The following is a 288,358-nucleotide window of genomic DNA, read 5'->3' as shown; positions in this document are numbered from 1 at the left end:
ATGTCAGTACATTCCTCTGTGGTTGGGTAATCACATTCCCTGCTGCTTACACTTCTGAAATCCTAAAGAAAAGACATTATCCAATTTGAAGTTACATGATCCCTTTTTAAAGGAGAAATGACGTATCACAAGTTAAATGTTTCACAGACACACAGACCAACACTAATGTGCATGCTTTATCATGACATATCATTCATCTTACAAGACTCCTCACATTAAAGGAGGGGTAGGGGATCTTTTTCTGGAACATTTTTTTACATATTGCTTGAAATACTCTTCACACCCCCATTGCAACCAATTAATTAAAAGTTTTGACACAAATGTGAAAAGTTTTAGTGGCCTCTAGAACGTACAATCTAGGAAAAACACTATCCAATCATTGTGAACGGACCGTTCACAATGATTGGATTCTGATGCCGTCTATCAAACTGCAATCTGCTCCTCCCTCCCCCTCCTCCCCCCCCGTGCGCGTACCCTGCTCCGTGAACGAATTACGCATCCAGAAGCTTGGCAGGAAGCTAAACTAGAGCCAGCTTGGCTAGCACCTAGCATTATTAAACGTATAGTTAGCATAAACTAAATACTAAATACGGCAACGATCGATGCTTGCTGTCAGAACAGCGCTCGTGCACCTTTGTGCTCGTGCGCGTTCATGTACTCTAGAGGCGTGCCTTCGGGGGGAAAGTGAAGAAAAGGGTTGGGACTTTTTACCTGTGTATTTTCAAAATGCAGTTTCGCTGGACTCAAAATCCAGGATCTCCTACCCTACCTTTAAGCAGTTACGCAGACAGTCGTCCCCTGAGTCTGGATGATGATTATTGTTATTTATTTGATATGGCAAAATAAAATTTATAAAAGATGAATCACTGTACAAACTCCTCACAATATTTACGTGCATCTAGAGATTCCTTTGTCTCTTCTCCACTACAGAAAGCCACTTTGATACTTTTGCAGTAACTGAGTTATATCAATCAGCAGTTGAATTTAAATGGTCTGCATACTGTCTCAGAGTATTTGCAGGATCTGGCTTTGTAAGTGCATTTGAACAACAGTAGGGTATAGAAAATATTCTACTTCTGAAGGAAAGTTTGTTTCTCAAATACATTTTCATTTACCAGTGTTTTGTGCAAAGTTTGTTGTAAGCTGCTGGTGTAGCAAAATGAAAGACAGTGACACAAACACCCTGATCAAGCCAATCAGGAAGTCCGTCTCGTTGCTGGAGACAATTTAAACTCCACTATGCTAGCCTGATAAACCAGCCTAAATGGATTGGATGTCTAATTTAGTCTGGCACCGATCAATGGATACAACGGAACATTGTTGATGAGCACAACCCGTTGTCTTTCAAACCGCGTCTGTGCCTATAGGCCAACGCTCTGACCAATCAGCGCAACTGACTGTGACGTAGTAAGCGCGACAGAAAGCTTTGGTGGGAGGGGACTCTTCCAAAACTGATGCCAAGCACAGATTCTATAATAGGACAGATACGCCACTCACGGTGCATTTCCGGTTTCCAACGAGGCGATTTTGGTTGCAGTTCCACCCTCTTTCCACGTGGGGCGCCCAATTTTGGAGACCAGAATGAATGGAGTCCTATGGAGCTATACGCCCTTTCGTGCCCTTATCTCAAGATATAATTTTTTCTCTAGTAATTCGAATGTTGTTTTCGAAAGAGGGTGTTTAGAAAATACCCATGGCTGAGTTTTAGATTTTTAGAGCCACTCATTTGCTTAAAAAAAGGATTTGAAGTGTATATGACGTCATACATAGCTGGTCGACCAGCTGTCATTAGCACAATGCTAGCGCGTTGTGGACAACAAGAAGCCAACCAGTAAGAAATCAAAGGGATATATGTACTCGTTCAGTTGATTTTTTACTTGAAACCCATGTTGAGCTCTCAGAAACTACATTCAAATCTGAGCGCTCTTGAGGAGACTTAGGTGAAACTGACCATTTGTAGCATCTAGCTCCATTGGGCCCCATTCATTCTGGTCTCCACCGACGCTCCCAGTGGAATTCTGGTGGAACTGCAGCCAAAAAGCCGGTACAATGGGGCTTAATAGAGAGTGGCAAGGCTGTTCGTTATAATGGGTGTGTGCCAAGGCTGAATCAAACGAGCACTGTTCCATTGCCGCCGCCATCTTTCTTGTTGTGCTTTCGCTTGTCTATGTTCGCTTCCACTGCCCAACGTCGCACTGCTCTGTCGTCACTCCCTCAGAACCCTCTGGCCCGCCCGCGTTGATTCAAAACACATCTCTGCGTTGTGATTGGTTTAGTTGCCATCTGCCAGATTCAGGGCAGTATTTTCAAAATGACAAGTGGATCGAGGCCAGACCCAACCGCAGGCAAAACATTTTGCCGTCCAGCAGTTGGCGCTGGTTTTCCAGGCTACCACTATGCACAATAATGCTACAACCCTGTCAGGAGAAAACTAACTGCACAACAAAATGACACACTGCTCATCACATTTTTTTGTTTTTATACTGTCTAACACCCGTTATATGTTGGATTCATCTGAACCGTCTGGTACTTTGTGTCAACTTTAAGCAAGTTTATGATCCATTTCCCCAAAAACATTTGGATCAGGACAAGGTATACTACAAGTCATTGGTCCAACACCACTAAAGTCGGGCGCCATATAACCCAAATGGTTGCGCGGGCGTCCCCTGTACAGAGGCTGTAGTTCCTCAACAAAGCCGACCAAGGTTAAAGTCCTGGCTTAAGGCCCTTTGCACCTCGTCCTCTCCCAACTTTCTCTGCACCATTTCCTGTTGAGTAAACAGGTTGTTTAAACTGTTAAATAAAGGCCAAGAGTGCCCAAAAAAACTTGGAAAAAATAAAAATAAAAATATTCCAATTTTCTGTCATAACACTCCTGCTGTAAGAGCAGATTTTTCTGACTCACAAAGAAAACAAAGTCCAAGAATCTCTCGGATTATGTACAGTGTAGAGTAGCACCAAACTTCAGTTGGTGTGGTCAGTCAGTCAGCTCAGTACGAGGGCTGAAGGGATGAACCGCCTGAAATTTTCCCCAAATCAAAAAAGATTAAGTTGGCTGATTGAGAATTTTTTGATGCACCAAAATGAAAAAAAACATAGACAGCTATGGTGTGGAAAGGGAAGGCAATAGACATGAAAGAAGTCTTACGAAGAACGGCTGATAGAGAAGGCAATATTTTAACTATGATTGTACATCTATAAGAGCACAATCTATGAAAAATTCAAGATAATTTTATCCTGAAAAGATTGCTTGCAACCAGCTGCAACAGTTGTAGCATTGGTGAAATGCTACACCAAAACTTGCTTGTCGAGCATTGGTGAAATAAACTGCCTTATTGTGATTTATTTTCTACAGTCCTGCAGCTCAGGCAGAAAGTACAACTAATTAACAATGTAATTAACAAGCTAAAAACAGTTCAAACAAGTTAACAGTTAACTGAAAAAAAACTGTTACCTTTGGCTGTTACTTCACAGACAAAAAAAAAGCAGATAAATACTATAGTTCTTTCTGAAAAACTCCTTATTGTTTACTTTAGCACTACAATTGAATTTGGTCTTCCACCACTGTGCACATCTCTTCAAAATCATTGTGAACAAATGGCTGGCTCTCTGGTGTGTATGTGTGCACTTACACACATATAGCTTAATCTGATTATCATCTTAGCAGTAGAAGTAGTAATATTTTTACTTAAAGTCCATTTTGTAACAATACTACAGAAATGCTCATTTTCAAAATGTTCAATACGACACATCTCAACAACTCAAAAGAGCACATCTCAGAGGTGTAACTGCAAAAAGATTGAACCGTAATATTTTTCCTTAAGGTAACTGTGCATCTAAAATCTCATACACACACACATATACATATATACAAATACACATATATGTATATGTATGTGGGTCTTTGTACTCAAGTTTGGCTATCCAAAAAAAAAAAAAAAAAAAAAAAAAAAAACCAGACAGTAATCAATACTAGTAAAATTTGGAAACAGACTTAAAATGGTTTATATTGATTCAGTCATTCCTTTGACCAGCTATGGCCTTGCATGAACTGAAAGCACCCTCAAGGGTTAGAAATCTGATCAAAGTAGCTCCTCCAGGTCTCTGAAATCAGCAGAGATTGTTTATACATGGAAATGAGCACAGGGACAAAAGAATAAAAACAAAACAAATGACTTGGATGAGGACTTGATAATTGCAGACATGATTTAATGTACTGAACAATCTTTGCAGAAAAACCAAACCCTCCAAAATGTGTGACCGTCAACTCCCAATTTGCTGCTTTTATTCATATTACTTTACATGTAGCAGCAGTTTCTGTGTGTGAATAATAGTGATTTCTTATTCTTATTCAGAAGATACTTATTAAAAAGCTGGATTGTGCATTTCCTGTTCTGCACATACCCATAGCAACTGACATGTAATGATGACATCTTGGGCTGTTACTCTGTCGTCTTTACACTTCACATCTCTGACCAGGAATGTTTGATCTGGCATGTTAGCTTGGAGCTATAACATCTTGGCAGTTGGAGCAATTTCTATAGAAGATAATATTTTAATCCTTCACCTTGATCTTGCAGTCAAACACTTTAAGAATACATTCTGCCTTCCTACGCTTTCATTCATGGTAAAAGCAGAGTCTTGTTTCATAACCGCATGATAAGAATCAGCCCCAGTCATGTCATGTTTGCATACTTTCAGAAAATGCGTGGCATTTCTACCACGTCAAAACATGCATTTCAACACTATTACAATTATGAGTCAATTATTACCAACTAATGGCAAGCTATGTTTATTAACCCTGAGAAAACTGCATTAAAATGTCAAAGTCAACACTGCTATAAAAATTGCTGGAGCCTGTGAAAAGTTTCCACTGAGTCTTTAAATCTATTGTTTTGGGGTTTTTAATCACACCTTTTCATCAGTTTCACTTATATTTTCTTTTCAAATTAATCTTTGTGATAAACTTCTGGTGCAAAGTAGCTCTAGCTTTTGGCTGGAAGCAATCTCACTCGGTCTGTTTCGAACCAAGGAAAATTTAAGGAAGCAACTGTTTCCTGGCATTCTTAGATGTCAACTGTGTGAAAGGGCAAAACATGGGCAGTCCGCTCCACCTCTCAACTTTGTGATTAAAATAATAATGTATAAATTTTTTTCATGGTTAAGGTTCTTTGAAAGAGCATTTTTCTTTACTCGTCCAGCATCAGGGTGAAATATATACATATTAAATTTTGTCATTGACTTTCAGGATAAGGAAGCAACCGTTTATCAGCAGAACATTTGTGTCAAGGGATTTTGTTTGACTACACGATTGGATAACATTATTAGGACAATATAGTGACTTTATTACTTGTGTAGATTTATCTAGGAGTTCAGAAAACTAAATAAATATAGCCTATCTCAAGCACATGAGCATGTTTCTGAGGCTTATTTGTAATTATCTAGAGCAGTGTTTCTCAATTCTGGTCCTCAGGACCCACTGCCCTGCATGTTTTATCTGTTTTTACTGCCTGATAAGGAGACATTCATTTGAATCAGGTGTGTTGGAGCAGGAAACATAAAACATGCAGGCAGTGGGTCCCGAGGACCGGAACTGAGAAACATTGATCTAGAGCAAGCTATTACTTTTCAATGTTGAAATCTTTATACTATTAACCACAGTACAAACTAAATTACTTGACTAAACAGTAGGACAATATTAATTGGAAAATGTCTCAAATAAAAAAAAAAAAATAAAATCTGCTGTCTAAACATATTTTCAGTTCAGGCTGATGGTGGCGTGTCACCTTGACAACCCAAATGCATTTGCTGTTTTGCGTAATCTGCCCTTGTCAGCTAAATAATAAAGTGTGCCTGCAACTTTTTTGAGCACACTGACAGGTGATCGCATGACAGTGGACTGCCCCTCGATATGAGGACGTAATAATTCCGACAGCGACAGGAGTGAGGACCGGGACATGCGGAAATTGTCAAGCCATTCCTCTGGGAGTAGACTTGCATCTCAAAGTTTTCCCACCAGCTGGCAGTCTGATCCAAAACCGGCGTCAACGATTTCCGCGAAGAACATGCCTACGTGGAGTTGTTATGAGGGGGTAAATCACCGACCGCAATGTTGCCCGTCGCCTGTGCTCTTGGAGCAGTAGTTGGGCGTGTAAAATCAAGGCAGTAAACAGCGCCTGCACAATAATAACCACCACAGTTCTCAAGGCATCCATGCTTCTTCAGTAAACAAAGGTCGCACGTTTGACGTCAGAGTTGTTTTGGCGCATATTGTGATGTTCGAAAACGCAAAACTCCGGTTATCTCTGTCTACACGCAAATGCATAAACGGAGTTTTCAAAAATCTTCACTTTGCCCGGAGTTTTTAAAAATATTCATTTATGATGCGTTTTCATGTGGATGACAGGTCCAAACGTAGAAAAATATATTCGTTTTAGCAGATACCCGGCTACGTGTGGATGGGGCCTAAACTGGACAAAATTCATTCAATCAAAAATCAAGACCTTTTTCTCACAGGTAAATAGAACTCAAGGTTTTGGGACTTCAGAGCTGTGAAGCTTTAAGAAAACCACTTTACAATAAGAAATGTTTAAATCTTTTTTTTTTTTTTAGGTAGGCTTAAAAAAAAAAAATGGACACTGGAACAAAGGAGAAGTTACATCATCTGATTTATCCTATTTGAAAGTGAAGGTCCCATCAGAGTAAGAAGAGGTCATAAGTGCTGCACCCATCCCACTTCATGTCTACCATACAAGTCTGTGACGACAGTGTTATGATATGTTGCTAAGGACTTATCAGGACTAAGTTCCACAGTATTATTTGTCCAAAAAAATAAGAGGTCACCCGACTATGTAAATATAATGAATGACAAAGATATTCATTAAACATTTTTTTCCTTCCATGGTAGCTTTGAAAATCTTGATGTGCTAGAAAAAACTTTATACAGCTGTCTGACTCTCTCATCATTAAGACAAGATCTTGGCAAAAAAAAAATTGAGAAACTCTGGACCGAAATGGACCTGTCCAGGGTGTATCCCACCTCTCGACCAATGACCGCTGGGATAGGCTCCAACCCCCCATGACCCGACGGACGGATTGAGCGGGTATAGAAAATGGATGGATAGATGGACCGAAATGAATGTTTGTTACATTGCATCAACTTATTGAAACAATGGCAGAGTAAAAATTAGGGCTGGGCGGTATGGCCTAAAATGTATACCCTGGTAAAATTTGAGCTACTGACGGTATACGGTATATATTGCGGTATGGTACTTTTCTATGGTAACAGAACAGTTTCTCAGTGGTTACCATAGCAACAAATAAACACTTTCAATCAGGATGTTTGCAGCAATATTAAATTAAAGGCGGGGTAGGGGATCTTTTTCTGGAACATTTTTTTACATATTGCTTGAAATACTCTTCACACCCCCATTGCAACCAATTAATTAAAAGTTTTGACACAAAAATGAAAAGTTTTAGTGGCCTCTAGAACGTACAATCTAGGAAAAACACTATCCAATCATTGTGAACGGTCCGTTCACAATGATTGGATACTGATGCCGTCTATCAAACTGCAATCTGCTCCTCCCTCCCCCTCCTTCTCCCTCCTTCTCCCTGTGCGCGTACCCTGCTCCGTGAACGTCCAGAAGCTTGGCAGGAAGCTAAACTAGAGCCAGCTTGGCTAGCACCTAGCATTATTAAATGTATAGTTAGCATAAACTAAATACGGCAACGATCGATGCTTGCTGTCAGAACAGCGCTCGTGCACCTTCGTGCTCGTTCATGTACTCTAGAGGCGTGCCTTCGGGGGGAAAGTGAAGAAAAGGGTTGGGACTTTTTACCTGTGTATTTTCAAAATGCAGCTTCGCTGGACTCAAAATCCAGGATCTCCTACCCTACCTTTAAATGTATTGTGCAAAACAGAAAACACAGGAAATATAAAAAATATATACGTTATATTTATATTTAAAAAAATAAGAAAAGGTACATTTCCTCGAATAAACTCTGAGAGAAAAGCCGCTGCCTCTTGGATAACGTAACTTTCATAGGCGCCTTCCACTTATTCAACATGCTGAAATATGCGTCATGTTTCAGACACCCCATTTGTGCATGTTAAGCTAACTGCTTGTTAATACGATAAGTTTTTTATTACTTTGCATGTCTTCCAAAAGAGAAAATAATCAGGATTTTGAGGATGTTACCGTTACACACCAGCTGAGACGCAGGGTAGCAAAATATTATGGGCGTGAAAACGAAACTTAGAAAATCGGCTCGGCGCATGCGCAAAACCACAAAGTAGCAAATCTCGACAAGTAGGAGAAATCGACAGAACACCGGCTTTGACTCGTTTCATATTCCGGAGCATAGTTAGCCCGCAGGTGGTAAAACAAATTACTCCTGTTACCTTGTCTTGCGATTACTGTCGCCCGGCATATCCAAGCGGATGTTCAAAACTTTGCATTACTGCCATCTACAGGACTCATGAGCTATTGCGGTATAAGGTATGGCAAAAAAAATCTCTACCGTTGGTGAAAAATACCACATAAGGTATGATACCGTGCATACCGCCCACCCCTAGTAAAAATGATCAAAGTTAAAGTGTATAAGCATCAAAATGTATATCATAAACAGCTGACTACAAGTTATGTGAACAAAAACATATGTTGTCAACTTCTATGTTATTATGCCAGGCAGACGCTATGCTGACAGTTGGATGGAAGTCAACTGGTATGAAGAAACACATCGACATGTATAAAAGCTTGAATCTTGTATCGAAATACAGTCTGAGATCTTTTGTAATCTCTAAAGATAAGTGTTATGGATATAAAAATGTCTCTTTTAAAAAAAAGTTGAAATTCTAAGCTTGCCAAATACATGAAAAAGAAGATATGCATTAGGGAAAATCTAGTGAGCGTACCCATGCTGCAGGCGTGGTCTTCCCACTTCAGTTCCCTAGAGAATGTGAGGAAGACACAATCAATAAAGGAAGACAATCCTCATCAGCTAAACACTTAACTCCAGCAAAGCAGCAATTCCAAACACATTTGTCCTGTTTAACAGTCAGGTATGAACCCTGCGATAGAAGTATGAGATCACCAAGCCAGCATCCCTTCATTGAAAACACCAAAACCCCCAAGCTATCCCATTACACCAGCTGGGATGGGGTTGCCAGGTCAGAGTATAAGAAAGCTCCCATGTGTAATTTATGGCAGCCTTACCTCAGATAATCCATACATATAAGCTGTGAGGTTATGAAGCTGCACACCCCCTACCCATCTGCAGCCAATTTAGCTCTTGCACTATCCTCCTTAAATCACACAAAGCAAAGACCTTGCTGACTGGACTATAGAGAAGGCAGAAGAGTCTGTTTTCATTTGAATTCCCCCAGCATAGCTCTGCTGGTAGATTCAAGGGTAAAAAACAAGAGAAACCACTGGCTTTAACGACCTGAACTCGCGATCCTCTTTAAAAGCCTATACCCTCTGCTACTCCTCCTACAGCAGTGAATTGCAAAGGAATGTGGACCCAGCTCTAGATCAATGAAACATATTTGCACTTTAACAAGAACAGATGTTAACAGTCCTACTGGGTATGTCCTGCCATATTTTAAGTAAGATAGCCATCAGTGTTTATATGAGTGTGAATGCAGGTGTGTTTCAGGAGGGCAAATAAAAAAAGGGCTGGGTGTTCTTTTGTCACCAACTTGTTATCTCAGTCATCAAGCAGAAGATTTCTCTCTTTCTGTGAGATCGTAGGAGTTTAATCACTGTGAAGATTAACCTTATCAAATATCATAGTTTCAATTATAAAGATAAACTGTGTGCTCAGGGCACAGACTCGGAACAGGATGGCACAGGGAACAGAAATAGATTATTGGTCCCCATAAATAAAGAGGCCTGCAGGCTGTTTGTCCATCTATGTTAACATCTTTATCTGAAAATCATGTTTGAAGAGAAACAGCTCCATATAAGAATTAGCTCTAATAATCACTAGCACAACTTAGTAGTTAAGTTTTGCAAGTGATACTTCAAAGAAATTGTCAAATGGTCACATTGTTGCTGAAGCAACATTTCTGCACATGCTTTCCATAAATTCAGTAGAACATGTAAAACATATCTGTGCATTTTGATAATTTCTGTAATCATTTAATCTCTATAGCTAAAGCTGCACTGACTAAAACTTATTTACTACTAAATACATCTTCTCAATAAAAAAAATAAATATCAACTTGTGGCTCACTCTTAGTTCTTTCCTTTCCAGTTTCCTCCATGGTAATCTACCTGCCTGCAAAACAGCATGGACATTATAAAACGTAAACCAGAAAATTTAAGTCGAGTTTGTGTCTCTGGAACATGCAGAGTCAACTCTGTCCGATTGAACAACTGTCGCAGACTTGGGGAGATGCTACAGATCACACTTTCAACAGGGATAAACTCAACACAGACAATGATCTGAGATCTTTTTGTATATGTTCATGAGATATTGTCTCTGGCAACAAAATGTAAAGGCTGGAAGTCCAGTGAGGAGTGTATGCCCTCTGCTTTATCTGGAGTGTCACTACCAGCTAGCTAATGCTGGTCGCCAGCTGTCTGCAGCTGTCAGGCCCTGGTCTACACAAACACTGTGGATGAAATATGAAGCAAACTTTTAAAACAAACTTATCAGAAACAGAGAATGGTTATGAAGGTTTATATATGTACTTAAAACATGTGATATTAGCCGTCTAAGCTTGACTTAACTGAACATCATGGTTTTGCTTTGTCTGTTGCATAATGATGACACTCTTGCAAGTGATGCAAGTTGTCTGTGATTGGGCGACATTTTGAAAGATTTGAATAACCTTAAAAAGCTGACCTGGTCATCTGTTTTAGGAAGAAAAAAAAAAAAAAAAAAAAAAAAAACATACACATAAATCTAAACCATATTTAAAGAAGCTTAAGTAAAACATGAGGGCTCTGAGATATGTGCAGAGAGTCCAAGAAGTTAAGCAGTGATGTAATTAGAGCTTATGAAAAGCATACGGTATCCCTCAAAGGGACTGTTGGAAACTTTCCATTTATGCTCTGCAGTTTATTAGATCCATCCAGTTGATATAAATAAATTATGAAATTCTTGCACAGTGGATTTAAACTTTTCCCATAGGGTATGTTAACATTTTCAAGAAAGGCTCAGCAGGCATCCGTCCACCAATGACTTCACTGAGGGGCAGTTTGTTGTAGGATTGAACCAGAATTGGCATGCAAGTACTGCAGAGAACATTTTTAAGTTAGGGTGAAAACATGATCAAGCAAAGGAAGACAGAAGACTGGGCTCACTAAGCCTTGTCGGACACCAGTATCATGACCATTGGAAACAGTGGAGGGCTCTATGTAAACAGCTTTTTCCCAGACTCACATAAATCCACAGCTATTATGGGCGGGAGTGAGGTGTCGGTCTGCATTCCAACAGCAAGTTTCTATACAGAAGCTCACACATGCACACGCTCATTGGGCCATGCACACTGACACACACAGAATACATAAACACATGCGTGCATTGTGTGACAGCACAAACAAAGCAGGGATATCTGCTTCTGTTGCTAGGATACCGGTTCTTCTGGTTCCTACATAAATCAGGGTGACTGGCGACACAGACAGCTTTGAAAAATTAACACAAGCTGTGGCAACAAAGTAAAAGTAACTTCTAACCTAATGCTAAAAGAAAACGGATTCATTCGGCAAGATTTCGGTTTGAAAAAGAAAGATTCACAGTTTTTTTTATCTATTCTAAAACAACAACAATGACTAAATATGAAAGATAGCCACAGCCAATGTTGTCACAGATTGGTCTGTCATGTTTTCATCACCGTCCTGTATTTTTAAAGCTAGAAAAGACTAGAAAGAGATGGATAGGACAGTGAATCCTTTTCCAATATACAGAATCTACTCAGGACCTTGTGACTTACCATTGAAGGTAGTACCATCCAACCGATTTTTGATTTTTTTTAGCACTACCTCAGCTGAGATTCAAGTGAGCTGAGCCAATACTCAATAATGAAGTTAAAACACTCTAGACCACTGATTAGTCGGGGGAGAATCCTGCAGGTGACAGCACACTTACTTCTTCTTTGAAAAAAGCTGCCGCTTAGAAATCCTTGCACACAAAAATTAAAACATTCAAATATCTGTGTGAAAGGTTACCACACCCACGTGCATGACTTGTAAATAAAAGAGCAGTGTTATAACCCAACAGCATGGGTTTACACATGGGCTGTTTTGACTCTGCTGACCACTTACTCTTGGAATGTATTTGAAGCAAATCTCTTCAAGGCCAATATGAACAGGATATAATTACAGTGAGAAATAATGTTTACAGAGCTGCCTGACATTTAAGACAGACCTGAAAAAGTGAACATTTTAAATAAGCAGCATTGACACTCGACTAACAAAAGTCGCTAAAAATGCAACTTGCATCAATTGACTGAGCAAACGCATATCCGTGTGTCTGCTCTGACCCATGTCTCCTCTACCAACACCTCCATCGAAGGGCTGTTATTGAGCAATTATGGTCATTGATTTTCTCTCCCCTCTCAGCACAACTCTGTATGACAGATAGCCTCCCTGGACTCCTAAGCTCTACCCTCTGCAGCTACACTATTTGCTCACAGATTAGACCAATTTAACACAGTATTCCTGTCCTGTCCCCTCAAGGTGTGCAGTAAGGCTCTTTAAAACAAGCATAAATGCCCATCTTGTGTCAGCTTTCCCCATGCAACCTCCAAGAACCACTGTTCCGTTTCACAATACGCATCTTAAAGTTAAGGATATTGAAATAGCTGACATTTCAGTCAACCCACCTACGTCTTTTTAATTAAACGACAATAAATAATTTTTAAAAATGAGAAGCTTTACCTTCAGCTGCTCGAGATCCTTTTTCATTTTCAAATGCGAAACATGCCTGACAGTCCAAGGCTATAATTCATCCACTCACAATTTAATACTCATTTTATCCACAAAAAAACGGCTTTTGTTTACATCAAACAATACCTTTTGAAATTGACAGAAAGCTCCCATGGATGTGAAGTCTCATTTAACGTATAACATGCAGGCACATTGTTTGTGTTCTGCCGTTACTGCACTTTACACGAGGAGGAATTGGACAATCTTTTTCTAATTCCCTCTTATTCTGTGTTGTACTCTCATCACTTTCACAAATCTTTTCACACTCACCCCAATATCTCTGCATGTCAGGGTATTTTTGGCACAAATTGCACAACCGTTGACTGAACCTCCCACCTTGGCAGTTACCACCAAGTGAGCTACTCAACTACAAACACCAAGAAAATACCATGCAATTAACAGGCTGTGACTCAAGCCATTAGTAGAGAACAGTGTGAAACAGCTTGATACCATTTCTGTGGTGGGGGAGTTCTAACAAAGCAAGCGGTCCAGAATACATCCATAACTGAATAAATAAAAGTGCTTTTGTGTAAGAAATTGAAATCTAGTCAGCTATGATAGCAAAAAAAAAAGAAAGCAATAATGACTGAATTTGCATTAAATGTACAAAACAAAAGGATGACAATGGATGGAGGGAGGGCATGGTGGGTGGATCAATAAACTGAACACGTGTAATGACAAAAATTCAGGCCAACTAATGCAAGTAATTCAACCTTATTTACAGCAACGGGTAAAGGCATGTTAGTTCTGAGAAAGATCACATTTAATAAAAAAAAAAAATTTTTTAAATCCAAACAATTCTTGAGAAATTCCATGAGTAAATAGCCTCAGTCATCCTGCTGGAGCAGCCAAGAAGAGTTCAGCAGCTTAAATATAATCATGATAGGATAACGGTAATACAAGCAGACACGTAAACATGTTACCGAGAGCAGAGATATGGCTCCAGTGGATTAAATATGTATGTAATGTAACAAAGAGCATGTTAAGGTTTTAATGAACTGTACTAGGATGATATAGCTGAAGTTACTTCATATTATATGGGGCTGTAATTTGGATTTCTCTTCCCTATAAATTGAGGTATTTTCTTATTGTGAATTCATCAGCTGTCAAGAAACTGCAAATGCGGGGAAAAAAGGGAGTTCTACAATAAATCAGCTTTAATTTTTTTATGATAATCAATGGTAGTGTTACAGAAGCATTAAATCATCTGATGGGTTGTTTAAGGAGCAGAAATTTGTGCTGCTTGTCTATCCCTTTGGCATTATGAACCAATGTCTCCTGTTATTTGGCTCACTTGGTGAGATATATATGTATAAATGGGATGAACATAATATCAGAAACTCCTGCATCAAAATACACATAAAAACTGTATTGTCTATACACATATATGGACAGAAAGAACTGTCCATTTAAACCTCTGCCCTCTACATCTGGCATTAAGATTTGTTTCCTTGTCCATCCAAAACATGTAACAACAAACAGGAAACAAGCAGCTTAAACAGAAAACAAACAAATAAACCTAAACCAATCCAATACATTAAATGGTGAAACGTCATAATTCACCACCATGCACATAAAACTGAAAACAAAATAGAAATGATCTGAGCCACAATAATACATCAAGTTAAAATTAAGACAAAAGCAAACCAAGTTTGACAGTTTTATGTCTAAAACACAAAAGCAGACTTTAGCAATTGGCGCCCAGTTGGACCAAGGAGGCCATTACACCGTCAGCATGGGAGCCATGTTCACAACTGAAGCACCCCAACTGACTCAGTTTAGCGCAAGCAAAGAAGACTTACCTTAGTAGAAGTAGAAGCTGAAACTTGTAGGAGTTGTAATTGTGAGGTTAGTAAAGTGTTAGTCCGGTTATCTGCTCCGCAAAAAGCTGGACAACTTCCCTTCTTCTGCCCCGAGTTTAATGCCAAGCACCTGCCTGAAGGGGGCGCTGGCTCTCGGAAGCGGCAGTTATTTACACAGGTGACTTCAATTAGTAAACACTCTCGTAGCAACTGTTAAATCTCTAAGCCTTTATTTACTACAAGTTATCTATTCAGCCTTTCCGTGACCCACTGGACAGGTCTGCTCATGTCAGGGTGTTTTTTTTATTTTGTGTATTGGGCTTTATGTTGTAAGCCTTAAATTATAGATGTTATTAATATTAATATTAATCGGCCATTGGCGAGCCATATTGGCAGAGCTTTGGTACATACCTCCCTAATGAGAAAAGACTTTCTAACTATTATGAAATCTATTTTAGTTTAACATCTCCAATAAAATGTCTTAGAATTTAGATTTTTATTCCCGTCCTTGAGCTGAGTCTCCTTCCCAATGCTCAAATACCACAATTTTTATTGATGAGCTGGCTTTGATGAGTTTGTTCAATCTATTTCAATCCAGTGAATTTTGGTAAATAGCTTACTAACCAAAAAACATTTTTAAGATCATAAATGATATATATATTTTTAAAATCAATTAAAGCAACAACTTCAGCTGCGGTCACTAGAAGTTTCATACTTCGTAGTCGCTGGCGTTTTTTCCCATTCCTCAATGCAAAAATGCTCCAGCTTAATCTGGTTTATGCTGGTGTACAGTGGAAGAGTTCCTTTATCACAAATAAAACCAATTCTATTCACAGATAATATTCAGATCTGTGTGGCTGTATTAAATTTGAAAAGAAAAACGTGAATTTCACAGGAATTCTTATTGATTTTACTGCTTTTCATGCAGTAACTCACTGTGTTTTATCTTTTGAGCTCAGTGGGGGTTTATCAATGTAAATAATAAAGCTATAAAAAGACTAAAGATATTCGTGTGGTGTTGATGTGTTTTGCACTTTCTTCAACGATGGATCTTAAAGGCATCGTTTAACCGATTGTCTGCCTTTAGAGCTCAACATCTGCTCAGATTGAGCCCAACAGGTCAGTCCATGTCTCAGGTATTTGCAGTCTAAACTCAAACACCTGTAAACACACTGTCAGAGCTCTTTATATCTGTCCTTTATTTGTTGAAGTCTCACATCCATCATTTTGTTTGTTTGGACAGAGTAGAGATTGTTGCATTCTTCTGTAATTGTCTTGCTTAAAAAGAATAACAAGGTGCTGTTCCATTTTTCCAGACGTTACATTTGTTTGTTGCAAAAGATAATGTACAAACCTTAATTCTAAGAACCTACAATTATTATAGCACATTCTTGCAGGTCAATTAAGTTTATTTTCATAAGCACATGACATGCTCTATAGAGCTTGATATGAAAATAGAAAATTTCTGTCATGCTTTTAGGATCACCACATGAGCAGATGCAAAACCTTTTATTTTATTAAACCTTTTTTATGATGGTAGAGAGTTTTAAAATGCACTCAAGTGGATTTTCCAAAACATTTTCCACACCAAATATCCCCTAATCCCTCTTTTCATATGCTTGAAAACTTACTTTTGAATTGAAAAAGCTGGCTGATCTACAACTCAGGGTAAACCATCGGCAGACTTTAAAAGGAGGGCAAAGTAAAAAGAAGTGAAAAATGAGAGAAGATGAAAAACATTTTTTTAAAACAAACACATTCAAACATCTAGGTCTTTTTCTGAGCTGGAGAAAGAGGTAATGGCTGGTTCCAAAGTAGTAAAATACTTCAACTGTGGTTGTGTAAGAAGTTTTTCCACTAATCCCCTGAGTTGCAGCTCTTTGAGTGGGAAACAAAATATCTGTGTCTGAGGCCTGTCACACAGCGCTGCATCCCAGCATGATCAAAACTCCCTTCGGCAAGCTTTTGCATTGTCTGAGACAAGGGCCTCCTTTGAGATCACGTAGAGAGAAAGGGTTGGCTGTGCGAGGAGGGCTCCGAGGAAGAGGAGCAGAGTTGGGAAGCAGGGTTAATCCCACACTGTCATTATCCTCACTTCTTAGCCACAGTCCGCCAGCGTCTCGGTAATGAAGGCCATTTCCAAGGATTTACACCTGACACAGACGCCATATCCTGCAGTAATTACCAATACAGAGAGACTTCTCTTGCCTTTAGTGTTTTACTGGAGGCTATAAATAGTAATCCCTTGTCGCTCTGCACATCTGTAAACCTGCAGAAAATACAGCATCCACAGCACTTCGGCCCCTGACAGATAATGATGTTTACTGTAACAAAACAACCTCTTCCTCTCCGTCTCTATTCAGAGAAGTCGACAAACAAAGAGGCTCGTTTCACAATGTATTTGTTTAATTGGTAATGATTTGCCCCAGGAGATCAAACAATAATGGAGATACTGTGTTATCTGATAAATAAAGTAAGCCTCAGCAGCAGGATGTTCTTCCCATCTCTGTTCTCTCTCATGAAAGCTTTAAAGCCATCTTCCACTTCATTTGAAAACTAGCACAGTGACAGCTGGAGTGACAGAAAAAGCTATCATTATGTTCTTTATTTTTTCCAAAAAGTTTGTTAAAAATATACAAAATCTGGAGTTTGATAAATCATATTTAGGCTGCTGAAACCAAGAAAGTCACTTCTGTCTTTTTTGGAAAAAGGTGTGACAGGAAACCAGCGGAGATCAGTGCACATCACTGTGCCCTGCAGTAGCCTGTGTGTGTTCACAGGGAAATTCAAATGAGTCATTACGAAACACTCCAGTTTCCCACATTGTACCACCGCTGCTTTCCCATGACTTACCATCAGCAGACACGCTTGGGCATGATGAGTGAGCCCCAACCTCTCCGCTCTTCCCCTCCTCTTGCTTCATGTTACGAAAGCTGACGTTTCCCACTTTGTGATGCATATGATGATGCACAATGACGGCATTTAAAACACTGTCACTAAACGTAATGATAAGTCACTGTGTTCACTTTCTGGCTTCATTACTTTTGTTTCTTGAGACTTGATCAATGTGGAAAAAGATCAATGATACAGTAGGGTGTCTTGTTTCGGTAGATTGCTGGAAAAAGATTAAGTGTTTATGTTAATCAAAATGATTTATTTGGACATGTTTTTTTCATCAACTCCACCCAATCAGCCTTACAATCTTTTTTCTAATTCATTTTGGGAGATAGCTCCACATCTGTGCAGTCCCTATGTATAACCACCATGACAGCACATGAGTCACTATGATGTCCCAACACAAGCTTTTCAAATCATTACAATATGAGTTTAAACCACAATATGACGTCTGAGAGAGAAACTTGACAACCAGATTCATCAACAACTTATAACATATGCATTTTTAGTATATTCAGAGGATGTTTGTTAAAGCAAAAAACATAGTTTATCAAAGTCAAGAATGCTTTGGTAGTAGCCAAAACATGACCGGTGAATGTGGATGCTTACGCTCAGCCAGAAGACAAACATCTGCACCACTGCAAGGGCAACGTGTCCCCGAGCAAGAATCTGAAACCAGGGTTGTTGCTGGGAGTATCTTTGTTGAGTTTATCTGCAAGGATTAAGATAGATAGAAAGAAAGAAAGAAAGAAAGAAAGTGAGCTGCATTCACATAGCCAGTGTACATAAAGTGTAATGTGTTACTACAGCCACGTGTTAAATGGTAGAGCAGCTCAAATTAGTCCAGAAAATAGATGTTACACAGAATTATTTTGGGTAAAAGGCAGTACAACAATGACTAATTAAGACAATATCATAAAGGATGGAAATAGAAAAGAATGGGAACTGATCCCCCCTTTGTAATAGGCATATTTTAAGGTTGTATTTAATGATGTCAGTACTTTCAGCTGTTCTCAGATATTCCAGCTCAAGGCATTAAAAACTAAAAGCTACATCATCAAAACGTTTTTCTCCTGCATTTCTGTACAACAGAAATGTTTGTTTTTCCTGATTTACATTTGAATGTGGCGCATGTGTGAAATCATTCCACGTGCTATGTCATTCGCATTGTATGTATCACAGTTAACAGAGAACATATTGAGAGACTACAAACTTCTAAGACTGACATGAAATTTGCGAAAATAAAAAAATAAACTGACAAAACATGTTTACATTAAAGAATCTTTTCAAGTTAGTCTTAGACGGAACGTAGACGGCTGAAGAGTTTAAATATATGTATATATATGAGGTAACTGATGGTTCTGACTGTCAATCTCAAAATGCAGTTTAATTTTCAAGCCCATTTGACAGTTTGCAGGTTTTCCAGCCTCCCAACCTTCCCCCATTGACAGTATTTGTGAAACGAGCCAAATTGAGAGTCTGCACCTGGGCTCTGGCGTTCGCCTCAACATGCCAACTTTTCCTGTCATGAGAAACAAAGAGGCTGTTAGCTGTAGTTGATAAACTTTCTTTCATTCGCTTCCCTCTCTGTTCAGGTGACGTGATCATCTTTGTGTTATTTCTTGTGACGCGTGTCATCGTCTTGAATTACAACCAGAAATAATTGCTGTAACGACCCGCAGAGTGAACCCACTTGCAAAAATAACAGAGTTTCATTAAAAAGATGAAGCTCTCGACCAACTGGATGACCTACAGTGTGCCATAGCTGGGTATGTGACGGCTGATGATTCACAGCATATGTAATTAAACTGTGAAATTACACAATCGAAAATAAAAGCTACTGAATGGAGAAGTATCTGTTGTTCCTACTCAGGTGTTTAGAGAGACAAAGAAACACGATATATTGAATAAATTTCTGCTTCATGAATAATAATTTAAAAAAATCTAATTTTCTTACTGAAATAGGAGTATTCATTTTAAGAATCCAAGCCAAACATTACCATCTGTAGCCTGAGGGTTCAACTATATATGCAGTATTGGAAACAAATTTTCAGAGGATGATTCAGTCGATGAAAACAATATGAGGTGTAAAACTGCTTAATGTTACACCACTTACGGAGCCTGCAGGAGTGCCTGTTGTTCCAAAGACTAATCAGTTGCTACACAGAAATATTTACTGCACACACTCCTTCATGCATAGCTTTGTTTCCGTATCATAATGTGTTCCAGAGTAATGAATGTCACCTAAATGTGACAAAAACAACCGTTCTGCGTTAATTAGAGAAATTTAGTTTCCCCCTCCAGATCAGAGTGTACACATGGTTATCAGACAGCAGTTGAAAGTGTTCCCTGCAAAACAAATGGCAGCAATAGCATTCCTGAGTTTGACTAGATAAAAGTTACAGTATATAGAAAAAACGTTTTCATATATTATTCAATGTTCTTCAAGATAAACTGCAATCATTCAGATCATGCACACCTATATATTCAAGCACATTTTACCCAAGAGGCAGGTGAAACCTGTTTTCCATGTCATACAGTTGGCTTTAGTGCTACAGGAGATAGTTTTCAGTTATGCTGATAATAAAGAAACATCGCAAGAGTTGTTTGACAAACATCAGAAGAGACAGTTTGTCTGGGTGAAATGTAACACCTAATCTTTCTGAGACATTCTCCGGATATTTAAGAAAAACATATTTACTCAAGCTGTTTTAGATGAAATGCACCACAGATCATTCGACACTGCCAGGATGATGTTATTCAGCGACAGAAGAGCATTCGTGTGCAATTAAGTTCTTCTATTTTGAGTAACTTTACTTCTAATTCACTACATGTCAGAGAGGAACTAATTAAATTTTCTACTTGACTACATTATGGTGCAAACCAGTGAGCCAAAAAAAAAAGAATAGCTAGAGACCACAGATAGGTACAACCTTGCTAATTGAAAAGAGCCTTATGAACAAGCAGGTTGCATTTTACCTAACCCTAACCCATCGATAGCTGCAGTTTCCAAACAGAAACAAAGCCAATGTGAAGATCGGGCCATCCCTTTAACTTCCAAACACAGACTTGTTTGCTGGTTGCACTGGTGAGCGTTTGCTGAGAAACATTAGATATCGTCAACATAGGTACTCATGGTTTAAAAAGGAATGTCAAATTGAAATGTGACAAACAAGATTACACATATCCCGGATTTCTAAAAACGCAAAATGGCAACTGGGCTGTTTTTCTGACAGCTTGAGTCACCACTCACACTCAAGATGAAGGTTTTCCACTAAACATTAAGGCTGAAAACTCATATTTCTGTAGATGAAACGTTTCAAGTGCATTTTTAGATCCAATTTTCTCCACTGGTCTTCCTTTTACTTTGAAGCACATTTTGCACCTTTTTCAGTCCTTTTACTCAAGTAGAACTTCTAATGTTTGACTCCTGCTTGAGTGTCTTTATTGTGCTATATTGCCATTTTTTCTGACTGTGTGTATCAGCCATGCACCACCATATTCTCCCTCTGTTCGATTGTACAGAAAAACTTTGCAGTACTTCTTCCATCTCTGTCGACAATTACCTAACATGTATACTTGAGGGTCAGGAGGTGGCTCTGAGGGTACTTACAGTCTGTGATTGTGTACTATTGTCATGTTAATGTGATCAGACACATAGAATCCTCAAAACAGGATTAAATTGTATGACTCTGCTGAACATACTTTTCTCCAAGAGAGTTGAGGCCAGAATCTCAGGATTACTGAAGTGCAGCTAAAAATCAATGTGGGGGAACTCTTGGTCATGTCTTCATTTAGACTCTGCACAATGAAACGGCAAAGCACAAGGGCTTGCATTCTTTACAAAGGAAGGATGTTGTAGCCCCCCCAGAAGAGTAGGTAGCTTTAATGGGTGGGATGGCCTTCCCTTAAATTACGTACACAGCAGAAATTTTCGCAGACATGGGTAAAATCAGATACACCTATATACAGCTGAAAGGCCCTTGAGAGTTTCACACTTTAAGCATAATATCAGCACAAGAAACAGGCCATACCATCCAATTAAAGCAGACAAAGACTGGGTCAGAGGTATAAGGGAGCTGTGTGGGATTGCATCAGATATATTAAGAACTACGTGGAGCACAAGTGACACAAACTGGCAAGGTATTTGACTCAGGTGACTTGCCACTTACTCATCAGCCCTTAGCACTCACAAACTTCCTTCACTGTGACTGTATGACTCAGGGCGAACTGTGAAATACTATGGTGATGTGATTAAATATCAGTAAATCTGCAGTTTGGGTACGGGCAAAATTTTTGAATCTGTAGTTGCTGAAATATTGAAAGAAGGATTTAAATATCTTTGGAAAAAAATAGAGCTCAGCAGATGGTGAGATTGTGAAGCTTGGCTTGACTATCCATAGATTGGCTCGCTGCTTGGACAAAAGAGGGTGAGCAAGTGTGATTTATTATTTTTTTCCCCCTTAAACTGTTGGCTCAACTAAATAGATCTTTTTTTAATCAGATGCAGCCTCTCCAAGAGCAAACACATTTCAAGAGAAACGTAGCTGCACCTACAGTCCATTTGCTCCTGGCTTATCACTCACAGCTGCCTTATCTCGATTAAATACCTTAACATTTGAGCGGCGTGGGTCAGGAGGGGGGAGTGGTCCAGCTGGCGTAATGTGGGCGTGGGCTTCAACACAACAGCTGACACTCAAAAACCGGGAGAACCGTCGGAACCACAGCAGAGGAGGCGCTCCGTGAAGTTGAGTCCAGGTCGGAGGCAAGTTTCTCTTTGCTCGCACGCAAAAAAAGCCCCATAGACACGGAACAGAAGTGGATCATATACCTGCTGCCGAGGACGCGTCGGAGGTGTGAGCACAGCCCCAAACTGCACGACATGAGAGCTTTGTCGGGTTCTCGATTATAGTTTAAAAGGTAAGAGATACTCGATACTTTGTGAATTTAATGGACAATGCGAAGGCAAGGTAAACTGACTGAGGTAGTCGTATTAAAATATCCCGATAAGAACATGACAGTAAGCGTTAAACGTGTATTTTACAGCGGGTGTCTGATGGCAAGGTTGTTATTATTTATGTCCTTTTTATATCATCAGGCTTTAATCAGCGGTATTTTTCTCATCTGAATTTGTTTTCACGTAGAAAATAAATGTCTCCGAGCTTGATACAGTGTTTGACATTTTTGTTTTATGAAGGGGATTTCTTTTCCGGTGATTTAGACTGTGTTATTTCTCCTATATGGACTCTAAACCAACAGCTAGTAAGCATACAAACAAGCTAAAACTCATCTACATTTGAACATCAGTGTAATCTTTTTTTTTGTGCCTCTTTTGCATTGTATTGCTCATTTTATTGTTCTTGTAGGGATAGTAGTATAGATGAATGTTTAATCGATGGCTATATTTCTCTGTTAAACATTTATCTTTTGGGGTTTAAAGTCTAATCACTTGCTTCCTTACACTTGTGTGCTTTGAGTGTTGAAACTGTGAAAACAAAACACTGATGTTTTGTCTGTCTGCCAAGTCTTCACCAGGTATCCTCTAAACCCAGCTGTTCTCTTCCCTCACAGTTGCTGCTGCTGCTGCTGGTAAAGAAGAGGCAGCTTTCATTGCTTTTCAGTTGGACCTCTGACAGCTGCTCTTTCAATGTGGGATACAGTTTTGGTGCTTTCGCCAGGCTGAAATCTTCCAGGGTCAGGACCTCCCTCATGGCAGCCTTGCTCCTTGGGCTGCTGCTCTTTGCAATGCAGTCCCCTCCTCTCCCCTCCCAGCCGCTGGCTGATGGGGAGTCGCCCTCGCTTCCCACCTCCTCGCCCTCTGACAACGGGACCACCAGCCACCCAAACGGGACCCTCCAACAGTTTCCTCAGATTCTAATTATTGGTGTGAGGAAGGGGGGCACACGGGCACTGATTGAGATGCTCAGTCTACACAGCGCAGTGGCAGCGGCTCAGAACGAGGTGCACTTTTTCGACTGGGAGAGCCACTTTCAGAAGGGCTTGCCTTGGTATCTCAGCCAGATGCCTTACGCTTTCCCTGGCCAGCTAACAGTGGAGAAGACACCGGCCTACTTCACCTCCAGCAAAGTCCCAAGACGCATCTATCAGATGAACCCTAACATCAAGCTGCTGCTCATCCTCAGAGACCCCACGGAGCGGGTGCTCTCAGACTACACCCAGGTCTTTTACAACCGTCTCCAGAAGCACAAGCGTTACCAGCCCATTGAGTCTGTGCTGGTGAAGGATGGTGAGATCAACCTTGGATACAAGGCTCTTAATCGCAGCCTATACTACATTCACATGCAGAACTGGCTCCAGTACTTCCCCCTGGAGAGCATTCATGTTGTAGACGGGGACGAACTGATCAGGGACCCCTTCCCCGAGATGAAAAAAGTGGAAAGGTTCTTAAAGCTGGAGCCTCAGATAAATGCTTCAAATTTTTACTTCAATAAAACAAAAGGATTCTACTGTTTGAGAGACCACGGGCGAGAAAGGTGTCTACACGATTCAAAAGGAAGGGCTCACCCTCATGTGGCTCCTGCCATCCTGCAGAAACTCTACCAGTTCTTCCACGAACCAAACAAGAAGTTCTTTGAGCTGGTGGGACGAACATTCAACTGGAAATGAACCTTTCAGTCTCTGTGCAGAGCTGTTCAGGAATAATCTCTTTGAATGATCCCATTTTTCTCACTAGCAACCTAGATGAAGAGACAAAGCTAATGTAAATTTCAACTAAATCTATTTTTGTACTTGTATGTTTGTTACAGGAGTGGGATCGAGCCAAATGTCAGGGCAGGTTTTCTTTTCCCAACGTACATTGTGTGCTCTTAGAAACGCACACCACCGTTCAGCTCGTCTGATCAAAGCAGACTGCATTCATTATGTAGACCATGCCAGTTAATGTTATATAAAGATAAGCACTGAGCAGCTTAATATTGTCAAACCCTTTTTTTCTCACTTTTTATGATATGACATTATTAGCATTTAACTGCATTTAGAGCACTGAAGGAATTCACTTGCTGCTATGACTTTACGTTTCTGTCACTTTCAGGCACACGCCACACTGAACATGTATTTGTTCATTTTGGTTTTTTTTGTTTGTCAAATTTTCCTTTATGTAAGAGTCAGTCGTATAAATTCTGTGCACACGTGTGATATTGCTAATCATGATTGTGTACTGTAAATATTTTTTTTTTTAAGTAAAGAATTAATACCATAATAAAGATGTATTTTATTTTTAGCATGTCTTGTTGCTTTTTCCCCCTCTTTGTTTTTCTTGATTTATCCATTTATTGTGCAGTTTGTCTCAGATCTCAATAGGATGACTCAAGTTCTGATTTGGCACCAGCTAACTGAGTCTGTGAGCAGCATACCCCCTAGTTATTATCGGGCATTTTGAACATTTACACATGCTGTCACATGCAACAACAGCTGGTGCAATGTTATCATTCATAAACTATGTCGACTTTCCTGTTTGTCCACCCTCTGTCTGCACGGGCGAATGTAAAGCACAGTGGGTATTTTTTTTTAAGCTGCTGCGTTTTATCTGAGTTTTCTCATGCTCCAAACCTGAGTTGAGTTTATTTTCAGTGCAGGTTCTTTACACTTTAGTTACACACTTTAGTTTGGGTACAGAAGCAAAGTCAGATTTTAGCACAATCCAAACCATGAGAAACCAGAAGAATAGTTGTTTATGCCTAAGGGTGCAATCTTCTTACTCAGTTTTTTAGAAAGGGAAGGCATTATTTATTCAAATCTTATTGCTACTTAGAAACATCAGGAGCTAAGTCTCATCGACGTTAAGCTCCAAAATCCCACAGTTGCTGTTTTTTAATGTGGCCTAGATATGTTCAGAGGCTTACTTCATACAGGATGTTAACCTCACTGCTCCTCAAACGCAGACCGCAGCAGTATTCCTTTCTTTTTGCCCTCAGAGATCATGAACAGTATTTTCCTGCCATCCTTGCAGTTTGCATATGTTTTTGTGGAAAAAAAATGTTGAGTAATACTATCAATGGTTTTGCAGCAAAACAAGTTTTATTGCAGCAGGCAAAGGGAAGATAAGAGGAGAATGTAGATTTTATGTGAGACGGAGGCTGATCTCTGCTGTTCGATAATCAAAGAGCAGCTTGTGTCATTTTGCGTGCACAGCAATGGCGTTGCAACTAACATGTTCTGCCATTATTTAATGTTGTTGAGGGTTTAAGGTTTCCAGATGGTTATTTAGAGTAGTAAAAATGGGCAGGAATGCTGTTGCTTTACTTAAAATAAAATAAATAGAGTAGCGGCAATGTCAGTGTCACCTTCCTCTGGGTCGAAGTTGGACTGATGCAATTTCCAGATAAATCTGCCTCTGCACCACAGCCTGCAAAAACACTTATTTAAGAAGAAGACGGAGAAGAAACAGCAAACACGGAAGTGGTGCTGAGCTTTAACTTGCTAAAGCACATCAGAGACTTGTTCTGTCCCAACTTTTTCCCTCTTTATAAATATATTTCAGTATTACATAACAATTCATCTCATGAGCTTATAATATACGGTGCATTAGCATAGATTTTGCAGTTACCATCCATTATTCATTGTTAGCAGCTCTACCAACTTGATGGTTTTAATTAGAATAACTGTTTAAAGGGGGCATTGTTCAATACTCAGTGGTGGTAAAAGTATTAAAACCATCTTTTTTTGTTAAGTCATGTGAAAAAGAAAGTATATTACTTTAATTTCTATGGTTTACATAATGTATGTGGACAAAATAAAATGTTTGTATTGTGTCCTCATTCATAAAATACATTGCTCCTAAGGAGGTTTATTTTCACAACTATATGCAGGATTTTTCTTGCAAGAATTTGACTTGTAATGTATTTTCACTCCAGTGCATCATGCATTTTAATAGCTACGGCATGACAAAAGCCCAATCAAAATTACCAACAGTATGGAACAAAACAAAAGTCTGTTTTATTTGCAGATAAATAAGACTTTCAATTCAGATGTTGTAATAGAGAGAACCAACAGCTGAAACATTTTGTTGACAGTCATTTAAAAAATTAATGGTTTGAAGTAACTACCAAATTGCCAATAATATTCTCTGAGTGCATCACGATGAAAAGCTTCTTTCACAGTAAACATAATAATTTGCTCTTTTGTTTCAATAAATCATTGATTATAGGATTTTGTGATTCTCCCATTCTTTGCTATGCTTACAATCAGAGAAGCATCTATTAAGGGTTCATGAACAACCCATTAGTCTAGTCAGCTGTGCAGACCTCTAAAGTTTTACAGTCACAGATTTCCCTTAACATCACCTAATTAATCTTAGCCACATAATTAATTTGTCTCCTCGCCCCACAGCAGTAAGAGCAGGAAACCAGGGCTACAAACAGGATTAATGGCCACATTAATGCCCCCCCCCCCAATCCAATACCTCTGCCATGGTGTTATTTTCTGCAGAACTTTCTGGACTCATTTGGAGCCAGTGTGCCACTCCAACCCCTCCCTTATTCCCGCTGCCAGCCCACACTAGTTGCTCCTGAAGAGGCCCATTTCCTCCAAACCACAATCAGCCATTCTGGGCTTTTTCAAAGGATGATGTGATCTGATGGAGCACGGCCCCTTCTGCGGTCTCCAAGGCTGCAGTTTGCTTTAATTGGAATAGATTGTTTGTCCAAGTCAATGTGTGAATTGCGGCAGAAATAACAGACGCACACACTATTCTCTGTTTTCCATACAGACACTGGAATTGGAACTCAGACACAGTGTCTACTTGTTACCCTCTAGTTTTCGCCAGTCATGTCACTGAGCGTAATCAGATCTTTCAGATATTGATCAAGGTTGATATTTGAAAAATCTGGATGTTAAAAAGCTACTTTAGCAGTTAATGCTGCTCTGAAGGTTTTTCTAAAGGACCTCCCTAATTGAATAAAAAACTATTTATTCATCTTCGGCACAATGTAGAGTTTTCTTCTGAGTTCTTGTCTGGTTTGGAAAAAATAAATCTCCAACTTGTATGTAATGTGAATCAACATTTTAACTTTTACAATATAATAACGGTATAAATGTTTGTTTCTTTCGCGTACATTCATAAAAATTACTTATAATTTCTTTGTGTTTTACAAAAAGAAGTAAGCTATACTGCATGGAATTGCAAGCCACCAGGATTGAGAGAATCACAGTTTAAAAAATCTGCTTGAATTCATGCAGGGAAACTGAAAATATTTACATCACGTGGTTGGAAGAGTCGTAAAAACTGCTGTAGGTTTTGTTGGACAAACAAAATGAGCGATAGACAGTAGTTTTTTAACAGTTTGTATCTTTCATTATAAGGAGAAGTGTTCTGGAGGAAAGTTTTTTTTCTTAAGACAGCTGTAGACAATGCAGCTTTGTAAACCGAACAACCTTGAAGTCAAGACATGGCAGAGAAATGAAAATACTCTCAGAGAGCTGCATCTTTACAGGAAACTTTGATAAAAAAAAAAAAAAAAAAAAACAACAGGCAGACATCAAACCATCTATTACTGTCTCAAAGTAACTGCTGGTTTCTGTTGATTTAATTAATCAGTGAATGCAAAAGTGATCAGTAAAGATGTTATTAAAAAAAAAAACATTTGTTGATGTTCCTGAGAATCCCAGAGACAACAGATGTGCAATCACACAAACAAGACTGTCCTCGTGGTGAGTTTCCTTGAGAACCGTCTTTAAGTCACTACTGCTGGCATTGAATTTATAAACAAGCACGAGAGGACCTAAATTTAATGTTTCCTCAGAATGTCAGAATCTATTTCAACAGCACGGGGGGCCTATGAAGAGGCAGGAAGAACATCACTACACATGACTGCTGCAAAGCTTTATCATCAAGGAGCATTTTATGATCTGTGTAGTTCTTCAGTATGAATTTGTCCATTTTAAAATGAAATGTGTTGCTTGAGGTGTGCAATCTCACACTGTGATGGCTTAAGAAGCATCAAGAGACACAACCTCATGCTGAAAAAACAGTGTCAAACTTAACCATTATGAGTTAAACTATAAAATAAGTCATAGACTTTAAAAGAAATGCATTTTTGCTGCTAACATTTTGTTTTTTGAGCCTAAAGCTGTATATAAGACTGACATATCCATCTGCTATCAAATATGAAGCTTGTGTGGATGTGTTTTAAAGTGCAAAATTGCTTACAAACAGTAGAGGCTGGTTAAGATACATTCCTGGCTCCACCAAACTCCTTAAAAAAAGTCTACAGTCTAGTCTTAGTCTACAAACACATACAAATTCAAATATAGTCACCTCTGGCTGCAATAAAAACAAAAACAAGATAGCAACAGCCAAATGCTGAACTTGAGACATGATTCTGTCCATCTTTTATTTGTATTCTATGTTAGGACAAGAGGGTGGAGCAACAAGGGAGGGGATCTCAGTTTGACCCTGAGAACACTTGAATGTCCATAAGGTTGCTCCTTGTTATTGACATGGGCACCCGTGTCTGGAAAAATGCCATCAAGCTTCACTGTCTGTTCTTCACTAAATGGGATGATAACTTACATAATGAATCCATGGTAAAATGAAGTAGATTTGAAACTAGCGACTGAAACCATAAACTCATTACGGTAATGTTTATAGAGAAAATAAAGTAAAAAGTAGCCTCATATTGTCATTTAGCTCGAAATGATAGGACTTATTTTTAACAGCCAATGAGGTTCCAAGCTGCTGGCTGACAGAGAATGCTGATTAAAAGCACATCAGTATCAGCTTCATTCTTGACACTTGAATGCTATGTCTACTTTTTTAAGGAAAATAAACGATCCACTCAGCTGCAACCAGCATATTAGAAGCTCTCTAATTGTGCCCATTACATAGACAGTTTACAGACATAACAAAGGGAGAATTATCAATGTTAATAACTTCTAAAAGTGGTTTGTTGATTTCAGAAACACAGCCAATTTTCTTACCTTTAGACAGTTGTAGATAGCTTGTTTACAAACAGCTACATAACTCTTGAGTTATAAAGTTTTTTTTTAAATTGTAAGCATTGATATTCACTAAATGGCATAGCTTACTTGATTTGATGCTTAATCAATATGACCTAGAGAAAGTCATCACCCTGACATTTTAGAATAAAAGAGACAGCTTGTTCTATTGTGTAGAATTAGACAGGGGCGGTAATGATCTGTCTTCTACTGTGTCCCGCGTTCAACTCGTGCTTGGGCGGTTGGAGCCTGCCAGGGCCGGTGGGCTGCTACCTCTGGTTCCCTGGGGCCTTTGCTCCACAGCCGTGGGAGCTCTGTCTTGAGCTTTCCTCTGCTGTCATCTGAGCATGCACGTGATTGTCCCTGCGGTGGGCTGCCCGTGTCTGTGCTCCATGGGAGCTTCTGATTGCCTGGGTCTTGGGGCCCTTTCTGACTGCTTCTGATTCCTTGGGGTGGTGCCCCCCTACCCAGGGATTTTGCATGCACATTAACTAATTCACATGCTTATTATACAGTTGCTGTGTCATCCTATGGTTTTAATAACCAGTATCCACAGTTATGGTTTCATTTACTTGCTGCTGGTGTTTTTGTTGCTGTTTGTTTTTCTCTCAGCTAGTCTTTTTGCAGGTGCTCCTGATGGTTCTCCACCTGGTTGTCCCACAGAGGCCGTAGGATGTTAATTCTCTCTAGATGTAACAGCTGTTTGTCTTGTTTTTGTTTAATACTATTGTTTTCTTATATTATTCCTTTGTATTTCCATCTAATTTTTATTTTCTATGCTTTTCATCTTTCCTCCTATCAGGTTCTGCATTGATATGTAATTTAACAAAAATAAATGAATAAATAAGTAGTATTTGAGCCTCAAGGGGAGCTCTATATCCATACAGCTTCCTTTGGCAAAGCAAATGTGTTTTTTTTTTTTTTTCCATAAGCCAATTTACATATTTTACAATCTTTAATGAGATACTTATCCATAATCAACATATTACCAACAGTAAAAGGCTGTCTACATCCTCAAGTCAGTAGAAACATAGAGGAACGAGCATGGAGGCTAAACACATTTTACCAACAGGGACAGCAGCAAAACTTATTCAAGCTATCTAAAAAGTTAAAGTAAACTTTTATATTTAGAATATTTTCCTGTTTTCTTTACTGTAGCCCTGGATTCCACTGAATGTGGTTGGGTCATATTCTGACTGGGACACGGTGTTGTCTTTCACACAGCTTCATTTCACACTTGAAACGTTTCAGAAGCAGAGCGCATTGTCTCCCCAAGTGCACCAGGCACACTCAGTTGGGCAAAATCACATAATTCTATTATATCTAAGAAAACCTTTCCACACCTCAAACGTCCTGCAGTCACTGTCCTCTCTGGTGTTATCATAAAGAAAGAAGAAAAAACTCACTAAAGTCACGCAATCACACAAACTAACAGGTCAGAGCAGTGGTAGACGTGCAACTCTCATGTTCAAAATGATCGTTTTCACCTATAAAATATAGTGAAGTCTTCAAAAACCTTTTTATTAATTAGATTGCTTTTGCTTTTAATGGTCGAATTCACACATTGTCAGCATGCTGGCACTTGTGTGGTTCATATTACCATTAATTTTGATTTTCTGTCAGTACGTCAGAGCTTTACCAAAACTGTAAAGCTAAGGGATGATCTAAACAGTGGAAACTCTAAACTCATTTTTAGAGCGTCAAAGAAAGACAAGGGGTTTGTCAGAGTGTTTTCATGTTTCCTTCTGTGGCTCAACAAAAAACAAAAAAAGTGACAAAACGTCAGCTCATCTCTCTGTTCTCACACGTTATACACTATAAACTGCCCGTTGGTACATTTTCAAAAAAGCTGTCATAATTTGATAATTGTGTGTGTATTCTTCCTACTGCTAGACAACAATATACATCTTTAACACAACTGGGAAGATTTAAAAAAAAAAGTTGACCAGATGTAACTAACAAGCCAAAAATATAGATGATAGATCACCATCCACACAAGTTAAAGACAATGGCTGTGCTGTGATTAAATGCAGCTATATTAAAATGTAAAATGACCATTAACAGTAAAAGTAAAAAGACAGAGAATGTTGTATATAAGGTCCTGTAACAAGTTTCTGACAGCTAACCATCGGTTTAGTTTGTCACAGCCATTAAGTCTTCATTGTCAGCGGCCCTCCACTGAACTAAATGTGCTGAGTTTTTTTCCATTGGCTGCCTCACTCCATCAGTCACTGAACTCTTGCTGGATGGGGCGCGGACAGCAGGTGCCTTTAGATTTAGAGCTACAGACGTTGAAACAGCATGCAGACACTGAAAGTGAGAAAAAGAAGAGTTAGACCGGGATGATTTGACAAATAATAATTGTTGTATTTTGAGCCAAAACCTGAAAGATAAAATCTCTTCAAATGTAGGGCTTAAATTAACTTGAGAAAAAAAATCGATGTGGTGTGGGACCTAAAATGCAACCCTATTTGGTCCTATATTAACATGCTTCTTTGAGTTAATTTGTAACATTATATGGGAGAAAAATGTGGACTCTGGTATCAAGATTGAAATTGACATTTACTTCCACATTGTGGGGAAAACCACACAGTGCATCTGTAGCTTTTTAGAACTTTTCACTGGAGTTCGAAAAGGCTGAGACAGACACCAGCCTCCAAATAAAACTCAGAAACAACTGCTGCTTTTAGAGTTGTTGATGCACATTTTTCCACACTCTTGTTCCATCTCATGGCTCTTTGGAATTTCTGTAGAATCACAGACTTATTTAGCCTCTTGAGTATGTCCAGTGGAAAAAGAAAACTCTCAACCCTTGTCCTTCGTTGGTCCAAAATTATGAAGGATTTATCAACCCTTTCCATTCTCCCTGGAAACTTTTGGCAGTAGATGACAACATTACGGTGAATAAATTGAAGCTCTTAAAGTAAATACGACTGCAAATTACTCAAAGTTATGATTCCTTCTCATGGTATCACACGAATCATCAATTTTCCTCCATGCTCATTATATCTATGAGCATTTTCATTTTGCAGCTTGACATTGGAACAAATAATGCTTAGACTACATCAGAAAAATGTGGTTTTACCTCTGAGTGAGTTGCCTCCTCAATCCTGTTTAGCTTTCAGAGCTAATGGAACGTAAATAGACATGTCATAGGTAAGAGGCTGAAGGAGGGAGGGCACATACTCCACTGTATGATGTGGATATATTCACATCCCTCCTTCACCCTGGTCAGGTTCCACATGTGCTTCTGCTGTGCACTGTTATCGGTCATTTCATGGCATGGTGTCTCTGGCAGAGGAGTAAGCTTCCATGGCCAATGATAACTCCCACTGCCAACAAATACCTCTGCATGGATGAAGCATGACTTTGCCCACAAATAATCTTCACTCCCTGTGTGTGTGTGTGTGTGTGTGTGTGTGTGTGTGTGTGTGTGTGTGTGTGTGTGTGTGTGTGCAAATGTGCAACATGCGTAATTTCTTCATTTTCGTGTTGTTTTTCTGTGTATTTGCGATTTAGCGAACTGGCAGGAGAAATCTGCCTGTTTGCATGAAAGCACATGTATGTGGAGGATTAAGTGTGTGTCTGACCAGAGAGGGCAATGAACCATGTGGAATTTGAAACTAAGCAAGATTTTCAAACTCTGGGCTCCAGATATTCCCCATAGAGTAATATTCAAACAGCTCTAAATGGGTTCTGGTACTGGGAATAGTTTCATTTGAACTGTACATCACTGCTGAACTTATTTGGAGGCTTCTGACGCTCAAAAACTTAGTCTTGTGTGCAGACACTGCTTTTACTCCAAACATTGCACAACTGTGCTCCGTGTACGCACTGCATATGGTTCCAATCAAAACTAAATGACATGCAAGATCAGTCTCCTACCATGTTACAACATAGCTGGATTTTCCGTGTGCTGTTTTGGTTATAACAAGAAGAGCAGCTGCTTTTTGAAACCAGGTGTTGGCTTGCTACATGGTGTCATGTGACTGAACATATGTTCTAGGTCAGTGGAAAACAAAACATATATTCATCATATTTTCATTGATATTGAACCCTTTCAATATTGAGCCCAGAGGGGTGCCACAGGACCCCCTCCCTCCTTCTGAAGAACAGCCACAAAATGTAAGATATGAAATGCGTAAAGGATGTCAAACAACCATAGATGAAAAACCGAGATTAATACGAAATGTCTACAAGATGTTCTAAAACAACATTAAAAAGTGGTAATGCTGCTCTGGGGAGGCTCGCAAAGACCATCAAGAGCAAAATAAAACAATTTTACAACAAAATAATATAAATTCAAATGAAAAAAAAAAAGTCTCAGTACAACCATACAGAGACTCATAATGACCACTGAAAATTCAAAACAGCCACATATTGACATAAAACTTCAAAAAATTTGCTATACAGTCTTAAAGTAATCCATACCCACCACAAGATTACATGTACTAACATCCACTAAGTGATGTAGTGGAACTAATCGAGCCATTTTTACACAGGACCACCTGAGAATTTCTGGAGATTGTGAAGAGAACTGGATCCAGACTTTCTGCTCTGTTGCTGTTCCGAAATGCATTTCACCGCATGAGATTCTGTTTGAGAATTTGTCTGAGATTTGCTCTTACAACAAGAAATGCTCCGCAGTGCTAGATGGAAGGTGGGACATGGCTTAAAATGCCCACTGTGAAAATCATTCAGGACATTTCACTGCAGAGCTAAGGTATGCCACTTAATTCAAGTATCATCCTTGTCACAGTGTACAAGCTCATAGGGAGAATTTTTTTTTTTTAATTGAAGCATTTCAAACTCCACTATTATACATAGGAATATTGACAAATTATTTAGCTAGCAGCAAATTAATCCCAGGTCTAGCAGTTATTTGACAGGTATACAGCTCTTTACATTTCAAAGGTTTTTATACGCTTAACTTTCTTTTGAAAAATTAAATGCAAGGTATCTATTGAGCCTAATTTCTGTTGTTGCTGGCTTCGTCTTTTTTGGTTGAAAAGCTTTTTCTCTTTCTCTTTCTTCTGGGTCAAAGACCGCAGTGGTAACTGTGGAGCATGCACAGAGACCAGTAGGAATCCAGTTGAACATATTCTGTACATGCAGAAGAAATTAGACCCCCAGCTGCATGATCTAGATGTCAATCAGTCTGACTTTGGAAAATTCAATTTAGCATCATGTCAATCAGACTAATGTTGACGTGTCAGTTTTATTGATGTCATATGTATTTGGACCCGTGCACAGTATCAACAAGACAATAGAAAGATACATAGAGGAAAGCAGAGAAGAATAAGAAGCAGCAACACTCGTAAATTCTTTGTAATATTTGCTAATATATCCACACATATACTTATGAGGTGATTTTTCCTGAGCTGATTTTCTCTGTTAGGTAGCTCGCTGGATAATCACTAAGTCTAGAGAGAAGGTTGTGGTCATTTGCATTCTTACATTCAGCTCCTGTGTTGTGTTTAGACAATATTGAGGCCTGAGTGCATGTGTGAAAAAAGTTAAAAATAATAAAACGTTCATTCAGAAAACCTACAATTGGATGAAAAACAACAACAGTTGCAACAGAAATATAAAAAGGGGCTAAATAACTGTCAAGTATTGCAATATAACCACAACTACTTCAGAAAGGTGTAATACAATCAGCGAGAGGTACAACACCACAGAGGAGTGTGGAATAAGTGCAAATGAAAACAAAATGACCGCAAAGATGGACAAAGAAACCCCCCTCAAGAAAGCGGAACAACAGAGTCACAAAATGACAACAAACAGAAGTAATTGTGGTGAAGGAGGAATGTAAGATTACCACAAAAGTCAAACACAAACGCCACTGCTGCCACAGGGATGGAGGGTTTTTTCATGATTGTGTTTTATAATCCCTCTATGAAGAGTTGCTTTGGATAAAAGCGTCTGCTAAATGTATAAACATAAACATTTCAGTAACAAACAGCAGAAATGGACTCATTTCTGCCATTTGTGTTCGTATATTGAAAGCTGTAATATTTTACGTTTGTTCATAACACTGATTCAAATTATGACTGTTAATATTGTACAGTTTACTGTTGCCAAGATCCAAGGCTTAAACCACCCCATTTCCAAAGTTTCTAAATCCATCCCTGATGTTGAGCCTGAATTTCAGAGATTACGGAAAGACAGCTGAGTGCTTTAAAAAGTTGCTTTTCAAATAAAGGCTGATTTGATTTGATTTGACATTTGGCATACTTCAAATATTTCTCCTCATAATCTCCTCCGAACACTCCAGCTCTCAACACTTCTTAAAGAAAAAAACTCCCTTTCCAGGCAAACCTGTTTTGCTATACTATTTCCATTTTTTTTCCCAGGCATTTCACAAAGGGATCTCAAATCCCCAAATGTCAGCCCAAGAAAATGGAAAACAGGTGGTAAGGGTGCTTGTGGCATAAAGACAAAATTACATTCAATCAGTGAGCCCAGGAAGAGAAATTTCCCTCTCCCTCATGTCAAGTTCTCCAAATAAAGAGAGGAAAATCAATTGGCTGCTCCATGATTGACCAAATCCTTTCACCCGTGAGTCTTGAAATCCGATGACCTGCATGGCTGATATATTGCCTCTCACCTTGAGAATGATAATGCAATGTTTTCACTAATTGAAACAGAACCACTTAAAGTCTGTTCTCAGCCTGTGATGCACAGTATGTGTTTAGTTCTTCCTTTGTGACTGCTTGTGAAGTCATTTTTTAATAATTGAGGCTTTTCTTCAATCATTTTTAATCTATTCAATTATTTGTTTACCTCTTAAGTTACAAATAAAGGTTAAACCTGATTTCTGCACTGGTAAATCATGAGCACCTGAAACTGTTTACATTTTCTTGATTAGAGGAAAACATGTTCAAGGAAACATTTAAACTCTAAATTTCTGCACTGGCTGATGGAAATTTCCATTCTAGCTGGTTGCTTACAATTTCAGCCAACCACTTCTGGCTCAGAAAAAAACATCTCCAATGCTCTTTCAAAGAAAATATGTGTGCATCCCTGGTAGTCTGAGGACCACCTGCCAGTTGACATTTATTGTGAATATCCCTCAGCTGCTAGTAAATAGATTACCTAAATAACTACTGAATGTAAAAGTTTTTCCACTGACCTTATGTCTAGCAGCACCTTAAGGTCTAAAATGTGTGCAATGCAGGCGAGTAGCTTATGATGAAGAGCCTAAATAACACAGTTAAAATGTCAAGGCAGTTTCAACATAACACAACGTCATCCGGCAAAGAACACATTGGCCTATAGAGTGCATTGAAAAACACAAACTTGATGAACCCTTTTTGTTTATCATCTGCCCACATGAAAAGATAAAAATGTTCCAGCTACGTTAATTTACCAGATTAGACATTTGAAGGTTGTTTTTTTTTTACCGGCTGTTTAGTTTTATCTTCTTCAGTCCCTTACTGGACTTCCTGGATCACTTCTCAAATCCTGTGTAAGCTCATTCACGTGGGTGAAAGTAACCATTTTATTTCTCTAAACACTGCCTGTTGCTCACATGCATCACATGAGATGGGAGATATGTCAGCCTCTTTCAGGCATAAAAAAACCCTGACATTAAACTACATGATACCCATTTCTGGTGCTTTTGTTAAAAAGAAGCATTTTAAACACAAGTGATCGCAAATTTCAGATAAGCGTGTGCATCCTACAGCGCTCTCACATTCTCAGTGATGGGTTGCAATCACGTTTGCTTTTCTAAGTGAAACATGTTGAAAAAGAATGGGAGAGGGAGGGATTTATCTCTTCATGCAAGTTGCCGCATGCATGCTGCAAATTTGGTGAAATAGACTTCCTCGAATACTGCAGCACACGTCCCTTTACACAGCTGTGCACAGAGCATGATAAACCCTCCCAAAATGAGCTCCATAGGCCATTAATGTGACAGAACCTGCTGGATGAATAACATCCTGACCTCGACTTTTATGTAACAGATTGTAAACATGGCCATCAAAATAGCTGTTGATCAAAACACAAACTGACTGCAGATATCTGGCAAAAGGTCCCAACCCTGTGCTGACAGCTCTGAGTGCTTTGGATTTAATATAAAAGCAATGTTCCAGTGGGACAGAGATCAGTGCAAGACCTTGTCACGTCTTTCTCACTATAACACATACAGTACAATTTAAACCCTGCTCGATGATAGGGTTTGATCTTCAAAAAGATTCAGTTATTCCATGTTTGGATGTTCTATTCCCTTGATGACACATTGTTTTGATATGAAATAGCCAGCCAAGCAAGCACAGATTAAAATTGTATAAGAAAATGATCAAATGTATTAATCAAACCAACTCCTGTCTTATCAAACTACGCTGTTGCTTTCAGCTTCTGGCCCAACAGACTTCTGTCTGCATCAGACGTGAAACCTTGACATCATCTTTGTTGTGGCTGTTGTAAGTCGGGAATGTTGACCTAACACGTGCGTCCTTGTAAAACTCACAACTACAAATCAACCAGAGGGATTTAATCAGATATTTTCACTCGCTGACCTTGGGCACAGAACATAAAGGCTGCACATCAACAGCATGAATACAAAATGTCTGGCAGGAGGAAAGAAGCATATGCAGCGTCTGTGCAGGATCCCCCACATCACAGGGTCTCTCCATTTTCTACATTCTCACTGAAGTCAGAGAAGGAAAATCCAACAATGTCGAGGATGAAACACACCGACCAACAATCCTGAGGAGCTTCACAGAGCACTCTCACTCATATCTGTCAACATTTTCAGAAGCTGCTCTGCCTCTCGATTCCTCAACAAGAACAAATTTGCGCATTAAAAGTCCCCCAGAGAGAGCTGACTGAGGAGAAGAAGGAGTGAGGACATTGATCTGGTTGTGTAACATGTTGCAGTTTGCCATAGGTCAATGAAATTCCATCAGCTTTTTCCCCTTTAGTCAATATCCCTCTGAAGAGTTTCAACAGACATTGTCTTCTTTTTGCCCTGAGCCACTTGAATTCGTCTTCAGCTGGCTGCTTTCAATGAAAGAACAGGATCGAGTGCAACAGGAAAACACTTGATGAGCAGAGCATACTCCAGAGAAATAAAAGACGGCTCCTTTCTGCATATTTTCCCCCTCTGCCTTGATGTAAAACCTTCGGGACTCAGTGAGGAAATATCTTACCCATCAACTCTTAGGATGGTTTGATGAAATGTTTAGAACAAATTCTTTAAATCACATTGCAGTCAAAGAGAATACCAACAGCATAAATTAACATATTTTTTCACACATAAACTAATCTCCAGACAGAAGACTAAATAGTTCTGACCCGACTTTAGATTTGGATTTGTTTAATGTTGCTTCATCATGTGGATTCTTGGACCTTAACGAAACAGGTGAGCTATAATACCAATTATACCCCAGACAAAAGTAAAGGGCACACAATGTCATGAACAAAGTCCTGGGTGTTGTAAGGGCACAGAGGTGATAGCCGAGTAAAGGCCTTACATCTCCCCCAATGAATAGTTTAGAAGTTATTCATGACTTTGTTTTGTAAGACTGGAAATCTGTCACCAGTTTTTAGCCTATTTGCAGTATGAATATATTTAATACATCTGTTTTCAACAAAGCATTTCACGCAAGGCTACATGTTGTTCAGCAAGACTGCCTCATCTCTCAACTAGATTTACTGGATGTTTTGCAGTTTGCGCTTCACTGGGTTAGTCAAAAATTCATATTAAAGTCTAGTTAATCTATCAGTTTTATTTATGTGTTATATTTTGATTTAATGATCTGCAGAATTCTTTTATACTGATCATTTGATGTTTAAAAGCTTATTTTTATGTTCTGTTTAAACAGTATTACTGACTGAATTTCACATAAAAAACAGCAGTGCAGTATTTAGCTTTTACTTACCTTCCACTGGCTACAGAACAACGCTCTAGAGTCTAGACTAGGAAAAATAAACAAATATAAGATCTAATATCATTAAGCAAATAACAGAGTTTACTTCCAGTCATCAGCAGGACGCAGTTCAACCCTCCAGGCTCTATTTTGGAGGTGGTTCTCATAGTTCAACTCACAGTCAATGAGACTGTTTTGCATATTACCTTGGCAACTGACTGTATAATCATCACGCCACTTCTCAAAATTTCCTAAATAGTAGTTTCATTCTAACACAGACATTTCGTATGGAAATGTGACTCCGCCCTGCTTTAACAAATTGAGGCACTCAGCAGAAAAGATTTTGTTTCTAACACAAAAACAAGACCTGTATTAACATATCAAGGAGATGGAAGAAAAGGGAAAAAAATGGGAGCTATTCTAAATAGCTTCCCAGTGGACATCTGACAACACATGTCTGACTCTTTAAGAACTGTAAGAGTTATTTCAGCCATGTGAATTTGAACTGTAACTGCTTTAATATTTGTTTCTCTTTCAGGAGTCAGAATTTCTGCTTTGGGCTTTTATGGCACCCGGTGCACTTGTCTGTCTTCACAAACAAAACCTCTTCTTGCAGGAACAGTTTTGAGCCTCCTGCCATGTGGCTGCATGTGAAGACGTTTACGCTCCCTCTCCTCAGGTTTTATTAAACCTATAACTCGCAGAAACAGACGTTCCTGAAATTTGTTACACTATGGTATTTACGATTAGGCTGTCGAAGGAGGTCAGAGTAGCTTGTGGTATCTTTTGGAGGAGCAAACGAGTAGAAGTGGAGCAGTGGTGCTGCTGGTGTGTGATAGCAGTTTGCAGGGGCTCTGGGGGGGTGCATTAACTGCTGTCTGGCGTCTGAGAGGGTGTGGGGAAGTGGGAGAGAGGCTTAATGTCTGTCTACTTCTATTTCCCTCTTAATTTCACACACTGTTGAGTCAGCCTATTGACTGACTGCTTATGGTGATGCTGGCGGTCCACCAACACTGCAGAGGAGGCGGTGCATATAACTCTTCCTCGCCGCTCCATTTCACCATGCAGGACCTCCACTTATTTAATAAACTGGTACCAGGCCCATTCTCACCCATCAGTGCATATGTGTAATCTGCCTCCTACATGGGAGTGTGTGTTTGATGCACTTATCAGGTTGTAGCTGTGAGCATCCCCGCAAGACTGTGTGCACGCTACATCTTTGTGTGAGCTGAGCAGTGAAGTAAGAATGAGCCTGCATGCACTCTGAAGGCTCTTTGCACCTTTGTGTCCCATGTGTACTAAGCCCTCAAATCAATACTCCTTAAATCTTTATTCCCGAGGTTCCCGAACTTTTTAGATCTCAGAAAGTCACTAAAAAAGAGAATCATCTTTCAACCACCTGCAGAAAGAAAACTGATGATACATCATTTCAACACAGCCAAAATACTCAGAATTTAGAGAAAATAAAAAGATCTGGATAGCTGGATTATAGCTTCTACAGAGGATGATTTGGATTTGTCCTTTAAATGCAAATTCCAATATATTCTAGCCCGGACCTTCATCTCATTACTGTGCCTTTTCTGAGGTCATGGTAACATTGTACCTTCTCCTCTGTGAAGTTTCAGAAAGCGCAGCTCCAGCAAAATAATTGCATTGAGCTTTTGTGGAGGGAGCCTCCAAACGCTTGCCTCTGCTGCCAAAAGGTCAACACAGAAACTCGCCCCCTGAATTAAATATAATAGCTATATATAAAGAAATCTACCAGCAGTATCAAGGTCTCACGTCTTGCCCAACCCAAATCTGTGCACACAGTTACTGATTTTTTTTTGTAATCTGGCCACTCCAGGCGCAGGCTTGGACTATCAATGACACTCACTGGACCAGTAAGGGGTTTATTGTTCATTTTGTGCTTTGAAACCGACAAAAAGAGCACATTGTTAAGTGAAGGATCAGTCCTTCCACCTTGCTGATCAGAGGACCGCAAAAGCAGCCCCATGCTTCTCTCTTCACAGCAGCTGTCCCTCCTGACAACAGACACCTGTCTCATTGCATCAAACAACAAAGTAAAAACACACTTACCACAAAGACTTGAACAAACATTAATTAGACGAAATGAGATCATAGAGGAAACTTCTTTTGAAGGTGATGTTTTTTTTAGATTGGCTTATGATACCATGGAGGAAGCGAGATTTATGACTCATAGTGAAACCAGTCATTAATAGCCCATCGATATATTCCGATTTAAAAAGCGGGGAGCAGAAACTGCATATGAAATGTGTAATTACTGCAGCCATCATTTTGTATGTTTGAGTTTAGCATTTTGGTCGTTCATTGACATCTTATTCATTTATTCATTTTGTTACAAACTGAAGTAAGAGTTTGAACTGACTAAAAGCCATAAAAACTTTGAATACAGCGATGCCTGTCAAGCCCAACATACACTGCGTTATTGTCTATTCTATCATAAATGATATCGTCATTAGAACATTGAAAAATAAAAAATCTTCAAGCTTTTATAAAGAAGACATGGAAATCACAATTGACAGTGTAGGTCATTAGGTAAATTTGTCATAGTCTTCTATAAAATCGATGTTTGTAACCAAAGGTTTTGCTCTTTGATGGAGAATAGAAACAATATGTCTAAAAAACTGACATCTGCACATTTGAATATGTAGGATTAAATACTAATGTGTGCCCTCACACACACTAGTAACAGCTTATTTTCACTGAGCATAGGTGGGCAGGGTGAGCTGCACAGGTGGGTTGTGCAGCAATATGCACAAAAGAACATGTCCACCCCCCCAAGATAAAAATATAAACATTTTAAGGTTGCAGGACAAGATTTTTCTTTTTTTTTTCTAAATTAATGATTTCATAAAAGTAATGTGAATATTAATATTTTCAGGGAAATTAGAAGGTAGATATTTAGAAAGCAAACAGAGCTAGGCTCAGAGTAGCTGCTTTCTGTCAAGACAAGCAGACAAAAAAAATTTGAAATGTGGCCGTCTTTTTAATTGGTTTGGCTGTGTTCTGTGTACATTATTGCAGTGAGTACAAAGAACAATTGAAACCCTACTCTCTTTAATGTAGGTTTTTTTTGTGTGCTTTTACTAAAGCCCCATTTTCAGCTGTTGTAGAAAAGAGGTAATTATATAAAACATGGCCTCAAATGGTCCATTGATGATCTGAGTACTGTTCCCAACTCTCAGCTCTAAGATGCACCACTTTCAGCTATTTTGGACAGTCTGTTTCTGTCTTTCACAGGGAAAGAGGGTACGTATGCAGAGCAGGGATAACTTCCCATCTTCCCATCTCTTATTTTGCCCTTCTGGTAAAATAAAGCCAACTACTTTATGAGAATGGGAAGCTTCAAACTATCAACAAGGAGAGTCAGGGGAAAATGGTTTATCTGTCTGGGTTTCTTCTTCTTTATAAATTATCTTTATATTATTACTTCTTATTCCCTCATTTGTTTCCACTTCTCTAGCAGGTCAACACTGACTAAATTGTCAGATATACAAACTGGTAGATAAAGTATATTTTTGTATTTATTTGAAATGCTGGTAATGCTAGGACATGCAGCCAGCTGCAATAGCTCCAACTATGAAATCATTTGTTTACAGTTGGAGCCAGACAAAACAAAATATTTCTGTAAAGTTTGAATTAGTTTGAAATCAAGGCTTTAAAAGGCTTATACTGCTTCCTCAGCTTCTCTATCAGCAAAAGACAAATTAGATGCGTTCTAAATCAACCCCTGTTCAATAATGTTTAAAGAAAATTGTTTCCTCAAAATCTGCGAATCTTATCTCTCTCAGTCTGCAAGCCTAATGTCTCCTGAAATCACAGGAAAGTTTCTTGAATAGGTTCCTGGGAAGATTCAATAAAACACCAGACGGTAAATCAAGTCTGTCGGCGATAGAACAGCAGCGTCTGCTGAAATTGGTGCTCTTTTCTGGGTCACAGGAATGAATATAAGGTAAATCACCAACTTGTAATCTGGCTGCTGTCACCTTACTGCACGACTAAAGGCCCTTATCAGCGTCGACAGTGCTGAGGCCATTTTGTTTGCAAGGTGTAAATAACATTACATTGGTCATGGAGTGAGATAAGGTGTTTCGTGAAACGAGAGCCTAAACAGATTTTGACAGGTAGCTGATATTCTGTGGAGCCGAGTTGGTTCAGGGGGGAGAACGTCGGAAATGAGATGCAGGAATATGTGGAGAAGCTGTGTGATATCAGGGAAGAAATGGGACTCTGCATTTTCCCCAGATGACGCTGAGGGCAACAGCGATAATCAAATATCATTGTATTTTTTGGATGTGTGAACACCAGGCAGAACTGCATTTTTATTTGTATAGAAGGCCTCGTTATATTTTTTTTCAAATGGTAATGTGTGTAATTTACCAGACTATAATCGGCAGAGAAATGAAGGAAGAAGAGGAGAAGAAGAAAAACACATCAGTGTTTGGAGGTATAGTTCCCTGGCAGCAGATTGTGTGCTTGTCAGCTCCCCTCTCTTCATAATAAACTCCCTGTGTTACTCGCCCTGCAAAGGAAGCTTCTAGCAAAAGGCTTCTTAACGGGAGAGAAAGCCACGTCTGCCCCCGTGATTTGTTATTCAGTGAACCGCATCTCTGGAGAAATGGATTTACAGGCGTGCCCTCTGCAGAGGAATGAAGGTCAGCCCCTACCATGGAGATGCCATTTGCAGCGCAATGCAATTGTTAATACGTAGCTCTGAAAGAAGCGGGCAGAAAAAACATTCATACCCATTTGGAATTCCGGTGATGGAGAGGCAGGAAAAGGGAAGGGTTGAGGGATTAGGAGGGGAGATGCAGAGCTGGTCTTATGGTTTCTTTCTTTCAGAGCACAGCTTCACAGTTTCGTGCGCTCACTGCCACAACCTTCTTCTGTTTGAGGGATAAATATTACAAGCTGAAGCACTGCTTACATTCTTGTCCACTCACGTATCTTAGAGGAAAATGTCACCTTTGACCCTACGAGTATGTGAGGCTTCACAGTGATACACTGGTTTCACATCTGCCAAATATCCAAATGTACTTGCCTGTACAACAAGCAATGCATAGCCAGAAAGCTTTTGTTCAGCATATCAGTCTGCTTTCATCTGAAGGGCTTTATAAAAAGGTTGACACCACTCTCATGAGTATGCATTGAAAACCAAATTGAGGCCAATGTCCTATTTTGTTTTAAACAATGTGATTCACTTCTGCATCAAATTTTTTGGGTTCTTTCTTTTCCCAGAGCTCCACCTTTCTTCCAATGTTTTACAATATTTAGCAGTGCTGTTTTTGTGTCATTTTACTGGCGAAAAGGCTCACAGATGACACCTCACTCAGCTCTTGGATTAGGTATAAAGCCACAGCCAGCAGCTATTAGCTTAACTAATCATGAACAATGGAAACATGGCAGAATATCAAGAATGACTTAACAAACTTTGACAAAACAAATTCCATGTTTCCATCCATGTTACATCCAGGGCAAATTAACACAAATATTTTCCTACTTACCAAAAATTGTGGACAGATGGTTGGACAACGAGACACGTTCACGATCAGAAACAAAGATGTTCCAAAGACAAAAGATAGCTGTTGAGGAAGACAACAGGAAGACATTTTCACCACTTCACGCAGTGAAATGTGCTGAATTTACTTCATATGAACACCACACTGTATCAAATCACACCTCAAATTAAAAGTCAACCTGAAGTATCCGTCAGACTGATTCCAATGAAAAAAATGTGTATATGCAATCACTACAATAAAAAAACAACACATATTTGAATGCTCTTATGAAATTACAATGAACTCAGACAAGCAACATAAACAAGCCTACACCGATCAGCCATCACAATATAACCTTAATATTATGAAAAACAAAACAAAAAAATAATCATTTTATTTCATACAAGATGCATCTAAACATATAAACGCAATTATCATTTATACTTTATATAACAAGGAAACAAGAATTACATACAGCTGTATGACAGATTTAGGACCTGCTCTACTAACTGTCAGCCTTTTCTCCCTGCAGTGCATTACAGTATATATTTTCCAGGTTCATCAGTTCTATACTAATTTTCGATGTGTATGCAGGATACTTTGAGCACACAATTATGGGGTGAATAAAATCTTTCTGTGCACTCAGATAGCTCTACAAAATGGTTAGATTCTGACTACTTCTAACAACTTCTTAGTGCAGCATCTGTCAGCCATGGCTAACACAAATGGAAATTCACCACAGTCTAAACAGCCGAATGAAAGTCCTTTGTAAAATATCCTTTGTGTCTCTCTTTCCAGTTTTAAATATTCTTATCAGTGGAAAGAACCAGGCTTGTTGGTTTTATGCTTCCAGTCTTATTTTGAAGCTAAGGTAGCTAGCTGGTTGGTAACTATAACTTTGTACTGAAAGTAGTTATCAATCCCCTTAACCAAATTACACCAAGAAGGGCATCAGAATACCTCATAACATTTTGGTTTATTCCTTTATGTGAAGTCCCTTTGCTCATATAAAAAAGCAAGAAAAAGAACAAGAGCACAATGATGTCTTGGTTCATTTTATTGCCTTGCTTTGATTAGTTTCTAGTATTTAAGATGAGGATTTGCATGATAAACTTTAGTCTGAAAGCTACAAAAACTCTTCTAAAAGTTGTCATGTGCACATGAAGCCATTCTTTCACTGTCAATGTTTTTATAAAATTGTCACACTATTGCTGCACTTTTCCTTGAGTCTCGAGAGGAAAACTTTGGAAACTCATAAAGTATTAATTTGTATCGTAGAGATGTAAGATACAGGAAATTAACGTTTCTCAAAAGGTGAATGGGTAGCTATTTTCAAAGATATCAAATAAACATATACAGTTTACATTTGTTTAATTTGAGCATTTCTATTCAGCAAATAAATGCAAAAAAAAAAACTCCAAACAAATTACCGTTCCTATATCAAATGTGATGGTTTAAGAAACTGTTGAGCACATTTATTATCTCCTCACCATCTTTTTCTGTCTGGCTTCATGAATTTTCCTTCCTGCTTTTCTCTTCCTCAGAAGTATTTCCCCCGAGAGAAAGGTGGCTTGGAGTTATATTGAGATTGATCTGGCTGTTTGGTGCCTTTTAGGTGTTACCTATCCTTAGTGAAAGAAAGTTGCATCTGTCTGAGCTGACCAAAATAGCTATGAGACATACATTAATCAAGATGGATAGTTGGCAAAGTTCCTTATTTATTACACACAGGCCCCTGTCTGTCTGTGTTTTATTAGTTTTCACATAAAGCAATACTTCACCCTTTCAGGAATTATGTAAATCATAAAGTATAATTTTAATGTAAATATATAAGACAAGCCAGCACCATGTTAGCTTATCTTATCATAAAGACTGGGAACGGTGGGAGAAGTGAGCGTTACAGGTGCTGGTTGTGGATTTTTATTTGCCATTTTTGACACATCCAAGGAATCAATTTCCTGAGTTTTCAGATTTCATGTCAGATTGAACTAACTAGCTCCTGGCAGTATCTTCTTTACTGTGTTAGTGAGTGTCCAACAACTTCATCCATGCAATGCTGAAGACGTGATGGCATGCGCATCAGGCACTATCTCCCAAACAGGTCATGATAGTGCAGCGACCCAATACTTCTGGGGCTTTCTTTCATCCTCAATGCCTTAAAAAATTATAAAGAAAGCGGGTTTAAAAGTATCTTGACTCGTTGTAGGTTCTGATGAGTATCTCAGTTTGGAGTATCGTTTCGCTCTCCTGCCTCTGTTTCTGAATTCAGCTACCAGCCTTAGTTTTCTGTTTATTGATCACTTTTAGCCTTATCAGAGGTGTGTAAAGTTACTGGTGATGCAAACCAAACATTTCCTGCTGTTTCTGCTTCACACAACCAACGGGGGGCTTAATTATCGGTTCAAGTAAACAACTTCCCCTTGGCGTGCAGTACATTGAAAAAGCACAACTCAGTCATGAGCATTCGTGATGTAGCTGAGCACAATTACCCCACCACAATGGGGAAACTGTAACTCTGCAGCAAAAACAGCAGAACAGTATATAAACATACTATTGCTTTTGTTCTTTTTATCAGGAGCTACAGTATGTATGGTAACATAAAACTGGGGGGAAAACGTTGAAATAGAGTTTATCTCTGTATTGTATGAATGTGTGAACATTTTGCCTCGGAGCTGAAAACAACGGGGTAACTGTAGCTTAGGAGAAAGAGTGGTCGTCTGCAATCGGAGGATCGATGGTTCAATCTCCAGCTTCCCAGGACCCCGTGTCCAAGTGTCTTTGGGCACACTGAACCAGATGTTGCCTCAGATGCGTCCATCGATGTGTGATGTATAAGTCTGATAGAGAAAGAGCACAGCATAGCTTGTAATACTGTTTAGACTAAGAATCGCTATGTGTGTGTGTGTGTTCGAATGGGTGAGTGTGGCTTGTGGTGTAAAAGCACCGAGTGGCCAACTAGACTAGAAAAGTGCTTATAAATCCAATCTATTCAACTAGACTATAATGAGGATAAGCAATTGATATGTATTATGTCTTTTTTTCTGCTACTCGGTGCACAACTGAATTTGATTTTACACTAAACCTTCTAATAAATAGGGTGTATCAAAAATTACACACGTATAAAATTTACAAATGATATGGTTCTCAGTAAAGGGTGGCGCAACTATACTATCTCAACAAAGCAGCCCTGTCGGCAGCACATTTCACCAACACCTGCATAATTGTGTCCACGCCTGCAACATCCTAGTACCGACAAAAAAAAAAACCTGTTGGACTCCTCCGGTGACAGTTGAGAAAGGAGACACTGCTCTGAACCTGCGTCACAAGAGCTTTCGCTGACTGACACTCCAGCAGCGTCTAGAGTCTATTGATTCAAGAGGAGGAAGTGAATGTTACCATCCTTTCCTGGTTGTCTTACTTAGGCGTAAACACAAAATTAAATTGGCAAGTCTCTTCCTGGTTGGGTTTAGGCAATAACTAAATGTAAAAAATGTTCGCATTATTTTTACAATGCGAACATCACCCTAATGGACGTAAAGCAGTGTAAAAGATAGATATACAGTATGACTCCAATCCAAACAAAATTTATGTGAATTTTGATCAATAGTCCTTCACCCTCTCACCTCTATTGATATAATCATATAACACTGAGTAAACATCTCCATGTCCAGACACTGAATCCCTGTTCACCACTGGAAACACACTGTTCTTTGAGGAATCCATAAATGACTTTTATACACCAGCACTATCTTTGCAATAGTTAATTAACAACCCCACGTAGGAGACTTGAAGTCTGCACCACTTTGTTTCACCAGCACACCTTGAAATGCTTTATGGGCCTGCTGCAGATGATCTTTGACCTAAATCCAACAGGAAGTCAGTAATTTATAAAATTTTTTTGCAATGTGGCTTCATTGTTTTAGCCATATTCAAGCACTGTATTTTGATTAACTCCTCCAAGAAATTCAATCAGATCAGCGTTAGATTTGGTCAGTCTTGGCGATGCTAAATGGCAAACCTTTTGAATTACAGATTAACGTATGTCTGAGGCAGCCGGTGGAATTTGACAATTCAGCGAGAAGTTGTTGTAACTTTCTAATAAATCCTGCAATTTTCCTTAAAGTTCAGATGTTTAGTGAACACCCTAGCCTGTAGACATCTGCAAGCCTACATTTAGCTATTGTCCTAGGGTTGCATATTGGTAACAGGAAGTCTACCTACTGTGACACACATAATCCTGTTAGCAGGAAATATGTAGGGTGTATTATCCAAATGAGTGGAAACAGTTAGTGGGTGTTGTCTTACTCCACACAGTAAACATGAGAGGTGTTTCACAACTCCTACGTGCAACATCTGAGAAGAGCACTGGCCTGGAAATGTCAACCTAACTGCATTAAAACACTCTGAATGTTGCATGTGCCGATCTGCATGATGGTGCAAGGGTCCAGTATCGAAGTACTTACGTATTTTAGTATTAATGCTTTCATCAAAAAAGAAAGTGGAGAAAAAAGGAAATACGAAGGTAGAAAAAGGTTATGTAAGGCTGAAGGAGAGAAGCTGTGATAAGCAGCATACACTATATTAATTAGGGCACTGAACACACTTTGTTCTGCGTTTGATTGTGCTCTATTATTTTAATATACATTGATGCACCAAAGGTTTTGCTTAAAATAAAAGCTACCTTTAGTGTGCCTTCTTTTTACTCCTGCTGTTCTGTATAGCTGTTCTGGCTACTTTAATTTTCTTCTGCAACACTTCTTCAATTCCACTCATCACAATTAGAATTACCTTTGTTTGACTCACAGATAAATGTGTCTCCAGGTGCGTGTACCTAAATGGCATCAAAGAAAAAAATCTACAAAGACATCTTTCATGGTAAAATGCTAACTAAGACTATTTAAATTAAAGGTTGTTGTCAGTGACCTGTTAACAAAATCAGACAGGCCTGTCACAGCTCTTTTATATCTTCAGCTCAGAGTGGTTCAATTGTCCCACAAGGGGTTTAGTGGTCAAAGTAACTGTAACACTGCAACCTTTCCAATTTAGAAGCACTAGACCTGAAATACCAAACCTGCTTCAAAGTTGACTAACTTTGAGGCCAGCCATCATAGTGTGCGTGTGTGTGTTTGGCTGCATGTTGGTGTGTGTTACTCATGGGAAGGGAAGCCTCATCTGGTCACCGCACAGGAGTTTAAAGACGGTCTCATCCTTATAGAAGAAGAAGTCTCACAGCTGCTCCACTTCAAAGATGATTTATTGGAGTTTGTTGATCAAATTCTTAACAAATTACTTTATTTCTTCAGTACTGAATCACCTGAGGCCGCTGTTGTTTTCTTGACTGCAATAGAAACACAGGAAAAGTATGACATCAAATATCAGCTTTCTTATATCCTGTGTAGTCACAAAACGTGTCTCGATTTTGCAGTTCCATGAAATGCAAACGTGAATGAAATCGTTTAGTCTTTTTCTTGACTCCGTCTTTGAAATTGTGATGACATTTAATGCACATGGTTCGATGGTGATTTCTGTTAATAAGAGATCACTGAATACATTTACTGAGTAAACAAGGGAGAGATCTGTGATTACTGGCTCCACCAAGTGGTTACTACAAAAAGAAAACGTCTCAATTTCAATATAAGCTTTGGCAGAGAGGTTTATACGTTCCTGTAGCTTTACATTCATATACATATTTTAGGGTAAAAATACAGTGACTTCTTCGGTTGGACTACAGCGTGGGTTAAGAACATTTTTAATGTTTGTTTTAAGAACATATACACTGTGACTCAAAAATTTCCCATTCACATATCAAGAATCATAAATATTTGGCCTGGTTCGATATTTCCTCTCACATTTTCTCTTTTAACTAATCCACCCCTCAACAAAGTTACAAAATATACAATAAAAAAATATAAAGAAATACAGATAAACAAAAACTATGACTGCAGCGCTGTGTCGTGTCGATCATCACTTCATGTTAGATGAAGAAACCACAGCTCAGATTACTGTATACGCCACATCTGCAGATGTTTATAGATAATTAACGTAGCAGAATTAGATCCTCTTTAAAGCTACAGGAAAAGGATGTTGATGTTGAAATAAAAAGTTTTCATACATTTTGATTAGTTAGTCAGCTTAAGTTCATTATAACTGGCTAAGAGTTATAGGTTTATTGTTCATTTGTGTTTTACTGTAACAAAATCACATATAAGTGCAATTCTATTTATCATAATAGTCAGATGGCCAGTTTATTACATATATCTTATATATTTTTTCAAAGAAGACTGTGAGTACAGAAAACATATATTACATTCCATAAGGTCATTACACACAAAAAGCAAAGTTCAAGCAAATGCATTTTTTCAACATAAAACTATGGAAATCAATTACAAATGCCATTTAGATGATTTGATTTTTAAATCATTTTTCAAATTATTCAATTTCAAATCTATTCAAATCCTATTTCCCTGTATTTGCATTTATCTTATTATTTTACATGTGCTTACTTAATTCTTCCATATTCTGAAATACTCCACTTTCCACTTTGTACTTCTCTTTTATTTTTGGTTGCTTTTCTTCCATTAACTGAAGGATTTGTGGCTTCTTTTGTCTATTGTTTAGGTTGCAAAGACCGTTTGGGCTAAATGAGCAAAATTAACTTCACTCGACTCACTCGATGGGGTACCTAAGTTAAAACTAGATAACTCTACACACACTAATCAACAGTTAAAGGTTTGAGAAAGGCACATTATGACCAAGCAATAACCTGATTTTTTTTTTCACTTTCATAATTTTTTGAATATCTTTTTATTCTATCAATGTTATCATCACCGATATTATAAAAAATTGTAATGGGATTATCCTGAGTATATTATTTTCATGAGCAATACATTTCCTGTTCGCAGAAGTAATGATTATCGTTGCCAAAGTGCAGCTGTGGGCAGTCTCAGTGTGCAGGGATACTCATGATGGTTTTCACACTCAGGCTGGGATCAAATCATTACAGGCATCGCACAGTCAATTAACTTCAATTCTCTGCCCCGTCGTGTCCTTTAAACCACTTGATCCTCATGAGCACGGCATAGCACATAAGATTTGTGCATTATACGAATGGAGTGGCTGTCGGGTTCAGACACTGTAGCCAATGAGGATGAAATAGGCTCCTCCTGCTTGAAGTTAATGTGGATGGATTGTGTCCAGGATGATGTAGAGCCACATTTACGTGAGGCCACAGCCGGGGTGAAGTCCTGAACTGTTACTATGCTCAGGGAGACAGATGCCTGCTCTCCCAACAGGCTATTACACATGTGACCGGACCAGAGGTGGCAGGGAAAGTAAGAACTGGGATTCAGTGGTGGAGAGGTAGCAGTGATTAGACTTGACCGTGCTGCTGCTCATTCATTATTCCTGATTTGGCTGTTGCTCATTTGGGATGCCGCACTCTCATTTAGAGTTTGTGTGTGTGTCTGTGTGTATTGGCTCACAATGATTGAAAAGCTCTTTTTAACAGTTCACAAAGACAATTTCACTGCTCTAGTTCCAGAAAAGTTTTCAGAATCTTTGTTTAAATTCATCTCGCATTTAGGTGAATGTTTAAGAACTCTACTAAGCTCTGAAGTTGTTGAATACAGTAGCAATCATTTTTATTGCATGGATTATATAATTGGGACTAAAATGAGCTTAAGTTGAACTGACCTTTTTTAAAGAAGACTCATCAATAAACATTACAGGCATTGTTGCTGCAGACATCATTAATTTCTGAAATACCTCCTGTAACAGAAGGCTTCCTATTTACAGTTTCTTAGAGGAAGTGTAAGTATGTACCTCTCATACATTGTTTTTCTATCACCGTATAAATGTCATCTGGGCCAAATATAGATCTAGAGAGAAGTAATGTTGCAGAATCTGCTATAAGGAGTTTAAATTCAGTGCGAGCCAACTCTTTTATATTGTGCCCTGTTATTTCCATTTCCATTTAGTAATATAGTAAAAACTTTAATCCAAGCGACTTACAAAAGAAAAAACAACATTGAAGTTTTGGTGCAATAAGAAACCCTGCTCTTATATATTAAGTAGTAAATCATTTCAAATCTATTTAAAGGACATCGTATCACTGATACAGTGCAAATTAGTCCAGGTTCTATGTTTTAGAGTGTAAGGAGAGGAGGTGATCTCAGAAGAGATGAGTCTTTAAAAGAATTTTAAAGTAAAGAGAAAATAACAGAAATTAAGCTGATCTTATCAGTGTTTCTCACCACATGCAGATGGAACACTGACGATGGCACACGCATGGCTGTTTGCCAGGTGCACCACATGAATATAAGATGAATGCATGGGGTTGCGTTTCTAAGAAAAACAGCAGCTGTAGGAATGTAATACTTATAATTTTGTAACTCTGCAGGACTTCTTATCGATAACCCTAGATGTTATCACTTTTTAGTATATTTTTACTTTTTTTTTATTAACAACAACCAAAAAGAAAAAAAAATGAATTATGACGTTAACACGGCACGATAACCCTTCATACCAGCAGTTCAGGTGTGCTGGACTTCTTACTAACAAAATGTCACCACTGTAAGAATAGCTTCAGAATAAGTTGTACAGGAAGTACCATAAGCATACACAAACACAACAACACAGTTTTAACTTATCTGTTTCTCTCATTTTTTGTAATCTGGTTTGTGCTGCATGACTGATGTGTTTGAGAAACAGCAAGAGCTGCAGGGAAGGGTGTGTGAGCAGACCGTCTCTACAGGCATTTGTATGTCCCATCAAAAACCCAAGAAGACGCAACTACCGCAAATGTTAAACACACGTTTAAAAAACCACGTAAAAGAGAAAAAAGGAAGCTGAACCTGTAGTTCCATAAATAGTACAGTGTGCATACTGTACTAACTGTTCTTCTAAAGCTACTCCTGTGGTGTCACAGCACCATTTTCTCTGTGGTTTAGGAAGAAAGCTGCTGTGAGTCCCGTGCACCTAAAGCACCAACATAACCAACGGTTATGGCACTGTGTTGATGTCGCAAATCGCTCACGTAATGGCCAATGTGACTAGCATAATTGTAACTTAAAACCACACAAAAGGGCCCGGACTGCCAGCTTTTGTGAAATCTATTTTGCTGCATCGAGAATAGTGAGCACAAGAAAAACCTTCCACAGTACCAATCACCAATCAGCAAACAAGACAAGAGTGAATACATGCATATTACCAGCATCCATCACTGGTTTGTTTCTTTCAGAATGCTGATGAATTGAATACCTTGTGAGAGGGTTAAAATGCAGCTCCCAGCCACATTACAATCAGCAGGCTGGCTCTCAGCTCATTAGCTTCGGCTCCTCTCATTCAAACACACATCTTCCAGAAACTCATCACAGCAGGAGAGATGACTGGGATAAATAAGGAATAATCAAGGAATCTTTCTGGCTGTGAGATGACCTGAATATGGAGTTCTTGGCAAGCTCTACCAGCATAGTGCTACCATTAAAATGAATGGAGCGCTTTTTTAAGAAGTCTGACAGAGACAGGCTTACAGTACAATAACAACACTTGTCAGAGAGGAAGAGGTTTGTAGTTGAGTTCATACAGATGCTTGTTTCAGTTCAGCCTTTGCATGTTGTGATGTCTACCCACAGTCTATACTTAGAGCAGCATCATTTGCAAGACAAACAATATGAATTTCAGTCTTTATAATTCTATGAATAAGACAGTCATTGAGTAGGCCATGATTTGGAATCTTTTTTCAGAGAACTGGATCTAAAAATTAACACAAACCCTATTATTTAGGTTTGACTTTGGGATACGGCAAACATGAAAGACAAAGAAGTCTGGTTAAGAAAAAACAGCTAGATGATAGAAACAAAAAATAATGACAATGTACCCCTTAAAATGGAGTACACACACAGACACGTCACACGCATATACGCATGAAAATAATTTGCAAATATATAAAAATAGAGTAAATTAAATAACAAATTAGTAGTTTGGGTGATTCTTGACACTCTGAAAGTGTTTTCAGGAGACTAAACATCACCTCTGTGCTTCTTTTGCCACCTTTCATTTCATGCTGAAAGACCATAGCTATCCACAAAGTTCACATAGCCATGACACATTGCTGCAGTATCAGATCAGGTATGTTCCTCCATGAAGATAATATTTCATGTACAAGACATTCATTTTCTCGTCAACTTAATCGGTGAGTCACCACCGGTATCTGTCCATCCATCATCTCCTGACCTTCAGCACTGTGCCCTGACTGCTGCCACAGAGAGGGTGACTGATGTTGTCTCAGCCACCACCTCCTCACACCAAAGGATTCTCATGTCCTTCAAGTATTATCAGAGCCCATAGTCTACAGATTCCTATCACTGCTCACAGCTTTAATTATTCACGCTGCCGACTCACTTGCTCATCAGAGAAATAGCCAGACCGGCCAGACAGCCAGCCTTTTTCTTCTTTCTTATCTATCTGGCTCTATGACACCATCTCATTCTTCTCTTATATATTGTACATTGGAGAAAAGCACATTTGAGCTTTGCAAAATGTCTTGTCAAACTGATTTGAGTGATCTACATAGGGAAAATAAACAAACAAGAGATAGCTGATTTTATCTTGCTGACCTTTATTTCAGTAAAATTCAAGCTGGACCTCGCCTATCATTTTGAATGGCAAACAAACCTAAGGGGCGGTTTGTGCACATGCAGGGCTAAACATTAGCATGGTTACACAAACATTTAGACGCAAGAAAGATGTGCCTCTGTGCAAACTTTATTAATAGGACATTTTACATGTCTACATGTAAATGGACTAATAGCTGCCAACTTTATAGAAGGATGGAGGCATCAGGACAGTGCAGAGGTTTGTGCAAAATAATCAAACAAACAACCAGGGAAGAACATCTCTGCTTTTAAAGAAGATCAGGCTTCTAGTTGGTGGGACCAGCAAAGAGTTGGGGATTTTCTTCAAGTAATGCTTTGATGGTATAAACAGAAAGAACTGGTTTTAAGTTAGACTCTGAGCTCAAGCTCAGCACTGGCACTACTTTGGTGAAAAGTCCCTTTTGAGAGGCAGATATGTAAAATGTAAAATATTTTTTTGTACACGGTGCTGTGTGGGAACGATTTTTTTTGGGTGTCGGCAAAGGTAGGCTGTCAAAATATCTGTGTTTACATGTGCAAGGCCTTAAACAGCATGGTGCTTAGTGCTTCAGAGAGCATCTACATAATCTGTAAAGTGTGTCTTGTCAAAAGACAAATGAGCTGTTTTCTGAGATCCAGTCATCAAAGGCAACTACATAATCCAACATGTTTTGTGTGTTAAACCAAGGGAGCGGGTTCGGCAGCCAGTGATCTAGGAAAGGATATTTTGATGTCATGATGTTTCAATGACTGTAATCATGATTTTTTTCATGCACAAACTTACCTATAGTCTTTCATGCCAAACCTAACCAGAAAACAAAAATTCTAAAGCAACTTTTCAATGTAAAGTCGCAATAAGATATCACTGGATGTGAGAGCGAGTCCTTTGTACTGGACCTGTCATGAAGACCTGTCAGCTTGACAACTGTGTGTTTCCATCTCCCAACCCCTCCAACCTCCAAATGTGGATTTGTCACCTCTTAAATGAGATATAACTGTCATTTCATGACTATTTTGTGAAATGCTTGGAAACACAAAAACATTAAGAAAATCATATCCACGGAAAAGAATGAATATGTTAAATGTACGTGATCAATTCAGGTTTCATTGAGAGACTCGGTTGAGATATAATAAGACATACATTGATTGTAAATATACATACAGGGAAATAAAGGGTAGAAGAATATATTTATCAGTTTTTAAGTTACAACACCAATGCCCTAAAAGTTGGAATGCTGTAAATAAAATCAGAGTGGAATGATTTGCAAATCTCATGAACCATAATTTTATAAACAATAGAAAATACATAAAATGTTCTATGTGCGACATTTTAATCTTAAATTTGGATTGGCAGCAACACATCTTAAAATGTTTGAGATGGGGGCAACAAAAAGCTGCAAAAGTAGGTGAGATGATCCAAAAACACTGAAGATGATCCAGAAACAAGCAAATTGGAAAACTGTTCTGTGGTCAGATGAAACTTGAAATTATTTTTTGGAAGCCACAGATACCCGATCATTCAAACAACAGAGGAGAGGGTCTGCCAGGGTTGTAATCAATGCTCAGCCTGCATCTCTGATGGTGTGGGGAGGTGCTTAATTGTATATGAAACTGTCAACTTGCACATCTGGAAAGGCATCATCGATGCAGAAAGATACACAGAGTAAGTCTGCCTGCAGATCAGACCCCTCACCAAGTGAAAACATTTGGAGCATCATGAATCACAAGATGAACTAAAGAAGAATGGGACAAAATTCCTCTCTCAGAGGTCCAACTGCCCTTCTCAGCTTCCAGGTGGTTACAAATTGTTGTTAAAAAGAGGAGGGGATGCTACACAGTGTTAAACATGGCCTTTGTCCAACTTTTTTGAGATGTGTTGCTGTCATCAAATTCAACACGAGCTAATGTTTTTCATGAAATATTGAAATATCTCACTTTCAACATTTGATATGTTTGCTATGTGCTGTTGTTAATAAACAATATAGCATTTAGCTGTTATGCTGCAAACAAGTGGAACAAACTGCCAGTGGAGATTAAACTTTGACCAAATGGAGACATTTTTAAATCCAGGTTAAAGACATTTCTGTTCTCATGTGTCTATGCATGAAATATCTTTTAACTTATCTAGACTGTTGCTTGTTTTTAACTTCATTTAAATGATTTTATTTGTTTCTCTTTATATTCTTTTATGTATTTTTAATGCTTCTTACACTCCCTGCTGCAATGCTTTTATTTTATGTAAAGCACTTTGAATTGTTTGTACATGAAATGTGCTATATAAATAAATTTGATTTGATTTGATTAGATTAGATTTACAAATCTATGCATTCTGTTTTTTTAAAACATTTTATCCAGCTACCCAACATTTTTCTAAATTTGAGTCGTGCCAAATTTAAAATAAGTTCTTCTTACAAGGTACTATCTTACAAGGAATTGTCAGCTCACAGTTACTGTCACTTTGTGGTTGTTCTGTGTAGAGGGTACCTCTACATCCTACCTCTGTGGTTTATCATTGCGATCACATGCATCCTTCCTGTAGAGCCAGGAACTGAACATCTTTGTCTTAATCTTAGTCAGACCCCAATGAATGCATGAAGAACTTGGGTTAGATTCAGCTATGAAAGTCATCTAAACTTACTAACATAGGTGGCCTCACATGCACAAATCTCACCCATATTCAACCTCTGTGTTCCTCAGCACCCAGAGTGGGACTCTGTATCTTATTTCTTCATGACAGGTCCAGGACAAAGGCGGCTCATTTTTTGGCTGTTGCAACGAGGGTGAGGGGGTTGAGGACAGAAGATCAGCTGCCAGATTGACAGGCTGATTGAGCTGTCACTGGGGGCCAAGGTGTAGAGATGCTCAGGGAGTTGGCGTTTGTGGCTCAAAAGATAAGCATCAGTGAGAATATGAGAGGCTAGATGGTAATCTGTCACAGGAAGTCAGGCTATAACATTGCAGATGAAACCACAGGAGAGAGGCTGACCTTGTGCGCTTGTGCTGTGCTTCATCGCTTTTTGAAAGTGGCCTGGCCTCCTACCCACTACAGACAGGAAGATACTCTGTCACACTGTTGGTCTGTTTGAACACAAAGAGCAGTCAGCTCGAGTTAATGTGCTGATTACTGAGAAGTCGTCTGAAACTTTTCTCTGACTGCTAACTGTGCTTATCTGCAGAGCTTTAAGAAAACCGTATTTTTGGAATCTGTTGCACAGTATGTAACAACAACAATATTATTGAGAATATTTCCAGTTAAAAGTGCCTTAAGAGAGGTTTTTTTTCTTGTTTTGCACAAATTGACTTCTTATTCTCCCCCCAAAAATCCAGTGTACTACCTGTACAGCTGTAAGTTTATCATGTTTCCAAGGACAATGTGTGAAGTTTTATTTTACCAATGTACAACACAGCCACTAACTCATCCAGTAAATGAAAAGAGTAAGAATTTAACCCAGGCCTGTTCCTGCCCTCATTATTTTTGTAGTTCCAGCTCTATTAGTTACCACTGCTACCACTACACAAAACAGTCTCAAAGAAGTGTCACAAAGTTTGATCTACCCATTGTTGTTACACGACACGGCATTCTCTTTTATATTCTATTTTATGTATTTGAACACAGAAGTAATAGCACATTCACAATTACATCTTAAATGCACTGGATGTGCTGAAGGTTTTAAAAACAAATGAATAATGTTGGCCCTTTTATGTCTAACTATTCTCAGCACGCTGTGTTGGCAGGCTGATGAAACCAAGCTTCATAACTCAGACTGAAACGATCCCAGCACAGTTTTTCTGATTTTTCTGTCCTTTTTGAGCTGTTATATAACGATCAATGCTTTTAGAGTTAAAAGTCTCTCATGGTCTGAATTTTGGTTTAAACATCAGCCAGTATAAAACAGAACTATCACACTGTGTTCTTAAAATCTCAATAGAAAGGTTCTTTTGAACAGTCTATAATCTAGGAAATACGGAAAATAGGAAATACTTTATTAGGTGGTTATTCTATGAAATGAAAATATAACACGAAAGAAAAATATTACCTGGAAAGGTTAAGCTTCAATTAAATATAACCACAAATTCAACTTTGGTTTCAACTCATTGTTTGAAACAGAAATTAAGCTAGATGATGATGAAAAGAGTAAATGTCACCCTGCTTCCTTTTGCTCTGAGGAGTTTCAAATGTCAGTATGTTCCTACTATAACTAACAGAAGTACCTGTTGCAGTGGCAGATTCATTCAACACTGCTTTACAGAACTGATGGAGTTGACTTTTTAAATACATACAAACACTTTTTGTTGGGGGAGGACAACGATGTGTGACAAAAAGCTTAACGCAGGAACCATTGCTGACTTTTCATAAAAGAGAATGTTGTACGAGGGAAATGCAAATACCTCAAATTACGCTTCTAAAATCATTTTCTGAACTTTCTACACAAAGAAAACAAAACAGAATGCAGATGATGAAGCCCTACGCACACACTTATTTTCAAAGACAGTCAAAACCTCAAGTTTAAGGCCACTGATTCATACAGGAAGTTATTTTGGTTTGCTGCATTGGGCTGCCTCACTCTGATAGAGTCTAAGTCGCTCAATGGTTTTTGTATCTGTACGGGAAGGGAGAAAACTCTTTATTCCTGCAAACTAACATAAACCAAAGAGGCAGAGTTTGCTGGACGCCTACTTGATGCAAGTAATCTGAGAAAGTAAGTAACTTCTGAATTGTTCTCAACTTACAAATTCTATATTTCTGAGTCTATAAAGCCTGTGAGACAGTAACGGGACAAGTTTGCCGTTGGCAAAAATAGATTAACGTGTTTAAAAAGGAAAAAGAGAGGCTTTGAACACCGGGATCTTTTCAGCTTAGAATGAAAATCTAGCTTGTATTAAAACTCGAGAATCAAGCCTCTTCAAGTTGCTCTAAAATTCTTTGCATTAATTTGATTTAACATGTCACAGATGGATGAAAATTGAGATTTATAATAATAAAAGAACAGTAATGTATTTAATGAACATGAACACTATTAATGTGTACAACTGCATGTAAACCATGTTCACATGAATTCTTACAAAGTGTTGTAAGACAACTCTTTTTTTTTTAAATTGCTCATGCTAACTTCATAAAGAGGAAAGTGCTTGCTTTGAGATACAAGACTTTAACACATAAATATTGATCAGAGCCAACATATTATCAGTAATCCTACTATCAACAGTGTCCTATTTGGCGTTCTGTTGTTAATGTTTTTCATCTCATAATGAGTCTTTTCTGGCTCTCTGCAGTCTTGACGCTAATAGCTAAGAAAACAAGTACTTTGGAGATCTGGTGGCTCAAATCCTCTGCAGCCATTTCCAATAGGCTGGAGATTATTTTCCAGACTAACTCGTTAACCTCCAAATAAAAAATCTCCAATATAAAAGATAATTTCCAAATAAATCAAGATAGTAACTCCAAGTATCTAACTACCGTCCCTTTCATACAACCCCTCTCTCCAAGGCCCAGCGAGCTCTATAATGTAGCCAGACCACCCCACCAGCCTAAATCCTCCACTCAGACTGAGTCTTCCTACGGCCTGTTATGTGCGCTGGTATTTTCACAATCACTTAAACCTTGCTAAAATGTCCTCCCTTAAATTTTGGGTAGCTTTCATTCTCGTTTTTTTTTTATTCTCCCTCAGCCAAATGGATTCAAAGATCCGAACCTGTCAGTCACAGAGTAGCAGTTTCATATTAAGCAACTTTCCCTCTCTCCCGTGTCTTTTCTTGGAAACGCCATTTTAAAGTTCAAACAAATGGAGGATATGTGACACGGATCTAAGTGTCTATGAAGAGTTTAAGTGCAGCGGCCATTTTTTTGCCCCTTAAGTTGCTTTGTTGTCAGACTTGATCAATGTTTATTTGACTGGAAGTGGAAGCCATTAATAAAGTTATTGGAGTATGTAAACTACTGCTGAGTGTTGACTGCTCCAGACATCCCCAATGTAAAAATTCAAAGCCAAATGAAGTCATTTGTATCTTCTTTGGTCCATCAGTTATAGTGCAAATAGAAAGGAAATCAGCACATCGTACATACATATGTGCAGAGGAAGTGCTTAAAATTTAAAATTTTTCATGTTAGATGATTATGGCATCTTGTTATACCTCTTAGAATATCAAAGGAAAATATTTTAGATAGCCATGCTAGCGTTTCACTATTTAGTTGCCATTGAAGACCTATTTTCCTCCATGAGGGTCTGTCTGATTCGGGCTCAGCACAATAACATTTTTACATGAGAGATATTCCCAAATCTGATTTTCATGATAAAGATCATAAATACGAAAGAATAGATGAGTGCCTGCAGCCACTCTGCATTGTCGGCTGTTACTATCTCATTCATTCCTCACAGTATTACTAATGTCCAATTTGTCTCATGTTAGATGCATGTGTGCAGAAATTCTGTTGATGTCTGAAGGTGCTCCAGCTGCCATTGTGACCACCAGATCACACAATTAAGCTACAATGTAACAGAAGAACAAGTAGAAAGGTGTCAAACCTGAGAGAGAAAAAGCTTTCTTAGCTTTGATAACTTTACCCACCACAAGTAACTGGTTGTACCAGACCAAGTGTTGCTGTAAAATCAACAAAACCAAGGATGAATTGTTGCTTCATTCATTCAGTTACAAAACTCATGCTGAGTTTAAAATTATAATATAAATCACCGATGTTCACCACTTGCAAACTAAAACTATTATATTTGTATTTATTATTTCTAAGTGATAACAGATTTGAATTGTTTTCCAATTCCAATCTTACTAGGAAGCACTTCTTAACACAAAATTAAAGTAGAATGACTGACTGTCCCTGGAGGCTGAGTGGGACGTGATAAATGTTGAACATATTTGATTTCTTAGAATATTTTCATATTTCAGTAACATCAGCCCTTTTATTTGTTCAAAAGCTGCATTTGTTTCAAAAACAAATTTTCCGACGTTAGTTTCAAAACAAAAAATCACGATAATGACAAATATTATATCTTTTTGCCGAATATTGAAAATGTATTCAGGCTCCTCTAAATGTGAAAAGTGAAAAACTATAACATAATGACAGCAACAGGAGAGTTTTTTTTTTGGGGGGGGGGGTATAGAAAACCTCTTTCTTCTGCATGTCTAACTGTTGAGGAAGAAAAATCCAAGGGCAAACTGTGTTGGAAGGACACATTCTTTAGCAGAGCACCCAACTAATGATGTTTTTCATTTCTGTTTCACCCCCTTGTTAGCTGCAGAGAGCAGGAACAGCAATGAGTCCGCTGTGATAATGGTGAGTTATGGTGCTCGTATCTACAGTGTTTCCCCACGCCGGTTCTGCACAAATGTTCCCAGGGGGAACTCTGGGAGTCTGCAGCCCCCTGTGTAATTACATTTTAGCACAGAAATAAATAAAGAAGGAGATTCCACTCTGTTATCATTCATGCTCCAAAATCATGAGGATTAATCTCTGTATTTTTAATGTACTTTAAAGCGTACTTTAAATTGATTTTGGTTGAAGTTCAACATTTTGTTTAGTCTTATTATTCACCTTAATATTCATTAGCTTAAAACGCTATTTGGTCATTTGAGGGAAGCCTTGGATCAGTTTATTTCTATGAGCTGTTACTACAAATACAATTATAATAGATATATAACTTGAGGCTTTAAAAGGTCTTTAAAAACATCAAAATAGTTGTTTTTCTCTTAACATAAATGCCTTATTGTTCATTTTACTGAACAGACTTAGACCTATGCTTCTCAGAAATGCTGCTAAAAGAAAGATAAAATTATGTAAAGATATTTTTTGCCTTTATTTGAAACTGTAACGGTCTATATTATTTCTATTATCTTTTTCTTTATCTCGATATACTTGCATTACATATACATTTTTTTATTTCAAATACAATGAAAGAATAAAGTGAGAGCAGTTTGCTGGGCTGATGTATATAATCCATCTTTAAGCCAAATTTACCCCTGTTGATAATTCACACTAACAATGGCATATGAATCCATTGATTTTATCACTATAGTTGCAGGCTTCTGCGCCGAGGAGGGATGAGATAGAGTTTTTCAACACACTGACAAAAACACAATCCAGTCAACTCTCACTGGATAAAAATCTTGTGTTTGATAAAGTCATTTGAACTCTTTCAAAGACCACACAAAGCTCCAAAGCATTTGAGAAATCCGAGAGGAATTCAATATTAGATGAAGAAAGAGGCACGAAACTACACAAATATGTATCCAAGCTCAAACCAAAACAAACGCCACATAAATTGAAGTTGTTGTTTTTGTTAAAAGGACTGTTTCATAATCGGGCTTTTTCTTTCAAAGGAGTCTAAATCTAAATGAAACAATATTATCACTGCAGCTCTGAAAGGTTTGTCGATGCAGTCTTGTCTAATTGTCTAACAGTTTTTTCTGAATAATAAATACTGCTACAGCTATTTATACTAGAAATATGGAAACATTTCCACGTATAGAATAGAATAGAAAATACTTTATTCATCCCCTGTGGGGGAAATTCACAATAGGAAAAGGAGAGGCTTTGAACACCAGTCTCTGTTCATTGATGGTATATAAACTTATATCATTCCATTCGTGTGTGGCCAAACGTGGTTATTGTATGAGTCGCTGTCTCTAAAAAGGTGTAAATTGAATGTTGTTGTTGTTATTAGACACAAACATCAATCTCCTCAGGGGTAAAAGTCAAAATAGACTCAACAAACCAGCTCTAGTGTGGAGGACAGTGATTTCAAACTGAATGAGAGAAGCTCGTGTGATTGTGCGTGATTAATGCAGCCACTGATTGTGCAGCTCCATCATCCTCACACCTATTTGTCCAGCCACACCCCAGGTGCTCTTCAGCTGACACTTTGAGCCATACGCTATTACTTCAAAAACAGACAGCGCTTATTGTTCAACATTGTGTCAGAGTCACTCTTTTGCACCTGTGATCAAGAGTAACTTTGCTGCTATGCTGCTTCCTGTGCTTATTATTACATGTACACACTTATTCAGGATCCAACGCTAGCTGTCTGCTCTGAGTATATTACTGTATACTGGATTATGTAAAGAGGAAAAAGAAGCACGAATATCAAGAAGGCTAAATAAACGGTTTATTGTATACTTATTGTGCGCTGTATAAATACGTGGCAATTTTCTCTTCACAGGATCACTTCAGGGGAGACAGCAACAGAACTGGGAAATGTGGTAACTATAACAACGTAGAGGAGCCTGAGTATGATGTGGTGGATGACCATGAGGAAGCACTCAGAGTGCGTATACTTCCTGCAAGGCCCATGAATGATGAGAGGGAGTATGCAGGTATAAACAGGCAAACACTTTCACTTCCTCTTTAGGTCATTTACATTCTAGTATTTGGTGTTCGAGTCTAGTTTCAGTTGATGGTTATTCTGAGATGAGTGTCAATTATGAGTGTTGTTTTTTTAATTGAAAATACAGAAGACTTTTATAATATCACTTTTTATATAATTACAAATGCTGCATACTAATCATAATGAATAATTACACTCAGAAAGTTGTCATAATTTTGATTTGCCATCTTGTGAGACTAATTCCGTTAATTTTTTAGTAGTGAGTCAAACTTCTGATGTACGTCGATAAACTGTCATTCCTTTAATGTAGGAAAAATGCAATGCATGCAAATTAAAAGTAATTACTTATATCCAAAACTATACGAATGGACTTTTAGGTCCCAAACCTGACCAGAGTTGATCTTAAAGTTGCACTTTAGAACACTCAGGCTGTGAATCTTTCACATGCTTACACAGAGAGGCTTGAAAAGCTCTTCTGAATATAATTACAATGAAGCTGAACAGAAAGTAGGCAAAAAGAAATCTCCAGCACAGAATGAGAGCAGTATGGATTTGAGCGAGAGCTCATGCTGAGTGAGCATGATCTGCTCGTGGGTCTCCAGGGCCATCTGTTGGCTGAGTCAGACTGCGGGAGATTACAATTATCCCAGAGCTGAGGAGGAGGAGTGGGTAGTGGGAACAGACTCCTTTTACTCTCCTGCATGGATGTGGCCCACAGCCAGGGGCCTCACAGCTGCATGTCTCCAACTACATACTGAATGTGGCTTTTAATGTTCACACTTCTGTAATTAGTGCAGTCTGGTACTGCAGTGTGCTACTGGGACTGGCATCGACCGAGTTACAAAACAAACTCAGTGCCTTTCAAATGAGCGTTCACGCAGGAGCAACTGAACCTACAACAATTCCCGCCACTGATAACAGTATGACAGTTACAGTTTTGTTTGATTTCAAGACAGGGATCTTCCAAGGTCATCGTCTTCTCAGAGCCTTTCATCGTTCTCTCCTGTAAGCTTTCATTTTTTTGTTGCTCATTGAATGAATGTACTGCCTCAACTGAACTACTGCACTGACTGCACTCTGTACTTTTCTCTTCTCTCCTGTCAATTAGAGTAACAACCCCCCTGAACGTCCACCCAGAGACACCCGCCATACAACCGGTAAACGTAAAATATCATTATTGAAGCATATTAAATTAATGGTCACAAGTCAGAGGCTTTGCCGTTATGTTAGATATGTTGGCAAATATGAACTTATTGCAGCAAACTTGATCCAGATATCTATGTAAAATAGATATTATTGAGTCAGCTCACTGCTAAGCAAAAGCTACAAGATTCACTTTTCCAGTATAATGAAAATTCATCAATGACTTAACCTTTCTCTGAATTTGAACAGGTTGGTCATCATACTTAGAACACAGAGTTATCACCCACCTTTTGCAGCTGCTTCTGGTCCTTTTGTTTACTGCATTTGTTTTACTGCACATTCACAGTATAAAGTTCGGTCTGTGAAACCTTTGTTTTTAGGGAAGCATCTGATAAATTCCTTCTATGTTGCATGGGCAGACAGCAGCAAACTGATGAGCAAAGTGAAGCAGCTACTAGCCAAAGATGATTTCCATTTCAATTGTTGCTCAAGATCCAAGAGAGAGAGACAATGTTGAATTTAACATTTGTCAGGGGGCCAAAAATAGTACTTCAAATAAATTTGAAATAAATATTCCTCGGTGCATGCTGGTTGTTAAAAAAGGAAACTTTTTGATAAACTAAAAAAAACATCATAAGTATGTTAATTTTGTGGTAACTGTGTAGCTCTACATTAGTGTGGATTTTTTCCCCAGCATTGAGGTAAAGTTGTACTAAAACACAAAGCTTAAGGTTTTAATGAACAGGCCTGCAGCTGGTGACCTCAGCAGAACACTTATTCTAAGACCATTCTACAAACCTCTAGAGTTAAAATCTAATGCCAAATAACCACGAACCCCAGTTAAATGGAAATCTGGGTACAAGCTGAATGTCACACAAATTAAGACTGCTCTTCAGTGTCTAAATGTTTATCTTTCACATTTATTTCTGCTTTTGAAACGTAGGGCCTGCTGTAAACAGAAACATGAAGCCAGGCAGAAGAAAGACCAAATTAGGTAACGCCACTGAACAGCTGAACATTTTTTTTCCGTCCAGGTTACAGTAGCATCCTAAATACTCACATGTTGCATTTACAGATAAGGCGCTCCCACCTCTTCCACCAGATGAGCAGGTAAACCACTTGTGCCACACACTTGTTTCTAACTATAAAATCTGTGTTGATTTATTACTCATTAAACACACAATCTCTTTTCTCAGATTCTGATATCCCACCCATCACAGAGGTAGACATATCAACTGATATTCAAAGAATTCATAGTTGACTTCAACCAAAATATAGATGGACTTACATTTTGAGTTTGTGCTCCCCAGGTCCTCTTCATCGCCTTCATCTTTTACCTTGGACTTGGTCAACCACTTTGCTGGACTTGCTCAACATGAATCCTGCAGGAAACAGTGAGTTCAGTTTCACTGTTTACTCCCAGTGAGTCTTTAATGCTGGTTTTCATTTGTTGTAGCCAGCCATGACCCTTTTTGACTCCGTGAGACTGATGTAAAGAAAACCTTATACAGCAGTTTTGTATTGTGTAGCAGCGACGCCACCTGCTGGTTAGTAAAAAGATTACAGTGTGGGCTGATTGCTTTCTGTAATGTGATGTATTCTTTTTTTTTATTTCAGAAGACAGCTGGGGGAAACTGTAGAGGTAGGTGCTCAAACATGCAGAATTATTTCAATCATGGCTAACATGACAAGAAATTCTTAACATAACAATTTTTTTTGTTTGTTTTTAGGCAAATTTTGCTTTACAACACAATGGTAGGGTCAGAAAAACTGATTAGAATGATAACGAGTGCAACATTTGGGTGAGAACTTCAAAGTTTTAATCATGTCTTATATGTTTTTAGGTCCACACGCTGCGGAAAGTGCTCCAGCCCATCAAATCAATCAAAGACATTCTTTGGATTTGGAAACTCATGACTTAGACAAAAGGTATGATCTTTAAATCCTCAAGCTGGCCATGAAAGTTATACCATATGTCATTGACATGTGCTTTTTTTCTCTTTATTTAGGTCACATCAAAACCTAGGTAAGAATGTTAGAGATTTTCATCATCATCATCACCGTTATCTAGTTACAATTTCAGTAACATAACAACATGAACACCTACTTAAAGAAAGGGTGCCGTCAAGACGCCGTCACCATGAGTGGCCGCAAACCAAAGAAGACATTGACCAGCGGGATTTCTGTCCAGTGAGAAGGCCTCAGGTAAACCTGCTGCTGCTGCTTACAGTAATAGTAAAGAATGACATCTGTCAATTACTTACTGAACTCTGCTGGCAGACCTACTGTGAAGAGGACTGGTACGTTGGAGCTTGTAAACGCACAGATGCTGAGCACGCCTTACACCTGGTGAACAAGGTATCTCTATGAAACGAGTTTAGAATGTAGCTGACCATTTCTAAAGCTCAAGTAGACCTTTTTGGAGAACAACTTCTTTCTTTTTTCCAGCCTATAGTTTGAGGGGAACATCCCCATCAAATTTATGTCAGCATTAAATACAAAAAGAGAAAGCTTGAAGTTTTAGTTTTAAGATTGAAAGAAGAGAAACAAAATACCCTTTACCATTTACCTTAAAGAAAAGTGAAAAACAACAACCTAGTCTGGTTATATCACAGGAAGAGTGAGACTAAGCTACTCCTTTTAAACATGTCCTCTTTTTCTGATTCCTCACATTAGGATGGAGCGTTTTTGGTTCGAGACTGCTCCGTCAACACCAACAGCGAACCTTTGGTGCTGGTCGTGTACCATGAGAAGAAGGTTTATAATGTAAAAATCCGGTTCATCGTGAGCACCAGAAAGTATGCACTGGGAACAGGACAACGATCAAGTGATGTGAGTGGACTGATTTGAAAAGACAGCTTGACATGCACCCCCTTCAGCATTGCATTTTCAGCAGCTGACATCTTGTTTTCTCCTCAGACGTTTGACTCTGTGGACAACATCATCAAGTTCCACTCCGTATTCCCAATAATACTCATCAGTGGGAGAAACATGTCCGGGATCAATTACCCAGACGGCTGTGTGCTGACATATCCAATAACGAAAAAAGATCTCGAACAACTCCTACAGTAGCACCCGCACTAGCAAAGACAGTATGTCAAGCCTCGTCTGATCCTTCACATACAGTAAAAAAGAATATGTACATGTAGGAAAAATGTGTACAAAGATGTTATTCACAAGTAAATTTCATTCAGAGCTCCAACTATCAATTATAAAATCCGGTCAGCCATTTTTTTCTTGAATAATTATACATAGAAATAGAATAAGATTTGATACATGTCAAAGATAAGGAATGCTTGAACATTGTATTTTTCATGTATCAATTATCTAAGACAAACACACATTTGAGGATGGAAGAAAATAATTGCTATTTGTCTCTTGATAAATCATTTTAAATACAAATATCTACAAATAAACTACATATACTACAAAAAGACTTGCAATCTGATGCTGTCTGTTTCCTTATTACACGACTGACTAGTGATTTCAGCACTTTGAATAAAGTGATATCAATACTCAACAATGTAAGGTCTGGGCCACTAAATCAAAATTAGCTCTCTATATCCAAAATGGATATAAGGTAAAATAGACCTTTAGACTCCACAGGGGAATTTCACAAAAACAAAGTTCCCTGACCGGGAATCGAACCCGGGCCGCGGCGGTGAGAGCGCCGAATCCTAACCACTAGACCATCAGGGATATGGAAACGATAACGACATCGCACAAAAAAAAAAAAAAACCGGCCACACAAATGGGTCATAAAAAGATGACTGCGAAGCTGGCGTGAGAATTAATGCAAAAAAAAAACACAAGTTGGTAAATAAAATACAAAAAAAAAAAATTACTTTTCTGACTGCAAATACACTAAACCGTTTAAAAATTACAAATAAAATTTGATCAAAGCATCAAAATAAAAATAGCCTATCTATATAGAAAATAAAATATAACAAAAAAAAGTATTTAAATGTTCAACATTCAAAAATTGCAGATAAAAAAACCCAGGCAAACTTTAATGTTGAATCAGCTAAAACAAAAGTCACATCTGGGGAGGATTAATTATACACAGACTAATCAAATCAAGATGGCTCGTACATCTACAGTTCAACTGCATTGTTTCTCTTTTTTTCTTTAAAAGATTCATCCAAATATAATCAAGTTATCAGTGCTAATGTTTTATTATTTTTCACATTTAATCTAGTCTGATTACAGCTACTCAGCCATGTCTGAAACGTCTGTTCAATTCAGTTAATCACTGAGAAGAGAAAAAAAAAGAAAAAAGCTTTTGGCAGAGTCTCTCCTAATGTTGTCCTCTGTTAGAATTAACAACCTGTATTCTTGAGCATGACTGGGGCCGTTACTTCAGCTAATACATATCTCGGGAAGTTGTTTTAATTGTTTGAAGTGTGACTTTCTTCTAAGACACAGGTCTCCCAGGGGGTCAGATCTGGCATCTACTGCTGATAACAAAGGTAAAAAAAAGGTCTGGAGTGTTGTAAGGCAGGACGCTTGTTGATCAAAGGGGAACTGGCACTCGTTAGTACAGTAAATTCATGGCTGGTTTAACCCTGCTGACAATTCAGCCTTTGAACTTTCAGTGGTATTTTTTTTAAATTTACCAGAAATGCATTAACACTTGAGCCTGATCAGCTTTCAAACTGACATATTGACGAAACATTCTGCCATTTTACATGCTGAGCTCCCCTAAGCTGCTTTAGTTTCAAGGCTTTGCTGTGCTGATGTTACGCAGGATGGTCCAGAGTCACAATGTAATATAATAATAATAATAATACATTTTATTTATAACGCACTTTACATTTACAATAAAATCTCAAAGTGCTACAATGTAGTCACTAACTGTTATTTGCGACCCATTTGCTGAAGAAAACAATCAGAATACAACCATAGCAACCAAGATATTTGAGTCGTTTTTAATAGAAAAAGAAGAGTTACACAATTGTTATTAAAAAAGCATGAATCACAATGATAATAAACACTGATGGTGTAATAAAATTAAAAACACCTGACTCGAACATGACAACTCAACAAACAAGGAGTGACTTAGAGGTCAGATAAAATGTTCAGAAAGAACTCTCAAAGATTAAAATAACAATATATGACAGTGACTGCACAGCAGCTTCAGATACTGCAGCGTAAAGAAAGCACAGCATGAATGATGGTGCACTGGCGGCCATAACTACCAAGTCTGAACACCAGTTGTCATGTTTTATATTTATAGCTGTATTTACAATAAAATCTTAAGGTGACAAAAACATAAGACGATAAAAACTGTGGGCAACCAATACCTATAAATTAATCATAGGTCTAGCACCTTATACTGTACAATATGATTATACTATAAACACGGACACACAGGTGTCATAATGCTGCCATAAGAAGAGAAACAGATCTGCAAAGTATCGGTACAGAAGACAACGATCGTTTGAGGTTTTTGAAAAATGTACAAATGGTTCCGAGTGCTCAAAAAAAATGACCGCAGGCATAGAGCATCTTCAGGCAGAAAAAGGCCAAAAACAAACAAGTGAATGTCTTTCTTTCTCCCACGGGAACTAAAACGTTTGGGTTTCTTCTTGATGTGTCACCGTGCAAAGTCCAAATTTAAGGTCCAAAATGATTTTTCTGAATATGTCATTTCCAGGATGGAAAAGTCGAACGTGTCGGATGAAATATTGCCCGTTTACAATCAATGACAAAACAGAAAGCCATCAATGTCATACACTAATTTCCCCCAAAGACAGAATACAAAACGAAAATGCACAATGATGCACGAAAACAAATCAAGTCATTTATTTTTTAGACTGTAGTTTTAAATATAAAAGTGGCTACTTGGCTCACGTCTCTCGTGCGTCAACCAGTCTGGAGTGTCAGGAATGGTTCAAATTTGAGCTTTAACCTCTAGCCTCACAACAATAAAAAAAATATTGGCACTTTCAAATCACCTCTTGACAACTGGCTACATCCATAAAGTTAAAACCGATGACCAAAAATGGTCAGCAAAATAGCAAATACCAGGGAACTCAAAACATTCAATAATACTCAAATTTAAAGTAGAACTATGACATTTTGCTTTACCCTTCAGATTCCACACGATTCCACAGCTTGTTTATCCGTCCATCACGTCCCGTGATTTGTAACATGAGTGTCTCTGAATTCACCACTACACAATCAACTGCTGCACACGTTCGCACTCATCTTTTTGGCCAGGTTTTATAATTGCACCCAGCTTTTTGGCATGAGGCCATTAGATTTGAAAAATTGCCCCGAGCACAGATGCGATGAGCCATCTGACAACGCAAAGAAAAGGGCACACTGTGAAAGATGATCAATATTTCACAAGAGGACTGGGGGGTCGGCTCTTTCTTTAGCCTTGTGTTCTTCACTTGATCAGGGTTGTAGTGATTACCTAAAGATGTACTTATTTTCACTGAGGAGCTTTGAGCCAACTATTGCACGGGAGTCATCCCCCCCCCCCATGAAATGACATAATACTAAAAACTCATTTTTACCTCCGTCTTTCCCAATCAACCACTTATAGGTGAACTAATGCTATTTATGCATGGAAGTGCCAGAAGAAACTTAGAAATGCAAATGAAACAAAGTCCTCATTTTCAAATTAACTGCATGCATTAACACCTTTGACAGATCTATTGGTTTCTCAAACTTCTGAAACAGTACGTAACATCTGTGTCTTGCTGTATCGGCAATCTACAACAGCAGACAGTCATTGTTTTATGGTTCATAGCAGTCAAACTGCATTGCACACGAATATTCCATATAATACATATAAGACAATGTTGTTGACGTCCATCATTTTTTAATATTATGCTCCCATTAAGAAAATATTTGCCTTAGTATTGTGTAAGTTTCAACTCCACTGTAATACTTCTTATTCTCCCACGGATGAAAAACGTCTTCATGGAAAGACTCCGACGGTGCATCCCATCACTTCATACTTCTGTCCCATGACTTTGCTCAGCCTCATTTTTAAGATTTGACACTTTGGAACTGCTTCAGAGGTGCCCATGTCAGCAAAAGTGTCTGCGGTCATTCCCTGTGCAGAAGCCCGGGGCTTTGGATGATTCAGCACCACCACCGGCTGGTTCGGACCCGGTCGTTTCACTGGCTGGTCCTGCCTCAGCGGCATCGGGTAACCAACTGAATAATCAGTGAGGCCGCCCACGGGTACCTGAGGTCTATATCTGGATATTCTAAGTTTCAGTCCCTTCTTGCGTTTCCTCCACACGCCGACCTGAACCCGTTTCAGACAGATGGTGAGGAACTTTGAGGAGATGTCAGGCTCGGTTTTGTCCGATTCATGCTCAGGATCTGCAGTCGTAGATTCCTCCACACTTGAGGCAGTTTTAGATCCCTCACATGCCAAAGATTTGGAATTTGGACTGTGACTGCATGTGGTAGTGTCTGATGTTTTAGTGTCATCGTTTTCCTCCTTGAGAAGTTTGGCATTTTGGGTCGGCGCAGGTGTATGCTGAATACCTTTATCCTGGTCTTCTACTTTTAAAGACAGAGTTGCCTGCTCTGTCAGTAACACGTCACGAGTGAAGGATCCTTTTTTTGCGGCTTCCTGAGCACGGTGAACGGACGTTGGAGCCATTTGCTCTGTGCCATTAATTATTTTCATGTTACCTTGAGTCGTGCTGCCAGAACTGTCTTTCTTATCCATCACTATGCCTCGCAGAGCCATGACCAGTGGCTGAATGGAACCTTGACCTCCCTCTGGCTGTTCACTTAATGAAAACACAGAGGAGATGACCGGGAAACTCTCAGGCTCTGGCACATCTCTTCTTCTTGCTACATCATGAGATCTGACCTCCTGGGCCCAAGTAGTCATTTTTGAACTTGTGTGATTAGAAAGGACGGATTTTCTTTTTGGTGAGGGATGGTTTAGCGTCCTCGTTAGTGGAAACGTTTTAAGTTCAACATTGTCTTTACTGACTGAAATTGCAGACGGTCTCACTTGGGCAGCTGCAGCTACAGGTACACTCGAGGATTTAGAAGACGGTGTGCTTTGCTGGTTCAAGCACACCACCTCCGCTGCTTTCAAAGGACTGTTGCATTTAAGGTGGCTTTCCCCCGGTTCTAGCTTCACAGCCGTCGACAAGTCTTTTATATTGCTGGTGTCAGATGCCCTCCTGGCTGGGATGCTCTTGGAATGCTCCGGTGTTGGATTCTTTCTCTCATCCACCACTCTCTGAACACTTGTACCCATGCTGCCTGGATGCAGAGAAGTGGTCAATCTGTTGGCAACCCGGCCTGAGATGACAGTCGGAGAAGCTGCATTATGGTTCACAGCTGCCATTTGTGCAACTCTGATCCCACTATTTATGTCCCTTACAGGATTGAGGATAGTTTTGGGAATCTTGTTTGGGATGACTGAGTTACACTCCAAGTTGATTATTTCTGATGGTCTTTTCAATCCAACCTTTTCTTTGTTCAAATGATTGTTGGTCATATTGACTGGGGGAGCAGCAGGATGCTCCACATTCACTGTCCTTGCTTCAGACTGTTTTCTGTTGACTGTGCACACGCCCATACACATAGACCTCACTGTGTTCGGATGATGTAATGTGGATGATAACGGCTTTCCCATTATAGTGTTTTGAGGAACTGCTGTTTTTGTGTCCTTTATCACAGACGCATTTTCTTGTTTAGAGACGAGCCTCAACTTTAGCTCTTTCGTCCCGTTGACAGTTTTCACCTCAACTAATTCGACCAGGCAGCCTGCTGGGATTGTTACTTCCTCTGGCAGAGAAACCGTTAGAGCCCTGTTGTGCTGAATGAGTCCATTCAAAGATGTCCCACGTTCTGCATTACCATTGGTTACATTTGGTAGATTTGTGTCCAGTGTCTTCCCTCTTTGTTCATCTTTTCCCAATATGACAACAGGCGCAACTGGGGTGGGTAACGTCACCCGGACAAGAGGTCGAAGTGGCGACATATCAGCAGTGGGTGCACTTGTTAAGGCACTGGAGACAGGGACGAGTAAACTTTTTGTTATGCCATGCTTAGCAGGACCTTGACTAATATTTTTACTATGCAAACGATCAATGTGCTTCACAAGGCACCGCCTCCTCATATAGCCCTGTCCACAGTGGGGACATTTGAATGGATACTTTGAAGTGTGCTGCTTCAAGTGCTCATTTAATTCCGCCTCACTGAAAGAGACACTGTTGCAATAAAAACAATAAAATCTTGTCCCCATGTGCTCGATCACGTGCTTCTTAAACACAACTGCATCTGTAGAGGCAAATCCACACTTCTCGCAGCGCATCACATTTGAGGTGCTTAATAGGTGGTCCAATGTCAGATTCGGATGTCCACCATTCACAGATGACGGCATGCTTTGATAGCTGACAGGCTTCATGGTGAGCGGTGAGGTGGACTGGTCATCTGGCAGCAGGTCTCACAGATTCCAAAGCTACAAATACACCTTGGAGTAAACATCCATTTTCTCCAGATGTTCTGGCTTTGATCCTCAGACAGATACACACTCATGCAACGGTGAGCTGCGAACTGAGGCGTCTCCACCTGTGTGAAGCAGTAGAAAAAAATATTTAACAGCTACATGACTGACTGAACCCTACAGAGCACAGTGCTGGCATGAAGACGAGGCCCATAAAGCCCCTCCCCCTCACTCACAGTTTTTGCAGCATTTTTTTTTACGACTGCTGCTTGTTAGTCTTAAAATCACGGATTGTGCATCCCAAAAGGAACTAAGCGGCTAATCAAGCGGAATTCAATCATTCATATTTGCATCCCGCCGTTCTAGACTGTCCTCCTTTGAGCATACAGTAAAGGCCCCATTGAAGGGGTCTCGGGAACGACGGTACGCTTTTCCAATGTTTATGTTTGCAAACGACTCAAATTTCTCACACATACCTGATTTTACTTTATTGTAACAACGTTACGGTCTGACATATAATCTTCAAATAAGTAAATAACACGGAAATACCTTAGTCAGAGATGATGTTGACGCTAGTCAGCGCAGCAAACCGAACCGCTTTGAGTTAGCTTACCATTAGCCGCCTGTAGCTAGGATACGTCTATTATTCCGGAAGTAGCAGCTCTTGTTGTCAAAATAAGAGTGCGAAATAAAAATAAACCAATTTAAGCGATTTGAATTGGTTACTTTTTCTAAAAATCTGAGTATAAACGACAGAATTATGATCAAGTTTGAAATGCCACATTTATAACCGAATTACATTTATATTGTAGAGATTGACTTGATTTCATTTTGATTACGTTTTTTAAATTAGAAAAAAAAAAACGTAATTTGATAAAGTTTATCCTTTTGGATTGAAAGTTTGTTATTACTTAGTACATTTTAAATTTTTTTATATTCGAATTACCACTCGTGTATAATTAAGATTGCATTACTTGTTATTTATGCAATTCTTGGGGAAATTAAAAGATGAACATTTTAAGCAATCGCAACTTCTGCATTTGAACTTGAATCCTCAGCGTGACTTTTGGCTGAAAAACAGCAGTGACAACAACTTGCATGGGATTGCTGATATAAAGTAGTCTTTACTGAAACATTAAACATTAGGTACAAAAGTAACATACATTAAGTACATTTTTCACTAAGGGCTGTTTACAGGCATTATTGCAAGTCCAGACAAACACATAGTCCAGTTAAATAAGCATCCATGAATGAGATATACAGATAAAGAGTAGACCATTGCACAATACAACATATGGATTAAAAAATGGAAGTATATTTAAACAAAGTAATTGATAATAAATGATTAGATATAGGATGATACATAATTTAACTTTGTTATTTACAGTAAGAAGTGAACCTATACAGCTGTAGCTTCTACTGGTAGTGTTTTTATATATATGTTTTCCCAGCAACTGTAAATTCTGAATATACTAAATGCATTTTATTCATACTGTAAGTGTTATGAGACTTTTCAAAACAAAAAGTAATATCTGTGGAACTCAAAATGTTTTGGCTGTGTTTGCATTTTTGGTCAAATAAAATCTTCTTCATGAGGGTTTGAGGTAGTCCTAAAGTATTTTTTTTTTTTTGCCATCCAGTAGATTACTGAAAAAATGCATTTATGTTTTATATTCAATATCAGACAGCGTTTCAAAGTAAGCCGACACTCGTTGGAGATTGGGTATTGTTTTGAAGGTTTAAACCGGAAACACTTGTTCATGTGATGTTTACTTAACAGCTGGTCAAACGGGGCGCAACATTTTTGGTATTCTTGGAGAAATGCTGCGCAAACCCTCCAGTTTGACCGGGGAAATTTACGTTAGAATCCAAATATGTTACAAAAATTACGTAAAGCCTCGGACACATACGATATCCACGCCTCTCTTGGGCAAAAATGACCATTTCCACTTTGCCTGTGTTAAATGTTAACTTCTCGGGGCCGTTAGTGTTTGTTCAGTGATAAACGGTTGTTATGGCAGCTGTTTGAAGTAACGGGCCTCACAGTGGGCTCGCAGCTAACGACACAGGAAGTGGTTTTAAGCTTTTGTAGTTGAAGCTTTAAATCCAAACCACGGGCCTTCGCTCACTGAGAGTGGACACAGAGATAAACACGGGCACGCTGTGGATGCATCGGGGGGGAAATGCCATAAACACAAACAAAAGCATGCTGCTCAAAAGACTCTACAGACTGCTTCCTAACGTTTCACTGGCTTTACCGCGGTGAGTGTTACATTTATGATATTCAGTGACCTTCACAGGTGGCATATTCACTCTTAATTTGCTTTCTTGTTTATCTTTGTTTTGATCTTCACTCGTCCTAGCTTAATTACCCTAAAGTCATCTGCATATTTATTCAAATTCTCGTTGAAAATATGCTCGGATTTATTTACACCTGTTATTGTAGCCGCCATACAGTGGTTTATGTTAAGATCATCATGACAATTGTGAAAACTGTTTCTGGGATTTACACACCATTGTTGCAAGTCACAATGACACAGCAGTAGCTTTCTGGCTTGACCCTCCCATCCCCCCCCCACCCCACATTTGTCGACCGCACACGCCTTCAAACTTCCTGGTTATGGCAACATTAATCCAGCTATCGAGGACGCGAGCTGCCAGTCGGTTTATACTCAGACAGGAACTTTTCTCGTCGTTTCGCAGGCACAAAGTCATCCGCCGCAGCATGGCCTCGGACCAGGAGACGGTCCGGTTCGACTTTCTGGTGGTCGGCGGCGGGTCTGGAGGTCTGGCTGGGGCTCGGCGGGCGGCGGAGCTCGGAGCGTCCACCGCCGTCATCGAGAGCCACAAACTCGGAGGTACCTGCGTGAGTAAAACTACAAAAAAAAAAAAAACCTCCGTTATCCATTTCTCTGCAGCTTTCACAAACATGCCAGTTTGCCAGGCTCAGTGCGAAACATCCGGGCTCCTTTTGTTGACGTCTAATTGTGACTAACATTGTGGGTTTGTTAGCAGTTGGAGCTGCAGCCCAGCCAACAACACAGCCAGAAACACACAGCTTTATTTTACACAGACTGGATTATCCCAGGTTTAAAAGTGTCGCCACCTTCTGTGTCTGTATTCGTAGGTGTCTCGAAACACTTTGAAATATAGTTGTGGACGAATGTTGCGACTGTTCGCGTTACTTTTGAAATAGTTCTCCTAAAGCTATTGAATTACACGTATCATACATCGTTATTATGTCTCTGATCATTAGAGTAATGTGTCAGTTTGTGTGACACAAGTTAACGACAAAGAGATGTTGCTACAGATTTCCTCTAAAACACTTGAACCACATTGTTATTGCGTAAAGGCAAGACGGTTTACAAGACTGATTTTCTAGTTTTGGTGAAAAATGAGGAAATGGGGCTTCTGTCACGTAGTTTTGTTAATGGTGGATGATGAAAAGCAGATTTACCAATGGCCAGTCAAACTCATTGTTTCTATCTTTTTCATTTGAATAAATATCACAGGGACTTAGTGGTTGACCACAAATGTTTGATATTGTAGTCCCTATCTGTCTCCTGAAGCACACGGACTCTTTTGCAGTTTATCTACCTGAATTTCACTTTTTTTCTAGCTTTGTTCTAAGATGTTCTCTGTAACGGGTGGCGTGTGTTTACATGTCGCTTGGTCAAGGTTTCAATCAGCTAATTTACTCTCCTTCAATGTTTTTCTTAGGTCAATGTTGGCTGTGTTCCCAAGAAGGTACAGTTTTTATTTTTTATTTTTTTTTTATCCATTCTCCTTGTGATAGTTTAAAATTGAACCGAGTGCCTGTATTCTTAAATTGAATAAGGTAAAATATTAAGTGTGAAAGCATAAGGAAGTCACAGTGCCTATCTGATTTCCTCTAGGTTATGTGGAATGCAGCAGTTCATGCAGAGTATCTACATGATCACAGCGATTATGGCTTTGAAGCTGGAAATTTTCGTTTCAGTTGGGAGTAAGTTTCAGTCTGTTGGCGTCTTGTGTCTTTATTTTTTTTTTATACAACTACAATGAGCTCTTTTGTAAGCTGGTAGGGCAGTTCCTGGAACAAAGCGGTGTTCATTTCATAGAACAACTTCTCCATCTGTTGCTCTTTTGTTGCTTCACTTTTGCCCACTTCTCTATCTCTGCGTATAAAGTAGCTGAGCCCAGATGGTGGTTAAAAGATTAGCTGCCAGAGGGAGTGTTTCACTGCAAATTTTAGTCGGAGGAACAAAACATGGTAATAAGGCTGGGCATCTTTTTAAGGTGTGCCTGTGTGGGCAATTGTATTTCCATTTCCATTGTATGTTAGAACAAGCAGTTATCCGTGATATTGCGACACATTACTCCGAGGAAGGCTACACTGAATTACTAAATCAACAAATGATACCCATATGAAGCTTCTAATGCTTTTGCTTTTTTCAGAACTATGCCAGATAAGTTATTTAACTCTGCTGCCCTTTTCAGTTTGCATTGTTTGTTCTTCTCAGCGTGTGTCGTTCTTTTTCCCCACCTCTGTAAGATGCATCAGCAGTACTGATATCCCATTGAAATTCCAAAGTCCAGAAAAAAAACATGAATAATCTGTTATGTACCATATTTCAAAGATAGAAAGAAATGTGATCTGGTAATATATATAATATGTGAGAGTATTTTAAAGTACTCTTAGTGTAGCCTATACAAAAGCTGCACAGCTTCTTCAAGCCGCATCCAAGGGACCGTTTACATTTGGAATGGTGTTCCTGGTCGAGGTGCTTGTTGTGTATAGATGAAATGAAATGCCTCGGCTGCCTTGATGATATTTTATTGTCTATTTGCAGAACTCTTAAGGCCAAAAGAGATGCATATGTAACACACCTAAATCGCATTTACCGCAACAATCTTGACAAGGTGAGTTCAAATTGTGTGTCACAAGTTGGAAATATTTGACTTGTTTGTATAACTTTTTCTCCTTGTCTGAAAATAATTGTGAACGTATTTATACCTGCTCCTCTCCAGGCTAAAATCCATAGCATTCAAGGCTATGCCAGGTTTACAGACGACCCTGATCCTACTGTGGAGGTTAATGGAAGAAAGTACACGGCACCTCACATCCTCATAGCCACTGGAGGGCAGCCTTCTGTTCTGACTGATGATGAAATTCCAGGTAAGACTGAGGTGCAGCAAGTTTGTGTTTACCCTCCATGACTGAGTAGTTTTTGATTTAATCCTTTGTTCAAATGTACACATTTACAAAAATATTTTTTTTCTTTTTTTCCTTTTCACTTTTTTAGGGGCATGTCTGGGCATCACGAGTGATGGCTTTTTTGAAATCGAAACCCTTCCGAAGTAAGCTTTTCAAATCATTTCTAGTGTTCTTCACACCAACAGGAACATTTGGATCTGTGTTTAAAAGTTTTGCCTTCCCGACAGGCGCAGTGTGATTGTTGGAGCTGGTTATATTGCAGTGGAAATGGCAGGCATTCTTGCCACCTTGGGCTCCAAAACATCCCTCATTATTCGGCAGACAGGAGTAAGAAGAAAACGGATTCCCAGCGCATGATTCTTTCAACTGCTGGTGTGCCACCCTGCTGTAATGTGTCCACGTGTGCTCCCATTTTCTCTCTGTAGGTTTTGAGGAACTTTGATGCCTTCATAAGCGCAAACTGCACCAAAGAACTGCAAAACAACGGCATCGATTTGTGGAAGAACACTCAGGTGAAGTCTGTGAGTAAAACAGACCGAGGCCTGGAGGTGACGCTCGTCACCAAAGACCCAGAGAAGAAGGACGACGAGGAGAAGATCAGCACCATCGAGGAAGTGGACTGCCTTCTCTGGGCCATTGGCAGGCAGCCCAATACGTCTGGACTGAATATCGGAGGCATAGTAAGGATCTGCTCGTGAATGGTCGACTTATGTAGACTAGTATCAACTGGCAACATTTCAGCTGCCAGGGTGGGGAAAAAAAAGTTATTGTTCCTGATGTAGAGCTTTAACTTAGAAGCTGATAAAGGTGTAAAATGTTCACCAGAGTCACCAAATCAACAGTGATGGTGAGTTAAAAACATAGTATCACCACTGTTAGTTCTTCTTCTGTCACTCTTAAATTTCCTGAGATCATTTTAGAGTTTATTTCTTAAGCGCACATGTATCACAAACCAGAAACTAATGGTATTTAGCTACTGATTAAGTATGATGTGGAAATAAAACCAGACAGCAGTCGCATAACTACCGTTATGATGTCTGTTAGGTTTAACAAGTGAAATTTACCTGCAACAAAGCTCTTAGGCTGCTGTTTTGTTTTGTTTTTTACTATCACAAAGAGTATCATTTAAATTAGTGCAAACCTAATTAAAATCATCTACTCGTGCTGTTTTTAACCTAACAATTTTAAGGTGACGGAGAACATAAATGACTTGTCAAAGCGGCTGCTTAGCTATGAAGCTGTACTTAGTAAACAAGAAACAATGATGAATGTTACCGCACCTTTCTGTGAGGACTGTGGCTCCCAAGACTCTGAAAGAGGAGAGGGTGGCATTTGCCCTGTGTTGTTTGGTTTTACATTTAATCCTGCTCAGTCTGTTGAGTCATTGTTGTTTTATGTTGCCGGCAGAATGTCTGAGTTGCTTCTTCCTAATTTACAATCAACGCTGCTCATTAAGGGAGATGCCGTATCTTAGGCAGTGTTGGCTGTTTGCTTCATGTGTCCGATTTCATGTTATGGAAAAGCCAGGTTTAGCTGAATGCTTCAGGGAGAAAATTTTGTCTGAGGTTTTTTTTTGCTGATTCATAGTGACTGTACGATGGTTTGTCCCTCTGTTTGTTAGGGCGTGGATACAGACGAAAGAGGCCATATCATTGTGGATGAATATCAGAACACTACTCGACCGGGCATCTACGCTGTCGGGGACGTTTGCGGCAAAGCTCTTCTCACACCTGGTAGGAAGTAGCACAAACAACACACAGAATCCTCCTAGAAATTGGGCAGCATGAAGGTCTGAAGCCTGAACTTTTCAAAACTAAAGGCTTTAAGAATGATTTTGTATTCATCTTTTAAAGCTCTGCACTTGTTTTTATACTGAAAAGGCACTTTTAATATTAATAAGTTGGAAGGTTAATAAATATGTTCAAAGGGGACATTTCAGTTTGTCAGACTTACGAAGATTAGGTCACTCTTTTCAAAGATATTGGGTCTTTATTTGCTTTCTGTTTAAGGCAAGACTTAAGTGAGGTTATATAGTTCATTTTAAAACACAAGTGGATGAACTGTATGAACTAAAATTGGGGAAATGGCTCTCATCCACTGAAATTATGGCATAAGTGAGAACATATACAGAAAACATATACTTGCTAATTACAAAGGGCACACATTTTTGTCAGGATGCTGTGCTAAAGCATTATTTTGATCAGAACCAAAAAGCACAAATGAGGTTGTTAAACTGTCTGAACAAAAGTCATCAAAACTGGTGTCAGAACTCCAGCCACCTGTCTGCTTCATTTTGAAAACTGCCTTCATTTGTGTGTCTGAAGCGTGTTGGTGTCACAGCTAAGTTGTTCTTCGAGCTACATATTTTGCTGGAGTCGTGACCTTTTTTAGCTATTACTTTTCTCTGGATACTTTACAAGTGGAGAGATATGTCCAGCAAACTGTACAAAATACTGTAGCAGTAGCACTGGTTTTTACCAGTTTTTCTGGTTTAGAATATAACATTTATCCTTTGTGGAGACCTGGAATGTTTTTGTAGCACATTTATTGTTATTCAGGCCTTACTAATATGTTGCTTGTTGGGGCAGTTGCCATTGCTGCAGCCAGAAAGTTGTCACACAGACTCTTTGAGGGCAAAAAGGACTCTAAGTTGGATTATTCCACCATCCCAACAGTGGTTTTTAGCCACCCACCCATCGGTACTGTGGGCCTCACGGAGGGTGAGTACACCCCTGAAAAAGATTTCTTTACCTGGGATTACATTTTTACCACAGGCTGCACCTACTGGCCATGTAAGTCATTTGCTTAATTTCTATTCTTGTACGTGTCACAGAGGAGGCCATTAAATCCAACGGAAAGGAGAACGTGAAAATCTACAAGACCTCTTTTACTCCAATGTATCATGCTATCACAAGCAGGAAGAGTCTGTGCATCATGAAGCTAGTGTGTGTGGGCAAGGAAGAGAAGGTAAGTAACTCTGTCTAATTAAAGAAATTGCCAGTGTCTTTATTTTTTAATTCTGTTGTGCTAAGTGTTCTGCAGCCTTTTCTTTTTTTCTTTTTTTTTTTTTAAACTCCTGAATTATCTCATTTCTCCAGGTGGTGGGCCTGCACATGCAGGGTCTCGGCTGTGACGAGATGCTGCAGGGCTTTGCTGTGGCCATCAAAATGGGGGCTACTAAAGCAGACTTTGATAAGACCGTCGCCATTCACCCCACCTCATCTGAGGAGTTTGTCACGATGCGTTAATGCAAACGCAGCCCCCACCTCCTCCCTACCTCCCTATAAGACCAGCAACCCAGGCAAATACACCAGGACAGAGTCACGCCTCCATACTGCTCTCACATCAGCTTTGACAACTTACCTTCCGAAACTACTTGCATGCTTCCATTTTCTCTCATTTAAGTGACCTTATTTGTATACAGTGTTGAACTCTTTTTCTAATTTATAGCTAAAAGGACCAACTCTGAGTTATGACCCTATTAAACTGGACTGTGGGTCTTGAATACTCACTGAAGACCGAATTCTAATTTAATGATTGTAAAATGGAAGTGATGAATTTGCAGTTATTATTGTCGAGATTGCATAAGAAGTCAAAAGACCTCTATCCTAGTGTATGTGTTTGACTTGTCAACCATTTGTCAAATTCATTTTGGAAACAGTGATCCTCTTTAAGACACCTATTAAGTGCGAGGTATTGACATATATCTTCTGTACTGTTTGAAAGATCCAATAAACCTGCAGTTTTGTTTTTTTCATAAGTGTTGGAATCATTTCCTCCTCTTTTAGTGACTACACCCTCCTAAGGAGCCCTTCCCTGTGTGTGTTTACAACCTTTTATAAACTATTTGGGTTTGGCAATGACCGGGCCACTTCATTCACTCAGGGAGCTGTATTCCTGCTTAAACCCTAAGACAGATCATTCTGTTGAGTCAAAAGTCATGTTATTGATTTGGCAGGTGAAGCAACTCTTAACAGATTACAGTTTTGGTAAGCAGTGATGAAACTGAATTTTGTTTGTTTTTTTTTAATTATAACCCTCTTAATTATGTGACGGGCAGGTGCACCACTGTTGTGGATATTTAATGCATTTATCCTTATTTCACTTATGGCACTGGTACGTGGAAAATGTATACAGTTTCAGAATGCAGAGTGGAGATAAGAAAAATACTTATTAAAGTCAAATTTCGAGACTAATACTTTCCACTTTGATTATATAGAGTATACAAATAAATATACACAGGTATATTTATTTGGAGACTTTCACATTAAACATAATGCATGATAATAGACTATTTACTTTTGTATATCTTTTGTACAAAATTATAGACAATTTGGTATACAACAGTCGCTTTTAAGTGTCATGTAAATAGGGAAAAGGACAATAGTGTTACTTTCCATTTTATCTCTTGAGATTAACACTCCCCCACAAGCCTTGTTATTTCATAATGTAAATATTTGTGTAACGTTTTATTTTACATTAATTTGAATTGAAATCATATCTATTGTACTCTTTCCGTGGCCCTAACCTTTCTATGCGATGGTATGATGAACATAACTTGACCTTGTTTGCGCAGTCCAGTGCATAATATCGCGATACATAATGATCTAATAATGAAACTTTGCGTTCACGCGAGAATACTTCGTCACTTAACGTCACAGGTCACGTGCGTCTATGTTTGTAGCGCTCTTACCGTTTACGTCCGTGGTGGCGTTACCAGCAGTTTTACCATAGATTCACATAATGGATACAGACTATGCACAGCCAACCTTACCATAGAAAGGTATCTAATTTTCAGAATAATCTCATACAAATGTACGTACTAGGTAGTTGCAGCTGGTTTTGTAAAGGTTTAAATGTTACACAGCACTTGTTACTTACCGAGGCTAACGGTAGCTTGTGTGCTACCTAGCTGGGTTAGCTAAATGTGGGCCACTGGGTTTGGTAGAAGTGTAGCGAAATCAGCGTTAGCCAACCGGCGAAAGCAGGAATTGACGTGCCAAGTGAAAATTATCTCAGTTTGACTCTAATATCAGCGGTGTCGAACGTGACTTTGTATTCGCGCTAACTCTGTTGGTTGATTATACTGTCTCAACTTGAGAGGATATTTCCCGGCGTTAATCTGTTTGGAGGGGGTTAAGTTGACAAGCGGACACCTAACATAACAGCCGGGATATTTGTGACTGTACCTAGCAAGTTCCTGCACTTCAGCTCCGATCCCCGCCACAGCGAGGATGTTCCCCAGCCTGGCCCACAGACCATGGCATGTCTTCTGCAGGGTCTCCCTACAGCACAGGTCGTCCCTGTCACAGCGGTCCCCGAGGTTCCCCCAGCTGTGCTACGGTGAGCAGGCCACTTTCCGTTGATGGTTATACATTACCGGTTTGATATCAGTTGAACCTGATTTGTTCGAGGGTAAAGGTTATCTGTTGTGATACATTTTGTTTCATAGGCTGGCAGAGTGGAGGCATACATAACTTATGGTTCAGCCTTCCAGACTGCCGTGTCGCCTCTTTGGGACTGAGCAAGGTCCAGTATTACTCTACCTCTGACAGTAAAGATGGTCCTCCAAAATCGGCATCGGTTGATGCTCCTTCAGCAGAGAAGGTTGTGTCTGGTGCTGCAAAAGTCACCCAACATTCACCAGGTAAACTAAAATGTTTCCATGCAGTAGTTACAAGTTTGTGTGTCCGCTGGCATTTAATGTGACGTGAACGCTAGTGTTTCCTGTTTTATTATGTAAAGCAGACATTTTAAGAATTGTAACACTGCAAATACAAATGAGCGACGGGAACATTGTCTGTAAAGTAATTTGTTTCAGAGTAGATCCTCTGGAAGAATCGAGCTCCAAATAGCATCTGTGATCAAATTGAAACCTTTGCTCTCATAGGTACAGCATCTCAGGGGCTGACGAAGGCAGAGACCATTCAAGTGAAAGGTAATGAGCAACATTTGTGCATCATCCACGTCTTTGCTTTTGGTTGACATTTTATGATTTCATTTCTCTCTAATGTCGCACACAGTCCGAGCAGTCCTTAAGAAAAGGGAATATGGACCTAAATACACTCAAAACAACTTCATCACTGCTGTCAGAGCCATGAATGAGTTCTGTCTCAAACCAAGGTAACAAGGTCCCAGTACAGTTTCCCCCCCAAGTTTTATTTATGTAACATGAAAATTCATGCTGTATATCATCAACGTTAAGCAGACCAAGTGCCTCTTTGTGGTGGTTTTGTCTGTGAAGTGCAAACTGAGATCCTGGCAGACTACAGCCACTGCACAAATTCCTTTCGGTTAATAAGTAAGCATGCTGTTGTGATTAGCTAATATGAGACAGCCTACCGTCCCTAAACTCGAGTTTAATCTCAATCCTCGTCTCACCTCCACCCCTCTGCTTGTTCACAGTGATTTGGAACAGCTCAGGAAGATCAGGAGGCGCAGCCCTCACGACGACACAGAGGCTTTCACTGTGTTCTTGCGGTCAGATGTGGAGGCCAAGTTAGTGTTAAACCCTTCTGCTTCACTCCTCAAACTTTCAAAACACAGCGATAAATGGCTTCACCCAGGCTACGACTCACACTACCTTTCACATGCATGTTTTCTCTCATGTTTCTTAATCGAGCTATTTCTCTTTGTGACCTTCAGAGCACTAGATGTATGGGGAAGCCATGAAGCTCTAGCCCGAGAGAGAAATCTCAGGAAAGAGGTGGAAAAGGAGTACCAAGAGAGTAGGTTTATGTGTTCTTCTTTGTGGATGTTATTAACACATACGATTTTGTCTCAGTGCTTAATGTAGCACAGATTGGCTTAATATTTGGAGATAGATTTTCTTTATTTAAACCAATCAGAATCGAATTGGTGGTACTAAACCAGGATTCAGTAGTGGTGCTCCTGCCGAATGGTGTCAGCAACTTAAAAAGAATGTTTAGAACGTTTCTGTAATTGTTAGAAATGTGTTCCTTCTTTGCCGCCTTGGAAGATCCACATCTTTATCAAAACTTTGCATTTTCAGAGATTGGGTTTTCTGTTGAATAGATTTTGAAAACTGCGACACACAAACAGTGGAAGAGGAGGAGAATAGCGCTCAGACGGAGCAGCATATTTGATGGACACAGATAGAAATAAAAGGGTCATCATTTAAACTGTGACTGTAATGTTTGTGCAAGAATCGAGCTATACTTTGAAAGATGTAAAAGGCTATTTATGTAACTTGGCAGATTTGTCTCTCTGCTTCTGTTCTTGTTTTTGTTCTGAAGTATGAGCTTGCAAGAAACTTCTTGATTTACATATTTTGTCTGCCGACCCACAGATATTTTTCGAAATCAGCAGCTGTTGAAGGAATACAAAGACTTTTGGGGAAACACTAAGGTGAGCACAGTTTTTTTTTTTTTTTTTTTTTTTTTTTTTTTTTTGTGTCCACATAATATTTTAAATGTGAAAGAGGAAGACATTACTATCACCATGTCAAGGTTGCCTTGATAGCATCAGGCTGTTTTTGCATGGCCTTTGTTCTCTGTCACTGGGGTCACTGCATCTATGTGACAATGACATTCATGCTGTTCCCTCTCTTTACTATATGATGCCACACCTGTCTGGTATGTCATGGCATTTTCTATACTCTACTGACTTGTTATGAAAACCTACCTGCCATGTGACAGAACAACAATCGTCGTAGTTTTTTTTTTAACTGACTGCTAGGCGGTGATATAACAAATACATAGTTCGGCCAATGTCTAAATACTCTTGTAATTTATGAATCTTATGAGACCCCCATCCACTGAGTTGACTTGGAGACCATGTCTTTACCTGCGGATAATGGCCCCTTTGCAAACTGCTCATGTCTTATTTTTGTTTCCTAAAGCCACGATCAGGCAAGAGGGCGACGTTTCTCCAAGGGCCAGGGAAGGTGGTCATGGTAGCTATTTGCATGTAAGTTTTCGTGCTCTCTCCTGTGTCCAGTTGTTTCTGAATGCTGTTTGTTTCTGCTGTGAAGCGAGTGGGTACTCGGTGGCTTTACTTTACACACAGCGGGAGGTATTGGATTAAAGAGAGGAACTGAGGGTCTTTTTCACAGCAGGGTCATGACTCGCCATATGTTGGATAAGTATCTGAGCACACAGTGTGTTTGGGAACTGAAGAAAAATCTGTTGTGGACATTAGAAATGCTGAACAGATGAATGTGAACAACACACCTGCAGGGTATAAAGAACGTTTTCAGGCTTTTTCAACCTTTTCAAGTTCTCTATATTTTGTCAAGTTTCAGACTCAGTTTTAATATATATTCAGTTTATTTTTCTCTCACTAAGGACAAAACAAAAACAGCTTATTGGAGTGATTTATTTTTTTTTCTCCTTATTTGTGATGCTTCTCTAACTTGACAGGAAGACACCCGGGCATGAGTGAATATGGGACATAAACGTGAGGCGCAAAAATGTTTATAGGTCTGACAGCTGAGGGTACATGTCGTAAGATTGAGAATAATGTTGGATCTAAATGAGGATTTTTATTTTCATTATGCTTACATCAGCGATGTGAAGATGTTGTGGTTATGAAATCAGGATTTTATGAAAGCAGAGTGACGGAGTGGAAATGCTTTGAGTGACGCGAGTTGACACACAGTCTAAATGGGTGGATTTATAATCATTCAAAAGAAAAAGATAGACTTTTGGGGGGAATTCAGCTGTATCAATATACACTTAATGTCTGTTTTCACAAAAATATTATGGCTCATTAGAGTCTAGCTGATCATATACACGAGGAGTAATTCTATCCCCAACTGCATTACTGCGTTAATTCATTTGGTTTTCGATTAGACCAACATAGTTCCATGCGTTTTAAAAGTCCGGCTTTACACTCACTAACATGTTAATTGATTTTCTTTTCCAAGTGTTGTGTAAACTTGCTTATTGACTCTGGATAAATATACAAAAAAGGACAGTGTTTAAAGTGTTCAAACATACGTTAACCTCCTTTTTATTTAAGATGTAATGAGTTTGAAACCACCATCAGGGTTCTTTGATTTGGCGGGCAAACTGAGCAATCAGAGAGAAAGCTTTTCTGTCTGGTACCAAACCAGCCAATGGTTCAGAAAGAATGAGATCCAGCTCCCTCATAGATGGAGTCATGATTATCTTACAGTGCCAAAAGGCACCCAAATGACTTTCAGATCATGACAGGAAAAATCTTCTGATCTGATGAAACTGAACTGTTTCTAACATCATGTGTGAGATCTCAGGATGTGCTGTTAAAACAAAGGGGTGGTTTCAGGAAAACTGAAGTGACCCAGCAAGGGGCTGGACATGAACACAGTAGAGCTTTTCTGGAGACACCTGAACACGGTTGTGCAACCATCCTGGTTGAGCTTCAGTCAGTGGGGTTACATGGCACTGAAAGGATCGGAATCGTAATTATCCTTGGATATATGGCGGTGATTGAATCGAATCATAGGCACAAAGCATGTCATGTTCCGATATGATAGGTGGCGCTGTACCCATTTCAACTATTGCTGATGGAGCCACTTCGGGCTGACCGCTTCAACACCAACAACAACAGAAAACTCAGGTATTCGAGAAAATGGCGAATGAAGAGCAAGATGAACCGGGTCCCTTTATATTTTGTTTGTGATGAGCTGCTTGTTGCACAAACGCGATGCACAATGGCGCATTCTCCATCGCGGTGTTTGTGTCTTTCCGACGACGGCGACAACAACAATATCGTCTCTCCAGGTTCCCGACCCCGGGAAAAAATCTCAAGCATGCGCAGAATGCAAAGTCTAATTCACCACGTGCTTCACCCGTCTACAGGCACGTTTAATTTGACTTTCAGCCGAGTTATCTCGGGGTCTAAATCCGATCACGAGTAATCCGATCCAATTTCTTGTCCGATTAAGGTGTCTACATGAATTTAATAACTCATTCTTATTGTAATTTAGCCAATAATACGATCCTTTCAGTGCCATGTGACCCCACTGAGTGATTCCACCAAGAACATGAGCAGCTTGTATGGTCAATCCTAAGAAAACTTTAAGATGTCATTTTCTGTCCAACATGCCTTCACCAAGTGAAGGGTTTGAATATATTTTTCAACAATTTATTAAAGAACTCAGTTTTTCCATTCTTTATAAACCGATGAGGAAGTAAATTGTTATTGTTTTTTTTAAATGAGTATTTAAATAGAAAACATTTTTAAATGGAAAACTTCTACTGCTCTGAAAACCACGTCAATAAATCTCCTGCGTTGTGATCTTTGACACTTATTTATATCTAAAGTTTTTAACTCCTAAAAACTTGCACATGGGTGAAAACCTTGTCACATGAGCTCCCTTTGCCTATTAGATTAGGGTGCTTGTATTCAAGGACATGTGCAGTCACATGATTACACACAAAGACTCACGAGACTCAACAAGTTAAGCAGACGTTCATCAGAGGTCAACTCCAGTGTGAATAATGTCTGAGAAGCATCAGAATAGAAAGTGAAGAGTTCTCACACATTTCAGCCCAGAAACAGATTAGTAAAATAGTTCTTTATAGTTCATTAGTTAGGTTTTAGTCTGTATTAAAAACCCCATCCTTATGTGTCTGTATTTTAAAGTTATTACAGGCATTCTGATCTGTAATGCAAGTGTTGCATTAACTTATTTTCTTTGTCACCAGCAATGGCTTGAATTTTTTCTTCAAGCTCCTGGCGTGGGTCTACACCGGGTCAGCTAGCATGTTCTCAGAAGCCATCCACTCGCTGGCCGACACCTGCAACCAGGCTCTGCTCGCTCTGGGAATCAGCCAGTCTGTCCGCAACCCGGACGCCGGGCACCCGTAAGCGCAACACCTCACTGTGCAAAAGAAAATAATTTTTTTTGGAGCGTCGAGAAGAAAAGAGGAGTTATGGGTTAAAAGCACTCCGGTGTTTTTGAAGACTTTTACCTCAATGATTCGTTGACCCTAAAGTTTTCAGGACTTCTCTGGCAAAATATTAAGCAGAATTTAAGTTGTTAAGGAGAGATTTTTCGAATATAACCATACAACTTTTCTCATTTAGCTTAATATTCTTCTTTTTTTTTTTTTTTTTTTTTTTTTTTTTTTTTTAAGAGTATGCGGTATTCAGAAGGAGCGACTGTATTAAATAATGGTGGCCTTAATTTTGGCTTTCAGGTACGGCTTCTCCAACATGCGATACATCGCCTCACTTATCAGTGGAGTGGGCATCTTTATGATGGGAGCAGGCCTGTCATGGTACCATGGCATCATGGGATTACTGCACCCAGAGCCCATTGAATCTTTGCTATGGGTGAGTATTTGCGTCGACGATGGTGTGATTAAAGGAGAACTCCGGGGCATTTGAAGCGCATTTCCATTGCTAGAGGTTGTCAAATACTGACAGTAGGACACAGACAGGTGCAAATCGGCGCTCCCTGTGTGGAGGTCGCGCTGTTCGCTCAGCCTGTCATGCGAGGCTAATACGTGGTGGCTAAGGGGCAAGAGCTAAACCTTCCACGTAAAACAACAACTTGCACACTGCAGAAATGTCACACCACTTTATAAACCATCCGACAATAAAGTCGCAAGCCTTACCATCAAAACCATATGCATGGTTCTTACATTACTGGCATGGGGACGTTACAAAACAACTTTATAAACAGCATGTCACTCACCGGTTAGTTGTACGCTCGCGCATGTGAAAGCCCAAAAGAGTCAATGGACGATAATCCCATATACAAAACAATTATCTTCTCTAGAAAAACTGCGTTCAAGTATTTAAAACATTACAACAATACATGCCCAGTAATATTGTTGTAATGTTTTAAATACTTGAACGCAGTTTTTCTAGAGAAGATAATTGTTTTGTATATGGGAGGATCGTCCATCGACTCTTCTGGCGCTTGCCCCTTGGCCACCACGTATTAGCCTCGCATGACAGGCTGAGCGAACAGCGCGACCTCCACACAGGGAGCGCCGATTTGCACCTGTCTGTGTCCTACTGTCAGTATTTGACAACCTCTAGTAATGGAAATGCGCTTCAAATGCCCCGGAGTTCCCCTTTAAGAAATCCAGAGAGGATGAAGAAACACTTACACGTCTTTTCTCAACATGACAGGCTTACTGTATTTTGGCAGGCTCCTTGGTGTCTGAAGGAGGTAGGTTACAACGATAAAGCTTTGATGTTTGGACTGGGATCTTGAGGTCGGTACTTAAAGATCTTTCTGTTTTTCAGCCACGTTACTGGTTGCCATTAATGAGATAAAGAGGAGCGCCCGCCAGCACGGGCTGTCTTTTTATGAATGTGGTATGTAAACCAGAAATCTGCTACAACAATGTATTTGCACCTCATGTTACATGAATTTGTTGGTAAATGTTTGCATTGCATTACATTGCAACACTTAGAAAAAAAAAAATCCTTTTAAAGAATACACCCAGAAAAGATCAAAACTTTTCTTTTGGTGTGATCAGAGTGAATCCTGCTGCCATCAGCCTCACACAGATGAACACACCTCATGCACATCGCTGCTGTCACTCAAAACAAACTTTATTTGGATTTGTTCTTAAGTGTCGACTGAAGACATCCAATTTAAATGTGGATACTGAACGGCTTGGTGTTATGTAGACGTGTATTTGTATAAGAATTCAGGCCTAATTGTGGATTTTTTGCGTGTGCAGTAATGCAGAGTCGAGACCCCAGTACGAATGTGGTGCTGCTGGAGGATGCTGCTGCTGTGATAGGAGTCATCATGGCTGCTAGCTGTATGGGGCTCACCTCACTCACAGGTTAGCAACGATATATTTACTGTTCTGAGTCATTTACCTGCCAGATAATCTTCCTCTCCTGTGTTTTTATTACACTTTTGGTCTCTAATTTGAATGCTGTTTGCTGCTCGTCTCAGGTAACCCGTACTACGACAGTCTGGGCTCTCTTGGCGTGGGCACGTTGCTTGGCGCCGTCTCAGCCTTCCTCATCTACACTAACACAGAAGCCCTGCTGGGACGCTCCATACAGCCGGACCGTGTGCAGAAGCTTACAGAGTTCCTGGAGAACGACCCAGCTGTAAGGTCAGCAAATGAAAAGCAATGAAAAGACACACTGATGACCCTGCACTCCACGACTCCAAAGAAAAAAAAAACAGTTCCCTGTCGATGCTGGGCCTTGAATCATTCATGTGAACCTGTAAAAGTGGTCAAACAATGAGTTTACAGATCTGCTTATGTTATATGAACCACATTCCGGCTTAAAATAAACCACCTGGTATTTCTTAGACTCGACATGCTACTGTCCTTCTGCTCAGCTGTTCAGCGCAGTGCAAAGTAATCCAGTTTAATGCGTCAGTCACATGGGCCGTCGGGCCTGTCCTAACCACTCCTCAGTTATTTTTTGGGGTATTTATATATTAGATGTAGACAAAGCTTACCTCAAAAACCAAAGAGATGGCATCGTTTCTTGCTGTTCATCACTTGAGCTGAACATGGTGCATCTTTTCCTGGTTTTCTGCCACACTTTAATAAACATTGAACACTTTGTGTATCCAGAAGTGATGTTTAGTGGAGATTTATTTTGTTATGATCAGGGCGATCCATGACGTGAAGGCCACTGATATCGGACTGAGTAAAGTGCGTTTCAAGGCTGAAGTGGACTTCGATGGCCGAGTGGTGACACGGTCTTATCTGGAGAAACAAGACATTGACCAAATCCTTAGCGTAAGTTTGTATACTTTCTGTATATTTTTGTCAAAAACTTGATCCCTGTTAATTAGTTTAGATTTTCTTTAATATTCACACTTGGTTAATTTTTTTTTTTTTTAACTTCCAGTGTGTACAAACACAGGAACAGTTAAAAAGAGAAAAAACAATCTTTAAACTGAATAAATATACTAATATTAATGTAAGGGTTGGGATTTTTTGGGGTGTAAGATATTAAAGCAACACTAGAGAAGTTTGTGAACCCTAGAACTATGTGTTTCTTAGTTATTTACTTTTGTTATGCACATTCCTGAAGCTGCCGGGAGTGCTCGGGGAGGTGAAATCACGCAGTGCATGACTTTGGTTTCCTTCACAGTCGCTTGGCATTTTTGTGGCTGTCCTTATAGCTTCTTCAACATGACATGTGCATGGCTGTACTCAGACTCAGATTCTTATTCTAATTATTTAACGGCACTACAGAAATAATGACTGTTTCACTTCTTTCTGTCTCAGTTGTGTGCTCATAAAAGTTACAGAGCAGAGAGAGACAGCAAAATGAGGGCAAGCTACAGCGCAGGAAATGATCCCACATAGTCTGCGTCAGGTCTCTTTGCTCGTGGAACATGTTGATGCCAGTGTAAGCTGACAAAGCGTCTCTTAAACTATTCTGCTGAGAACCAAGAGAAAGGAAGCACAAATTAGACAAATGAGGTGATCCTCTGGTATGGCTTTTATTTGCACTTTCAGGTGTGGCCAGCAAGGACGGTTACACCTATTGCACCACCCAAAGATTAATACTGTCACTGCAGAGCTGGTGGATTACAGACAGGTGCAACAAACAGGCGGTCTTAACAAGAAAAATGTGCTGTGTGACCTACTTAAACTGAAAGAACAAAAATCATTTGGTTACAGCAGACATCAGGAGTTGTCCTGGCTTTTTCTGTATCAAGTATGAGTCTATGTTGCTGTTAATTTTTCTAACAAAGCTAAGTGTCTCTGCAGGAAATTCAGCAGGTAAAAACACCTGAGGAGCTGGAGAACTTCATGCTGAAACATGGGGAGAACATCATAGACACACTGGGGGCCGAGGTGGACCGCTTGGAGAAAGAACTTAAGGTACTTAAGGATTTGGGCATCTGCTCATCCACCACAACATACCAAGAAACGGGTTTACTGTGGATAGAAACAGTTTTATTTTTTGATACATTTTAATTGACGTATCCAGTGTGCGTTACAGAAGTATTGAGAGCATCTCATGCCCTATTTGTCTGAAACTCTGTTTGTCTCCATAGCAACGCAACCCAGAGGTTCGTCATGTAGATTTGGAGATTCTGTAAAACCTCCAAGTCTCTGCTGAAGAAACATCCTGCTGCACCAAGAACACTAGAAGAAGAAAAAGCGAAAGGATGACTGAGCCTGCCGCCCTGTCCCACCACCACATGCGAACCCCAACACGTCGTCGAGTCTTACTGTAGTTTAGTCCTGAAGAATCAAAACGTACTGTGTTCGAGCTGTGATTGTTAGTGATACCATGAGTTCCTCCTGCCAGAGATCCACTTTCACTCTGAGGCGCGAGTGTTTCTGGCAAAGGCCTCTGGACTGTCATCGGTCTCCCTGAATGTCAGCAGATATTGTCACACAGCTGTGACGGCGTGGTCTCCTGGTTGTTTGCTTGAGCTCACATTCCTCCATAGACGTGTCTGGATTTGGATGCGGTCACATCTGTTTCAAAAGGAAAACCCGAGACAGGACCAGAATCATTTGCTAGACTTGTACTTTAATGTTGTGCTTGAACCGCAGTGATAGTGTTTCCTTCATTAGCGCAGAGGAAAGTTAAAGAGCTACATATTTAAATAAAACTTATTTAATGAGTAGACAATATTAGGTTCTTATTTTCTTTTAATGTAAAAACTTACAGGAGACGGATCGATGCTGCAGGTTCCCTAACAAAGACTGATAAATAGATTTGATTTCTATTACATAAAATATGCAAATTGAGTTGTGATATTGAGACTTTTTGTTTTATTTCTTTTCAAGAGTTATGTGGAGGGGGGGGGGCGTTAGGTTATGTACAAAAACAATGTATGAAGAGTTGCATACTGTTAAAGTGATATTTTATGAAAACAAGATCAAATTGTCTTCGTTTATTGAGCATGATCATCTTCACACAAGGTTAAAAGACCAGATTTAACATCCCGTCGTTCAAATTTCAGGTTGAGAAAGTTCTTGTAAGGTTTCTGGCTGATGAGCAGATTTCTTTTGTTCCAAAAATGAAACGATGGACGAATGGAAATGTCTTGTTCCTCTTTTCCCTTCTCTATGAAGAAGTGGCGTAGTGTTCTCGTGATGCAGGAAGTCACCCTGTGCGGCGTGTGTGGGCAAACTTATCAAGTGAATTGTCTCCAGAGTTGGTGTTTCTGCTGAATAATCTGTATAAAACATGCAGTGATTGTGCTTTTGCTTTTCATGCTGCGTTGGCTGTCGGCTCGCAGCTGCAGCCCTGAAACACCTGCAGCTGCATCTTCTTCTGCTACAGGAGGCAGGCCAGAGCCCTGCAGCTCTGTTGGGAGGTGGATATATATATTTTTTTTGAAGGTGTTGATAGTAAAGTATTTTACTGATGTTCTCAACTGCTGAAGGAATAAATTTGAAATAATTTATTAAATCATGTTGCTTTCTTTTTCTGACATGAGTTTGGATGTCTTTTTCTTTCTTTGTCATATGACAACATGTCCTGTCGGGTCAAATTCCAAAGTTGTCATGTGTCCTTTTGGACTTTCAGGGGGAGGGGAGGGGGTATTTCATGCTTTGGGAGCGCGCTAAATTGAAGATCTTTGCACATGACATACTGGAGAGGGAAATAAACTCAATTCCAAAGCCTCGGTTTTTAAATCTGGAGGTCTGTTTCTTGTGTAAATCTCAGATGGTTGACTGGAATGTGAACCCGTGTCCATTAGATGGTGCAGTTGTGGGGATGAGAGAGGGGGGCACTAGCCTATACGCTGACGTCAATAAAAACAGTCATTTCCAACCAGTCTGCGCACTGACCGACCGTTCAAAACATTACGCACAGCACCGCGGCCGGATCACGCTAGACTACTCGACTGAAATGATTTTTCGCCGAGAGCTGGAAAGCGGAAAAAGTGCGGACGACCTCCACTGCAGGTTTTTGACCATTGAATGTTGTGTTAACATTTCTGGGGTGTTCCGCGCATATCAATGTCATGTCTCGTCATACCATTCCCAAGTCAGTGCTGCTGCCCATCCTGTTTCCTTTCATGTCTCCCAGTCCTCAAGAGGGAGTCAGGCTTATTTGTGCACGTTTATTAATAAACAATCAAATCATCGGCTTCATTTGGCTCATCATTATGAGAGAAACAAAAGCGTCGAGACGCGCCTGGAGATCCCGCATCTTCAGTCCTCCTCCAGCTCTCTGCACATCACCTCGCCTCTCTCAGCATCTCTTGTTGTTCCATTTGTTCGCGACATTCAAAGAAAATGTAGCTGTTCGAGGGATAGTGTCGATCTTGAATTTTTCTCTCCCTTTCAAAGCTTTTCGCCTTCATCAGCCCACAGATGGGGGCGCACTGAGCCTTGCACGGTTAGGGTCTCAGATTTTCATGAAGCCTCCCTCCATCACCTCAAGCCTGCTGTTACAAAAGCCTAAACCCTATTAGTACCCAGCGCGGAGCTGATTTAAGAAAAAAATCATGCATTTAATATTTTCTGTTACGCGTGTGCGTGTGTGCGCGCTCTTTCTTCTTTCAAAATGATCGATTTGGTTGCTGTTTCAATCGCAGGTGCAGCAGCATCGAGAATCCAGGTGCCGTTTGAGATGGCAGGAAACGTCCTCATGGCGGGGGAGCGTCCTCTTGACCATCACCCTGCTCTACGCTTTTAGCCTCTTTACAGTGCTGCCTTGTCTAATCATGTTCAAGCAGCATTGTACAGGGCTATGACAGCATAGAGAGCCGAGCTGCGCGGGCGCTGCGTTTCCCTGACCCCATGGACGGCAGCCAAATGACATCATCCGTGGAAAACACAAAACGGCAGGGTTTTCGTGTGATCATGCATGGATTGTTGGCTCGAGCATGACACTTCCTTTCATTTTCACGCTGAATGGGGTCTACTCAGAGAGTGAGATGTTTTAGTTTTTCCAAAACAGCAACTGGCTTTGAATGATGTAGCTCTATCTGGTTTCTGTTTGTGTACAGTGTAGAAAACTGATTATTTCGCCCCCTTAGATTTAAGGAAATATCCTCACTCCAGAAAGAAATTTCAAAGACTTCCCAGTACTTGATTTTACTTTGCTCTAGTCCGCTGTAAAGATAACAGGCATGCGGGGCACAAACATCTCCTGTGTTAGTGGGTAGGCCTTTTATGTTGGTGGAAAAAAACTGTATAAATCTGTATACACTGATGGGCCATGAATATATAAAGCACAACTGAAACATTTGTCCAATTCTCTTGATTCATGTCAGCTTCACTGCTGCTTAATTGTCACCATACTGCAAAAAGTTTTTTAGTTGATCATTTAGCTTAACTGTTGATCATTTAGCTTAACTTAAAGATCAGTAAACAAAATAATGATCCTGTCGTAACCTAACATCCTACATTTGAATACAGTTGAGTGTGTGAAGATGCAATCAGGTCTGCAGGGTTCAAACCATGAGCTCAAGGGCCCCTCTTTTCTTTGGATATGTTCCATGTTTTGGATGAGACTCCAGCTGCATGTTGTCAAGCTGAAGAATACATCTGGAGCTCCTCTGATGCCATTACATAACAGATAAGTCTCTAAAGTGGCTGCAACATTTGTACTGTATGTGTTAGTATTCAAGTTCAAAATGTGTTTCGTGCTCCACTGTGAGCAAAGTTTCAGTTACCTTCCCTCTGCTGTCTGAAAATTGAGCCCTCGACTTTCACTGTTTGTTCTGAGTGTCCGTTATCCCTCACTGTCTTTTATGGGATTAGTGAGGAGAGAATTATTAATGTGGGAGCCTCCTCAGTAACAAGCTTAGGTGCACCAGAGAGCCGACTAGACTCAATCAAAGATTTTTCAATGAGAACTGAACCCAAGTTGAAGTAAAGCATCTGTATCAACAAGATGTCATGAATTACATTGAAAGTAAACATACTCATATCAACAAGTTCACAAAATTTATTGGAAATTTCCATTTTTTTTTTACTACAATGGCCATGGAGGAAGAGTCCTGCTGTGCTGCCTTTCACTACCCGTGTTGCAGTCCAGTTCAAGTTTCTGTGCTTGGTCCTGAAGAAGGTAGGAGGGATGTTGGTCCAGGCACTTAACATCCTCACTTGCTGCAGCTCACACAGGGCTGCAGACCATTTTCATTGCAGGAAGTGCACTTGAGGGCTTTGAAGGAATCTGTGAAGCAGTTGCGAAACACAGACATCTTGCTGCCATGGCACATTGGGCATGGGATGAAGGCAAAGCCCCCGCAGGTCTGGCACATCTGGGGATGCTGTACCCTCTAAAAAAAACATCATATTTTTATTTTATTGATGAGATATCGCATAGAATACTAACTGAAAATAAATTGATCTGTTCTGACTTGTTTTTTTTTTTTTTTTATAATAGAAAGCCTTCCCATTGAGCTAAAAGCAAAACTTTAAAGGTAATGCGTTTTTCAAAATCCTCTGTAGCTTCACATAATAATGTTTGCCTGTCCTTGACAAATTATATGAAAAATGTAGACAACTTCACCACCTCACAAACATATCGGTGCATTCAATCTGTACAGAAACTGAACTGTAAAAAGACTGAGCTGGACTATGCTTCTTGCAGGGTGGAGAGATTACTTTAAAGCCAGCATCTCCTGCTGTTACATCTGATCAAAACACTGAATCAACAACTGTCTGTACCTAGTCTTATCTTATTAACAAACCACTCAATTTACCCAATACCAAAATAGTGATTACTTTAGCCAAATTACAAAACACTGTCCAAAAAAACTGGGGAACTAAAATTTTAATAAAAACAGACTTAACTGATTTGAAAATGATTCAGCCTGCGAGTAATTGAAAAATACAAATTAAACATATTAAAGGCTGGAACCAAAAGGCTGTATAAGTTATGTAATGCCTGAAAAACATTGTCAATACAGCAGCAACACTATTGCACACAAACAGAGCATCCCAAAGAAGCTGTCTTTCACAGGTAAAGACAGATATGGTCTACTGTTCTGTGAAAGAGTGTCGATTTCTGAATTTCCATGTATAGTATCATGGAAAAAAATAGCATGTAAAGAATAAGCATATAAAAATAAGATGCGGAAACAGCTGTCATAACAACAGCTGCTTTTAAAAGAGGTCTTGCACAGTGTTAAACACGCCCCTTTCCTTTATTATAAACACTTAAACACATAAACATAAACACTCTTTTTTTCAGTTTCAACATTCACAGTTTTTCCAACCAAATTGGGGTTTAAATGATTAGCAGGAGCGTTCATGGCTGTTTGTCTAATCTGTTTTTTTACCCATGCAATCAATTTCCGCACAAATGCGAATGTCATGTGAATTAGTGAGTAGTAGAGGTGTTAGTTTATGCTATTTTCTCTGCGTTAGCAGCTATTGTGTTAAGCCAAGCTAATCTTCTCTTGGCTGTATTTGTGCACTGAATTGAGAGGCATTGTTAGGCAATGATCTCCTCATCATACCAACAGCCGGAGAGAAAATCAGTTCATTTCTCAAAATTTCAAACTATTATTTTAAGTACAACTTTCATCCATTGATACATACTTGTAAATACACAATAACTATGTTGGTGGCCAGATTAGTGTATGCATGATCTTTCAGGAGATGTAAACTTTTTTATTAACTTCCAAAGAATGGAGTGTATGACTCAGATGTCTTATTGCTTTGCATTCAGGTTTTTTGGGTCTGAAATCCGAAGCGAAGCATGAGAAGAGGCCCGTGTGGCAGCTCAGTGTGAGGCAAAACGAACTGTTTCAATAATGTTTTTGCACCTCTGAGCCATTGGCTCTGTTTGGTGTGTTTCAAAAGAAAAAAATAAAGAAACGATAAGGAGCCCAACATTACTGATGGCAGCTTATTGATGTGATGCACTTTTACATCGAGGTTTGCTCGTGTTTTATTGATGACACGACAAAGGAGAGGAATCAGCTTGTCCTGTTTGCAATGTGTTCATTTCAATGATTTTGAACTATAACATTGATCTATCATGATTGCAACCCCATTAGGTTTTAATATTTTATGTGCCTTGAAGCCTATAAAGCACAATATTGCCCAGGAGATATAAGAGGAAACATTTGAATAATTTAACGCCAGTGTGGATAAAACCAAGTGATTGACTGAAACTGATTGCCAGAAAAGTCATCTATTGGGTCACAATCAATTATTCATGATGTGACTTTTAAGGCAAACACTGGGAATAACCAACCTCAATTTTTGTCAGAAGATCTTGCAGCTCTCCTGATTCATTCATACCAAGTATTTTCTCAGCACCCTGAAAAACAAGTGTAACAAGTCCATCGAAAGTCAGTCTTCGTTGTGGATGCACAAGACGCTAAAAGCTCATAGAAATAGAAAGGTGGAATGACGGCTCACCCCGAGGTAGTGTCCATCTATGAACACCACTGGAAATGAAGGAGGTTCACCCACACGTTTGCACCTCTCCTCCAACTCCTTCCCGTACTCGATGTCCAGGGCGATGTTCTTTTCAACAAACTTCACCCTGTGGTTCTGGAAGATCTTTCTGACCAGCTCGCAGCGCTCGAAGGTCGTCCTCACCACACGGAAACTCGTAGTGTAGATCACTATCCGCCCAAATTCAAGGGATAATTCCATCTATGAGGAAGCATAAATACTTGTAATATGCTGTTGATCATAACGTACAGCCTCTCATTTAGCGCCGTTACTAATAAAATCATTTTCCCACTGTTTATTCTCAGGTTTGTTGTCAGTGTTCAGATGAGGTGTAATTTAGGGATACTTTATTCATGCCTAAATGAACATCAACAACATTCAATACTGTATCACTTCTTGACTGAGAGAAAATAGGCCTTGAATAAACCTTTCCTCCACATGGAGACAAAACTAAAGCTGCAACTCATCTATAAAACAATAGTTAAAGGGTGTGTTAATTCTGTGTTAAATCTTTATCAAAAAACACTTTTCTGTAAAAAAAAAAAAAAAGCTTCCTGATACTAAACAGTTTTAAGTAGAAAACTTAAAGCTGTCACAGGGAAACTAAATTTCATAGGGGATTCCAGGCTGAGACCATAACTTTGACAGGGGGTGTCACTGAAAATGACGTCGCACCATTGGTTTCTGGCACATAGCGGTAGGGAATGCAGTTGTTCTTAGTGCTAGGGAAGACACAATGTCTATGTAACCTTTATTTGATCAGTTTCTAATGTTAAGCTTTCTGATTTGCTTATAAAAGTCCCGAGAATATTATTTTTTAACTTTGTGAAATAACTAAAGCAAGGCATTGCTCAGCTTAAATGTAGGTCTTTATTTGTCTAATAATCTCATTCATTTTAGCCTGTGTCACTTTTAGGGTTTATTACCATTATTATCATTATTATCATTGCTATTATTTATTATTTATTATGCATTTAGATTAAATGTTTTATTTTTCATTGATTTGGTTTACTGTGTGGTTTCCCTGTTTCTTTAATCTGCAGTGTAGCATTAATAGCATCGATTTATGTGAAAATATGAAAACCCTCAAAAGTGGAGATACGAGGTTTCCGCCCGACAGCGACGATATAGTTAAAATATGCATCCATATCTATACCTGTTCAATCCAATGCAGGGTTGTTGTGGGTGTGTGTGTGTGTGTGTGTGTGTGTGTGTGTGTGTGTGTGTGTGTGTGTGCGGGAGGGGACAGGTCGCTAGTCCATTAAAGGGCTACACAGAGACAAGTGAGACAAACAACCATGCATGTTCACCCCTAGGGTCAAATTAGAGTTAACAAAATGACCTGACATGCATGTTTTTTGACAGTGGAAGGAAGCCAGAGTACCTGGCGAGAACCCACGGTCCAAGGAGAACATGCAAACCCCAGCCCGGATTCATACCAGGAATCCTCTTACTGTGACTCAATGGTGCTAACCACCACACCACCTTTTTCAGTACAAATCTAATTCACAGAGAAGACCCGCGAATGTTCCTTTTAAGTTATCGTTTCTACCTACCATCTAACCCTCATCCATGATGCGGACAGAAAGGAGCGCTGTTGCAGATGTGTTTTCCACCACCGTAAAACATTCACTGCAATTACACATTTCCACGCCTGGAAGCCGGTTGTCTCTATGAATTACAGAAAATCCATTTAGCTCTGTTCGCTTGTGCCGTGTGATCAGAGTTTGTGGTCATTGAGTCAATGATGCCCCACTTTGTAAACCCAGTACCAAGAAATTCAATGACATCCATTTGTGTTGTCTTGCATTATTTGCATCGTATTGCAAGAACCAGTACCTGGTCAAGAAATGACAAAAGTGGTGTGTTTTTTTTAGGTATTCTTATTTATATATTTCAATTCCTGTAAAATAATATCAAATATTGATGACCCATCCTGCACCAGGGGAATATACTAGTTTAACTAAATTGTGAGTGTTGCCTGCTCAGGCCAACAGGGTTGACCAGTCAGAGCAGAGTCAACTTTTTTGGAAGGAAAACCCATAAGCAGCATCTTGTTAGCAGCTTTATGGCAACTTTAAGATATCTGTTGTCAAATGAATAACATTTAAGCATGATGAAGTCATGATCAAACAAATGAGGCACTTCACATAGTTTGATGCAGGTTTGTTATCATTGCTTTTACGTTAGAAATCAATTTTCTGTTTACATACCACAAAATGACTTGAGATGAACTGAATTTATTGCATGTATGTTATAGCTATTTTATAAAAATGAACATGTTTTCTTTATTTTTTTGTCAAAGGTCTGTTTTCAATCTATTCTTTGCAGGTGAACCTTCGGCCCGAGTTGTAGAGTCTTCGCAGTTTCACTGTGAACATTTTATTTAAACATATAAATCTACACATTCACAGTAATTTAAGTCTTTCTTTGAGCAAAACAATATTCTTCAAAATGGTAGCCTGTGCTGTACCGTGGACATAACTTTCACATTTACAAAACATCAGACTTAGGTTCAGATCAAACTCCTCTGGGTACAGATTAGGCTGCTTCACCTTGATAAGCATTTAATCTGTACCCCAAAAAAAGATAATCTCACCTAACTGTGCTGAGAAGCTTTATTTAGTTTGGTGAATTCAGCTAATGCTACTTTACAGAGGATAGTTTGTCACGTCCTTCTATAGCACCTTTGCACATACAGGCAGATAGTTGCCTCAGTAGGACACAACACAGTCAGTGGAGGGATACTAGAAAGCAGAGAATTCATCAACTTGATTAGTTTCTCCCGAAACACTTAACGAAATGCATCATTAATCTTTAATTGCACTGTGACCTTGTCCTCTGTTGTGAGCTTTTATCAGTCACACACCTGCATGTAGCTCCTACCTGTAACTAGACTTGACTCTGATGGGAAATAGTCTTGCAACTGTTCAATCAGTAATGTGATTATGAGCTGCAAATTCTTGATGAAACCCAAACTCAGTTAAAGGTACTTACACTGTTGGAATCAGGAAGGTTTTCAAACAGCGTCTGACCTGCGCTGACTTTGTGCTTGACCCCTCTCACAGTCCCATTTTTACTGAGAATGTTGACCCTCTTGGTGGTGAACATCCAGTCCTTGGTGGCCCCTGCATACATGAGCAGTTCATCAGGTTCGCTCTCAATGTCGTCCAGTTCAGAGCCCAGGTATCCATACAGGTTTCCGTGTATCTCTCCGCTCGTAGATGGGGTACTGGCTCGCTCAGCGTCAGAGCTGCTGGTGCAGTCTGAATCCAGGGAGTCTGAGGGCCCCTCATCCTTGAACATCTCCTTCAGCACCCGGCCACTGTTCCCCGAAGCCACGCGGAACCTCACCCGCTTCTGTGGCTTCTCCTGTTCTGCCGGCAGCACTGTCTCCTCCATTGCAAACCCTCTGCTACATTACATGGTCCACGAAATGACAGTCCAGCTCCCTCCCGATGACTCAGAGGTAAACATGCAGCTCAGACACACCGTTTTGTTTCCCATGGATTACTACCAGGTTTAATCCTCACAGTGGGAACAGGTCTAAAAATGACCGGGAGCCCATAAGCTGCCTTACAGTCACACACACAGCCAGTAAATAATACATGCATTTCCACCATGGCAACCTAGCAAACTAATCTCAAGTAAAATGATAGTGTTCTTTGAATTATTCATCACAGTTTACACAGTTTTTACCAAAGCTTTGAAAGAAAACTTTTAACAGCCTGATTTCATACACTTTAATCAAACAAATAAGCATTTTCACTTGACAAGATGACCTGTTTCACAAGTTTTAGCCATAGTTGCAGCCGTCTAAAGTCTTTCACTCCCTTGGAACAGACTGAAATATCTCAGCTGCTGGATTTGAAATTCTGTGCAGTGGTCACCAAAAGGATTTAGCTCTCTAACTTTATGAACTTTACGACTGTTATTCTGATTTCAGTATCTTAACATTTACTTGTCGGATTGGTACGTGATTGGCGCAGACAGTAGTTCTCACATGATGTATCACAGTCGGTATGGGGACTCTGTGGCTATGGTCTCAAGACTTGACCTCTTGACGCAATGTAAAACATTTTCAGTGAGATTTTGGTAAAGCTAGTGGATATCTGGGTAACCAAAACCTTGGCCAAGATTACCTTCTATGCGTCGCTGTTTCAATGAGAACGCATTTTAAAAAGCAACTTTGAAAATAAATAATTCCTAGAAAATAGCCAGTGGGTTTGGCTAATATGTTTAAGAGCGTAATGGAACTGCAAACAAAACTGGTCAAAAAGACTACGGACAGGAAAAAGAAAGCTTATCCTTTTCCTTTAAATTCTGTATATTTATCTTTATATTCATTTGAATCTGTTCAGAGAGAAAATATCTCAAAATGTTTGGTGTTCCACCATCGGGTCAGTTTTATCTTACAACTAAAGATCCATGAAGCACTTTTTTAAAATGCACTTTCATTTGCACATGAACACCCTTTGAGAAAACCCTTATCCTGCTTCAGTATCAGCAAATTACCACTGCAGCTCTGAGCATACTGACTTTGACACCATTAATTCTTTTTAGTGTCCTATATTCACTTTCTTTAAACATGATCTCGGCTTTTATTGCACTTGTTTTACATGATGCAGTTTCTGCTGATTTAATAGGACAAAGTGTGTGTGAACAATTTTCTAGTATGGACCCCTCTAGGTGACATTGATGGGAAAGTAATTATTGCATGTTCAGAATTCATTAACATAGCTACAAGATGAATAATATGTGGTCAGTCCTGGCACCAACTTGATAAATGGGGGGCCAAGACTTTCAATATGACATTACACAGTTTGAAAAAATGCAGGGATAGCTGTCAGTTTTGTTGTTTTAGCATATAAATAAACTTGTATTTTGAGGCATCTATCAGCATGCACTTAACATTTAATTAAGAGAAAACACAAGCTGGAACTACATTAACCGGACACATTATATGACAGCAGGTGGATCCTAAGGAACAGTCGCCTTTTTTGTGTTGATCTACATGCATTTATGATGTATCCACTTACAGCCATGTAATCTCTCAGGACCAACCACCATCCGATGTCCTATGCATCTCAAGCACCTTTTTTAGCCTCTTTCACAAAGGACGCTGTGTTTAACTGCAAAATAAAGCAGGATTTCATTATTCATTTGTCTTGTGGTTAATGTAAATTAAATTAAATCAAATTGATCCATTTTGTCACCTTGTTAAAGTCACATTTTAGTTATCATGTTCATACTCATTACTAAATTGGGGCAAACAAAACCAACTCATAGCCATGTCTGTAATATTTTCCCACTCCTGTTGAGATGGAGGTTCTTGCGGAGATCTATACTACCTCAGTGGTTTATTTTTAAGCAAGGGTCTGTATGGAAAGTAAAGTAAAATATATATTCAATAATATTACACAGTTTTTATATTATTTGATGTCATTTTGAGTTTAAGTTTAAGTTTAACTGCCGAGTGTGTTCTGTGACATCATCCATCTACATGAATTCATGACTCACAGTAAGCTGATATTCCTCGACAGCCAAAGAAGGAGGAGTGCAGGTGTTCACTGAGGGTTGGCAGACAGAGGAAGAGAATCACACCATATAATGTGTCACAGTGCTACAAAACAGCAGAGAGACGTCTCAGACAGCTTTTCTGAGTAACAGGTGATGAAGTAGCTCCCTGGAGATGGGACACGCCAGCCTGCAGAGGTGACAGCTTCTCTCTTTTTAAACACTGCAGACTGACATGTGTGAGGTAAGAGTTATACAAGCACACACACAAAGACACACAAACAGAGTGCGTCTTCACCTGTCTCTAACAGCTTGCGAAAATCATCACAGAAAATCCCTCTGGGAATCTGTCAAACTAAGATTTAGTGACATCCCGAAGTGATGGCAGTATTATGAGTCTGGCTCTGATTCCGGGTCTTATTGATCCAAAGTGACCACAGCTGTCTTTTACTACCGGGTGCAGATACAGTTATGTGAAACATTACAGTACACTCTTCTTCACCTGGAAGGTTTTATGTATCAGGTTAAAACATACCAGCTCTTAAAATTTGCTAAATACAACCTCAGATGATCAATGACCCGTGGAATATTACACCATGTTACTATTTATTATATCGTTTATTAGTGCGTTGCTCATTCCTAGAAGAAAAAACAGGCACTTTTAAGCATGGAATTGTACTTATTTAACTGAATAAGAAATATTTATTCTTTTACTATATATCAGAGTCAACATTTTAAAGTTGACTGCCAGTACTGTGTCACTGCACGACTCTGCCTGCTAATTGAGCACACTGTTCATATCAATGGGAATATATCAGCCATGGTCTTTATATGCATTTTCATTTTTGTTGGCTTTTATATTCTGGAGAAGTTGTTTCTCAATTAGACTCTCCATCAGTGCACCCTATAACTTTCCAGCTGAAATGAAAACATGTTCAGCTAGTTCTCTTCCAACGATGAAACAAGCTGAGGGTTCTTCTTTGGATACGGGCCACAGTTGATGAAATAAGATAATCAAGAAAACAAGCTGGCCGTGTTATTTAGCCTTCTTTAAAGACAGGATGGGGACATCCTTATCTACAGTTCAGTGAAATGGACCCACGCCATGTTGAGTCAAGCAGCCATTTTATCTCACTTGAACACATTAAAGCAAGACAGCAACCTGAGGAGCTTATCTGGCAGCGCTGCTCATCAGTGCTGCTGCTGTGGCCTCAGCAGCCACCTCCAGTGCTATTTAAAAACCAGTTTGGAGGGATTAATATGGCTTTAATTTGACTGCTGACTGTTGGCTCAGCTGCAACAGAGGTGAAAAAGTCAAAAAAGGCAGAATGATTGATCATTTTTTGGTTGCTTGAATAAGAAGAAAAATTCCATTGAGTAACAGTTTGCTTTCATGTTTTCATGACTTATCTGAGTTCTAACAAATGAAGCGTTTGATAGACAAGAATTTTTCAAATGTCCTTGTACTGAAGTACTTGAAGTACTTTTTGGGTTTGATGGGATGAGCTGCTTGCGTTTGTACATTGTTGTTTTTAGCCGGGCTGTATGTTAGTGAGTGGCTCGCCATGAACAGTCTCGCCCCTCCCTGACCACAGATTAACATCCACAAGGGGGCAGAATGCAATTCAATTACAGTTAAACGACACACTGATCAACCACTCCCTCCAAAGCCGCTAAAAGCCTGAAGGTTGTCCAACCTCTCAGTTTGATCAGTCTTTAGAGAACAAAATCAAGCCAAGTGCGTAACAGTGAGATTAATAGATGATGAAAAGAGAGAGATTCAAATTTTGTTCTAAAGTTCAGGAAGCTGAACTTCAAAAGGGACTGCAACTACTGGTGGATCCTCTTTTAGAATACCAAAAATACTCTTAAGTTTAAAATACTACTGGTACTATTAACTTTGTATCTTTAAGTAGTCTCATTACTGTTGTTAGCAAAAAAAAAAATGTTACTAAATGACAATGTGGTACACAAGCTGATATTTGTGAACTGTTATAAATGTATTCTTATAAAGAAGCTAATCTATGATAAACTTACATTAAATAGTTGTGTTACTTGGAGAACTGGTCTCTCAATAACAGTTTACAGGGTAAAGACACCATGGATGGGAGAGAACAAGAGCTTCATCCTCTACATCTGGATGAAAAAAAGTATCTGGGATGGGATCCAGCAAAGCTATTGAGTTTAGAGTTTAAGCTGCATTTCTTTTTTACTTAGTATTTCGCCTCTCAGCAGCAGCAGCAGCAAAGTGACTCAAAGTATTTTCCTGCAGCAGCAAAAAGCTTGGAGGCAAGAGCTTAGACACAACAGAATTCATAAGCTGCTTATTCATCCTGATTTTTGTTAGCTGTCTCTGAAGGACACTGAATATTCACTGTGGTTTGATTTAGGGAGGAGGCTGGTGAGATATTCCAAGGTTTAAGGATAATTCAATAGTTTTTTTCAGGTTATTCTGAATTATTTAATTGAAGGAAAGTATTTTGCTTCCCAGGCAGTTTTCATTTTTAATTAGAAAAGAATACATCTCACTCCCTCTTCTAGCAATATTTCCATCTGGACTAAAGCGATGAGCCGGCCAACCAACACCCCTGGAGCGATGCAGCGTATAATGCTTGAATAACAGAACTGAAGATTTGAGCTGATTTATGTGACTCTCGTTGATAAGACACTATCATTGAATTAATCACCCAACAAATGGGGACAATTTAATTTTGGATGATGAATGAAAAAGAGGGAAAATTTCCAACCAAAAGCCTGGACTGTTATTTCATCAGCATACAAATGTTTTATCGATTCATCTCTGTTTCTTTATTGCAGAATTAGAGAGGATTGTTTGGTACAGTCGAGGACGCTCCACAGACCTATGCTTCTATTTGGAAAAACAAACTGAAATTTAACAGCTAATCAGAGTTATGGACAAATATAAGAGAACAATCCTGATTCTGGAGCTCATAATCAGTCCAACTTGATCTCTAATGTTTTTTGTATTGAATCTTTTAACTGCTAGCAGCCAATGTGTATAGTTAAAGACCATAGTCAGTTAAAAAAAAAAAAAAAAAGAGTATAAAAAGGCGTCAGTACAGCGTATCAGTAAAAGGTCTGATGAAGCTATAAATAAATGGATTAAACACTCAGGCAATTTGCATTTGACACAGATTTTTCAATGTTGTTGAATCGTGGATGGATTTTTGAGTGAATCATTGTTTGGGCTGGGTACGATATAAGACAGAAAAACCAGTTCAACTCGCACATAATCTCAGAGGCAGGCTTCTTGTCACTGTTGCCTAGCAACCGTGGGAGCTACAGAGCCAAATCCCCACGGTGGTGAGCTGATGTTGAATTAGGTGGAGTGGGGGAAAAGAAAGGAAATCTTTGGGAGAGACGTGTCTGTAGCAGGCACAGGAGGAGGCAAAGATGTTTAGCTGTTCATTTCTTGTTTTTGGATGTGTTTAATATTGACCTCCTACTGTATGTAACACAGTCGATCTGGGTGTTGTTGTAGCCTTTCTTTGTTTTTTCGGGCTGGTGAGAATAGGACTTGAAGGTCTAAAAAAACAGGATAGCAACCCGTTCTGCTGCACCGCTGACACACAAAGCCTACTCACTCTTTTCTATTCTCAGAAGAAGATACATAATCCAATTTTTTCTCTAATCCTTACAGGACAACAAACATTTCAGAGTTTCAAATCACATGAAAACAGGCAGGAAGTCTTGCAGCAGTAACAGAAGAATTTGTTTCAAGATACACACAGGAAGCATTTTGACAATCAGTATTGGGAAAATTCCCCATCCAGCTGAGCATATCTGCAGTTCTCTTGTGCAACTGCAGTGGTGCTGCTGCTGTACAAATGTCGTCTGTGCTGTGATTTGCATTTCAACCGCAGTGAGATTGAGAACATAAAGCAGTGCACAGCAGGTAGGCAGCAAAGATGGCGTTGTTGCTGCTTTCCTCTTTGCACCTGCATACAGATTGGTTTAATGTGTCCCATTCATTTGACAGAGAGTTAATGTTAGAGCAGATTTTTGACAGGAGAGTGGCACGCTGATGGGGGATATGCAAGAAATTGTGGGCTTGAGTCACCTGCAGATTAGACCTTCTGCTCAGCTCGTCTCTAGACAATAATCACATAATAGCACTGCGACTGATGGTGTCTGCAGTGCTTACAACTGCTTAATTCCATTGTTGCGGTCAGTATCTGTCCTGGTCTGTCACTGCATGGCTAGCTTTCGTATTTCATGTAAATTGGCATGTCCAAGACTTGAACTGCTTTTTATGGACAAGACTGATCAATTAATTTTATTATTTCATTTAACAGCAGAGAAAATGCAGACATTTCCTTGGATGTAATGTGTATGACCTGCAGAGGCTACTCTGCAACAAATCATGTTAAATCTACAACCACATGATCTGTCAGAAACTGTAAGGGCAATAATGTGTACTGTCAAGTATCTTAGCTGTTTCATAAAAGCCCTGCTCATGGTGAGGGCACCAGACTTCCCCTTAGATGAAATATGACAGAGTAACTTAATATACAAGTATATGTGCATTTTTGGAGTTTGTTCCAGCCTGGATGATAGCCTTAGACTTAAACAATCTATTGACTTCAATCACTCATCATATCCGCATAATGGATTCTGTTCACTGTCTTACCTCTTTGTGGGTGTAATAACTCAACATTTTGTTTGTCTTTTAAGGTCAGAAGTTTAAGATTCTTGGCCAATACAAGTTCAAAATCTATTTTGCAAGACAGACTGGAGAACAAATTACAGGACACAACCCAAGACTATGACACTAGCGAGACAAAGATATGATTAAAAATATAAGCTTGTAAATTATTCAAGTCTGAGGAGTCTCAGATGAAAAATTCCAAAGCAACTCAATAAACCTAAGAAAATACACAAACTTTATTTTGGGTGGTTAGCACTGTCGCTTCACAGCAAGAGGGTTCCTGGTTTGAATCCGGGTACCCTGACTTCCTCTCAATATCCCCCCAAAAATGTATTGGTGACTCTGAATTGTCCCTAGGAGTGAGTGTGACTCCTTGGTTGTTTGTCTCATTTGTCTCTGTGTGGTCTTGTGATGGACTGGTGTACCCCACCTCTCGCCTGATGACAGTTGATATAGGTTTTATAGCTCGCTTAGACCTTGCATTGGATTAGGAGGGTATATAAAATGGGATATGGAGACATATTGTAGCTTTACCCTCCCTCCTGTTGATATGAGCCCTGGATTGCAAATCCAGGGACTTTTTTGATATACTGACACTTTTGAGATCTCAGAATTTTGTTCCTTTTTATTTTAGGACATCTATACTTAGTAAATATTAGTATATTTCTCTATCTCCTCACAGCAAGAGTTGCAGCAAACATGGACAAAAGCCAGGGCTTATTCTTTTCTCGACTGTATTACATCAACACATCTGGTTCTCCTTAGTCTGATGTCTGCAGTGTGGATATTTGAAGATTTTATATAAACATTTGTATTGTAATTGTTTGTAAAGTCATATAAATGCAACCAAACAATGCATTTTCACCTAGTTCTGAAAAATATCTGTTGCATTCCTCCTTTGATTTTCCAAACATGCTTTAATTTAAAAAAAAGTCCAATATCGTCCGCTTTCTAGCAGATATTACTGGAATTTTTTATGAAATATCTAAAATACACCATGTAGAATAATATATAGTGCAATGTGTTGACTTTTCACCCATGCAGACTTCTTGTAGTAAACATTACACAATGCGTATTAGATCGCTAAATGGTATCCGTTGTTATTTACTAACATTACAGTCACTGTTTACACGTTATTATCTATTTTTTAAGCAAACATAATTCAGTAGAGATAAGGCTACTCCCAACATGTGAGCAAACAGCTACCGCAGAAGGGGGAGTTGTTCACACCAACCAACAATTTGTTGGACAGTTTTAAAAACATTTATGTGCTTTAAGCTTCATTGGCCACGCTTACTCACATCAAACACGTCCTCCTATCTAATTCGTCGGAAAAATATAAATTTCATTATATATTTAACCCCAAGTCGTGGTGCATTGGCAGTTGTCTGTTCCGTCCACCCTCCCGCTGCGGTTGCAAGTGGTACGGTCCATAATGTGAGGCGGCACCGTCCCCCTCACTTCAGTTTATGGTAAGTCCGTGACTCCGTGTCCACCACCGCTAAATTGAAGCCGACAAACGGCTTTACTCCGCCGTTAGGTACCGTGATGCTCGGGAGATCCATGAAGCGCAAGGTTCCTCACCATGTTTGTGTCACCGCACGCAAATGAAAGTTGGTTTTATCTCGCCTGCATATCTCATTGACAGTATACACGCAGCAGTACAGTCCGTATGACAGAGGGTCCTCCGCTGTTTCTCACCCGTTGTTTTTAAATTATTTGACGGTTGAGAAGAAGCAACCGCTGCAGCCTCAGGGAGCCGAAGTAACAAGCCGCGACCGCTTGAAAGGTGCCGTCGCTGGGCGCTGCGTGGAGGGATGCCCCCAGTACGGAGGACGATGTCTGATCTTCGAACCCGGGCGGAAGGTAAGTAGGAACTGTTATGACCGGTTTCTCGTTTCTTTGAAATGCTTCATAGAGCATGTCCACCATTGTACGAATATTTCCTTGTTAATGCAAGAAGGCCGGCCGGCTGCTTTCTTGAAGTGGAAAGAACTTGCTAGCTATAGCTGTGATTCAACGGTTGCCAACTGGCGTCAGGACTTGAAAGTTTTTTTACAAAGGATGGTCCGGGATGATGGCTCTTACAGACTAAATGTAACCTATAGCCTATCGATAAAGTTATCCACGAGTGAAAGTGAGAGTCGGCTGCCATCTCTACATTTGAGATGAAACGGGTTTCCAAGACTAACGCTGTGTCATATTGATTTTTGTACTTTGAGAGTGAAACAAGTGTAAGATGGACCTGACCCTGCTGAACCTAGCACCCATCAAGACTGAGGCAGCCATGTCCAGCCCCCTTCCATCATCTGATAACACAGGTGAAGTTGTTGCTCTTTCACAGTAGCCACAAGTAGTCTGATAGTGATCACAAGTGTTAAGGAAATGGCATCTGCAACAGTGTGGGTCCAATAATACAGCTATTGTAATTGGGCTGGGACCCCTATTCCTTCACTGCACCAGTAACTTTCCACTGCATCTTAGCTGTGTTTGCCAGGGAACCAGGATGCGGACACTTAAGTGATTTGGATGCTCATAAGAGGGATCTGTTTTGTTTTGGGCTTTGGATGCTGCTTAGTAGATTTGGGCTTCAAGGTGTGTCTGTTTACCCAGACGAGCACCTATGGCTGTGCACTTGCAGGCTTACGACCGGTTGCAGGTGCACAGTTGATTTGAGTTTCTTTATGAAGTCTTTAAATCCCCCTCATCGCTGTCCTGTGGCTTACCCTGACCTCTGACCTCTCAAGACAGGGGCCGAATTTATCTACAGTGATCAATTTCGGTCCCCATTGTTTACGATGCTTGCTGCTTGTTTCTGTTTCCCTTTGCTGGAAATGCACAGCGCTGCTTTGGTTTAATTTTGCATGGCTCAAGTTTGATTTATAACTGCCGGTCCAGTGTAATATCTCAGTCTGACTTATTGCTGTTGAGTATATTATTTGGCTGCTACAGAAAGCAGCTGCCCTGTTAAAGTGAATTCTTTTGATATTTTACTCACAATGTTAGATCAGGCTAACATTGTCTACAGCGGTTCAGTGTGCTTACCAGCAATTTTGCGGTGTTTGACAGCGTCACTCAATAAGTGTTCGCGCAGGGAGTGCTTTTGAACGGTGTCCTTCGTGGAAGTAAATCGTGCAGCAGAGAGAAATGCATTTTTTTAAGACACACGCAAGTTGATTTAAAAAATTCAGTGTTTGTGAGCATGAAGAACTTCACAAGTCTCTGCAGATGAGTTAAAAAAAACCTGAGAGCTTGACAGCTTATCCATAATGGGCAACAATCCATTCCACTGATAAGCTTTACATTGATTCTTTTTCTATAAATTACAAATGCATATTGTCTGCATGCTTTTAAAAAAAAAAAATGTAATATAGTATTGATGAGTCTTAGATTTAAAATAGTCTTTTAAAGTTTGTCTCCACCAGTAAAAACTATATGATTTGGCAAGCATTGGTGTTGCTTTAAGGGACTTAAAAGGGGCAATAAGAAAAGAAAAAGATGTTTTGTGAACAGTCGATAGGTCATGTTGCACCAGAGTATGCTGGGAATATATACTGGCTTAAATTACCTTTTTTAGTCAATAGATTTCTACAGATTTTGATATCAAGCATCTATTGCTATGTTGTTGATAAATGATCTTTTTTCCTATGACTAAAAATATCCTCTAGCTGTGATTATCAGCCATAATTTAACATTAATATGTTTCTGGCTACCGTTGTACATTTGCCAAGTATAGAAAGAACAACACGACCCATGATGCACTAGGTTACCCAAACTGATTTATTTGTTGTGGTCCATCACAAAGCTGACGTACTAGCTGGTTTCAGCTAGTCATCCTAATATACCTTTTGGAAAAGAACAGGTGTTTTCAGAAACACTCATGACGCATATATCTTTAACTTCCTACAACAAGAAAATTTCTGATCAATGAAGCTGAACTTGGAAAGCCAGTCAATGAATGGAAGCTCTTATTTTTGACTGTTTTCATGCCTGCAACCCATTTATAGCTCCCAATATGTGATACTGAGTAGACCGGACTTTTCGTTTATACCACACCCGGACAACTTGGAGTACCACTGGATGTTGATAACAGGGATAAGCCTGCAGATTGGCAGCTCATATCAAGTAATTTTTCCTCACTATGGGAAACGGCATCCACAGAGCTACAGCCTTCATGTTAAAAATGGCAAGTTTTGAATCATTGAATAAGGCAGACTTGATTGTGGTTATTTCGGTGACGGTTTGGAAACATCTACAGACACCCTGGATATTTTTGTACGCTGTCTGATACAGTTGTGATTCATTTAAAGGAAAACTAATTATTCTGAGTGTCCATTACTGACATGTCATCCAGGACTCAGACCTGAATTTCATGTGACATAAAAAGTTGCCGAATGTTGACGATTTAGGGAGTACTGCGGGTTTGATTTCAGTTCCAGTTTCCAGTGAAACCAGTGGCTGCCTTTTCTTTTTTTTCTTCCTTTTTTTTGTGCCATTCTCACTGGAGATTTCTGAAGTTGGTGGTAGTTTTGTTTGACTTGATTTTTAAATTGGAAAGCAGTTTGTCATCTTGTCTGTGCACCCCAACAGAAATGGTGATGTTATTCTGTAGAGGCTCCAGAGCGTCATGCTGGTAGAAATCTAAATAACTGAATTCTAACACAGCTTCTGTCTAAAATTGTTGACCTCTACAGCTGCTGCAGTCCGAACGGACTCAACACAAAAATTATGCTGCAGCTATTGCTGTCACACTTACTCTTGATACAAACTCAGTTGAGCTTTTCACTTGTGCATAATCTTTTCTCTGTGCTTTGTTCAGGATAAGAGTGTCGCGGTTTATCTTCGAAGCCATCTTTGTAAATGCTGAATTTGATCACCTCATGAGCTGCCAGGTTGATGAATTTCGATGCAGCTTTGCCATCAGCTTCATGGTTCTGCTACTTCCATGTTGTGCTCAGTCCCACCCCTGTTCTGCACCATTTCTTGTTTTTATGAAAGTACACTCTCCACCCTTCAGTTTGATATTTTAATCACCACGGCGCATCAGGCAGGCTTCCATCTAGAAAGGGCAGCCCTCTGCCAGGCTTACCACCTAATCCATCAGCAGTCTGTCCGTCAGCTCTCCGTGCTACACACCCCTCAGACTTGGCCACCACGTGCCGCTCTACTCTGTTTTCTGCTTTGTGGAAACATCCAACGTCGCTGCCAACCTGGCTAAATGTACTGCCAAAATAACCCTATCTAGTACACTTGGAATATAGGTGACTTCATAAGCTATTTGCATTTTCAGTGCGTGAATCCAGCAGTAACTGACAGGCCCCTTAAGATTCTTATCTCTCCAATCTGAATTTCCATGATTGTTTGAAGGGGCTCGATACCTGCTGCCTACAGTGTTTAAATGGGGGAAGCTGATCGACAGAGGCCACACAGGCTAAGATTAGACATATGGCACCAAGCATCTTGTTGTCTCTCTTAGCTGGCATGCTTATCTGCAGCCTGGAAAGATTCCTTCGCTCTGTTTACAGTAAAGTTGGAGAAAGGCAGGTGAACCTGTCTGGTGAGGATGACTCCATTAAAGGACTAAATGCTTGTCTTTCCGTGTCAGCTGATTCACATCATGGGTGATCTTCATTTCTGATTGCCAGCATCCTAGTTCCGTGTGACACAAAGTAGCCTTTCCTTTAAGCGTCGTACCTTTCTGTCAAAGTTTTTTTTTTTGAAAGAGTAAGTGAAGCAGTATGTTTTCCCTCTGTAGCATTTCAATAACACCAGCTAAGCCTCAGTCTATCTGAATAGTGGTAACAGCATGGGGAGGGAGACTGGAGGGGGATAGACTGCTCCCTTCTGAAGGGATCCTGAGCTGCCCATGTGCCTGGCGGATCACTGGCTGATAATAATGTGGCACAAAAGCCCAACATGCCACTAAATCCCTTGTCTGGGGCCGCTGGTGTGTCATATCAAGTCCCCTTGGGCCTCTCTGCTCTATGTACAGGCACAAGACATCTCCTCTTCTTTATTTTCCACTTCATGTCTCTCCTTCCTCACTAACCTGCATCCAGTCTAATATGCGTGTCTTCGGATACTCAATTTAACCCACGTCAGTGATTCTCTGTCTCCAAGACAAACGGAGGAGGGGGAGATACAGAAAACGCTCCTGCGAATGTGTTCCTAAAGAGACTGGTGCAGAGTTAAAGCATCTATAGTTCTTCTAACACAGTGTCACAGAGGCTCTTTTCCTCATATTTATTCTTGCATTGGCCTCAATGAGTGAGAGCGCCACATTGATTCTATCGTAGTTCAGTCTCTGCTTCTTCTTTCCCAACTGGTCAATCAATATTTCAACTTAATGCAATAAAGTGATCTAGAGATCTCTCTTTGTGTTGCTTCTAAACATTAACTATGGAAATGTAATGTCCTTTTAGTCGGTGTGAAAGGATCAGGAAGTCCAGAAAAACATGAATGCTTGTTCTGCTGCTATGACAACCGGGACAGAACAAAGCAATGTTGTTATGACCAACATTTTACATCAGCTAATAATTAAAGATTTTGACAATAAAGCTGTGATTGTGCTGCTCTATACTCAGATGCTGTAATGTCTTACTGTGTTGAATGGCCCACTGAATCCATCATTTGGAACTGACTACTTCCTCTAATCTGTTGGTGGGCTTAAGTTCCTAAGAAATGTTTACAGGATGCCTCAGATGGTTTGTTACACAGAATCGTCCTAGAAGTCATTGTTAAAGTGTTTTGCAAAAGAGGAGGAAACCAAACATGGCTCATGATTCGATGAATCATCCCTCATTCGCCGTCTCTCACTGGCTGCCTTCAGTGAATCAGGAGTAAGGCCAGTTCATAAAATCCAACTTTGTACAAAGCCAGCCATGTGAAGACTCTGAAACTGCTCAGTGTTATTCTGATATAACTAATCTCAAGTAATCGTTGTGATTGAATATTGTCACACCGAAAATCATACAAAGCTGCCAGTACAGGACACCGATTGGTCCCAAAACAACTGTTAATCAGCAACTAAAGCATAACTTAGGGCCTGGTAAGATGGGTTCTCTTCATATCATGAGAATCGAGCTGCCTTTCAAGGTTACAGCTGTGAATCAAAGATTAAAAGGTATTTATGAACCACTGGAAGATTGCAGTACAAATTTATGCCGGTGGGAAGATCGATCCTCCTTATCCCTGAATTTATCCTTTAGCTCTAGATGTACGGTGAGTCAGGAAATGAATCCCTAAACAATATCTGGTAATCCACTTTTGGTGGTCATTTTTTGTGGTTTGGTTGCGTTCATCCGTGTGATGCGGACACTGACTCCTGTGCCAGGAGACAGTCAATGTGATGGTGTCACAGTGGGATGACGAGGTCACATGGAGGTGTCGGCAGGCACTCTGCAGGAAAGCAACATCATCAATGGTGGGGAAGATGAAACTCTTGCTGCCCTTGACCACGGTCCCACCCACTCACCCCCCCGAAGAGCTTGTGAAGTTTATGACCCCGATCCTGTCTTGGCTAGATTGATGTTCAACTAGGTCACAGTGCTGCTTCTATACATAGACGATTTGGTCTGAAAACGCATTTAAAAAAAATATTAGATATTGTGTACATTCCTGTCGAGATGGTTCTTCTGCTTTGCCGGGACAGTACCTGAAAGTTCTGTCTTAAAAGGTAGATATTGCTGATTTTGAAGCAATTCACATAACTTGGTAGTGACCAAAAGCAGTAAGCTGGGAAGGTATGAAGCAAGCTACAGCTTATCTACATTTCCTATTTAAAAATACCATGAATAGGAAATCTATATGGGTAATATTCTGTCTGGTGATGCTAACAGGACACGAAGTCGTCACTTTTTAAACAAGCCTCCTGGGCTCATGCAGTAAAAGCTGCACTATAGCTGATATTAATAGATGACCTACTCTGAAGACTGAGACCTGAATCGATAAATGAAGGATGGAATCCACATAATTGTTTACTCGTGGGCTTTAGAAAGGTGCCTTTGTTGTGCACACGTGGAACTTACTCTGTAGCTTTGGCTGCTGCAGGTTCTGATTTCGGATATGACACGAGGTCAGATGGCCTCACTGAAACTGGCATGGATTAATTATCATCATCAGCCATTTGGATATTACAGCTATTTAAAGTGAGCATGTAATGGAAACGAGTGTGGCCGTCCTTATTAAGTTTCTTTTTTTTTTGGCAAAAAACAAATACTTTTGTGAGTTTTGTATGAATATTTAAAAAGTTCAAACGATATAGCAGATTACATAGCTGTAGCTGCAGAATTTAAACCTGGTCAACCTGTTCTGCCACACAGTGATGGTGTAGTTTAGAGAAAGCTGAACGCTCGCTATCGTCTGATTAAACAGTCTGATTAAACAGTCGTCCAAATGATTTGTCTTTACTGATGAGTCTCACAAAATGGGTCAGACAGGAAAAACAACGATCAACAATCCAACTAGCTGTACAACAGCAACATGTCCTCATAATTAGTCTGTTGCAGCTGTTAAATGCTGATTTCAGAAGTGTCTGAAGTTGGAATTTGTTGTGTCGGTTTATTTAGTTGTTTATTTACTCATCTATCACTTATTTTGACAAAGCTCCGAACATGACTTCTTGCAGTGTCGACAGTATGTTTGTGTCCTTCTAATTCAGGATTACCTAAGGCCCCGGGAAAGAATATGGTGCAACCGTTCAGAAAAGATTGAGATGTCAGTGAGGCCTAAACAGTAGTTAGGACTTAAAATGGCATCGTCAGTGACCTAGGCTACAGATAACGTTTTTAATCCATTATGTCAGACAGAACTGAAAAATATTCCTCATAAGCTTTGGCAATATTTTAACTTTTCACAAGGCCTTTGTGAATCGCTTTGAATTATAACCAAATATAAAGAAAACTCAAATGATTCTCTCAGCCTCCGGGACTGTTTTCTTGTGTTTAGTGCTAACTTACATTTGTTAGCATGCTAAGTCGCTATGCTAAGATCTGCTTAACATCATCATTTAAGGATGATTACTTTGAGTGTGCTGACGACTTGATCTCTCAGCGTTGCAAAGCCTCCGGAGTCGGACTCCCATTCAAAAATGTGCTTGTGCTGTGTCTGTGTCCATAAAATATTAGTTTTATTATGATCTTGATGAAGACAAGGAACACTGTGACAGTGTGACTGACATTCTCCTCTTTCTAGCGCGTTGAATTACATACCATATGCTCTCTCCTTTGATCATTCATAAAGTCACCCACAGCGGAAAGGTTTCTGTCCCTGCAGATCTGTCACTAATCTCAGCCAGGACAGCCCTGTGATGTCACCACAAGCCCCAGCTGTCTGCGTTGTCCCTGCACTGTCCGTCCCACTGTGGCCTGCCTGAGCCTATGAGGAGCCAGACGGAGCCATACAGGGTGGAGGATTAATTCTACAGCTGCCTGTTGTTGTTGTGGGTGCTGGTTACAGCACTGTGATCTGATAAGCGACTTATGGATGTTGCTTAGATTGAGGCAGTATCTCTACAGTCCCCTCCAGCCCTTCTTTCCATTCACAAATGGTTGAAGATGGGGAGGGGGGCTTTCATCTCTGGGACTTTGATTCCTTTGAATAGACTGTGGCTGCTCAGTCTGCTGAAATATTTATCTGGCATGAATGAATCATGTAGAAATCTCTCTTTAGTGGCAATGAACAGATATACACAGCACATTAGACACTCTTGGTTGTGAAATTAAAACATCACAAAGTAAAGCGATTTGGAACAATTGTAGGCTAATAACGATTGTGAGTTAGCTGGGGTTAAGGTGGCAGATGGATAACACCGACCCTCCTCTAGCTTTCCTCCTTTTTTTAGAACTTGTTACATTTTAGTCTGTATGTGAAATATTTCTGCAGCAGCTAAATCAGGTGTGATTCTTCTGTATTTTCTGTTTCGGGTGAAGCACAGTGACTGCTGCAGTTTTACTTCACCTTGAGTGCGGTTTGGCTGCGTTTCATTTGCTCGTGTTAGATCAGTGTCAGTAGCTTCGAGCTACCCACCCCCCCACCTACCTTGTTGTTATTGAATATATTTTGTGGGAGCCAGTTTCTGGCCAGGTCACGCGCCTTTTCATCGGCATTTTATTGACCATCCTTCCAACCTTCCAATCTCCCAGGCTCATCAGTTCTGGTTCTGTATCTCAGTCTGTGCTAGGTGTATCTTATGGATGGGGACTGATTGATGAGCCTCTCTGAAGAATTACGGATTAATTTATTCATCATCCTGTAATTAAGGAGGTAATTGGCACTGAACAAAAGAAAGTATTTTAAAATCTTTATTTCAGGTCAAACAGTAAGAGTAACAAGACAATATTTATATATATTATATCTTTGACATTTAACCCTGAATGTTGGACTTTGTGACAAGTCTTTGCTTTATGCTTTTTTTTATTATTGTTCCTGTCATTGGCTGCTATTAGACGCCTTTCATCTGCCAGCAATAATTTTTCCACCCCCACCACTTCTGCCTCACCTTATCTAATGCATTCTCATCCAGGGTTTCATAAATCTGGAGTGGTTGGGTTAATTTTTAACCTTCACGATTAAATTAGTCAAATATTATTATTATTAGTATAATTATTATTTTAAAGTACAAACATTTTTCCATCTCATAAACACTGACAGAAAATGTTGTCCAAGTGTTCGAAGTTGGTTGCTTCAGACAAAATGTGTTTTAACCATGACTTTCAGAAGCTTTTTTTTATTATTAACATGAAAAATAACAATGGCAAACTGAAGCCTAATACAGGGATTTGTTTTGTTTTATGTTGTCTCTGTAGCATACAGCGCTCAGCAGGGGCTACAAAGACAGACAGGGGAACACCAGCATGTCTTGGCCAAGCCTTTCTAGGCCCAGTTTTTCCCACCGGGCACTTTGTCCAAAATACGTGCCCCCTTGTGACTATTGTTCCACCAGTCTGTCTGTTGGCTGACACAAGCAATAATCCTGACATCTGGCTCGCATCCAAACTCATTACGACACTTGGTGGCATTGATCCTTTCTCTAAAGGCTTCCCCTCCAGAGCTGTGTGCCCTGCTCTCTACTCCCACTGAGCTTTATTTGGCTCTTTGTTGGTCTCTCTTCTATTCCCACGCCCCTTATGATATTTATATATGGCCAGCTATTAAGGATAATATGGTTGTTCAGTTTACCTTATGCTGGTTAAGAAATATGCCCACAATTCTGGCCCCTTTTACCATTCTTGCTGCCTTTCTTGATGTCAATGTAGTTGAGCTGTAACATGCAGTTAATGCAATTAGTGCTGTGCAAATGCACAGTGTCCACTGGGGAATATTAAGAGTTCTTCCCACTGAGACATCTGTGGCAGGATCTCGGTGCATTATCCACAGAGTTTGCTAGAAACTGAGGACATGAACTGGGTGTGGGAGGAGGAAGCCTCCCAAGAGTAGGCTGAGAAAAATCTGTTTTGACAACCTCCTCCTTCTCAAACCCCAGCATGTCTTGTTGCTGTAACATAATTGATAGCTACCTATCTTGACCAAATCCAGCTGACATGGTGGGATTGATGGGCCAAAGTGTTAGATAAGTGTTGGCAGCTTCTAAGTCCCAGGTGACCACTTTCTGACTTAAGCCTCGCTTTTGCTTTTAAATCCAATTAAAGTGTTCAACATATAGCCTTTAATTGGATCAGGTGTGCAAGAATAGTTGCTGCAGCAAAAACATAACCAGCTATTTAAGAGCTTTCCCCGAGCAAAAGGCTGAAAGGTATTCCTGCTAGCCGTTGGTAGAGCACAACCCGGTAAAAATCTACAACATCACACCAGCAATTCAGTCGTCTACTCAAATGTTCAAGTTTAATTTTATGAAACGTAGTAGAGAGTTTGAGCATTGGTAACAAAATAACCCGCTGAATTTTGGTCTTTCCAGGGATCACTTTTGCTCAGAGTGTGAGCAGAGGCCAAGTTGGAGGATTTGCACTCTCTCAGCATCTATTTGTTTGAGTAGTATTATTCAGACAATAATGCAGAGATTAGCGTCTTTACCAGAGGTGGGGCATGGGTCCAACTTACAACCAGGAGTGGTACATTTTACTAAATGCTACACCAATTGAACAAAACATTGGGTGTGGTGTGCATGCAGGGGGTTGAACATGTTTTCAAAAAGATTAGATGCAAATCTTTCCAAAACCTTCTGAGCTATTCTGCTAACTTTTATCAACTGAACCAATCACATAACCAACAGGGTGACTGGATTCAGTGGTCAGTACATCCATGCTCTGTTCTGGTCTGTTTTCTGCCACATTATTTAAAATCAAACTTATGCCTTGGAAAACATAAAAAAAGATCAATATTAATGCATGAGTAGTACTTTGATGTTCACACTTTGGTGTGAAATGCACCACCATGCCGTACAAAATATAGAATTTCTTGTCAACTTTCAGTTAGACTTTGCGTCCAACTTGTTGTGTCAAAGCTGCTTAAAATAGAGAATAAAAGGACAAAGTTAAACAGGAGCAGTACCAGCTGCAACTGGTGCATTGCAGCACCTGGCCTACCCCGGCACACAGGCTCCCGCTGCTAAGGCTCATTCAGAACACAGAAACGGCATCAATCACATTTGCTCAGCCACCTCCACTGGCCTGCCACTTATCACTGGGCTCATGCTGCATTCGTCAGCTAAACGAGTTCTGAGTTTTCACTTGTTATTACAAATGCTAATTTCCTCATTAGCCAAGCTGCTTAAAGGTTTAGCTCCTTGACCGACTTTGTTGGATATGTTCTTTAGTGTGTAAGAGATCTCTATTTGGGATCTAATTGATTATTATTCACAATCCATTCAGCAGTTTGGAGGCTTGGGGTATCACTTACACACTGGCTACGCAGCGCTTCATAGAGAAAAAGGATGGTCTCAGTCGAAACTGTAACTAGAGCCCATACACAAACCTGTGGTTTTAATTTTATTGCTGTAATTGTTGGTTTTCTGCGTTCCTACTGAGAGCCAGGAGCCCCGTCCCTTTTCTTGACCGGACTGTGTGAAGCAGCCCCCCTTTGAGTCAGTCCTTTCCTTCACCTTTGCTCAGTGCAGTTACTCAGCGCTAACCACCTGTCATCACAGCGTTACCAAGGGAACTGTTGGTGGCGAATTCTGTTCATTTTGGGTGGAGGACAGGATGGACCTCTTGACAAACAACTGAAAAGGTTAGATTCCCTCCTCAAACTACAAGGCTGTGTAGGACTAGAGGATCAACTCTAAGAATATCATATAAAGCTGCGGCGACTTAGTTACACGACTTTAAAGGATTTTTGTAATCTTAAACTGAGTTTTTTCTCCGTAAATTCTCATCAAATAAGTGTGAAAACTTTTCTTTCCATCCTTCGAAGTTAGAATTCTTCAGAAATTTGATCTTTATCCTCGTTGTTCTTTCGCATCAAAGATGAACCAACTGTGTGTGTGTCATTTACTCAAAATTCTAATCAATTCAACTATCTGGCTGTAGATCAAAGAGGAGAAGGAATCAGCAGTTTCTTACATCCTATTGTCGACACGGTACATATAGCCTCTGGTGATCAGGAAGGAAGTTTTTCCTTCTTAAGTAATTGGCGCCACTTTTAATTCTCCTGTGTCGTTTTGCTACGACACTAATCCAATAAACCACCCAGGCTGATCTGTCATCCTGTTTAACAGGGTCGGGAAAACCAACCTGTGTTTCCCCCGATGGCCAAATGACAACGGAGGGGGGGCATTTATTTTTAGCTCTGAGCACATGATAAGGAGAGAAACTATCAGGCGAAGATGTTTGGCACTTCCCACTGATGATCCTCGATGCGAAGCCAAGGGGATCATTAAGAGAACGAGAGCTGTAATTTAACATTTGAGGTTTGTGTAACATGAGTGAGAAAGTGGGAAGTGTTAGATGAGATGAAGAAGGAAAGGAAAGTAGTAACTTTGACTTTGAAGACCGTGTCGGTCGTCTACTTTGTTTTCTTGACATGACATGAAGGAAATACTGCAGAGCGGGGGTTGGGTTACAGCTGGGGCATATCCTGTAGAGTCTCCGGTTACAGATTCTCATGACCCTGCATTTTGTTGTTGTTGATGCTTCAAGAAGCCATCTACCCTCACTCGTGTGGCCTTTCTTCCATTCTAAATGCAATGATTTACGACATCTGCAGTTGTGGAAGCTATGCTATGCCTTTTTCTTTTCTTTTTTTTAACCCCATATCTCCAAACACAACTAGCAGTACAGATTACTAAAGGCCGATCCAGCACCCCCTGGATCACATGTATGCAACTTGATAGTCAGGGAATGCTGTTGACTTTAGAGTTTTACAGTAGTGCTCCTATGGCAGTGCTGAAGCCACATACCAAGACATATCAATTAAAATATGAAGATAGGGAAATGTGAACCCTGGGAAAATTTCTTTTTTTCTTTTTACAGACCAGATAATCCCTGCCAAATCTGACTTTTTCTGGTAGAACTGTTCATCAGTCTGTCCAACTCCGCAAGAGAAGTCAGTCTGATTATATCAGCTGCTGGTAACTGTAAAAGAGTTGGTGTAAAAATGAATTTTTAGCGCTTTTCGGTCCAATAATTGTCTGATCAAACAAACGTCTAGAAAAACTTACAATAAGCCACTCATCTTGAAGGAGCCTAAAGACAAAGATTGAACCTCCTAAGTTATCCTAGGTTAATATAATAACTTAGGATATTACATAGACTTTGTTCCATAGAGAAGTTTCCTCTCTGCAAATATAATGTCTATCCGGGGGTGAAACTGGTTGGCGATCACAGGATTGTTGTAAACCTCCTTAACAAATGTACGTTTTCCCTTTTCATCTTTTGTACATTTTTGTTGACTCTTAAGTCTTAAAACGGTATTTTATAGTACAGAGTTTTGATATAGACGTGTAGAAAATGAAAGCTGACAATATTTCAGAATGCCTGTGACATGAGATTTTATTTGACATAGGATTAGTTTCCCTGGGTTCAATATGGAGCAATGTTCACAAGTTTTACTTTACAACCATTTAGCAGAAACCTTTATCCAAGACTCTTCGTCATTATACAAAGTTTGGATCCCAGGTGGTATGTTGTTTATTGGTCTTTAAAGGCAGAAATGGTATTTTTCTTTGGGTTGACATGTGTTCAGATTTCATGGGATCATTTTAAAAAGACGGCTTACCAGTGGACGGGAATAAAAGATGTAGTCCTGCATGAATGTGTGCGATCAAACCTTCTGCAAAGGTATGCGCTTATCGTTTAGTGTTTACATTTTTACCCCAAAAAAAAAAAATGTAAACTGCTTTTATTTGCCATCCTGTTTTTGCAATAAGCAGCTTTTAGGCACCAGCCTTTGGATTTTTCTGCTACATCCTCAGAAATCCTTTCATATGACACAGCACCTATCTCCACCCTGCATGTGAATGATGTAAGTGGGCAGAGCAGTATTAATCTGTAATGTTAGACCCATAAGCATTGCTGAGACCCACATGCTCCCCCTGCATCATTTCTCACTTGTGTTGATTTAGCCAGCAGAGCTCCATCCCACATTGTTGAACTCGGTGGGAGCGGAGCGCTTCCAGAGTTGGAGAAGATGGAGAGTGAAAGAGTTTGATCCACCCAGACAGACGTTTTCTCCTGCACAGAATGGTTGCTTCTGCCTATCATACATGCCTTCTTTGTTTTGTTTTTGTTTTAAACAACTTTATTGAGAAGACAGAGTCAAGGGGGAACAAAAGCAGCGGATGGATTAAAGATTTCTTTTTTTTCTAACTTAACCACACTTGTTCTCAGTAAGACAAAGCACTGATTGATTCAGAAACGAATGAAGAGGTATTGAGATTCATAGTAGGTCTGTACCGTCTTTTTCACACACCACACCCCTGCAGCTAATGTACTCTGATAAGTTTTGTGGACATCCTGCCAGCAGCCTGGACAGGAAATTCCAATTTCTAATCACCGTGTATCCCAGTGATGGTGCAATGACTGAAATGCAAGCTTTGTTGTGTAACATAGGTGTATTCACACAAGCTGAACGTGAAAGAATCGAGTGGAGGGGTGAGAAAAGCATGTAGGTGCATCTTCAAACGGCTCGAGGAATACTGGACTGTTGTTTTCATCCATAGATGCACAGGACAGGGCACACTTTTATCAGAACACTGATGATTCTGTGTTTTATTAGAGTACACGGTTCTTCTACATCTCTTTTCACTGACATGCAATTTGGCGAGCTACTATTATATTTTCCAAAGTTGCTTCTCACTCCATTAAGTAAAAAAATTGACATTTGACAAACCCTCAAGGTGAAATAGACTCACCACAGATTTCACCGAGCGTAAGAGTTACTGAATTGTCCTTTCCAGACTCCTCTGGGGACACATAACAACTAAAAGACTTTCCAAAACACTGTTTCATCTCACTTTTGTTTGTGCTTAAGGCACTTTTTCTCTTTTAAACTGGAAACTACAATGTATTTTCTCACACGCTGCAGGATATGAAAAGACAGAGGACACACCAGAGAAGACATCACTGGCCGACCAAGAAGATGCCCGACTCATATACCTCAACCAGCCGCAGTTCACAAAGTTTTGCTGCAATCGAGTCAGGTAAGAAGATTATTTCTCAAAATGTATAGAAGATGACGAGAAATTTGAAGAATGAAGTTAAAATCATGTCCAAAAGTATAGTGGTCAACAGCAATAGCTTCACCCGGTCAACTACTTGGATTAAGCTGGAAATTGTGCTCCTCTGCTTCTTTTGTGCACTCAGAAACAAAATGGCATCAGCCAACAATGCTGTCACAATAGTGGCTAAGAAATGATCACAAACGCCGCATTGTTCTTCACTGAACTCAGGAGGCAGCACTCCTCCACTCACAAAAAAGAAAAACTCATCAAATATGTGCTTTGTGAGATGGACAACACAATATGAAAACAGTGAGGCTGATGAGTATAAAATCCTGTGTTTGCTTTTCAAATTGATCCCACCTAAAGTTAAAGCTTATCACAGCTGGCTGTCATAATCTGTTCTGTCAGGGGTTTTCTTTTTTTAGGGTCAAGTGTTGCTATTTTTTGCCATGCACGAACCCTCAAAGACACTAGCAAAATGGCTGAATTAAGGCAAGCTTTGGCTGCTCGGACACTGCTTGAATTTCAGCCTTGTAAGAATTTTCCAGTCACAAACTGAAATTTGTCATTTTAGGGGCATTTTGAGCTTGAGTTGTCGAATTCTGTGAGCCTTGTGTTGTGTGATTATATTGATTGAGAACATATTCATGCTAAAAATATTGTACTCAACCCTGTTACAATAACTTTTAAATGCATACCATGAGTTCATTGTGCAGAAGAAGGAGCTATTTTACAGGTTCAGCCAAGAAAACACCCGTAGCTGCATAATATCTTATAAATATCCACAATATTTCTGTCTCCTGCGATGCATTAGTGCAGATGTTCCACACTGACCTTTTTACCCTGTTGATTCTCTAGAAGGAGTGCAAGGTTTTTGCATTAAAGGTCAAGATTGTTCAGGCAAGCCGTCAAGGAAGATTACTGTTAGCATTCTTGCTGCATGAGTAACTTTAGATATGAGGAGTTTGTGCTCGCATAGACACGTCCTAAAACTGAACAGGATTAGTAAATGAAAAAGGCCTTTGAACGCCAGCATGATGAGGAAATGCCATTTGTTTAGAACAGCTCTCATGTATTGGCACAACTGGTAACAGATAACAGAGTGTGCTCCTTATTACAGCTTTTCTCCTTTTAGATTACTGAATCTGAAGAAAAAATCAGGCATTTCTGACCTTATTTTCTTGTTTTCTTTGAGGCCCTGTGAGAAATATGTGTTCTTGATTTAGTCAAACCTCAGAAAACCCAATTAAATGACTGAAGAAAATAAGTAGTGTTCTGCTCTGAAATATGTGGGCATGTCTGTGCACTGGATGATCCTGACGATTTTCAAGAATCAGTTTCACTTATCAAAAAAAAACAAAAAAACATATCAAAACAATAATACTCTGTGAAAGCTGAAGGGTGAGCAGCAGCACACACACAAATGCGTATTGCCTTAATTTCAGGTTGTTTCACCTGTTTATGACATTGCCCCAGGTAGGCTGTTCGATGCCAGGATCATAATGCGTTTTTCTCCACAGATCAGCTCACCTTGTCTTCATCACATTTGTTAGGGCATTTACATAAAGGGCCAGAGATACTGAGCAAACTGAGGGTTCTTTGGAAGATGTGGTTGTGTAAATGTTTAGATATCTAGATGTTTGCTAGTTAAATGCTTGTGTCTCTAACATTACAGTGTTGTTAGAACGGTATGACATCCTGTTCACGGTCGAATGGGATTCAGAATCTCTGAGCTTAGAAAACTGAAAGTCAGTTCAATGCAGATGTTTTGTCAGATGATTGTTGGTACAAATATTGCACGACCTCACTGGGGAAATGCAAAGCTGTCGGTGAATTGCCTTTTTGTTTAGTTCTTCTTTATTATTTAGTTTTAGTTTTGAATTCCAAACTGTGGCCAAACATTTGCCTCAGACCTTGAACGCACAGGTTGATGCAGCTCAGAAGATCCAATTTGTTCAACAGGATTGGTTACTGTCTCAAAGTGACCTGTCGAGACTCTTCTGGGGGCTGGGTCTGTGATAAATGATGAATCTAATCTTACAAGCAGAGAGAAAATACTCCCTTTTTTCTTGGCCTCACTTGATCACACTCTCCCACTGCAGCATCTCCTCAACGATGAGCGCTGTAGCTCTGCTTCTGTGTATGGACTGCTGTGGGTTGTTTATTCAGCTGCACCGGTTGCTGGCAGGTCTGGATGTAATGTCAATGTGATTAATCACTGAGATGTTGACAATTTATCCTGTGGCAAACAGGAGTGGCTTTGCAAACCAGCGAACTGTTGAGCATCTATTAAACGCTGCTTGTGTGGAAAACATTGGACAATTGAGTTATGAATAGACATGGACGAGCATGGGCAGAAATGCACAATGAACCAAGATTGCTGTAATTTTCTTTGTAGCAGCTTGATTGGTCTCACTCACCGAACCAGGTGAATGAAACATTTCGCTTAGTGGTATTTACACAAATTCCTCAATTGAATGGGTGGATATTTACTTCTGATTTGAGCTCCTGGTTATAATGGCATACCAGTGTTAAATGCCAAACAGTGCATGTGACACCCAGCATACCGGTTCAACTGCTACTTGGTTACTTGTATCCACAGCTGCAAAAAAACATACGGGCATGTCTTGCATTCAGGTCATTCACTCATAAAGGTTACTGGTCCAATCAGTGATATGACTTCATTCAAGCTGTGCGTGCTGTTGTGTTTGCATAGAGACCCACATCACTGTTCCAAGTCAGGTGTGATATTACCATCTATCAGACTGTTTAATCATCCCATACAAATGATGTGTAATGTGATGCTTTTAACCCTTAAATATGATATGAATAATATTCTTCTGATAAATACTAGGCTGCCCCAAGTGAATTATGTGAGTTCACTGCGATTGTATTTGCTTTGGCAGCTCGAGGGTAGCCCTCAGGAGGGGATGAATCGTGTTTTTGTGGCTGATATAAAGAAGAAAGAGCTGCTCCTATAGAAGGACGTTAAAGTTTTCACTGCATGCTGATGGACTGAGGGGAAAGTCCGCTTTAGAATGGCAGTAATGACGAGAGACGCTGGTGAACTGAATGTGTCGGGCACTCCTGCCCCTGCAAATCCTTAAAGTAATTATGCAAGCAACTCAACACATGGATGCATCCCATGAGCCCTGATGCGTAAGCACATCACACAGGACCAAATCAATCATTCAAGACACGTAATTGCCAGGAAATTAAGGCAGAGCATTGTATGATTTTCCTTCAAGCAAAAGATATATATATACATATATATATATATATGGTTATTCTTTACACCGTTATATGCAGAAATCTGATGCATTGAGTGAGTAAACCCTGTTTACAGTGATGGTTCACCTGTCAACAGTTGTTTCACCTTTATATCTGTTTTTATGCCCCTGGCAGCCTACCAGTGCTGCAAACAGCATAATGTGCTGTCATTACCAATCATAACAGTTATGGATTTTAGCAAGTCCCGCTGCAAAGCATCTTCATCACCTGCTGGCTGTCCTCTATGTTTACTGTGCTGCCTGTGTGTAAACATGCAATGTGTTCGCAAGTAACTGGGAAAATGATTAATTAACGTAAATATGTTGTGCGTGTGGGGGGTTTGACTTTTACAGGAGATGTGATATGCTAATAACAGATAGAGCTGAAAGACGAAGAGTATCCAATATCGATCATTATATACTCGGCATACTTACCAGGTCTTAAAATGAGGTAAATGTAACCTTAGTTTTATCCTAAATGAGCAACAACACAAGACACTCATGGCTAGAACTGTGAACATCTGGAGAAAGTGCTCCTTTCGTATTATCTTGATCCTCAGTGCACAGCCAGGAAATAAAAAGTAAGATCTATAATTGTCTATAAAGGAGGGTCATTTTGCCCTGCATCCACTTCCCCACATTTGCATATCTCACCCATTGTTTTTTTTCTTCCTTTATGACGATGATGATAATGATGATTACACGCAGCTTTCTCTGCTGCCAGTTGTCAGGGAAATTAAAACACATTCTTTACAGAAGATGAATTAAGTGGGACGACAAACATTCAGGTCATTCACTCATAAAGGTTACTGGTCCAATCAGTGATATGACTTCATTCAAGCTGTGCGTGCTGTTGTGTTTGCATAGAGACCCACATCACTGTTCCAAGTCAGGTGTGATATTACCATCTATCAGACTGTTTAATCATCCCATACAAATTCTGTGTATCAGCTAGAGGATAGCATGGGTTAATGCGATTATGGCTTATTTTATTTTATTTTTTTTTCAAATATATGCTGTTAACTCTTGCTGGTCTAAAGCAGGGTGATATTCCCCAGGATCCTGATTACCGTATAATTACCTTGTAATTCTAATTGTAAGCAATTTGATTGTATGATTGGTGATATTTATACAACAACACTTACTCGTTAAGGATCAAGCCTGAATGACAATATTGTTCTCTGGTAATTCAGGTGAGGCAGAGCAACTCTATTTTTCCATAACTTTACATTGTACGTTTATGATCCATGTTATTAATTCTTTCTTTCCATCTTTTTTTGTACGTGATTCATTCTGACAAGAGTAAAACTGCATCATCAGAGTTGGTGAACTCAAACATATGTTTGGTTGCCTTTAAACCAGTTTTAAGGCGATGCTGATATTCTGCTTGCATTTGTCTGACAGCTTTTGTGCAAGCGTGAGTATGCCAAGCATTGCCAGCGGCATGCAGCATGGTATATATCCTCTCCTAAAGTGGCTGTTCTGACTGGCCCCTTTAATGTAGCTGTAAATCAGACCACTGGAGGTCTGACTCTGAGGCTGCTGAAAGCTCCTCTGGTCTCAATATCCAACTATCACCGCTAGTCCCACAGGAAACATAGCTCACATCTGCCAGGAGATCTTTATGCCCTCCTGCCAGCTCATGTCTCCCCTCTAATTATTCTTTATTGTTATTGAAGCTGCTGGTCACTGCTGTTTATCAGTCTCGCACATACACACACAGGCATGCGTCTCTACAGCTGCAGTACGAAGGAGGGAGATGGTCACTGAAATTGTATTCATCTGACCGGGGCTATCTGAATAAGGCCCTAACTTGTGATTTTTTTTTTTTTTTTTTTTTTTTTTGCAATCTAATAGCAGCAGCCTTATCTGTTGTCGTATCACATTTGATAACTGACCTCTTTTGTTTTTCTCCTCTTTCTCCACCCATTGCCGTGTCTGCTGCTTGATTCGGTCCTCAGCACAGCCAAATATAACGTCCTCACCTTCCTTCCTCGATTCCTCTACTCGCAGTTCAGGAGGGCAGCAAATGCCTTCTTTCTCTTCATTGCGCTCTTGCAGGTAAGCTGGTATTTTTAGTGCTTCTGTAACAAATATAAGCACAAACATGATTGGATGTATTAATATTCCATCTCAGCTTCTCTCATTCCAATTTTGCCTGCTTGTCGTGATTGTTTTGTTGGACTTTCTTTTTTGTCGCTATTTGCTTTGACCAACCACACCATTATCCTGAAGGTCATGTCTGTAATTCCATATGTACACAGATGGGCTCACACTCAGACACAGTACTTTAAATGTCCTGATAATGAATAATACATGTAATACCATGTGTGCCTGTCTGAGAAGGAAAGCAGACTGGCCTTTCAGGTCAAAATACTCGGCTTATATTTTATGACTTGTTTGGCTGTATTTCAGTTTACCCCGACCACTAAACTGCAGCACAGACACTGCTTTGTGCTTAAAGTGGAACACACAAGTGAGTTGAAGCCACAGGTCGAGCAGCAGGGTAGATATGAAAATCTTTAGAAGTGAATTTGTTAAAGAAGTGAGCTTCTCACAGAGAGGTGGTTTTGTACCCATCTGATAATCAGCCCTTTTAATGTTTCGGCTACAGTCCAACAGTAGCCACTCATCTCAGCCTTACTGGCGCTGTTTTGATTTAGCAGAACAAAGGCTCTCTACCTCTAAGGGAGTTTAGAGTGGCTTGTCTGCTTAAGCCAGCATGAATTCCTTTCACGAACACCTTCAGCTCGAACCACCAAAGATTACTACATGATTTAAGAGCGGAAATCTGAATCTCAGGTGTTCAAAGCTTACCAGGAGAGAACAGGTAATCAAGAACATTCAAAAAGACTTCAGCTTTTCTTTATGTGTGAACTGACAGAATATCCCATGTTAATGAGATCTCTGTTGATGGGGGAAGAACTCTATCCTGTGTCCTTTGAAAAGCCGCCAGTGTGAATCTTCATTACCTGCTCTGTCGATGTTCTGACCTTGAATAAAACATCTATGCAGATGAGAGAGACGAGATCAATTTCGTCCAAGTTTCCTTCCAGGAGCATAACACTGGCTGCCCCGTGGTCCTGTCTCAGCTTTAATTGTAAAGTTATTTAACTATGAAGATATAAAGTTCTTGTAGCAACATGTTCACATTAAAATGTTGAGTAGGCTCTTGTTTGTTTTCTAACATAGTTGTGTTGTTGCTAGACTCACTGCATGCAATCAATTAACATTACAACATTTTGACTCATGGATATTTCTTGAGAATGAAATGACACAATATACATTTTAAAATGCATTAAGAACGTGTAAAAGTGTATATTGTTGGCCTTGCTCAGAAGGCGCATCGGTCTGTCTGCAGTCCGTCTTACTTTATTTCCACACAATAACACAGAAACTTTACTGACTGTTACATCGCGTCAAACTGAGAGATGATCTAACGAGACCTTGCATTTAAAAATAATCTACACTGTTGGGCAACATTTTTCTGCAGCACTGTGTCGTTCCTTTAGCTTTTTTCTGGTTACCAACAAAGACATTGGCAGAGTGAGTGGGGCTGTGACATAACCCAGTGTTGTTTTAAGCTCCAAAAGTGCCCAGAAACTTATTTAAAAAAAAAAAAAAAATTGAGTTGCTATAACTTAAGTTCCCCATGTTTTGTCTCCTTTAGCAAATCCCAGACGTGTCCCCAACTGGTCGCTGGACCACACTGGTGCCGCTGCTCTTCATCCTTGTGGTGGCTGCTGTCAAGGAGATAATTGAAGATCTGGTAAGTCAAGTACTCTTCGAGTACTATTTGATACTAATTTGTTTCAATCTTTTAAAGAGTCTCTTTGTAGCTCTTTGTCCTTCTGTTACTGATTCTGTTACATTTTACTTGGCTTGATTTTAAGCTAGATCCTATAGCGTGTGAAAAGTGTTGCTCATATAAGTTATCTTAATATTATCTCAGTATCTAAGTAAAATAGACGAAATCCAGACAAAAAAACCCCAAACAATCATTACTGCAGAAATAAAGACATGCACATCAGCAGCACCATGATTGAAAATATCACGTTCAGCAACTGTCAAAAAGACGATAAACATTCTGTTGAAGGCTTTATTTGCATATAACACTACTGGTAACATACTGATCAGCCATAATGTTAAAATATTTCCAAATATTGTGCAGGTCCCACTTGTGGTGGCCACCTGTAACCTTTGGAGTTTTGGAAGTATGACCTGTGACACCAGAATGTGTGGATGAGGCTTCTTTCTGTGCATCTCACAAATGCAGATTGGGATCTGGGAAGTTTGGAAGTCAACACCGTGGACTCTTTAACATTTTGTGGTGGCACATCCTGCTGAGTTAATGCAGATTTATTTTGCATTAGTGTACTCAGACAACTGCCTGTTTTATGGGTATTGTTGAATACATTCCTCCTGTAATACAGTTTGTGAAAAAAAATGTATTTTTTTTCATAAAATGTAATTCTTAATTTTGTTTTGTTTGTCGCTGTCGCAGTGACATACTGGGCCTTGGCTTGAATGGACCGTCCACCTTGACAGCGCGTACAGAGCCTTTGTTTGGACTCTTTTTGTGGAGAATGCTCGGAGTGTTGAACTGTGCCCTGTGAAGCAGAGCGGAGGCAGTGATGGTCATGCGACCACAGCAGGAAACTCCTAACATCAGAATCGAATAAGCAAACATACACATTCAATTCTGGGGTCACAGCTGTGCCTACTTCACCCGAGTACTCGATTAACCTAGATACTGAATGCTCATTCACAAAGGCAGTTAGTACTAACAAAACAAAGCGACTGTCTGCCCTCAAGCAACTCTGAGCTGTTGAACAGATGCTTGTGAAGAAAAGGCTGTGTAGGTTATTCAGTGTAAAGGGGGGTTAGTATTCTTTTCTTTTCAGTTAAATGTTTTTTATCGTGTCAGCTGCATAGCTGCATTGGTGCTGAGTGATAAACTCGAGTCCGTCTGAGCAAAGTGAGAGAATGTTGCAACCTACTGTATTGCAGGGACCCTGCAATGCGATCCTCTGTGCAGGTCCCGGTGGGCAGTTACCCTATACTACAGCTTCTATCGTGTGCTGAAGCTGACCAGCACAGCACTTTTTCTCCTGGCCTGTTGTGAAAAACATGGGAACGGAGCAGTGATGACTCCGTCTTTATTGCTGAAGGTCACCTGCACACACGTCTGTCCCCTGTGCTGTGCTGTCCCTCACAAGTTGACCTGACAGAGCAACATTGACCCCTAACTTCATGAATCATGCACAACAGGCACACACCGTGTAGCGCATGCCTTCCTTTTTTTTTTGCCGGCTGTCTTTGCAGCAGCAGGCATAGGTTGCTTCTTCAGCGTACTTCGGCTCTCTTTCAGTTTATAATGTCACCAAAATTGGAATATGATATTGTAAAATTGAGCTCCAGTGTGTTTTTACAGTAGTGCGTTGTGTAGTTTCAGAGTTTCACAGTTGCTCTGTGCCCTCCTTGTTACAGTGAGAAGAAAACAGCAGTTGGAAGACCAAAGACTGTAACACTGCAGATGCTGCTTTTATTGTCACTTCTTTTATACTTCCTCTGTATGTCTCAAGTCTACAGAGGCTTGATACTGCAGTACTTACGCATAACCTCTGTGCGCCACTCGCTTTCTGCTGCACTGTGATTACACACATCATCTCAATACAGTGCCAGTGCATCTCCCTTTCCTTAAGTCCACTGGGACAGAGGCAGTGTTAGAGGCAGGCACAGCACATTTTCTGTAAGACTGTAAAGCAGCATAAGTTGTGGAGTTGCTCATGCAAATGCAGCTCTGCTCCTCCTGCACTTCTCTGAACAGAGTAGGGTCTGCACCATCAGACCTACTAGTGTGGATGAATGAAATTGACTGACAACTCTTGCACAGGGCATGATGAATGAGCTTTGTAAAGGTCTCAACTTTGCATAGTGCAGCCTGAGAACGGCTGAAGCCACGTGACACAGGCAGCCTATTCATTAGACACTACAGCATGCAGGGATATTAAATCAAATACGATTCAACGCGAGCATGTAACGGATGGATGGATGGCAGAGAGGAAAAGGATGGATTTACAAGAAATGGACACATTAGGGGCACAATGCTGCTCACCTGGCAGAGTAAGCACCAGCTACTAAAGCTGAGTCCTTAATGCAGCTGTCCTGGTATGATTCCAGCCAGAGTGCTGTGCTGCATGTCAACCGCACGGGTTTCTAAAGCCAGAGGATACCACAAAGAGAAGAGCTGTTGAAACATAAAATCAGATAAATTGTGCACTAATGAGTGGATGAGACTAAAGACCCAAAACAAGCTTCTGAAAACATTGTTGTCACACAAAATAACTAAACACCACATGCTTTGATTTGACCAAATTGAAAGCAGTTGTATCATTAAACAGATGTTTTGCTAGTTTGCGTAACTGTCATGCCTCTTCTTAAACTGCTCCCTTCTTAGTGAGTCACTCAAAAACTTTTCTTTTAATTTCCTGACATGTTGAGCACAGTGTGGACAAATTCCATGGATAGTTTTTAAACTGAGTTTGACTGAACGAGAATAGATCTCCTCTTGTTGTAAATGGGCTGTGAGCAGAAATGTGAGTGGATGGGTCCTCTACTTGCTAATCAAATAGAGCACTCGTAACTCTCAGGAGCTCAACTTTAAAACTCAGTGATCATATCAATGAAGGATGGAGCAACACATTATTACTCGGCATGATGCTACTTGACAAGCTGTCCTTTGAAATCAGCTGCAGAAGTCACAGTTGATTGCATAATTGTTTAGCCAAAAAGCAGGATGCGAGGGGAAGTGATGGTGCTGATTCGTACTGGTCACACGCAGCGGTTTGTGTAGATTTTACGATGGTGCTGTGTGCATGGAAAGGTCTCAGAAGTGGCTGCAAATTTTTATTCTAAATCAACCTGCAAATTCATGAATTGTCAAAAAAGAATAAATAATAAACTCGTCAAATGCTTCAGTTAAACAAATTGTAATCAAGTAAAACAGCGAAAATCAGCAAATCCCTTTTGATATGTTGAAGCCAACTAATCAAGGCATATTAATCTACTGATGCCAGCATCCCTACTCCTTAGATGCCACGTGACCGTCTTTACAGCACCACTCTAATCCTGAATGATTGGTCCGTCTGTCAGGTGACCCTGTAGGGATAACTGCTCAGAGTTGGGCATCAGATTTACTTGGATTTGGGACTCCTGTCGTGACCACATGTGTGATAACGTGCTGCTGTGATTGTGCTGTGCTGCTTTCGATAGAATATTGAATGCATTTCAAAAGTGGAGGGCTCATCTTTCTGTCTCGTTTTAATGAATGTGCATCAGAATATAATCTGTTCATGAGGTGAATAGTATTTTCCTTTTTTTCTTCACAGAAACGTCACAAAGCTGACAATGTTGTCAACAAAAAGGAATGTCAAGGTATTGAAAACTATTTCTTCTTTAGGGATTAGAAAAGAACTTTGGGGTCAACCAGCAAATGTACCGCTATGCTTAGTGTAGTTTATGGGTGTACTGTTGCCATCAAGAAAGTAGGTCTTAATAAAAACCTAATTGTACCAGTATGTGCTTTCTATCAACGGCTCTGGTTATCTCTTTTTGTTTGAACTTCTTTCTGTTTTGCTGTAACTTCCCCTCTCAACTCGCTCTTGTTCCTCATCACAGTGCTGAGGAATGGTGCCTGGGAGATCGTGCACTGGGAGAAGGTATGTACCCAGCCAAAGCTGCACACATATTCTATATCTTTGGCTCACGAATTGTACAGTTGTTATTTGGAGAAACCTCTCTCACACGGACTGATCTCTCCACACACACCTTCACGCCCTGACCCCCTCTACTATGCAGCCTAAGCTTATTAATGCAGTGTTTCCATGTGGATGATCTTTGGAAGGCGGTGCTGGAGGACAAAGAGCAGCTTCTGCTTTTCACTCATAATGAAACTGTTTAATTTCTGTGGCTGGAGCAATTCAGCTAAAAGCACGGGGCGTGCAGACAAAACACCAGGCAGTGCAGAATAAAGCTGCATTTGAACCTAATTGGTAACACTGCTCCCTCTGTGAGAGGCTACATTTTTCATTTAGCAGGGCAGTACTGGCAGAGCCTTTGTAACCTGCTCTCTGGGACATGATACAGATGATAAGACTTGATTTTCTTTGGTAAACTACTTGTGGATTTGTTCAGTGTAATCATGTTTCCTTTCAACTTCCTGCCTTGTAGAAATGTTAATATATTCAGAAGAAAACAAACATTTTCACCCACATATATTGCATAAGAATATAATCGGTTATCGCAGCAAAAATCAACATCACGTTGGTCACACTGTACAAACATTAACAACAATCCCTGCATTCATTCAATAATTGAAATGACTGTCCCTGTATATAATTAATTAATCACAGCTAAAAACAGCTCACTGTACCACTTGCATGTATGGATGTCTTCATACACATGGAGGTTTCTCTAAAAAGCCCAAGTTTAAATTATTGATCAATTTTCTGCCTCTTTATCATGCATATTGTAAAAGTGTCTTCTCTCCCAAATTCTATTTGGTCTTCAAGTTTTGTTACGAGTTCTTCTTTCAGGGGAGCTCGAAAGAAGTCCAAAATGATCAACTCAAATTTTTTCGACTTATTTAAAGAGTTAATCATCACTTCTCGTAGTTTATTGGAGCAAAATATTTCCCTTGAGTTTTTAAATGTAATTTTAATTTTACAGCAAGAATTGATTTTTCTCTTGAGCGTGACTGACTTCCACGTTGGAAAATATATATATATTCATTGTTTACTTAAGGGTTTTTTAATGGTTAGTTTTCTCTCTGCGGAGATCACTTCATGACGTAGGTTGTGCTAAGCTCATCCGTAATGGAAAGAAGACTCCAGCTATTTCATTGTCTCGTCATCCGTATTTTATATTTCTGTTCTTTTACTGCGCTTGTCTATCTTTTGCCGGCTGTAATTCTTTGCTCCTAATGTTAATCTGGCATTTTCTGTGCTGTTTTATGGGAAATCCAACAGCAGTAACCAGTTTATTTTCACAGGTTCAAGTGGGTGATATTATTAGAGTAAATGGCAGTGATTTCGTTCCTGCGGATGCTGTCATTTTATCATCCAGGTACAGGACTCCTCCCTGCTGCTGCCTGCGGGGATCTTCTCCCTCTTTCTTCTTCTCCTCTTGCTCTCTCTTAGCTCACCATAAAGAAGTGATGGTTCATTAACACATCAGGCCAACATTTCAGATTCTAAAACAGACTAACCGCCCTGCTATATATAATCAGTTATAAAACTTGATTTTTAAGCAATTGAATATGATAGGATGTTGTGCTGCATAATGGAGCAACCATCATTTCCTTAGGTGGGTCAGATGTAATGTGATTTATTTATTTATTTTTTTGATATGCATTTGTTTTTTTATTAGATTTGACCAGTCATGCCATCAGAAACCTATTTATCTCCTTCACTTTTTCAAAAGCCATTTGGATCTACAATGAATTTGACTTTTGAGGAGTTTTTTTTGTTTTTTGTACTTTGTAACTTTATTGAAATACAAATTTGGTGACACCATTTCCGATACATAAAAAAAGAGCTTTTGACACATCGGCTACGGCCAAACAGCAGGTTCATTGTGTTGTATTTCTCTAAATGGTTTGTGAAAAGGAGAAGGGATGACCAACCACAGCTCTGATCATACAGGACTGATCATTGTGCTCTTCACATCTCCCAAAAATTGAACCCCTTCTCTTTCTCCCCTTGTATGTTTTCTGTTTGTCTACTTGTGTTCTGTTATTTTTTTCATCCTCTCCACTCCTGCGTCCAACTCCTGCAAACAACTGCCACACCTCCTCTGTCTCGCCCCCTGCTGGTGTGTGGTTGGTAATATCAGGTGGCTGTTGGGGAAGTAGTCAGAGCTGCAAACGGGGATCACCTCCCGGCCGACCTCGTCATTCTGTCGTCCAGGTCAGCAAACCAGCAACAAAACGGCGGTGGGAGAGATAGGGGCTGTGTGTACCGACTAGGATGAGATGTCTAGGCTCTCCTGACATGACAGAGAGGCTTTAATGTTCACACTAGAGGATTATTTTGGCAGAAACCAAATGCCAGTGAAGTTGGTGAACACAACATCTGTACTTGTTTTACATTACTTCGAAATTGTGGTTTGGCAGTCGTACCTTTTAGCTGCTGATTTTATCCTGCAGTGTTTTGTTTTACAGCTCAACTGTAGACCCCTGTAAATGTTTGTCTGACACTGCTTAAAGTGAATGGAGACATGGCGTATTACAACACAGGAGTACATGCTCCTTCTGTTAATGTTCGCGCTGTCTTTTGGGTGTGAACTTTCCATATCCTTGCCCTTGCATGGCTTGTATGGCACACTGAATGCAACAATTTAATTTGATCTGACAGTTTGCATGCCGTCACATTCCAAGATGAAAAAGTAGAAACCATCTTGGATTCATGTTGACATGTTACTGCTATTTGAATGAGCCTACGTGTAGCTGAGTCATTCACAATCAGTACAGAGGCAGTATTTCACTGTTTTATGAAGGGGACAGATTATCAGAATTGATTTTTCTGGCTATCTCAAAAAAACTTTAGTACAATTTATTTAATTGAAGCTCTCATTGAGTGGCTTACCGCAGGACACGCCAAACCCCTGCACTGCTTGTGGTGGTATTTCAGTGTCTTTGGTATGAATAACCAGCGACTTCGCTCACCTTTTAACCACCAGCATGCTCTAACTCTGAGTCCCTGTCCCGGAGTCTGTCTCAGGCCCATTCGTCTGCTTTGATTGTGATGCTTGGTATGCCTGCTCGGTCCTGTCACCCCGCTCTGATGGTTGTGCTCTCTCTGTCCACTCTCTGTCCCTTTTCAGTATATTTTAGCTTTTTCTGAAAGACAGTTAAACTCAGGGGAGGCAGCAGCACCAAACAAAGAAGTTATGTCTGTCCTATGGATGCTTACTAGGCATCAAATGGACAGTGTCAGTAAAATATTGATGGCAGTTTTTGCTGGCATGCAGCATCTTTGTTTGCAGTGCTCGAGCCTTTTAGTTGTTGTTGTTGTTCTGTTTTACCCCCCTTTTCTGTCACGGCTAGTTTACAGTTTATCAGATAACTGTTAATAGTTGTAAATTAATATCATTATTGCAAATTGATAGTTAGCTTTTTGTTATACTCTTCGAAATAATTTGAAATTACGATTATATAAAACAACGAACAAGGGATATTAAGTAAACAATAGTGTGCAGCAACACTGAACTGTAGTTTACAGTTACATTATGATTTTACTCCAAGTTTCTATATCCTTTCCCTCAACAACAGTGAACCACAGGGTATGTGCTACATCGAAACATCTAATTTGGATGGAGAAACGAACCTCAAAATCAGACAGGTGATTCAGTTTCTTTAAGCCCTTCTATGTACCCGTCATTTTCCACACAACGACTACTAATGAGTAAAAGTAACACTGCCTTCATGCCGTCTTAACTACAACAGGGTCTCCAAGTGACAGTAGACATAAAGGAAATTGACAACCTGATGCGTCTCTCTGGGCGGATGGAGTGTGAAAGCCCAAACCTCCATCTCTACGAGTTTGTCGGGAACATGCGTCTGGATGGACACAGGTGGGCTCAGTTGCATGGTGACATGTCTGCCACTCTCTGCTATTCTTACCATCTGAGTATCCCATTAGCCAGGAGAAACAGGAGCATGTTTTATCTCTCTGTGGAACAAAGGACCTGCTGCAGTGATATTTAATTACACAGCTGTCCGGAGGCTTTGGATTGAAAGCTTTTTGGCTGCTTTTAGGTTATAACAAATTGGTTCTCGAGGTTTGGGGCCTCCCGAACAAATATTGTGTTTAAAAGTTGGATTTTAAGGAGGTTAACAGTTTTGCAGTCTTTTCATATTTATGAATGGACAATTTTTTAATCTACTAGAATGTAGCTTTAAGCCCAAACCCTTAATGCTTAAATGGGGACAATAGGTTAAGTTTACGCACTAATGGTAGTGATGTTTCTTACAACAGCGCGGTACCTCTAGGTCCAGACCAGATCTTACTGAGAGGAGCCCAGCTGAGGAACACACAGTGGGTCCATGGTGTTGTGGTCTACACAGGACATGATACGAAGCTCATGCAGGTAAAGCCACATTTATACAGTTCATTACTTGGTGCAAATGGAGCAAAGTCGGTCTGATGATTTAATAAGAAATGCTAGAGAAAATGTAAAAATCTGCAAAGCTAACTATAAAATACTCTTTCTAATTATTAGTCTAGTTGCAAGGGTTCAGATGGACTAAATGCTCTTATTGTCACCGAGCAGAAACAGAAACACTGCAGTTTGTCTGACTTCCCCATTTTGGTTTTTGCCACAACGTGTCATGTGTTTCTCAGAACTCCACGCGGCCGCCTCTGAAGCTGTCCAACGTGGAGCGCATCACCAACTTTCAGATCCTTGTGCTGTTTGGCTGCCTGCTGGCCATCTCCCTGGTTTGCTCTATTGGCCAAACCATCTGGAAGTACCAGTACGGCAATGATGCCTGGTACATGGATCTCAACTGTAAGAGTCCCAACAGCTCTGGCTTCACAACATATTCCACATATTTTATCTCACTTGTTCATATCGGCTTATTACTTTGTCGTTTTAAGTTCTTAAATGCTGCTGTGTGTCGTGCCGTTTTATGTTGCCTCAGTTAAATTCTGCTTTGTATTACAAGTGAAATATGTGGCAATGTGGGAATAAGTGAATTCCCTGTTAAGTGAGAAAACACAGCTGTGACATGCATAAATGTCTTGTGAATGAGTCTCATTGAAAAAGAAATGGTTGAATATCACTGCGCTGCTGTACTTTTTCGTTCCTTTCTAATGTTCTGTTTGATTTTGTTGTTTTCTTTGTTGTCGTTTTTTAACAGCTCCAGGTAACAACCATTTAAAAGCCTTGGCCATCCGTGAATGACCCTCCTTTACTAACCCCTTACTGAAGCTCTGCCTTTGCTAAGCAAATGAAGCCCCCTACCCTCGCCCCCTATATGGTTGCCCTACTTTGTATGGGCCCATGCCATGGACAAGCACATACCAGGGATCCAACAATAGGTTTTTCCCCTCCAGCTCTCTTATACCTTTGTCTAATTTCAGTGCCTCATGCACACAGTGTTTCACTTTTCCTCCATTTTTTTTCTTGTGCCACGTTAAACGCTTTGCAGTGTCCAAGCTTCAGACCATCTTTTTTTCCCCCCTCTCATTTTTTAGCAAATAATGAATAGCAGCATTTGCTTTGACTGTATATCAGACAAGGTTGTGCACAGGAAGCTTTTAATAGCAGGAAGCTTATATGTGCTTATGGCTTGAACACAACACATGTAACATGTGTTGCAACCTCAAGGGGCAAAAGCTGACATTTTCTAAATGCCTCTGCCGCCCTATTTTCTTGTGGGGATTTTTAAAGGACAGACGGACAGAGAGGGGAGGTGGAGAGCTGAAAACCAGCTCAGTTTTTACTCGTATTCTCAAATATTGATATAAAATGTTTCTCTTTAAGTTTCTCTGAGAGACTCTAAAACCAAACAAAATGTGACTTGCGTAGTAGCGTCTGACTTATTTCTGTTGAGATGACGCTCTGAACTTGGTATGCAAAGTGATTATCATGACACCCTGGCCATTACTCTGTACCCTGATAGGCCTGTGTAGGACAGGTTGTGCCCTGGTCAATTTAAGCTTGCATTATGACTTACATGGTCTCTTGATGAAACGTTGTTTTGGCTTCTATTGGTTTTCAGAAGGTTTCAATATTGTCATCGGTGGTATTAAAACCTTCATCAAAAAGATCCTCTATTGAACAGATGGGGGAAAGTGTAAGTTATAAAGCAAGCGTCCATCTTGAAATGATTTTACTTCCATAAGGAGTTGTTGAGGCTCTGTCCAGTGCATATTATCCAACCTGTGACAAAAGAGAGGTGGAGAAATTGTCATATCTTAAACATTCATTTCGCTCACACCACTTTGTTTTCCTAAGATATTTGAACTTCACTTGCTCATCAGCATGTGTACAATAAGTGCAGACAGAAAATGGAGTCAGCCTAGGCCCCATCACGCATGCCCATATTTCACAGAAACTTTTGATTATAAAGGCCGCTTGAATGCAAAATTTTGACATTGACCTGTTCAAAAGGCAGACTGGTTGGTGCGTTAAGGCGGTACACTGTGACAACTAAAGCAGACTGTAAGAGCAAAAGTGTATCTTCCTCACTCAGGCCAGTTAATATAGTAACTGTGGTGATATAAAGGTCGTGAAACCATTTGATACTTTTAAAAAGTTTGGCATAAATGATCAAAAACAACATCAGATTTGAACTTGAGTCCTAAAAGTCAATAAAGATAACGCAATTAAAGAGTGAGACTAAATATTATACTTGTTGATTCTTCTAATGAATAATATTGGTCCAATATTGCATAACTCTGAGTGGACAAAACATGTAAACCTCGAGGATTAACGTTAGATTTGAGAATAAAACTGGTGTTAGTAGAAAGTTGAGAGTTGCATTGCAGTGTTGTCCTTATCCCGTCAACATGGTGGCGGCAGTATCATGGTCTGTCCCTTTGGCTTGAACAGCGGGTGTGGAGCAAGACCAGGTTCATGTTTTAGATTTACCAAGTCAAAGACCTGTTTTTAAGCAGAAATATCTGAAATTCTACAGTTGCACAAGCTCATAAGGACCAGTGCTTGATAGTCATTAACTTTTAACCCTATCCCTGAATTTATGTAGACCGTCTCTGCAAAATGTTACTCACCTGATAGCATGGCAAAATATTTATTTTTTCCCACTTTTGCTTTCAGCATGATTTTCAAAAGTTGCTGTTTTTCTCATCAGTAGACGTTCGAAACCAATGAAAAGTTCACAAAAATGAAATCAAACAAAACAACTTGGTGCGATCGTGTTAAATACATTTTCCCGCTCATTTTGATTGTGTAAACATGCTCGTAACATCAGATACCAACTCTAAAATGACATATCGGAGACAAAGAAAAGACATCAGCTGGTTTTTGCAGTTTTGTGAAAATGAGTTTTAATGACTCTCAATCCAGTATCGCTCTCTCATGTGATACCAGCAGTTCTTTGTGTATCATAATTAGCCGGCTTCTTGAAATGAGGTGATGTAGAAATCATCATTAACACCCAACCTTACATAATCCGCCCACTCTTTTTCACTTTTTGTTGGTTGAGAATGTGCTATGGACTGAATCTCCCTCCTTTGTCTTGAGAGCATCTGAAATGTTTGTCTTCCCCCCCACTTCTAAAAAAGAACTCCCTCCTATATGTGTTGTCGTAGCAGTAGCTTCCATTCTGCCACTTTCTTTGTGCCATCCAGTTTTTTGTTTTGCAATCCTTCTGTCATGGGGAAGGGCTGATCCTCTAAACCACAAAGCTAGTCTCAAGGCTTGGGTTGAGGAAGGTAACATTTGCACCTCCTGCAAGCTGAGGAAAGGTAAATCACATCCCTCCTGTTTTCATGTTTGTTGTCACTGGGGTTACATGTTGATCATTACCAGTTTTTTGGGGCTTTTGCGGAACCAGCATCATTTTTGCATAGTGCTTTGTGGAACTCATTGCCTGGATCATGCTGGATGCCAAGGCTGCTGCTGTGACACTAATGAGATACTTCAGTCCCCGATCGCTACTTTGAATCTTTGGGACTTTAAATTGGATTACTAATCGGTTGAGATATAAAAGAATGAGGTTGGGTGGAAGAAAAGGTTAATTCCAGCTAATGCACGACATTAGCCCAAAACATTCTCTGGATTGGGATAATGTTGATCATCAGCTGGATGTAGCTTTGGGTTTTTTATTTTTTATTTAACGAACTGATATTTACAAACCACCACTGACGAGTTTTCCGTGTATCGCTTCCCTTTTGTCCAAAACTTGTTCCCTGATAGATGGCGGGGCTGCTAACTTTGGCCTCAACTTCCTCACCTTCATTATCCTCTTCAACAACCTGATACCCATCAGTCTCCTGGTCACACTGGAGGTTATTAAATTCACCCAAGCCTTTTTCATCAACTGGGTAAGTTGAGGTTACAGTCAACCATTTAACTGAGCTGAGCTTCAGGATACATACTTTTTAAAATGAACATGCATAACAAATCTATGCACATTGAGGGAAAAGGGATGGTTACTAAATCTACTTTTACACAAAAGTTTACTGGCACTGAAATGACATAACAGCAGTGGGATTTTTGAGACATATCTTAAAGGGGAACTGCGGTATTTTCAACATTAAGCCTCATTTCTGAGTCGTCTGCAATGTTTTAGAACCCCCTCACCGTTTTTTTTTAAAATTTTGCTGCTGTCTCCGGTATTTGCCTAATTTTGATTCTTCTCAACCTGCTTCAGAATGGCAAGCATGGTGCATGTCCTAAAAGGTCCGTAAAAGCACCATAAACGTCCGTTTTCAAAATCATCAACTCACCGGAGTGGTTACTGGTGTGCACTGGTAATCCATATCAAATTTTGTTGCAAAAAGTTGCTTCTGTCGTGTTTTATTTGACATTTTGTAAATACCATTGAGTTGTATTGAAGACTGGATGTTCGTTGATATTACTCCGCCACCGAACCCGGAAAGAGGAGATGTTTGTAGTTCTCTCGCACCGGAAATGCAAACCAGGATAATACACCTAGCAGCATTTCCGGTGCGAGAGAACTACAAACATCTCCTCTTTCCGGGACTTGTCGCAACAAAATTTGATATGGATTACCAGTGCACACCAGTAACCACTCCGGTGAGTTGATGATTTTGAAAACGGACGTTTATGGTGCTTTTACGGACCTTTTAGGACATGCACCATGCTTGCCATTCTGAAGCAGGTTGAGAAGAATCAAAATTAGGCAAATACCGGAGACAGCGGTAAAATTAAAAAAAAAAAAGGTGAGGGAGGTTCTAAAACATTGCAGACGACTCAGAAATGAGGCTTAATGTTGAAAATACCGGAGTTCTCCTTTAGCATTCTTCACTACCTGAGTAAAAAAAAAAAAAACCCACAAAAAATGCATTATGAGGCACTTATGTTTCATGTAGATATTAGCTGATTGAAACGAAGGGCACAAAGTGGGTCTCTTTGACTTTCAAACTTCAGTTTTCAGTCCCAGGTGTCAATATTTTCCAAAGAGGATTGAGAGAAAAGACTGCTGGGGCTGTTTTTCTAAATTGCTTTTGAAACTCAGCTGATTTAAACTATGTGGAAGTTTACTATGGAGTGAGATTTAAGGATCCGATGTGTGTTTTAGGACACTGATATGCTGTATGAGCCCACGAACACACCTGCTATGGCCCGCACCTCCAACCTTAACGAAGAATTGGGCCAGGTAAACGCTACATTTTGAATTTAATTTGAATTTAATATTGAGCTCATTCTTATTCAAAGGGTTTGTTACTCATTTAGAATCAACCGTGCACTCTTGAACTGTTTCTCTGCCCATTCAGGTAAAATACATTTTCTCTGACAAGACGGGAACGCTGACCTGCAACGTGATGCAGTTTAAGAAGTGCACCGTCGCCGGTGTGGCCTATGGGTATGTCCTGTTTTCGTCTCTCGTTTCACTTTCCCTGCCTTCCCCCTCGCTTCCTCTATCGTTGCCTCCCGTATCACCTTCATTAAATGCAGAGTGTGCATCATAGTACATCTGGCGTTTTTCTCTCCTCCCTCACCTTCTCATTAGCAGCTGCCTCTATGCCCCTCTCAACATAAACTATAAATAAAACATGGACAGACATTTGCGAGCAAAGGCTCTTTCTATTATCCTCTTTGCAGTCGCTTGTTCATCGTTTGTTACGTCAGAGATGTTTGTGAGAGCTTTTTTTTTCTCTGTGATCCAGAATGTAACAGTGTAACAGTGACATAAGTGCACATTACAGAGCGTCTCATTATAGACACAGAAATAAAGACAGTGCTGAAAATCCAACTCTAAAAGTAAATAAAAAAAGGTTTTCAGTTACATTTTAACATTTCAGAAATCAGTCCGTAGTGTCTTTCCCTCTAATTTTAATGCAATGCATCGATAATTAGCCTCAGCGGATGCAAAACAAGTGGGCGAACAGAGAAGCAAAGCAAGTGCAGGCGTGACAGTACATGATTAATCCCATTAGGATTCAATTAAAAGTGTGATTGATGAAGTGCATACTGAAGGACAAAAGACAGCATTTTATCTGGAGTCCTTACTGCTCGGAGCTCTCATTAGACTGTGATTGTGAGCCCACTGAGGACACTTACAACTTCTCTTTGGCGGTCCCCAGGTCAACAGCTACTTCAATGGTTTTAAATGTTGATGATGTTTTTGGGATTGCTGATGCTGATTAAAGGCAGGTGTGATTTTTTTTTTTTTGCCATTAAATCTTGTGTCGCAGAGTGTCTTTATCGGCATGTTTTTTTGAAAGTCATTTAAATGGGTCAAGCAGGCTGACAATCAGGGTCAGACACTCCCTCCAAAACTGAAGTTAAGCAGCTGGCAGCTTGTCTTTTCCTAAGTAAAAAGATTTTGCTTTGATTCTCTGAAATTAGGACACCTTATGAAACTAATGAATATGGATGAGTGTTTCATAGCACACGGGAGGACGACAGGTTCTGTTAGTGACTTTTAAGTTCTCAGAATGAGAGACGGGAAGGTCAAAAACAATCGACTCTATTGGTCGTTGTTCTGTGTTAAATACAACCTGTACTTCCTTTTCTTATCATAGATGTTTAAATAGATATGGTCTTCATGAGTCAATCAGGAAGTACATAAAAAAGTATTTTGCTGCTGGACATTTATCATTTCAACTTTAAACTCTGGGATTAATTTACTTAAAAGTACATTTTTAACCGTCAGGTCCTACTTCAGGAAGTGTTGTTAATATTTTTTGCATTTGATATAACAAAACGGGCATCTATGAATACAAATGAATGTAGAAGCTTGCGTTTAGTTCCTACTGACGAGCACGACTTGTAATTCGTTGACAGCACACACACAAAAAGTCCTCCTGACGCTGCCGCCTGCATGTGCACCTCACCGCAAATTTAGTGCTGCTGTAATTAATAAAGCCATCCCCAAGGGTGTTGACATTAATTAATTCCACTGGATTGGAGTTAAGATCTGAAGGAGAAAATACTGTTAGTACTATTGTAAAGCACTGAGAATCATCCTGAGTCAACAGTGAATATGTAGTGTTTCTTTTTCTTTTGTTCAATGGAACAAACTCACAAAAAAAAGGTCTGATTTTATATTTATATATACTATATATATATATATATATATATATATATATATATATATCAAAATAAATTGTCACTGTTGGCTGCATCCTATTTTTTACATGCATCACATATTTGTAACTGATGAATAAGTCCAGTACTGGATTGCAGCCTGTGTGGAGACAGACTGATTTGTTGGTTTCATTGCACATCATCTTTTCTAAAGGCTCGTATTACAAATCAAATGGAGAGCTGACGTGTTCAGTGTTGTACACATTTTTACTGTCAACAAAGCCTGCACTTATGGTAGTCTGAAGATATTAGAAGAATAATCTGGGGTATAAAATAATCTAATTTCCAAAACCTTTGTCCACCGTGACTTCACACCTCTTTTCAGAGCGTACAGTTTTAGATTGTGGAGTAACCACAATTTATAGATCAATATTACTCAGCAATCCTTGAAGCACATTATTATCATGTACAGTAAATAGCCTGAGAGCTAACAGTAGCACACAGCAGCCTGACACGCCATTTTTATTCTCAAATGCGAACGTTTCACAGCTGTGCATGGACGGCTTGTACTGGACGCTCTTACGGGCACATGTCGTCATGAGCCATGCGTGAATCTGGCTGGGGGAGTTAAACCACCTGAGGGGTTAACCCTCTATTCAAAAATCATGCTGTAAATCCCCCATCACACCCCCCTGGCCTTCTCTTTCGGTCCATTTTGATGAGGCGATTGTTGAAAACTTTGTTTTCGTTGGCTTGTTTTTATTGAATTTAACATGTTATTTGAGTAACGGCAGAGCTGCTAACTGTGCATTCGCTGAAATCCGAACAATTTCCAACTGGGGGGAAAAAAACAACAAACAGCCAGTTTTCATGTAATACCAATGCATATATAGAATTATGAGGAGCTCTAAGATGTATAAATGACTTACTAATGCTTGAATAATTGAATTTGCAGAGGTATATTAACGCTGCAGTAGTGATTAGTGAAGAGAGCAGGGCTGGCTGGGGCAGCTTTAGCAGCTAAAGCCTGCCAGCACTACCCAAGCTCACAAATTAAGAAACTGTATCCTCTTTAATTACTCCTTTTATAGAACAGAAAATGGAAAGGGATAGTTCTACGGTAGTGTGAGGCTATTTCCATACAACCCTTTCCAGTTTCTTTACACTTTGGCTGAATTGGCCAACAAGACACAGCCGGAGTAAGTGTTTCTCCATTTCCCTCCATTTTAGATTTAGTGCTGTTGGTATGTAGCTCTTGACGTACAGCTATAGCTGTAGTCACCTTGCATCCGACCTAACACACTTTGTCTTCCTCATTAACAGTTCCATTTTACCTCCAATCCTGGCATTTTAACATTCACAGAACATGCTAACGAAAGACTTTGTCATCAAGATGCTTTTTGTTTCTACCTTCGCTTCAACAGTCACGTCCCTGAGGCTGAGGAGGGTAGTTTTGCAGAGGATGACTGGTAAGATGATGGGTCTGAAATCATGGTTGTTTTCTCTGCTTTTGTGATGTATTAGTGCTGCGTTGCCTTGTGGAAATCGTGACTTTGAACACAATACCTCAGTGTGTGTTTGTTCTCTCAGGGCGTGTTGTATGTGGCTGTTTCTCATGAATCGCCGTGTGTAACTGTTGATGTGAAAGGGCGAGCATTTATTATGAATATATGTGGCTCACTGCTTTTTTCAGATAAAATATTGAACTGTATATTTTTAGTACTGTGGCTCCTGGGGCATGTGTACTGCAGCAGGTTTGATTACATGAGCCCCCCCACTTGTTACTGAATGTTTTGCTGAGGCAGAAGCTGTGCAGCTCATTCTCCTGTTAAAAATCAGACTAACTTTGGAGATGGTGGATACTCACCCACTTACTCTCTCCCTTTATCACACACATACACCACACACTCACTCACACAGTCGCACAAAGGGATCCATCTGCTTCGGCGTTGACATTTGCAGCATGGGCGTGTCTCATCCTCTCTGCATGGGGAATCGGAGCCTGTTTTATAATGTGCGTTGTGTCAGATTGTCGGGTTTTGCTGCTTTAGATGATGTTGCCAGCCTCCATGAAAGTATATTTCTCGTTTAATATTTTTTTTTACTCACTGAAATGGCTGAGTTAGATCATTTTATACATAAGAAGGGTTAAACAGGAAAATGGGATCAGCTGAAATATTGATGAGTTTAGTCACTTGATGATATTTAAAACAAAGATGAACATAAAACAAGGCTAGTACATGTTAGCAGACATGCACTTATAGGTTTAGAATTCCCTCCTTTAGTAAAACAGGACAGCGTTGCATGTTATTGGTTTGATCTGGAACTGATGCCTGCTTATTGACTGTGAAGAGCCAGCACCACTGTTCCCATAGCGACAGGACCTCTGTGTGCTGGCAGATAATCAATAACTTACCCTCCCTCTCAGCTAGTTTCGTACCTCAAGAAAAAGGACGTGTTGAGCAACGATACCTCTGATGTAGAGAAAAGCTAAGGGCTTCCTTCCTTGTACCAGGGTTGGAAACAAAAATGATGGCGCTATAGATCTTGTAATAAGAAATTAACCTGTCAGGTTTTTGGGCAGAAGTTCCACATGTTTTTATATGATATGAATATTTTGGCTTTTTTATTTCCACAAAGACTTTGTCATTTTGGTAAAATCTGATTGTTTTCACAAACCTCCAACACATTAGTGGACGCAAAAAACAATTTTGTCTCCAGCCTTGCTTTTTAATTGTACTTCTGTCTTTTCCCTTTATTTCCTTCCCTCCAGATGTTTGTTATCTGTGCAGTAAATGGGAGTATTACGAGCAGGCTTTTTGGTTGACTCTCAGGGATCTGAACAGCATATCCTGTGGGATTAGAAAGATTTATGGTTGCTAATGGCACCCTCAGTAACGTGTCTATCAAACCCTAATGCCACAGGCAAAGCTGCTGTCCGGCTGATTCATTGCACTCTGGGATAAACAGAATCATAGATCGATCCCTGCTGGTGGCTAAATAAAAAAGTCGCTATACCCTCAGTCACTGTACAAAGACTTATAAAACATGTTTCTCTACTATCAAAACTCTTCTGAAAACCCAAATGTATATTTTTTCCATTTTAGCATGATTTTTGGTTGTTTATTAAACATTTTGATTTTGTCTTTTGTCCTATTCTAAATTGTGTGGCTCAAGTAATTTATCAGGCTTTGATTTTGATTCGTGTTTTAGTATTGTGGTCGTCTTTAGCTGCCATCTTTCTTACACAGGATTACCTTTCTAAAGCAAAGGGACATCAGCCTTTATTATTCACAGAAATAACTGAAGGGAATGTGATGATGCTGAATGAATGTATGGTCGTGGATTCTTTGCATGTTATTAAATAATAATGCCACCGTTGCAGGACATTGCTTCCTGAAAGGATGATCTGCTTCTGCCTGCACAAAATCCCAAACAGTCACAGTGTTCGTCACTTTACTGGATTCCAGGGATCAACATTGCATTCTGCCTGCATTGTTGTCGATACTTGATTAAAAAAATATTAATACTGTTGGCATATAGCATTGGCTATGTTCTTAAGAGTTTAAGACCAGTCTGAATTGAGGTTTGGATCATTTTCTCAGATTTCTATACAGTCTCTCTAACCTGAGAAGATGCCCACTTCCTACTGAATGCATGTCTAAGGCTCTTCCTCACAGGCTTCTCAGACCCAGAGGCCACGTCCATCTTTTACCTACAGTCAGCTGTGTATTTTGACCGTCATCTCTCTATTCCATTTCCCTGAAAGATGCCGAACGTTAATTGGTCCTGCCCTCCCAGATGGGAGAATTACGCCCACTTTATGGGGATTTTTACTGTTTTTGATAATAAAAGCCATGTCAATATGTTATGGTACATGACAAGGTAGTAAAAGAGAATAATTAAACGATGATGATAATGATGATAAGTTGCTGCTGCTTGAGTTTCAATTTCAGTAAAAATGGTGTGTGCCATTCATTGACTTAACAATCACATAAGCCTGCTAGCACTGTTTTTACACTTAAAGGTAAATACTGGATTTTATGTAGACCTGAGAAGGCTTTGTTACAAAGGAGTTGTACATATAAAGAAAAAAGTGTCTGACTATACCCGAAAGACACTTTTGTCTCTTATCATACTTTGAAAACTATCAAAAGCCTGAAAGTAAGAGCCCTTTTATGTTGTTTTCTCCTTTTAAGTCTGCTGTCGTCGAAATTTGCTCTGATCATGATTCAAACAATTTATTTGTTCATAACTAGGGGAATCTGCTGTCAGAATGTGTTCCACTTGGCTGTTGGTGTTGTACAGTCATGCGATCAAGTGTGTTCTTGTGTTTTGACATCTCCATCTCCTCTTTCCAGGCACAGCACACACTCAGAGGAGCCTGGATTTAATGACCCAAGCTTACTGGAAAACCTCCAAAGTAATCACGTAAGTAATGTCAGGGATCCCCATCGCCTTCCTCCCGTGACTGCTGCTGCTTAGGACAAATTAAGAAGGATTTTAGTTCCAATTGTATTTGGTTGCGTAATGTCTCCCTTCCATTTTAGGAAGACTGCTTTGGCATGTATGTTACGTCTTAGAAATGGTGAAATGGTCATGATATTTCATGGAATGGATAATGTCTGATGTGCATTTATCTCCGTTGTGTTGTGAAACATTTGGAGACCAGCAAACTTAATGTCAGTTTGACTAAATCATGCTGAGGGGTGGATTACTGTTTCACTGCACAACGCTCCAAACAAAAACAGACGAACATCCCAATTAGCTCATTCTGACAAGATTAAGATGAGCCTCTTCCACCGCTTTACTTTTCTAACAGTGAGAAAACCATGTGACCACAAGAGATCCAACAAGAAACAATCCATCTTATAATAAACACAGTCAGAGGCATTTGTCATTGTTTATAGGCCTTAAGAGGAGCAGTAACGACCATCTGCAGTCATGAACTGGGTGAAGACTGATTGATTGGCTCTCGAGTCACTCATCTGTAGAACAGAGTGGAGGAGGCAGAATGTCACATCTAATTACATACAGTTTCGCCGCCCAGGGAAAGCAGCAATCTTACTGTGATGTTTGCTTTGTTATGACAGCAGAATCTCTCCACACATTGAGTTTGTCTGAGGTCTGCGTTTGGCTTCATATTGATAGCCCCTCAGCCACTGCTAATTACTAACCAACGTTTGAAACCGCAGCCTCTCTGCATCTTTAGTAATGATTCATGATTAATGTGTTGGGCTGAAGTTGTACTGCTTTGTTGATGGTTGATTGTGAATGGTGCACAATGTTGGGGTGCTGATGTACTTTTTAATTTGCAGGACAAATTTTGTCTAAGAAACCAGTCTGGTCCACTTGCAGGGTAATACTTGTTAGAGCTAACAATACGGAACAAGGTTCATTTACTTGTGCTATTTTAGCTAAATTGTGGGTGAGAAAGTGCTGCCAAGCAAGTGTATGAGACAGAGGGGAGGCTTTATTTCACATTCACATATCTGCACATATTCAGTTGAAGTTGTCATGTTACATCCAATCAATTTTAAGCCATGAAAGTGTTATTTTTGATTAACAGAGATTACTTTTCAGTTGTCAGTTGGTTAACCTTCCTCTTGCCCAGCAGTAGCTGAGATAAACTCCAGCCCCACCGTGACCCTGAATTGGATTAAGAGAGTATAGAAAATGGATGGATGGACATGACTGTTAAAAAGAAAATATGATAATAGATTAATAGTTTAACATTTAGGAAAATTTTGCTTAAGTCTTCATAAGAAAGATGAAGTTACAACATTATCTACAACTTTGAAGACCCAAAGTTTAGTTGACAAGCCATCAATATGTCCCTCTTACAAACAGTGCAGCCCTGTGCATGGAAAATAAAGCGATGAATTTCACTTAACACCTGATGTTCACACAGTAAAAACAACCAGTGACCATCAGGAGCCCTTAAACATGGTTTTTGCTTTAACATTAACAGCCGCAGGCTTTTTCTAAAAGTAATGTTAATGAACTGTTAAAGGTGGGGTGGCAGCGAGTAGTTTTGACAGCCCTGACAAAAATGAACATGCCCTCTTGAGCTTTTCCTGTTCCTTGGACACGTCCTATGCCTGCAGAGTTTCAGCAGCCTTCGTGGGTGTTTGTTTACTCACTACCATGCTAAGACTCTCTGCTTGATACTCTCCCGACCCCTCAACTTTTTCCACACTGGCCATGTCCAAAATGATGAGTGTCTGTCACTGCTGCCATGACATAAGTTACCCAGGAGTCAGTGGGGGTGATAGCTGGCAGCACATCCAGCATGGTATTAGCTGTCACTTCTAATTGTGCCATCAGACCAAAGTTCAGTTGCTCTGGGCCGAGTGTGTTTTTTGTCACGCACATGCATTTGTGCTTCATCCTTGTGAAGACCCTCACCAATATAACCCAAACCTTTATGGTCTGCTTTTACACGTGGAAACATATTATTATACTTACTGAACTTCTACTTACATGCGTTTTTTTTTTTTTTACATTTCTTTTATCAGCATAAAGGGAGGAGAGGGAGACAGCTAGCCAAAGGCTGTGTCCAAGGGTTAAAAAAAAGATACCTACCAGCCTGTTTAAAGCTCACTAAACTTAACAAAAAGGATCTAAATGGTTGACTCTGTAAAAACAGCTTAAGTGCAGCAAAACTCAAATTGGTCAGGTTATAGAGTGGTCATCTTTCAACTTGAAGATGTGTCCATGTGTTTGGGTAAGACCCTAAACTCCCACACTCTCCCTGATATGCTCATTGTTGTGTGATTCTAGAGGAAAAAAAATTTCTAATTTCAAGTATAAATGTATATTTAAAAGCTGTGTTTGTGTGAATAGGAATTGTAAAACACTTGGTAGAACCTAGATAAGGTTGAAAGAGGCTGTATAGGTGCGGATCATTTTACCATTTACAACAAATTGTGGTTTTATGAGGGGCATTTGGCTGGACTATATCTTGACTTGGCACTTCCTCTCTATTGGGCTCTAAATCCAGTGTGCGCGCACACACACACACACACACACACACACACACACACACGCACACGCGCGCGCGCTAACATGTCTTTCAGAGGATACATGTCAACCCAGACCAAATTAGCATGCTGCTTGGAGACAGAAGGGGCTCTCAACCACCTGGACTGTATCTTTGCTTACAAGTGGCCCTCTGATTTACCCCCTCTTGACCACATCATTTATTTTCTCCTTTGTTCCTCTCATCTTAGTTTGAACAGCCTGCAGAAACAATAGCTTTAATAACAACATGCAAGAGTACACAGCTTTTTGTTTGAGAGGGGGAGTGAAGCAACCACTTTTAAGCCATCACTTAATAGCACGGCTATATCTCACCATTTATGGAAGTATTATGCAGGGGTGATCATTCTATTTGAAAGAGCTGCTGTGTATTCTCTGTGTTACTGCAGGTTTGTGGAAGCTTTATTCACAAGCTGATGCTCATTGTTAACAAATGTTTGCAGCCAGGCTAAAGTTGGAGCTGTTGCTGTATCATGTGGACCGCGTGTGGCCCTGGAGGCTGCTGATATCTCTGCCTCAGCTGTAGTCACTGACTCCAAGCTGGTGGACTTTTAGTCTCAGATAGGAGCCTCAGCAGATGCCTGTCTGAGTCCGCCCCAAGGCAAATTAGTCACACTGTTCCCCTCATAAATGTAAAATACTCTCAGTATATAGATTTGGCCTTTTCTTTCGCCACCAACTAAGGCAAGTGAATGACTAAGTATGAGTAAAACTGTGTCACTACCTTGAGCCTTGAATCTAGTGGGAGAATTTTGTGTGATCCTATTGGCTTATTACCAGCGGCCATTTGTCAGATCAAAACCTGACTGTTGGGTACTCGGACCACATGTATTTCACATACTGACAAACTGCAGGCTGGTTTTGTGAAGACTAGGTGAAATACTACTGGAATTGAGGAATGTATGAACGGTTGTTTTCAATCTTTGGGCTGAGGAATCAATATATTATTTTTACATTATCCTATGAATCTTTTACTGTACTACTTGTGTTCCACTTTAATTTAAGTTTATTTGTTTATGTATTCATAGTGATATTAGTTTGACAGTGTCAATTTTTTTTCCAGGCTTTGCCAGTTTTTCTTCATGAATGAATGAAAACAATGAAAGTCTGTTTTGCCATTTTCAGAATAAAAATTTGAGACGTTATTTCTAAACATCCCTTTTAAAGATAAACGGGTTGAAACAAATTTCACTGCGTGCTCAACTCTTGTACTGATGGTTGTAGCAGGTTGTGTGTGTCCTGTGTATTTTCAGTGTGCACCAGCTGTTAGTCATGCAGATTGAGCGGGTCTGTCAAACGGCGCTCCCTTTGCCTTTGTTTGCCCTCCTCCACAATGTCTTCAAGGAGTTTCTAGTTGTTCTGCTTCTGTGATATTTTTTAATCAAACAACATTAAAAGTCAAAGTGCCCTTTCCACTTTCTGTAGCCTACAGCTGCTGTTATCCTGGAGTTCATGACCATGATGGCCACCTGTCACACTGCAGTCCCCGAGCGCACGGATGGAAAAATCACCTACCAAGCTGCATCTCCAGGTATTACACATTCTAGTGGAATATTGCTTCTGGATGTACAGTGTGCTGCTCTGGCATTATCCCAGTGTGTGATGTTTATTCAGACATGCAAGTGCTAAACATGCACACGCCAGTTTGTCATGTTGCTCAATGCCCACACGTATGTAGTTGTTTAATTATTGTTTGTACCATTCTTTCCCAACTGTGCCACACTTACGAAACCTGACCTGGAGCTTTAACAATTCTGATGATATTCTCTTACATAGAACATCATATAGATTCGTCATTTTGAGCTGTTGAAGTCATCGCAGATGAACTCCCAAGTCAGTACCTTAATCAGAAAAATTCGATGTATTAATAAAGAGCATTTAGGACCACTATAGCGATACAGTGATACAATGTGAACTCGGTACTCTTTTCAACACACACATCCACACAATAATTGAAAACATTAAAAAGATAGAAATAAAAGTGGCATGAGTGTCAAAATTGCAGAAACTGTTACCGTTGATGGCCATCAGAGACACATTTAGTATATTTCTGTCCACACTGCTGTGACACAAATGGTCTAATAAACCAGGTCCAAAACTACAGGTCTGCAACTGCAAACAGTGATCTACTGGACCTGGTTACAGGGGCTTTTCACAAACCATACTCACTTTGAAAACATCTCAATTTCAAACCTAGTTACCTCTGTGCCTGAACAAATGGAGCCCACTACAGCCTCCAGGCCTTAGTATTTTATGGGGACATTTATACAGTCAAAAGAGCCTGAGAGAGCCAGGAATCATATTATAAAATGAAATCTCCTGTTTACAAAAAGAATGGTGTATGTCACTTTGATTTCTTTAACCTCACTGTTATTCCTCAGTCTATCACGTTCACTGTTCACTGTAATAGACTTGGACAGCTGTCAGTCAACAAAACATGCCCCCCTTCAATATGGTTGTTTTTAACTCCACAAAATCCTGAAAAAAATATTAGAGGAAGGGGAATTTACTTCCAGAGACACTAAAATGAGATGTATTCTGGAAAAAAAAGGCAGCATATTCATTCATACATTTAGTTTGACAGCTCTCAGGTTTCATCCAGTGGTTGCCTCTTGCAGCAGTATGTATGCTTGTATGCTCAAAGACATAACGCTGTGATCCAAATATAAACCAGTAACTAGCTCTCATGACAAAAAAAAATTTGACTGCTGTAAATAGTGGATATTTGACTGGATGAGAGGTTTTACCGTTTCCTAATGCTTTTGAAATGACGAGTTGCAGAGTTAAGCAGACCTATAATAAGTTAATTTAATTTACTGTTGATGGCCTCATATCTGCCTGTGCGCCTGAAGATCTGTTGTTCAACTGTTGAACTTTGACTTCTTTTCTTTGCTTCCAAGATGAAGGAGCTCTGGTGAGAGCGGCTGGAAACCTTGGCTTTGTGTTTTCTGGACGAACCCCAGACAGCGTCATTGTGGATCTGGTGAGTCACCAGTTTGATGAAAGCGAGCAAGCGATTGTGCTGATTGGTGGATGGATCCACTTAATCTGGCCTCATGATGGTCTGGTGTGATTTTATGCAAGACAAAAACACTATTTGTAAAAGTGTGGGATCAGTCGTGGACATAAAAAAAATAAAAACTGGGTACATTTGATGCTGCCCTACTGACACCCTAATGAATGCTCTTTAAGTAAGAAAGCTTTTGCAAGAAGTAGGTTAGCTAAGCCCAGCAGGAAAGCTTGAAACAGATGTAAATAGATTAGTCTGTCTCTGTTCAAAAGTAGAAAATGAAATGACATGCACATACACATTTGAATGGGTTAAAAGATATAGTTTGTTTATTATTGAGCTATTTTGATGTAATAATTTCACAATTCAGTGTGCTGCTTCCTTCTGTTTGCCTTCTTTCTGCTAGCTGATATTAGCTAGACTTGAAAGTGTTTTAAATCTTCACAGCTTACACCTGGCAATACATCCAGGTCCAACCTTTCCCTCAATATTTAAATAGTCCTTTACACCCATGACCCATCCCTACCCATCCCCGCCACTCTTCTCTCAGATGTCCCAAAACAGACCTTGGGCTAAAAGCAATAGAATTAAGCTGCTTGTATTTGCTTGGGGAACATGAATTGGAAAACACCACACCTGTTGTGATTATGTCCTGAGCTGAGGCACTGGGTCCACTCTAAGACTTGGGTCACTCATCCTGTTGATAGCTTAATTGGCTAACCTGATGATTACACCCAAAGACCCTGAGGCAGAAAGTCTAGAACCATTTTAATTTATTTTTATTTCTTAAACCTCAGAACAGGACATCTTGTGTCCTAGACTTTTTTTTTTCTTTCCATTTCCTAACCTTTATTAGGGCCTTCTAAGTCTCACAGCATCTACTTAATCACTCTGTCTTGTACCTAGCAGACTCTACAATTAAATAAGTTAATTGAATTTTACCTTGTTATTCCCCCTCCATCTTCTCAGTGGAGGCAACTGATAAACACATTTAAACGACAATTAAGGCTGATTGGATGAATCAGGGTTGGCTTGTGCTGCCGGGTCTGAGTTGTCTCAGAAGATTCAGGTAGAAGTTTCCTTTTTAATATTTCAACTTGGCTGTCTCTTTTGTTTAGATCGGAAAAGAGGAAAAGTACGAACTGCTTCAGGTGCTGGAGTTTACAAGGTACATCTTTGATCAGTCATTTTTATTAGTTAGTAAATGCAAAATGGTGGCATCGTCAGTTATTTCAAATCGGCTTCATAAAGGCCTTTATGATTGATTAAAAATCATTGTTGACTGAGGTGTGATACCTCAAACGGTGTAATAACGTAGCTTTTTCTTTGTTCCACTTTTTTCCTTTCTGTCGCTCCATTTTTGTCTTTTCCTTTCATAGTGCGAGGAAGAGAATGTCTGTCATCATGCGCACCCCATCTGGGAAGATCCGCCTTTACTGCAAGGGAGCTGTGAGTGTCTGTCTCTCTCCATGGCAACACATGACAGCCCATCACCATCATCACCGCACACACCCAAGTGTGGAATGCTCCTCTCCACTCATTACCTCTTGCTCCTGTCAGGAAATCTGTTCAGTGATCAGAGGATAACGACTGCTGCATCTCACACATGTGCATATCTGCAATATGATAGATGCAAATACATTACTTTTCACATAAAGACGTGCAACCAGTAGATCCACCAGACTATTTTCAGTCCAGAGTAGCACATATTTGCAGAACCTCCAGGATGGATGCAGCACTTTGGTAGTTCAGGAGGTAACGCTTTCCTCTCTGGGTGTTGGTCATCAATGAGTGTTTGTTTCCCTTCAGGACACAGTGATCTATGACCGCCTGGCGGACAGCTCTAGATACAAAGAGATCACATTAAAGCACCTGGAGCAGTTTGCTACCGAGGGTAAGTGGGCAAACATCGCCCCCTGTCTCTGGATGCTGCTAATACACAGTAGATGCCTCATTTATTTGTGGTTAGAATCACCACTCGATACTCCGTTGTTGCAGCAGAGCAAGTTTTGTTTCCCCAAGATGTTTTCCTCCAATACCATCTTTCAGCGATCTGTTTATTCAAGTCTGAGTATTTTGCAGGAATATTAGCAAAGGGCAGTGTACCTTTGAGAAACTGCAGCAGAGACGCTCCCTCGTGTCCTGTGCTCATACTGCCCCCTTGTGAGGGATCAGCAAAATGATGTCATTGGAATATTTGATGTGGGCTAAATATAGCATAGCTCAGAAGAAGTGACATTAAAAGCTTAGTCAAGGTTTTCTTAAAGAGTGCGCTCGTTATTTTGCCGAGCTAAAGACTTTTTTTAACAGACTTATGTTCACAGGAACGCAGCTACTGATAAAGTGCACGGACATTATATGTGTGCAGGCGAAATCCTGCCTGGATTGTGTCAAATTGTGTTTTAGTCTTGTCTTAATGACGCATATGTGCAGAGCAAAGTAGGATTTGATCCTCTGCATTAGTTGGCTGTTTGATAAGGAATTAATATCCTGCTATGGGTTTCTTATTCCTTGGTAGTTTGTTTTTGATTTGACAGAGATAAATAAAAAAAGTAAAACAAATGCCAAAGATTTGGCACACAAACCAAACAATAAAAGACACAGTATAAAACACTTGGGACACAGATTGAGCAGTCATGCTTTAAAGTTTTCCATAATTAGTCGGGAACTTCTTTCACAGTGTCACTGCTCTTTACTGAGCAGATGTGTACAGAGAAGCATGAGAGAAAATTGTTTTACACTGAGTCAGTCAAAAATAATTTGGCATAGACCTGTCTGAATGGCATTTGACCTGGATGTTGTGATTCTGTTTTTAATCGTCCAGGGCTGCGCACTCTGTGCTTTGCGGTGGCAGACATCAGCGAGTCGTCCTATCAGCACTGGCTGGAGATCCATCACAGAGCCAGCACCTCCATCCAGAACAGAGCCCTGAAACTGGAAGAGACCTACGAACTGATAGAGAAGGTTTGCTACGAAATGCTGATATCCTGTTTGTGTGGAATTACTTTACCGTTGATGTAACCCTTAACATTCCCTGAACCAAACATTTTAGCCTCATGTCCCACTCACAGTTTTTCATTTTGTTTTTTTCGGTTCGCTTGCCTCGCGAGAAGCAGCTTTTCCTTTGGTTCGTCACTGCATTTACTTAAAGTACAATCTTTTATGAAAAAAAAAAAAAAAATGTTGAAAAAGGCCTCTGCAAGAGTGAACTTGGCTTAAAACTCAGTGGAACTAATGGAGTGTGATTATGCTTGTAAACATTCAAAAGTTTAAGATTGGTTCCATTTTTGTGGGAGACTGAGGGTTTCACAGGCAGGTAGAGTTGGTTTCCAGAGAGGTCAGTCTGTGTGGGAGCGTTAATCACACACAGGAAGCCACAGCTGTAAATCAGCCTCTTGGCATGTTCTTCGTGTCTGCTCCTGACTACCCAAAGCAAATGGAGACCATCAATCATGGACCAAACATAAAAGCTGTCAGAGAGGAAAATGGAATACGGGCTGCCTAATGAGCAGAGTGTGGCACTACTGCTGCCATCGTTTGGGGCTTATTGTGGCTCGGGCCACCTGCACCCAAAAATATACTCAGTAATGCCACATGAGGGTGTAATGGAGCTGCAGTGAAATTCTAAAGAGAGCAGAAATTCCAGCAGTGTTAGAAATCATTTATCTAGATTTATTTAGTCATTTTGGATTTGTTAACTGTTGCTGTGTTGATCTACAATATTGCAGAGTAAATAGTTTAAGTGCAATAAATGCTTGTAAAAGAGCTACTCAATGATAAAAACTAAAATGCAAGTTATTCATTTTTTTTTTTTTAATTTAAAAACGCGTTATGCTTTTAAATAGAAGTTTGTTTTCACTATTTTTCTACGATCTCTATGACTTTTTTTTAGTGGTCAATTAGTATCATCCCTAAATAATCCTTAAGGAGTAAAAAAATCGTTGGATTTGGACCCTTCCCTTAAGTTGGAGCCTATCAGTGTAAAGTAAACAGCTCCTGGCTTTGAGGGGAAACCTTTCTTATCGGCTGTACAGATTGGTTTTAGCCTACAAGCATAGATTGATTATTTCTTAACAACTTACCCTCACACAACCAATAGTTACTAGATAACGTTTTATCAGGAAGACCCTTTGGAGGCTGGTGTTACACCAGTCTGTCTCCTACACTGCTGCTTCAGTTAGATACAGAGAAAATGTAGATTTAGAGTCGAAGGAGCATTCTCTTAATGTTAGGTGGACACCGATATATAAATCCAACCCTTTAAAATTAGGCTTTCAACTCTACACAGTGTTTTGCTGGTCCCTGGTGTAATGGTTCCTTCATGGCTTTTGGGGATGAAATCCTAATCCAAGTGTTTCTTGTATCAATAACCCCTTAAAAAAAGTATAGGAGCAATAGAACAGTTCACATTAGAAAAAGAAAAGAAAATGAGTAATAATAATAACTTAATAACCGCCACCCCCCAGGCACAGTTTTCCATGCTGTGTGGTTGCTATTGATTTGACAGGACAGAGCGACACACCAACAGGCAGCAGAGCTGAGGTCACAACTTAAAGACCTCGGCCTTTCCTCTTTCCTCTTTCCCTACCCCTGGGTCTTGTGTACACATACGCACTGGGTGTACACATACGCACAACGACTGATCCAGAACCGCTGTAGCCCACGGTGGTGTTTCTAGGTGTAGCCCACGGTGGTGCTGGGGTTTGACACGACTGATTGAGTGACACAACCCCGACTCAGATTTTTGTCTGACACATGACATTTTAAAGACCTTCATATGTTATGAACCCCACTCACTGACTTTTTTTTTTTTTCCTGACTTTCTCTGAGGCAGAACCTGCAGCTGCTTGGGGCCACAGCGATAGAAGACAAGCTCCAGGATAAGGTACCCGAGACCATTGAGACTCTAATGAAGGCTGACATCAAGATCTGGATCCTAACTGGGGACAAACAGGAAACGGCCATCAATATTGGTGAGCAATGACAGTTGGACAACTATATGGTCTTTTAATTTGATGCTGGGCTGATGTGTATCATGCAAAGTGCTTTTTATCTCTAAAACCATGAGTGGTGCACATCTTGAATAAGCTGTATTGGAAGAGTAGCTTTTTGGTTTTATTACCTTTTCCGTAGAGGAAGCACACTATTGAGGCTTAATAGAAGCTCAGCTCTGCTATCAAATGTAGGAGACTGGTGCTGAGATGGCTAAAAGATGTAAAAGCATCAATAGCTGTTTGCACCGTTGATGCCTTTTTATTCATGTTCATGCATTAGGGCACACTTTAGCCTTGTTAGTGCACTTCCTTCTTACGGGTACACCCGTCAGCCCTGTGGTCATTCCTCACCCAGCACGATAAATTACTGACAAGTTGAATGTTGCTCTGTCATACATATCTGGTGAAAGCATCTGTTGCAGAGTGATGTATGAGCACCCTGCACTGACATGAAATAAATAACACGGATATGTACACAAGTAGGCAGCTTTCACGTATCTCGCTTCCTTAGAGATTTAGTCTTGGAAATGTTATCAGAAAAGCAAATAACTTTTTCGGGTTGACCATTTTCACATTCATTTCCCTCGTCCTTATTTGCCCTTGAATCACGGGTTTTTGATGTGGGTAAACACCAAAAAAAGCTTCATAACACAAAGTTCAGAAAAATAGATATCAAAAGTAGCTCCGTTTGTGGCTGTACCTACCACTGAGGCCTGACTGAATCAGCTCTTTGTGCCCACTGTGCCCAGATGTGAAGGGGCTCAGTAGAGGCTCATGCTCACTGGAAGTATTTTTACAGGTCCGCCTTTTGACTGAGTTGCTCTGTAAAAACTCTGCTCATTATTGACTTTATTTTTTACTGTTTTCCTCATTGAAAGGTGATCCCCATTGCCAGTGGTAATGGTGCACTGTGCACATTGCCAAATCAGAGTGATGAATTAAGATAAAGACATTTGAATTTATTTATTTACTTTTATTTTTTACCAATTTACCATGTGGCCTAAACCATCCAGATGCCTTTTTGGCACAGAGAACTGGGCCTAAATGATACTGAGATTGCATATTTACAAATGTACTAATAAGCCTGAACTATCATAACATAATGAGAAGTAACAACTCTGAAAATGTGCGTCTGGCTGTCTGAGGAAAGAGCAATGTTCGCTCGGGGACACGCCTGAAGTACCGGGAGCTGTTTGATTAGGGGAGGTAAAGCTGAAGCCAGAATGCAAGAAAGGGAAGTAGCCTGCAACACTACTCACTTTACTAATGCTCTGTCAAGTTTGGCCAGAGGGTACATCATCTGCTCAAGTAGAGAGACGCTAAAGAGTAAACACAATCCCTTATCTGTCCACACAAATGTGAGCTCCTACCGCTGCAACCTTCCACTGTAGCATTTGAGTCTCCGTCTCTTAAAATCCTTATCAGTGTTATCCATTCTGAGCGCTCTCTTTAGTTGTTGTTCCCTTAGCGACATGAAATTAGTGACAAGAATGTCATTACACATTCTTCAAGGCCCATGGGACCGGTGTTTGGTTCCGCCTGGGATGGAGAAAGGCCAGGAATTTAACTTTGGCAAACTAAATTTTTTTTTTTCCTGAAAAAAAGCACTGAAATGAGCTTGAAGGTAAACACATTAAGCGGAAGGGCTGCGGTAGTAACTGACAAGGGGGAAGGGAATAGAGACGGTGTTGAGTTGGGGAGACATTTTCCACACAGCAGCAAGTTTTTCGGACGTTTGCACCTTTGCACTTAAGAAAACAATCTGGCAGACCCCAGACCCCGAGCCTGTTTGGTTTTGACTGTGGAGGTGAAACTTGCTCATTTCCTCTGTATGTGTGCTGTGTGTTGTGTTAAACCGTGCGTTCTTATCTCATTTTCACTCACAGAAAAATGCCACCCATGACTTTTGTGAAAACAAAAGTTATTTTTTTTTCCGGGTAACCCCCTTAAAGATGCTTAAATCTCCTTCCAGACAGAAGCAAAGTGTTGGAGCCCACAAATATTTCTGTGGTCATGCCACAGATGGCATACTTTTCATGCAGCCACAGCATTAAACTGAGAGCTTCAGTCTTGGTGCATGAAACATTTCTGTTTTCCCCAGCGAGAGGCTCTCTCTACCACCTTGCTGGTGACCCTGAGTGTCTGTCAAGGCCAAGAGCTCAGGAGAATTATCCCTAGAGAGCCATGTTGGGTAACCCAGAGTCGTAAATGCCTGTTAAAACAGGAAACTGACAAACTCTTGTAAACCAAACTCATTAGTCATGTCTTAAGACACTGGCTCTAAGCAATAACTTTAATTGGTAACTCTTAACATGTCGTATAGCCTGGATTTAGCTCTCTTTAATCTACTGTAAATTACTTGTTTGTTGTTGATTGAATTGTTAATGCTCTCCTGTCTTTTCAACACTATAGGTTTGCTGATTGATTTCTTTATGATTTCATCTTTAATATTTTTCTGTTATTGTTGTAGGACATTCCTGCAAACTCCTGACAAAGAACATGGGCATGCTCGTGGTCAATGAAGACAGTCTGGATGTAAGTATGCGGGTTATAAAACTTAACGTTAAAAGAATGCCAGATGACTCATTCTGTCTCAATTTCTGGAGTTCACGTCACTGTTTTTCGTCTGTAATGACATACTATTGATAGATCTTAACGAAACTAACTAACAACACCTAAACATATTTTCTAGTGAGCAGTAGCTTAAGACGTTTATCAATATAGTAAATTGATAAGCTCTTCTTCTTCATACCTGCTTGGAGAGAATACGATCAGACCTGTGCACAAGATAAAGAATACTTTCACTGCTTACCTTAAGGGTAAAAATGTGATGTGAGGATATCATTGAGTATTATAAGCGTCTCTGAAAAGTGTCCTAAAACTTAAGTGGTGAGGCCACAGGGTGCCTTCCACATAAAGCCTCCACACATCCTAAACTCTGCATTTAACATCTTTTAAGACACCCAGCAGTGAAGTCTGTTAACCCCCCGGCAGGAGAGCCTTGTCTGTTTTGAGATTGAAAAGGGCGAGTCCCAGCAATTTCAGCGGGGGAAAGCTAAGCGTAGGTGCCAAAGCCGAGGCTCTGCTGGGTTCGGTTTGTCGGAGACGGAGGGGATAATGGCGAGAAGTTGGGGATGAGAGGGTGGGGGTGTTTCTGGGTGATGACGGACGGCCTTCACTCTGTCAGCCAGTCGTTAAGCGTGATAAATGGAGCTGAGGTAGAAAGTTGGGGTCGGTGCATTCATAAAGCACATGGACCGGTGCTTTGAAATGTCAGCTCCCATTCTGCTGTGGTTGAACAGATGCTTACATAAGGCAGTTTGTTAAAACGCAAAAGGAGAAAACTCTCTACCGAGTCTGTGGAGACACAGCGAATGGAGAGCCAGGCAGCGGGGCTGGCAGTGCTCTGGTGAAAGAGGTTTATTGGAACGCGTCCTTCTTTTGTCCCCTTCCTGTGTTTAGAAGTCTTCATCAAAGGGAATCGACACCCTGTTTGTTTGATTTTAGTTGAAGTGAAATTCCCCAAGTTAAACTCTCATGGTAAGATTAGACATAGGAGTCTCATTATTTGAACTTCCATGAAAAATTTGGCTTGAAAATAATTTTTTTGCAGGAACACTGTCAGCGTCTTTAATTGGTTGTGCAAAGTTGGTAAAAATGATATCTCCGCACTCACAAGTTCAACTAAGTTGGAACGTCTCCTTTATTTTAGAATTAGTAAGACAGATGATGACATTACATCCTTGTAAATGTCCAGATTCCACATCATGAATGTCACGTCCTGTTGGCTATATCACTGAAGACCTATATCAACAATGGCGCTCAGTCTTTATGGGAAGCTCTCTTGGATTTCTGAATGGACACCACATACCCATTCCAAAACCAAACACTAGCTCGTCACATAAGCTGAACTGGTCATTATAGCCATAACAAAGAGGCTTTAGGAGGAGACATGTAGCATTAGTGCTAAAATTCCTCAGTGGAAATTTGGAGGGAAATGACCGTCCCACTTAAGGGAATGGCAAACTTTCCTTATCACACTGTGATTAATTGGTTGTGTCCCAAACAAAGTGAATTCCTTCTCATATCAGATTATAGAAAAGCTTACACATGCACCGACTCTTGAGATGTAATCTACAATCATGCTGTTAACACAGATGGAGCAGTTGTACTTGAGTGTAGATTTCACAGCCTGAAGTTACTTTTGCCTGAACACACATGCACACATACACACACTGGCCTGCCCACTGCTCACCATCTCATGCTGTTTTACAGACCCATCAGGGATGGTTAAGTCCTCACAGCTGCTCTCTGCTTGTATCCTCCTGCTCAGTTTCTCTCCTGCGTTAATCCATCATCTCTCTCTATGCGTGTCTCTCCTTCTCCTTCTCTCGCTTTGTGAAACGTAAAGCCCCTCTGTCCAAATATTTCCCTTAAGCTGGGGTTTCAGAGTTTTGTTATGCCAAGCGAACACTACGTGGTCCCCCTGGTACAATCTGAACGCACTGACATATCTGACCTCCACACCCGGCGAGAGCTCTCCCTCCTTCATTGCCGTTAAATGCAACCGGTTTTTAATGATTTCAGCTGTCTCTGCATCTGTTTGGTACCTTCGGTTGAAAACTTTTCATTTTATCTCTGCATTTCACCTGGCCTGGCTTTGATTAGAAAGGACATGGCTGCACAGACACTGGGGTGTTGTTTAAACTATCTCAATATTATAGTTCAGTACTTTAAATCTACAGCTCATTTAGATTTTTAGAAATAGCTGTGGCATCTACCTGTCACATAAAGGTTACATTCAGAAACTAGTTTCATTGACTAATGACTTCACCATCTGATGTGAGGACGTCTGAGAGATGGATAAAGTGATGATCTCACCAGCCCATCCATCCAGACCACAAGCCCATACACTAGGACTTTAAATCCTTTCGTCAGTCTCATATTTAGAGCTTTTCATCATCGTGGTCTTATAAACTTTAAAACTAACCGGATCCATCCACAGAAATCGTCAGTGTAACCATCTCATAGCCCACGTCTGAGTGCAATTGATATGAAAATCAAAATAAACATGTTGAATATCAATAGCAGCTGCTCTGCAGCAGTTTAGGATTGGCAGTAAGAGTTGACAGATGTGTCTATTTTACACCACTTTAAACGAGTGATGAATTGATGTAACGTCACATTTATTTCTATAGTTTCATACACAGACATTTTTTTATTTTGTTGGCAGTTTACCGAAGCATATTCAAGCTATAGCAATGTAATATAATGCAAGGTGGCCTTAGGTGCAGACTCTGATCTTTCATTTGTTGTGAATTAACATCCAAGTAGATAGAAGGGTTTAGGAATGACAGCTCTTTAATATGTAGCCAGGCCATCATCCAATTATGCTGTAAAAAGAAGACTTAAAAAGAGCAAATACTGAAGGTTTGCCACAGATTATGATTTTTTTAATAACATTGAAGCGTACTAATGAAAGTAAGTTAGAAAGTTTTCAAATTTCTTGTTCTCTCACTGTTTTGATTTGCCATTTCATTTAACTTGGCAAACTAAACTAATCTTTTTATGGATGTGTGCACGTAATTGTTTTAGCCAATATAATGGATGATATTTTTGTTAAAAACAATTGTACATATTATTTATTTTGTGTTCGTTAATTAATCATAATCAAGTACCACATAAGGCTGTTGAAGGGCTGTCCACCTCGACAAAATCCTTGCGTTTATCCAACAGTTCACATTTCCTCCTACAACTCTTAACACTAAGCCTTGAAATTTGAGGAGCTGCTTATAGCTCATGTTTGTGAAATGTTTTTCATCATACAGGCAACAAGGGAAACACTCAGCCACCACTGTGGATTGCTGGGAGATGCTCTCTACAAGGAAAATGACTTTTCTCTCATTATTGATGGGAAGACTCTCAAATATGCTCTTACATTCGGAGTGCGCCAGTACTTCCTGGACCTCGCCCTGTCCTGTAAAGCTGTCATATGCTGCAGGTAAGATTTACCCTGAAACAGTGAAATAAACCTGTACTTTCAAGTACAACTGCAAATAACGATCAATTTTTGTCTGCAAGACAGGAAATCGTAGAGTTCTAGAAATTCCCTTTAAAGTCGATGGAATGTTGGCCATTTTTTCCCCAAAAGAAATAATTAAGATCTGAATTGAGAACTCTGTGGTTGAACTGCAAAGTATTACCACTCTGCCACAAAGGTCAGACCGTATTTTTATGGCAGCTGTTTAAAAAGTACGACAATAATAAATTAAAACAGCAACTTTAAGCATTCCAAAGGTACTCTGGTGACCTGCGCAAGCCACATAAATAGTACGAAGCACTTAAGTACTCAAGCAACCATGACGAGGTCTGGGGCCAGAAGTCAGCACCATGTTTTTAAAACAACTGCATACCTTTACATGCTGCACTATTACTCCGTACATAACGTCAAATTTCTTTATTTATTTTTTTCCCCCCACTTCTACCTGCTTCTGCCTTGAGCACACTCTGTGGGCTCTAAGGTACACCGGGGGATGAATAAGGCCTCTTAAACCTCAGAGAACATAAACATTAACAGTTTAACAGCTAAAGAAAGGCATGCAGTATACAGCATTATCTCCAGAGACTTACACTGGCTTTGGTGCAGAAAGTGTCCATGTTTGAGGCTTCAGGGTTTTCTGTGAGGCATTAAAGTTTGAAGTCATGTATGTGAGTTATAACATGTGTCACAGCCATAATGTAATGTTTGTCCTTTGTTTATGAAGCAAGCTTTAACGGTGGCTCCTAGAAATGATGACTAGTACTGTTTGTAGTAGTAGATAGTAGTTATTTTCACTGCCACCTTTACTATTGCTTCGTTAGAAACTGTTCAAGTCCAGATTTTCTTCTTTTTTTGTTACTCTGATCAACTGAAAATGGGATAAGGAAAAATAAGAAAATAATACATGTGAAACACATGTAAATCATCGGTTGAAGGAAGCCTTCAACGAGGAATTCTTGTTTTGTCAAAGAAACATAGTGAGGAATTTTTAAAACATGTTTCAATAGTCAATAGATTCCCCCCAATGCAACACAATGGAAACGCATATTAGTACATTTTGTAAAAGTCAAAATGAGTAAAAGTAAAATGAATTTTACTGGTACGCAGTGTGTGATGTATGCTTTGCTTCTGCTCTCTTTTAGAGTGTCTCCTCTTCAGAAGTCAGAAGTGGTTGAGATGGTAAAGAAACAGGTAAAAGTGATCACTCTGGCTATTGGTGACGGTGCTAACGACGTAGGAATGATCCAGACGGCTCATGTCGGTGTCGGAATCTCAGGCAACGAGGGTCTGCAGGCAGCAAACTCCTCTGACTACTCTATTGCCCAGGTGAGCACAAAGTCAGGGTCTCACAGTAGTAAGTAAGTGGTGACATCATCAGTAATTCTATGTAAACAGCTTTGCTTAACTTTCACTGCCTGATGCCATCCCGTGTCTAGTTGAAGAGGGTCACAGAGAAGATAAAGCTAAATAATTGGACAAAGTTTTCTAGACTTTGAGACTTAAACATTGTGAAATCAACTCAGAGAATGAACCCAGGTGACTTAACAACACTTTTGCAGTGTCAAAATGGGGAACTTTCACTGCAGGGCACAGCAGAGCATTAAACTAATTGTCATTCCTTTCACTGTCCTCTCAAGTGCATTATGTGTAAGTGATAGCTTGTTACATTGTTCTGAGTAACAATGGATCATAAGTCTGAAAGAGCTTGAGCTAATCCAGGGAAGTAGTGTAACACCTGTAAAACAGGCATCTGGTGACATCCAACTCCCAACACAACTGTACAGAGACAGATTCTGGCAAAATGCTACTTAAAAACATGCTCACATCCTGGTGAGCAGTTTGTCTGAAACTCTGTATCGATACGTGATACCTGTTGGCCACAAAAGCCGCGCAGTTCCTGTGTCATGACTCTGTTATACAGCACAGCGTGCAGTGCATCATGTTTCTGTTACAGCCAAAAGGCTTTAAAGTATGGGAAACCAACAGTACGCTTTTTGTGCCTCTGTATGCAATTACTATTCATGAGACTTGGATGTGTCTGAAGTGCCCCCCTCAGTCCACAAGACACATAGAACATGTAGGTCCTTCAAAACCAGATGGCCTCTTACACAGTAATCTATTTAGGTTGTGTCCCTGCATCAAATTAAATTACACCTCCAGAGTTCCAGTGGTACTTATCGTATCTTGCTGTTGCGGTACATTAACTGTAATTTTCTGACTGCAACCTGAAATCAATCCTTGGAAATTGCGTAACTTGTTTTTCCTATTCCTTTACATTAATTATGATAATGTTCAGGAGTGTCAGATGAGCTCCTCGATGCTGTAGATTATAAGCCAGTTTCTATGAGTCAAATTTGATAACTAGGTTATCCGTCTAAGTTAGAGTAGAATTAAGGGGCTTCAGGTGGAGGTGCTTCAGCGGCCTTTTCTTCAGCTTAGCTGATGATCAATGTGTCTTAGGAGGGGGGGGTCACCACTGTGCTTTCGCTTCAACATGAGGTTCTGTGGTGATGCTGAAAGATGAGCAGACCCTAAAATAAACAATCTATAGCTACTCTCAAAATGTTAAGCTAAATTCTTCTCTTCCCACCCTTCTCTACTGTGTCATAGACTATGCTCAGTACAAATTGATGATTCGACATGTCCAGATTGTAACCAGATGATTCAGAGAGTGACATCCAGACCGTATTTTTAAGGTGGTTTCAAGTTTTTAAACAAATCATGTTCCAAGATATCCATCTCAATATGGATGCTCTTGGCATTTAAAACAGATTTCAAAGTATCTTTCGTGTCACTCACAATGAAACATGATTGATGATGTTAGATCCAGAGCACCAACAGTACTGAACCCTGCAGTTACTGGCAGATGACTATGGCAAACGCCATACTCATCCTGAACTGATTGAACTTATCCTTTGATAGTCAGTAGGAAGATGTGATGAAACGCATTCCTTGAAGTTCTGCTCTTGTGTTATCTCACTGATCAGCCAGAAATTGCACTGAATTTGAAAGTTCAACACTGGCCCTGAAAAATAGCATAATTATAAAGCTATTTAACTATTACACTCAGCCATCGTAGACCAGTACCCTCATACAAACCCCTCTAATTGCAGGAACTCAAAGCTTGGCCCTACAGTCTGGGATTGAACATTTCTGGAATGTGTTACTGAGAGTTTTGGACAAGTACCTAATCAGTTCTTTAGTTGTCTGCGGGAAAATTACAGAATACTTTCTTTAATCTTGAAGTTTCTTTAAATACTGCAGTTTCCAAGCGCTGATCTCAGACTATGAGGAATCATTAGATAGTCTACTGTAGTCAGACCTCTGCTCTTCATTTATCATGTTTTTGCCCTCCATTCATTTCCAACACAGTTCAAATACTTGAAGAATCTACTGCTCGTCCATGGAGCCTGGAATTACAACCGTGTAGCCAAGTGCATCCTGTACTGCTTCTACAAGAACATTGTTCTCTACATCATTGAGGTAAGTCTCGCACTGTAACTCTGACACTAAGCAAGTGGGTGCGTTTGCAGATGTAAACAGCTTTTGTATAGTTAACAGTAAGACTATTTTAAGGAAGGCCTCATCTTCTTGCATCCATAAAACATCAGTTCCTTTGAATGATTTTGAGCTACGATCAGATGACTGGTGATGCTTCTAACAACATGCATTGTTACCATCCTGTAATGTGTTGACAGCTGTTTCTGCCAAATACTGTATATAACTAACTTTGGGCATGTTAAATAATGCTGTGCAGGATGACAAGTTGGTAATGATAATAGTATTGTTGTAACTTTTTCTCTGCATATAAAGATAATAATAGTTATTCAATTATTTGTTATCATCTCCGTTTTTTTTCCTTTTCAGTTAATTCATCTGTGTTTAGTGCGGTTGAAGTTCAAGACTCAGTTCCTAAATGTTTATGAATATTACATTTGCACATATTTTTGCAAAGTTTAATTCTTTGAGATTTCACTTGAGAAGCAAAAGTAGTTATATTAAAGGTTTGCCCCGCAAACGACTTGTGTTCAGCTCAGTCACAACCCCGTTGTCAGTGGATGATGGTTTGGTGGTTGTACACATATTTTTCTCCATCGTCAGTCAGTTAGTGTGCGTGGTGGGTTTGATGGCATTTGACAGACAACAGACCCAGTGCAGAATTCAGCTTCAGAGCTAAAACCGACAGTGAGCAGACACATTGAGTGCTTCCTATCAGCAGCAGCTTAATCACTGGCAGTCTTCAGATGTTTTCATCAACAGGATGAAAGTAGCAACTTTGTCTCTGTACCACCGTAGACGTTCAAACTCAGACACTTTGCATTAACTACAGGTTTAACCCTGGCCTTTTATAGGTGTGACGGTGGTCCATCTCTTACAGCGTCTTAACCTTTTGGTTTTCCCTGGGAATCATCTCTATGACAAATACTGATTCTCAGTGCAAGGAACTGTTTCTCTTTAACAGAACTACATGTTTTGTAATTGTGAAATATTTAAGATTTGAATATAAACATTACATTTTCTTTTATATAAACCACTATACTATGAAAATATTTCCTTCCTCTAATATTGCACAGGTTTTAGGCTGTATGTTAAGATCGTAAGACGTTCTCATTATAGGATAAATGTTTTATTCCTGTATAATGCCAATAGAACACATGTTCTGCACACATCTGCACAACATTAATTTAATGGAGCACACAACTGTAATTACATTTATGTCTTAATGATGGAGCAATGATATTGGTAAGTCTTTCCATCTCGCATAGAGTCTGGATTTTCCTTTTTTGTCTTCCTGACTATTGCTGTTGTATATAGTTTGTTTCATATCTTGGAATCCTACACATTTATTGAGGATTCTAGTTTGTTTTTCTTCTGACACATATGTTGCTTTAGTTAGATGATTGTGACTGGTTCAAACACCACTCTCTCTACGTGAATTTCCAGAGTTAGAAAACCTGGCTTGACCGAGTTGATAACCAAGGTCATGACACCACTTTGTGCAATCTCAAATGTGAAGGTTAGTGGAGCCAGATAACAAACAGATACCCAGAGTGTTTTGAACTTGCTTGAATATACTGCCTCAGAAGTGTTAATGAACACGCTGTGCTGTACTGTGCTATGCTGTGCTATGCTGTGCTATGCTGTGCAATGCTGTGCTATGCTGTGGTATGCTGTGCTATGCTGGGCTGTTTGCAGTCTACTTACCCTGCACAGTTGGAGTCATAGTGTCACAAGAACAAAATCTGCTCTTAATTACAGGTTCAAAGTCAGTAAGATTTTCATGTGCTGCTGAGGGACAGTGGATGGTTAATGGTTGGGAAATTCTTTGGCTTATTCCGTTTCTTTGAGTCACCACACTGGATTAATTAAACATGAATACAGACAGAACAAAAGAATATCATTATTTACAATTTGCCACTGTATTTGCTCATGAAAAGCAGATAATCAAACATAATCTGAAACTGAAATATGAGCACTTTAAAATTCTCTTTTGTTAATCCTCTTTCTGTAGCACTTAACCTTCGATGCCCATTTTTATCCTCATTCTAGTTTATGTGCCATGCCAAATCATTCGGCTACCTTCGACATTCCAGTGTGTCTGCTTCTGGCTCATCAGGTCCTGAAGTGAAAGAGGGCAGTTGATTTCTTCCCAGGCTAAAGTTATAAATTCATTACATCTGTTCTATTCTACTGCATTTTCCAGATAAGGTTAAACAGCAGTTACGCACACAAATCCACAGTAAAATTCAATTTTTAGCTAATTAGATTATCTGATGGCAAAACCATTACATTTGACATTTCATCTTTTCCTGAATATTAAATTACTTTTGTTTGTCCCTGTTTTAACCGTGTGTAAACTGTACAGTGCTTCACTCACACTCAAGGCGTACCTTCCAAAACATATGTATATACATTCAGCAACCCTGTTTCTTAAGCTTGTTTTTACTCTTTGCTCTTGATGTGAAATATAAATCTACATGTGTACTGTTAGAGCTCATAATCAAATCAAATCCTGCTCAAGTTTTTTGTTTTTTCAACTGCAGTTGCTCTTTGAAACTTACCAGGCCCCTTGTCAAAGTTTTTTTTTTTCTCCAGCAACTGGAACATAACATCTATAGTTCTGTCTGCAGGGTGAACTTCTTTCCAGCACACCTTTTGTTGCTCTCTGAAAACATATGTCCCCTCCCCCTGTGCTACACCCCTTCAGGGGACTGTAGTAGATAATGGGAAATTTCTTCACTGTTTGGCTGCTTCAGTATTTCAAATGTCCCCATTATGTAAGGCCCTGACATGTAGCACACCAGCGCTCCTAGGGTCTGAGTCAAAGCTGCTTTTGCAGCACTAATAGGTTTACTTTTCGGCTCTCGTGTTTTTCTTTTTGACTTTCAGGCTACCTTGCAAAGAGAGAATCAGAGCTGTTAACAGGACTTTTACCTTTTTTTTTTTTTGCGTAGCATCGTTGTTCTGTACAGTCTGTGATGCAGTTTGAATGCCAGGGTTGGAAGACTCTGCGGTTAAGACTCTTTTCATCTTCCTTTCTTTCCACTTGGTCTTTGGTTCCATATTAGAGACATGGAATAGGGGGATTTGGGATTCTGGGGCTATTTTTAAAGACCTAATGGCACTGTTCCATTGCATGGTACACTACGATACGGTATGGTTTGTGGCCGCGCGTTTGGATCGATCTTTGTTTCTTTGCTGACCAGAGCTAAGATCCTTAGTGCTCAGTGTTTATCATCTCTCCCAAAAGATATTCAAACCCTTCTGAACTAAAAGCCTGCCACAAACTACTTCAGTGCAATAACTACCCAATACTCCTCACTTATAAGTCACTTTGGATAAAAGCATTTTCTAAGTCAATGTAATTTAATAAACATAGACACACAGCAAAGCTGTGTGACTCCTCTGAGTCCCCACAGCTTCACACAAGCTTCACATCTGCTGATAAACAGCTGATCCCGCTCACTGTGGTGATACTCTATGCAATAGAAAATGATGCATGGAAGAGCCACACAGAGTCAACCCTTACTGTACTCTACCGTAACATTTAATGAAAAAATACCATAAACGTGAGCTTCCTTTGAAGCTCTTGGACCAGTGAAGGATTTTTTGTGATGATAATTGAAACTTTGTGGAACTGTCAGTCATTCACTGAAGAGACAGGCTTAAAGTATCTTTTGGCCCATAGTTGCTGGCATTTCTTCTCCTAATCAGTTTTACAACAGTTCAAGCTTAGTCACGCTTAAGACGTGACATTAAATCTTGATTGAAAAGGGAAGCTAATAATGAGGATAACTTTTTAAACAGTATGGTCCAATATTTTGATGAACCTCTGGCTTGATTCATAACGTTCACTTTAAATTCAATCCCTTCCCTTGTTTTTCTTTCGGCAGTTTTGAAATTGAACAGATTAATTAAAGCAAAGGAACCTTTGTAAAAGAAGCCATAGCAAGTCGGCTCAAATGGACGATCCAGCTGGCCACTCATGTTTGATTGACACATTGCTGGGGTGCTACAGAGGGGGGGTGGCGACTGACAAGTGGCATTTATGAGGCAATTACATGAAAGAGTATTCGGTGGAGCTCAGTGAAGTCTGAGACTGCTCCGAGTAGCAGAGCAATGCTTGCCGACCAGTTGCACTGAATTAATCCACCAAGCCTGGTATTGTAACAGCCTCTGTTTGTAGCTCCACATATTTCCAGCAAATTTATCAGCTCACTCATTGTCTTCGTCTCTATTCTTCAGTTGCTTTGTGCATGAATTCCATGAGCGATTCTCTAGCGCTAACCTTAAGAGTATCAAGACTCACATTGTTGGGGACAAATGTTGTATACCTCCCACGCCTCCAGCACTTAGCCACTTATACGCAAAGCTGTAGAGCAGCCTTGGAATCAATGATTTTTCATTATCTGATGAATATGCAAGTCTTCTTATTCGCTGGCCCCTTCCCAATCCTCCTTTTTTCAGCTCCCGCTTCCCTCATCACTGTTTTCATGATGTGCAGTGGGGGAGAGAGGCCAGCCACACCCCCTCACTGAGTGGCACTCAATGAGGAGAAGAAAAAAGGAAGAAAAATCCTGCCTGGTACTTCCCCTAATGAGCAAATCAATGCATCTGTCCCTCAGGAGATGGGGAGATTGAAAAAGAGAGGGAAGCCATTGGGACTCTAAGGACTAGGCCAAAACACTCACACAGAAGCAGTTACCACACTCTATGAATGGGAGCCTTTTTTAACTTAGCACAACAATATATAAGCCCAGAGGCTCTCATTGAGCAGAGCTGTAATTAATTCAGCAGTTTGACCTGCCCACTAGCCTCTCCTTACCATTGCTTGGGCCAGGCTGATGGTTGAACCTGCCTGATGACTTGGGCTTCATCCACATATAACCCCTAGCAACGGCATCTGAATGCATTTCTAATCAAGCCGAGATCCAAAACAGCGAAAACTGTTTGTGAGTAGATGTGTTTGCATCCAGAGCCGAACGGTTCCATATTTAACTGAACATCCTGCATGAGTTTAGAAACAAAGCATCTCATGTAAAAGAAACGGTGTGATAGTAAGAGTGCACCTGATGGAGTAGAGTGTGGGACCAGCGAGACAGAGTGTAGCGCTAAGGGGCAGGGTCTGGGCTCACTTCTATAAAAACAGGCTTCTTCTGCTGCCCCCCACCATTTGTTTTTATGCATACACTCACACGAGTTAATGGGAATGACTAGTAGGCAGACTGGTGTTGGTCGTGTAGACATTGGTAGCGGTGGGTGGGGCCATCAAACAGGCTTTGTCCCAATCTGAGAATTTGTAGCAGTTCATGCCTTCATAATGACGTGAAATGAAGCGAGGAAATTCTTGATAGGCCGTGGCCAAAACACAGCTCCCCTTATGTTCTCTTGACAGTTTTGGCTCGAGCCAAAGCCTGTCGTGGATCACAAAGCGATTCAGTCATTTGGAATATGTATCAGCAGGAGCTGTCCTCTCTATTATTTGTACATTATGTGAATGATAGAACTTGACTTAAGTTCTCTGTTGTTATAAGATAATAAATAATGTAGTGTGATGGAAAAAGGGATTGTTCATCTAGATGTGAGCGTGTCTCAAATCTGATAATGGTTACTGCTCATCCTCACTGTCTCTAATGGAAAGCATATATTAATAGGTCTTAGTTTTCAGAAATGCAGTGTTTCATCATCTTGCTTTGAGAAAAGCTTTACTATCAAAGTCACAGATTAGAATAACAACATTAAAAGAGGAAGTTGAGCTTTGAATGATGGAACATATTTATCATGTTATCATTATCATTTATCAGTTTTCCACTAAAAATGATGAACTCTTTAAAGTTAGCTGTGTTAAAAATCTTGGCTTTTATTTTACCGTTCTGAGTCTTTATGTGAATTTTGTCTCCTTCAGATCTGGTTTGCCTTCGTCAATGGCTTCTCAGGTCAGATTCTGTTTGAACGCTGGTGCATCGGCTTGTACAATGTGGTAAGTGTTGCTAAAAATTGCTCTCTAAAGAGCCCAATTCTCTCTCCTGTCTCACCCCATCTGTGACTCAAAACTATTTTTCTGAGGTATCCCTAAACTGATCCCTTTACTGCGCGAATATGGCATTAACATCCTGAAAATGTTCTCCTTTATTTATGGCCTGTTGTCAAGTCCATGGTCCCTCTGTGGCCGAAACTATGTGCTGAATGTGAAAGAACAACAACTTACCATAAAGCGTAGTTGGTAAGAGCAGCTACGTTTAAATGATAAAACGAATAGGATGACTGGAGAAGCAAGTGAGCGGGCTGCTGATGTTGGGAGTCCCACAGGGCACTATAATGGCACCAGTCCTAATGAACTCATATTTCAAATCTGTCATGACTGAAGTAGAAGAAAAAATGTGCATCTGTAGTTTTTAACTTTTTAAAATTGTATATTAAAACAAATTCTATTCACACAGTTAAAGTGAATGAGAGAAGTGTTGAGTGAATTTTCCCTACGCTCCTGCTGTGCCTCAAAATGAAGCATTTATAGGGGGGACACAAACTGCTTAGTGAGGACATGTCCACAGGCCTGCCTCTTTTATCAGTTTCATTATCAACTACCACCCCTAATAATCTGTGCTGTGCTAAGAGTTCAGTGGGAATAGAGTTCAGTTTTTACTTTTTAACTTTTTCCAAAACTGGAGAAATCCCCAGTCTGGCTCAGTGGGAGTCAGTTGGAGGCAGTGAGCTGAATCCACCCCTCAATAGAGATCTTCCTGGGCCTGGCCTTGAATAAGAAAGGAGTCCAGTGGAGCATGTCCTGTGGCCTGCTGGTCCTGCAGACTGAAGCCTGTAGACTCCCACTCCAGATGGTCCTGCAGGGATCTCACACCAACTGACCCACTGATCCCCTGAGCAACACAATACCATCACTCCTCTCTCAGCAGCTGCTGTATAGAACATTGCAACACCAAGAAGAAATTACACTTTAGCCAGACTTAAATACCTGCTTTCTAGTCCAGAACATTGCAGATGTTCATTGGAGATAGGTTTTACATATGAACAGGCTTAAAGCATGACAAATCAAAATAATAAAACCCCAATGGGTTAAAGGTCAGTGGTCTTTAATAACCAAACTTAAGAATGGAGTAAGTGGAGAACAAGACATGTGGGTTGTTGGAGTGTTTAAGACAGGCATCTGTCAATAATCTCAAACAATTAGTTTATGTGCAGTGTATTGTTTGTGTTTGTGTGACCGACTGTCAATGAAATCTCAAATTTGATCTTTGTCTTTTTGTGTTTTTTATGTAGATCTTCACTGCTCTTCCACCTCTCACTCTGGGAATATTTGAACGCTCCTGTAGGAAAGAGAATATGCTGAAATACCCAGAACTCTACAAAACCTCCCAGAATGCAATGGGTTTTAATACCAAGGTAATGCATGCATATTTTATGGTTTTATTTTTACAAGACCAGATTTAAACAGGAAAATAAATCTACCAGAAATGTTCTATGTTGATGGCTTTCCTTTTTTCTCCCAGGTTTCCCTTTGTTTTATTTTTCTGCTACAATAACAGGACTTAATGAAAGTAAATCATCAAGTCTCTGCAAATACATTGTGATGTTGCAGCAGAGTATTTGGAAAATTTTATACAACTGATCTAGTTTAAGTGGGACAAAACACCTGCATCTGGTGCTTCATATTTTACTGGCTAAAGTGGGGGAATTCATTTCCAATTGTGGAATATAAAAGCCAAAATTTTCAGTTCTTAAAACCAAAAAGTATCATGTCAGTGAGAGGGGATGTTCTCACGTCACTGTGAGGCACTGATTTATGTCCTGTCTCACTTAACTGGCGGTTGTAGTTAGTCGGTCTCCACTCATAGCCCGGTTTGGCCTGGCTTGACCTATTCTGTCTGGTTGTGGGGGCTGTCCGTTAGCTTTCACCCGCTGGTAATAAAGTTGTCTCCTCCTTTCTCCATGCTGAGACTCCTGGACCCTCCTCACAGGCGTGGTAACCTGGTTAGCACCACATGGAGGTGGATTAAAGGCAGATTGGCTATGGTGGTCAGGGGCAGCGAAGGTCAGATGGGTTTGAGGACGCAGCAGAAAGAGGGGGGAATAGAGAGCGTGCTGTCATTCTGTGACAGCATTTGTTGCGGAAAATTATACAATTTGTTTAAGTAAGGGAGTTGTTTGTTCTGAGGGCTATCCGATCACATTTCACCCAGACAGGACCAGACTGCATCGATCAAGTGACGTTGGCTTCACCTCCATTTTTACTGACAAATGACTGCTTTATTTTAATACTGCAGTATAAGTAAAGTCAAATTTTAATCAGTCTTTAGAAGACTGATTAGAATTACATAAAGTAAACTCTGTACTTTACTGCATTTCTAACCTTAATAGTTTATTGATCAACACAAACTTAACTGGCAACTATAAGAATAAAATAATCTTCATTTTAGCCATTTCTCAACTTATAACTTAAATTATAACTTAAAAATGTCTAGTATACCACTAGAAAGTTAACATCACTAGATTGTGGGAAACTGTTTCCATATTGTTTGACTTTTTGTAAAAAAAAAATAGAAAAAGGTTATTATTTTATTCACGTCTTTTTTTTGACAATTTTAAACTAAATAAATTTCAGCAAGAGCTGATAATTAAAATAAAGGCAATAAAAACATTCTTAGATTGTAATATAATATTTGATTATTCACCAAATCGTAGATCAATAGGAAAGTGGATAATATAGACACCCACGAAATGAATCGGAAGATTCACAAGATTTTTGCACGGACTATAATTTGTTTCTGTTTATCATTAATAAAGCTGTAGATTAGAGATATGTAACGACACAGCTGAAATGATGTATATACACTGCTCTAGGGCAGATTTTCCCTTCATTAATTTTTCTGAAGACGTTTTTCGTGCCAAAGACGGATCACACAAATATTCATCTGATAGTTAGAAGCAAATGAACCTCAATTTTGTTTGGGCCACATTTTCCAAGACCCATAAATGATGACTCGGGGCAGGTCAGCAACTTGTTTTTGCTGGCTTGTCCACTCTTTTCCCGAGATGTTTTCCCTGCAGCTGGCCCGAGGCGAGGCGAGAAAATCCAGCAGGAATTTGGCCCCTCGAAGCCTGTCTTTCTGCACGCCTGGCTCTTTTGTACACAACAGATACTGTCTTTGTGAATTAAAGCTGTTTTTGTTGAGGTGCTAGCAGGGAAAAGCTCAGAGTGTCGGGGACTCGAGGCAGAGGGTGGGCTTCAGCTTTGTGGCTCGTTCACTTTTAATTACATATTCAGGACTCTTGAGTCATCCTTTTAAACAACCCCCTTCTGTGGCCTCAGCAGTTTAACAGAAACCATCACCTGTTATATGGCACCTTTCCTTCTCTTAAGCTCTTTTTCCCTTTCCTCCCTCACAAGTTCATACAGAAACGGGAGGGAGGGAGCAGCTCTGGAAATATTGGCTCAATATTAATTACAGCTTTCATATGTTTAGCTTTTTTTGGCAATTAGGCCTTTCACAAGGGGCCAAATCTTCCCAGACGACAGACCACATATTCATTCAGCGTGGATCCTTTTGAACTTGTAAGGAAAACAAGGGAAAGATACTCAGGTTGAGTGAGGGGTGAAGGGAAGGATCCCACTGTGACAAATGATTATGAACATTTATTGATTTCATTTGCATTCATTATTGTAGAGAGGAAGGTGGGGCGTGTTTGCCCCCTGTGGTGTTTGGGATGGGATTGCTGAGGTGGATGCTCACAGAGAGCCGAGCTTATCAGCGGGAGGCTAATTGGCATAAAGTTTGTAACATTAGTGATAATTTAATACACATTTGAGCAGGGAGATAGAAGAGTGGGGCCTTGCTTTTAGCCACCCGTCGCTCTGTGTATTGGGTTTTGTGTACACAGTGGGAGAGTGGGATAATCCTGGGTGGGGGTGGCTGCTATAGGTCTTTGTTTGGTTGGAAAGGTGATGAGGTTGTGCCACAGAGGTCAAGGTATATTTAAAAGGCTCACAGTCAAGATTAGGATAAGACTTTTCCCCTCACTGTACAGTGTTCTTTTCTGCCTTACTCTGCTCTTTTCCCCTGGTCTTTCACACCTTTTACTGGCAGAATATCCCGACAATGTAAAGCAATGTTAGCCTTTTATAAAATAACTCAAACCTCCAGAAATCCCATTGAACTTTCAGTTCTCTAATTTGTCTCGAATATGTCATGTTTAATGAATCTCTAACAGATTTGCTAAAGTTTTTGTAAAGATTTTTTTGGAGGAAATCAAGCCTCTCACCTCATCTGCCAAGAGTCTTTGATTAGAAATAAGCCAGAAATTAAAATGGGACTTTTTTTTTGTTTTGTTTTCCTCCCCTGGTTTTATTTTACCTCCTCCACCCTCAGCCATTTGCTCCCTGGGCTTGACAAATTTTCACCTCTCAGAATTAACACCACTGTCTGGGTCAGCACAGGAGAGGAAAACGAGGGCATGAATGCGAAGATTTCATGGCTGTTTCATGCTACATCGCCCATTCGTGTTTTGGTTGGCTCTGGCATAGCAAAATCTAAATTTGGTGGTTTTGCAGTGGGAGTATTGATTTAAACGACTCATCCAAAGTCTGCAGGCTTGCACAGGCGTATGCAGACTGTGTTCCACACCGCGATTTTCCAGGTCCTTAATAATTACCAGGAAAACAGTGAAATCTCTGTTGGGCCTGTTGGTCTCTGTGTGCGTGTTTCTTAAATAATTTCTGCTTGTTTAAACTCTCCTGTAATTTATTACCACACCAGTTTAAATTCTCTCATCAAAGTGTTGAAATCTAATGAAATGTGAAGAAATGAAACCCTCAAAATGATAACAAATATCTTCATCTCATTTGATGTTCTCACAGCCAAGTTGGAGTATATGAGTATATATAAAGGAGAACAGTATTTGCTTCTTTTGTTTCAATTTCTGAATTAACAGAGAGTGATGTTAAGAAACAAGTTTAAACCTTAATGTTAATATTGTCCACTTGCCTTTCACTCCTTATCGTCACACACTTGGCAGCCTCTCTCTCCCCCATTACACTCACAGAGGATATACAACATGTCTGTCAGCGGGGTGGCCATTCAGCAAGGAGGCCCTGACAAAACCACCACTTAGCCCAGCGCTGGGCTGGCACAAAGGGCCCAGGTCAGGGGTCACCTGGAAAGCTTGAGCTCCCCAGACCTTTTTCTCATGCTTCTTTTTTTCTCTCTCTCTGTCTTTCCCTCTCCCTCAACTCCCCCACCCGCTCCTCCTCTCCCTCCATCCCTCTTGTCTCTTTTTTTTTTTTTTTGCAGGTCTTCTGGGCCCATTGTCTGAACGGCCTCTTCCACTCCGTCATCCTCTTCTGGTTCCCCCTTAAAGCCTTCCAGCATGGTTAGTGGCTCCCAGAGACTGGATAAAAAGGACAGTCAAACACACATAGTTTGTCTTAATTAGTTCTCTCCTCGACTGTCCAGTCATGAATTGCAAACATGTGTGTTTCTCCAGTCTGAGCGACTTGCAGTAACAGGCATATGTTCATGTTTTCACCGAGTCCTGCTGAAAGCTTTTGTATGCAGTTGCTGGCACGGGATTTTTCATAAACCGTACCTTCCAGGTGGTGGTTCAGTCCTCAGAAAGATATTTTACATCCAAACAGACAGCTGTCAGTCTGTATTGTGTGTGCAAATAAATTCACTTGTGTTTCACAAGAACTTGAAATGTGCGTTCTGTTTGCACTTTAAAGTGTTTTTGTGTGTGCAAAAGAGAAAAGAGATTTTTTTTTTAAGCTGGTAAATCTTGGCTGGCCAGAGCTGAAGACCACACAAGATTGGGCCTGCTTTCCAAACAAAGGCGCCAAACCCCTTCACTCTGACTGACGGGCTGTCAGCAAAGCCTCAGCGCACACAAGACATGTGACCAGCCGGAAGTAAAGGGAAAGGGAGCCTCTCTTCCTTTGTGTACTGGCAGTCACACACTGTTGATATTTTAGCCAACGTGGCAGTCAAAACCCAATATGGTGTTTTCAAGGAATATGCCTGTGTGACTCGTTTCATTTCAATCTTATTAAGAAAAGCACAGGCTTTTCGTCTTAAAGGCCAAAAAAATAACTGTTTTGTTACAGAACCATCTGTTTAAAATCTGTTAGTTCTGTTTGAGTAATAAATTGGTCTGAAAGTTTTAATATTTGACTATTATGACTGCACAATTCTGTGTTTCAGCCTTACAGAAGGTATCTCATACAAGCCCTGTTTCCACGTAGTTACAAAACACAGAAATAATGTTACAGTTTCACTTACAGGAAAGTAACAGAAGCTGCATTTGATTGTGGTTTTCACTTTAAGTTCTCTTCTTTTTGCATTTTACACGTTATCACTGCAGCCCAGAGAACTGCAAAAAGACTGCATTGTGCCTCAAGGCTTTGTTGTGGATTCCCTTCACAGATGCAGTGTTTGGCAACGGAAGAACTCCAGACTATCTCCTCTTGGGCAACATGGTTTACACCGTAAGTGCATCAATCTCTTTGACTCTTTGAGTTCAGTTGTGTGAGCCAAATGCTGTTCAGCGTTGGTAAATAAACATCAGATGTACATCCTTTTCATTTCATGATGACGATCAAGATTATAAGCTTTATTTTTTGTATAGTGCTTTTCAAAGCATAGCTTCAAAGTCGGATACAATATAGATAGCATAGTACATATGATCAAAACTAAGAAAAGTTTAAACTAAGTTTAAAATATCCATGTTTCAATGACGACATGGTTTGTACCTCCACAGTTTGTGGTCATCACGGTTTGTCTTAAAGCTGGCCTCGAGACCTCATCCTGGACCATGGTAAGTCAAAGTTTCTCTGTCTTACTAACTTCCTTTCTACTCTTTTCTGTTCCTCCATTTTATATGACCAATGATACTTGTGACATATTTTACATCCTCTACTTAACTCCAAATCTCTTTATGGTCTGTTCTCGATGGACTTGTAACTGTAAAGCCGATGAAATGTATGGAAACTCCAAGTTTCAGAAGACAACTAATGTAAACTTTTAAGCTCAAATTATAAAAACTGAAACATACTAGTCGGTAACATTAATAAACATGTTGGACTCAGTTAGGATTTCAGTTGATAAACTGTAGTAGTTTTCAATTCCAAATTAAATTCTAGAGCTTGAATATGTTATCACTTTGATGTCCTCTACCAGTTCAGTCACATCGCCATCTGGGGAAGCATCGGCCTGTGGGTGGTGTTTTTCATTATCTACTCCTCCCTGTGGCCCCTCATCCCTCTGGCACCCGACATGTCAGGCGAGGTAAACACACACACATGCTTGCATGCAGTTTACACATGCATACACACACTTTCCCTCATAGCTACATTTTTCTTCAGCACTCCAGATGGATTCATCTATCTGTAGAATTCTTTTTTTTCCCCCCATATAATCCCTTTTTCTTCAGAGAGACGCTGGTGGGAAAATTCAGAGTAAAACTTGATGCGGGTCTTTGCAAGTGTAGCTGGAAGAGTGCAAACTCTCAGACCTCTGGCTTGTGTTGCATAATGACTTAATTGGGCTAATTTGCCCAGTGTTTGTGTTACATTTCACTCCCTTGGCTCTGAGTATCCGCAGGTGACTCTGAAACAGTGAAGCAGTCTACAAGCTAAACGAAGACAAATGAGGGTGACTGATGTCCTAAAACATCTACCAACAATCACCATCATGAGAAACTAAGTTCAGAATGCCCTTTGTAGTTAATTAAATTTTGTAAAGATAAAAAAAATAAAAGAAAGAAAACCTTTTTTTAAGTAATTTACATGTGAATGTAGCTAATGTCTCTTTGAGTCACCACAGGTGCTCAATGGCAGACTAATGAACATGTGACACTTCCCCAGTTCCCATTCTGGATGCTGAACTGAGGCGTCTTTTCATTAGAGAACAAGAACACAGTTGGGGGTTTTCTAAGAAAAAGGCTGGCATCACACAGCCCGCAGCAGAGGAAAAGGACCTCTTACAGTAAATATTATCTTTGCAAATTGGTTACTTTATGGCTCAGTGTTACTCTCTTGAAGTTGAAAACATCACTTTAAAGGAGAGAACAAGCTTTTGTTTTGTTTATCACAGTTACAGAAAGATTAGGGCTGTTCTTCTACACCAGAACCATTGAGATAAGGATTAATTAAACATTTAAACTGTAGCACAGTCCATTACTTAATAATTTTAGTAATTTGATTTCTCTGTGGGATTTCACCAGCTTTGTCCCTCGATCATATTGCACTTCGAAAATCCCTGAACAGCCCAGTCAATAGAAAGATCTTAAACTGGGACATTTTTGCATGGATATCCCTGAATAAGCAAGGAGAAATCTTTATTTTGTATGATTTTTACAGTTTTTATTTTTCCAAACCAGTAACTATGATGTACAGTGCAAATTATTAATTATGTAATAGGAAAGAGAGTCTTTTAATAAACCTAAATGAGGAATATCTGTTTAACTCACAGCCAAAACACATTAGATAAAGTAAATTAGATTTTTGGTACAAGTGGGGGAAATGGCTTCCTGGCATTGTCCAGGAGGTTGAAAAGAAAAACAAAACGAAACATACTTCTTAAATTCTTGTTAAATACAGCAGTTTTTGCTTGTAGCTTCACGTTATCATAGAGGTATGAGAATGGTATCAATTTTCTCATCAACAGTAATCACTGCCAGAAAGTGAAAAAGTCGGTTACCAAAGAGACGCCAGCAATCTCTTAAGAGGCCTCAATTTTCAGCCAAATATTGTCTATTACAGACATCACAGAATATTGTCTTTGTGGAGGGAAAGATTTTTGTGGCACATTTTTATTTTTCAGGGTTTGGACAGGATATAGAAGTCTTTACATTACAATCTTCTTGTCTTTAACAGTAGTTTTGGCATCCTATAAGTCCATGTGGGCTGGATACTTGCGTGTGCTTCAAATAATAAATAACCCCCCATGAACAGAAGTGCGGCCTGTTTTGCTTTTACCCAGTCTCACACACATACACGCATTAGTAAAAGGTATGTTAGCTTCATCCTATCCCCTCTCAGGGAAGCCTGATGCTTTCATCCTTGCCCCGCAGCACTTGACTGAGGATGGTAATGGTGTCCTGTGGGCAGATGGTAACTCTATGCCCATCCTTAACTCAGAGACCACGTATATCATCAAACAGCGACCCATCCCTCTGAAACCTGAGAGGGCATCAGAGACACAATCCTAACTTCCAAGACCTTGTAGCCTCAGAGTAGCAGGATTATATCGTCAACCCCGATGCAGTCCTACATATTTCACCATGGCCTCTTCAATGTTTACTTGAATCTCATAAGAAAAAAAAAATAAGTCCTTCAAACTATTTTCTTTTACTCTTGGCTCTTTACTCTCTCTGCTAAACCCTGCCAGTTGAAAAAGTGCCTAAGGGCCAGCTACATAACAGACACCAGAACTCCTTCTCCTCCTGTGTTTGCTCTCACACACTACCCAGCGCACTGCACTTCACAAGAGACGTAAGTGGCGCTCAGTTTCACGTGAACGCATTCATCAGTGTCAGGCTAAATATTCTTCGGAAACGACTGAACGGACAGGTGCCGGATCCACCCTCCGAACACACTGAAGCAGCAGATATGCTTCTCACAGCTACTCCTACCACTGGCTTGAGCCCCAAATGCATCGCGTCCCATTTTCCCCTGACAAAAGTCTGACATAAATATCAAAGAAGGTGTCAGATTATTCTGTTCAGCCGGTGTAATCTGCTTCAGTAAGCGGTTTAGCTACACCTCGGGAGATATTTCACATATGCTCTGGCACACTGATCTGCGGTCTTCTGACTTGCCTCTGCTATCACTGCAGCTGTTACCAGCGCAGTTTATCCCTCTACCCTCACGCACCTTTGCTATATTTCAGTCTCTGCTACAAGCTGCAGCACAGCACCTCTCACTTTGTCAGACTCAAGTACCTGTCATCAGCTCATGGATTTTAAAGGTGGGTTGTGCACATCAGATTTTTCCACAATGATAAGAAACATTTTCTCAGAAAGGAATCACTTTACCAAGAAATTTGTTGACGGGAAGCTTGCCAGGAATATCCCCAGGGCTATTTATACCAGTCTGTGAAGTATTAATGGGATTAACAGCAGGAATGAAGGCAGTTTCCAAAGGAAGCAGAGCAACTTTGTTATTCCTCTTTATTGGCAGTGTTTTTGATCAATTGGTTTCGATTTAGGGTCAGGTTTATTTAATTTAACTTTATTATTGAGTTTTCAATTTGTCATTAAAACTATTCTGACAAAGCAGGGATGCTCAACATATCAACCCCTCATTCTCCTCCTGTCCTCTTCCTCCTCAACTTATTTTCTCCCACATCAGTTTGCAGTGATAGCACAAACTGTCACATATTTGTATATCAAAAAAATGAAGAAGCATTTTCAAAAATGCCACCCATAAATCTGTCCTCACAATATAGTAATATCCGTCTTGTGTAAATGTATTTTTGGTGCCAGTTTGGAGGAAAATGGTAACACTCTGGTCAACTTATGTGAGTGAAACAATCCAGTTTATCTTTTATCACACCTTTATCCGGTGTGCTTTAAAAATCACTGTTCTGTTCAGGCTTTACCGATTCAGAATTTCTGAAACAAAGGATAGTGCCAGTGGTTTTGCATGCTTTGCTTGATTGTTGTTCATTATTTTAAAGTACAGCACTGTATTTTTGATGGGTATGTGCATTTTCATCCACCAGGCACACAGAGGAATCCACTCGTCATCATAGTTAGAAAATCGGCTTAGAAAGTTGAAACTTGTGTGAGACGGGTTATCCATCACGGTTGCCGTTTCGTATTCTGTTAAAGCAGTTTATGGTTGTTTGCAACATGCCTGAAAGGACATTTGACATTTGAGATGTAGCTGCCAAAATTCCCCCCCAAAAAAGCAAAGACCTTGCCAGTGATCAAAGCATCTGTCTGTCATATAGAGGCCACAAACACAGATGGAATACGGTTCCAGTTTTTGTCTATTTTTCATTGCGCATGCTGAGCTATTCCTCACAGAAAGTTTCAGACAAGCAAACAGAAAAGGAAAGATGACACATTTGATTGATTGTGAGATCCGTTCGCAAAGACTGTTCATGGATTAGCAGCACGGTTTATTTGTTTGTGTGTTTGTACCTCAGAGTGCTGTAAGTTGAGAAATCTAATTTTACCGTCCACAGACTGAAAATGCTTTTGTTGACCCCTGTTCATCACTGGTTGAGTTTGTCCTTCAGTGGTATTTTTAAATTCCTTCAGGCCTCCTTCGAGACTCATCGTGCGTGTGGTTTTAGGGTTTTTGTTTTGTTTTGATAATGATTGATAAACGCCACATCACAAGGTCAGTGTAAAAATGAATTAATTTCTGAAGAGTCTGTGTGTAGGAGATTAAAACTGCTCTCTTCACACACACTATAAATCACTTGTGCGTAGTCAGTTGGGCGACTACTGGTCGAGTTTGAAGTGTTTATGAAGATTTTTCTTTTCCTGTTTCTCTAGTCTTGTTGTCTTTGTCAGGCAGCATTGAGGACATGGTGTGGAAAAAGTGTCCAACTGAGAAAGTTATTTCCTCTATTAGATTTGCCTCAGTCCCACTCCTCTGATTGTTGTACACCGTGCTACGTTTCTTAGCTTTTTCTCCATAAAATGCTCAACATTATATTTGTACCTGACTTTCTGTTGAAGATCAGGAACTCATTTGGACAAAAATGTAGTTTCATCTTCAATGTCCCTGCTTTACTTGAAGTCAAAGTTTCAGATAAGGCCATTTTAAAAATGAACATAGATACTCTGGCTGTTTGATACATGAAGCGCATTATAGAGTTTGCGTTTCCTTGACTTGTTTGCTGAATCTAAGGATAATGTTGCTTCACTTTAGAGTGAAGAGCAAAGTACTGAAAAGCCTGAGCTCGCATCAGCCACCGCACTGGCTGGCATTGATGTAAATCAAATTGCTGAGAGCTGCTTGTTCTTTTTGGCGCGATCAGCCACATTTGGCTCGATCAAGTCTTACAGGAAAAGGGAGCCCAAGAGAAATGTTTGTAGCTCTGATGCTGGCTTTCTCCAGAGTTTTTGCTTCGAAATCTTCCAATTAAAATGGCATATCTTATGCTCTTTTAGTAGTTGGTAGATGGTGTGCGATGTGATGTGTTATCTCAAACATAACCTGCTCCATCTTGAATCTTGAAGTGAGAGGAATGTCTCTTCTCTCTCTGTCAGAGGATAGCTTTTCCTTGTTGACGTTACAAAATTTCATGTAACATTAGATTATTAAAAAGGCAGAAGGAACCAATAAGAAATAAATGTGGTCATTTTTACTTTTCAGAATGTTGTTTTTAAGTCATCACCTGGGTTAGACCTCAAAGAATTCAGAGCATTTTTGTGAGTAACACACAATGTACATTAGGCTGTTTGATTACACGCTCCTCTATCCTCTTCCCCACCAGGCTTTCATCAAATGCTCCCTTCAACCTCAAACATACATCTTGCAGTAGTGGTTATTGGCATTTTTTTGTGTATCCACGTGTGTGTGATTGCGCCTGCCCAGGGAGTCATGGCCTGTCAAAACACACCCCTCCATGCCAGCGGACACTACTGTCTGTCCAGCCAGACAAGTTTATTAGTTTGTCCTAAAAATACAGCCCCACTCCCTGGACCTCTCTAACCCCGTGCAGCTCCCATGGGCCCCCTGGTATGAGGCACGCTAGCATCCACCAACACTGCTGGCCCCTGCTCGATGTCATGGAGTCTGTCCAGATGCCTGGAGACAAACATTTGTTGTTTGCAACTGCTCAGAATTGTTTGGATTTTAAAGTTGTGACGTCAGAAATGATAAATGCAGATTATTTAGGTTTATTCTTCCTTTGTAACTGTTTGTAAAGGTTATTTTTTATCAAACTTGATTAGCAAACTTATTCAAACATTTCATGAAAGGCTTGCATATACATCATTTGTAGCTCAGAGTTATTTATGGAGAGAAATAAATATTGTTCGTAGACTTGTGAGTTGTGAAAGACTAACATCGTTTATTTTTCATGCTATTTGACTTTGACTTGCCAAGTACACATCCTTGGTTTATTTTCAAAAGATTTTCAAGACAGTTTAAACACCCCCATTAAAATGTATGATACGCTTGATGCAAAGGAAAATAATTAAATGGCTCATGGTTCTTAAAAAAGAAGAAGTAAATGCCTCAACCGGGGCTGCGTAATTTTGAAATTGACATGAAAATATCCTGTGCTTTGACGTAATTTTCCATCATCTCACACATTTTCAGCCTCTGCATGACACAAAAGCTGTATTAATTTGTTTTCCCATCCTAAACTTTAGGGAAAAGCCAGTTATGATTTCCTGCCATTTGGGCTCTCCTCTCCTTCAGTGTTTTGTCAGACATCAAAGTCAATTTGCAGGTAATGGGAAAAGATTAAGTAATTACGGCAAAGCCGGGAACTTTGATGGGTTTTGACGCTGATCCGTGTGCGTGTGCATCCTGAGGGCCATGCTGTGTCACATTTCAGGAAAGATGCTGTCAAGGGGCCTCAGTATTTTAAACAAGTGGCACATTACAATGCAAAAGGCACAAGTTGTATTGACATGTAATGACAGATAGCTTCAGTATGTAGGGCCAAAGCAAACATCCGCACGCATAAAGCTCGAGGTTTTTGCCTCCACCGTGGCGATTCCACGACATCCCTGCCACTTTCGACACTGAAATACAGCCTCATTAGTCATGAAGTAAACATTTGTTACTTACAGTTTTAAAATAACACATTACTACATGATGTGAAGGAGTTATGGGACGGAGAATAGCGCACTGGGGTGGGTAATTCACACAGTTGTTTGACATTTAATGCTGATAATTATTGGGGAAAATGATTAGCAGATGAATCCGTAATGAAAATAATTGCAAGGTGTGGCTCTAAAATTACCCATGAAATCAGAATTTTGGCCAAAGTTAGAAGCTGTTCTTATAACCATTGCCTGCTTGTGATGACCCGTTTAAAACCACAGACAGAGACGTCTGCACGTCTTGAAGTTTTTAGAAGTCTGAGCTCATTTTAAGTGTGCGAAGGTGTCTGATTACAACTCTTCATAGACATGCTTACATTAAATGAAGGCTGTATTAAACCCATCATTAAAGGCTCCTTAGGCGACGGCACCGTGTCTCTTGTGCTGTATTAACAGGAGCTCTCGACACAGCACATAGTTGAGATGTTTTTGTATGAATGAGATACCACTGTCTAAGCAGATCACAGGTACTTCCTCTGCCCTGGGGGGCACAGAGGTGGAGAGGATCCAAACAAAAACATGGTATCGTTTAGTCACGGAGGATTAACCCACCTCGAGCAGATTATTGGAACTCATCGTCTCCAATTCAACAGTGTAACTGTTTGTTTTGGGGTGCTTTTGTCATGTATGTGGCACTGCAGAGGATGCCGTTTTTTTTATCAAGAGTTTCTCCTCTCAAAGAATTCTTCTTTCTTATCTGATCAGCAACTGAACTTTGCATTATCTCACGTGACCTGAGATTAAAAGTATATGTATGTGTGTGTTTGTGTTGGACAGGCGGAAATGATGTTCAGTTCAGGGGTCTTCTGGACGGGCCTGGTCTTCATCCCGGTCACCTCGCTGATCTTTGATGTGGCCTACAAAGTGTGAGTTTTCTCTCCGTCTCCACACTCCTCAACACACCAACACACATCCGATACAGGAAATTCCTCTTGAATGTCTCCCATTGCCAGAAGAAATTCCGGTCAGAGTCCCTGATCAAACTTCCAAGAAACTCTAGTATTTCCATTCTGTCGCTACTCCATGTTGTTTTTGCCCTCAGTAGACCTAATGTGTCAGGAGCAATTAGCTCAAGCTCAAGTCGAGCTTTATTTCCCTTTTGTACTTTTTCATGTCAGTCTTACGGTCATCCCATCATGTTAAAGCCTCATGACATGCTCTGGATTTTACAATTTCATGTTGTTCAATTTTCAGCATGAAGAAGGCATTTTTCAAGACCCTGGTAGATGAGGTGCAGGAGCTGGAGGCGTTATCTAAAGACCCTGGAGCAGTGGTGCATGGAAAGAGGTATTGTTGCACACCACTTCACCAGTCCTGTCTTCACTCATTGATTTTTGATTTAAACAATTACGGTGACTTAAAGATTTGTGTGTACAGTGGATGAAAAACGTTCTATGTGAACAAAACTAAATGGCAGTTCATTTATAAGGTAAAACGATAAGATTGGTGTAATAATGCTGTAATTGTTTGTGCTGTAGATCAAACTTTTTCCTTGCTGTTGCAAGTAGTTTGTAGAATAGCAGAAACGGCATAAGTAAGAAACCTGCAACTTTTCTGCACAAATTTACAGACTTTACTTTAAATTTTTTATAAAATGGGACATGAAATGAAGGAAACTGCAGTTATAGCCCCTTTTATTTTGAACGCTTATGTTTGTGGTAGTTATGGTGATAATGAGCTTCAGACAACAAGAAATTGGAATGACGGACTTTTCTAATTGTTTCAAAATGACGCAAAAAGTGCCTGTGAACGCGGATGTTTGGAAGTCATCCAAACTTTCTCAAACTTGATCATCTTTTAGTGAAGTTAGAATTGGATCTCTTGCGTCTCATATTTGCTGCCTTATTCCACACACAATTCCTTGAAAAGCAAATGATTTATAAGTCACAAAAAAAAGAATAAATAAGTTAAAAAGCATAAAGATGCGTATGTTGAGAATTATGGATTGATGTTTGTCTCCAGCAGAACAAATACTCATAAGTTTCAGGTTAATTAGTTAAATGTCAAAGCAGTACACGTTATTACCTTCATTAAAAAGGAAAAACAAACTCGGATTGGCATCTATTAAAATCATAAAGCAGTCTTCCTCCCTGATTTGCAGCATTGCTCACATGGTTCATATTACAAAAAAGTGTCAAATTTGTATTGTCTGTTTCAAATATCCCCCAAACATATCAGAGCCACACAGTTAAAGCTTTTTGTTATTACTCTCTCCCTTTTTACAAAGTATGAATGATTTTAAAGTTTCAAGGAATCCTCTTGTCCTCACAACTCCCTCAAAATGTCACGAATCCTTCACGGCTCCGCTGCCAACAATATCCCTATGTGGATGATAGAAATCTTAAAATTGCTGCTAAATTGCAGGAGTTTGACTGTAATATCAGTAATCATGTCATAGGAGTGGTTTTCTCCCCTTTTTTCCCCTCAAAATATGGAATGTCTCATTTTAGAGCAGACGTTCTCCTTTATTGAAGCCATGCAGTATTAAAATGAATTAGCTGAAGCAGATCTGCGCTGCTCTCTGGGGTTTGAGGTCTGGTGCAGGCATCAACGCAGAGCAGATCCATGCGAGATCTCCTGCAGACTGAAAGCGATCCCCCTGCCTGGCTGCTGTCCCAGACCCAGCAGGCTGCAGGCGCACACACCTACAGAAACAAACATGTAGCGATATACAGAAACTCAACTTTCTTTTTTTTCCATGTATGCATGCAGGCAGACACATATATGCACACACAGACATGTGTTTTTACACACGTGTCTTGAATGCCTTATGGCCAACGTGGTGTTTGACATATTTCCATCATTGTCTCATTTTGTCCTTCCTCCTGCGTCTCGATGGTTTTGTCTCTGTCATGGTGTTTGAACCTGCAGGTAGAGCAGTTGGCAGGCGTTGAGGTGCTTGGACAGTCTTGATGTATGGGTCTTTAAATCTGCCTGTGGCGCGCGGCAAGCTGCTAACACACTCAATGTTTCTGTGTCTGTAGTTTGACGGAGAGGGCCCAGCTCCTGAAGAACGTCTTCAAGAAGAGCACAGTCAGTCTGTACCGGTCCGAGTCCATGCAGCAGAACCTGCTCCGTAAGTTGCTCAAAATGTATTTTTCTAATCTTCTTCTTTTTCTTTGTCTTCCAATTTAATTTGCGTATTTATAAAGCACCAGTTGAGAACGTAGGTCATCTCTGTTCGCTTTCCGCAAGACCTCACGAGTTAGAAAGAAACCAAAAAAAAATCCCCCTCCAGCAGCACTTTGTGGCAGTGGGGAGAAGAAAAAAAACTACCTGACACAAACACGCTCAGGGTGGGCGACCCTCAGCCACCTCATTCTTCTTTGTTCTTTTTTTTAACCATCCTTCTGTGGATATCTTTCTTACCTTCTGCTCACCAAGATGGAGGCAGTAGGCCAAACTTTTTGCAGGCTTTGATTTACTTCCAACAACCAAACAGCTCTTGTCAGGAGGAGAGATGAAGCATCATCGTGCTTCTGCTCCATCTCCAGAGCAGCTTCCTTCTGTTGTCAGTCCAACTCTGAGATCGTCCCGCCTCTCTCCATACAGTAAATAATCTGCACAAAAAGCAAACTCATGCTATATGTACCTCATAAATGCTTATTTAAAGTTTTTTGTTTTTGTTTGTTTTAAAAAAAAAAAAAAAGGACGTATATTTTTTGCCTTTTGATAAGAATGAAGAACTATCCCCACTTAGACATAAAAGTCATGCACAACATACTGAATCACCCTGACCTCTCATAAGCTGATGCTGCTGAGGGATGTATCTGACTAACCAAATGCTGCTTTTTGTCGTGCTCGCCACCCTCCGCTCAGCTGATGCAGAAAAAACACCTTTGTTTGTGTGTTTGTGTCGCTCAGGACTGCACTCAAATCACCGGGGAAGGGGCTTATTTAGTTAGCCAAAAATCAATCAGATTTGGGGTTTGTAATTATTTCTATGTTAAGGGTCAGAAGGTCAAGTTCCACCTGCCCCAGTGGAGCCTGGAGCGATGGGAGTGAAACACTTTTATAAAGACGGTTCGCCCCATACATCCAGACGTTAGGCGTCATCATAAAACTGTTCAATGACTCAAAGCATGGGTGTTGGTTTTCTGTTTTTCTCTGTTCTTTTGTGTCTTTTTGTCTGATCAGTTTGTATTTTTGTTTGTCTCATAGGTGGGGATGAGACCGTTATTGTGTGATACCTTTTCTTAATTCATTACTCCAACCTCACCCCATTTATACGTCCACCCCTCTGTAGCTCCCTGATAGACGCCACTCGCCCTCCTTTTTGTGGTTTTACTTCCTGGCCTTGCCCTCGTGTGACTCTGTGTGTCCTGAGTTGAGCTCCTTAGGTTGAGTTTAAACGATGAAATGATGAAATGTTGCGCTGTTATTCCCTCACAATGCACTCGACTCAGCGGGGTCCTATGAACTCGCTCGCTGGTCTCCAGGTACTGAGAGGGTCATTTACACCTGAAGGTGAGTCAGGGGCCGAAGGTCAGGTGAGACCGTGTAGGAGAGTCTAGGTTTAGCACATAGAGCTGCTTCTGCAGCTTTTGCATTAGAGATTAACTCTGAGGGGGCGCTGTCATTACCGTGTTTGTCTTTTAGTTTCATCACATGATTTATTTGAAATTAAACATCTGGGGAAAATCGGCTTATTTGTTTTTTTTCTGAGAGTTAAATGAGAAGATTGCCACCGCCCTCATGTCTGTGTATTCACTTTGTGCTTCTTTCTTTACAAGCATTAGTGTCGTGCTAAACGTACAGAGCTAAGTATTCATTTCTCTGACAAATCCTTCATCTGCTACATGGCCAAGAGAAGAACTTTTATGCGTCTTGTCATGCTCCGACACTTTTCAGCACAGAAAAATGGATAAAAAACTGATCATGCTGCAAATTGTACTCCACTGTGGATGCTTTGTAGAGTTCAGTTGAGAATTATAGAAATATCTTCAGTGCAGCAGTATGCTGGGAAATAACCCCTCACATTGCTGTGAATCGTCTGTCAGAGAAACGGATGCTTACCGCTGTCACTCGAATGAGAAGTAAACGGCTGGTCTGGTTCTTTCCTTTGGAAACCAAACATACCATCACCTTTGACTGTCAACCACTAAATGGCTGCATTTTGATAAGATGGGATGCAGTAAAGTCAAAGTGCTCAGATTTGTGACTGAAAGGGCTCAGACTGATATAGGGGTCTAACATCATGGAGTGAACATCTACAGAGACATTTGTTCTCATCCCGTGTTAGCTGCGTACAATAGCCACTTACTAACATTATTTGTGGAAGATTAACTGGAATTTGCCGGACATCTTTATTCCTTATAAGCCAGAGCGCACACATAAAAGGAAGGATCTTATGGAAATGATGGAAAGGAGGATAAGAGAAAGAACTAACAGCCACAAGAGGATGAACTTCAGCTGAATAAATTACCTCCACTCAGTCTCCATCCTTCAAACATTTATCAAACATTATTATTGCAGGTGTTTACCAATTGCTGGTCATGTTGTTCTTGCTAAATATAAATCCGGTTGCTTAGAAGTGCAAAAGAAAATGGGGACGTGCCGAATAATCCCAGAATTTTCCTTTAACATATGAATCTTGTTCAGTGGTTTTCTGGTTTAATTTTTCCTCTAGTTCCAGAGTAAATCACAACAAAAGCACAAATAGTGTTATTTAGACTAAAGTTTTTGTAGAAAAACTAAATTCAATAAAACTACATTTATTTATAGAGTTTAAGATTAGTTTTGCTTCAATGCTGAGCACATCCTAAGATAGATTGATGCATTTCTGAGTTCTTGAGGCTCACAGTGTGATGACAGATGTGAGAGCGGTACTGATCTTTGACAGAAAAGCAAAAACAAGCATGATTCCCTACCTGTTTCTTCAAATCTTTGACTTTAGTTTAGTTTATTTTGTCACTTATTTTTGTTGATGTTTCACGTTCATTTCATTTCACTGACGATCAGCGTTTACAGCCTGCTTTAACCGATTCGCCTCCTTTTCAGATGGCTACGCCTTCTCTCAAGACGAGAACGGAGTGGTGTCTCAGTCTGAAGTCATCAGAGCGTACGACACCACCAAACAGAGGACCAACGAGTGGTGAGCTGCTGGCCTTCTTGTTCCCGGCCGGCCAGTTTGGAGCCACAGCTGCCGTTTCCAAAGGCGATATTTGAAGCTTAACGTGGAGAACTGTTGGTGCGAGTGCATACCTTTACCACTGAGGGGAATTTTGGGCATGAGCTGGACTGAGGAGAGTGACTGTATTATCTTTAAAAAAAAAAAAAAAAAAAAAAAGTGTGGGTGGGGTGGGGGAAGGAATTAAAGAAAAGGTGTTCATTATCAGCTGTAGTTGTGTGTCCAGCAGACATAATGAGCACTGTGCGTTCTTAAAAGTTAGTGGTCTGAAGTTCTTCACTGTTCTCGCTCAGTTTGTCAGAGCGAACGTCTCCTTTCTATTGATTTAAGGAATGACTTTTAGCACTGAGCCACAAAGCCTAAAATCATTGGACTAAATCACTCCTAAACACTGTTATCTCAGAAGTTAAAACACTGGACAGTGACTAGTCTAGAGGAACTGAACTTGTGAAAGATTGCCAAAGAGCAGTCGTAGAAACAATCGTCCAAGTACTCGTGAATTTGGAAAACTTCTAGCCAAATACAATTAAATGATTTCCAGCACTGAACAGACCACTCCAGAGCAAATGTTTGTAATATTTAAATTTTCTTTTTGCACTTAAAGGAAGCATCTCTTGTGGAAAGCCTTACATTTGCTCATGCCTTCGTCTTTCTTAGTTCGTCTAAAATGCATTTCGTCCTCTCCTTTCTTTGAAGAATTTAGATATTGTGCCTGGTTTTATTCCTTTTTTCACCTTTTAGTTTAATTTTAAGAAGTTGCCTCCTGCAACACACAGTAGTCCTGATTGCAACATTTTTATTTCTTTTTTTTTTTCACACAGCAGACGTATTGCTATTGACGTAGAATTGCATTCCACACTTCACTCCAGTTTCAACGATCACAGTGGTGCCTATGTGAAACTTTTCCCTCTTAGAAGAAAAATATAGCCAAGAATAGTTTAGTGCTACCCACTGACACACCTGAAGACAAAGCATTGCACTACCACAGTGTTAAAAGTTCAGATTGGTTCCTGCAGAGGTGAAGGCGAGGCTCTCTGATGGCCCTCGCTGAAACGAACAGCAGTGGTAGTGTTTCCCTTAAAATGGAGATTTTATCCCTCTAACATAAGTGCCATTAGCTTAAGGGAGAGAAATATTAGCCAGGAAACTCCACGACCGTATCAAAACTACTTTGTCTCTATAGTTATTTTGTGGATTTGTATTTTTATATTGGAGATGTCTGACTTTTGCATTGACTGGCTTTGTAATGAATCGTCTGTAACTTTTAGTTTTTTCTTCCTCTGATAAACTGGCAGGATAGAATAGATCTGACGAGGAAAAGGAGCTTTCTTAAATGTCTTGTTATTATCAATATTAATATTGTTACAGCTTGATTTATTTATTATTGACTACTTATTGTCTGTGTGATTGCTTTCTTCTCCCTATGGGAGATCAGATTTCTGATTGTGTGTGTCGGTTCATAGCCTGCATGTGCATGTGCTGTATGTGTGTGTGTGTGTGTGTGTGTGTGTGTGAGTGTGTGAATGTGTGTGTATGTGTGTCACCTCTACTGTGGGCATCGTCTCCGTTTGCATTGCATGTCTGTGTCCTCTATGCGAAACTGGGAGTTGATGGCACCTCAGTCGTCGGTGTGCTTTTAATGTGTGTATGAGGATGTGTGTGTGTGTGTGAGAGAGTAGTGAAGCTCGCTCCAGTTGTCTGTCTGCACGACTCCAGGTATAGCTATGGTGTACTGCTGTGTGCTGATGCATGGCCCATGGGAACGTGAGGCTGTTCGTGTGCGGTGTGACTGTGTGTGTGTTTTTGCGTTCAGGCTCTCGGCCTCGTCTGTGAGTTTCTGACGCTCGGCTCGCTTTGACGGGAGATGTTGCACAATGCACTCGATGTACCTTTCCAGTTGTGGATATCTGGTATTATCTATTTTTTTTTTTTTTTTGTACATGTTTGTAACCTGTTTTCTTCCTGCAGCGCGAAACTCTGCTTAACAGGAAACTTCTGTTTTTGAGTTTCTGATTCTTCTTTTTTTTGTTGTTGTTGTTTTTTTTGTTCTTTTTCTGCTCGTCTTTTGCGTGAAAACTTAACTGGTCGTCATATTTGTCAGAAAATTTCCAAACAGCTGAATGTGGATGTCGTCGTTGTGGAAGGCTTGGACTGTTGCTTTCTTTTTCCAGAGATCATAAAACTTTGTTGTCTGTGAAGGTCGTGGGCTGCATGAATGGAAAACAAAAACTGTTCTCTGAAGTGTTAACTGTACTACTTTGATTCTCCCTCAAGTGTTGATCACTTTATATAAGAGGTTAAAAAATGCACCTTTAACTTTTCTTTTAAATATCTGTTTCTTTTCTGTCATTTTGTTCAATGATTGTTCTGCATGTTGGGACTGCAAACTTATAAGTGTTGTCTTTTACTGCCATGAAGGACTACTGAAATAAACTTTACAATCATGGAGGAACAATGCGAACATCTTTGCTAATCCTTGTGTGTGTATTTGTAATCACTGTGTCAGCCTGTTAGTGGCGACAAACGGGACAGAAAATCTAAACAGGAAAAGGCAGGGAAAGCTATCGGTCTGAACCCCAGAATCATAACAAACTCTTGATATTGAAGTCATTTGTTTGTCCTTCTTGCTGTCTAAGTCCAACTTGTATGATCCCACACAGACTGTAATCTGTTCCTGTAGTAGATGAGCATCCAGACTAATTAACCTCTCCCACCCTAGAGGCCCCTGTGCTGGCTGTGGCTTTATTTGCTGTAACCGTCGCCATGTTTCGGAGAGGTTCAAGACTGGCACATCCGCTGAAGAGGCTGCTTGGTACGACCAGAACACTTCATATAAAACGCAGCACTTTTTGCAGGCTAGCGGTAGAATATTTGAAGATCTGGCTCAATAACCTCAGTATTGATGAATCACTGTGAGTTTCTTTAATTTACAGTTTTATAGGCGGGGGTATATTCACGTGGTTGCGACTGACAGTCACTACATCCTACATGCTGTTCAGAGATTCAATTTAGCTGCATTTTGCATTTGAGTTTATATTTACTGAACAATTAAGCAAAAAGTTGTTTTTTTTTCTCTTTTGGCATTTCCATTTGTTGACTACTTCTATGATACTGCAGATTCATAAATTGATGGATGGAAAGAACGTCCAGCTATGCTGAAAAATCATTTAATCGTCAATTTGAACAGAATACCAAGTGAACATGACTTAATCCATCATTCTGTAGACAAACGAAGATTTGGCGGCTGTAGCAGTTTATTGAAATAATGGTTGGATGCGACCGTCCTAATATTACTTCAAAAGCCATTTTCAAAGTTGTGGTCCTAAAGATTTCGGGCCGGGCGGATTTGGCGACAACTGACGGCGAGTGATTGATTACATCTACAAACACTTGCTGAACGGCTTCTTTTTCAGAACGCAGCAACAGAGCACTAGGTGTATCTGATTACAGTTCAGCCAAACAAACCCACGTTGTTTCAATAAAGAGGTCACTTGAAAATAATTGCTGTTTACTGTGTTTGCTCGCTCTTGTCCCATGACTCCCAGCGATACTTAGGGCTGACCCACAACAAAGAGGTTTTAAAAGTGGCTGTTTTTTTTTTGATCTCCAGACATAATTTGGATGAATGATTGTGGTTGTTGTTAACCGTGCTGGTAAATGCATTGTTTCCCAGGAGTCTGATACACGGTGGTACTGCGGAAAGAAAAACTGACCACAAACGCTAACAACAACCGGATTTGATTACATAAAATTTCTAAAGAATTCTAATTGTAATGTGTTCTTGATCTCATTATTGCAGTAAACAGAAGTCTTCTTAGAAGAATAAAGATTTCAAAGGAAGCAAAGAAAAAAAAATCTGAACTCGCCTGATGAAACCCACGCGACAGTGGAGGGTGGGTCAAAACATTGAGGTGGAGGGATAACGGGTGCTGAATGCTGAAATATAACTTGGAAAAGAAAGTGGAAACTTTTTCGAGCACGGCCAACACATAAAGGATTTGGCTTTTCAAAAAGGATTTAGATAATGTCATAAAAATGTGTTCACACCTTGTATTTTTTATTTGGGGATCAAGGCGTGGAATGTGCTGCTGTAGTTCAAACTGACAGCCGCAAGTAGAAACGAGACCTGAAGACTTTAAACACTGCGCGCAGTCTGTCAGATCCTCTTCATGTAAGCGCTGCCTTTATGGATCTCTGAATGAGGCCGCACGTCCTCAGATGGAACGGTTGGCAGGCTTTCAGTAGACGCTGATTGCCAGGTCTATTTCACGGTCAGGTAACCGGGGAAAAGAACAGTCTTTGTGGAGACCTCACCATACCTGCTGCCGCAACCTAAACCTCTACTTCTAGGGCGAGTTGTTTTTAACACTGCAACCATGCAATGCTCGTTGAGCACCGACAATGACTGATCTCAGCTCTGCATTCCTGCTGTGAAGTCTGGCGCAAGAATAAGCGACAGGTAGGGAGCTGCCGTGCAGGCCTGACCGCTCCGGTTTCCTATTCTGTTTGAGTGATGATGGGGCTTCTTTGTGGAAATGCTTTTTTTGGGGGGTTTATATGTAAAAAAATGTCACTTAACAAACTTCACATATATCAGAAGTTACAAGAGCCAACTTTTATTTGTGGTAAATTAGGCAGTCGATATCACAAATCGGATCTTTGTAGAATTCCTGTACAACATTTTACAGAAGACCACATTTCTACTTGAGGAAAATGTCTTTTCTCTGTCAGAGGTCTGTCCGATTGTCAGAAAACAAAGCTCCCTGGTTTCCGCTGTCTAATATACCTCTAAAAAAAAAACAGCACTCTGGACAGTCTTGCCTGCTTTTAAGGAGGCTGGTTGATAACCTGCCAAAACTTTTAAGTTTGTGAGATTCCACCAGAAAACGGCAAAGGAAAAGGAAAAAACACGGAGAACTATTTACAGTGTAAAAGTGCATAAAATTCAGAATGAACCCCTGACAGTTTTGTTGATGGGACTGGTGTTGGGAAGCACCACTCGATGTTCGGTCCAGGGCAGCTTTGTCGTGCTTTCCGCCTCGCCCTCCTGTTGCTCTCTGCGCCCATTCACCCGGGCCGAGCCGTTTACACCACCAGCTGTGTTGCCGTGTTTGTTCTCCCCAGCTTACATCCTACCCTCTAAAATTCTTGTAATCCCTCCATTTCCCCTGCTGGGAGCCCTGTCAGCTCTGTCCGAAGTCGGCAAAGCCCTTAGTTGCTGTGAAGGCGTCGGGCTGCAGAGGGAAGAAGTACTGCTGGGGCAGGAGGAAGCTGGCACTCTGAGAGGGGTGAGAGGGCTGGTGGAGCTGCAGCTGGGTGTGGGTGGGGGGCACCGGGTGCTGGACACCTCCTGCCATGGGTGCAGGTGGGGACGTGTATGGGGGAGGCAGAGTCTGTGGGATCTGCGTAGGAGAGGAGGCCGAGGAGGAGACGGTAGCAGACACCAGGCAACCGTGCTGCTGGTGCCCCTGACCTCCGAGAGAAAACCTCCGCATGGAGCTGCTGCCTCCGGCTGAACTGGAGCTGGTGGTGGCTGTGCTGGACTGTCGCGACGGGGCGCGCAGGCTCGGCGGCGCTGTGGTGAGGATCATGGGGATGGTCTCACCCTGGCAGCTGCGCAGGGAGAAGCGAATGGGCTGCTGGGTGGGCTGCTTGGGCCGCAGACAAGTGCAGCAGTAGACGGCCACCAGCGAGCCAACCACGACGAAGGCCACGAAGATGCTTCCCACCATCAGGAAGGGGACGTAAACAGGCTCTGATGGGGAGGAAACACAGGCAGGTTAGAATAAACAGACGAGACACAACTTCATGTAACGGAGAGCTGCAGCTTCTTAATGCGTGCGTGTATAAAGAAACGCTCAACAAAGTTTGTGTTCTGAATCAGACTCCCACAAAACAAGACTCCCAACTTAAGTTTGACCACAGGAGGAGTTATGGTTACTGGCAAAAAGTCATGTATTACGCAGTTTTGTGATAAGAATTTGTTATGTTTCCGAACACTTTCAGCTGTGTAATTTCATTTTAATCCTTCAAAGTATTTCGAACAAAGCTGAGATACATTCCTGCTGAATGCACAAACATCTCAAGTTACACCTCATGAAGCCTCTTTGCACTCAGGCAAGAAACCTACAAATGTTTATTTATATTAATTGGGACAAATAGGGAATTGTGAGTGCATGGGCCAATCAGTCAAAGGCTTATTAGCTTTACCCTCGAGAGATTTAAAGATAGCTGATTTAAACCTAAAGGGTGAAAGCATCCTATTATTAAAACATTCAGAGCCAACAGTGGGTTAATGTAACACCTGAGCCCAGTCAAGCAAAGTCAAATTAGTTTCAGTGTTATAATATTGTGATTACCTAAGTGTGAAAATGAGTGAGCTGTCAAAGGAAATGTGCTTTAGACAAGTTTTTGGCAGGCACGGTTTCGTAAGAGGCCGGTTTGTGAGAGAAGGTTTTGACTCTGGAAAGAATTCCTGCAATCAAGCTCAGATTTATCAAGTTTCATCCTAATGTCTTGTAAAAACTTTCACAAGAATTTGTTTGGAGAACATTAGTTGAGAAACAGAAATGCTGGATCATCAAAAACTCATCCAGTTTTCCTTTTTCTGCTGATAACAACCAGGAGTGTGCTGAGGTAAGACGAAGCCTCTGAAGCACAGATAAAAGCAGGTGGTGGAAACTTGACTCCTTGACTGATGAATGTGGACAACTCAACTTTAAAGCTGCGTGAACTGAATGGACTCGAACAGCATAAAGATCTTAAAGCTGAAGTAACAAAAATTGTGTGAAGCACATCGCGTAGGCCTACTTGTAAAAAAAAACAAAAAAACATCAGAATATCAGTGAAATAGTTCCTGCCACTCCTAACACACACACACTGATAACAGCAATCATGGAGATTCATTGTAACACTGACACAAACGCGCCTTTGCTCTCCAACAGCACCAAAACTTCAGTCTGTTCGGTCGCTCATATTTTAAAGGACTACAGGGTGGTCTTGTTTTGGAAACTTAAAGAACTGAAGTGTCCCTTTCTTGATTGTCCAGCTGACCTCTTCTGGATGATCAGTCACAATTTATACTAAACACGAATGTCCACTGTGAATTGTAGTTTTGGTAGAGGTTGTTCGAGAATCGCATGATGCACGTTCTAGTCTTTTACACAAACCAATTAATCTAAGAACCAATACTCTGGTACAAATTAAGTAACAGAATAAAATAAACTGAGCTTACGCGCTGCAAACTCGGTGTCGTCCACCTCCCTGTCGTTGGTACAGATGCCCTGGTCCAGCCGTGCGTCCGCGGCCGCGCAGCAGTAGCGCAGCGAGCAGGAGCCGCAGCACACGGTGGCGTCCATGGTGTCAAAGTCCTCCGGACACTGGAAGCCCTCATGGTAATTCCCATTAACGTCCAGCCAGCCGTGGCAGTACTCTCCCTGAGCGTCCGATATCCGCAGATTCCAGGTCAGATATCCCAGCAGCAGGCAGCTCAACAGGCGCACCATCCCGGTAAACCGCTGCGGTTTCCTTGCGTCCTGGTGGGCTTCAGAACGCGGACAGCAAGCGCTACAGTCCGAGTTGAGATGAGAAAATGCCAAAAATGAAGCTGGATCTACATATGTAAAGCTATGTCACTCTCATATTACCAGCATCCGAACCCTATTGAGCCAGCAGCTCCTTAATTGAACCCCCCCTGGTTTATCCTGACTGCTTTAAATGATTTTCAAAAATATCATTATTGATTTGAAGTCTTATCCAAAAAGAAGCGAAAACCAGCAGCTCGAGTTATCTTCGGTATTTCTCGTAACGTTCCGGTGGCCGCGTGCCGCAGTCGGTGCAGAACTTGTGTGCCCAACTCGCCAAAGATTTGCTGCCTTTGTGAATCGGGGTTTTGTACACGCGCACGTAACCCACTTTAGGAAGGACGTGCGCGACCACGTGATGGGGCAGCGGTGCTGAGATAATTAGTCCGGATGCCCAAATAATAACATCCAATCGTTATGTTAATGAACTTTTTATGAAGAACAGAAGTTTCAGTGCGGTGGAAGTTTCAATTCCTTAAAGCTCCCCCATCGATCAAAACAACAAACAAGGCAGCAATGTTTATTTGCGGTTTTATTCTGCTTTGTTGGGGTTTTGTGACAGTTTGTGGTCATTTTGCATTCGGGTTTCATTGGCTCCATCTCTCTGTGGTCAGTTTGTGTCTTTCGAAGTGATTTTTGGTCTCTTTATATGGTCATTTCTCCTTTCCTCATGATATTTTTACATTTCCTTTGAGCAAATTTCAGCTCATTTGAACTCCCAGGTCATTTCCTGTCTGTGGAATTTTGCACCTCTTTGTGGACACTTTGGATTGTGTATTTTTTTTAATTAATTTAGGTTTTTTTGTGTGTCGTTTTTGCAGCTTTTGAGATTAGTTTTATAATTCTTCTCAGACATTTTGTATATATTTGTGGCTATTTTACCTTTTGTCAAATATCTCATGAGGTCATTATTTTCTCTTTGTGGGATTTTTGCAGTTTATTTGAATTAATAGTATTGTTTTAGGGACACATTGAATCTCTTTGTGCTGATTGTGGTCATTTTGGATGATTGAAGTCATTTGACGTCTCATTGTGGTCATACTTTATTTTGTGGTCACTTCTGACTGAGCTGTATGCAGATCCCTTCTGACCATTCTCCTGAGCTCATAGGCCAATTCACCACGAATTCTACAATGTATAAGTTTACAACAACTCTTTGGCCGCCTAAATATTATTATTCTGTAGGTTTAACTTATTTATTTATTGTATGTCGTATATAAGTTAGTCAGCACCAGAGCCTAAAAACCTGTGTGGCTCGCATGTTCAAATTGACAGAAGCAAACATGTGTGGTTAGCAGCAGGCCGTCCATCTTTTAAAATCTCATCTGTTTGAAACCTTCTGATGTGGCGCCCCCTTGTGGCTCTGCGAACTTTTAGGCCTGCGGGCGATTAAACAGCTGTTACCTGCTTCTAACAGTAGATCACAGACATAAGGTGAACAGAACTCACTGAAAGTAAAAATACAAGATTTTTAAAAATAGTTTGACTATGCAGGCCTTAAAACTGGCAGATTACCCGATAGGCTTAAAAACAGGGGGGCGTGATGCTATAGCTCGTAATGATGATAATAAAAATGACTACAATTTGTAGTTTGAAAATGTTATCAGTAGTTTTAATTTTGCCAAGTTCCTTTGCTTATTTTGAGCTTGAAATATTTGGAAGCCTTCATAGTGGTTTGTGTTCCTGTTTTCTCGGGAGCAAAATGGCCTCTGCCTTTTCTTTTTTTGCAGGATTTCGTTCAGCGTTTTTGGTAGATCAGTTTGAGATTGGAACTAACTGCAATAGCGCCCCGTTGTTTTCGGCGAGGATGCTGGTTACAAAGAAGGCTGGCAGTGGCGCACAAGTCCCGCCTGTATTTCCCTCTGGAGGAGTCAGTGTTGGCGCATCCGACCGGGGATTGGAGCGGCGACTTGTCAGTAAATTAGCCCACCCTTCACACAGTGTGTGTGAGGGAAACCAAGCCAAACGGTGACGATCGGATCCCTCACTCATCAGCTGTCTGTGACACTAGTGCGCTACAAAAGCAACTCACAGCCGTCCGACGCGCTGTGACACCTGGCCGGGATGGAGGGAGAGATGCAGCCCGCAGATGAAGGGCCCTGCGCCCCGAAGATGTGCCGACAACAACGGGGTCCATACAGCACCCTGAAAACCTTCCAGAGCAAGAGCTCCACGGGCAAGTCGCGCTTTGACCGGTCCGCCGTGGTCGACGTGCCTCTGTTTGGCGACGGGCATCATTTCACTTTTCATCCCGAGCAGCCTCGTTCCTTCCAGCAGCACCATCACCACCACCAACAGCGGCTGCCGCAGCCTCACCAAACCAGCGTCACTATCAGCAGCAGCCAGCATCACCCAACGCCTCAGCAGCAGCAGCAGCAGCAGCATCGTCTCCCATGTGAGACCAGGCCCAGCAGAAGAGTCCCCACATCCACCTCAGCGGCGGCATCTCTCGGTTCCCAGCAGCGGCGCGCCGGCGGCGGCAGGGAGCCCAGATTCTCTCCGGACTGCACTTACGGGATCAGCACAGGTGGGTTTCAAACTTGTCCAGAGTGGGTAATGAAAGTGACCCCTAGTCAGGTCAGGTCTGGTCTGATCCGTCACTCATAGTTTCTTTTCATTCAACAGTTACAGTAATAGGACTTCTTTTAGTCCTCCTGACTAACCTGATGGAGGTGTGTATTTTTGGTTTGCTTACCAGATACCGGCCAATAAACATTGAGTAACTACAGTTAAAAAAAAAAAACTATATTGAAAGGTGAAAAGCAGCATCTCTTTTGTTTTCTCCACATCACCTGGTCCTCTAATTTTTGCTCCCATTTCTCCCTTTTTGTCTCTAGTGATTGATTTGCTCATGTAATGAGAGCAGTCATGATTAAATCTCATGTGCATGTGCTCAGAATTACACTCTGTGTTTGTGCCTATCCGTGTGTGTTTGTGTTGGCAATAAGGGCCCTCACCATCTCCTGTTGAAGCACATTGTTCTCTGCTCATTTTTCTCCTCAGCTGCTGTTCATTAGGGGGCTGTGCAGGAAGAAATGTGGTCCCCATGTGGAGGGCGGGTCCATGGGAACCAACATTTAGATGAAAGCAATGAACCTAATCCTGACAGTTACAAAATTAAAAATTAGGCATTGCATCCTTTAATCAGATATTAATCTCTTTATCACCACAGGCTGCAGAAGCCTGGTGTGCTGCTGGGTTTTTGTTGTTTTACAGTCAAGTGTTCAACCGGAGTTAATAGCTCCATATCAACTAACCTACATGAACTGGTTAATTTGTGTACATAATGCCAAATCTTTATTTTAAGAATGTCAGTATCATATACTGTGAATCTGTGCTAAACCAGTGCAGATGATCCTATTGTTTGCATCTGTTCTGATTTGCACATGATCTTGTTATCATTTATGGAATAATCCCACAAAATCTTATTGTTCCTGCTCTAATAAATCTTCCCGCTGCACATTTGATGCACCATCCAATCCTAGTTAAACGTGTCATGCTTTCTTACTGATAATGACACATCAAAGTGCTTTTTATCTGCACAATAGAAACTACTTACTGTCTCGCTCGTGGCTGGGTATAGAAAAAAAAAAAAAAGTTGATGTCCTTTCTTATGAGGAGCAGCACCAGAGACCCTGGAACTCAGCAATCAGTTCAGCACACAAACGCACAAATTGCATTGAAAAGCCTTTCTCAAAGAGTTGTGATTAAAATAAATGGGCCTCATAAATTTGCCTCTGCCAACCGTGTTGTTTTTAATGAAATTTTATGAGGCTCTCAGCTCACAGTGCCACAGGACTGGAGAGGGAGGAGAGGGGGGTGGGGGTACAGTGCGAGGACGAATAATATCAGATACATCTCGACGGGTAAACAGAGACAGCACGCATATTAATAAATGCGACACATCTGCGCCAGGCTGATAGACACGTCTGAGCGAGTGGCAACGCCGCAATGGCTGCCTAGAACTCATTTTGTCCGTGTGTGTATATTTGTGCGTTTGTGTGGACTCATAATCATTACATAGAGGTGTGTGAGACCATTCGATTGAGACGTGCCTGGACTACCAGGAAAAATGTACACTGAGGCTTGTTTCTGGACAATAGCCATGTGTTGATTGTCTTGGTCACGGCACATCTTCTGACCTTATAGTTTATTGACATCTGAATAAATCAACATAACCAAGCTGACATTTCTATAAACAGAGGAGCTCACTGAGTGCTGCCAACACTTTGCCACAGAAAGACCAAGCGCACACAAGTAAAAGGAGGCAACCAAGACTACAGGAGATATGCTTGACGTGAGCAGTTGAATTCTCTGTGTAAATATTGTACATTTGCCAGCTGGAATAATTGGTGACTTTGCCCATTAAGATTCATAGTGAAACTGTGTGTATAGTGGATCAATTAAGTGTTCTGGAAACAATTTAAACCTAATGTTTAAAAGAAAATTGTACAAAGACAACTGAGACATGCTGCCATCTTCTTTGGGTCTGAGTAAATTTAAGCTGGACTGAGGCGAAGTGGAAAACTGTCCTGCGGTCTGAAATTTATGGAGGATAAGAGGAGATAGACCATCTGGCTTGTTAACAGCTTTCAGCTAAAAAATGCGGCATCTGTGATGGTGTGAGGGTGTGTCACTGCAAATGGCGCAGGTGAGCTGCACATCTGTGAAGCAGCTTAATGATGAATGATATGTACAGCTGCTGGAATGTTTTCTGCCATTCAGAGGACATTTTTTCTCAGGAAGTCTTGATTATTTAAACAATATTCCGTTAAACCACATACTGCAGGTATTACAACAAAGTGTCCGGGTGCTAACCTTACCTGCTCGATGTCCAGACCTGTCACCCATTGAAAACAACTGGAGTAAAATACAACAAAGGACGCTGAAGTCTCATATCAAGCAAGACTGGGGAAACATTTAGCTCTTGAAAAGAGAGCAGTTTGGTTCCTCGCTTTCCAAAAGTTTACAGGGGATGTAGTACAGTGGTAAACGTGGTGTCCCAGTCCCTGATTCTTTGAAATGTTTGCTGGCTCAAGCTGAGTGTTTAGCAGACAGTTGTTTCCTAGATCAAGAGAGAGTCCTTAATAATGACTCACCTGTAGTGGAACTGCCACTGCTTCTGACCTGTCTTGACTTCTCCTCCCTCCGCCACAGAGAACCGTCTCATCTTGGATGCCTTCGCTCAGCAGTGCAGCCGAGTCCTCAGCCTCCTTAACAACGGCCGTCTCCTGGAGACCCCCTCGTCCCCACTCACCTCTAACATCAAGTTGGAAGACGGGCGAGAGGACGCTCAGGGGCTCCCCTGCTCCTCACAGGGGAAGCTTAAAGCTGAGGAGAGCTCCTCCACCACAGATCCCGAGGAGGAGGCCCAACAACAGACCTCTGCAGTTCTGCGCATATTCACAGACTCCCTACAGAACTATCTGCTCTCAGGGCCTCAGCAACACGAGCAGGACGAGCAGTGCCCGTCAGCAGAGCCTGGTTCAGCTGTGTCCCCTTCAAGACACAACCTGGGAGGCTGGGGTTCCCCAACTCCTTCAGAGTCATACGGTCACCCGTCATCCACTCTGCCCGAGGAGGAAGAGGAGGAGGAGAGCTGCTGTCCACGCTGCCTGGAGCTCGAGCAGGAGGTGTTGTCTCTCCAGCAGGAAAACGAGGAGCTTCGCAACAAGCTGGAGAACATTCCAGGTGCAGTAAAGATTTCACTGGGTATTTAAGCGAAATCTTCTGATTGGACGAGAGTTTCATCAGTTCATACTTTTGTTTCTGCAGTGGCAACAAATCAAAGCAGCTTCTGTACTCTTTCATCTTTACACCTCCTTAGGTCGAATCAGTATGTACAAAACTGAGAAAAAAAACACATTATATGCTGACTTAAGGAAAATCTCCTCTATGCATCGGGTCATGCTGTACCCCACAATGCAAAGCACTGCAACAATTAGAATAAATGTGGAAATGGCAGATGGTGACACCCATGTGTCTGTGGTGGACAAAAAAAATCCTCATCTAAAACAACAGAAATAGGAGGAGGCCCCACTTTACATTTGCAGTGCAGTAAGGCGATCTAACACCAACTACATCATGTTTCATGCTGGAGTTTTTGATCCATAAAGTTTGAATCTGTGGATATTTTGAAGCAGCAGCTGTGCACATTTTGTTTAAGGAAGAAAGGCTCCACTGTTGTGCTGTGAATATAAATCTATAATTGTTTACACAATTTAATCAAAACAAGGGAGTTAATTGTATCTGATGACAAAATAACAGCACTGTGAGTGCTCAGTGTAGTTATCATCAGGTGTATCTCTTAATTGCCCTGTCATCACCTATATAATCTTAAACATAAAAAACTCATTTTGCAGGGGGTTTCCAGGGGTCTTGAACCTTGAAACGAAATATTATCTACACTGAATTCTTAGCTCCGTTCACCCTGGCTTTACGAAATTCCATAGAAACTATATGATCCAAATAAATGATCCAGGATTGATTGCTCCTGCTTTTGAGACAACACCTCCAGTGCTATGAAATATCCTTTTAGGAGGCCATAGAACCCGCCATTATCATCTTCTGTTGAATCGCAGCATAATCGAGATCAGAATACTAATTTATAAGACAAATACACTGTATTCTTGGAATAACAGTGTCAAATAAAATAAACAATCTGGATACAGTGTACAAATCTGGAACTTTAAGTCAACCCATAGTCTTTGGATGAAAGCACCTGAAGTTCTCTTGATTTTCCTCTAAATTCAAAGCTTTCACTCCCAGTCAGTTCTAAGCGACGCACAGAAGACGTCTGTTGCGGCCGTCTTTGCTTCAGGTCGAATCTTATTTAACTCCTCTCACTGAATGTGAAAGGACGCTATGAAAACAGGCCCATCTCTGTCCTTGTGCGGATGTGTCAAAGAACCTCATCGTTCAGATTCAAATCCACAGTATTGTGACAATCAGGATTATGTATTCTTTGTGTACCGTATGTGCTGTAATTACCATCAAACCCTAGACACAACCATGCAGAGCTTTGGTGCTGAATAATAATAATAGGAAGAATATTGTCTCAAGTTGCATTAAAAAAGTATATAGAAACTGTGAGGCTGACAGATCTGAGCGGCTGTTTTTTTTTTCCAGGGAATTTTTGACAACTGGGTTTCTATCACCACTCACGTTATCCTGTGTTTTTTCACAGTTCCCTGTCAAAATGTTCTTGACTACTTCAAGACTGTTCTTGAGTTTCACAACCAGCTGGTGCAACCGGTGGCAGAGGAGCAGCTCACAGAGGTGAAGACCAGCTTCATTTTCATTATTCACAGCATTTAAACGCACGTGTCATCATTAAGGAGTAATAAACATATCAGATCATGCATCATCCATGTCATCAAGCGGCGAAAACATGTTCAAATTAAAAACTGTGTCTCTACAGGAGGAGGAACGACAGACAGTATTTGAGGTGTGTGATTTGATTTCTTAAATCTTCTCTTAATCTTGATGTCTTTTAGTGTAATTTTGTGCAGGTGAAAGAGGTCAGATGACCACTACATAGTGTTGCAGCTGATAAATGAGAATATGCCCCATTTAGTTCAGTTGACCCCACACCCGAACTCCCTCTGAGTGTCACTCCTGCCGTCCGCTTCCCTGCAGGGCAGCAAACAGCTTCTGGAGAACTATCCTCTCTTCATCACTAATAAGCAGTGGGACGAAGCGGTCAACTCCTCTAAGAAAGACGGCAGACGGTTGCTGCGCTACCTGATCCGCTACGTATTCACCACGGATGAGCTGAAGTTCTCCTGCGGTTTGGGCAAAAGGAAGCGTTCGGTGCACTCAGGAGAGCCGGGCCTGGAGAGACGACCGCTCAACCCCGTCAAAGTCAGCTGCCTCAGAGGTACGTCTCTTGAAAAAGGGAGGATTTAGAAGTGTTTCTATTTCAGAATCAAAACAGCAACTGTCTTCATTATTTATGGCCTCATAGTTATGCCAAAAAAATGCTTCCATGAATGGTCGCAAACATACAGTATGTGTCAGACAAGATTTGTTTCACTTGCATTTGCTTCGGCTCTTTCATTTAATATTTTCAAACATAAAATAATCATATCTTCATGTTGAGCCAAAGGTCAGACAAATGTCTACATTTGCAGTCATGTGATTTAAATGGATTTAATCGTATTTATTTAATTCCAAAGATTTCCACAAATTAGGCGGTTGTTTTTCTCACATATATGTCATAAGTGTCTGGTCTATGCTCACTTGTATCTGTGAATATTTGTTGTTAGTGAGGGGCACTTCCCTAACATCTGAGATGTAAAGTTCACAGAGAAGTCTGGAGTTCACACGTAAAAAATCTAAAAGCCAATCACTTTCCACTGCTGCCAAAAGAGCCATGACAGTTAGATTGTTTTGAACGTTTTCAGAGCAAAACACAAACCCATTGTCAGCCACTTCCAGCCACAAGCTGTCAAATGACATCTTACAAATGCTAATGACACCTCACCTAGCTTTCTAATACCTCGGCTAGTTGTCCGAGTGAACAACCGACTCTTCGTCTGGATTGACAGGGGCCCAAACACGTAAAGATGACTCTCTCAGATGTTTTCTCCGTAGCTATATTCGTGGCTAAGTCACTGTGGGAATAAGAGTAGATGCCAGGTTCATTTTCATCTTCTTTACTTTCTCAAAAAAAAAAAAAAATTTCCAAGTAGAAAGGTATGTTAAAATAAAAATGAGTCAAAGCAGAGCATCTTCACCTTAGAAAACTTTAAATAAATGACACTACATTTTTGCCATCGTCCTTATCTGTACCTCGGCTTGTAAACTGATCAGCCACAACATTAAAACCACTGACAGGTAAAGTGAGTTACGGTGTAATCTTCTGCTGTGATAAACCTGCATTCTGGCATTCACGTAGAAAGTACTTTTACTCCTCATATATACGTAAACATTTTTGCAGACCACTCATACACCCCACATGTAAAAGCACTCCCGAAGAGCTCCCCCTGCCTGACAGCTGTGGGCTCTGCAAAAACTGCTTAGGAGGGGCTCAAAGGACGCACCAAAGACTCTGAGGTGTTCACTTGGCCTCCAAACTCAACAGATATGTAGCTGATGGGATCTGGTGACATTTTTTGGAGTCCAATTCACAAAGACCCGACCCCACAACCCACGGCATAAAGGATCTATTACACAACATCCTAGAATCACACTCCAGATGTTCTTTGTTCCCACCCTCACTGGTCTGAGATGTTTTGATGGAATGAGGAGGACCTACTAAATCAAATGCTATGGCTGATCGGTGTACATACAGTGTCAGTTATGGTGCCTTATATATATACAGGAATGGGCCTTTTCTAAACAAGTCAGCTGCCCGACTTTGCAACTGTTAGATTAGAGAGTTTTCAGCTCTCCTACTTCACACCCCATCTTTTATTCTTTTCAGTCAAACAGGACATGTTTTTATTTTCTTGTTTTTACCAAGATAAAGATTGTTTTGAAATAATTTACCAGAATCTTTCTCCTCTTCATGACGGGAGACCAGATTAATTCATGCTGTAGTTTTTTTTATCATAGTACGCCACAGTTAAAGACAAATCACCATTAATTTCCCATCATTTCATGCCGTTTTTTCTAAATTCAAAGTGGGTTGAATAATACTGGCTGTCTCACAGGCCCATTGTTTCCAGCTCAGTCTGTAGAGCGCTCGTCTCTCAGCTGCAGGATTATCGGTTCAGTCACTGCTGTCTGACTCTCCAGCCAGCAAATTGTCTGGTATATCTCATTTTTTCTCCTCTCCCCTTTTGAGAGAGAAATCCATATTGTTGATCTCATGAACAATTAAGCGTTTGGCTGTTTTTTATTCATTCATTTCTTTTTTTAATTGACATTGAAACATGAAAAGACACTTAAATAAAGAACACATTCAATACTTGTGTTATTGAACCTGCACCAAAAACTCAGCTGTGACTGAATTTGATGAAAATAATCATAAGAAAACATCCATTTTAGATACTGAAGCTCTGCCTTTAGCTATTAAGTCTTTTCATCTTTATCACTTCACCGGCTATCTCCAACCAAACTCCAACGTTCTCCACTTCAAACACGGATTTAAACAAAGAATTCTTTTGAATTCCAATAATACAGAAAATTACATTTCAATTCCAAATCTTTCCAGAGTTTATCCGGATGCACTGTGCCTCAAACCCAGACTGGTGGATGCCTTCAGAGGAGCAGATCAACAAGGTGTTCAGTGACGCTGTCGGCCACGCCCGTCAGGGCAGGGCGGTCGGAACGTTCCTGGGCAGCAGCGGCAGCAGCACCAGCAGCCTCTACATGGACGGCTTCGACGGACATCTGTCACAGGATGAGCTGTATTTGAAAGGTTGCCAGAATGGCCAATCAGACTAAAGTTGAAGGACAAGTGTAAGAAAAATGCTTGAAATGTAGCTGTACAACAACATATCCCAAAACACAGACCTTATCCTGTCAGTGAAGAAAACATTCCAGAAGAAGTTTATCATACAGAATATAACTTCAGTCCTCTTCTCAAGTAGTTTTATAGCTCATTTGTTGCCATTTTTATACCTTAAAATTTGTTTATTTAAAATTTGACTCATGATGGTTTGAAATTAAACACAGCCGGAGTCTTCCATATGCTACTTTTTCTATGACTTGACATTTTGCGCACTTGTGAAAAATGACATTTTTGTTTTTTCTTCTTCTTATGTTTTTTTTTTTAAGGTGAAGTCATTTCAGTTGTTTTGTGGTGCACACCATACTACATGCATACTAAAGTTAGACTCACAACCACAAGTGAAGCTGCACCTTGATCTCATCCATCATAGAAGTAGCATTTACATTTTGAATTCCTTGTCACTGGCGAAAGCACCTTTACCTGCAACCCTTTTACAGGAGTGCCTCTGAGAAGTCATGTTTTGTTACCTGTAGATTTGCACTTTGATTCCAATTTTTTTCCTAATTCGAATCAAATCTGATGCTTCGAGCTTGATCTCTTAAAAGGGAGAGTGTATCCAATGAAATGCGTTGAAATTCAGCTTGGTTTGTCTGATTAAAAATGTGTTCTTTTTGGGAAAAATTTTGCAATTGTTCTCATTACAAAGTTAGACACAAACTCTGTGTTTTAATCAGTTTTCCAACTTATTACACAATTGCTTCCCAGGACCTATGGTGGCCTTGAGGTGACAAGACAAATCACAAAAGCAATGTGCAAAAACCACCAACAACCGAACAGAAAACGTGTTTCACATAAAGATTTCAGAACACAACACAGCGTTTCAGCAAACACGACAGTGGAAGATGGAAAAAAATAAAAAAACAGTTCAGAAAATATTTTTGACAAACGTGATAAAATTTCAGACAAGACATCAAAACAAAAGAAGCACGTCAATAACAACAACAGAAAAAAATAGTAAACACAACAAGTCAGAAAACACACAATCTTGCTCTTGTGTTTTCACAAATCCTTTTTTGGCACCTCAGGGCCACCGTACTAAACAACTCTAACCAAAGTTTTTCTCTTTAACAGTTCAGCCATTTTTTCTGCGGAATTTCTCTCATTTTCAAAGATCGCACGAAAATCTCCTTGTTCCGTTTAGATTTAGTGTGTAGCAGCGATATTAACACTGCTGCGTGTTCTTCATATTGTAAAGTTAAAAACAATGATTTATTGGGGATTTTTTGAGTGTCTACAGTTTTTGTATTTGATCTTTGTTTTGATTTGTGATTTTATGCATCCTAACAGAAAGGTTTGTTGGAACAATCACAAATAAATTAAAAAAAATATCCCCATAATATGTGGTGGCAGAAGATGGATCAAATCTTTTGATTTAAGAAAGCTGCCGTGTGATATTGCCTTAAACATGTTGGAGGACCTCCACGGTGTAACATGTTAAAGCTGCGTTACAGATGTCATCTGATGTGTGTTGTTTCCTGATAATGACTGAGAGTATCCACTTCTGTAGTGGAAGAATTCGAGCATGTCTTCTTATTTGCACTTTTTATTCTTGTTGTGGCCAAACCTTGAGAAGCTGCTGGGATAACCGTTTTTGCTCTGGTTTGATTTGATCCTGACAAACTCTCACTTCGTGAGACCGTTTTCTAGTTTGAATGTAGCAAGTTATTCGGTCAGTTCACCTCATTGACAGTGCAGTGTAAATGTGTAATATAAAGTACAAAGTTGTTGTGTGAGGTTTTCTTGAAATACCACGTCTCCCTCTTTAAAAAGCCAAGTAGAAAAGTGCCACAGAAACCTTAAAACGATTGGATTTTGTTGTTGTGTTGCTGTTCTGAATGTGAGCAGTGGTTTCGTATTTACTCCTTCACCCTCCAAGTGGCTGTTATCAACACTGTGAAACATCAGTCAGATTTTTACAAATCTCAGTTTCTGTTGTTTTTTTATTTCTAATAAATAAATTAAGCACTGAGGCTTAAAACGTCTGTCTGTGTAAATGGGAAGCAAATGATTAGACGTGTGAAAATGCAGTTAATACTTGTTCTCATTTGATTTATTAGGAATGCGACTTTTTACTTTTGAATGCTTCACCTATACTGCAGATTAAGGTTTGATATACATGATTATTATTTCAAATATCCAACAGGATATGAAAAAGTATTACATTTCTACCCACATATTTGTATTGTACATCAGTAATAATACATCATTTTAAAGGGCCAATTTGTTCCAACAACTCTTTATCTTTGACATTCTGACATGATTACTTTTCTTCTTCAGACTGATATCTTGGGAATTTGTAATAGTACTTCCACACAGGTATTAATAGTGCAATACCTCCATCTGACTCTCAGTGGGATAATTATCCAACATCCCAACTTATCTAGAAATGAACATACTTTTTGTTGAGATACAGAGTGAACATGAGAGCTGATGTTGAATCACTCATTTCATGCCCCCACAGTTAAAACAGCCCTCACCTCAGCAAAAAGAAAAACATTACAGACACTTATCTTAACCAATCCCCCGAATAATCTTCTCAAAGTCCATGAATATAAAATCAAAAAGAAAGTTTGACTGTCCCAGAGTGTGCTGGCTTCTTATAACCATTAGTGTTGGGCTTCTCTCAGCCTGATATCACTGTGAAATAGTTCAAATCACTTGCTATACATGAGCATGACATCACAGGTGTAAAGGGAGGTTGTGGCTGGTAGGTTGTGTTAGTTTGTAAAGATCTAACAGCATGTGGTTATTTGATGGAGTGTAGTTTCTTCAGTGATGATGCTTGCTCTCTGAAATCCACAAGGTGGCATTACCGTTTCAATGAATATAGTATGAAGATGTTTCCAGTCAATGTAAAATATATAAATTCATCTGCAGATCTGTGCAGAGAAATAAAGGGATAACATTGCTAAAAAAGTGCATATACTGTAAAAAATCTCGATTAAAAGCCTGGTCGTTCTATGAAAACAACTTGAATGTAATGATAATTCTGGTTTTCCATTTACTTTAATATCCAGGTTATTTGTTAAATGAAAAAAATAATATGAGCTGTAAAACACTTAACATCAAAAGAGGAATCCTCTTGGAAACTGAACCGAGCACATTTTCTGCTGTTTAAGCACAGACCCACTGCCTCTCGTGCATTAAGGCCTTTTCTGACAGCACAACAGAGCTCAGAACAGCTTCTGTGTGTCGGTGGATCTGATAAAGCGATGGTTGGGTGTTTCTCTTTAATTCTGCGGCATCTCACACACTGTATGTGGGCCTGCTGTTGTGGAGGAGGGCGGGCCGTGGACACAGTGAGCAGATTTCGGACCGTAAACTGATTGGTGATGCGACATGTACGGAGCATGGACTTGAGATGATTCCTGCACACAGCCCGCCTCATGTGATCTGCATTGATTGAATTTGGACAGAAGGAAGAGGCTGAAACTGGCAGAGGCCGAGTCTGTCGGGAAACTGACCTCGGGTAAACCCTCAGAGGCTCGGCGGAATTTGGAGATTTTTCTGCAGAGGTAATTTTGCGCAGCACGGAAACTCTGGCGCGTCGCACAGGGGGGATGATCACCGGATCAACTCACAAGACACACCACTAAGTGAAACTGCGACTGTTGGGGGGCACACAGGCGACCCTTTGTAGCGGTACAAGATGATGTCACTGATAGATCTAGACGATGATCAGCGATGGGTGCCCACTCATGTGAATGTCACCGTCCTCCGCGCAAGGGGACTGCGAACCAAGGGCAAGCACGGCAGCCGCTACCTGTACACCATCATCCAGGTGGGGAAGGAGAAGTACACCACCGGGTTGGTGGAGAAGGCAGAGGTGCCCATGTGGAACGAGGAGTGCTGCTTCGAGCTGCTCCCTGGGATCCTGGAGGACGGCGGCCGGAGCGCCTACCCCCCGGCGAGCGGAGACCTGGTCCTCACGGTCATGCACCGGGTGCTCATCGGGCTGGACGTGTTTCTCGGTCAAACCATCATTCCCCTTGATAAGATATTCCAAGACGGAGTGTGTCCAAGAGATGAGTAGGTTGGGTTTTACTTAATGCAGTTTACATGTCAGTTTACTCCTGACACATAAGTGATGTGTCATGTTTTATGTGTGACAGTAACTCCATTCTTTTTTTGAAGAAGAAGAACCTCGATACAGCACTGACGATCAGTCACGTGCGTCTTTTTAACCCCAAAACGCAGCAGCTGAGAGTTAACCGATTATCTTCTACAAGCGCGTCTAGTGGTGGAGTCAGGTGGTGTTTTGCAGGACGCATGGCTGCGAGCTGCCTTAAAGCCGTACAGCATCATTACATTCCTGCCCTGTGGACTGATTTTGCAGGCTACTCCAGCAGAGGTTCCCATCATGCACTGCTCATCAACAAGATGAGTTGCAGTTTCCACTGTGGCACAACAAGTCATGGCTTAGCCAGAGAGTCTCTATTTTTATGCAAAATGTAACATATTCTGCCACACATATAGTTTCAGACTATATAATGACGATATTAGAGGATACTGTGTACTTCACCAGGCCTTCTTAGATACAAACAAAAAGAAAAACAACCAGAATATGGCCTTTTATGATATGTTAATCAAGTTATTTGTGGCCTCTGAGACAGAAACACATTCTTACTTTCTTCATGCTTTTGTAAAAAATGTGATTTTAAGAACAAGCTGATCTTTATTTTCAATTAGTGGCTGTAATCCATTTTTAAAAGATTGGTTATGCAGTGTAAAAAATGTTTCCACCAAAAATTAACCTCAGCCAAAGAGTGAAAAAAAACCCAGTGTTTTCTGGAAAAGTTATGATAGACCTCAGCTAACTGATGGGGGTTAGAAAAGGCTGTACACAGTCTCAGTGTATTTTTATTGGATCTCTGCAATATATTACTGGCTGTCAAGTTTTGAGAAGGTCCAACATCATACTGTTATAATGCTTTTTGCAGAGTATTAACTTTAGCTGAACTTTTCAATCAAAGGGCCATTTGTGGGCCTTTCCCCTCCAAACACATGTCTTTAATCACAACTTTTTTGGATTGCATGCATATGAAAAAAATCTGTCACATGTTGGTGGAATAGCCGTTTATTTGAGACAGTTTAAATGTGTCTTCTTTGCTACAAAGAGAGCCTTGGATGCTCTTGAATAATTTATTGTTCAGATTAATTAAATAACTGAAAGAACGTGTCAACACATGAATGAGAAATCGCAGGCCAGTTCGACTTCAAAATCTTTGCTTTCAACATTCATTCAAGACCAGTAAATCCTGGATTTAGCTATTCCCAACTACAACAGTCCTCAGCAGGAAAAATATATTTTGCTGTGTAGACTTGGTGTAGAATATCCGGACTAACTGATGGTCATAGAAACAACAGATGACATAACAGGACTCATCAGTGTTATGTAAAACACTTAAAAGTGTACAATGGAGTAAAACAATACAACACATCTGGCTTTAATTGTGGCTTCTCCGCCCTCTACGCTCAGTGAATTCCTGCTGTTAGTTTTGGCTCTATGATATTTTCTGTGGTCCACTCACAGGACCTCGGAGGAGGAAACAGAGGATTTAATTTGCTGACCCCTCATATGTCTCTGTGTCTTTTTATGTAAGCTCATACACAGGCATAGATTGAAGGATTTCAAGGAATTCGGGTTGTGAATTCCTGCTCTGAGGTTTATGAAACAGGTTTTTAAAGGCAGAATTTAAACACACCCCCTGAGCTGTATTCCCAGATTATGTAACATGTGGAAAGCTTTGCCAAGAGGACATTTTTGTTCGTTGTTGTTGTTTTTGTGTTTGCTCAGTTTGTGACTGTGAATGGCTGCACTGCCCAAGTTCTGATTTAGGCTTTAACACTTTATCACAGCACTTAAGATACATTTCTCTTTGTGATGTTGACTGTTTCTGCAGATGGTTCAAGCTCAACTCAAAGGCAGGACGAAAGGAGAAGGAACGTGGTGAACTTCAGGTGACAGTCCAGTTCACCCGCAACAACATGACGGCCAGCATGTTCGACCTCACCATGAAGGACAAGCCTCGCTCCGCGTTCGGCAAGCTCAAGGATCGCGTCACGGGGAGGAAGAGGGGGGACGTGGAGTCTTCCTCTGCCATCGTGCCAGGTCGCTTTGCTGCCCTGTCCGGGTCTGTGGGGCAACCCTTTGGAGAGGAGGGAGGAAGGGTGGTGGAGTCCCAAGATGTGGAGATTGCAGAGGAGAAGAGGAGCAAGATGAAAGATTTCTTCAAAGGAAGGCTGCGAAAGTCTTCTGACACCAGGTCATGCTCCTCACTGGCTTCAGAGAGCAGTATCTCTTCCATGGCTAGTGATAACCTCGGCCCTCCACCCAGTCTGGATCTGCTGTCAGACCCCCCCAGCTCTCCCATCTACACAAGCAAAGTGAGAAGCGACTCCCTCTATGGAGAAACAGATTTAGCTAAGAAAGGTAGGTTTTAGTATTATTCACATGAGACAGAAATAATAATTAAAAAACAAAACAGTTTTCTTAGTGTTTTGTAGCAGAGGTTAGCATCATACACAACTCAGAACTGAGTTGATTGGAGTGGATTTGGCTGAGGAGATAAAGCGGTTCCCCTCCAATGGGAGGGTTGCTGCTTTGAGTTGTCAACAAGATCAGAATAGTTCTCAGTTGGCAAGATGTAGGTCAATACCCCAGAAAAGGATATTAAAGGAATATATTGTGTACCTTCATACACATTTTGGCTTTTCAAAGCAATAAAATACAACAAAACGTTTTATTTTTCTGGGGCCAGAAACCATTCTACAAGATTTAAAGGCTTGCTGAGATGAAACCTAACTTCCTGCTTGGAATCCTCCTCATCAGTTTTTTACTGGCAATGAGTGAAAATTCTGTTGAAAAGTAAAAACTCACCAACTTATGTAAGGCTTTGTTTGAATCATCTGTTCCAGTCCTGGAGATAATGGAAAAAAGCTGCTGCTTGTGAAAAAGGTGGAAACTGACATAATGGAGTGCTTTGGATTCCAACTGACTTAGAAATGAGCTATTAGCTACATATGCACCAAACAGTTCTACGGGCCCAGTGACAGACAACATATTACACCTTCAAGGGCTTTTTCTCTGGTTGCATTCACACCATAGAAAGGAAAGCTGAATTGACATGAGGCTGGTAGGTAAGAGAAGAGTTAAATCACAGAGTAATTCTATTATCTCATATTAATAAACCTCAGGCTTCAGTGTCACATCATTCCTTTCTACTTCGTATAGGATTTTGGATGCTAATGTTGAGAAAGGTTGGTTTAATAATAGACATTTTATCAGTGTTTTCAGTTTTCATGTCATGTGGATTGCAGTGTTGTGCTCGTACGCTTTCTTAAACCATATAAAATCACAAATCAGCCAAAGTTCCTGTGATTTGGACACAAAAAAAAGAAATGGAGCTGCATACAATGACTCCAATGACAATGAAGATGTTCCTGAAGTCTGAAGCAACTACTGAATATGTTTTGGTGCTTGAGGCACCGATTCTAAAATGAAATGGGATTCCTCTTTGGTCCATGCTCCACCTCTACTCTAATCTCCTCCAAACAGATAAACAGACAGACGAGCACACTGCACTGAAAACAGAACTTCCTTTGTGGAGATAATGCGGCTAATGTTGCCTTCTCCTGCCCTCACGTGGCAAAAGAAAAAAAGATTCAAATTCAGCTATTGCTCCTTTCTGTCACAAAAGAAATAGAAAACCTATTACAGGAACTAAATATCACACTCATCAATAAACCAGTTCTGCTAAACCTTTAATTTTTATTTGTTGTGATAATGAAGTTCTCGTCTCTTCTTAACAGTGCTCACCAGCCAGCACACCACAAAGATCCTCACACACAAGCGAGCACTCAGCGATGAAGCTCGTAAGATAACGACAACCTTTCCTCGATCAAATGTTGCAGTGGAGTCTCTAAAAGGTCAGACCATGACTCAGTCCAAATCATCCTTGTGTATAAATGGAAGCCATGTCTACGACTCAGAGCCATCGACTCCAAAGAGCTCTGGAGCGCTGCCATCTAAACTGGTTCTGCTGGAGAAATGCTCCCCCTTGTCTCGCTCTCTGCAGAATCTGACCAAAAGAAGTGAGGACAAAAGTTCCTTTGCAGAGGGCAGACGCTGGTCTTTTGACAAGTTGAAGAAAGAGGAAAAGGAGGAAGAAAAAGAAGCTCAGTCATCATCTGCCTCAGATCGGGAAGCTCAGACGGGGGGCCGCCATGTAGAGGCAGCGTTGCCTATGGTCTCCTCAGCTACTAATTCACCTGAGAAAGGAAGGAAGTTCAGAAAGACGCTATTCTCTGCAGGGAGGAGTGATTCTCTCCCAGCTAAGTCAGACCTAAACCAGGCTGGCTCAACATCTGAGGGGAGGTTCAGAGGCTGGTTTGGCTCTGGTGACTCCCAGAACAAGCCAAGGTGAGTCAGGATCATTTGCAGGGTTACATCTGGGCTTCACACTCTTTAATGAATTTACTTTCCACCAGACTGGAGGCCTGTAAACAGATGGGTGTTTTTTCTGCTTTCTGCTCATTTGAAAATGGAATTGATATAATTTCACCATTTTACAGCCATGCTGTATCATCATCTCTCACTATATTCTCCACAAATAGCACTTCAGCATTGCATTTTTCTTCTTCTTTTTTTTTAACTGTGCGTGTTTCTCTTTTAAAGTTACACCATCACAGGAGTTTGGGGGAAAAAAAGATGTGATGTTGAAATGAGCTCACCCTACACAGTAGCTGACTGTGCAGGTGGTCCTTGAATGCTACAATGCATCTATTTATGTTTTATTTGCTTAATTATTTTGCAAATGGGCTTTGCTTTTTTAATTTGATTTATGTTTCCATGAGTCTTTCCCTTTATCTGCTGATATTTTGAGATTGAAGTTAGTTGAGCAAAAATGTCCTTCTTTGTTGAGGCATATCAGCTTGCATTATGTTTGTATTCCCCATCTGGTAACCTGGCACATCATTAACTAAGAGGACTATTGTGCCCTATTTTCCTCCACAGGCTGGAAGTTTCTCCTAAGGTAGAAAGCAGCTCAGACGTACCCCCCCTTCCCCTTCCTCCTTGCTCCCCTGTACCTCATCAATGCTCCTCTCCCTCTGCCTCCCCCTCTGCTCATGTCTCACCCGATGACTGCAGTCACATCAATCTCTTCACCCCTTCCTCCTCCCCCTCCTCAGCTCCCCTCTCCCCTTCCAACCCTTTCTTCCCACGTATGCAGCACAACCCCTTTTTTGAGGAGCTTGTAGCAGAAGAGTTGCAGAAGTCGCTTCCATTGGCACCGTGCTCCTCCTCTGGCTCATCCCCCTTTCATTACATCACTCTGCCCTCCCAGCCCTGCGCACACAGCACTGTTCTTGAAGTCACTGATTCAAATAATGTTTCCATAAAGCGGGAGCGCCCCAGGCCAGTAGCTAGGCAGATATCCCTCCCTGCATTATTACCCAAAGCAGCCACACTTAACTCCCCTAACCACTCCGCCCCTTGCTCCACATCTGAAAGTGCAGGAGAATGGGATGAGTCGTTTGATGCATTTGCCTCTAGCAGGCTCAACTCTCCTAAAAATAGTCTTCCCCCAAAACAGCCCACAACCAGCCCAACTTCATCTCATAAACGCGCTTATCCCCCTGTTGATAAAGCACAAGAGCTCCAAACGTGCAAAGAGGAGCCTCCACCTTTACCTCCGAGGAGAATTTTAAGAACTTCAGTTAATGAGCTTTTCTCTGATGGCTGGCTGCATAGAGGCCAGGAGCTAGCCATCCACAAAGAAGCCTACCTCCTCTCTCAGACTGGTGTGGCCTCACTACAACATGGCAGAGAGAGTGACTGCAAAGGAAACAGCACATCTCCAGACCCCAATGCAAGCAGCGAGACCTCTGACTCCGCCAGTGTCCGCTCTCAGCCATACACAAGCATTATATCTCCTGAAGTAACATCCAAAGAGAGGCTGAAAAAGTCTAGATATGAACCTCTGGAGGATCAAACTGATTACTGGGGAGGGATGTTGTTTGAGCAAGACTTGTATGGACGTGTGTGTGGAGGAAATTATGGACAACCCAGAGTTAACAGTCTTCAATTATCAGTGAATGCTGAGGAAACTGCTGGAAATAAGATCATATCTAAGAACTCATGCTCCAAAAGGCTTGTCGAAAGTGACACATCCATTAATGATCTTTTCAGTATGTCGTCCACTACTCCCTCCAAGGCACCACATAACTCTTGCACCACAGTGGGGGAGATGGTTGAAAGTATTCCATGTGAAACCACATGCATCAACAACAACATATCTTTTTCACTAACATTAGGAGATCTGAACATGAATGTGGACAACTCAGACTTTAGTTTTATTGATTCTGATGGATCCTCTCAATCAGACGCAGCTGATACCGTTAAAGATATCACTAATTTGAGTGACACATTTCTCCCAGAGGATTCGCAAGTTGCTGTTTGTCAGAAGGAGACCACACTTGAGGATTTGTTCACTTTGAAGGACACCTACATAGCTTCAATGAACTCCTCTTTTGAAATAACTGCATCCTCTAATAGACTCTGCAAAGTACCTCCGGTTTGCCAAGACAACTGCCAAGATTGTCGATGTGAGTGGAATAATGTCACACCATGTGGTCACAGCCAAGAGACTCCTGCGTCAGTTTCACAAAATCCAGCATCGAATTCACCTGGCGTTGAAACAGAATGTAGAGAAGAACAAAGGAGAAGAAGTGACTTCAAAAACAAGAAGGACTGTGACGATAATGGAAACCCAGGCGACAAGACAGCCAAACCAAACCAGACTGACTTGTTCTCAGGGGTTGTTAGTGCACGAATAAGACCGAGAGGAGCTTCCCGACAGAACAGCTGTGACAGCCCAAACAGTCAAAGCAAAAGTGGGGACAGAGAGTTTGAGCAGTTTTTATCCCTTGTTCAAAACATTTCAGAGGTGAGTGAAGGACCATTATCTTATCAGCCCACTAAATCAGCTCTGTCTTCCTTAAAAGCATTAGATAAGCAGACAAATATCCTGGAAGATGTCATCATTAGTAACCAAACAACATCAGAAGTGTCATTAAAGGAGAGCGCAGCATCAGAAAAACCCTCTGGGATTAGTTTTGAAGACCTCCACGCGAAAGTTGCACCAAACTGCAAAACCCCTTCCAAGACAAAGATTGGGAAATCTTTGCAAGAGCCTGAACCCTGTTCTCCCTCCACCCATTCTGCACTCTCCCTATCAGCTGATCCCTCTGTCTGTTGCCCCCCCATACATTCCTTAACCATGGGGCCCAGTGGTGGAGCCGGCACTACGCTGGCTGTGGCTCCCTACACCTCCTCCTACTCTACCACCTTCACCACTGACCAGCCCCTGGTCGATGCACGCCACTCACTTTTGCCTGAGGAGACACAGCCTGCTAGCAACCTGCCCCATCAGGAGAGCAGGTGAGAGTCCTCACACTAGGACATGACTTCTGTAGGTACTTACAAGCTGCGTTAAAGATGCACTCAACAAAAAATGTAAATGGGATTTTTTTTTTTTGGTTGCTGATATATTTTATTTTCTGCTGTGCTGGCTTGTTTGATGTTGAACGCATTAATATATTTAAGTTCTGCCTTTTCATTCAATATGATTGGATGACAGCTACTGTATTGCTTCTGGCTTTGCTTCACGTTTATGTTATTCATCTCATGTTTTCGTTTCTTGTTGGCTTTTGTAATTTTGTTGTTTTCTAATGATTTGCACTGCAGAAAAATTAGCTGCTCTTGCTGCTATTCTGGCTACCTGGTAAAGAAAGCTATGTAGGTGTTTATAGTAGGATATCTAAATGTTCTATGAGAAAACTAAGTGTGGACAATATTACTGGAATATCTTTTTTTAAGCATGGGACAGTGAAGAACTACTGCCGTTTTAAATTCAAAGTCTCCCAAGAAAGAACTGACTCCTTTGATGTATGCAAAAAGAATAAATAAGCAGAAGAATAAGGAGTGAACAGTCAGGAGTGCCATTTATTTTAATTGCTGATTAAATGATACAGGGTGCTAGAAATGATATTTTTACCCTGACTTTAGTTACCAAAATTTCTAATTGGACTCCTGGGCTTAGTTCCTACAAAAATCTGCTAAAAACTTGACTGATACATCAGTATTTTCTATCATCAAACATGGTACTCCAGACCTCCTGTACTGATTACCTTTCCTTCATATAGTTAAAATGGTTGATCAGCTTGATATGTTTAGCTTTTACAGGATGGGTATTGATTAAATAAATACTACTTTACCTCATTATTTGATTGGAAAAGATGAATAACTCAGAAGCTATGTGTTGTAGAAGTTCTGCGTCTCTGATAAACAGAGAGTATGCCAGTGTTGAGATGCTAGTGCTGACGTTTTGATTTTGCAGACCTCATCCAGTGAAACCATTAACGTCTAGCCAATCAGAGAAGAAGGATGGTCGTTCTGTTCTTGAGAAGCTTAAATCTACCATCCACCCTGGACGCGCAACCCATCAGGCCGCAGCTGAACCTGAGAGGAATGAGGTAGGGAAGGTTGTTTGACCTTTATGCAGGACTTAATCAGTTTTTTTTTACCACTGGAGCAGTCCACCACTATATAGATCATATGAAAATATGCAGCTGCTCCCTTTTAGACTGTGGCTGCCTCTTTCATTGAGGAGAGAAACCCTGATCTCATTACCTCTCTCTAGTGTGACATAATTCTTTGTCCCAGATATGAGTCTCTGTCCTGGGACCTTCAGTGCCACCTGAAAATGAACAGAAGTAAGGAACTGTTTCCATTTATATAGCTTCTTATGCCACGGTAAAAAGTATTTTAGATCACGAGGGTTTCTCTATTATTTCTGCAGCTGTTGTAGTGAATTTCATGGATGTGAACCTGCAGTGGGTGAATCATGAAAAGCACTACATGTGTGTTTTAAAGATAATGTCACCCCTTGTCCTGTCACTTTTTTTTTTAGCCTTGTCTCCCAAATAAATAGAACAGCTTTATTATTTTCTTTTTGAGTTTGATGCAACATGTTTAAAAGTTGGGACTGAATGTTGAAAACACCTAGTTGTTGTATATCTCTTAATGAATTAGGTAGAGCATTCATGAATGCCTGAGCCTTTGAGAAGTAAAGATGGGGAGAAGTTCACCACACTGTGAAAGACTGTGTTGGACAGACAACCACGATAAAATGACAGTCTCTGTAAATGACAAAATTGGGTTTATTTCCCTTTTTCAAGAAAATCCCAAAAGGGTGAACAAGCTGTGGGGGAGAGAGGGGCTGTTAGGTTGTGCCAAACCAAGGAAATAAATAAAACTTTATATGGGTGGCACCAACCAATTTACCTAGTGTGCATAACAGAAAGAAAAACCTACGTGATGGGAATGTACAGGGTACCCCAAACTTACCTAGCCCACAAACTTTCGAACAACAAACCGAGTACAAAGCATGTGTCCTGACTCCTGATTGGTTCCCTCAAGCTGACAAGCCAATCAGGGTAAATTGGCACCAGCCTGCACACTGAGCCAGTGAAGAGACAGGAAGCACAAAGAGGGAGGGGAAGAAAGTCAGGCAGACATGTAACACACACATTCAGCAAGTCTGTTGAAAGTTGTTCGCAAGTTGAAAGTCAAAGCATTGACCTTCCAATTGGAAGATAATTGCTGTCCGTCCTGAGCTACAGCCACCAAAAGCATGATCTTATTCTAAGCCAAACCAAGTAGTTTAGATTTCTCTCTATCACTCTAGTCAAGTGAGGTTATTGCCTAAAACCAACCAGTAAGTGACAAAAGTATTAAGTATATTAATTGAAAGTACCTCAGAAGGGGAAAAAGGTTTTATTTTGGTCTTGAACAGATGCCCCACGACTGAAAAATGCATGAATGATTGAAAGTGCCATCCGACCCCTCCTTTGAGAATGATCCTTCTTCCGATATGGCAACACTCATATAAGCCCTATTTGCTGCTTGTAGTGGTAGGACTTCACATGACATTTTTATGGGTATTTACCTATCATACTTATATGTATGAACAAACAACTAAGATGATTGTTTTGACTTCTTTCAGTAATTCAGTGCTAAACCACATCTCACACATGGTACAAGAGGAAAAGAGCCAAGATGCTTAACTAGTGCAGCCTGCCTATCTGCCAATGGCAACATCTGGTATATCACAAAACTAAAAAATACAGTGTGAGGTCCCAAACTGTTGAACAACTGAAATCTTCCACCAAACAGCAGTTGTTTCTTTTCAGTCCATAAATGCAGAGAGAGTTTTTGCCCCATGGTAATACATAACACCTCTTCTGCTTCTTTCTCCTGTGACATAGGAGCCGGCAGTGGACAGAGCGGCCCAGTACCAGCACCTGACCAACATGGAGCTGATCTCCCTTCTACTGCAGCAGGAGATGGACATGCAGAAGCAGCAGGCAGCCTCTGAACAGCAGGGGGCGCAGCTGGGGAAATGTGAAGCTGAGCTTAAAAAAGTCAAGTCTCAAGTTCGAGACCTGGAGGACTACATTGATAATCTGTTACTGCGGATCATGGAGCAGACGCCCACCCTGCTTCAAGTGCGCACAAGGCACAAGTGACGACCGTGCTAGTGTGCATTAGGTGGTTTGGTGTATTGCACATGATGTATAGCCTCTAGAATACAGTTAATGGCTGGGAGGTCTTATTCCAGAGGCTGTTACAGTCAAAGAAATGCTCCCTGAGTTCTGATCTCACAATCATCCAGGTCTTCTCACTGCTGATACTGCCCTGTTGATGTAGACACGATATTACCCATGATGCATGCTAGTTACTATTTGGCATAAGCAAAAAACAAAAACATTAAGCTATGATAAAAAGCTTCTATGCAAACAGATGCAAATGGATATTTAACACATGCTTACTAGAATAAGTTAAGGTAGTCAGCTATAGTCAGTTTACCTTTAAAATCACTGCTTTTACATGTGTGCAGAAATAAATACAGGCTGAAGAGTTTGGAGTGCATTGAATGAGCTCTTCTGGGAATAAAAATCATGTTAGCACTTACGTCCTTTTAATGATTTTCACAATGTTTTATCTCAGTCAGTCCCAACTGCAGTGAAGATCTATAAAAGTAAACTTCAGTTGGTGACGTATTTGATATTAGAATTTTAAAATGAGAAAAAATATACTAAATATATCTGTATTATCTATATATCTGTATATTGCTGTACGGTGAGTAAAAATGCAACAATCACGTCTGTGCCCCAAAATACAGAGGATGAAGCTTTTTTTTTTTTTTTTTTTTTTTTTTTTTCTAACCCATCCACCACCAATGGAGGACCTTTTTTCTTCTTTATCCTTTTTTTTTTTTTTTTTTTTTCTTTTTTTTCCTATTTAATTAAGTCTATAACATAGATCAAAACACAATTTACATAGGCTGTTTCACTCATGATAATGATAATAATAATACAAAACAATAAATAAAAATAAAAAAAACATTAAAGTAAAAGAATAAATGATCACTATAACAAAAAAAAACATTTTATAGCAAATCTATCTTTTTTGAGTTACCTTTTAGGCTAGTTTATTATTTTTTCTTTGTCTCAGTTTTCCCAATGTTCCCCTTCTATAAGTTTAATCCATCGTTTTCCATACATTTCATTATTACCTCCATATGTCATCCCAGGATGAAGCCTTCTTTTATTCATCTTTTCTTTTTAGATTTTTTTTTCACAAAATATTTCAAATACACTTCCGGTCCCTTACAAACTAAAACAATGGAAATGTTTTGGGTTGTTTTTGTCTTCCATTTATCTGGAAATGATGTTGTTTTACTGTAGGAATAACAAAGTAACAGTATGCAGTAAATTAAAGTATAAGTTAAGAATACTTAAGTTTAAGATTACTTTATTGTCATGTACACGCGAATGTCAACACCAAATTACTCCTCCGCATTTGACCCATTCAGGTTGGCACCTGTTGAACACAAATGTTGAGCACAAGGTCACACTCATGGAGACAGATGCATTTCACTGGAGCGGTGGGCAGTCAATTTCTATCAAACCCTTTTTTGGGATACTATATTCTAATGCCACATTAGTACCACTGTAGCTATCTGCAATGCTTTCCATGACCGCAGTACTGTAATAAAATAAAGTGCACATGAGCTAAAGTTTGTAATTTGTTTTTGCTGTTGTTATTGATTAAGCTTCAGAAAGACTCCAGAGAGATCATACTGTTGTTGTGCGCACAACAAAGGGAGTCCAATTTCACCTCAGGTGAGCAACAAAATTAAGCAGTGTGTGGCACCTTGTAGTCACTGAATGCACCATTAACTCCTCTAAATACCAAAGTATTCTCGTGTCAAATATGAGGCCATCTGTGTGACATTTAAAGCTAGGCTGAAACATGTAAAAATGATCTCAAACATACCAGAAAATCTACAACAGAGTGGCTAAAAAAGAAATGAATCAACATAGCCATGAGGCATTCAAATCCAGACCTCAAACTGACTGAATTGTTTTGGTGGAACCTTAAGAGAGCTGAACATCAACAACTGCCTGAAAACCTCAATTTAGTAAAGCAACGTTGCGAAGAAGAGCGGGCAAAAATGTCCTCTGCAGTGATGTGCGAGACCGATAACATCATTCAGAAAACGATTAAAGTTACTGCTGCTAAAAGTGGCCTGAAAAGATGTTGAATCTTGGGGTGTATTTACGTTTTTGTCATGCACTACTTCTGCTTTTTTTGATTCATCTGAAGTTTTATTTCCCTAATCTGAATACCTGAATACCTAATCTAATATCCTTCTTTCAGCTTTAAAAGAGAGATAGGTCTATATTTTTCACACATTTCCTCCTGCAGCAATGCTTATTTCTCTCCACTAGAGAGCACTCATGGCAGTACACTTTTTATGTAAAACCTGCTTGTTCAGCAGCTGGGCTTTGCACCGATTTTGCAGTTCAATAGGAAATTAATTTTTGACTCAAGATAACCTGCTGACATGACTGCCTGTCTTGTGTTGTTGATTTCATATTGTCAAATGCAGTTTCACATCTAATGTCTATTGCTGTCTGGTCTAAAGCATGTGGCACTCATTTACCTCTTCCTGTTTAGACTGAACACACAGAGAAAATAAATTAAATCAGTTTTAAAATGTCAGCAGCTAAGATGTAAGAAGAATGCAACCATTTTGCTGCTCCCAGAGAAGAATACTGCCACTCTGGTAGAATAAACATTAATAAGTAGCAAAAGTATCTTCCAAATAGATTTAGTGTTGTGAGGATTATGTATAAAGAGCTAGATTGGAAGGTCAGGAGTATCATTTGTAATTATATGATTATAAGGACCTACTTGAGTGGTGTACATCCACCCTTTTCTTCTGCATTTTGATTAATTCATTTTGATCATTTCTGCATTGTGAATACATTTACCGGCATTTCACTCTGTAAGCTACATGCTGTATTCAGGGGTGGTGAAGGTGTAAGTGAGAGAAAAAAGACAGGCCATTTACTGTTCCTGTTTTGTGAGCTATGTGATTAAGTTATCTAATTATGTACATGCCCATTTGGACAAAAGTCCGTCTTTGACAAAAATGTGTCTCCTCTGAACTCTGCATAGAAGAGCTTAATGAAACTGTCCAGAGTGGAGATTCATACCACTGCAGGTTCTTCATTAAGTCCCTTCTAAAAGCAGTCCAGGGCTAATCATTGCGTCCCGCTGGTATTTTTGTATATAATAATTGTTGGGTCAACCTGACACCCATGGGCGCATCAGCCGTTATCTCTCCCAAGATCAATCCGAACAGTTATGCAATGGCTTGCACCTTATCGATTATTTGGGATGTGTAGTCATGCGCATCAACTTTTCCAGTATTCAGGCAAACGAAAAAACTACACATCCCGGTGGGCTTAGCGGCACATTGCTTCACGAGTTTCACACTGAATGTAGTTCACTCGACTTGAAAATCCGAAAATCATCAATAAATAAAGAGTTGGATGTCATGGCGGAATCTGCAGCGTGTCCTGCTTTCCAGCTCGGGAGACCCCGATACGACCAGGTAAGTAGCCTTAATCTCTGTTCTCCGGTGAACACCCCGTTATAACATTTTGTTTTTTAAGGCTTTCGGGTAGAAAACAGTCCCCATCCACCGCCCTGCTGCCGCTCCGCTCTGGATGCTGACACTTTGCAGCGAAAGTAACCTTGCATATGCATCCATTCTTTGTTGTCTCTGTTAAAAACAAAACAAAACACAGCAACTTCCAGGGCTAATAAAATTTAGGTGCGATTAAATTAGGTGCACTTTGATACAGTTTAGTCGGGGTCGCCTCATCATCGGCAGCATCATTTTATCCTCTTGCAGATTTTACTGGCGCTGCTGCTCCATCAAAAAATGAAGCTACATCAGTTGAGAGTTTTTTTCTTGTGAAAGATGTTGGAAATTCTCTCCAAATTTGTGCAACAATTTGAACATCAATCCAGCGCACATTTAACACGTTAACCAATACTTTCTACACAAAAGACCACAAAGAGGGCAACAGTGCGCACTGATATGAAGCCAACACTCAATTTTCCGTCCAGAAATTAATTTTCACCGGTCAGCCCTGAAACATAACGTGACCTTCACGTTAATTTTGATGGTAGATTAACAGAGAAGACATTGCATTATTTGCACTTACATTTGTAAGTGCAAATAATGCACTTACCCCTCCCTTAGTGTAGCTTATTAAAACAGAGGGCTTATAAAAACACAGCTTATTAATACAGCAGCCTCAAGGGAATTATTTACCTGATGTCAGTGATGCACGAAGAAGTAAAGTCCACATGCAGATTGGGAAATAAGTGACAAAGTAATTTGTTGCTCTATCATTTTAACTTGAGCTAAAATGCTGTTTTTGTAAAAGTGCATATGAGCGACAAAGAACGCCACAGAAAAGCAATAAAGGAGGCAAATTATTTTAAGCTTTGAAGCCAAAAACATCCCTGCATGATCCACAGACCAGGGTTAGAGCTTCTGTGAAAAGTATGTGACTGATTTCTTGTGGGATAATCAGCTGCAATGACACTCAAAATGAGAAAATGCCATCACAAAAAGTAGAAAAAGATGCAAAACTACAACAAGATAACTCCGAACTGCAAAATATCCACAAAGTAGCTACAAGGGGGATGCATATAGCCAAATGAGACACAAAATAACTACAGACGTAAACTAACCACAAAGGGATATAAAACTTTAATAAAGCTTTAAGGGGTTGCAAAATGGTCCAGAGACACCATAACAGTGGAATGCAAAACAACCACAAAGATTAAACACTCAGTGACACACAAAACAAGTAGAAAGGGATGCAAAATTGCCTCATCGAAACACAAAGGGAAGCGAAAATGCCAGAAAAAAGACAAAAACAAGATAGAGAGCATAGAAAAAATTATCTTAAATAGTCAAATAAAAACATATTTATGTCTCCCTCAATCTGGATGCTTTGATCTTTTGTAGGAAGGATGGGGTCTGTTTATATGACTGTGCCTTGGGACCCATTGTGTTATGATTAATTCATGAACACACCAATTAACACAGGAGATTGTATTGTTCCCAGAATGCCTAAATGAAAATGTTCAATCTTTTTCAAGTGACACTTAAGATTGAATCCACGTTTAGTTTTTAGCTCCAAAGCTATTGATTTGCTCCTTCCTGTTTATTTAGTGTGTCCCACTGAAAAACATGTTCAGAATGGCCCAGTTAAAGCTGCTATTGTTCAACAACCAGCGGCAGTTCATGACGGCTTGATAAAGGTGCTGTAACACTTCCCAATCCTCACATCAAAGCAATTCAAATCTGGTCGGACCTTGAATCAGCATAAATCTTGCTTGGTTTGTCTGTGCTTTCTGCTGCGCTCCGTCTCTGCTAGCCTAGTTGTGTAGTCTCAAGGGAGCTGAGGCTCATGCATAATTAAAGCCGTCTTCTCACATGGATCCTCTCGCTACCCCACTCTTACAAAACAGCACTGCAGCACATATGGCCTGTCAGAGGACGAGACATGAAATGAGGGAATGGCAGGAAGAGAAAACTCTGAGCAAAGAGAGATAGTTCATCTCCATCTACAGTCCTCGTGAGGGGTTGATGTTTGTTTCCAGTCATTTCAATTAGTATCTGGTGCGAGAGAGGTGATTAAAATAGAGACTGCCTTTCCGCCGCGTTTCCTGCCCTTCATAACCGATAAATGTCTCAGAGGGAATCTGATTGAATCTGGTTGCCTTGTTTTTGCTCAACCAGGTTGCCAAAGAGACTCTTGGCACAAAGTACTGTTGAGCCTTTTCAGAGTGTTGGCACGCATACTCAGCAATTGGCACGCCGATGCAGGCGGTGAAAGAAACAGAAATCAGGGTGCTCGACCAGCAGTTTCAGGCCTCACTTGGAAGAATGTACTGGGTAAATGTGAACTTAGATTTTTGTTTCATTTTTCCAAATGATAGTCAAGCAAATTGCTGTAAATCTTCACCACCGGGCATCAACACTGCCGGAGCTTGTGCTGTACCTCCATTTTGTTCACTAATTTCTTCTTCGTTGAACAAGCAATAAAATCATTATCCTATGTGGGTATCAAAAAAAAAAAAAGGATTTACGTTGTGCAGTTCGCTCTCATGTTTGAACAGTAAATGTAACGCTAGAGGTAGTCAGCTTGATAACAGTGTGCAGAGCTTGCCTGAGCAATGGTACCAAAACCTGTCTGCTTATTTGCCCGAATGTTAAACTGAAATCAAACTTATTACAGTTAATGACATGGTCAGTATTTTCATGGTTTCAGTAAAATAATTTTAAGTTTTAAGTTCTGTGAAACTAGAATGAGGGGTTTTGTGTGTCTTCACCACGACTATAATCCTGACAGAATGTGGAAACTTTTTAAACAGCATCTAAACTGGGTTAGGTGAGGTAAAATGTAACTGAACCATGTTCAGCTTTGTCAAACATTTAGTAACAGTTGGGACTTTACATATTTCTGACCCTAGTATTTCTGAAATCATGACTTTACCTGTAAATCAATAACTGGTGCTTTCCTATAATAAGCACATACATGATTTTAACCAGCATGATCTGGTTGCCACGTTTGTTGCCATTATAAATAGCTTTGATTAATAATTAACTTTCTCTTCCTGTCTTTCCCAGAGTTCATTCCTTGGTCGCCTCAGACATTTTGTAGACATCATCGACCCTAGCACCCTGTTCGTGTCAGAGGTAAAGCTTCATGTCTACGTGTGTCTATATATGTCTATAATATGTCTTGGGTGAAAAAAATCTGAGTTTAAATCTGTTATTTCATTCCAACAGTATTTACACAACCTGATAAAACCCGCTTACAGTAAAATAGCAAACCCCAATAACATCTTAATATGAGCAAAACATGAGTGTTCAAATAGTATCCAACATTTATTGTTTTTTGCTTTCATGATCTATTAACCGCTTAATATATTTGTCAAGAAAAATGACAAAAAATTTAACTTGTAACAGACTAAACAGGACTTTTGAAGATTTTACATGTTGCTCTGAGAATTTTCAGCAAGTGCGGACACTTAAAGCCTGAAAAATCAATTAACCAGTTGAGAGGTAATTTGATAATTACAGTAAATCTTACTTGCAGTCATAAACATTTGATTGTTAAAAAGAAGAAATATGTCTATGTACCAATATATGATGATACAGGTACTCTCTTCTGGATAAAATTGCTTAAATTTGTTTTGTAGCAGGTATTTATCAATGCTAGTATTAAAGAAAAATAAAATAATTAAAGATACCCTATCAATACAGAAGTATTGTTTGCTTCCTGTTTTCTTGTCATTAATCTGTAGAAACGGTTAAAAGACTGCGTCAAACTTCTTGATGACTACAAACACGGCACGCTTCCACCTGGAGTGTCGGATGTTCAGGTGAGCCTCTACTGATATTGATGTGACAAACTGTGTTTGAGAAAAAGTGCGGAGACTGTAAAATACATTGTGTCGTGTTTAAGTTCATACATTCCTACCTCCAAAAACTTGGAAGCTGTATGATTGGTTATATAAAAGTGCATCCCAGAGAAATCAGGAGAGATTAGGAGAGACTCACCACTTTATGAATGACTGAGTTGGCAGATAGTCCAGCAGGTTAAGAGTAGTGGCTCAAGGTGTAAACATGGAAAGATTGAAGGGATTTCACCATCCATGGTACTGAATATTATTTAAAGATTAAGAGCAGCCAAAGAAATCTCTATAATCACTGCATGGGCTCAGGAACAGAATCCATTGCTACATCATCCAATGCAAGCTGAAATTCTTCCAATGGTCAGTAAAAAGACTCAACATTACATATATTGTCATTATTGTATTTTCAATTAAACACAGGATTTCAATGATTTGCAAATGATAACATTTTGCCTTTATTGACATTTTTACAGTGTCTAAACCTTTTTTGGAAACAGTGCTGTATGCTACAACTGCAGGAGACATTGTACAGATTTCGAGTGCACACAAAAATTCAAACAAAAATCAACTATCACCTAATACATGACTATATTTCTTTTTTAATATCACATTTCTCACCTGCTAAGCTGTGGGAAGCCCAGAAGATCAAACAGGTAAGTCCATCATCAGGTTAGGTTAACTGCACTTTCATACATTCAAGTCTCTGGACTCCTGGCAGCATGAGGAAGCTTTCATGCTCTCTGCTCTCAGGCCATCATTCATCCTGACACAGGAGAGAAGATCTTCATGCCATTCCGAATGTCAGGTATGACCTCAGATGAAGATCTTTGTGGGATTTGTTTAAGCTGATCCATTCTGTTATCATTTTTACACTGAAAATCATGTTTTCACTGTGCAGGCTATGTACCATTTGGAACACCTATTGTAAGTCTCATACGGAAATCATACGTTTTAATCATGCATTTTGTCAAAGTCTTTGGTCATGGTCATGTTTGGAAACAGATGAAATTAAACTCTGAACTTATTTTGTCCAAAAATAAGCTCTTATTCCTTGGTTTCATCTAGGTTATTGGCCTTCTCCTCCCAAATCAGACAGTGGTGTCTACCATTATATGGCAGGTACTGGAAATAAGAGGCATTTTGTGCTGTGGTGCTTGGAAGTCTGTGAAACCTTTACTGTTGTCTATATTTCTGTATAAAATGACCTGTAACATTATCTAACACTTTAACATAGGTTCTAAAAGTAGATCAAGACAACATGAATTAAATACAGAAAAAAAACCAACCCTTAAGATTTTATCCCCTTTGAGAAACATGGTGGTGGTAGTATGGTTTGGGCCAAAGAAATAACAAGGACATAAAACAAAGAAATTGTGAAGAAAACAAAAAAAAAACGAGATCTGAGACACAAAATCGTAAGAACGAGGCGCTCCCATCCCAGCATGCAACACTGCTTGATGTAACTTCACCTTCTCTATACGTGGCAAAGTCTAATGTTTTGGGTACACTTGACCTACTATTAGGACCTGTTTGAAAATATGATGCTGTTCTAAGTATTTATGCAGAATGGAGGACACATTCTCTGGGACACAAGCTCTTAAGCATCACTGTAAATCACAGCATTTATTTTCCATTCTGAACATCTGGTAAAGGCCGTTTTACTGTGATCTATCTATCTATCTATCTATCTATCTATCTATCTATCTATCTATCTATCTATCTATCTATCTATCTATCTATCTATCTATCTATCTATATATATATAACTTAATAACTCTCCTCTTCCATCTCTTTTTGCTTCAGTGGCTGAACCAGAGTCACAATGCCTGCGTGAACTATGCAAACCGCAACGCCACAAAGGTAGACACTCCTCTCTGTTGATTATCACATCTTCTGCTTTTTCTGTGTTTCATACCACTTTAATCAGCCTTATATTTTGACTTCCAGTCCTTTTCTACAAAGAATAGAAACTTAAGACACAATATGATGATATAGTTTTTAGCAGTTTAGGCATGAATCAATCTGTGGCTCTGCTTTGTTTTTGGTGTGTCTTCAGCCTACCCCAACATCCAAGTTCCTTCAAGGCTATGTTGGAGCTGTGACGAGTGCCGTCTCACTTGCAGTGAGTGTGTTGTTCTTCACGAACACCAGTATCATTGCTGATAATTCCCTTCAGTGTTTGGAATAGTTTAAGCAGTACACCTCTAAAACTAACGGCACTGTTTAAACTACTGTAAACTAATGATAACCACACTAAACATGGAAATAAGAACATTTTACTTTATATCAGGATTTAAAGATATGTTACTGTAAAAAGGAAATTAATTGGAATTATATATTTTTTCCACGAGAGTTTGTTAAAGATTGGGTGGTTGTAATTTGCTTGAGTTGTAACATTTTATGTATTACAAGTTTTTATCAGCTATGTTTGTATTTTATAGGTGGGATTGAATGTGCTGATTGAGAGAGCCAACAAGCTCAACCCTGCCACCAGAATGATCATACAGAGATTTGTTCCCTTCCCTGCTGTTGGTGGGTGTTCAAATGACCTTGGGTCCGGTTGAAGAGTCTTAATTGCTTATGAAGGTTCCCTAACTGAGTTTAATGACCAGGAGAAATCAGCAGTCATGATAAGAGCTGTTTGACTTCTCTTATTGCTACGGAAAAAAGCTTCCAGGGCCTCCTTTATTATTTCCTTTAGCATAGGAAAAACTGGACCCTCCTTTATGAAAGAAAGGAGATAACTCTGTCCCAAAGTTTCTCGTGGTGATCATTTTCATCCAGTTGTACTAACGGTGATTTGTGTGCATAAAGTTAGGAGGGTGGAGGTGAGCAGCCTGTGACAACACTATATTTCACTTTTCTTTCCTTTTTAATCACGAAGCTTGATAATAAAGGAATATTTTATATTGTCTTACATACTAATTATACATATGAGATACCCTTTGTGTAACAATATGATTCATGAAACAAGATTGCATGAGATAAAGTATCTAAAACACCATTTGTAGAATATTTATTGAACAGCTATGGTTTCAGTGCTGCAGACAGTAGTTTTATTTAGTATTCGACCAGACCCCTGTGTTATAATGAAGCTGGTTATGTTGCTGTCTGCTGGGTGAAATTACAACCCCTTACTTTAGATTTTTTATTTTAATTTTTTTAAATTTTACATTAATGAACTGCACGCTAACAGTACAACAGGTTGATATGTCAGTATTACAGTATTTGATGTTGAAAGAATCTGTTTCTTCTGATTGGTGACTGCATTTCTTGTCTGTCAGCACTTGTTAAGATGTTGGTGAAATGTATTAGAAAGTCTGAGTTTCTTTTCCACTCCACAGCGAGTGCAAACATCTGTAATGTGGGTCTGATGAGACACAATGAGCTGTCTGAAGGTATTGATGTGCTGGACAACAACGGCAACGTGGTGGGATCCTCAAAAATTGCCGCAAGACATGTGAGTGGCTTCTTATATTGTGTGATGCTTGTTTCTTTCTCTCTGTTTTTTTTTTTTTTTGTTGTGAATTTCAAATGTCATGGTGGCTGATAATAGGGAATCTTTTATTTCCTGTTCGGCTCCTGCGTTTCTGCATCTGATTTCATGAGGGAAAAAATTAAATCCACCTCACTGCAGTGTTTGAAATGAAGCTTGTGCACAATGTTCTCATATTTATCCTCCAGGCAATAACGGAGACCGCCTTCACACGTGTGGTCCTGCCGATGCCAATCTTCGTCCTGCCCCCCATCATCATGTCCTACCTTGAGAGGTTTGAACAAAAACACAAGTTTTTAATTTTGCTTTTATGCTGATTAGGCATTTTCTAAATGTCTAGTTATATCCCAAAAACAGTTGAAAATATGTAAATATCATTTTGTCTCGAGGTTAAAAGAACAATCTATAGACAACAGCAAGAACAACAAATCAACACATCTCTTTATATGTAGTTATAATTAACAGAGAAAGTTTGGATGGTTTGTTTTTTAAACCAATAAATTGCTGTACACGAGTAAAGCTAGTTTTATGATCTGTTTGATCAGGATGCAAATATATTCAGCAAATGAAAATAAAGACAGAAGATGCATTATCAGATATTGCCAGTCACCACTGGTGGACTGCCATGTCTGCAACGTGCCTAAAATGGGACTGAAACTTATGGCTCTCTTTAGAGCACAAGCCCCTTTTACCTGTTTTATTTGACAACTTCTTGCTCATACTTAGCAAGTGGCAATAAAACATGAAATCTGCGTTCTTCAATATTTGATAACAAATTCACAACATTACAAATTACTAGTGTTGCTTTAAAGTGCTGTAGGGTAAATTTGGAACACAACAGTACTCAGCACAGAAACACAGTCAATCACATAAAACATGAAATAATAAAAAGGAACATTACAAATATTATAAAACCACCTCTGGAAAAACACAAATTCCTTGATAAATCTCAACAGTATCTATCCATCCTCCCTGATACCTGGATAACCTTGTTATCTAGATTACAAATCTAACTTTGCAGCATCAGTCAGTGACACTGAAAATATTTGATGGTTATTTCCGCAAAATGATGAAAAAAACAACAAAATAAACAGCATTAAATGTACAATTTATCACTTTGTTGTTTCACAGTTTAGTAAACCTTTCTGAAAGCTTATTTTTCTCATTCACATATTATGAATAAATTCCTGCTCTCTGTCTTTGTAGGACAGTCAATGATACACAGTAAAATTGTGCATGCACCGAATCAAAGCCAATATACGCTGTGCCCCAAGGTCTCTACACTGAGAGAGAATACACCACAAAAAGAGGGAAAATAGAACCATTAAAAACGAAGAGACTTTTTACTTTTATTTTTAGATTGAAATGCAACAGGATATCTGCAGTCTGACTCATTAAACTCACACTCCAATTGTGAGAATTTGCTCCCCCAAATCTGCTTGGTTTTTCCTACAGATCCTAAAATAGCTCCAGGCGTGTCAGTAGTCATCCAGGATCGATCCACACTGCAGGCTCACTTTCCTTTCATCTGTGTTTTGACTTGTGCAGGCTGAAATTTCTGCAGAGCAACCGCAGATTGTTGCTGCCCATCCACAGCGTTGTGTGCCTGGTTACATTCGGCCTCTCCCTGCCCGTGGCCATCAGCCTGTTCCCACAGATGTCTCAGGTACAGTATGTACTGTCAGATGAGCCGCTGCTCTCATGGCCAGATGGCTCATGGAGCAGCTGTGAAGATATTCAAATTACATATACTCCACTTGGCACGCACCCCCCCCCCGGTCCACACCTCCTATTCTGGCTGTCTCTTTCCTTCTCAAATTAAAAATGACTTTCAAGGCTAAACACAGACATATGGAGCTGAATTTTATCATCAGACGCTTTTTTTTTTCTTTCTTTTTTTGCAGATCGAGGTGTCTCGCCTTGAGCCGGAAATTGCCATGGCAACAGATTGCAAGGTTGTGACCTACAACAAAGGTTTATGATGGATGGCGTGGTGTTGGAGATGAGTGGATGAGGCAAGAGGAGGGAACTGAAGCTGCATTGTGAATAACTGTTATTGAGAACCCACTGCAGGGTTAGGGAACTATCTGCTGCATTATTACCACTGTAGAGACTTCCAACATGAACCTGAACCTGTTTTCTACTGTTCTTACGATCCCTGCAATTATCAAGTCAAAGCTTCTTCAGAGCTTGAAAAAGGCACAGATTCTTTCCTTTACTAGTGGTTTTAAGAACTCTGAATAGAAATAATCTTTTTAGCATTAGCAAAAGGTTATCTAACCGATCTATATACAGTATACTGTAGTATTCGCCACAGTATTTTCACATACAGAGCAATGCTATAATTCATTTGAGGTTGTTTTTTTTATTTTTTTCATTAATTTAAGTCCAATATTCAGTCTCTCTTTTTGTCTCCACCATCTTTTGGGAAACAAAATATCTTGAACTTCAGCTGCTAAAGTCCCACTACAGTCACCAGCTGGTCTTTCTTACAACTGGTTTCTGCATGGTTATTTACAGTTAGTGTCTCAGAGCTTTTTGGCAGCAAACAGCTGCATGCATGTGAGTCTGTGAGCTGTCAAACAAATAAACAGCAGGATGGCAGAAGGCAAAGAGCTCTGGAGAAGGGATGGAAGCAGCTGTATCAGGAGGTTATTCTCTCTGGGATTATATCACTACAGGTAACTCTTTAAACACAATTAAGTAGTAGACCGAAAAGGACTCCAAAATGCATTTGCAGGAGCAAAAAGGCTTGCCACAAGAGGAATGACGCATGATGCTACATTGTGGATCTAATTGTAGGAAATACAGAAGCTGTCACAAGAACCTAAAGTCGCCTGACATAGATCACAAAGGATCAGGTTAAACTAAATGGAGAGTCGTTGCAACTCTGCCATGATTCATGTTAAAGTGTTGATTGATTTTGAGGCAAAGATTTCTTGGTGTGATAATGCCCTGTTACCATGAAATCTTTCTCCTCGTGTCTCTTGTTCTGCATATATCTCAGATGGAGAGGACTAAAATGTGAGGAGAGGAGAGGAGGCAAGGAAAATGAGGGATGCATAAAGTGAGGTATGAGAAGAAACTGACACTCAAGGAAGTGACGAGGTGCTTGATTTGACACCAGCCAAGGATGTAGTGCCAAACAAGAGTTCATTCACAGGTTAACCACTTAATTAATCAGCTTTGATGTGATTAATCTTTCTGGCAGCTCATTATCTCCTAAATGAGAATCTCAGAGACACTTTATTTTTCACTTAGCCTTATTAATCGATGTCTACTTACAGCCCTTTATCTCTAAAATGGCATTTATTGTTTTAATCTATTTGTTGTGAGAGGGCTAAAGAGTTTGATATGCCTGAATTTGAAATCTGATGACCTTTTATTGGTGCTAACCCCAGTTTGGGAACAAAACAACTCTGCAGCTGTTGAATTATAGGTCTGTTTTAGAGCACGGCTAACAATGTATTTTTAAGGCTGATAATGATAACAGCGTTGTAGCATCATACCACAATAAATATTTTTTATATGGATCCTTTAAATTAAAAAAAAATACTGAACTGTGACCATGACTGAGTAGGTCAAGTATCAGTTGTAAAACAAACTTATTGGCACTTTTATTGTGGACAAATTGCAGAGAGAATGTGATGAAAACCTTTCTGAGAAGCTATTTCTTGTTACTTATCAGTCCACACACATCCTGACTGTAACATTGGCTCCGTCCTGTTAGATTTCTGTGGAGGACAGAAGTTAAAAGTTTCTGACTTGTTGGAAACACTGCTGTAAATGTCCTCCTGTATACACTCTTAGTAGCCTCAGATGTGCTACTATCAGGCTACAGTGCTGATAGAAAGTGTGCAATGAAAAAGTGACCACAGTGGATCAGTATAACAAAATGAATCCTCTCTGCCAGTGGCTGGCTGGTACATGTCCTATGGGAACACACAGAGGCTGTACTGCAGACGTGTACTGATTGGTGCACTTTTTAAAGCTGATTACACGCCAGATCTTTTAACCCACATAATGTGAAGTACCATTTGGATGAACTGATTTTGTACTAATTTTCTGTCTTAACTTGCATCCAGGACACTTTCCTGCACTACTTACTGTTGTTACTTTAAACCAGTTCTGTATACTTAAATAGTTCTTTTGTACAATACTTTAAACATAGCTATAATATACACATGTGTAATACAACTGATTATGTTTTTAAGCCTTTATATGATAATTGTACGACAAGTTTGTTAAATGTTTGCAAGCCAAACAATGTCAAACATATATATATATATATATATATATATATATAATTTTACAATATATAAATATATAATAAATACTCTTTCACTGTATGCGAAGTGTTTTTATTCTGTAATTCAGATGTTTAGTGATACAAAAATACGTTTAAACTCCTTTGCTATGTTTTCAAAATGATCCCTTAGCTTTAATGACAACATGAAAGATTAATTAATTTTCATGTCTTTTTTTTGCAGTATTTCACTGTGTTGGTTAAAGAAAAGAGGAGTTACACATGTGACGTAATTTGTGTTTTCTGTTTTGATAATTTTGCAATAATCTGACTAAACATGACCTGTACATGGAACATTTTTGTATATTACAGATAACTCTGCGGCCACAGCTTGTATTTTCTTTGCTTTCTTATGCTTATTGCAATTTTTAGTCAGCTCACCTGATCAGTTTTAACTAAGTCTAACCCCTTTAAACATCAGGGGTAAGCTTTCTTTGTAAGTTTACTGCTAATACAATATGCTATTTTTTATAAGATCTTTTGTAATACTTAATTATCTTATTTACCTGATCAGTGTTTCTGCACGAAACGAATACTGTAACTCACTGCAGAAACCGGCGCAGCTCAGAAACCCACCGGCAGAGGGCGCCGCTGTCGTTTTTCACAGACCACGTGTCGGGGTTGAAAGGGGAAAGGTCGTGTGAAACATGGCTGCTCCCTTGGATGACATGTTTTCCCTGTGCGTGGAACCCGGTAAAGTTGCCAGCAGCGTGGAAGTGAGGTTTATAGACAACACAAAGGTGAGACTCATTCAGTTTGTCAGAATTAACGGGCTGAGTTAAAACTGCGGCTTAATGTCACTTTAAAGCAGCGTTGTTGCTCGCATGCCGCCTGCATCAGACAGCTGCAATTGGACTTTCTTGCATCCACTGACTGATGTCGAAACCTTCCGGAAATTCCTATTTGTGTGCTTGTTTAACTTCACCTTTTGCATGCAAAATAATCTTTGGGGTTCAGCATCTTTGAAGCTGTAAATCTGAGCCGGCTTAACTCGAGAGATGCTCTTTATCTTCCGGGAATCAAATCAATTACTCCTCACCATCAACAAATGCGAACGATTGGACGTTTATCAAGAATCCTGGGACGTTTCCGTCAAAGCCTCTTGTTTGGGAGTTCATATATGTGTATATATCCTTTCACTATAATCGAATAAAGAGACAAAAACAACAAGAAATAAATGTTTGGCTTTAAATATATCTGACAAATAACAGTCTTTGTACAGACTTTCTATAATCTTTCTAAAAAGTTTTTAAATAAAAAAATAAAAAGTTATAAAGCAATAAAAACCTAAACGAAAACTTGTCTTGAAAAGAGAATAAGAGTAGAAGCTTAACTTTATATGCCACATTTGTTGAAGCGTTTTGGCTGTTTTACTGACTTTCTGTTGACACTGGTTAATGTATTGTTTGTAGAAAAAAAAACAAACACATACAGGGACTGGAGGGAAAGCTAAACATCAATATTTCATATGTCAAAATGATTTTTTTTTAATATTGTTTTTGCTGTTTATGTTTCAGGGTAAGGGTCTCTTTGCTAAGAGAAGCATCAAGAAGGGAGACACCATTTTCATCGAGCGGCCTCTAGTTTCTGCACAGTTCCTGTGGAATACTTTGTATAAATATAAAGGTGGGACGTGGACACGTGTTGCTGATGTTTTGATACTAAAATGCATTCGTCATGGCATCTCAGCGTTGATGTTGAATGAGTACGGTTTCATTATCGACACGCAGTGTCAGGACATGAACCTAAAAAGATGATTCTTGATTTTTAGTGGAGTGTTCCCCAAAAATGAAAATCAATCAAAATTCTGTTATTTACTTCTGCTCTCCTGCCGCCTTTATCAGCCTGTGAGTACTGCTTACGAGCTCTGGAAACTGCAGAGGAAAATGCGAGGAGACTCAGCGGAAACCCTGCGCTCATCCTTCCTCGTCCTGAGCTCTGCCGCGTTCGCCCAGAGCTCCACCAGGCCTGCCCTCAGTGCCAGGTACGCCTCCACCTGTTTTTATGAGACAAAGAGACCGAGACCCCTGCTTACTCCGGATGGTTCATCAAGCAGTTTGTGTATTATTTACACGCCACAATTTCACAATCAAACAGGCTGAATTAGAGCGAGGCACTATAACGACCTTTTAATATACACCAGATTTTTTTTTTTCAAGCGAGGTATGAAATTAGACGATACTTGACAGAACTGACTCGGTTCCATGGAAGTGTGTCAACAGAACAGCCCCTCGAGCATGCGCGTGCCATCTCCTTCACGTCTCGCTGCCTATATTTAGTTTCTCACAAGCACAAATGATGAAATCTGGTGCAGCAGAACAAATCTAATGCACCTACACCAGCTCAAAAATGCTATCACAGAAGGGAAGCATGTTGGGTTGCATTGTTGCAGGTTCTTTTATAGCTTTGTTTTATTTTTCAGTGATGTTCAGTGAATGCAGGAGGAACAGCACCATAGGAAAATGAGTAAAAGGATTTTTAGCCTTGATGGAAAATCTTGGCTTATTTTTTTAGTTTACTCCAAAGGGGATTATTATTCATAAACGAGACTGGATAAAACATGAATGTGCTTCTCTGTCTCAAGCCCGATATGAGCATATGATCTGATAGTTTTCGAGATGGGTGTCCAATAATTTTTTAGAATATTTTGATGAAGAGAATGATTTCATGTTTATTGGTGTCATTGGTGTCTTCCTGATTACATTGTTGCTAGGTGACGCAGACCTGTTATTTCCAACGTGTGGTGAAAGATCAGCGCTGTACAAAGTTAGATTTCTTGTTTTCCACCGTCTTCTGCAGGTGATATACTGCAGCAGCGAGTGTTGGCAGGCTGCAGCAGATCAGTATCACCGGGTTCTGTGTCTGGGTCCCTCTCAGGAAGATGCAGGCCACCCCATCAACAAGCTCAAAGATGCATGGAGGTGACACGGAGCTGTTCGTGGATAATTGAACCTTCTCTTTGAATCCTCTGTAAAGTTTTCATTCACCTTCGTGTTTGTCTCCTGTCAGGAGTATGCATTATCCCCCAGAGACCTCCAGCGTCATGCTCATGGCCAGAATGGTTGCTCTAGTAAAACAGGTGAGACTCTGATTGGATAGAAGACTTTTTTTGTCTTGCAGGTCTCATATTTAAGCAACAATGTGAAATCTTTTATGTAAAATGATGTAACATGCTGCTTATAATTAGATTTTCATTCAGGGTTGTTTTCTAAAATCTTTATAGTGTTAAAACCGCTTTAAAATGAATTTTGAGACTGATGCATGTGCTTTTAAGGAGACTGATGCATAATTAAATAGTTTTAAAAGGGGCCCTTGAGGACAAGAGATAAATATTGTGATGAAAATACTGATTTGGATACATTTGCAGAAAAGATTCGTACTGCTAAAAGGATATCTGTGTCGGATGTGCTGCTACAACCAGCGATTTAGCTTGAATCAGTCATTTTTATTCACATCATATCACAGTCAGCAAATTAGGAACATGTTACAAAGCAATGCGAAAGTCTCACAATAAAATATGCTGCAACGACTTAACGACACAAATGTTATTCATGTTGTCCAGGCCAAAGATAAAGCACACTGGCAGAAGCTGTTCTCTCACTTCTGCAGCCGGACAGCAAATGAGGAGGAGGAGATCGCCCATAAGCTCCTGGGAGAACAGTTCAAGGTAAGTTATCTTCCTGTTTTATCTGCTTGATGTGAAGTCACCGAAGTGCAAAATGTATGAAGTCTGCCAGTTCAAAGATGATATCGCAGCTCTTTACACCTCAACAAGCAAATAGGAGCAGTGTTATGATCCCCTGAGAGAGTTAAACTCCCACTGTGGCCAGTGTGATGTTTTCTGTAAACTAAACTGTAATGTTTATTTCTTTCATGTTATGTTCGCAGGGGCAGTTGGCCTTGTTGCACAGTCTTTTTACAGCAGCACTTTATGATGACAATCTCAGCCGGGTAAGTTTGCTTGAAAATAAACAATTTAGTGTTGTTTGTGTTTTTCGAACCAGAACTTATTCACCCCCTTTTTGGAAAAAAAAACAACCCACACAGCTGCCAGCAGGTTTGTAATTAAAAACGGCTAATTGCAGTGGCAGTGAGATGAATGTGCTGGGGTTATTTGGCCTTCTCTGCCTCCTAAATGTTTTCTCACCTGTTCCAGTGACTTCATGTACAAGCAGCTGAAGTGTTACTTGTCATACTGATGGTGTTTTCTGCCTAATGACAGTGTTTCTGTTCATGTCTCATGTTGTATTCATTACCCAGCAAAAGAAAAAAGGTCCCCTTGGAGCATCCGCCATACGTTGCTGTGTCGGCTTCCCTTTTAGTTAAAGAGACATTTAGTTTAGACATTAAAAATTGGTACAGTGAAGAATAGCCTGTAGCCAACCGAGTGCTGATTCATGAACAGCAGAGGATCAAGCCCAGTTCACTGAACTACACGCTCACCCTGACTTATGCACGTATCTTTCAGCTTTTGACTATTTTAATTCATAGTTGTGTGTATACATTCATCAGGAATGTCTAATGAAACCCAGGGAAGTCCTCATGTTACCCTATGTGGGTAAAACCTCATCGGTGGACCAAAAGGGGATGTTCCCAGAAGTTGGAATGATATCTTGAGTGTTACTTAATCAATGAGTTTTGACCAATTAATAGTTCACTGAATACCAAAATATTCCATTTTCATTGATAAACATTAAAGAACTTTGTTTCAAGGTTGCTGTTGACTCAGAAGATTCAGCTAATAGTTCCAGCTCCATCGTGAAAAATGTTGATGTCTCTCTTACCACATCAAGTGATGCTGTCGTACAAAAGAAATGACATCAGTAACTAAGACTGTGTTGCAGTGGTTTGTTCCGGAGGGTTTCCGCTCTCTGTTTTCCTTGGTGGGAACAAACGGACAAGGCATCGGCACCAGGTAAACAACTGCGTGTTCCTCCCTTTAACTATCTACAGGTCCAACTCTGGGTCTCAGTTCAGCTATTATACATTCCTTCCTTTGTGCTTCTTTTGCATTTAATTCCAGTTCCTTGAGCCAGTGGGTTCATGCCTGCGATGCACTTGAGCTTTCTGCCCAGCAGAGGGAGCAGTTGGACTCTTTTATTGACCAGCTGTACAAGGACATTGACAAAGGTCACAGTTTTATCTCAGTTCTGCAGTATTTTCTGGAGTAAATGACTTTTGTCTGAACCAAGCAGATTTTTAATGGCCATATTGTTTGACTGAGTGTTTGTCTGTGTTGCAGTTTTCAGCAGTTACAGTGTTGGCATTATTGTGTAACCTCTGTGCAGATCCCCAAAAAAAGGTCACAACTGTGCATAATTTGTGGTGTTCTCTGCAGAAACGGGAGACTTTCTGAACTGTGAGGGCTCTGGACTTTTTCTGCTTCAGAGCTCATGTAAGTGCCGATGATGTCTCTGTTATGAGCTTTGTCACTTCAACAAAAAAAAGACATTGTTAACTGGTCACAAAGCTTTTTGATTACCTTTCTTTTGTCATGTTCGAACCTTGCAGGTAACCACAGCTGCATCCCTAATGCAGAGGCGTCCTTCCCTGACAACAATTTCCTGCTTCACCTCAGTGCCCTTAATGACATCAAACCCGGAGAGGTCAGCTGACACATCTGGGTTGGGAGTGATACATTTTGGATAGATGGGAATGAGCATCCTGCTCCAGCTTTGTGTTTTCCCTTGTCAGACAGTATTAGAAGGCTGAGACTTTCAGGAGTTGAGTGGGTCTTTCAAGCTGTCAGAAAGAGTGAGAAGGCTTGCATCTGAATGGCACAGTAATGTCACAGCAGCCGGCTACTTTCACAGCAGAGCTTTCTTTTGGCAGTCAAATAGAATATTCACTAGAGACAGAAGAATATAACTTCCTGTATAACAGTGCGTAGACATGTGGAAATCTATTTCTGCTCTCTCTGAAAAGTAATATTAGTGGGAAAGTCCTTGGACCAAACTGTAACGAGTAAGGCTCAGTTGCTTCATCGATTATTGAGGTTCCTAAGCCAGTTCAGTGGTGTGTTTTCTTCAATTTTCAGGAGATCTGCATCAGTTATTTGGATTGCTGTCAGCGGGACAGAAGCCGACACAGCAGGCACAAAATTCTGAGGTAAACATCTGTAATCCTCTGGATAAATCGCTTGAACAGGGGTCACACTCTTATGAATTCCAGCTGGATCAATAAAAAGCCTGCAAGGCAATCAGAGGCAGTCTTGAGATAGAAACGGTACGAGGTCTAAAAGCTGTTCTGGAGCTCATGCGCATCATTGATTAGCGTGATGTAAATCTATCGTTGAATTACATACCAAGACTGTTCCAGTACCTGAGAGGCATAAAGTTTGGATGTATCCGGTTTCAACTCCCATGTTTGAGAAAGTATATTTCCAGTCCAGGTTGGCCTTCGTATCAAAGCAAGCATTAAATGCACTACAAGTATTAATTACAATGTGAAACAGTCAATTGTTCTGGTGCACAGCTGCTGCTGAAAAGCATCGAGAGTTTATTAACAGCAGAGTGACGAACGCTTCTAATTAATTCAGCTCTTGTTGTGGTAGCAACAGCGTGACTGAACATTTTCTTCCCAGGGAGAACTACCTGTTTATCTGCTCGTGTCCAAAGTGTGTGTCCCAGATGGATGAGCTGGATGTGACATCTGAGGAGGAAGAGGAGGAAGAAGGCGAGGCAGAAGGTGAAACAGAGGGGGACGAGATGGAAGATGAGATGACAGATGTTTGATGAAAGACTTGCCCTTATTGTTCTCAGTCATTTCCATTCCTGCAACCACAAAGCCAATAAGAATAAAGACCAGTTCACATCACGGCGTGCATTTCATCAGGGCTGTCCAAATGTGTGGAACAACTTCTTATGAGCAACGCATCTTGTGCATTTACTTGCACATTACATCTTTGTGTTAGAGATAAGCTATAGAAACGCACACCAAATGCGTGCGTGTGAGCATTTCAGTAGCGATAAGTTTCTGTTGTTCTGCCAACATCAGGAAACATCTGTTAGAAATCAAGTAAGACCTCACAACAGATTTGATTTTCAAAGCAAACAAATTATTTGAATACCTTCTTTATAGAGACTTGGCATTTGAGGACTGTTGGATGTTTTTACCCAAAAAAAGACCTTTCAGAATTCCATTCATTATCTCTTCATAGCTAAATCTTCAGCAAGTCTTCAGCAAACGGTTGCCAAATTTTAAAATGAAATTGAATGTGCATGCAACTTGTGTTTGCAGTCATCAGCAGGTGTGCAGACAAAGTTGTAGTATTTGAAAATCTTTATCAATCTCTCCTTTCACGTGCGCTACTGAACTATTTCTTTCTCTTTTCAAGTATAACCTGACCCAAAATCCATGTTCCACTCTCTCCGAGGGAATGACTCTTTAACATAACAAAGCATTAAACAGATAAGTGGCTACTTGCCATCTTTGCTTGTCTAGCCGTGTAGTGCTGCTCAAACAATGTTTTTTATTTTTGTGAGCCTTGTTTTGACACAGGAAATGACAGTTATAACCTGCAAAATCAGAAATATTAACCTCTAACGGCATTTCCGCTCTTGTTGAGGCTGCCGCATCTGTGAAATGTTGATAGATCTTTATCGCAGCGGACATTTTGACTTGACCTCATAGGAGTTGTATCGATAAGAACTGCGTTCCATTTAGAGGAAGTTCTGCCTCTTTCTCTACTACTTCAAAGTTTCTGCAGTGAAAAAGGACTGTTGCCACCCAGATGATGGGAATTCAAGTTATTTACTGGCAAAGAACTTTGGAACGTGTAAATTGAAAACGCTTAATTTTATATTTAGGCTCTGTAGATTGCAGATATGACATAAATGGCAGGTGGTTCACCATAGAGGCTTTTTTTAAATTTTATTTATGATATTGGGAAGTTTTTAGTGCCACCTGATCACAGCATATCCAACTATGTTCCCACAAGTTATCAAGCTTTCTGTGCCCACAGTGGTGCTGTGGCATTTGGTTTACATTTAATTGACTCTCACTGAAATGCGATCAGTGAGAAGTATTAGAAGTTGAGCGTTTCGATAGGAACCATCAGTGGTCACATTTCTTTATTCTTGCAGCCAGAACATGTCATTAACATAGCAACACCAAATGTGAAAATTGTTATTGTAATACAACATTTATGCTTGTTTCTCCCATCTTTTTTTTTGTACGTGAGAATTTGGTTAATTCTCTCATTAGGTGAACTGTTTACTGGCTGCTCAGATAATCCTTATTAGGTAATTATGTAATGATTATGACAGGCCTGCCTATAGTGGCTGTAATTTGCCTCTAAAATTAATTTTCTGGGATTAGAGCAGCTTTAAAGCTGGGAGTCAGCACTGTAATATCGGACAAGAAAGCCAAAATAAACTGTCACAATAGTTACTGCTCTGTTTGACCTTAAGGTTCAGAATTAGCAACTCTTTAGAGAGGTAATCATTTTATGCTTCTGACGACTTGTAAAGGAAGCTAAGTGAATAAACAAAGGTCATTTGGTTCACTGCTGTTTTTGCTCGTGTTTCTTTCCGGTCTGTGCACACTGTCCAACTGAGACATTTAATTTCATCATAATTCCAATATAATTACAGCCTTGTCATATGAGAGGCATCCAGCCCGTGAAATATAGTTTTGTGTTCATCCTGTGATCTATGAGTTTGAGTTAACCCTCATGCAATGTATTATGGAGACCTTGAGTGGAAAATTGCTTTGTCAGTTACTGTTTGCCCTTTATTGAGACCTGTATTTCATACCATGGTTCCACATGATCCAAACGGCTGCTGCTGGCTCACATGAATCAATATTGCAACAATGAGTGTAATTACAAATCCCAACATCTTTCAGTTGCTCGGGAAAGATGATTTGAATAGATAAGTCCTTTTTTTCTCAATTGGCATTCAACACACTGCAACTTGAGAACATGGCTGTGGTAGTTGCGTGTAAAATTTTAAATATAATGGCAGCAAACTAGCAGCTGTCGTTTTTACTACTCTTACATAAACCATTGAAATTGGATGTCTGCTCAGTCATTTATCTGGTTTACACAGCTCCTGCCTTTGCTGCACAAGATTGTACTTGTAAAATATTTGCTCAGTCCATGCATATTAACTACAAATCCTCAGTCAAAATGTCTCTCCTAAGGGGCTCGGGTCTTCTGTTTTTGCAGCCTTGTTTCAAAAGAGAATGTTGACAAAAAAAAGCTACTATTGTGGAATCATTTAAACGATTAATTGAAATGAAAATAGCAAAAAGACTAAGCAATTTTTGTTTTCTGAAAAATATATGCTAATTTTTTTATGTGATTCAAGCAATATGTTTCAGTAATTGGCACAGGAGTTTGTTTATCACCATCGCCTCTTCTTTTAACAACACTAGAAGCATTAGGGACTGCTTTGGACAACTGCTGTAAGTTTAAAAGTGAAATGTTTTCCTCTTCCATGCTTGTTAAAGGATTTCAGCTGCTCAACAGTTCAGCCCTCCTTCGGGTAACAGGTCGTAGGCGTGAACCACAAAATAAGATTCATGTGTTTACAAGGTTTGTTGAGCCTAAAATCAGAGTTTTCAGTCTCAGAGAAGTGGCTTTCTTTTAATTCGAAGTGATCACCATGGCAGCTTATGGTAAATGCAAAACATCCATCTATATTCTATACCCACTTGATCTAGCTCAGAGGAACATGCAAACTCCACACAGAAAAGCCCCAGGATTTGAACCAGGAACTCTGTTGCTGTGAGGCACCAGTGCTAACCACCACACCACTGTGCAGCCCTGGACACGTGCCATCTTTCCACAAACTCTTGTCTTGATGATGGATGTCACAGCATTGCCATGGTTTCCTGAATGTTCTCAGGTTGTGGTGCATGAAATGTAAAGACTGCATCTGAAGACTACATGGGTATAATTGATCTAGAATTGTTGCCATCTCTGTTTTACACTGCTGATGATAAGTAAAAATAGAGATCTAAATTATTTCACATTGATTTGGACCATAATTTGTGATTTTGCACAAATTCTTCATTATAATTCAGCTTCAGACTGAAATCACTCATTTAGTATAAGTCTTAGAGCTCTATAGTGCATCTGTCATAAGACAGAAACTGCAGGCAATGAATATTATATTAAATTTAACTTTAACATGATTAACATTGCCTGCTTTGCTTATTTATTATGATATTTTTGCCTTTTTTATAATCCTAATGTTTGTTGGACTGAGGTCAAAATAATACATCAAAAGAACCAACTAACAGAAAGAATGGCTGTGTTGAGCTTGCTGTTCAGCCGCCTCTTCTCCTGCATAACTTGATTTCTCAGGATTGATGTTGTGTAAAATTCTTTGGCAGTTTTTTTGTAGAGAAGTTGTTTTAACTGTTTAGAAGTGGTGAAAGTCCTTACTTCTGAAATACTCAGTCTGATTAGGTGTGAGATGTTTCACCAGTTGGAGAATGTCCTTTTCCCCAAAATGTTTTCATGATTGTCATGATCATGACAGACAGGGACGACATATAATTATGTTTGAAGCGTATGCAACCTCCAATGCTCATGAGAGCAACTAGTGTACAAAGTGGCAGGATTAACCATGAATCAACCATTATTCTGTTCTAACCATGACCAGGTGATGTCACTGCCTAAACCCAAGCAGGAAGTGAATAAAGAGTTTTGACAGAACTAAACCCATTGTCATATGTTGGTTTCCATGTACCATATTTTCCCAATGCCTCCTGTAGGGGCAGTACAGGGGCAGTAAAGGATGTCGATATGATGATGATGTGAACAAGTGACCTATAAGTTTGTATCAATTGGAAGACTAGAAATTCAAAACAAACATATTTGTCAAAGAATACGATTCCTCAGTTTGTCTACTTTGATTTTATTTGTACTATTTTCCATTTGATTTTAAAAGATTTTTCACTTATTTTTCTTTTGTTTTGGACATAAGATTGCATTAGTTAACACTTAAACTTAAGAGCCAAAAAAATCCTAAAAAAACAAACAAACAAACTATTGGGTTTGCGTCTTAAAGCCTGATCTAATGTAATCCTCTCTGCTGCAAAGTTTGACTGTTCAAAGATATTGACACAATTGTGAGCCACATTTTTTGTGGGATTAGTTGGAAAATTAAAGATTATATTGAAAATCATGATATCAAATTATCCTTCAATAAGTAGATTCCATCATTTTTTCTGCGGTTGATGCCTGCCATCTAATCACTTTATGTTAACGTTGCCTGCTTGATGCCTGCAGATATAGGATGAATGAAGAATAAATGTGCAGCAAGAGGGTATTTTCATAGATGCATAATACTGTATTTTCCTCAGTGCACTCTGATATCTGGCTGACATTCATCCATTAACCTTGTTAGTTTACTCCAGTCCCCGGGCTTTGCTGCATTTAATTCACCCAGGATGCAGAAAACAAAGATGATGCGGGGGAAGGGCACATTATGTCTATGAAAAGAACACCTGGGTCTCAGCGTGGCAGAAGGTTAGATCTCTGGATGAATCCTCCAGTTAAAGCTCCCTTACCATCAGCCGTTATCCTGTGAAATCGCTCCAAAATCGCAGCAGGAGCTCTAACTTTTGAAACGTAGTTGGAGCAGCTCTCGCAGCCATGCACATTGTGCCATTCTCCACATCACGCAGCATGGCCGTTTCAAGTAGGGAAAGCAGAGGTCAAAGAGTCTGCTCTGAGGGAAGTTGGCCAGATAGAGGCTTGTTTGAGGAGCGAAGGGGATAGAAGGGAGACGAGTATTTGAGTAGAGGCAAAGGGAAGGAGGCGCTTTGTGAAGGGCCATAGTATGACTATGCAAAGAGAGTCTTTCACTTTTCGTCTTCTATTTTACTGTCATTGCCATATTATGGAGATGGCAGGGTAGAGTACTTAAGAAGAAGAGTGCATATTTTTCCAAAAGTGTTACACTGAATGTTAGAGACAGGAAATAATACCTAGTGTTTGAAAGGCTGGAGGCTTTTAATCCTTCAGCCTACTCAGGCAGTTTTAAGTCAAAGACCCCCCAAAAAGAGCAATACCTACAATTTCAGCAATACCAAACAGTTTTACTTGTAACTTAGGTTACATACAGGCTATTGTACCAGCTCTATAAATGAAGTGTTAATTGTTGAAGTAATATAAAAAAAACCTACCTGTTCGTTTCTTTCAAAGCTCACAGTGTTTTTTTGTTAAATGCATCCCCTGTCAATCCAAAACCTAAATGTGTTCAGTTTACAACAATGTTAAATGAGGGAAAACAGAAACTAGTACAAAACACCAAGAATGTATGATTCATTCAGAGCTAAGCAAAAAATAACTATTAACTGATTATGCTTTCATACAACTTATATCCTCATTTATTAGATTTCATGCTTTTTCAACAACTTTAATGTCTGTATTTCCTTTACTTTTTTATGTCTCTTTTTTAAAGTGCAAACAATATTGAGTCAGGTAATCAAAACTCTGCCTTAATGAACTTGATTTCTCTTGAGAATTCCAGCTACCTGCTGTTGATTTATCTGTGGAGGTTGGAGGTGGACTGCTTTGTTTATCACTGCTTATGCAAAAGCTGTCGAACAGTTTCTCTTTGGATGCATGAAGTGAGCAAACTATGACACGAAAGCTTGTTTTTAGACGCCGGCAAAACAAATCTGCTTGAAAAGGCCCCCATATGGAAACAATCTCCAGCCTACATTACCGCCGTCCACATCAGTTACCACAACAGATACCACTGCTGCCTTGGAGGGACACTCCACAACTAAACTGATTAATGACTGGTTCATGTGAAAGCAGCCAACCTGAGAGGTTATTGCACTTTAGCTCACCCTGCATTAAAATAAACACAATGGAAACCCAAACATGGCTGCTGTGTGACTTGCTGGTTTTGATCAGTATTTGTGACTTCTGTGGTTCAGTTCTGCTAAGAGAATTTCTTTTGATAATTTTGGTTCATTTCTTTGGCCACAGTGCTCCAAATGATCAGCAGAGTCTCTGCCATGTAATCATCTAGGATTCTTTTGCAACATTGTGCGGTCGGACACTTTGGTAATTGAGTTGTGAATCATTTAAATGGAGGTTTTAGCTTCACAAATAGAATAGAAAAATACTTTATTCATCCCCCAATGGAGGAAATTCAAAATGTACAACAGGATAGAAAAAACAGGCTTTTATTATCTGAAAATTCTTTTTTTCCCACTAAATTCAATTATAAGCATTGCAAGGAGATAAATGATAAGCGGAGAAGTTTCTACATTGGCTTCATTTTTGGTGCAACTGTGCTGAGGCAGGTCATCCCTGGATGCAGAAAAATGTGCTTTGATTGATAAGTAGCTTTTTGACTCTGGAAATGCAGAGCTGTTTGTAGTAGTTGAAGCAGAATGTGTCTTGTTTCAAACGTTTTCCCAACCATAACATGACATTTACAGCTTTTGAGCCATGCCGGTGGTTGTGGGAATAAAAATGTAGGAAATTTGTTGCAGGCATTCATTGTGACTTTTGACCTCTCATCTAGTTCTACCAGCAGGTCCAAGATTTCAACTTAGACTGTTACATTTCTCAGCAGCCCCCACAGTGTGATCATTAATCATAAAGCCGTCGTCGAAATCTTTCCAGCAGCTGTTTTCAGCAACACAGTTTACAAAAAAAAAAAAAAAAAAAAAAACCCACAATATTTTGCAGCTGTATCAAAGGGATAAACAGATTTTAGTTTAGATGTCAAAATAGTTACAGGTGTGATATTATGGCAAATACACAAGCTTAACATTGAAATACATAAGAATGAGATAGTTAGAATGATTCAAATACAATTTCAATTGTACTTTGTGTACAATTGAAATGTGTAAATATTTCAATTGTATATTTATATGTAAATATTTCTATGAATTTACCCCAAAACAAATAGTATTGAATAAATTAATTTGTAGTGTATTTGGACAGGGCTGCTCCATATACTGTCAGGACGGGGTGGTGGGTAGGACACGGATGCGGACTCCAGAAGTGAGAAAAGCAAGCTTGGTTTATTTTACAAAAAGTTAAACAAAAAGCGCGGCTGAGCCGGATAACTGTGGAATAAATACATGAATATTTTTTTGAAGAACAGAACAAAACAAAAGACTTGACATGAAGGACACTTAACTTTATCGTGGCTTGACGTGGTAAGGGAGAGGTGATATCCGGGAAAGGATTTCACAAAAAGACAGGGGAGCCTGGAAACTAAATAGGAAACTGGGAGATATAGGTGACTGAGTGCAGCTGGGGACAATGACAAACAGGTGACGTGAGTGAAACTAATGAGCAAACAGAAATTGTGGGGAAGACAATGGTAAACTAAATACAAGACATGAACTCAAAAACCAAGACATAAAACAACCTAAAACATGATAAAACATAAAACTAAAAACATGGGGAAAATCCCATGGACATATACATATAATAGCCACTCGGGAGTTCATTTTGATTAATATTTATTGTTTAACTTTTAAACAATGCTATGTTTTAGGTGGCTGTATGGAAAGTTCATGTTCATGTTAGGCTCCACTGGAGGTAAATTTAAAAGCTCATTTGCATCATCACCTGCTTTGAAATCATTTTTACTTTATGTTAAATAATGAAAGCTATTATTAGTGCCCTTAAAGGCACGAGAAAGAGTTTCAAAGCAAGTCAATAGAAGGCCATGCTGTTCAATTTCATTTAAATTGAATTTAAAGTAAAATGCAGAAAGTTTGTAATGATTTGGAATTTCTTCAGGTGATATTACTCATCTCCTTCTTGATGAATCCTCCCATACTTTTTTTTTCATTTTGTCCAAATATTAACTACTCGCTCAAGATGAATTGATACAACTCCAAAAAAATATATATCAACCAAATAATATTATCTGTTTTCATTTATCTGTGCAAATCACAGAAAATGTCACCTAAAGGCAGTTCATAGATATACCCCAATTCAAGTCACGACCCTCCACTCATGAACTTTGTGTTTCTGATCAGCAGTGGATATTATCATGGTACAATACTGAACTGGCACTGTAGTTTTGTGAGCTTGTTGGCATATAACTTGAACATAATTTAAATCAATTCATTAGGAAGTAGATTTGTCAGTGTTTTCTATTTGAATTCTTACTTTGGACTATTGTTTCAAGCACAGCTCACCACAGTTTTCAGTTTTCAGGTTCCCACTTAGCTGTAGTGGAGATCTCCAGGATCTCTAATTTTATATTTTAACTCTCTGAGTTTGAGGCTTGGACAATTAAAATAAGACCATTGTGCTATATGTGAGAGAGGTCATTTGTGATCAACTGTGAATGCCTAGATGAATTCCTTCTCTAAGGTCATGTCAGACGTTTCCACTGAGACCAAACATGGTCTGACTCATGTGGTGCAAATGAGGCATTTGAAACACTCTGGCTATTCAGCTTTAATTCCTCCTATCTCCTTTTCACATCTCATGCAGGACATTCAACACATCCTTGCTGGATGAGGCTAATGCTTTCTTTTAGCTGTGGCATTTCAAAGTCTGGGGTGTGAAAGGACCAACAGTATCCAATTATGTGCAGCTTATTCTCACCAGTCAGAATCATAAGCATGCAAGTGAGATAGCTCAGCTAGATAAGACACTTTTCAATATCAAGGGCTTCTCTCACATCCTGTGGGCAGCTGGCTAATGGACTGTTCATCGCACAAAAGGTCACATTTGTGAACCAATTACAACAGGAATTTTTTTCTTACAAAAACAGACGTGAATGAGATGAGATATTTCTGTTATCTGGACCATTCAGACTGTTCATTTGGGTTTACGCAGGCTGACTTAGATAAAACTGCTGCCTTTACAACAAGTTGATACACGGAACTATAAAATCTATTTTTTTTATCTCTTTTTGAAATCAGAGATGAGCAACATCATTCATTAAAACTGAAATGGAGAGATTAAAAAAAAAAAAAGATTTCCATCCATTGAAACTGCTTTATAGGTTTACGTTTAAGTTACATGTTTGCTCCCAAAATGTCAGCCACTGAAAGAAGTTTAGGGCAATCAGAATTAGCGCAGATGTAAGAAAATATTTAAGTGATAGATTCAAATAGCATGCTCTTTTTTTGGTTAATCCACTACTAAGCAATACCAAAATACTAGAAATAAAAGTTGACCTTGACATTAACTGTAATATGTACTGAAATGCAGTATCATCATGTATATTGGTGCATGTCATGCATAGCAGATATTGGTTTATAGTAAGGTGTAGGATTGTCTGTAGAATCCATAAATAGACTTAAGAAATTGTGCAAAAAAACCTAGTGCCTGAATTGTTTCGCAGTCAACAACCTGTCCTTTTTCCTTCTGCACACTGATCCCTGCGTTGGCTTTTGGGTCCCCTGAGAATCTTGTCTTCTCATCAGTGTCTGAGGAAAATGTCAGCAGAAGCTGCTGTGAAGTGTACCTTTGAAGATGTACGGTTTCCATATTTGGATTCAAAAGAACCTGATCCTTCATCTGTAAATTTCACTTCTTCGTCCCAAATGAATTGGTCTCCGTGTGAAAGAAGTGAGCTGGCCTTCCCTTCCTCCCTCATCACCGCAGAGCCTGAGGACATGCTTTGACCAGCATGGGGGTGGGTTAGTTGAGGACCTCACAATTTCCATTGATTACACATAAAACGTCCACAAAGGAGCCTGGGTTTCACATGGCCCCTTCATTATACCTCCAGGGTGAGATAACTCAATTACCATTTTCCTCAGACATGTGTTACATTGCAAAATATCTACAACTGTAAATCTTGACGTATGCTGCTGATTGGTAAGAAAACGCTTCAGAAAATATTTGGTATGCAAAGGTTGACTTTTGGATTCGTCCTTTTCATTGCAGTTTTATCCTTCCATGATATTCTGGATAAATCATTATTTTGAAAGTAATGTATATCTTCTCAGGAGAACATCTGATTACTGAGCGACATCATGGCTGGAACAACATATACATAAATAAGCATGCAACCCTGTTTCAAAGAACTTGTGCCATGATGTAAAATCCAAGACTTTGGTGGTGGGTGCAGTATTTGATGTGTCCTATTTTTGTGATTAGTTATTGGTTTAAAGTTATTTTCAATGATCAGTAAAGACATTAAGACAAACGTTTTCCTTTAAGCTTCAGTTGCATTCGCTTACTGTACAAACAAGAAGTGATATGGTTGTGTTTTTTTTGTTTTAAAAAAAAAACACAACCATATCACACAACCGTAGCACCTCAACCAACATCACTCATTACTTTGATTTCTGGTACCACCTCTGCTATTGTTAGGATTTGAGAATTTTCGGACTTTGGATTGTGTTGTGTTTTAGATTCTTGTTTGGATCATTTCTCCTAGTTATCCTCAGTTCCACTGTTTTCATTATCAGCTCCACTTCCACACCTGTCTCCAACTCAATCAACCTAAGCTGCAGTCACTTCCTCATTAGTTCTCCCAGGCTATATACACTCCTTTCTTTAGCTCATTCTTTGTCAGATCCTTTTTGGTACAAGTCTCTGGAAATTCTCTGGAGTTAGTTCTTTGCTTATTTGTTTTTGCCTTATTATTTTGTCTCAGTTTCAGTTCATGATTTTCTGGCTCGCCTCTGTTTTCTTAAATAAAATTTAAGTTACGTTTCCTTCTGTCCCAAGTCTGCTGTTCTGCATTTGGGTCCTCATGTCTCCATCCACTGTAATAACAGCTATTACAAGTACCACAAAAACTAGTGATACTGGTACTTGTGTTACTTGTTCAGTTATAAGTGCAGCTGCTGACAACTGATCAAAAAAATGACTTATTTTAGAGAAATTGTGGGTTGCAATAGAATAACAACAATTTTGTGTTTTGTAGGTACAACCAAAACAACTTACAGCTACAAGTTCCACTGCAATTCTAGTGTAACTACTACGCTGTGTATTATTGCTTTGGGTACAGCTGTTGAATCTACTGATACTGCAGCAACATCAACACAAACTTCACCACACAAAGGACAGGAGTGTACAAGAAAAAAAATGTCCAAGAAGAAAAAAGACGTCAGCCTCTGCCTGCACCTGCAAAGTCTCAGAAATCAGCCTGAACATTTGTAGAGCCATCCTGATCTCATGAAAGAACAGGAGATACCTACATTGGTCCACTATCCAAAACAAATACAGGCTCAAATTGCACAGCAGCTATATTTAAATTTTTCGTTTCACAGAAAAACTTAAGTTGTACATGGATGCAACTTATGCTTTTGTTTGTCAGCACATTGTTCAACTTCTCAGTATGTTCAACTTCTGTTTTAAAATCTAATCTGTGGGCCTTCATGTAAAATATCTTTCAACACTTTTCCTTTACAAGGTTTTCCACAGGGATTGAACATTTCTACTTACCCCTCCCACAAGCGATTCCTGGCTTTTTAGGCCAGTCAGAGATAAATATCTACATGTTTAGGATTGAGAGAGTTGTGTGTGTGTAAGGACCCAAATGCAGGCTCAAAAAGCAGGGGTAGGTTGAAAAATAAATAAACTTTATCCATGTCAAAACTAAAGTCATCGCTGAGGCAGGTAGTGCCAAAGAACAAAAAATCAAAACACAAGAGCAGAAGGTGGACAGACCACAGCTAAACTTGGTACAAGGATAAACACAAATAAGAAAACAAACATAAGAATCTAGCAGAGAACAAAGAAAACCAGGTAATATTTGTATAGAGGGCGCAAATGACAAACAAAGGTAATTGACTAAATGAATCCAGGTGTATAGGGAGAGCAGAGAGAAAAGACTGTGACAACCAAAGGAGCAAACTGAGAAAAGGAAACGAGAATATAAAACAGAAACAAAACAGAAAACCCAAGATCAACTTCTTCAATCCTATCACAGAAAACACGTAAATCAGAACAGACACCAAAAATCCACAGACAAAGACAACAACAGCCTTGGGATATGTTGCCATCTCACAGTTTACAACTGTGTGACACTACGTTTTAGACATATAAATACGTGTAGCTGTTACAAGGTTTTGGTGATATTGATCTGGTTGAGCAGTTGAGGATGCAAAGGGGAGGTTAAGCACATGTTTAGTAGCTTAGTTTTTCTACTTTCTGAAGTTGTATCACATATTTTTACAAAGCTGTATTGCTTGTTCAGTTGTAATGGGCTCAAGCACCGTAGACGACAACAGCAAATGTTAATACTTCTCTCATGAAGAGAGAGAACTGAACCAATGACTCTTGTGTTCCCAAATCATTAAACAGTGTTTAAAGAAGAGGTGATGCAACTCGGAGGTAAACCTATTTTTGTCCTAGATTTTTTTTAAATATGGAATAGGCATTACATGTATACGTTTTTCATAAAACTTTCAGACATTTTTATCCCCAAAAATATAACTACTTTCTTTTGAATAAAGGGATTAACATACTTGCAATTAAATGTATTCTTTTAAACGGCGTCCTGCCTTTTAGCAAGACGAGGTAGTGTTGTGTAGAGCCATGTACTGACAAATTAATAGACGAAGCCAACAGCAAGCACCACAATGCCAAAACTGAGCAAACTTTCCCAGAAGACTCTGTATTCTCAAACACAATCCTCAACAAAACAGTCCAGCTCAGATCAATCTCTGCATCAGTTGCCTCTGTTGTGGTATGACGGAGTGAGTGTCTTATTCTCCAGACAGACGTGCTTCTGAAAGCCTCCGATGTCTTAAACTGAGCTTTTAGAAAAAAGTTTTATGATTAAGCTTCTGGGTGTAAAATCCACCAGGATATATCCAAGCACAAGCTGGAAATGTGATTATGGCTTGAACCTCTCGGGTAGCGAATCCACTCAACAAATCCCTTACCCAATGCCATAATTCTGCTGTGGTTCCTCAGGAGACATTTGGAGTTTGGTTAGCATAAACCTGTTTAGTGTGACATGGGATGAAGGCCCCTAAAGTAACAGATGTTTCTCTTAAATATGATGGCAAATTCCTTCTTTTTTTTTTCCGTGGGTGTGGGGGATATTGTGTGGTTGATTGAGACACTGGTTGCCACAGGCTGTTTGAAATCCTGCAATGATCCTGTCTTTTTTGATTTTCCTGGTGAAAGGCTTGCATGTTGATATGAAATACACCCTCTCTGTTTACAAAAGCAAATAAACTGCACAGTCTCTTCTTTCCTCTTCTCTTTTACCATGGCACAGTCCATCAGTTACAAAAACAATTGGTGATTTTGAACACTAGGGACTTAAGGGTCATTGTTGTCTCAAATAAGGTGCTTTCAAAATGAAATAGTTTGACATACAAAAAAAAAAAAACAGGGACCGAATTCTGCCTTCGGAAGAAAGCCTGAAATGAGTTTTAGCTTTCTGCTGAAACCTAATTTCTTCTGGGATTTGAGAAGACATGTTTTTAGAAATTAAAGTGCCCTGAATGGAAATAGCCTTGCTCCATGTTTTAGATGATGGGCCATCTTCATCTGCTAACTTGTGGAATTGTATCACAGATTTTGTAACACTGCAGCGTTTGTTCAATTGTGATGAGCTCAAGCAATGTAGCAAAAAGAGAGGAAGTACAAAGGCCTCTCTCATGAAGCCGGCGGTCTGTTTGTGTGGCTGGTTGAAAAGTCTTGAGACACCAGAGGGAAATCCACCAGACCTTCAAAGGGACAGCACAGTAGGGAGTGTTGACAGACTGCTGGTTTGGACAGATTGCATACGTACAACAAAACCCTAGCTAACAGAGCAGCACAAACAAAAAAACCAACAAAGTATCATCCACCATTATGAATGAGCAAACCATGTACATTTGCACTTTGAATTGCCTTGCGTACAAATTGTGCTCGACAAAAAAACTTGCCTTGCCTACATTTTAATATATCTAAAATGTAGGTACTTATGCATTTGCCGCAAAGATAAGATTTTTTTTAAAGGTCCCATGGCATGAAATTTTCACTTTTTAAGGTTGTTTAACATTAATATGAGTTCCTCTAGCCTGCCTGCGGTCCCCCAGTGGCTAAAAATGACGATAGACCTAAACCATGCACTGGAAATTATTCTCCGCCTTTGGAAATGTGACCATGCAGATGGCCTGATCGGGAAAGCCGCCTGTTATGACGTGGCGCCTCTTATGACGTGGAGGTTGTTTCCCCCCAGAGCCAATAAACTGCCTTTCCCCGCCCACAGCTCTTTGGCCAGCTCACTGCGCTGTATATCGATGTAAAAAATCTGTTTAGAGCTCCTGCATCAGAACCTCTAAAGAGCCAGTGGACAGATTTTGTTTTTTTCTGGGAAAGTGACGACAGAACCGAAGAGATTTGTGTGTGCGCCAAATATTTCACAGACGAATGTTTCCAGAACTTGGGCCAATACCGAGCCCAATAAGGGAGAGCCCAGACACCCTGCGGAGGAAACTCATTTCAGCCGCTTGTATTCGCAATCTCGTTCTCTCGGTCACTACCCACAGCTCGTGACCATAGGTGAGGGTAGGAACATAGATTGACCGGTAAATCGAGAGCTTCGCCTTCTGGCTCAGCTCCTTCTTCACTGACGGGCCGTGCAGAGCCGCATCACTGCAGACACAGCACCGATCCGCCTGTCAATCTCCTGCTCCATTCGCCCCCTTACTTGGGGAAGGATCTCATTCCCCTCATTCATTATTGTGTTGCTTTCCTGTATGTACAGTATAGTTACATAGCTTGTTACCACAGGAAAGGGTTTGTATCGTTAGCAGCTAACGTCAGCTAACGGTTAGCTATGCAACTAATAGCATCTGCAAGCTCTTATCTCTGCCAACTGGGCTGTTGGAGGTGTTTGCATGCCCATGAGATGGTTAGCCACTCATTTTAGACCAAAACCCCCTACTTCAAGCTTCCTGAAGAAGAATGAATCCGCAAATTCAGTGCATTTCATCAGGATAATGATTCATTCATGGTTCCAGAGTCAAAACGGTCAGTCTGTCTGTGTCGTTAGCTAGTTTTACGGCATAGGGCTTACCTGACTCCCGCCCTCTGGTATTCGCATACCATTTTGTGTATTGTGTGAGGAAAGGGAACGCCCCCGCGTGTAGTTGGTGAACGCAGCCAGATGACGTGAGTCAGGTTAGCATAGGGCTGCCGTGCCATCTACGTACCATAGCGATTCACAAAACATTTGCGCAAGGTACCACGGGCGTAAGTAAGGCCACACCCCCACTAAACAGCTCATTCTGAGGATCCTAAGGAAAGCTCATTTTTGGGACTGGCTGTAATTCTGCACCAAGGCAGAATTTTGTGGAAAAAAACTCAGATACAGTATTAGGGGACCACTAAAGCCTATAAAAATACATAAAAGCCTCCATTTATTTTCAAGCCATAGGATCTTTAAGAGAATGAGAAAAATAGTTTAAATGGATAGGTAATAACAAACAAAATATTAAAATAATTTGACGAGGGCAAGAGCTGAAATACTGAAATAACACTCTCAGTTATTTGGATAAATGGAGAAAGTTTTTGGGTTCAAAAACAGTATGAAATGCCTTTAAGACTAGATTTTCAAGGGATTTTTCATTTAACTTCATATTCATTTGAAGTTTGTAAAAGATTAATGGCTGTCCAGTTCATGTGGTTATATAATACTTGGATTTGGATAAGCTGTTTAAACAATAATCTCAAATAACTCATTGAAGCTTATTTAATAAAAGCTCAGAGTTGTGGCTGAATGAAAATACAGTAGTTACTGTAGCACTCTTTTACTAATTGAGAGACTCTGCTTTTGTAAGGTGCTCTTTTTATACCCAATAATTTTTTTGACCAGTCTCTTGTTAACCTAATTATTTGGAACATATTAATTTAATCTCTTTTATTTTCAGGTACAAATAACTTTTACTAGTTCCTAGTTTTTGTCACTATTATGCTGCCATTAAATTAATTTGATATGTTTTCTAAATTATATTGTGACGAAAATATTGTTTTTGGGAGATTTGCAAATCATTGCATTCTGTTTCTGTTAACGTTTTACACAGACCCCCAACCTTTGTGGAGTTGGTTGTGTATATAAAGTATGACGCAGATCTGGAGCACGTGAATTAATACATTTATTTCTATACAAGGACACACACTGTTTTACACACACAGGAAGCCACTGAATTATAGATGCTAAAACAGGAAATTCCTTTCTTTACCCTCTGTCACTCAGGCTGTGACCTTGCACTAAATCAATTGGAAGTGCTAAAGGCAATCAGCAGACCTCCCTGGAGATTCAGTGAATGTACCCTTAATTCACAAGGGCCTGTTGGAGCTCTTCATAGTTCCTACCTGATGGGTGGCCACAGCTCCTGTTCATACAAACATTACAGTCATTTCACGCTGCACAAATCAGAGCACCAAGGGAAGGATTGTTATGTTTCCGCTGCTGCGCTCCATCCTGTCTCATCCATAAAAGCTCTTCTTGTGTGTGGTCAGGAGTGTCCAGTTCCGCTGGTTGATCACTGTGAGCATCCCTCACTCGGCCCATTGTATATTGTTCTCTCTACCTTCAGATGACTTTGGACTTTTATAGCACTGCTTCAGGGCAAGACCTAAAACTATCTTGATTTATGTTTCTGATCATTATTAAGACTGAAGTAGACTTAAAACTATCGCTGAGGTGATGAGCATCAAAAAGCACTGCTTTAGGAAAGCAAAACTCCAGAGTGTGAAAGTCAAGTTTGAAAATAAACTGAACCATAATGCACCAAATCCACACCAAAATTTAATGAGCTCTCCTATGTGCCACTGCTCCACAAATTTAGCATAATCCTGCTGACAGAGATAAAAAAAATAATAGAAAATTACACTAATAACAATACCTCTATCTTGCCATGGCCTTTGCAGAGGTAAAAATAAAAAGGTGATTAAATAATCAAAGTCATTCTTCTTTTCACAATTAAGGCCTGAATAATGAATATTTGGTCTCTTAAACATGTCAGATACTCTGCATTTCACAAAACTGTCTCAAAGGCATGTGTGAATAGAGAAAGTTTTATTTTGAGGCCAGAGGCTGTGCCAGCATAGCCCTGTCTCACCGTGACAACCCTTCAGATTTTTGTAACTGTGTAGCCATGTTTTTTGTACCATTTAGACATAAATGTGCACACTAGTTCCAACCCTGACATTTCACAGATGATTGCATTGGAGAAAATTAAGGAATACCTACTAGGAGGGAAGAACAAAGGAAACAATGGCTGTGGAAATACTGCAGGATGAGTATGATTACAGTGATCACTTGCACGACGGTCCATGATTAGCACAATCCACCATCCTATCCTCACTTCTCATAGGCTTTTGTAGCCAATTCAATACTCACAAGATATATATCTTGTAAGTATTATTATATATCTTGGGAGATATAGGACATGGACGTGCAACCAAAGAACAACCTGCTGGTAAATCAAAACTGAAGCTCCATCTGTGTAGGAAAAGGAGCCAGTAAAAAATAGCAATGATACAGTTTTTGAACCTTTATTGTGAAACAGCAAAGTTTTGTGCTGTTGAATAATCTGGGTGTTCCAAAATTGGTGTGTAAAGTGAAAGATTTAGTGAAGCATGCCATCACCATCTAATTAGTGAATAGTATGAATGAATGAGTGTGAATCCAACTGGTCCTCTAAACTGTGCTTAAGGAGATAACCAAATGCTGAAGTGTCTCCAAATTGCCCACAATGTGTGTTATTGTCATGTGTAGTGTGGTGAGATGTGCTCAGTGCAAAGCAAAGAAGAATATACAGGCAGTTTATGAATCTGTGGTGGTAAGTGTGGCTTATACTGTTTGTAAGAGTCACGAGGAGTCAAAATCACTGGAAAAACACTGCATGAACTGTAAACATTCATTTACCGTTTATTTAGGTTTAGGCATTCAAACTATATGCCAAGATTGATGCATTAAAAACTAGCTGGTTAAGATGAGGTAAACATCACTGTTTGCCAGCCTCGTTTGTCATGTCATATGTCATTACATTGCATTTGTTAATGTCATTGAACGCCATTCTGTGAACAGATTGGTTACGTTCTGCTTTGTACTTTGACCCTAACCACAAACATTTAGTAATTCACTCAAACAGCATAAAATGACACGAGAAAAGTTTAAAAAGCACAAAAATGACATGCAAAGGTATGTGTGAAGTACTTTGCTGTAATGTTTTCTTGAATGATTAACATATCAAGGAATGTAACTGAAAAACACTTAACTTGACATGTATTTGGATGATATTTCAAATATTGAATCTCAAACACAAATTGCTCAAAAATCTTTGATGGAAAGAGTCCAGTTAATATTATTGCACAAGACACTCATGACACAAGACCACATGCAGCACAGGAAAAAGACCCATATCCAAGTCTGTCTCTCATTAAGTTCAAGTTTCCATCAATTTCATTTCAGGGAGTAAGTTAGGTAAATGATTGGCAAATAGCACACATTAGTTCTACTAATTTCACATACTGCGGGCTTATCTGCAAATCCCTCATGCATAGCTCCAAACTTCATCCCATGCTGTCCTGGTGTTTCCGTTTGGGGAACCTGACACTTACTGGAGCTTCCAGCCATTCAGTGTTTATCAGCAGGATCAATGCAGCATCTGTGTCTCTCTCCCCATGAGACTCTGTGGGATGTAATCCTTATCCAGCCGAGCGGATCCTGAATCTTGTCTCCAGGGGACACAAGGGCACATTTCCCGTGGATCTGAATACTATGCATGCCAAAGTATTTGTGCATTACATGGAATGATGTTTGTACTACAAAATTGCTCAACACATGTAGTCTATTTAAAATTGCCTCATCATGAATGTTGGATGTACATCTTGAGATATTAAATTAAAGGATTTATATGACAAAGAAAAATAATACACATCAATAGAGAGAAGCATGGCACAACATCTTTTTGTACATTTTCATTATTGTGTCTTAAACTATGTATAGATATATCTATAGATATATCTATTATCTATAGATAGATAGATAGATAGATATATATTCTATTAGAACATATATATTCTAATAGATCTGTAATAAACTCAGTTGTGCGTCACATTATGATTGCTGAGCAACAGTTCAGGAAAAGTTCTCCAGACTTCTTGAAGGACATTCTTGAAGGACATTCTCAAAGCTCTTCTTTAGATGTTGGCTGCCTTTTGTTCCATTCTCTGTCAAGATGTTCCCACACTGCTTCAATAATGTTGAGGCCCAGGTTATGGGGAGGATTTGTCACTCCATTAGACTCAGTGACTCTAATATTCAGTCCAGTCCTTGTGTCATTTGGCATAATCCTCAAGGACATCCCTTTCAGGTACTGTTAATTTGTAGACAGTTGATGTTATGTGTAAACACACAGCCCAGTCTCATTTAAAATTCTGATTTACTCACAGTTTTCTTAAATGTATTTGTGCTGAAAAGGATGACGTCTATGTTTTTCTTATGTCATCCAGCATGAAAAAAATGCATTTGAATAAGGCAAAAAAGGTGAGTGAATGGAAAAATAGTGACGTAAAGTCAGCTGAAAGTAACAGCAAATGTCATAGTACAGCTAAGTGAAGACTCTAATGGTCAGGTTTAAATGTAATCTCAAGTCTCCCACTCCCACATGTGTCAATCTATGGAGTCATTTTTTGTGTTCAGAAGCAGGAAGAAGCTGCGGAAATTGTGTCTGCGGACACAAAGGTTGCATTTATGTGACTCTACAATATTTTTGTTGTGAGACTGCTCTGATTTACTGGTATATCCCTTGAGTTACGTGCATTTTTCATGCTTGAATGATCCATTGGTCAATTGTTCAAAGATAAAACAATAAAAAAAATAAAAAATACAAATAGAAAAAAAGAAAACCCAATTCCTAAGAAAAAGGGTTTAAGGACTGGATGGAAAATAAGAGAAAAAGCAACCAATGACAAAAGAAAAAAAAAACTTTTAGAAGGTCGGGAGAACTTTTGCTCATAAACTCTTTGAAATATAGTAAGCCTGTCTCCTTGGAAGGAAATTACGAAGAACTGAGACAGGGCTAAAAACTTCTGCACAACACTTAAATTAAATACTTGCGCATGTTTTAGCTAAGCTTAGAAAATAGCAATAAACCTTCAAATACTGGACACACCCCCACATGAAGATTGTTTCTTCAACCTACACAGATTCTTTTAGTCTCTGACCATTGGAAAGGACCACTCTCATGACAGAATAAGTACTCACAACTCTCTAAATGGCTGCTCAGAGATGATAGGCTTTCTGGAGGTAGAAAAAGCTTTTACATTTCCAAGGCGAGTGCCAAAAATATTTTGCAAGCACTTGCTAATACAGGTTATATGCTGTTCCATTTCTGATGAAAAGGGGAGAACGTTGGAGAAAACTTTAGGTAACTGTTAATGCCTAAAGATGGAGCGAAACATCAATGTTGCTGCTATGTCAGAGTAATTGGCAGTTCCAATAGTCCGTCTGGATTTGAGTCACCGAAATGAATAAAAAAATATAACTATATATCAAGAGATGTGACAAGAATGAACAATAGGATCCTTAACAGCAATCCACAGTAAGTTGCAAATTGTACTAACATTCAAGGTAAACACAAGAAACTTGTGCTAAAAAAAAAAATGGACCAGACTCCGTGAATAATTTCCTGTGATCCCTATATAGACCAGTGAGCAGGGCTGACCAACATGTCATTGGGGTCATCAGGTGGGAACCTCCTTTCATCTGTGTTTTGTCTAGTTTGGCTCACGATACCTCCAGGAGGCTAGACAGTGATCACTGGTGTCCCAGAGTCACTCCCCTAATGCCAGCCATCACTGCTCCTCACACCACAAGAACCATCTATTGCTTCTTCTAATCCAAATCCACTCACTGGACTTGATTGTCTCACCTGACACTTCCTTCACTATTTTCCTCACACTCTGTCCACTTACACCCAACTCCCTCAACAATGAGACAACAGACTTTGGAACAAATCCTCTACATCCCACTTCCAATGGACATATCCTAACTTTCCATCCTCACTGCTCTGCTTCTGCCCCCAACTCCACATACCTAAGCTTTTTCCTTTCATATGCTTCTGCTACTAATTCCTCCCAAGGAACAGTCAGCTCTATGAAATAGACTCTCCTTCTACTCCTAGACCACAAGACTATATCAGGCCTTAGATTTGTAGAGGCTATTTCCTTGGGAACAACTCCTCCTCTCCTAATGGTGGCATGTCGAGTGGAAGGCCTACTGCTCTACACGACCTAAGATCTGAATTTGTATTTCTTAGATACTCTTCCACATCTGACTTTGTTGCATTAAGCTGCCCTCCCTTTTCCTGGTTAAACAACTCTTTAACAAACTTGAACGGGTCCCTGTAAAACACAGTCCTTACATATTCTTTCTTCTTTCTCTTTTTCCTCAGATATTCAGCCCTTCTGAGTATTGCTAGCCTGTTTCTCAATTCTTCCTGCAAAACATTAATTCCCTCCCTCTCTTTTTCTGTAGCTATTTTCCACTACTTTTTTAAATGGATAACAAACTACCATGGGCTCTTATAAACAAAGATGTTTGTTGCATGTTCTATGAGAAGTTTTACAATAACAGCTTATGAGAGTAAAGTTAAGTAAAAATCATGGCACATGCTCTTCCGTTGCATACACTGACAGGTCTGATACTGAGAGTTTCTCAAGTGATTTATGCAACTTATGCTGAATACTGAATGCAGTAAGTGTGATGCTTTTAGAATTAAAGAGCCCTTGAATTGAAATACATTTTCTTCATATGTACAAAAGAGTGCAGAGGTAGCCTGGGAAATCCCATGCTGCTTTGCGCTCGATTTCATTCTCACTGCAAAGTCAGCCTGGAAACCACCGCCCTTATTTTTGCCAGAGTTTGGGAACCAATCACAGAACGGGGGGGCAGCAAGACGATGACGACGTCTATGCGCTACACCGAAGCTTGTAGAGTGTTAATCCAACATGACAGCGGACACAACGTTACCGTTCAATGCAGCCTTAGAAAGTGTTTCGGAGTAGATTCACCCTGGGGTCATTTGAACCGTGACATCCAGCCAAGTAGCCCACCCGCAGTTTTTCCGATATTGGCTGAACATCAGCTGAGTTACTGAGTTATCCCGAATAGCTTCGTACAAGCGCTAACGGACCCTGGCAGTATCTCCAAAATTACCACACTAAAATCACATGTCATGACACCAAACTTCTACAGTAGTACAAATATGGTCTGTACTCACAAAAGGATGCATTTGGAAGTTTGATTATAGTCCAGGAGTTTATTATTATCATCAACACAAGCCTGATAGCTTCTCTGCAGCTAAAGCTGCGTCGACGTCACTTCAGAGAGCTGGGAGCTTCAAAGTAAGATGAGGGTTGATCTACTACTGTAGACAACAAAGCAAGGCTGCTCAATTTCTCCATTGATAAAATAAATTCACAACTCTACAACATAAAAATTCATGTAGAATATAGCATATAGGCCTACTTTGTTGTTAATTTAAGTAGCTTAGAGCGCAAGTTTACTTTTATTTTCCTTTTTTTTCTTCTTCCTCGTCGAATTTCTGTCGTCATCTGGTATAAGTGATACAATTGGCTATTAATCGCACGCAAAGCAGCATGGGAAGAACCTGACGTCATTTGATAGACATTCGTAGCGCCCAATAAACGGCTCCAGGCATTCGTAAACCACGCCTCAAATACGAGAAAATGCACACCTAGTTCCCAGACCACCATCTCATCGAGATTGTGGACGCGTCAGCCAGGCTAGTGCAGAGGTAGAAATATGAACAATTCATGGCATAATAATTATATGCCAGATAATTATAAACTGAAAATGTTCTGATTAATAACCAGTTAATACTTATGGCCTTAGATAAAGGCTGACTTTTTAGTCAATGGCAGGTGTTACAGTAAAACTTTACCATGGATCAGTATCAGTACTGTCATGATTGAATCGATCAAGTAGCAATGTGATGCGATGGTTTATGATGTAAAATATTGTCCAAGATTTTAGGATATTAAGAAGAAGACAACTGATGAGTGTCGATCAAAGAATAGTCGAGAAGGGTTTAATGTTGCTTCTTAGGGCTTCAAACAGTTTGATGAGAGGCTAAGTGAAGGCAAATGTGCAAATACCACACTAGTTATCAAATGATGATTTAAATGTTTGTGGCGTGTGCTTGAAGAGGCCAGATACATTAGTTATGTGGGGACATGATTTTTTTTTTCAAAGTCAGAAACTAATAACAATTTTAGGACAAACCTTGTTTTTAGTGTAGTCTTAATACTGTATGTCAAACAGCAATGTGTGGATATTTTTGGCTCATTTGCTAAGTGTACATGAAATAAATCATATAATCATGTTGCGAAAGCACCAAGGTGGTGTTCGGGTGATGTCTTTTTTTTCAGACTGTGGAGGGAGGGTTGTCTCTTACAGTCTTTGAGAGTTTCTGTCTATGTCACCTACCATGTTGGTTCACCTGTGTTACGTTGGTGGCTATATGTGTGTCATCCTGTGCCTCTGCTGAAGCTGTATGCGACATCATAAATCCAGCGGTTGGTAGGCAACAAGAACAACAACCAATGTCTTCATGGAGATCTCAGGAGATTTCAATTATGCCTCCTCCCCCTCTAATAATCTTTCAACTTTCTAACAACCTGTCAGCTGATTTTGATTTTATTTCTATTTTTTGTTTTATTCAGCAATTCATACTGCATCAATACAATGCATTATCAAAATCACTTTATCATTATTACCAATATGCTAATCAACAATTGAGAATAACTCGATGATGATCAACTTATCAAGATACATAATCAATAACATTATTGTCTTGACAGGCATGTTTATATAAATCAATTTATACTGATACCTCAATACTGCCCATTGTGTGTGTTTAGATAAAAACATTAAAGCCACCTGATGCCAGAATAAAGAGCAGAGTGATTTGGATATTAGTGTGTTTTTGCGGTGCCTAAGCCACAAAAAAAGAAAAAAAGGAGAAATACTCTTTGACCTGTGTTATTTAGTAATTTCTTGTGGTATTGTGTCTTTCTGCTCTTCTTATCCTCTTAGGCAGCTCTAACATCTGCTCACTCATACACATACACTGAGTGATGGTGGACCAGCTGAGGGAAAGTATAACTCCATGAAAACAGCTGTTTTGTTCGACAACAATTTCGGTGTGGGAACATTTTGTCTGGGTTGTAGCTGAATGAGAGAGCAAATCCAAAATAAAACAAATGAGCGATTCTACAAATATTTAACATTCATTCAAATGTAATTTTGGAAAAGCAAACAAAAAAAAAAAGACAAAAACACCAGATCTGTTTTTTTGGTTTGTTTGTTTTGACATGTTAAAGGGTCAAACCAAAGCTTTCATCAAACTAAACCAAACTAATGTCGGTATTAAAAAAAAACTAAGAATTTCAAGGGGTGAACCAATCACCAAAAGAGCACAAAGATGTGTGTAGCACTGGCTCGGAAAGCTACACACAGAAACAGTGTTTAAGAGGACACTGTGCTTATTACAGTAATATAAAATGTATGAAACATGCCTCTTTTTATCTGGAAAACCCCTGCTGCTCAATTTAGGCAAAAATCACTATTTGATCCAGAACCAGTTGCCTACGTGAGAACCACAGTGAATGTAAGCTATGTCCATTCCATGACCATCATCTATGGTAATATGATACAGTCTTCACAACATGGAGTTTACCATAGAGTATAGTGTGGTGCAATATTCATGAAGACCTCAGGCCAAAATAAGTGGTGCAAGGCCCTATGAAAAACGTACAGTGCTGAATACTACATGATCTGAAGGCTAAGATCCCTTCGCTATCGGGCTGAAAAACTGAATCAAGACCTAATATGTAGGAGCTGTCGCATGCCTAATATACATAATTTATAGTAAAAACTATAGGAAATCAATAATCCCATAACATATTAAATAATTAACCTTTAAACAAATTCTCATCACAACATCTACTCAATTCACAACAAGAAGCTGCTAAGATTCTTGTTCATGCAAATCAACAAATAGTGCTGTCATGTAAAGTATAGCGCAAAAATAGCTGTTCAGCCATCTGTAAAGTCAAAAAGCTAATTTCCTAAATAACTCTTCAGATGGAGGCAGTGCTCTTTACAAATTGCATTTTTTCCCTGCTAAAAGCAGACACCAGACTTGAGCCACTAGCTCTGCAGCTAATTAACTAAGGACTAAGATAAACTTCTATTTTAGCTTGTTTGAGAGGAAATAACAGTGATGAGCACAAAGAGCAATAGGGACAGAATTTATGGAAATGACGTGAAATGCTCTAGGTACAATATAATGAATGAGAAAAAAAAACAAATCAAAACATTTGGAAATTCTTGGACTCCATCCTCATGCATGTATGTCCTTGACAAGTAAGCAATAAAGTGGTAACAAACAAAAAACACATGAGATAACAGTGAGACAACAGCTAAAGTAATTGGGTTTTCACTTAAGCCCGTTAGAAAGAACATCACTGCTGAGGTGTTTGTTTTACGAGCCGCATGGAGAGCAGCATTGCTTCCCATTTTGACCTTTGTCCTCACCAGATTTTGCCTTGTAATTTGGCTAATTGCCATTTTTCCCCAGGGGACGCACATACATGACCTGCTGGGGCAACATCAGTAAAGGACTGTCCGGGTCACTTCAGTGTTAAAACACAGGTCACAGCCTACAATGAGCACCATCTTTCACATCACACCAACAATAAATTATCAAGTCTTCATGTTAACTGGAGTATGCACTCTATAGCAGCGGGATTTTAATATCAGCACATGAGTAGGGACTGTCTAAATACCCCTCAGGTTTTAAACTGTCATCTATGTCACAGTACAGAAACATTTAAACCCTTACTCTGCAGTATTTCACTCAAGCTTCTTTTCTTTCGCAACAACACATACCTCTATGCTTTAGGCTTAAAGTTAGATACATTGGTGAAATATGTGATACAAGGTGAGTTGCTCTATGGGTTGGTCAACTCAAACCACTTTGGGAAACTTTAACACAAACAAATATGCTGTTATTACCGGAACATATTTTCATATTTAACCCAAGGGCCTTTTTTTGTATAGATTTAAAATAACAGTCAGCATCGTAACACAGGAAGGGTTATGTGGGGGGAAAAAGGGTGAAAAAACACCTTTGAAACAGGCTACATGACATCTGGCAAGACTCGGCATTGACCAAAAGGTACATTTTCCACTCGCTCTACAAATCTAAATTTCTGTTTTCTCACAACCCTCGTGGAGAGTGATCAAACTGAAACTCTTAGGTTGAGTTCAGAGGGACATTTGAGAAAGGCCATTCTTTATAAGAATTCCAACAAAGGGGCAAAAAAACATGCAGTCTTTCGCAAACCAGTTGAAACTAACTTGACTTGCGCTGCCAAGCAACACAAAATCATCCATGAAAGTTCACTGTTGGGCAATCCAGAATATTAAGAATCTGTTTCATTGTGTCATAAACTGCTGTGCAGCATTTTGACATCTGACAAACTTTAAACATATTAATCTGTTTCTCTAACTCAGCTTTCTGGATTGTATTTCATTGTTTGAGGACCATTAACAACACAGCCCCCTGTGATGTTTTCATGCAGGGTGCTGTTTTCTGTCTGAATACCCACTGAGCAAAAACAGGCAGTGTGATAACCAGAGATCCATGAACATACACAGAACTTGACCACTCTCTTCAGATCTCTTGAGACTCTTCATTCTATTTATTTAAATGAAAGATTTCTGCCACATTTCAGACTTGTTCATTTCTTGGTTTTACTTCTTTATATTTATTTATTTTAATCTTGTTGATACAGGTCAAATACTTCATGATGTGGTTTACAACTGTGTCACTTTTTTAATTGAAAGTTATTTACAAGGAGTTGTGCTTTCTCAGACTCAGAGCGAGAGGGAAGGACCTGACAAATCCAGACTTAAAGCTGCAGTCTGCAACTCTTTTTCAAGCATAATGCCTGGAACTGTCCGGGGATTCTGAAAGTAGTACATTAAATACCCCAATACAAAAAAAAAAAAGAGTTCTCTAGGTCCCCTATATGTCCCGCTAGGTCCCTCCAAAGCCAGCAGGTTTGTTTACAAAATTGCAGACCGGACCGGTAAAAGGTAACCAATCAGGTTACGAGCTGGGCTCTGCTGCCTGTCAATCACCGATTGTGCACGAGCGATACAAGGTAGGCTCGTCCCCACGCTTATTTATCTAGACTATTGAACTTCATTACGGGCTAGTCTACTTACTGTGTCTTCCATGATCGCAAATGACAGGTGAGTTGATGAATGAGGAGTCGTGTACGCGCATCTGGCGTGCACGTAGACGTGCACGAGTTCTCATGTGTTTTGATGGGGCGGGACAGGAAGTTGAATTTTTCGGTTAAAAAATAAGCATTTCTTGCATTTTGCGACTACGGAGGTCACCGTTTTCAACTTCAAGCGTTCTGACAGATCATGTAAACTCTTAAAATGCCAAAAATTAGGACTTTACGTACGACAACAACAAATCCTGCAGACTGCAGCTTTAAGTTGAGTCTAATCAAGTTCAGTAAGCTCCTATTGTATTACTATACGCATCTCAGTTTTTGTATCCCTGAGTAATACGCCACAGAGTATGCACTGAATTGTGCAGGGAAAGATGACAGGGATGATCATAAAAGCCAAACCCACATTCTCATATTAAAGGGGGCGCAGTTATGAAGGCTATTAAAAATTATCATGAGCATCAATCTCAGTTGAATGTGCATCCTTCTGCTCAGTGGAAGAATGTTAACATCAAAATATCTAACTACCTGGTTCCTAAACATTTTTTGATAAAGATTAAAGTTGCAGCAAGGACCACAAACAGGATGAATATACTTTGTGCAGGCTGTGAAGGGAAACTTTGGTTGGGTACATGTGACATAATCATCAGAGGTTGTTTGCAAGATGTGTCAGTGTACATTGCCATTTCTGGTGACAATACAGACTCATCTTCTGATTTGCTATGAAGTGTGCAGGAGGAGAATACCTCTTGCTTTAGATGCTGGAATACATCCTTTCACACACAATTGCATGATGAGGCATTTACAGATTTGCAAAGTAACAAAAAAATGTCAACCACTTGAGCAGCAACAGGCCTGTCAGTGACAAAGAAGATATACGCAACATGGGGTTCAGTGTCTTCCCTGAGTTCAATTTCACATGTGAACGGAGGAAGCCGGAAATTCAGCCAAAATAACATCCACCCGTTTTCTATATCCATTTTATAATCTAACTTTGGAAAAAACATGAAATCATAAGTCTGGAAGCTGGAAATATTCTAACCTGAGCAAAATATGCTTCATGCTTGTTTTCATTAACTGCATGTCATTCTAATAACCTCTGTTTAGTATCTCTCTCTTGAAAAGATCGGGATGGTGAACACCATAAATTCTCAGTGAAAAGTCAAGGAAAATGACCAAATGCCAATTTATCTGCTCACGCACTTGCACTCACCCACATGTTTGGGTGTGTGCACTTGCATTCACTAAATCCCCGGAGATGAGTTAAAACACAAAGCTGTTGATCCAGGTGCCATCTGATTATTTTGGCCACTGGAAGTGTCAGGAAATCAGTGATAGATGTTCTCGGATAACCTCATCACCCCTTTAAACCCACCACAGAGGAAAATGGCCTCTACTGAAAAAGAGAGAAAGAATATCATGAATATGTTGCAGTCAGTGTAACTTGATTCTTTTGCTCTACAGAGTGATAATGGCAGAGCCCTACGGGGAAGTAAAGGAAGATGTTTAAACCATTAGAACACACTGCATATACATAAATACAATATTCATCTGTTAAAAGTAAGACTGAGGGTGAACCTAACACTTTTGAAACTGCTGCTGCCACAGAGTGCTGACAAGTTTCACTGTTATCTTTTCAACTCTTATGAATAATTTAATTAAATCCATGTGCGTGTTTGCATGCATGTTTGTATGTATGTTGATGCATGCTCACGTGTGGTCCAAATAAAGAAAAAGACACAATTAGGTTGTCCACATGGGCAGTAAACATAACCTTCCACACAGGATGCATGAGACACACCATCTGTTGCCGTAAGAGGTAACAGAGTCACTGTCTGTGTGAATGCCCAGAACGCAGTCTGACACCAATTGAGCATTGCTCAATTTGACATGGCACTGGCTACAAAACACCATTTTAAGATCACTGTAACAACATACACTAAAACTTCCTGCATGTTTGAAAAATACTGAAGTTTCTCTATATCAAATACTGAAAATGACGGGTTAGATTTTGTGCTCTGACTTTTAAAATAGACTCTGCAGCTAACACTGGCCAGCTTACAGGAATGTAAATCTCGCTACACCAAATTAAGCTTCCTCAAATGTTCAAGAATGAGACAATTCTTGTGTTCAAATTAAGTTCTTGTGCGATGTTTAAATTCTTCCCCATTAAAACACACTCAGCTCTAAGAAAGGGGCAGTAAGAGAAAGAAGAAGTCTCCCTGGGGTTCTGCAAGAGCGACTACCACTCTGTTTGCAATCAAGCATAGACATGAGGTCACTTATGTATGCACGAATGGGCTTCCTTTTAGCCAACTTTGGAGGTGTAGAATGAAGTCCTGAAACATACGTCACCAGACTTATTATTGGAACATTAACTTTCCTCCTTCCTGAGACAAGAGTTGTGGAATTTTCTGGCATTTTCTAGTCATCAAAAATGGACTCAAGTGCCGCGACATGAATAGAAAAAGAAATTAAAAAAGAAAAAAAGGCAAGGTGATATACTTTAATAATTTCTGGCAGAAAAGTTTACATTTCCCTTTGTAAATGTCATGATAGACAGCTACACACCCTCATACAAACTTCTCAACCTGGGCAAAGAAACAGCATTAGAATGATGGATTATGAATGAATTCTGATGGATTATACAGCCTATGAGATGTTCAAGTGACTGCAAACTGTTCACCAAAGAGCTGAGAATAAGTAAGAGCTGGCGGTTTCCTCTGAAGGCAGCAAGTTCTGATACTTAAAATTGTGGTAATAAGTACAGAAAAGAAGCAATTAAGACGGAAAAGGAAATAAATTACTGCACACCAACACTGGTTGCTGTCACAACAATCACCTGCTCAGATCTCTTCTCAGGTTTGCGTGGGTGTTTACAGACTGCTTGATTGACATCTCCCCGCATCTCATGTTTTATGCAAAAGCTAATAAAGGACAAGCTGAAGTTTTATCAATACTGGTTATTGGTCACACATTAAACTGATACACCAACATTTATGTCCAAATGACACAGGTTCTGCTGACTACAATGCATACAGGAATAACTGCTGAACTACCATATAAGAAGCCGTCCAACACAGTTGTCTGCTGGGAACTTGCTAATGCTGCAGTGGAAAAAGCTGCAATGTAAAGAATAGGTTTATTTCCATTTGAATCTTTTTTTGTACATTTCTTCTACTAGCATTACACTTGTCTTGCAAATTACTAGTATGGTAAAAAAAATGAAAATTAGCTACGATAGTAGGGCATTGGAAAACTTCACACAAAAAGTGCCTGGCTTTTTTCTTTTCATTTTGTTTTTGCAAGATGAAGCTCTTGAAAAGATCTATCTTGAAAGGGTTGAAAGGAAAAGAGTTTGGTGTTTTTGTTATTCAATGTCTGTGGACAAATCAGTGCCATATTGGTTTGTTTTAAGTATAAATCAAAAATAGTTGTTCCCACAGAAGTTAGGCATGGATGATTATAGATATATCAGCCATATCAGAAACTGAGAATATTCATTCATTACAATAACGGAGATGAATGAAACAATATTTTCCTGAGATGGGGATCTTTTAGTTGTTCTTATGACTGGCTCGAGCAGGAGTTTTGTTTTATGAACCAGCTCTGCTCCATTGATCTGATTGATTGAAGTTGGCCCATGACAGACATATTGTTCATCCAATCACCAATTGTTTCCTAGATGGATCAGTGTTCCATGCCATCTAGAGCATCAGGATGGCCTGGCTCTGCCCTACTTTAGATAAAAGTAACAATGCACAAAGAGAGCATATCCTCCACCAAGGTCAATGCTTTATTCTGTAAGGTAAGGAAAATTATTATTATCAACGTCAGCATGTAATGGGTTCTTCGTTTGCCCATGCTTTCCTTCTCCACTAGTTTCATCTAATACAGCTTACGAGTTTTTGGACAATCTTATTGACAAACAGACATACACATGCAGACAAGTGAAAAACAGTGATGAGAAACTTGGAAAAAGATAGAAATGATCCATCTTTAGGATTTTGAAAACCGCCTAAAAACAACACATAAGGTAAGCGTCAATCAACACATTTTACTTCTCAGTAGCTGAAAATGAAGCCACAGAATTACAAGTGAATTCTGCATTTGATTTGGAGCAGTTAGGGGATTTCAACAAATATTTACAGCTCTGATGCTTTGACACAGAAATGAATACAGATACAATAACAAAACCCTCATTAATGTTGTATCCTCACTGCTATGGCTCACATAGACAGAAAATCAATGTGGCTTTGCCTAAAGCTAGATCTAAGAGCTGTCCATCTCCCCTATTTACATTGTCTGCAACAACCCTTCATATTGAAAGATTATAAAAAGACCTCCTGGACCAAATGATATCTGTAGGACAAAACAATAACGTTCACCATGAATGTATCTTGTTTAAGATACCGAAACGCCACATTTCAACAAGAGAACTGACAGCTGAGGTGATTCAGATCACGTTTGATCTGCAGTTTTTCATTGATAAGAAAAGGCAAACCCCATTGCAACAGCAATCC

At 39.9% G+C, this 288,358-nt stretch overlaps 12 protein-coding genes and 1 non-coding gene across 20 annotated transcripts; 9 read left to right on the top strand and 4 right to left on the bottom strand.

The window, feature by feature from the left end:
- The first annotated feature begins 22,271 nt into the window (after nt 1-22,271).
- Nucleotides 22,272-24,875, top strand: hs3st1 (heparan sulfate (glucosamine) 3-O-sulfotransferase 1). Its single transcript, XM_075481809.1, has 2 exons — nt 22,272-22,555; nt 23,207-24,875. Exon 2 carries the CDS (start codon nt 23,345-23,347, stop codon nt 24,260-24,262), a length of 918 nt encoding a protein of 305 aa, XP_075337924.1. The 5' UTR covers nt 22,272-22,555; nt 23,207-23,344; the 3' UTR covers nt 24,263-24,875.
- A 35,316-nt stretch (nt 24,876-60,191) lies between these two features.
- Nucleotides 60,192-69,527, top strand: clnk (cytokine dependent hematopoietic cell linker). 2 transcript variants are annotated; one of them, XM_075480717.1, is made up of 17 exons: nt 60,192-60,324; nt 62,872-62,912; nt 64,795-64,948; nt 65,912-65,964; nt 66,068-66,116; nt 67,046-67,096; nt 67,178-67,212; nt 67,299-67,324; nt 67,413-67,496; nt 67,723-67,744; nt 67,833-67,857; nt 67,947-68,031; nt 68,112-68,128; nt 68,216-68,307; nt 68,383-68,460; nt 68,779-68,934; nt 69,022-69,527. In XM_075480717.1, exons 2-17 carry the CDS (start codon nt 62,910-62,912, stop codon nt 69,172-69,174), a joined length of 1,083 nt encoding a protein of 360 aa, XP_075336832.1. In that variant the 5' UTR covers nt 60,192-60,324; nt 62,872-62,909; the 3' UTR covers nt 69,175-69,527. The 2 variants fall into 2 exon arrangements, with proteins under 2 accessions (XP_075336832.1, XP_075336831.1); XM_075480716.1 differs by having other exon boundaries at nt 67,720-67,744.
- A 202-nt stretch (nt 69,528-69,729) lies between these two features.
- Nucleotides 69,730-69,801, bottom strand: trnae-cuc (transfer RNA glutamic acid (anticodon CUC)). The gene has a single exon. It is a non-coding gene; the product is annotated as a tRNA-Glu (tRNA).
- Nucleotides 69,802-71,007: 1,206 nt separating this feature from the next.
- znf518b (zinc finger protein 518B) lies at nt 71,008-76,171 on the bottom strand. The gene is made up of 2 exons (XM_075481808.1): nt 76,091-76,171; nt 71,008-75,666 (listed from the first exon to the last, which is right to left on the bottom strand). The coding sequence occupies exon 2, from the start codon at nt 75,500-75,502 to the stop codon at nt 73,034-73,036; it is 2,469 nt and encodes an 822-aa protein (XP_075337923.1). The 5' UTR covers nt 75,503-75,666; nt 76,091-76,171; the 3' UTR covers nt 71,008-73,033.
- A 1,314-nt stretch (nt 76,172-77,485) lies between these two features.
- Nucleotides 77,486-84,498, top strand: gsr (glutathione reductase). 2 transcript variants are annotated; one of them, XM_075481806.1, is made up of 13 exons: nt 77,486-77,803; nt 78,245-78,407; nt 79,262-79,288; nt 79,438-79,526; nt 80,374-80,443; nt 80,552-80,699; nt 80,827-80,881; nt 80,966-81,065; nt 81,164-81,418; nt 82,360-82,471; nt 83,327-83,458; nt 83,572-83,705; nt 83,837-84,498. In XM_075481806.1, exons 1-13 carry the CDS (start codon nt 77,709-77,711, stop codon nt 83,984-83,986), a joined length of 1,530 nt encoding a protein of 509 aa, XP_075337921.1. In that variant the 5' UTR covers nt 77,486-77,708; the 3' UTR covers nt 83,987-84,498. The 2 variants fall into 2 exon arrangements, with proteins under 2 accessions (XP_075337921.1, XP_075337922.1); XM_075481807.1 differs by lacking the exon at nt 77,486-77,803 and having other exon boundaries at nt 78,348-78,399.
- A 916-nt stretch (nt 84,499-85,414) lies between these two features.
- Nucleotides 85,415-97,089, top strand: slc30a9 (solute carrier family 30 member 9). Its single transcript, XM_075481805.1, has 18 exons — nt 85,415-85,521; nt 85,932-86,081; nt 86,191-86,385; nt 86,629-86,676; nt 86,762-86,861; nt 87,144-87,236; nt 87,384-87,466; nt 88,048-88,106; nt 88,600-88,667; nt 91,391-91,549; nt 91,886-92,021; nt 92,829-92,868; nt 92,946-93,017; nt 93,389-93,496; nt 93,613-93,778; nt 94,291-94,420; nt 95,405-95,518; nt 95,695-97,089. The coding sequence occupies exons 2-18, from the start codon at nt 85,973-85,975 to the stop codon at nt 95,737-95,739; spliced, it is 1,725 nt and encodes a 574-aa protein (XP_075337920.1). The 5' UTR covers nt 85,415-85,521; nt 85,932-85,972; the 3' UTR covers nt 95,740-97,089.
- Nucleotides 97,090-99,542: 2,453 nt separating this feature from the next.
- grxcr1a (glutaredoxin and cysteine rich domain containing 1 a) lies at nt 99,543-105,541 on the bottom strand. The gene is made up of 4 exons (XM_075480715.1): nt 105,026-105,541; nt 101,990-102,229; nt 101,823-101,888; nt 99,543-99,894 (listed from the first exon to the last, which is right to left on the bottom strand). Exons 1-4 carry the CDS (start codon nt 105,428-105,430, stop codon nt 99,715-99,717), a joined length of 891 nt encoding a protein of 296 aa, XP_075336830.1. The 5' UTR covers nt 105,431-105,541; the 3' UTR covers nt 99,543-99,714.
- Nucleotides 105,542-113,667: 8,126 nt separating this feature from the next.
- atp8a1 (ATPase phospholipid transporting 8A1) lies at nt 113,668-204,323 on the top strand. 5 transcript variants are annotated; one of them, XM_075481800.1, is made up of 38 exons: nt 113,668-114,080; nt 114,437-114,535; nt 128,694-128,808; nt 134,060-134,159; nt 135,769-135,867; nt 139,490-139,535; nt 139,779-139,819; nt 141,993-142,066; nt 143,431-143,500; nt 143,605-143,732; nt 144,137-144,248; nt 144,503-144,668; nt 148,044-148,171; nt 149,392-149,469; nt 149,588-149,676; nt 152,768-152,812; nt 155,705-155,774; nt 159,810-159,915; nt 161,285-161,367; nt 162,513-162,562; nt 162,774-162,843; nt 163,204-163,288; nt 164,219-164,358; nt 166,229-166,367; nt 168,859-168,923; nt 172,217-172,389; nt 173,571-173,754; nt 175,801-175,911; nt 181,835-181,909; nt 183,205-183,327; nt 187,233-187,311; nt 188,361-188,422; nt 188,695-188,751; nt 189,114-189,221; nt 196,510-196,598; nt 196,927-197,019; nt 198,717-198,808; nt 201,733-204,323. In XM_075481800.1, the coding sequence occupies exons 2-38, from the start codon at nt 114,454-114,456 to the stop codon at nt 201,828-201,830; spliced, it is 3,525 nt and encodes a 1,174-aa protein (XP_075337915.1). In that variant the 5' UTR covers nt 113,668-114,080; nt 114,437-114,453; the 3' UTR covers nt 201,831-204,323. The 5 variants fall into 5 exon arrangements, with proteins under 5 accessions (XP_075337915.1, XP_075337916.1, XP_075337918.1 ...); XM_075481801.1 differs by lacking the exon at nt 141,993-142,066 and adding an exon at nt 141,151-141,224; XM_075481803.1 differs by lacking the exon at nt 152,768-152,812.
- A 2,153-nt stretch (nt 204,324-206,476) lies between these two features.
- On the bottom strand, nt 206,477-209,989 carry shisa3 (shisa family member 3). The gene is made up of 2 exons (XM_075480714.1): nt 209,097-209,989; nt 206,477-207,617 (listed from the first exon to the last, which is right to left on the bottom strand). Exons 1-2 carry the CDS (start codon nt 209,365-209,367, stop codon nt 207,046-207,048), a joined length of 843 nt encoding a protein of 280 aa, XP_075336829.1. The 5' UTR covers nt 209,368-209,989; the 3' UTR covers nt 206,477-207,045.
- Nucleotides 209,990-211,295: 1,306 nt separating this feature from the next.
- On the top strand, nt 211,296-222,066 carry bend4 (BEN domain containing 4). Its single transcript, XM_075481799.1, has 6 exons — nt 211,296-211,972; nt 214,603-215,136; nt 216,632-216,723; nt 216,866-216,892; nt 217,084-217,324; nt 219,605-222,066. The coding sequence occupies exons 1-6, from the start codon at nt 211,510-211,512 to the stop codon at nt 219,835-219,837; spliced, it is 1,590 nt and encodes a 529-aa protein (XP_075337914.1). The 5' UTR covers nt 211,296-211,509; the 3' UTR covers nt 219,838-222,066.
- Nucleotides 222,067-223,172: 1,106 nt separating this feature from the next.
- Nucleotides 223,173-235,156, top strand: rab11fip5b (RAB11 family interacting protein 5b (class I)). The gene is made up of 6 exons (XM_075481798.1): nt 223,173-223,933; nt 225,808-226,337; nt 227,717-228,326; nt 228,921-231,347; nt 232,306-232,441; nt 234,236-235,156. The coding sequence occupies exons 1-6, from the start codon at nt 223,554-223,556 to the stop codon at nt 234,494-234,496; spliced, it is 4,344 nt and encodes a 1,447-aa protein (XP_075337913.1). The 5' UTR covers nt 223,173-223,553; the 3' UTR covers nt 234,497-235,156.
- Nucleotides 235,157-237,813: 2,657 nt separating this feature from the next.
- On the top strand, nt 237,814-249,588 carry sfxn5b (sideroflexin 5b). 2 transcript variants are annotated; one of them, XM_075481795.1, is made up of 14 exons: nt 237,814-237,936; nt 241,039-241,107; nt 241,719-241,796; nt 242,456-242,482; nt 242,580-242,634; nt 242,728-242,753; nt 242,895-242,948; nt 243,633-243,689; nt 243,886-243,951; nt 244,271-244,361; nt 245,174-245,289; nt 245,514-245,599; nt 246,874-246,991; nt 247,230-249,588. In XM_075481795.1, the coding sequence occupies exons 1-14, from the start codon at nt 237,880-237,882 to the stop codon at nt 247,305-247,307; spliced, it is 978 nt and encodes a 325-aa protein (XP_075337910.1). In that variant the 5' UTR covers nt 237,814-237,879; the 3' UTR covers nt 247,308-249,588. The 2 variants fall into 2 exon arrangements, with proteins under 2 accessions (XP_075337910.1, XP_075337911.1); XM_075481796.1 differs by lacking the exon at nt 241,039-241,107.
- A 667-nt stretch (nt 249,589-250,255) lies between these two features.
- On the top strand, nt 250,256-258,137 carry smyd5 (SMYD family member 5). Its single transcript, XM_075481794.1, has 13 exons — nt 250,256-250,371; nt 251,149-251,257; nt 251,476-251,615; nt 252,431-252,552; nt 252,641-252,710; nt 253,194-253,298; nt 253,520-253,582; nt 254,476-254,546; nt 254,655-254,761; nt 254,970-255,026; nt 255,143-255,237; nt 255,669-255,739; nt 256,215-258,137. Exons 1-13 carry the CDS (start codon nt 250,279-250,281, stop codon nt 256,363-256,365), a joined length of 1,254 nt encoding a protein of 417 aa, XP_075337909.1. The 5' UTR covers nt 250,256-250,278; the 3' UTR covers nt 256,366-258,137.
- Nucleotides 258,138-288,358: the final 30,221 nt, after the last annotated feature.

This window comes from Odontesthes bonariensis, chromosome 13 (assembly GCF_027942865.1).
Source record: "Odontesthes bonariensis isolate fOdoBon6 chromosome 13, fOdoBon6.hap1, whole genome shotgun sequence".
Taxonomy (NCBI): domain Eukaryota; kingdom Metazoa; phylum Chordata; class Actinopteri; order Atheriniformes; family Atherinopsidae; genus Odontesthes; species Odontesthes bonariensis.
Note: the sequence above shows the minus strand (reverse complement) of the source record. Positions and strands in the feature narration are given on the sequence as shown.

Coding starts and splice junctions, on each gene's coding strand:
- hs3st1 (XM_075481809.1), top strand. CDS start 23,345: ATGGCAGCCTTGCTCCTTGGGCTGCTGCTCTTTGCAATGCAGTCCCCT.
- clnk (XM_075480716.1), top strand. Junction 64,949..65,911: donor TGATGAGAGGGAGTATGCAG/GTATAAACAGGC, acceptor TTTGATTTCAAG/ACAGGGATCTTCCAAGGTCA. Junction 67,858..67,946: donor TTTTGCTTTACAACACAATG/GTAGGGTCAGAA, acceptor ATATGTTTTTAG/GTCCACACGCTGCGGAAAGT.
- znf518b (XM_075481808.1), bottom strand. CDS start 75,502: ATGAAGCCTGTCAGCTATCAAAGCATGCCGTCATCTGTGAATGGTGGA.
- gsr (XM_075481806.1), top strand. CDS start 77,709: ATGCATCGGGGGGGAAATGCCATAAACACAAACAAAAGCATGCTGCTC. Junction 80,444..80,551: donor ACCGCAACAATCTTGACAAG/GTGAGTTCAAAT, acceptor GCTCCTCTCCAG/GCTAAAATCCATAGCATTCA. Junction 83,706..83,836: donor GTGTGGGCAAGGAAGAGAAG/GTAAGTAACTCT, acceptor TCATTTCTCCAG/GTGGTGGGCCTGCACATGCA.
- slc30a9 (XM_075481805.1), top strand. CDS start 85,973: ATGTTCCCCAGCCTGGCCCACAGACCATGGCATGTCTTCTGCAGGGTC. Junction 88,668..91,390: donor GTCATGGTAGCTATTTGCAT/GTAAGTTTTCGT, acceptor CTTTGTCACCAG/CAATGGCTTGAATTTTTTCT. Junction 92,022..92,828: donor CCATTGAATCTTTGCTATGG/GTGAGTATTTGC, acceptor TCAACATGACAG/GCTTACTGTATTTTGGCAGG.
- grxcr1a (XM_075480715.1), bottom strand. CDS start 105,430: ATGGAGGAGACAGTGCTGCCGGCAGAACAGGAGAAGCCACAGAAGCGG. Junction 101,889..101,989: donor TAGATGGACACTACCTCGGG/GTGAGCCGTCAT, acceptor CTTGTTTTTCAG/GGTGCTGAGAAAATACTTGG. Junction 99,895..101,822: donor ATCTTCTGACAAAAATTGAG/GTTGGTTATTCC, acceptor TGTTTTTTTTAG/AGGGTACAGCATCCCCAGAT.
- atp8a1 (XM_075481800.1), top strand. CDS start 114,454: ATGGACCTGACCCTGCTGAACCTAGCACCCATCAAGACTGAGGCAGCC. Junction 134,160..135,768: donor TCTTCATTGCGCTCTTGCAG/GTAAGCTGGTAT, acceptor TGTCTCCTTTAG/CAAATCCCAGACGTGTCCCC. Junction 143,733..144,136: donor ATGCGTCTGGATGGACACAG/GTGGGCTCAGTT, acceptor TTCTTACAACAG/CGCGGTACCTCTAGGTCCAG.
- shisa3 (XM_075480714.1), bottom strand. CDS start 209,367: ATGGTGCGCCTGTTGAGCTGCCTGCTGCTGGGATATCTGACCTGGAAT. Junction 207,618..209,096: donor CGACACCGAGTTTGCAGCGC/GTAAGCTCAGTT, acceptor CCTCCCCATCAG/AGCCTGTTTACGTCCCCTTC.
- bend4 (XM_075481799.1), top strand. CDS start 211,510: ATGGAGGGAGAGATGCAGCCCGCAGATGAAGGGCCCTGCGCCCCGAAG. Junction 211,973..214,602: donor CACTTACGGGATCAGCACAG/GTGGGTTTCAAA, acceptor CCTCCGCCACAG/AGAACCGTCTCATCTTGGAT. Junction 217,325..219,604: donor CAAAGTCAGCTGCCTCAGAG/GTACGTCTCTTG, acceptor AAATCTTTCCAG/AGTTTATCCGGATGCACTGT.
- rab11fip5b (XM_075481798.1), top strand. CDS start 223,554: ATGATGTCACTGATAGATCTAGACGATGATCAGCGATGGGTGCCCACT. Junction 223,934..225,807: donor GGAGTGTGTCCAAGAGATGA/GTAGGTTGGGTT, acceptor CTGTTTCTGCAG/ATGGTTCAAGCTCAACTCAA. Junction 226,338..227,716: donor AACAGATTTAGCTAAGAAAG/GTAGGTTTTAGT, acceptor TCTTCTTAACAG/TGCTCACCAGCCAGCACACC.
- sfxn5b (XM_075481795.1), top strand. CDS start 237,880: ATGGCGGAATCTGCAGCGTGTCCTGCTTTCCAGCTCGGGAGACCCCGA. Junction 237,937..241,038: donor GGAGACCCCGATACGACCAG/GTAAGTAGCCTT, acceptor TGTCTTTCCCAG/AGTTCATTCCTTGGTCGCCT. Junction 242,949..243,632: donor TGTCTACCATTATATGGCAG/GTACTGGAAATA, acceptor TTTTTGCTTCAG/TGGCTGAACCAGAGTCACAA.
- smyd5 (XM_075481794.1), top strand. CDS start 250,279: ATGGCTGCTCCCTTGGATGACATGTTTTCCCTGTGCGTGGAACCCGGT. Junction 253,583..254,475: donor ATGATGACAATCTCAGCCGG/GTAAGTTTGCTT, acceptor ACTGTGTTGCAG/TGGTTTGTTCCGGAGGGTTT. Junction 255,238..255,668: donor ATGACATCAAACCCGGAGAG/GTCAGCTGACAC, acceptor TTCAATTTTCAG/GAGATCTGCATCAGTTATTT.